General features: G+C 43.3%; 3 protein-coding genes across 4 annotated transcripts; 1 reads left to right on the top strand and 2 right to left on the bottom strand.

Moving 5' to 3' along the window:
* The first annotated feature begins 31,924 nt into the window (after window positions 1-31,924).
* Tmem131 (transmembrane protein 131) lies at window positions 31,925-188,280 on the top strand. Its single transcript, XM_038342315.1, is given in 46 exon segments — window positions 31,925-32,368; window positions 76,966-77,027; window positions 93,561-93,601; window positions 103,604-103,672; window positions 117,360-117,483; window positions 133,463-133,579; window positions 134,740-134,862; window positions 136,885-136,965; window positions 140,597-140,747; window positions 140,837-140,893; window positions 142,385-142,446; window positions 146,429-146,537; window positions 149,910-150,018; window positions 150,738-150,891; window positions 150,976-151,146; window positions 152,649-152,759; window positions 152,843-152,884; window positions 152,886-152,930; window positions 152,933-152,980; window positions 153,411-153,515; window positions 155,126-155,212; window positions 159,692-159,844; window positions 159,937-160,012; window positions 160,147-160,264; window positions 163,514-163,619; window positions 163,621-163,653; window positions 163,740-163,754; window positions 163,756-163,833; window positions 163,835-163,851; window positions 164,231-164,297; window positions 166,171-166,322; window positions 166,575-166,717; window positions 167,266-167,452; window positions 168,395-168,580; window positions 169,525-169,683; window positions 170,043-170,626; window positions 174,999-175,177; window positions 177,922-178,049; window positions 180,871-180,995; window positions 181,164-181,313; window positions 183,973-184,135; window positions 184,911-185,032; window positions 185,141-185,237; window positions 185,437-185,534; window positions 186,054-186,214; window positions 187,262-188,280. Coding segments are annotated over 46 exon segments (5,625 nt in total). The 5' UTR covers window positions 31,925-32,193; the 3' UTR covers window positions 187,547-188,280.
* A 14,835-nt stretch (window positions 188,281-203,115) lies between these two features.
* LOC119823041 (tyrosine-protein kinase ZAP-70) lies at window positions 203,116-222,588 on the bottom strand. 2 transcript variants are annotated; one of them, XM_038342790.1, is made up of 13 exons: window positions 222,471-222,588; window positions 212,629-213,040; window positions 211,705-211,865; window positions 206,990-207,128; window positions 206,815-206,899; window positions 206,694-206,737; window positions 206,468-206,519; window positions 205,974-206,166; window positions 205,359-205,565; window positions 204,877-205,069; window positions 204,647-204,787; window positions 204,437-204,549; window positions 203,116-203,420 (listed from the first exon to the last, which is right to left on the bottom strand). In XM_038342790.1, the coding sequence occupies exons 2-13, from the start codon at window positions 213,028-213,030 to the stop codon at window positions 203,297-203,299; spliced, it is 1,854 nt and encodes a 617-aa protein (XP_038198718.1). In that variant the 5' UTR covers window positions 213,031-213,040; window positions 222,471-222,588; the 3' UTR covers window positions 203,116-203,296. The 2 variants fall into 2 exon arrangements, with proteins under 2 accessions (XP_038198718.1, XP_038198719.1); XM_038342791.1 differs by having other exon boundaries at window positions 205,974-206,157.
* A 10,286-nt stretch (window positions 222,589-232,874) lies between these two features.
* C9H2orf92 (chromosome 9 C2orf92 homolog) lies at window positions 232,875-261,694 on the bottom strand. The gene is made up of 8 exons (XM_042055765.1): window positions 261,610-261,694; window positions 254,585-254,647; window positions 250,992-251,090; window positions 249,622-249,690; window positions 246,329-246,430; window positions 243,597-243,823; window positions 234,830-235,014; window positions 232,875-233,007 (listed from the first exon to the last, which is right to left on the bottom strand). The coding sequence occupies exons 1-8, from the start codon at window positions 261,692-261,694 to the stop codon at window positions 232,875-232,877; spliced, it is 963 nt and encodes a 320-aa protein (XP_041911699.1).
* Window positions 261,695-269,852: the final 8,158 nt, after the last annotated feature.

Below are 269,852 nucleotides of genomic sequence, written 5' to 3'. Positions count from 1 at the left end.
CTTTTCTTCCATTGTGTAAAACTGATACTAAAAGACAATGTACAGGGCTGGTGAGATGGTTCAGTAGATAAGGGAGCTTGCTGCCAAGTCTGAGGACTTGAGTTCAATCCCCGGAGCCCATCTGGTCAAAGTAAAGCAATGACTCCCACAAGCTGTCCTCTTACCTCCATGTGCACTTGTATACTATGAAAAAAATCAACCAATCAATGTAAAAAGTTAAGACAGTTGATGAAGGTGATGCTGACGTCCCTTACATGAGTAACAGAATCTTCTAGCGACACCACACTCACTTGGATATTATTGGAAATTACCCTAAAATCGCAGACTTAGTTTTCTTAACAACCATGGGGCTCTGCGGGTTATTTGGCTTTGTCTTCATGAAGTGTGGGGAGCTCATGCTTTTCAGGGGAACAGTACACTCCTTCCATGTTGTGGATCTGTGAGAATGGAGCTACCTGGAGCCGCCCCCGGCTGTGCTTGTGGGGACTTCTCCACCAATCCCTGTGCCACTGTATTGACCTGAACCATCCTGAGCTGCCTACATTTTTCTCCCTTTGTCAATTACTTCCTAGAAGTTTCCAGTATTATTACAGTTTTTGAAGGATCGGCTCTTTGTCTCACTATTGCCACTTTCGTTGAGGTTCCATTGCTGAGCTGTATCACTCACATGCCGTAAAACTCACCCCCATACAGTGCACAATTCATTAGTTTCTAGTACCTTCGCAGGGCAAGCACCTGCCACCAATGACCCCACAGCCTTCCCCTCTCCCCCACAAAGGGACTTAGCCATGAGTATTGCCAACAAGCCCACTCCCAGTCCCTGACCACAACTAACCTACTTTGTTTCTCTGCATTTGCTAATTCTGATTCTGGACAGCATGCAAACAGACAGGGCCAGGTGTGCCCATAAGCCCAAAGTTAAGAGATTGAAGCAGAAGGATTGCACGTTTGAAGCCAGCCTGGGCTACATAGAGATAGAGAGAAGGGGAAGAAGGAGTGAGGGAAGGAGGAAGAGGCAACTACTGCATTGGGTTTATTTCCATAGAGTATTTTCACTGCTGCATCATACTCCATTAATGAAGCTGTTGATGCAAAGCACAGGTCTGACCTCAAAGCGATTAAGAGTTTATTCTGGGCCAGATGTGACTAACCATAGTCCAGGAACAGAACAGACTCAGGCTGTCCCACAGTGACCTGTTCCATCACAGAAGCAGTTACATAGCCACAGAGCAAAAGTCATAAATCACGATATATCCAAAATACACCAATGGGACCATCATGCAGACAGGCAGGTTACAACAAGACAGGCATATCTCCACTGTGGGCTTCATTGGCTATCTGATAGCATTCTTAACTTTTGATTGGTGGAAGCCTGTGGGCTGTTAAGGACATTCCAAAGGTTTTATCTGGTAGTCAGAGGATGTTAGGTTGGAAGCAGAGGAGGGCAATGAAGGGTTATTAAAGATACTAAAGTTAGTCCAAGATTCTTTTGCTCTGGATCTGCAACATTCCAACTCTTGGCAACCACAGAGCTTTGATTGACCCATCAGACTTGTAAATTCTTGAACATTGTGAAGGCTTTCTTCAGCTTGCACAACATAAATCAATGCCTTGTTCCTTTTCAACCCCCCCCCCAACCACCTCGTGCCCGCACACTGCTGCTGGGAATTGGATCCAGAGTCGCCATCAAACAACATCTCTACCCCCTTCATTTCTTTTTATAGCTAAGTAATGTTTCATCATATATGATGTTCCCCAAAAATCGTGGTCCTTGGTTCATGATGCTATTGGTAGGTCAATGAGTTTTGAGGACTAGAATCTGGAAGCCTCTCTCTTTCTCTTTTTCTCTCCCTCCCTCCTCTCCCTCACTTTCTCTTCCTCACTCCTGTTCACCACCCCACCCCCCAGTCATGAGATAAATGACTGTCCCTATATTTCCTGCTGTAAAAGTAACTGCCCTGGGAATCGGTCTGCAGGCCATACCTTTCCAGATGTCCAGGAAGAAACATCAGCTTCCTTCACTCTGTTTCTCCTTCTAGTGGTTGCCAGGATGTTTGTTGGTCTTTACCTTGACTGTGGGCAGTTGGCAGAGTGTTAACCATTGACCAGTGGAACCGGTGATTAGTTTTCAGTACTCTACAAACACAGGGCAAACTGAAATGCCAGAAGACTCACTGTTCTAGCTCAAGCATCCTTGTTTATTAAACAAATATTCTGGGAAGGATGGCAGCCTTTGGCTCATTTCCAAAGTTCTAAAAAAAATGTTGATTCTGAAATGTCTGCCACTTTCTCAGAGCTTTTGGAAAGAGTTCTTCCTATCTGACTTGGCCATTTCCAATGACACGGCTTAGCTTTTATTGATTTGGAAGAGTATTGTTTCTTCTCTTGATGCCACTTTCAGATGCAGCCCAAAGAGACTGATATGTGTGTTAGTCAGGGTTCTCTAGAGTCACAGAATTTATGGAATGAATCTCTCTCTCTCTCTCTCTCTCTCTCTCTCTCTCTCTCTCTCTCTCTCTCTCTCTCTCTCTCTCTCTCCAGAGGTTAGGTGTCTCAGCTGATCTTCTGTATGTGCTGGGATCCCGAAGAAGCAGGCTCCAATGCCAGTGAAGGAATGAAGGAATGGATGTGCTGGCAAGGCAAGGGCAAGCAGGCAAAGAAGAATGAACCCTCCTTTCTTCTTATATAGGCTTCTAGCAGAAGGTGTGGCCCAGATTAAAGGTGTGCCTTCAAACTGCAAAATCTGGATTAAAGGCCTGTGTTGTTGAGCCTCAAGATCTGGATCACAAGTGTGCCCTCCGTTTCTGGATTACAGTTCATTCCAAATTATAGTCACGTTGATAGACAAGAATAGCCCTCACAATATGCTACAGTTTATTGTCATTCTATACTGCTGCCCCTGAGACTCTCTTGTTGGTCTGTAGATCACTTCAAAGTCTTTCTTTCTTTCTTTCTTTCTTTCTTTCTTTCTTTCTTTCTTTCTTTCTTCCTTCCTTCCTTCCTTCCTTCCTTCCTTCCTTCCTTCCTTCCATTCTTTCATTCATTCATTTATTTGGTTTTTCCAGACAGGGTTTCTCTGTGTAGCCCTGACTGTCCTGGAATTCGCTCTGTAGACTAGGTTGGCCTCAAACTCACAGAAGCCTGCCTGCCTCTGCTCCCCGAGTGCTGGAATTAAAAGTGTGCACCACCACTTCCTGGCTCAAAGTCTTTTTTTTTAAATCTCAGTGTTTAAAGTTTCTTATTGACTTTCTTTTCCATTCTAGCTCAATATTTCAGGAACTTATTCAGTTTGGTTTTAAGTTTTATTAGCATGATTTTAAGTCTTTAAAATGTCTTGAGGTTTATTTTGGAGGGTTGTGTCTTCCATTCTGTAATTTCATCCATCCTTTGTTATTTTTAAATATCATCTACTTCTCTGAGATTATCACTTTTGTCTATGTTCCCATCGCTTTTTATTCTTAAGACATTTTTAACTCTTTATTTTAATTCTGTGTGGAGATATGTGCATGTGAATACAAGTGCCCTTAGAGTTCAGAAGAGGGCATTGGATCTCCTAGAACTGGAGTTACATGCAGTTGAGAGCCACCCAATATGGGTGCTGGGAATGACACTCAGGTCCTCTGCAAGACCATGGAGCACTCTTAACCACTGAGCCATCTCTCCAGACCCTCTTAAGGCATTTATGCTGTGTTTGAGACCAGGTCTTAGTAAGTAACACTGTCTGTCTGACCCATAACTGTCTTTGTAGACCAGGCTAACCTCCAACTCATAGAAAACCTCCTGCTTCTGCCTTCTGAGGGTTGGGATTAAAGGTGTGTGTGGTGTCACCATGCCTAACCGCTTGTTTATTTTTGTTTCATTTTTATGTTTAATTATATGTATCTGTGCATGGGTTTGTACATATGAGTGCAACGTTCTCAGAGACCAGAAGGTATTGGATTGCTGGAGCTGCAGGTATAAGCAGTTGTTAACCACCTAACCTGGGGGCTGTAAACCAAACTTTGAGCTATATAACATGGGTGCTTGGGAATCAAGCGCCTAGCCTCAGTTCTTGTCAACTGAGCCATTTCTTCAGCCCTGCCCTGTCCTTTGAAGCATTTTTATGATGGCTGATTTAAAGTCCTTGCCAGGTAATTCCAACCACTGATTCATCTCAGAATTGGAATCTGTTCATTGTGATTTGAGGTGTAATGAGCGATTTCCGGTTGTATACTGAACAACTTGGATTATTACATTTTGACTGTAAATCCTATCCACCCCCTTTTTTTTTTCTTTTCTTGTGTTCATTCATTTTGGGTGCAGGTAGAAGTGTGGGTGCGTACCCACCTTCCCCACGCACGTCTTATTGACATCAGTTGAACAGTGACTCATACTTCCTATGAATGCCTGTTAGTAGGGTGGAACTTCTCCAACCCTAGTAGTTCCGACTTAGGCTTCCTTGTTGTCTGCAGACAGCACAAACTCTGATCCCTGATAGCCAAGAGGACACGAGTCACTGACCAGCCCTACCTACCTGCCATAGAGCAAGGAAAGATGGATGCTCAGTGACTCTGGACTCCGCTGATGGTACCAAAGCAAGGAAACTGGAGAAGAGATGAAAAGTCTGATCCTCATCCTGGGGTAGCAGAGCCAGGAGAACTGCTAAGTGTCACGCCAGCCTGGGCCAGAAAGCAAGACTCTATCCAAGGCAAAAGCTGCCAAGACTTAGAAGAATGGTCCTCCCTGGGTTTAGGGAGTATGGGTGGGGTTCACTGCAGGAGGATAGACACTTGGACTTAAGCCTCTCTTCTCCTGGTCCCATGTCCATGGGAATAACTTCCTCAAAGCCCTTGCTTTCCCCTGCACCATATTTCCTGCTCCCTGGTGTCTGCAGATGGCAGGTTGTAGGTTTCATTCAGGCCCCACTGAGAATACAACAGAGGCAAAAAAAAAAAAAAGAAGAAGAAGAAGAAGAAGAAGAAGAAGAAGAAGAAGAAGAAGAAGAAGAAGAAGAAGAAGAAGAAGCCCGAGGAACTCACTGCCAGTTCCCGAGGTCCTCAGTCTGCCTGCCTTTGTCCCACCCTTCAGCTCACCTAGTGCTTTCATGCCGTGCGTGTCCAGAACTTCATAGCTGGGGAGGGGAGACGTGGGAGGAAGGCAAGTGGTCCATCTAGACTAGAAAGAAGATCGCTGATTATTTTTATGTGAAGATCTAGAACAGCATGGGAAAGATATCATGAAAAAAAGAAACAAACAGAAGTTGAGGGTGGTGTAGCTCATGCCTATAATCCAAGCTCTTCGAAGGCTGGGGGGAACAGCATTGTCAGTTAGAGGTCAGTCTAAGAAGCCTGAAACCCCTATCTAAACAAGAAAGAAAGAGGGGGAGAGAGAGAGAGAGAGAGAGAGAGAGAGAGAGAGAGAGAGAGAGAGAGAGAGAGAGAGAGAGAGAGAGAGAATGTTTATTCAATGAGGTAAAATAAAACACTTGGAGTGAGGCGGTGTGTGATTATTTTTTTTCCTCCTGGTCCTCTCATTTTTTTTCTACTGATCCCAGTTCTGTAAATACAACCTAGCCCAGACTTGATAAAGCATTCACATAGATCTAAATTCATTTTGAGTGAGTATGCACGAGCCTCTCTCCCTCAGATCACCCCTTGCACCTTGGCCTTCATTTGCTTCTTGTTACGATTCTATTATCTCTATCTCCAGGGTATTTTTCTCCAAAGAATCAGCCTATCAAGAGTTGGACTAAGGCTCTGGCTCATCTCCCGACTTTGTTAGCTGCTTATCTCCCCTGCAACAGAGAAACCTGCTCCCTCTTTCGGTTCACTTACAACCTAGGTGCTGTTGTCTTGTTTCCACCCCAGCAGAATTCCTCAAGCTCCTGTTCTGCTCTCCACGGTACCTGCCGCAGAGCATGGACCCCAGAGAGCCAGACGAATGGACGAACAAAAGGAAGGGACACGTATTGGATGAATGGATGGGAGCATGAATCGATTTGCTAACGCATCCTCAAGCAACGCTCTATTTCCTGATTCCCATCTGCCCACTTCCTTACACCAAGCCTTGATATTTCCCACAATCATTCAGGGTTGTTTTCTCACTGAGATTTGTGCTATGGGTTTGTGAGCCCTCCAGTACACGCAGGGCTGGAAATACCTTCACAGATGCCCACCCAGGCCACCTCCCCTGTGAGGGCCCATGGTCCTGAAGTCATGCTCTGTGAACACAAACACAGCAGGTTTTCCTCTCCACACGTATTTTCCAGACCCTGAGCAAACCTGTGTACCACAAAACTTTCATGTCATGGAGGCTTTCTTTATTCAGCTCCGGATACCATTGTATTTGTATAAAAGGAGGAAATAAATTTTTTTTTCTGGAAGATTTGATACTGTATTATAGCATTGACCCATTTTTTCCCCTTTCTTCTATAGAATGACTTTATTTTGTTTTACTTAAATTAGGTGAGTGTGTGTGCATGTGAGTGCAGGCCCACAGAGGCCAAAAGAGGCCCAGATCCCTGGAAATAGCTACAGAAACTGTGAGCCTTCCAGTATGGATCCTGGTAACGAAGCTCAGGTCCTCTGGAGGAGCAACAAACACCCTTAAGTGCTGAGTCACCCCTCTGGCCCCATCTTTTCTTCTTTTAGACAGTCTTCTATTTCAATTTTATTTATTCTTTGTTTTTCTTTGGTTTAGTTTGGCTTTTTTCGAGACAGTGTAACAGCCCTGGCTGTCCTGGAACTCACTCTATAGAACAGGCTGGCTTTGAACTTAGAGATCAGCCTTCCTTTGCCTCACAAATGCTGGGATTAAAGATGTATGCCTCCAGAGACGACTGGATTTTATTTGAAACTGGCCTGTTGAGAGAAGATGATTGAGCTCCAAATTCTTCACCTAGAAAATTTGCCTGAAAGTGGACAGGATCATTGTTCCCCATCCTTCACAGAAAGAAACTCTTCAGGGTTTTTTTTTTTTTTTAATTTTTTTCTTTTATTTTTCGAGACAGGGTTTCTCTGTGGTTTTGGAGCCTGTCCTGGAACTAGCTCTTGTAGACCAGACTGGCCTCGAACTCACAGAGATCCACCTGCCTCTGCTTCCCAAGTGCTGGGATTAAAGGCGTGCGCCACCACCGCCCAGCTTAGGGTTTTTTTTTTTTTTTGATGATCTTTGTTTATCAGACTTAATAAAATGTTCAGATTTTTCCTCTAATATGTTGGCAATTTGGGATGTTCTTTTAAAAGATCTCTTACTCTGAACTACCTAAAAAAAAAAAATCTAAATTCAACTGCTTTTACTATGATTCGCATTGTTTGTTTGGTGCACTTTATTGAGAGCCTACTAAGCGGCAAGCACTGACCTAAGTGCCAGGGCTATAGCAGAGAAGAAAACAGACAGAATTCTGGGGGCCAGCAAGATGGCTCAACATGTGAAGGTGATTGCTACCAAGATTGACAACATGAGTTCAATCCCCAGGCCTCACATGGTGGAGGGAAAGACCCAACTCCTGCAAATTTTCCTGCCACCTTCAACACACACACAGTGGGACCCATGCTCCTGACCCCTCCCTGACCCCCCCCCCCCCACCACACACACACAAGTGAAATAATGAAAATGTTTTTAAGAGAATTTCCTATTCTTGGTTGCGGATCAAGCCCAGGGACAGCTGCTTTCTCAAAGCATTTCTCTAGCATTCTCAAAGCCCTGGGCTCGATCCCCAGCAATTGAAGAAATCCCCCACTCTAACAGAGCTTATTTTGAGTTGGCAGAAGACTGTAATGCACACCAGGCTGTGACTGACACTATTGAGAAAAGATCAGTCAGTGCAAGGAACGGGGTGACAGGGATGAACTCCTCTGCAAGAGTGAAGATCAAACCTAGAGAGCAGGTGGGTGAGCAAACCGCGACTGGACGGCTAGTGGAGACAGCAGGACAAAGAGCCAGCAGACACTATGGCCTTTCCTGGGAGTGTCACACCTCTGTGGAACGCCCTCAAGGAGGCCAGTGCTGCCAAAGGACCTTGACAGAGAGAAGAAGGAGAGAGACACAGGGATCAAGCACACTTCACAGATAAGGAAAAGCTAGCAGGGGGTTCCAGCAGAAGCATGGTATGAGCTAACTTACACTTTAAGGGGTCGCCTTAGTTTCCAGGTGAAAAGTAGACTGAAGGCATCATGAGGAAAGTTGAGAGGCCCGTTAGGGGTTGTGCAGGAGAGAAGATGCTCGCTGCCTCAGACAAGCCCCTAACATTAGTTTTAACATTGCCCTTATTTTGAGAAAGATGAGGTTTGTTGAGAAAGCTTTAAACAAATGAGTGACATGACTATCACATTGCAAATATAATATTGTGTTTTATACAGTGTAGACAGTTATATAAGATACACTAGTGCTTATTATCGCTCCTCATTATATACATTTTACAGTGCCTTATATAACATATGAAGCTTACATACACCATTATGCATATGGACACACATAGTTGTTAATTTTTTCTTGACTTTTTTTTTTGGTTTTTCAAGACAGAGTTGGAACTCACTCTGTAGACCAGGCTGGCCTCGAATTAGAGATCTGCCTGCGTCTGCCTCCCGAGTGCTGGGATTAAAGGTGTGCCACCACCACTGCCCGGCTTTAAAATTTCTTCACTCAGTGGTGGAACACCTATTTAGCATTTACAAAGCACTGAGTTCAGTCCCCAGTGTTGTCAAAAGTTTCAAATTTAGGCTGGGCACGATGATGTACACGTTTAATCCCGGCACTCGAGAGACAGAAGCAGGCAGATCTCTGAATTCAAGGCCAGCCTGGTCTACAGAGCAAGTTCCAGGACAGCCAGGACTACACATAGAAACCCTGTCTCAAAACACAAAACACAATTTTTTCAAATGTATGTAACATTGAATAAACAAGAAAATGAGCACATATATTCCTATATTCAAAAAGGAGAGTATGCCGTTGGGTCCATGGCATATGTAGAAATGAAGAGAAGGGAGCAGACTGCAAGTATTTGGTGACCGGATGTGACAATACAGTGTATGTGGAGCATGAGAACAACTCATCCAGCATACTGTCAACAGCAAGGCTCTGGGCCGGAGAAACTAGGATGTGACTTACATTGCCAGCTGCTAGAATGGGAAGGCTGGAAAGGACAGATTTGAAACAAGCCTTTGGAGTTGTTTGTGTATTTGTTTTTAGAACTGCTAAACTTAAGAAACCTATCAGAGTCACAAGTGGAGCTGCACAGGTCAGCAACCACAGTACTCAGGAGGCTGAGGCAGGAGAATCATGAGGTTTCCTGCTTGTTTTTATTGTTTTACTTGCTGGAAGTTGAAGCCTGCACTGTATGCATGTTAGGAAAGTACTTTACCACTGAGTTTATATCCCTAGCCAACGATCTTGAGTTTAAGACCAACCTGGGCTAAAAAACCAACAAACAGAAAATGAGATCCAAGTGGACTTTTGTAGCAAGATAATAAAAGATTTGGGTCCTTATTACTGAAAATTTAGCTAAAATTAAAAAAAATTGCAGGGATATGTCTCAAAGTATATTTTGCACATTGCTAGTACCTGTGCCTTTTGAAAGTATTCTATTGGGCTTCTATTTCTGAGGACGGATGTAAAGGCCAGAGCTCGAGCACAGATATCTCCCTCAATTGCTTTCTACTTCATTTTTTGGGGGGGAGAGGGGCAGGGTCTCTCACTAGACCTAGAGCTTACCAATTCAGCTAGACTGTTGCCCAACAAGTCCCGGGGAGTCTCCTATCCCCGCTTTCCTAGCACTGTGAGTATAGGTGCATGCCATCACAACTAGCTTTTCCCAGAGTGTTGGGGGTCAAACGCAGGCCCTTGTGTTTGTGTGTCAAGAACTTTCCCATCTTTGCTATCTCCTCGTCCTCTCCAAGTCCACCTTCATGAAACCCAAAGCCAAGTTCCATCAAAGCTTGCACGGGATAAAGCATCTTGGAGCTAAAATCTGCGGCTTTACACATATTGACACTAATGGATTTAAATCTACATAAAATTTTTAGACTTAAAAAGAAACTACATAAAGTCACAATGATTGGCCATTAATTAATCATCATGGTATCTCAATAACTCCTCCCAGGAAAATATAATAAACATTCTCTAAAATGCAGGATAACACTATCCAGTGAACAATAAAAAAGGCTAGACATGCTGAAAAATTTGATAGCATGTTCCATTAAAAAGCACTCAATGGAAACCATGCTGAAAATGGACCAGGTTTTAGAATTAGGAAGAATTTTGAAGGCAGGTGTCAGACTTAGACTCCAAGAGTTAAAGCAAAATGTGATCTTTGGGGAGTCAACAGATGGGGACCCACAACAGAGAAATCAAAACTATTAAAAATGTAAATTCCTGAAACAAAAAGCATGTTACTTCAGAGTCTTTTGCTTGTTTAAGGATTCTATAGACAGATAAATTGAGAACCGTGTTTTAAAAGATGTATACAGGTTGGTTTGTCGTGTTGTTCTTAAAACCCCTTAGCATGTTTAAGAGTGTTGTGAATCTCCAGAAGGGATCATGAGATGCGACATGGCCACCCATGGGCTGTAGAACTCAGCACACTCGAGATCCAGCGTCTGTAGGACACAGATGAGGATTAACGTAGATTCACTGCATCCACATCTGGGGACATTTTCCTCTGCTCTGTCAGGCTTTCTTTACATCTTCTTGTCTGTCTGGTTAGTGACTTACCTATCAAAACTTATCTTAATAGCCCCCTTTGGGGACTGGGGAGATGGCGCAGTTAGAAGAAGCCTGCCGTCAAGCATGGAGGGGAACCTGAGCTGGGCGGCTCACACCCACATAAAAGCCAGGGTGAGGTGGTGTGAGTGCCTCCAGTACTGGTAGGGTACAGGTGGTGAGGAGGGCAGACAGAGAGACCCCTCAAGCTCAGGAGACAGACTACTTGTCCAAATATACAACTGATGAGCTTCTGGTTCAGGGAGCAACCCCATCTCAAAAAGTAAAGACAGTAATCTGAAAAGACACTCAACCTTGACCTCTGACCTCCCCACATACACACAAACATATATATATATATATATATATATATATATATATATATATACACACACACACACACACACACACACACACACACACACACATATATAACATGCCACACACAAAATAATATTCTTTTTTCTTTTCTTTCGGAAAGCTTTCCCGACTCTCTCTCCTACAACTGGCCAGAACTCTTTGGAAGTGCCCACTGCCACACTGTTGACATGCTGTGCTATAAATGCATGTTTACATGGCACTCTATCTTGTGACCTCTTTACACGATTGTCACCTCCTTGAGGGCACTGAGTAAGTCTGAGTCATCTAGATTTCCTCAGCCACAACACAAGGCCAAGGATCGGAGGCATCGGAGGCATTTGTGGGGTGAGCAACATCGGACTCCAGAAGGCAACAACCAATGAAACGCAGCCAGCAAGATGACACATGTTCCAACTGCTAGTGGCACTAAGGTGAGTCACCACAGTCCTTAGAAGTCTGGTGTGTGGTAGTGATTAAGAACCCAAGTGCCGGGACCAGAGTGCCAGCGCTCATGCCTATCAATATTTTTATCTCCTGCTATCTTTATAACTTAAGGCAACTTACCTAATCTTCCTTAGCCTCAGAATCCTCACCTGGGAAGTGAGGGTGTCAGCCCGCTCTTCTTCCTAGGGTTTGTGAGGCCTAAATGAGGTGACTGGGGGGACACAGCTACACAGCCCTTGTATGCCAAGTGCTTGGTGAGCAGTAGCCATCCATATCGTCACCTCTTCCCGCTCGCAATCTGTCTGCCATCGCCTCCCCTCAGACGCACCGAAAAACATTTCCCCTTTACCTTCCTTCTCTACCTGGCCCCCTGTTGCAGCTCCTAATCCCTAACAACACCTTATCCACTCATGCATGTCAGCATGGTCCAGCCTATGATTAGCCCGCTTGGCTAGGTAAGTCTCTCTGTTTCCTTCTACAGTGTTTGCCTAGTCCACGTGATGTGGGATTTGGCTGCATTCCCCATTGCTGTATATACGCAACTTTAGAACGACAATGGCCTTACTCAGTAGAGCCCTGCACACATTCCATTTCCTTCTGTGACTACTTCCTAGACTCGAGGCCCAGGGGAGAGCCATTGCAGGATAGCTCTGGGTGCGCTCGAACATCAGCACAACCCTCTGAGGTTGTGATGATTGTACAGCCATAGTCACATGCTCAACTGGTAACCCTGGGTGGCATGGAAAGCATCCCACATCTTCTCCGACGGTGAGCCACACAGTGTCCCTTCCTAATGCTCACGCTCTGGGATATACAAGGGAAGAAACAGCATCATCTGAAAACAGCATCAGAGGATGATAAGATGAACTTGAAGATCATCAGCTGAGACACAAGGCACAGATAAACTGCTGGGGTTTTTCTAAACGTTGACATCTAACCTTGATCATGGCAAAGTTAGAAGATCTTAGACAAAAGCCTTTTTATCAAATCCCTTTCTACAAAACCTTGGTGATAAGTGTTTAGGGCAGGCGCTTTCGCCTTCCTTTCCCCCACTCTGATCTTTACTGTAGAAAAACTAGCCTAGAGCGGTCTCTTCAGATCAAGCTTTGAAACAATGCGAACTAGATCCTACAGAACATGGAGGCTGCTGTCAGTGAGGACAGTGCTTTCTAAACTCTACTTTCAGTGTGGTTTGTGGGTGTTACCTTGGGACCTTTGGCCTATATTACTACAGGAGCGTCCAGGTTCCCGTGCATGTTCACAGGAGGTGGCAAGGGAGGAGAGATTCAGGCAGGAGCTGCAGCAGATGCAGGGGTAGTCCAAGAACCGACGAAAGTAAAACAGCCCAAGACAGTTGAAATGATCTGAGAGAAAAAGCGTGATTAGAATTCAGGTAGGAAGAGAAACTGGAGAAAGAGAAAAAAACCCAGAAGTTTGAGAAATAAAAACGTAATCGCTACAATTTTTTTTTTTTTTTTTTTTTTCTGGTTTTTCGAGACAGGGTTTCTCTGTGGCTTTGGAGCCTGTCCTGGAACTAGCTCTTGTAGACCAGGCTGGTCTCGAGCTCACAGAGATCCGCCTGCCTCTGCCTCCCGAGTGCTGGGATTAAAGGCGTGCACCACCACCGCCCGGCTCCGGCTACAATTTTTAAAAATTCAAACTGGGCAGGTTCCTTTAATCCCACTGCTTGGGAGGCAGAGGCAGGTAGTATCTGTGAGTTCCAGGTCAGCCAGGACTAAACAGTGAGACTCTGCCTCAAAAGAACAACAAAAATTCAATACATAAGATAAGCTTAATGACTATCACGAGAATTTGTGGTTTGGAGGATGGATCTGAGGGAATCATACCAAATACACACACACACACACAGAGAGAGAGAGAGAGAGAGAGAGAGAGAGAGAGAGAGAGAGAGAGAGAACACAGAATTTGTGAAAATTAAATCGCTGTGATATAAATAAAAGAAAGGCAAGATGTGGTATAAGTCCAGTCAGATTCCAAAGGAGAGGATGGAGAGAATGGGGAAAGGCAATGTACTGGAATCAAAGGACGAGCACTCAGACTGAACAGACACACCAAATTATGACTAAGGTAAGTAAAAATAAACTCGCTAGGGCTGCATCATAGCAAAACTTAGGCACATCCAGTGCAAAGACAAAGAAGTAGTAAGTTAGTCTTAAGAAAAAGAATTAAAGTGGTGGCGCACGCCTTTAATCCCAGCACTCGGGAGGCAGAGGCAGGCGGATCTCTGTGAGTTCGAGACCAGCCTGGTCTACAAGAGCTAGTTCCAGGACAGGCTCTAAAGCTGCAGAGAAACCCTGCCTCGAAAAACCAAAAAAAAAAAAAAAAAAAAAAAAAAATAGAACTAAAGCAAGGTACTGAGAAGTTTCGTTTTATCATGTCTGGTGGCCTGGTCATCTTCTCCCAGTCAGAGAAGGGGACAGGAACTAATTAGAAGCTAGGTATTGTCCAAGTTAAAGTGAGGTATTTCCATCATGCAATTGCTTAAGCTGGAAACAGACTCCCCTTCACAGCTCCCAGACAGCCTATGTATCAGATTTGATCAATTTGCAAAATGCATTTTTAAAAAATTTTTGATTTTATTATTGCTAATGTACATGTAGTATACACACACAGCTATGTGCACCTGCACAAGCATGCACACACTCACACATGCATACACAAACATGCACCCGTTCACCTATACATGCACAAATATGAGCACACATGTTCACATGCACATATGCACACATATACACTCATGCACATACACACACACACACACACACACATACACACATATACACACACACAGTTTTTATGACATAGCCATTTCCCTCTGCCTTGGATCCCAGGAACTGAATCCAGATAATCAGGCTTGTGCAGCAAGTTCTTCTACCCACTAAGCCATCTCACCAGCCCTGCAAAATGTATTTTCCCCCTCTCCAAGGTCACCATCCTATTCATACTGCCGTCTCTCACCTAGAACACTGCAGTGGCATTTGGGCAACCCTCTTGTTTCTGTTCTAATGATCTCCAGCCAATACACAGCAATTCTCTTTTTTTAAAAAAATGTGGTCATATTTCTTCTCTGTTGAAATCCCTTCAGTGGCCTCTCTTTGGTTTTGGAATCAAGACCAAAGATCTCAGCCAGGCTTAGGAGGCCCTGCATGACCTCATTGCTTCCTGTCTCCTTGGAGCTATTTAGCACTTCTCACCCACAAGCTCAGCAATTCTAGCCATAATGTTCCACCTTCCTTTGGATTTAGAGATTGCCTACCAGAACCCTCCCTGCCCCGAGTCCGTTCCTCCAGCCATTCCTTCTGCCTGGAACACCTTTCCTTGCCGTTTGAAGGCCAATTCCTACTACCCGTTGAGATATCAGATTAGATTCCACTTGTTCCAAGAGGCCCTGCTGGATCACCACCTTCCCATACAGTCAAAACCCCATCACCACGCTTTCCTAATCACCCTCTTCTGAAACTACCAGGGTTTGTAGCTTTGTTCTCCCACCAGGAAGCCAGGTCTGCAAGATAATGGGTAGACTGTCTGCGCTCATCCTGAAGGCAGAGCAGTTCTTGGCATGACTTCAGCACCGTGTGAATATTAATCATACGAATAGATAGCCACGCCAGACTTCTCAGATGCAATGGGATGGGGCCAAAGTGAACAACTAACAGGTGTGAAGTAAGGTTAAGACGGCAAGTTCGCCCAGGTCTTTTGAGAAAGTTGGTGATATTGGGGATATACAAGTAACAGCTGGGAAGCCAGGTTGTTCTGTTCTTGTTTTTGAGATAGTGTCTGGTTATATTACCCAGAATGCTTTTGGATTTCTCAAAGGATCCTCCTGCTGAGACCCCTGAGCAGCAACAACTACGTATGTGCCACTGCTCAGGCTGGAGGATGTTTCCAGTTTAAATTATCTAGAAGATGACATCAATGCTGAAGATGGATGCTGTGTCACGGGGCCTCCTTCTCTGTGCAGCCACTGAGGAACTAAGCCCACACGCTCTGTGTACCAAGGGCCTCCCAGATCCGGTATTGTTGGTCTGTGTTATTTATGACAGGGTTGGGGTTTTCTGCTCTCTCACCTCCTTCTAACCACTGAGGTCTCCTTTGCATGCCTCCATCCACGTCACAGACTTAAGACTCCTTATGGAAACGGTGCGAAGACACCTTTTTGTAGGACACTTCTTCAGCTAAGAGATGAGCATGACCTTTGAGAACTACTGACCTGGATGCTGAAGAGGGTGATTCCAGCAGGAACTGAGAATCCCTGCACAGTTTCCAGTTGCAGAATGACACGGGGGAGGGCGGCAGCATGGATTTCAGTCATGCGTCTTAAGCCTCTTCGTCCGGAGAAACCCTTTCCCTGGTTTCAGATACAGAGTTTGATGCGATGTTTTAAGTGAGACCACTTCTCTTGTGTGATGCGACATGACAGCATGCTTTATTTTGCTGAGCTTCGGTTTCCTCATGAACAAAACAAATGACCAAGCTGAAGTTCAGCTGTGGGCAAGGGCACACACACGCTCACACCTCACAGGGGGACTCTCCAGACTGGGCTTTTGCGAGTGGGGACCGTGCTTATGAACTCTAAGAAGTCTCTGCAAATGGTGCCGACAGGTACTGATGGTTATTGCTTCAGTTTTTTCTTCTTAAATTTAATATTATATTAATAATATATTAATATCTCAATTAATATAATATTATATTAATAATATATTAATATCTCAATTAATATAATATTATATTAATAATATATTAATATCTCAATTAATATAATATTATATTACTATCTCAGTATTAATAAATTTAGTATTAAAGTAATTAGTGCTGTGAAATCTTCCTTCACAAGAGTTTGGTACTTTGTTTATAGAATATATCTATTCAAAAGAAACTTTGCGTGCATTATTTGTTTATAATAAAAAATTCTGGGTACAAATGTGGTGTTAACTCATATGACTCTCATATGTATTTGTTGCTTAAGTTGAATTATATTTAATGAATTATATTTAACTTAATGAATTATATTCATTATACCAACTAGAAAGTTGGTTAGGGGGAAACAGCTACTGTGTTTAGTGAGAAGCCTTACTGAGAAAATGTCCCCATGATGAGAAATGTCATGATGAGAGAGCAGAGTGTAGGAGTCTGTAAGTCAAACTACCCCAGCCCATCACTGAACTTTTTAGTTCTAAGAACTAGAGGAAAGGTCTTCCATCAGGCCTGAGAATCAAGAACTGAAACACACCACGAAACTGAGAACAGAAATTACAGGCACAGCTAAAAAGCAGAACCCAGTTCTGGAGGGACGTACCTCGTAACTGAACCCAATAGGTGAGTGGGAGGATACAAAGGTGATAGATGTAGGGTAGGCTTCGAACACTGACCCGTCTCCAGCCTGCACAGAGCAGAGAAGCATCGTCCCCAGCGTCTTTGGATAAACAGAACGCTTTACCCCATCATAGGAGGATGCACATAAACTTCCATCCCTTCACCTCTGGGCAAAGGTGGGGCAGATCTCTCCAAGTATAGACTGCCCTTCCTCTCTCCTCACCCATTCATACCTTCTCCTTTGTTTCATTCATCTGTCCCGTCAACCCCACACATCAGAGACCACCTCAGGGAACAGAAACCTAGCAGGGAACAGCCAGGTGCCTTCTCTCCTGAAGACTGTGTTCTGAAGGTGAAAAGGGGGCAGTAAGTCAATAAATATATAATGTGTCAAGAGATGACAAGCAGTTTGAAGATAAAAATAGTTGGGGAAGGTGAAGGAGACACAGGGGAGGAAGGTACTGTTTCAGAGGTGGTCAAGGAGGCTTTGATGCTGGCCTGACCTGGAGCAGACAGCTCTGGGAACTTTGAAAAATACTGCAAGGATCTGATAGTCTCAGATGATCTGCCAACTGGCACAGCAATAGATCCCAAGTAAGGGTAAACCAAATGACCTCAAAAAGGCAGGTAAATGCCAAGTCATTTGATGTGGAAGGAAAGGATGTACTTCTGTCCCACCTTTCCCTGGAGGTAAAGGGGTGGAAGTTTATGTGCATACCCCTAGCAGAAGGAAAAAAGGGAGAATCCCAAAAAGAGGCTTGAGAGATGGCTCTGTTGGTGAAGTGTGCAAGGGTGAGGACCTGAGTTCAATTCCCAATACCCATGTGAAGCCTGAGCTCTGTGGTGTATGTGGTGGATTCCAACACTGGAGAAATGGAGCCAGGAGGGCTTGCTAGTCAACTAGTCTAGTCAAAACAGTGAGTTCTGGGCTTAGTGGAGAGGCTCTGTCTCAAAACAGAGAGCAACTGAGACCTGAGATACCTGATAACAGCCTCTTGCTTTCACATTCCAGTATACACTCAGGCAATAATCTCTCTCTCTCTCTCTCTCTCTCTCTCTTTCTCTCTCTCTCTCTCTCTCTCTCTCACACACACACACACACACAGAGAGAGAGTAGATATGAACTGTTATTGATACTGATGGTTCTGTAACACATGCAATGTTATATTTAGCAAAGGAAAAATTTGTGACAAAGTCTAAATATCAAAACTGCCCTATTGATGCTTCAAAGAAAAAAAACAATTGTCCTTCTGTATCTAAGGATCCATATGTCAGGATTCAACATTCCATGAACTGAAAATATTAAGAAAAAAAGGGAAATGTACTGAATGTTATTCTTTTGGTTGGCCCTTTAAGGGGCAAGCCACACCCACTCCCAGCGACCCCCCCCCTCTCACCGCCATCTTGAATGTCTCTTTTCTGTCCCTTGGCGTGGGCACGAGTCTCTCTGTTCCTCTGTCCCTCTCTCTCTCTCTCCTTTCTCTTCTCCTCTCTCTTTCTCTCTCTCTCCTCTAAGTAATAAATGTCCAGTTCTATGCCTGCCTACTGTGTCTATGTGCCTTTTACCCACTGCATGCCCAAACCGACCCTCTCAGGACCCGCAAGTCTCTGCTTTGGGGACTGGCTGCTCCCAGAGTCCATTGCCTGCCTACAGCTGCCTCCTGGGACTTTATACCAGCATTTTTAAAAGAACAACACTGAACATGGACAGACTTTTCCCCTTGCTGTTATCCCCTGAAAAATAAACTATAGCAATTACTTACATATCACTTACGTTTGTTACCTGAAGATGATTCGGAGTTATTGGAGGGTATGCATAGGTGCAAACACCGTGTCATTTTTTTTTATAAGGGACTAGAACATCTGTGAATCTCATTATCTGGTGTCAAATCCTGGAACCAATCCCCTGTGGACACCAAGGGATGACTACAGCATGTCTTGTACTGTAATGACTGAAAAAGGTGAGATTCCGAGGTTCTGGGTCCCAGCCCAATTCTGAAGCTCTGGAAACAGGACAATAGACAGTAGCCTATGGGATGCCGCCCTTCACTACAGGTGGAAACCAGATGGTGCCTTGGAGACAGTGTGGCTTGGGAGGCAGGCAGACCCTGGCAGGAACAGAAACTGAGATGGAGAACTTAAATTACTTGCCCAGATCACTCAGCTCAGTCAGGCCAGGATGACAGCTCAAGCAGAACTCCAGAGGATTATGCCAAGAGAGAAAGCAGTCAATCACAAAAGGCTGTGTATCTTCTCATTCCGTGTATAAACCCCTCTTGTTAGTTTTGAGAAAAAAAAGAAAAATATTCATCCTTCTCCTACCAGTCCTCATTAAAATACAAACTCTTGTAGACAGAAAAATCTTGACAATGACTCCCCCCCCACACACACTTTTGTTGTTGTTGTTGTTTTGTTTTGGTTTGGTTTGGTTTTTTTTTGTTTTTCAAGATAGGGTTTTGCTGTAGTTTTAGAGCCTGTCCTGGAACTAGCTCTTGTAGACCAGGCTGGCCTCGAACTCACAGAGATCAGCCTGCCTCTGCCTCCCGAGTGCTGGGATTAAAGGCGTGCGCCACCACCGCCCAGCGACTCTTCCCCTTTTAATGTTTTATCAGGACTGAACTGTGAATGCCAGGGTTGCAGTTGGTGTTCTGAGACCTTTGTTCATATGTGCAGGAAAAGTGACTTCCCCCTTTTTCAATTTTTGTTGTTTTGTACGAAATACGATGCAATAGGCTCTGAATAATATAGTCTTGAATTGTTTTTCATATTGATTTGCTTTTGACAATCTGTGCAAACTATAATCCTAGTCTGACATCCTCATGGAATTTTGAGGGAGGTTCCCATCCAGCTCCTAAATGCACCCTGGCTGCTGGCTGGCAGCCTTTCATGGCCTCCCTGATCCTGGGCTGAAATGCATCTGGACTAGCAGGCCTATCTGTAAAACTTTAAGACAATTCTGAAGCCATTTCTGACAACTCTCAGTACTTCCCCTCCTCCCCTGGGAACCAAGGACATAACAGCTATGTATGCATGTACTGAGATGTTGGGAACTTTCCATCTCCCTGAATAGGGGCAAGATAACCCTTAGGTGTTGACTCAGTTACTGATGTTTTGACTTAGTCTCTGGGAAGGGGCAAAGTAACCCTCAGAAGTTTCCCTTTACCTCATCTGATCCGGCAACCATTCTCCAGCCAATTATTGGTAATAGCCTTTTTGAATAAGCCAATCATAATAGTTAAAGAATAACCCCCAGACACCCCTTCCTTCTGTGGTTTTTCCCTTTAAAAATAGCCTGTAGCAGACATTCAGGGTCTTCTAGCCTCCCAACTGCTGGAAGACCCTGTCATGATAGAATTAATAAAATCCTCATGCTTTTACGTCAGCTGTGATATGAGAGATGGTCTCTTGGGGCGACTCCTCCTCCTCGGTGATTGGACGCTAGGGTCCAACATATCCATAACAATATTTCTGACATGTGTTTCTTCTCCAGACAGAGAAGGAAGATTGAGGGATGGAGGAAAGAGGAACACAGAGATTTTGAAATCTAATAATGAAGTAAAATATCCTTTTTGGCATATTCTATTCTGTAAAAATGATTATCAGGTTCAGTTTCCACCTAGGGGCCAGGCATGAAGGCACACGTCTGTAAACCCAGCACTCCAGAGGCTAAGGCTGGAAGAGCAAGCAGACAGAGTGAATTAGTGTGGTGATTTCAATAAGAATGGCCCCCATAGGCTCATATAATTGAATGCTTAGTCACCAGGGAGTGGCACCATTTGAAAGAATTAAAAGGATTAGGAGGCGTAGCCTTGTTGGAGGAATTACGTCCACAGGGGTGGGCTTTGAAGTTTCAAAGACAAGGCCAAGCCCAGAGTCTCCCTCTCTCTAGCTACCCATGAGAATGAAGCTACTGTTCCAGTCCTCATCTGTGTGCCATCAAGCTCTCTGTCCTGACAATAGTGGACGAAATCTCTGAGACTGGTTTAGTCCCAATTAAATACTTGCTTTCCTTTGGTCACAGTGTCTTTTTACAACCACAGAACAGTGACTAATGTTATGCCCAGATCCGCGATGTCCTCAAAAACCCACAAGGAGACCAAGTCCCGTATGTGAAAGCAAAGAGCCTTTATTTTAAACAAGTTTCCAAACTCGGTCTCTTCGCATGTCCAATGTATTGGAATAAACGGAGAGCCCGGAGCTCAGAGTTGGGATTTTATAGTAGTAAAGGGGAGATTTCTAAGTAAAGATTTCTAAGGTTCAGGACCCCTGATTGGCTGATATTTGTCTAGGGTGTCCCGGTGAATGTATGCTGGCAGGTGATCCTATCTACAGTGGTTAGAAGGTTAGGCATTTCCTTTGGATGGTCTGTTCTTGGGTGGCGCCAGGGTAATCTCAGTTTGTGGTTCTTCCTGTAACCAGGTATTGCCTCAGGATAAACTACTGAGACTCAGGCCTCCATTAAGCTTTATTGTGCCTAGCTCCAACACTGGCAGGTGATAATGGCTGGGAGTTAAGAACTTCCTTTGGGTGGTCTGTTCCTATTAAACTTATCATGGTTGGCTGAGTCCTGACTAACATAATTAGGAACTAAAGGCTTCTTACCGTAAAGGGCTGAATGGTGCACGCCTTTATTCCCAGCATTTGGGAGGCAGAGGCAGGTGGATCTTGAGGCCAACCTGGTCCACAGAGCTAGTTCTAGGATAGCCAGGGCTACACAAAGAAGCCCTGTTTAAAAACCAAAACAATCAAACAAACCATACCTTTAAAGATCCACAGCGTGGGCTAGAGAGATGGTGCAGTGGCTAAGAGCACTTAATGCTCTTCCAGAGGAGCCAGGTTCGATTCCTAGCACCCACATGGCAGCTGGAAACCATCAGCAACTTTCTATCCAGTTCTAGAGGATCCAAAACTCCCTTCCGGCCTCAGACAAAACACCTATATACATAAAACAAATTTTTAAAAAATTAAAGGTACACAGACAGCAAAGGAAAGAACCTCAATATATATACTTGTTTGCACTGAGTGCTTTAATTCGGAGTGTCTCCTAAAAATCTTGGGTTACACACTTAACACCTAGGTGGGGGCCTTTGTGAGACTGAATTAGATGAGACCATGAGGTTAGGGCTCTCTCAGTGAGCTCAATGGCTTTCCTAAAAAACAAACAAACATACAAACAAACAAACAAAAAACCAAAATCAAACAAACAAAACAAAACAACAACAAAAAAAGAGTTTGTCTTCCTCTCACAGTGGAACTGCTGTGTTACCATATAGCAGAAAAGTTCCCCTAAGATAATGGCAGCCCTGTTGGCTTTCCCAGGCTGTAGAACATGAGAATATGTTTTTGTTCATAAATTACTTTGTCTCAAGCACTCTGTTATAGCAACAGAAGAAAAACTAAGACACCAAACCCCAATCCTCAGGAGGGTAGTACACGGGGCCCTGGGGATCTGCAGTAGGGATTTCAGACGTAAGTTCTGCCACTGGTCACATTCAGACTCGTTCTCAATATTCGTATCTCTTAACAGGAAACTTCAAATTTCTGATTAAACTAGCCTGGGATCGGAGTTCATAGTCAACCCACTAAGGCAGGGAAGAAAAAGTCCCCAAGAATAAGTGTTTGTATCTCTGTGCAGGATCGCGGGGCTCTCCGGAGAACTGTTTCCATGCCAGACATGTCCAGGTGCTGCCTGAGCAAACATTTCTGTTAGGAACAGACATGCAGTGGCTTGACTTAAAGGTGGCGGGCTTGGAGGAAATCTGTGTTGAAGACTTAAGATCTTTGAGGCAGGAAGAGCGTTCTTGCGAAGGCATTGTGTCAGGTCCTAGGTCACACTCCTACTTCTCAGTACCACGCAGACGTCTTCCTCCATACTGTGTTACAGCGCAAAGGAACTTGGGAATCCTGCCAGGGTCACAGGATAAGCAGAGGAGAGGCGCTGGGTGCAGAACTGGACGTAGGCCATATGAGTTACATGAGCAATCTTGCCCTGGGAAGGCTCCAGTCTCTTTGTTGGTGCTGCCAGGTTGGGCAAAAGCTGCTCGTTTCAAACACTGGGCAAGTGCAGAAATTCCTTGGGTGAGCATTTCCCAGGGCTTGATGAGGTTGGTCTCATGGGTACCAACAACGGCCTAAGGTCCCTTGTTATCCATTGGTAGAGAAAGTAAACCTGAGGAGGATAGGGCTAAGGCACCTAAGGGTATATTGTGGTATCTGTATGTATGTTTCACACCTTTTTTTATGGAAAATTCCATCATATCTAAAAATAGAGACACTAGCCTAAGGAATCAACCTCTGTGCACTGCTCACCCAGCTTTTATAATTGACTCACAGCCAATCTTTGCTCATCTGTACCCCTACTCACTACTTCTAATCTATGCATTATATTAAAATTTTTATTAATTAATTAAATTAATTCTATAAAAATTAATCTCATTATGTCATTTCATTCATAACTATTGCAGTTTGTCTTTCTGAAAGGTATAGTCTCTTTTTAAATACCCATAGTAGCTAGCCATGGCCGTGTATGCTTATAATCCCAGAACTTTAAAAACAGAGGTAGTAAGATTATGAGTTTGAGGCCAAGCTGGGCTAAAGAGTGAGTCCAGACTACCCACCCCTGCACAATTAGATCTTGTCTCAAAAACCAATGAACAAGTTCAGTCAGGTATGTTGGACAAGCCACGATTCAGAAGATAAGGAAGGAAGACTGTGAGTTCAAGTCTAGGCTGAGCTACATAACAAGAACCTATCTTTAAAAAAAATCATTCAATATTCAAATATTCTTTTATTGCTTTCATTAAACTGTAAACTCAAAAATTAAAACTTAACTTCCCTACAACTCTTTTAAAAGCATTTCTGGAGGCTGCAGAGACGGCTCAGTGGTTAGGCACGTGTACTCCTCTTGCACACGGCCCACGTTTGTTTTCTAGCATGCATATCAGACAGCTCACACCTACTTGTAACTCTAGCTCCAAAAGGGATCCAGTACTCTCTCCTGGTGCATAGGACAGAACCCTCAACACACTCATCACTGGGAATGAAAGAAACCTTTTCTAAAAAAGCACTCACAGGAAAGCATGACAAGGTGATGAATTGTAAGGCTGTTCCTTATAACTCAAGAGCTCCTGGAGAGCAGAAACAGTTTTCATCCCCCTACCCCACTTTAGGTTATCGTTTTATGTCTTATTCCATACAACTCTCTCTCCTCCCAAGGAAAGAAATCAACACCTGCAATAGTCACTAGGACTATGTCCAAATAGTTTCATCTTCTTTTCCAACTGTGTCAGAACAGTGAATTCCACCAGTGTCTTGAGCTAGCTCTGATCACATGACTTGTTCTGGGGCTGGAGTGAAAGCAGAAGTAATGAACTGTCAGCTTTAGCCAGAAACTCAGCTGATGGCAGGATACTCCAGAAGCCCCCTTCTCTCTGCTGTGGTGATCTAGGTTATTCCATCAGTCAGGGGCCTGGATGAACATATATTAGGAGAGAGAGACATTGATCCATTGATCACAGCATTACCCCACTCCTGGTACCAATGTCTATATTAGTTTGTTTTCTATTGCTGTGATGAAACACCAACTAAAAACAACTTGGGGAGGAAAAGGTTTTATCTGGCTTACAGGTTATAGACCATCCTTGAGGGAAGCCAAGCCAGGAACTTGGAGGCAAGAACTAAAGCAGAGACCATGGAGGAATGATGCTTATTGGTTTGCTCCCGGTGACTTGTTTCTTTTATATAACCTAGCACAACCTGCCCAGGGGAGGCACCTCTCATAGTAGGTTGAGCTCTAGCCTATCAATTATTAATCAAGAAAATGCCCTACAGACTTTCCTGCCGGCCAACCAATGGAGGGAATCCTTTAAGTGTTGCTCCTTCTTCTCAGGTAACTCTGGTTTATGCCAAGTTGACAAAGGCTAATGAGCAAAATCAGCCTACCCATTACTCAGATGAAATACCTTTAGCTGGTCATTTTGGAGACATCCAAGCTACAGCCAGATGCACTTTAGTGAAAGCCCTACTGAGAAGTCCCTTCATTTACCTCATTTTGGTGGTGTTGTTTTTTAATGGTTTATTTAGTTCATGTGCATTGGTGTTTTGCCTGCATGTATGTCTGTGTGAGGCTGTTGGATCCCATGGAACCGGAGTTACAGACAGTTGTGAGCTGTCATATGGGGACTGGGAATCAAACCCGGGTCCTCTGAAAGAGCAGCTAGTGCTCTTAACTGCTTACCTATCTCTCCAGTCCTTTATTTACCTCTTATGATAGTCCTTAATTGATCTTTGCTGTCATTTGTGTATAACAGGAGAACTGTAAGTCTTTCACCTTTAGTAATTATAAGACTGTTTTGCCAAATAAAACCCTGCAGACACATAAAGCCTTCAGTTAAATGGAGCTGAAGATAGAACAAAAGACAAGGCCCAGGAGTCATGTCTTTGCTCTGCCATTATCTTGGATGAATCCTGGAATTTCTGGGCCTGATTTCCCTTTTTGGCAATAATCACTGCAGTAACACTGATGCTAAGAAGCATCTGTTTGCACTAGGTATCTCTCTGGAGCTCAGTCCACTCAGTTCTTACAGCTAATCCCATCTATCCACTGGCTTGTTTGTTTGTCTTAATCACTGTTAAAAGTAGGAAAGAGTGGAGGCTAAATATTGGTCATTCCATGGCCACAGTGAAAAGGATGCTCCAAAGCCAGCCCCAACTAAATATGGAAAGCTAGTTCATGATAATTTCTTTTTTTCCAGTGCTGGAGAATGAATTCAATGTGTAAGATGTATTTCTTATACTAGAATCCCATGGGATTTTGGTTTCATCATGGTATTTATGATTATTTACAAGTAAAATCATATAGTCCAAACTGGTATTTTTTTCTCCTATATACAAAGCAGTTCCTTTATGTGCAATCATATTTTCCATAGAGTGTCAGAGACTGTTGTATTTCCCTACCTGTATTCTCTTAAAGGGATTCAAATCCTCAAGTCTTTACGACAGTAGATGGGAGGTAGAGTTAATAAGTTGCATGTTGAAACCTGCAAAGGGAGTAGTTTGAAGTGTTCCTACTCAAAACCACAAAAAACAAACAAACAAAAAAACTGATAAGCTTGTGAGATAATGCCGGTGTCCATTAGCTGTGTGAAGCCATTCCTCAACGTATTCGTAGTTACAATTTACCTTAAACGAAATATTTCCCTTAAGAACTTGCACAGAGCCGGGCGGTGGTGGCGCACGCCTTTAATCCCAGCACTCGGGAGGCAGAGGCAGGCGGATCTCTGTGAGTTCGAGACCAGCCTGGTCTACAAGAGCTAGTTCCAGGACATGCTCCAAAGCCACAGAGAAACCCTGTCTCGAAAAACCAAAAAAAAAAAAAAAAAAAAAAAAAAAAAAAAAAAAAAAAGAACTTGCACAGAGGGGTTGAGAGCTGGCTTAGAGGTTAAGAGCACTGGCTGCCCTTCCAGAGGACCTGGGTTCAACTCCTAGCACTCACATGGCAGCTCACAACTGTCCTTAACTCCAATTAGATGATCTGACTCCCTCACATGGACATACCTGCAGGCAAAACATTAATGCACATGAAACAATAATAAATAAACTAAGAAAAAAAGAATAGCACAGAGACGGTAGGTGTTGGTGTAGGCTTTTAATCTCAGCACTTGGGAGGCAGAGGCAGGCAGATCTGTGTGAGTTTGAGGCCAGCCTGGTCTACAGCTGCGGCTGTTTACACAGAGAAACCTAGTCTTGAAAAACCAAAAAAAACAAAAAGAGGATAGAGAAGAAAAAAGAAGTTGCATATATTATTTGCTGATATTTTTCCCGTTAAGATTATTTACTTGTTTGTTTTGAAAGAGGGTTTTGCTATGTAGCCCTAGCCTGGAACTCACTAAGTAGACTCCAATGGCCTTTAATTTATGGTACTCTTCCTGTCTCTGCTTCCCCAGTGCCCCACCTGGCTTCCAACTCTTATTAACTTGTGGTCATTGTTAGTTACTTTTCTCTGGTATTATTTCTGAATTACATGTTTATTTGTGGCCGTAGTTATGGTCACTGATGAGACCTTATTTCATATGGCTTTGTAAATTGGAAAGGAATTTAGCTTCATTGAGGAATATATAAACAAAGATCTTCATACATGAGCCTATCACAGTGGCTGCCTACAATCCCAGCGTTGGGAGGTGGAAACAAAAGGGTTGCGGTGAGTCTGAGGCCAGCCTGGGCTTCTAAGCAAGACTCCGTCTCAAATAACAACAATAAATAACCTTGCTCGGATAGGCAGGATCATCGTGAACGTGGAGTTCAGCCTACCACTTCAGAGGGTTCTTCCTATTTGCCCTAGCAGGGGCATTCCTAGGGTAATTACATAGCTGAACAGGCTCAACGCTTAGGCTCTATGAATCGGGTTTTTCTCTTGTTTAAAGAAGTGACAAGATGGAACCCTTCCTGGGGGAGGAATCTACTCTGCTTCCTTTGGGTCTTATCCTTTGGGAGGTGTCCTGTGTGCTGCTCAGATGGCACTGTGGATCAAAGACCAGAGAAAATAGGCTGCCTGTCTTCTGGTCCACTTAACAACCATGGGCTTTGCTCATACTGCACAATGTGTACGTGGATGAGACAACTGAGACCAAGTGGAGGAAATCAGTGAGGAAGTGGAGGTGCTTCGGGTGGAGGGAGAGCCGGGAAGTCGGCCCTGGAGCAACCAGCAAGGCAGCGGCCAGAGACACTGAGATACCCTAAGCTTGAAGGAGTGCTGTAGGGACAGCCATTCAAGACCAAGATGAGCCAGAAGGGGTACAACGGTAGAACGTAGGGAGCCAGCCTCTCCCCCCCCCCCCCCCCCCGCTTTGGCTTTGACCTTGACACGGGGAATCTCCGTAGGGCATCAAGAATTAAAAAAAAAAAAAAAAAGGCCAGCCCAGCCAGGTGGCTCACGCCTTTAATTCCAGAATGTTAATTCCTAGGCATCCTGGTCTACAGAGTGAGTTCCAGGATAGCCCGAGCTGTTACACAGAGAAAAAAAAAAAACTTTCTTGAAAATGCCCCCTTCCCACCCCCCCCCCCCGCCAAAAAAAAGAGAAAGAAAAAGAAAACTGCATGTATACATACATAAGTCTCTATCCTGAGTTTAAGACACTGCTGGGGAAAATAGTTTATGAATTGGGAAAAGTCCAGGTCTCCTTTAGTGCTAGAAAGAGGGAAGGTGCTGGGTAGGGGTGGAGTTGGTCTCTGGTGGTTATACTAATTGAGGATTGAAAAGCTGCCTTCTGGGTAGGGCTGAATTCACAGGCCAGTAACAGGCCTGCAGTTAGGTCAACTAAGGACTGATAGTGTGAGCACCCAAAGTTCTCCTTCCTTGATCAGCTCCGGTCGGTCAGAACCAGATATTACAGCACCCGAATTCCATCTTGACGACTCACTGGCCGAAGCTACAAGTGGAAACTTTTCCTTTTCCAGGGGAAGTGGAGATCCAGCGGGAAGCTCTTGCAGAAATGCGGGGAGACGGAGGAACCCATGTCAGAGCACAGCCGCTGAGACCAAGAGCAGTTTGGTTCTGGATGCATCTGGGAATGAACAGAGAACTAGCCTAGGTTTTTTGCACTGCACAGCTTGACAGCTGGAGTAATCCTGGAGAGAAGAACAGCTGTGGGTGGGGCAGGTTTGTGTGTGGGGGATTAGAGGTCACCCCAGTTTAAGATGACTGTGAGACTCGTGAGTGGAAACGGCAGAGACAGAAGCCGCACCTGGAGTAGACGTGGATAGTGTTGAGTAGCAGGGGACCATGTATACCACTTGGGGAGTCAGAGACATAGGACTCCAGGAACCTCAACAGTATCATCCTTCCTGCTCCCATTTTAATTCCTGTGTGTGTGTGTGTGTGTACAAAAGTGCTATCATTCATATGTATGTACATTTCCAGACATGCATTGGCTATGTTCGTCTACTCTTCGGTCCTCCTACCTCTTCTGAACCCTAGTAGTCCTTTCTACAACGTATCATGCAAAATAGTTTTAAACTTAGCAGGCAGTTTATCATACCCATTTTACAGATCGTGAACAGAAGCCAGAAAAATTGAGTAACCTGTCCAGCATCAGTACAACTAATAGTGAATGAAGGCAGGCTAGGGTGTAAACCAATGAACTGGACTCTCTTAGCACACTGGTAATTCTCTGATTCTGGGGAGAGAGCAAAAAATAAACAGCAGCCAAAAATCCGGAGTCTCCAAAGCCCATAGTGGCCAATGCCAGTAAATCGAGAGCAACGGTTTTCAGCTTGGAGCATGCGCCAGAAACCACCCAGAGAATTAAAGTACTGAGGACAGACCTCAGTCTCTGCTTAGAAAGCCACAGACCTGGGCTGCAGCCGGATAATTTGTATTGGCAACAAGTTTCCAGCTGTGGCTGACCTTGGGGATGAGACCCAGAGGTTCAAAGTGTTTTCCCTGGTTTTTACCAGCTAATAGCCTCTACCTGCCAAGTGTCCAGATCGTGCTAACGTCCAAAAGGTTACCAAGCTGTCCAGCAAGGCATCTGTGCTGACTACTGAAGTCCACTCCTAGTGACCGCGTCATGAGGTCACCAATGTTCACCAAGCACAGGGGAGGGTGTGAGTATGGCTGAGTCCTCATAGAACCATCTTGGTAGAGGCAAAGATGATCCAAGGAGACACACTGGTGCCCCTCCCTTTGGCAATCAAGTTATTCAAACAATGGACCCCAAGGAATTGGAATTTCCCCAGGAATCTCCCTCTGGGGGAAGTGAAAGGCTGAAGCCCTAGCACTAGCCTAAGGAGGAACCTGACTCCCAGGAAAAGATTTCTCACAATTCCAACAGCTTCTCAGACCACATTGCTAGAGACTGTGGACATGTAGGGCCACACTTTGATCAACACTGCTTAAGGATGCGTACCTTTTGCCCTCTATTTAAAGCTAAACTCTGTGTTACAACACTAAAATGGGCTTGGGGGAGACTGAATTTAATTTTCCTCTTCTCACTATGGCTACACTGGATAAACCTTCTTTCTCTGTTCCTCACTGACTTGTCTCTTTAATTGGTGTTATTGAGGCCAGGATGGCCTGAGACTGACTACCTTGCCTTGTTTGGGCTGGCTGGGCCCAAACATTGTCTCTAGAGTCAGGTAAAAGCCTATTCAAGTATTGTAAAGACCCATTTAAAAATAAGAACACAGCTCAAAAATACACAAATATGTATAGGGTCTTGGAAGGAACTTGTGTAAGGAAGCGGGCCCACTGCAGAGGCAGTAAGCTCATGAGAAACTGACTTCTGTTGAACGTGTCTGTATATGTTCAAGCTCCAAAGACAGACACATGCAAGTTGTTTCCCATGGGGCTTTTGAGCCTGAGGCTAACATGGGGATGTGGTTAAGCTGGCTTTAGAGAACCCATGCTTTTCATGGTTGGTGGGACTTGCTTGCCTCAAATCTGGCAGTGGAGGAAGTGGCCTGGAAGCTAAATTTTAACCCAGCAAAAAACTTACATATCCTTAGGCTTAATTTCTTCCGGTGTTAAAAACCTTCCACAAATCTCTTGCTTTAGGTACGTATCAGAAACCAGTTTAGAGATATTTATGACTATTTCATTACATCACGAACAAAATTAGGTCCTGGGTTAGGACACCCCTCTTCCCGCCCCCTTCCCCCCCCCCCCAGTGAAAGCAAGGAACTTAAATTTAGTGCTAATATTCAGAAAATTATTATTTTTTTTTAACAAACTATTAGCACATTCAGGGACGGTGGCTCACGCCTCTATCCCAACACTCTCTGGACTTTTAAGGAAGGCAGTGAGTTCCAGTTCAGCCTGGGCTAAGCAGCGAATTCTAGATCAACCTAGGCCAAAGAATGAGACTTTGTCTTGGGGGATGGGGGTGGGGCAAACAAAAAAACCATCTGGGGTGAGGTCACCTTCAAAATATATTGTTCTATATCTACATTTACATACTTGCTCAACAAACAGGACCACTGAAGAGGAGAGCACCTGAGTTCCTTTTTAAAAGATTTTTTTGAAATCTTATTTTCTTTTCTAGCTTGTTGTAAGACATTTACTAGGCAAATGTGGCCTTTTAAATAGACTGACTAACTCAACCAAAAGCTGAGGGAAGCAAAAAGACTTTAGGGCTAGGATCTGGAGGAAGTGACCAGACTAGCAAACTGTGACAATATCCTTCCCCTTCCCCAAAGGGTTTAAATGAAGTCTTGTAGAGAGAAGACATACACACCAAGAACTTTAGCCTGGGAGACAGGAGATGCCTTCTAAAAGGAGACTAAGGCACACAGCGTTTGATTTGGGCGTTTAAAATGAGTATATGCATAGAAACATCTTATTCATTCCAAGACCGGGAAAGCCCAGACTGACTTCTAAAGGGTCACCTGCGACCTTGGGCTTCTCCCAAACTGATGCTTTTTCCGCACATGGTTAAGTTTCCAAAAACAAACAAACAAACAACATACGAAGAGCTTTCTGTGGCCAAGAGGTACGACGAGGCACCCTCTTGGGTATGAAGCTTAGGAAGACACAAACATAAACACAGAGGGTCCCTATTCTCAAGGAAGCACTGCCAGGAACTGAATCAGACTCTGAATACTCTCCACGTCAAAGGCACCGAGGGGCAGAGGTGCGACCCGGAGGAGTCACTGGCACGGATTGTCAGCTTTGGACTCCGGATGCGCACTCAGACCTCTGGAAGGCTCAGACATTGCAGTACAGACCGGGACTAGTCCCGGCGTCGGAGGCGCGGCCGGGCCCCGCCCACGCACCAATGCGGCTGCGCAGCGTGGCCACCCCGTCTCCCATGTGACTGCCGTCACTGCCTCCCTGAAGCTTGGGCCGCCATGTTAACTCTTGGCCAGCCCGGGTCTGTCTCCCTCCTCGTCCCGGGCCGGGCAGCGGTGACAGGGTGCGGTTGGCCGCCCCGGCCCGTCCAGTCGGTGAAGCCCGTGGGAGTCTGAGGGCAGGACGAGGAGTCAGAGCTCACGGACTCCGCGGCGAACACACGAACCGGCGGGGCCGCCCAGGTGCTGGCACGGAGGGGGCGGAACCTTGCGCCGCGCCCCGCCCCTCAGAGGCCAGCACCGGGGCCCGCGGCCCTTGCCCGTTTCCAGTATGGCCGCCCGCCGTGCCTGACTCGCGGCCTCTCCGTTCCGGCTCTTCGTAGGCGATGCCGATGCCGAGGCTGTGACTGACACTCTCGCTCCCACGCACGCACCGACCCGGACCCACGCCGGGAGCCCGAGCCCTGGGCCCACAACCGCTCTCTCATCCGGCATCTCGGCCACAGCCCGGACCACGGCTCCCGCGCCGCTGCCGTCGCCTCGCGGAGAAGGGTCGCGCCGGACCTCGAGCTCGGCGGCCCCCGGCCGGCCAGGATGGGGAAGCGGGCGGGAGGAGGAGCAGCCGCCACCGCCTCCGCGTCCTCCGGGGCCGGGCTGGAGCCCGCGGCCGGCCGCGGCGGGGGTCCTCGGAGCGCGGCCACCGGCCTCCTGGGAGCGCTGCACCTGGTGATGACCCTCGTGGTGGCTGCGGCGCGGGCCGAGAAGGAAGGTGGGTGGCCGACGGCGGGCTGCGGGCGGGAGAGGGAGGCTCGCGGCGGGCGCCGGCGCGAAGTTGCTGGGTCGAGCCCCGTCCCGAGCTGGCGACTCGCTGTTCGGCAGCCAACTCGCCGCGTCGGCCGCGCGCGGTGGTTCTGCTGCTCTGTGATTCCTTTCCCTCCCGGTCCCCTTGTCTTCCCCTTGTCTGCTGTCAGTGCCATTTCAAAACTTCCTGAGTTCTCGTATGCTCTTGCCACTTGGCCCGCTATGTGAGAAGGCACCCCGCTTTTTAGGCTTCTTGGTGACTTCAGCAATTCAGAAATTGCGGGACACTTTCCTTGTTTCCCCTTTGTTGGGTTTTAACTTGGGCATGCAAGACGGAGCTCACTTTAAAATACTGTGGTTAAAAGAAAATAGCGAGACTGATGGAAAGGCTTCAATGCACAGCTTCTAAAATTTAAATTTGCTGGGACATTTCCTTTGAAGAGGCTCTGTTCTTTTAGTTTCCTTCTTCGCTATCCCTTTGCGATATTGAGGATTGTTTGCTTCATTATTAGCTCTAGCATTTGCCTCTAGTAAGCTACTGGAAGCGGTTTACATTTCTTGTTTAAGACCCTCGCGTAATTCCGTGTCTTTTTCTTTGATGTGTGAGCCCATAGAAACAAATGGCAAGTTCCCAGCTTGCAAACCTTTCACCTGTAATTCACAGTTAAAGGCTCACACCTGTTTATAAAACTTCCCTAATATTGTAAGCCTGTAAAACTGATACTTTGACAGGGTCAGAAAATTACTTTGTAATCTTGAAGACCAAAACTGTGATTTTTGTTTGGACTACCTGTTTCTGATGAGCCCGGGGGTATGTGAGCACTCACAAAGCCTTCATGAATTAATTCACTCAACAGTGAATACCGCCTCAAACTCCCTCAACCCCCCCCCCACACACACACACACAAGTAAGGAAACTAGATAGGGTACCTTTCATTACACACCAGAGATTCTCTACCCAGAAAATAATTTCTTGCCTTATAACTTTGAAGTTTTCTTCCTGTACGACTATGAAGTCGCTTGGTTTTTACTGTTATTGATTGGCAGCTGCAGAAGTAAACCAGATTAGCTTTACAGTGCAACAATGTGTCCGTTTACTCTTCATTTTCTTTAAAAACAGTGGCATTCCCTCATTTAACTCAAAACAGCCTCAGTCTGGTTAATATACGAACATTAATCAGAATAGCAAGGATTTGGCAGAGGCAATATTATTTTAAGTGTAAAAATGCTGTTTTAAGATCGTCAGGCCTGAGATTGTCATAATTCACATTATTTATGATCTCCTGTTAGTGTTGTTATGGGTGACCATGGTAGCCAACATTTGGACATGTGTGTTGAGCAAACCCTTTATAGTAATGGGCATGTCTTCTTGTGTTTCACGGAGACCTGGGAGGTTCTTGTTCTGCTTTTCTGTTGATTGCCCTGTATAGTGCAGGCACACAGTAGGCATCTAACCTTTGAGTAAAAGACTGTTTTTGTGAACTGGTACAGGGAGCTGAAGCAGTAATTGTGTCTAAATTTGTGTTATCCTTCTAAAGCTGCCTATTTTTCCAGTTGCCATTTTATATGCTAATTTTGGGGGTACAGTTAAGTGAATGACTACTTTATGAGGACATCAGCTTAAAATATATTTGCTCATTCTCCATGTGCAGTTTACAAGTATCCATGCACTTCTCTCACATTCATATAAATACGTGCAAAGCCTGAAGAATAGCTGCCAAGGTGTTAAGTATGAAAAGTGATCAAACCACTGGACCTCCCTGAATCAGACAGCCTTTGTGGCTGTGCTGTATCTAGGGGAATAATTTGTCTGGAGAAAATAGTTATTTAAGATATTAAGAGTAATTCGAGTGGTGACACACACCTGTAATCCCAGCACTGGGGAGGCAGAGGGAGGGATCCTTGAGTGTAAGTCCAACCTGGTCTACAAAGAGAGTTCTAGGACAGCCAGGGCTACACAGAGAAACCCTGTCTCGAAAAACAAATACATAAATAAAACAAAAAGATTATTAATTTTTATTTATTAATATAGATTATAGGCCTTGGTCTCTCATAAATGGGTCTGGTTTTAATCAAATGTTCCCAAAAGTTCTTCCAATAAATGTTCTACTCTCTAAACATACTTCTAGATCAAGTTCCAGGCTTTTTTTTTCTTTTTTTTTTTCTATTATTATATAAGTAGGGGGAATGGAATTGATTTTCCCCCAGGATTGTGACACAGTGTCTTTGGCCTCTGTTGTGGCCCCACAATAGCGTTGTTGAGTTGTCTCTTTTTCCCCCCAGCAAGTTTGGGCAAATTGTAAAGATAGCTTTCTGTTTATGTATTTATACTCCAAGTATCGTCTGTGTCGAGTAGTATAGTTTGAATTTTCCAAGAAGGGATATGCCAGTAATTTTAGTGGTGATGCTTTGGGTATTTTGTATGTTTGTATGTTTTTTTCCTGCATTGCAGTAGAATTTCACTAGAAAACCAAGACAAAGTAAAAGTCACTGTCTCCTAAAAAGCTGCAGGCAAAGCTGGATTGCCTAATGCAGTTCATCATGTCTGAACTAGATGATCATTTTCTTGACAGGACATGAGCCATTCCTTGTCTTAACATCCTTATGTCTTAGGACTCATATCTTCACACCTATCTTAACTGATCTGTGAAGTGTGTTCTTGCTGGTCCAGAGGAAAGGGACCTTTGACAGCATTTTCATTGCGCTTGAATGTTTGTAAAAACTTTGAGACAGTTGCCAGATATAGTTACTATAATTACCACAGATAACCAGCTTATTTTGATTAGGGTCAAGATTTTTCTTGAGACTAAGATTTAGATACTGAAAACAAAGTCTTTTTGTCTGTTTCTGTCTGACTCTGTAATAAAATAAATTACTGAAATATGAAGAGTGAAGATACATATATGTATGGTATACTTAGACTTTTGATGGAATCTTGAGTTATAGATTTACGTGGCAAGTGAAGAAGCCTTTTTAAAAAGATTTATGTGTATGAGTGTTTTGCCTGCATGTAAGTATGTTTACGCATGAATGGCAGGTACATGCCAGAAAAAGGGGTCAGATCCCTTGGAGCTGGAGTTACAGATTGTTGTGAGCTGAGTGCTTTGGGTGTTTAGACCTGAACTTGGCTCTTCCGCAAGATCAGGAAGTGCTCTTAACTGCTGAGCCACCTCTCCACCCCACTCCTGCCAATAATATTTTTTAAGAACATTTTATGTATTCATTTCATTGTGAAGTGGGTTTTGGAAGGTGTGGTGCCTTTTACTCTAAATTAGCGGGAACCATTATATATCTAGTAAATTCAACTTGGGCTATTTCATTTCAGTCTGAAGGCTGCCTGTGTTTTCAGTAACTGTCAGTTAAAGGCAAGATCAAGTTTATAGTGTTAATTAAGACTTTTAATTTTTTGGTTTCATACATAAATTTATTTTAAGCTATATTTGTGTCATAAGTACAGAAAAACGTTACCTGTACTTTCCTGTATTTTCTGTACAAAGCATAAAAACCAAGTGCGTAGGACTAAAGGCCGGAAGACAGGAGATTTAAAAAAAGCCTGTTAGTGATTTGTCTTAGGGTCATAGAATTCATTAGGAGAGATATGTATTTTCTAATGTAAAGTTATATTTCAAATGTTTTTTGAGAGTGAGATATTTTATCCTTTGGGTAGAATGGCTACATTTTGATTTAGAGTCTGTTAAATAGCTTAGTACAGAATGAACACTTCACTAATGAGCTTGTTTTGCTTTTTCTAAAAGCTCCTCGGTAGTCAGAAACATTGGGGTTCTATAGTGGGAAGAAGTACCCCTTTGTTTTGCTGGTAACCAGTCTCTTCCTCTTTCCAGTATTTTCCCCCTCTCTAAATTCTTACAGCAAGTCTTGATAGGCACTGCAGAGGAGATGAGCTTTGGAAGCAGATGGAAAATCATCTAATTTGTTATCTAGAGTCTTGATAAAACATGCTCCTCTCGGGGGCACAGTAATAAAAGTCTTTATTGGGTGCTCAATATCTTAGAAACGCTCTCTTCTTGTGGCTTGATTTCTTTTTGGTTTGCCAAACCAAGGCGCCTGAATTCTCCTTTTTGTCTGTTGAGAGCAGCTTGGGCTGTATATGACGAATGAACTTTGTACTTCTTGGTTGTCATTGTGTCCTAGCCAGCTGTCACTCCTCTGCATGTGCCAATTGGATGTCTGTTTTCATCTGTGTGTCTGGCCAGCAGCATACACTAAAGCCCTGGGCAGGATTAGCTTATGCCACCTCCAGTTTCCCAGTTGTTATTAGTGTCATGTTATTTCCCGGGCACATTGGACTTATTTTTGATCTTTTACCAGGTGGTGCCAATGCCTGTGACCCCCCTCCTTTGGCCAGCTCTTCCTCCAACTTTGTCCTGCTCAGAGCACTCCCAAGTTGCCATTTCTGTGCAGTCCTGCTCCCTTTGACCATGTGTTGTCTGTTCATTGCTCCTTTTATTTCATGCCATTATGTCAATTATTGAAGTGACTCTGTGGCTGCCCTCCTTCACCCAGACTGGATTTTGTGTGAGGCATCTGCAATACGAACATAGTTTTGAATGAAGATTTGCGTGAAATGATCTCACCTTCTACTTTTTTTAACCTGTGACCTGGGTGACCTGGAGTTTAAAGTCAAGAGTAGGTAAAAACCTCAATTTAGGTGTAGTTGTCCTTAGGAAATCTGTTACAGTAGGATATTGGGTGACACCATCTTTCTCTTCCCACATACTGCTTCAGTTTATAACTAAAATGATTTGTGTATCCTTACCTAAACCGTCACACTTCTGGGGCTGGAGAGACAGTTCAGTATTAAGAATGTGTACTGCTCGTTCAGACTCACATTAGGTTTCCAACACCCACTTGGGAGGCTGACAACTTTCTCTAACTCCCTATTCTGGGAGATCTGATGCCCTCTTCTGGGCTCTTGAAAGAACCTGCTCTCACATGCACACTATTCCACCCAGATGCACAGCAAACACATAATTAAAAGTAAATAAATCTTAAAAACAAATAATGAACCATTACTACCATAACTTGAGGACTTTTAAGATTTTTAGATCCTCAAAATGGTGAGACTGGCTTAGTACTCAGGGTAACAGCTGATAAATGGTGAGGCCAAGATTCCATGTAAGCCGTTGGTTCCCTGAGCCTAACCTCATAGTTTACAGTGAGCATTTGTGCATGAAGGTGTTGACTAGAGACAGTGCAGGACCAGTTGCTTGGTTATTTTATTTTATTTTCTAAGCCCGGATCTCCCCCTGACTATCCTGGAACTCTGTGGAGCAGACTGGTCTTGAACTAGAGGAGATTACTGCTTGGATTAAAGATGTATACTACCACACCCAGCTAATTCCTTGGTTTAAAATAGTCATACATATTTTTTTAAAGATTTATTTATTTACTGTGTATATAGAATTCTGCCTGCATACCAAAAGAGGGCACCAGATCTCATTATAGATGGTTGGAAGCCGCCTTATGGTTGCTGGGAATTGAACTCAGGACCTCTGGAAAAATCTCTGAGTTTTTAATCTCTGAGCCTTCTCTCTAGCCCTAAATAGTCATATTGTAAACTGGACGGTGGTGGCTCACACCTTTTAACACCAGCACTAGGGAGGCAGAGGCAGGCAAATGTATGTGAGTTCACGGCCAGCCTGGTCTACAGAGCGAGTTCCAGGACAGCCAGGGATATGCATAGAAACCCTGTTTCAGCCCCACCTCCTCCCTCCCCAAAAGTCATATTCTGTCAACTTGGTAAATATTAAAATGCTCATAGACAATTCTGGATCATCGAAATTCTTATAAGGAAACTTTCTTATTAGTGGATAGTTAGGGCATTGAATGTTTGCTTTTGGTAGCTACTGCCTGTTGTATATGATGTTAGGAGCCTAGTATTGTTGCTTGGGTTAAGCAATATTGCATTCTGTAAGTACTCCATAGCTCTTGATTGGTGTGACAGGTTGTTCTAGACCTGGGCAGTATTCCCAGAAGTTGGTACTGAAGAGAATCCAAAGGCTGAGTAGAATTTGCTTGTTGTTCATTGTTTTAGTTTGAGACAGAGTCTTAACTATGTTGCCCAGGGTAGCCTCCAACTCCTTATTCTCTTGCTTCAGCCTCCTAAGTGCTAGGATTGAAAACAGGTGCCACCATGCCCGGGAAGATTTTGCTTTTGATAGAGAAGGGAGTCTCTTTGAGACTTCATTCTGAATCCAAGGGTTTCAGAAGAAGCATACCTCTAGTGTTTTGGTTTTTCTTCCAAAGGCATTTGAGAAACTTTGATTTGCTTCATTCTGCTGCATACAACACATAAGGCAAAGCTCTGAAAAATGTCTAAGGTCGAAGAGGACACTTGATATGTCTGTCATGATAAGAGTGTAAAACCTGCATTATCTTTTTAAAACTGTGTTAAAACTCACAAGATTTACCATATTAATCACTGTAGAGGTGTTCAATTCAGTCATGTTAAGTATGTTCACATGCTGTGCAGTGGGTCTCCAGAATGCTTTCATTATGCAAAATTGGAACCCCTGTGCCTATAAACAATTCCCATTTCTCTTCACTACTGCCCCTCCCCAGCCACGGTGTCTGAATTTGATGATAGAGGCTGTGTGTGTGTGTGTGTGTGTGTGTGTGTGTGTGTGTGTGGACTCCCCCAGCATTGTCGTTTTTGACCTGTTTTATTTTACTTGACATAAGTCTGTAAAGCTTATGTTGCACCATGTGTTGGAATTTCCATTTTCTCCCTGTGTGGGCCAGCTGGCCTCAAACTCAAGTGCCTCCTTTCCAAGACTACAATGCTGGGTCCATAGCCAGGCACTATCACAGTTTCTCATTTCTTTAAATACTAGAGATTGAAACCAGGGCCATGTATATGATGGTTAAGTGCTCTGTCACTGTTGTCTGAGGTTTCTGTCCTGCTCGGTCCCGCAGTTGTTAAGTCCCAAAGAAATCACACAGAGGTCTACATTAACTATAAACTGATTGGCCCATTAGCTCAGGTTTCTTATTAACTCTTATAACTTATATTATTATCCTTGTCTATGATAGCCATGTGGCTCGTTACCTTATTCAGCGAGGCAGTCACATCTTGCTTCTGTGGCTGGGCCAAGACTGTAGAGAGAACTTTCCTCTTCCCAGAATTCTTCTGTTCTCCTTGACCCGTCTCTACTTCCTGTCTGGTTGTCCCGCCTATACTGCCTGCCTGACTACTGATCAATCAGCGTTTATTTAAAATATAATTGACAGAATACAGACAATTGTTCCACACCATGTCACTGAGCTATATCCCTGGTTCTTTTTAACTTTTATTTTGTCTATGGCAGGGTTTCCCTCAGTTGCCTATGTTGAGTTTGCTAGGTAGTTTAAGGAAGCCTTGAACTTGGCACCTTGCCATCTCAGCATCCCAAATAGAGTAGCTATGATTCTAGATGTGGGCCATCACATGTGGCTGTTTTTTACTTTTAGTAAACAGAATCTTTATAGCCCACACTGTATTTGAACTCAACAATCTTCTTGCCCTCCGGAGTACAGGGAGTATATTTGTATTAGGCCATGCTCAGCTGGTTTCTTACTTTAGTTAATGAGTTTTTAGTGTATAGAATAATGGGTTTCAGTATGACATTTTCACACACAGATGTCATGGTACTTTGTTAATATTTACTCCTCTACAACCCTCTCTGTTCCTCCTCTCCACACTAAGTTTGTTTCCCCCTTTTACTTTTGTGTCACATATACATATTTCAATTCAGATTCCATATATAAGAGAAAATACACACTATTTTACCTTTCCTACACTCATCATTTCCCTCACCAGCCTGTTTCTTAGACTGTGTATATCTATATACAGATATGTTGGGGGGGGCGCATATGTATGTGTGGATGTAGAAGTTAGGTGACTACTTCATTATGGGTCTCACTATGTAGCTCTGGCTGTCCTGAACTCAGTATGTACACCAGGGTGGCCTCAAACTCACAGAGATCTACCTGCTTCTGCCTCCTGAGTGCGGGAATCAAAAGTGTGCACCACTATGCCTGGCTCCCCACCTTGTTTTTTGAGACAGGATTTCTCATTGGGTCCTGAAACTTGTTTATTAGATGAGGCCTGTCTCTACCTCTTTGGAACTGGGACTGAAGCATGTTCTGCCCTGCCTGTGTGTTTGCTTGCGTGTTAACAGTCATATCAGGTCCTTATGTTTGCACTTTCCAGACACTAAGCTGTCTTACTAACCCATGATTTCTTAACTTGTAAGTAGAATAACATTCTTTTATAGATACATGGCCTCATTTTCATCTATCCACTCATCCATAGACACTTGGGCTGCTTCTGCTCTTGGGTTTTATGAATGATACCATGAGTATAGGTGTGTAAATACCTCTTCAAGAATTTTCTTTCAATTCTTTGAGTACCCAAAACTGCATTGTGTAGTAGTTTTATTTTTAATTTTTTTCCAGCAGAAGACATTTTTTTTAGTAGCCACACTATTTTACAACCACACCAGTAGCATACAGAGGCTCTAATTTCAACACAGCCTTGCTAACACATTCATTCATTCATTCACTTATTCATTCACTTTTGGATAGTAGCCATCTTAGAGAGTGTGAGATAATAGGCCATTGTGGTTTTGGTTTTTATTTCTCTGAAGATTAGAGATGTTGAGCATCTTTTAATGTACCTGTTGGCCATTTATACGTATTCTCTGAGAAATGTCTAGTTAAGTCATTTGCCTGAACTTTGACCAGGTTCTTTTGTTGTTGAGTTACAGTTTCTACATATTGTAAGTATTAACTTATTTCTGACTTACAAATATGGTCTCTCATCGCACATGTTTCCTAGTCAGTCTTTTATTATTTTCTTTGATGAGCAAAGTTTTTGAGTTGGACATGGTGGTGTACACCATGTAGGGATAAAGATTACCACAAGTCAAGCCCAGCCTCGTCTACATAGTGAGTTCTGGGCCAACCATGGCTACATAATAAGACATTATCTAACTCAAAAAACAAAACAAAACAAAAAATGGAAAGAGACCGAGAAAAAGAAGAGAGTAAGGTGGACTAGGGATGGGGGACCAGAGAGGCAGGAGTGCCTGCAGAGTTTTTGTGCACCATGTGCATACAGATTGCTGAGACCCGAGGGTATCATATCCCCTGGAGCTGGAATTACAGTTGTGACCCACCTGAGGTGGGAACTGGGACCTAAACCTGGTCCTTTACAGAGCAGTATGCTTTTTAACTGAGTTGTCTCTACAGCCTTGGCAGGTCTGCTCTTAAAAACTAATTTTCTATATGGTTATATTACTATGTCTGTGTCAAAGAATGCACTAGCTAAAAACTATCTCTGCAGTAAAGTTTGGGAAGTTGTGTAAGGTAACTACTGATTCGTCAGTGTGAGCAGTTTGTATGGAAGATATGGTAAGAGTCTGACCTGAGTTTTCCTTTTTGAGAAATGATAAATAGGGAGCAGAAGTTTTTAGGTGGCAGTAGTTATGGCACAGGAGTCTTGCAAATGTTACCTGCGTTTGTAGAGAGCTTAAGAGATGCAGTGAGTCATTCCAAAAGTGATTTGGTGCAGTGGGGGACTTTCAAGCAGTACTCAGGTAAGACTGGACCACTTTTAAGACGCTGCTATGAATTAGAGATCTGTGTTCCTCTGAAGTGCTACTTTCTGGTTAGTAAGTGGGGAGTGGGGTAGTGGTCAGCAGGCCAGGGTAGTAGTGGTTATGTCCTTGATGTAGAGTTACTTTGAGTGGAATTGTGGTTAGCACTCCCAGCAGGCAGCTGTGCTTTCTAGACGGAGGGAGTTACTTTGTACTTTGGTGCTACTCAGGGGCTTTGCCTGGGCTGTTGCCTGGGCCTATGAGTAGGTTATTGAGGAAGTCATGCCAGAGGAGATATAAGAAGGAAGATACAGTTTGGGAATTCAATCCAGTTTTAATGGAATTCTAAGAGAATCTTATAAATGGAACATTTCTGAATATTGTCACTTCCTTCCTGACTGCATCTGGGTGTATTTTTAGTTGCAGAGTATCATGGGCTTCTCAAGGTTAGGTCGTGTTATCACTGCTAGTCCTAGTGGTTTAAAAGGGTTCAGCACAGCCAGACACGGTGGGGCATGTTTATATCCAAGCACTAAGGAGGCTGAGGGTAGGAGGTTCACGAATTGGAAGCCTGCCTGAGCTGGCATAGCAAGACTTTTGCCCTCTGTGTGTGCATATGTTGTGTTCTTCCTTGGTAGATGTAAATTTGTGTTACTCAAACAAATACTCGAAATGACCAGATCATAGAGAGGAAAGGTTGATTTTGGCTCATATGTTGGAGGTTTTGGTCCATGGCCACTTAGACCCATTGCTTTTATGTTTGTGGCAAAGCCTGGTGGGAGGCTGTGGCAAAGTTGTTCAACACACGTGCAGGATATAACAAGAACATAGGTCCCTGCTCTCAGTTTTCTCCACCCCTCAGGAGCGCCCCTTTGGAGTAGCTGCCTGTGAGACCTGGGCACATCTGAATCTAAACTAGCTCTAAGAGAAATCGTAAAACAGTGACTTAAAGGTGAACCAGAATGAAGAGAAAGTACTTCTGAAATGATAACTTTTTTACACACCTGATTTTCACTATTTTAGGGCTGTGTTGTTTATCTTTGAAGGCTGCAGCACTTAGGCCAAGGCTAGACAGACACGGAACAAAGAGGGAAGCTGTCATCCATGCGAGGATTAAATGTGAGGAGGCCTGCAATGTAGACAGCACCCTGATTGACAGGAAGAAAGGACTCAGTAAACATGAGCAGTTACCAAGCAGGAGTATTGAGTAACAAGCAGCCTTCACTGACTGTATGAGTGCTTTCCATGTATACGACTTACAGATCGACTTTGAGGGTATTTTTTTAACTAAACAAAAATTCATATTGATTGTAAGAGTAAAAACAAATCATCAAATAAAGTTTAATAAGTGGTAAAAAATAGTTTCCTTTTCATAAGCATTTCCAACCCTACTGTCTGTCCCTCCCTTTCTCCTCCCCTCTCCTCTTCTCCCCTCCCCTTCCCACCTCTCCCTCCCTCCCTCTCTTTCTTTTTCTTTTCTTTTTATCGGGGGTGGGTGGTAGTGTTAGGTTTATTTGAGACAGGGTTTCTCTGTATAACTACCCTGGCTGTTTTGGAACCTGGTAGATGAAGCTGGCCTCAAACTCATAGAGATCCTCCTGTCTCTGCCTTCTGAATGCTGGGATTAAAGACATGTTCCTCTGCTAGCTGGCTTTTTATTTTTTTAAAAGATTTATTTTTATGCATATAAGTGTTTTACCTGAGTGTGTGTCTATGTACCACTTGTGTGCCAGGTGTCCACAGCAGCTAGACAAGAGCATCGGAACACTAGGAACTTAAGTTACAGATGATTGTGAGCCATGGGTTCTGGAAATCAATCCAGGTCCTCTGGAAGAGCAACCAGTACTCTTAATCTCTTATCCATCTCTCCAGCCCCTCTGCTTCCTACTTCAAAAGTAGATATTGCCAGATTGCCTATGAAGAAAACGATTGTTTCATCATACTGTGTGAGGGCAGCCACTTCCACATTTTTGCTATTGCCCCCCCCCCCCCATTGTCTCATTGTGAAACAGTTACTATAGTAAGGCTGGACCCTTGATACATTTGCTGGCTATTTCTTTTTTTGGTTTTTGAGATTGGGTTTCTCTGTATAGCCCTGACTGTTCTGCTGTCCTGGAACTCACTCTGTTGACCAGGCTGGCCTTGAACTCACAGAGATCTGTCTACCTCTGTCTCCCGAGTGCTGAGATTAAAGGTATACGCCACCACTGCCTGGCAAATATTTCTGTTTCTGTTTGATTGTGTCTTTTGTTATTTTCTCCAATGATGATTGACTTTCTCTTTTTAATTTAAATGAACGCTTAATTAAGGACAGTGTTTTTTCAAGCTTCTCTTTGTATTGGAATTTTTATTTTTCTATTATTTTTAATTTATCTGTCAAATCTGTAACTCTTGTTTTTCTAGCTTTGTTGTTTTTTCTCAAAAGCCCTATGTGTAACAATTGTGTGTTCATTAATATTTCATCTTTATGCTTCTGTTTTGGGAGGTAGATCATAAAACATATACATGCATACATATATTAAGTTGTGCTGTATGAAACTGACAATTTTTATAGGAACAACGTGATTAAATAGCATTGTAGTTTTTCAACTTAACATTGTTCTGTATTTTTGTCTGAATTACTGTATTGGCTAGAGTTTGAGAACAATATTAGATATACACAATAAAAAAAGGCATCTTGTCTTATCCTGATCCTGGTTACTAAGGTAGAGGTACCTTAGATGTTTCACTGTTAGGTATGATTGAAGTATTTGATTGGAGTTATATTTTTTTTGTTTTTTTGTTTTGTTTTGCTTTGCTTTATTTTGTTTTTTTGGTTTTTCAAGTCAGGGTTTCGCTGTCACTTTGTAGCCTGTCCTGGAACTAGCTCTTGTAGACCAGGCTGGCCTCGAACTCACAGAGATCCACCTGCCTCTGCTGGGATTAAAGGCGTGTGCACTACTCAGCAGAGTTAGATATTCTTAATGGTAGGAAGGGGAAGCATTATAAGGAGTAGAAGCTATATGTTATCTGTAAAATTGCTTGGGTATTTTGATAATAGTTTTGGCTGTCTGAAGGATGATAGCAGTCTCCCACTCAGTTCCACCTAAGACTGTTTCCTTTAGAAAACTCATGATTTTTTTTTCTTTTTGGTTTGGGTGTTTTGTTTTGAGACAGTCACCAAGTGTATGTGCTTCAGTCTGTGTCCCAGACAGCTAGAACATTTGTCAGTTCTGCTCTGCCAGGGGACTGTCCGACAGACAGCCACATCTCACACTTTTACAGTGTTTGCTGTGGGATAATGCTCTTGTACACTGTAAAGATTTGTCACTCGCATTTAGTTAATAAAACGCTGATTGACCAGTAGCTAGGCAAAAAGTATAAGCAGGGCAAAGACTAGGAGAATTTTAGGAAGAGGAAAGGCAGAGATGCCCTTGCAAGCCAGACACAGGAAGCAAGATGAGAATGCCTTACTGAGAAAAGGTACCAAGCCATGAGGCTAAACATAGATAAGAATCATGGGCCAATTTAAATTGTAAGTGCTAATTAGTAATAGGCCTGAGCAATAGTCGAAACAGTTTATAATTAATACAAACCTCTGTGTGTTTCCTTGGGACTGAATGGTTGGGGGGACCAAGCAGGACAGAAACTTCTGTCTACATTCTCCACTGGTTGATGTGCATTTTTGTATGCTGTGGCTTTTTGAAAACTGCAGCTTAAAAACTACAGCTTTTGAAATAGTCCATACACTACAAAGAGCAACAGCAGTGGCAAAATGTTTGAAGAACAAACTTTTAAGGACTATATAGACTCCCGGAAAAGCATTCTTGAAGAACATAGTAGACGTGCAGTGAAAAACACTTGTGCTTGGTGGGAAACACAGCTTAAAAATATCAGTTCTCTCCTACTTAACTTGATACAAACAAAAATGTGAGTAGAATTCTTCATGGCATTAGGATCCTCCCCCTTTAATATTATTCCTTCTTCATTCTGACTTCTTGCTCCTGTTCTTTTCCTTTTAGTTACCTGTGGGATCGTTAGCCCTTTTCAGATTGATGAAGCTCTTTTTTGTGTTTGGCTTGATGAGACTTTTTAAGTTTTGTGTAGTTTGAGTTTTTTTTTTTTTTTTTTTTTTGGTGAGGGCTGTTAATATGAATTAACAGTCTCACAATTCTTGCTTGGTCATCATATATTATCCTTTGTGTGTATTGTTGGAATTGTTTGACTAAAATTTTTTTAGGAGTTTAGTATCTTTGGTCAGGAGGGTTACTACTGTTCTATTTTTCTGTAATGATTTTGCTTTTGCCTCTGGAGTCAGATTAGTCTCAGTCCATGTTGACATTTTGGAATAGTTTATACAGAATTGGTACCATTGCAGTTATCTGGGTCTGAGGTTTTCTTTTGCAGACCTCTTAAAATACAATGTAAATTTCTAGGGTATATGGCTATTTAGGTGTACACCCCCCCCCCACGTTTGGATGAGCTTTGGTGACTACACCTTTAAAAGAATTTAGCTATTTCATTTAAGTTGTCAAATTTATTAACAAAATTATTTCTCAAATTTTCTTACTGTCTTTTGAGTATTTACAGTATTTGTGGTGACAAGGCCTCTCTCATTCTTGGTATTTATAAGTTTTTCTCTTGATGAGTTTTGTTTTCCAAGCTATCCTTGAAGACCCCTGCCTCAACCTCTCATGCGCTAGGCTTATTTCTGCTTGAATTTTTATTATTGGTTTTACTTCTTTAGGATATATTTTGCGTTTGTGTTTTAGGGGGTTTTGTTTTGTTTTTTTTTTTAAAGGTGAAAAATTATTTGAGGGGGCTGGAGAGATGGCTCAGCGGTTAAGAGCATTGCTTGCTCTTCCAAAGGTCCTGAGTTCAATTCCCAGCAACCACATGGTGGCTCACAACCATCTGTAATGAGGTCTGGTGCCCTCTTCTGGCCTGCAGACATACACACAGACAGAATATTGCATGCATACATAATAAATAAATAAATAAATAAATAAATAAATAAATAAATAAAATTATTTGAGGCCTTTAAGGTGTTTGTTGAAGATTTTCTTGGCTCTGTGGGGCTAATAGTTTTCATTAAGTTCAACATAAGTTTTATTTCTTTAGAAGTGCTTCCTGTCTTGCCCTTCTGCACCCCATTTTAGAAGCTCTGAATAGCCATGTAGTAGATAACATGAAGTTGGCCTCTAGCTAATCTTTAGGATTTTGGGGGTTTGTATGTTGCATTTTAGATAGGTTGTACTGGCACACCTTCTACGGTTAATCTTTTGTAGCATTAAATCTGTTACATCTGATACATTTTTCATCTCACACTGAGGTTTTCATCTCTAGAAATATAATTTTATTTTTCTATATTTATTTCTCTTTTCTCCACTTCTTTCTGTGGTACTGGTGTCAAACCCGGGAATTTGGGCTTGTTAGGCAAGAACTGCACTGTGGAGCTACAATCCTAACCTCAGTTTACTACTTAAATTAGGGTTTTGGTGCTAAAGACTGAGTCTAGGGTCTTTCATGTGTCTTCTTTTCTTTCTTTCTTTTTTTTCTTTTCTATCTCTCCCCTCCCCCCATTCCCTGAAACAGGGCTTCTCTGTAGTTTTGGAGCCTGTCCTGGAACTCTCTTTGTAGACCAGGCTGGCCTGAAACTCACAGAGATCACCTGTCTCTGCCTCCTGAGTGCTGGATTAAAGGTGTGCACCACCACCGCCTGGCCTCATGTGCCTTTTTAACTTTCCATTTTGAGGTGTTGTTTCAGAGAGTTCCCAGACTAATCTTGAACTCACTCTTGAGCTTAGGCAGGGCTTGAACTTGCCATCTTCTGCCTCAGCTTCTAGAAAAGCAGGTGCTACAGACCTGTGCTACCAGGCCAACGGTCTCACTTTTCTTCTTGTTGAGCACATAGAACACATGTCTATTGCTGTGTGTGTTGGACACCTGGGCCAGTTCTAGGTAAGCTTTGGCTGACTGCTCTTCTCATCTTTTCATGTGTGCTTAGTAGCCTTGGTGAATGCTGACAGGAGCAATTCTACATTGGTAGGTGCTGGTATCCATCAGTATTCCTGCAAATATTCTTTTTTTTTTTTTTTTTTTTTTTTTTTTGGTTTTTCGAGACAGGGTTTCCCTGTAGTTTCTAGAGCCTGTCCTGGAACTAGCTCTTGTAGACCAGGCTGGCCTCGAACTCAGAGATCCGTCTGCCTCTGCCTCCCGAGTGCTGGGATTAAAGGCGTGCGCCACCACCGCCCGGCTCTCCTGCAAATATTCTTGAGCTGTGTTGGAAGATGCAGTTTAGTGACATGGAAACCTTTACATTCCACTGAGGTTTTGCTCCTTCTTGTTCATCTGTGTGTGCTTGTGTTTGGTGATGCTGGGGATCAAAGCCAAAGCTTTGGATGGATAAGCAAGCTCTGTCCCTTTTAGCTGCTGCCCCAGTCCCTTGAGGTCCAAAGCAGGCCTCAGGCTTGGATTGTTCTCTTGAGTTCACCCTATAGTATTTTGTGAGCTGTGGGTTCTTTTGTCCAGTTTCACCATTCGAGTAGGTGGTGCTCCTGATGCATGGGAATTCACTAATCCTTTTAATTAATGCCTTCCTTAGCCCTAGTTTCCTCGGGTACAAGTGAGATCAGCAGTTTTTTGTTTGTTTTTCAAGACAATTTGTTAGTTTTTCACATTTATTTTTATTATTTTTAAGTGTGTGTGTACGTACATGAGTGCCCTCAGAAACCCCTCTGTAGCTGGAGTTACAGTGGTTGTGAGCTACCATGTAAATGCTGGTCTTCTGGAAGAGCACTGTGCTCTTAACCCCTGATCTTTCTCCTCTTCTGTAACAGTTCCCTTTTCTGGTATTCTTTCTCAGGGATCCTCACTGCCTGGGCTTCCTGAGCTTTGTCTTAGCAACCGGGCTCTACCAGTTCCCTCTTCCTACACTGTGGCCTGAGAGCTCTTGGAAGGCAGTTAGCTGGACTGTCATAGGACTTGCCTCCCTAGTTCCCATCATGAGGGTTTTAGCCTTTGTGGATTGGGGTTTAGGGCTTGAAAATCAAATCATTACTTAACATATTTTGTCTGTTTGGGATTTGTTGTTGTTGCATGAGATTGAGAAGACTTCCTGTTGTAGACTCCCAAGTGCTGGGACTTAGATGAAGATAACCTCGCACTTCTTTTTTCTTTTTCTAATAACCTTATAATAAAATAATAATAATAATTTTAATAATTTTTTGATAATTACAAGGCAGTGGTGGTGCACACCTTTAATCCCAGCACTTGGGAGGCAGAGGCAGATGGATCTCTGTGAGTTTGAGACCCGCCTGATCTACAGAGACAGCCAAGACTACACAGAGAAACTCAAAAAAAACTAAAACAAACAAAAAGTTTTAATAATTTACATTGGATAGGATGGTGTGTGGTTACTATACCAAATAGCCATAAACATAGTGGCTTTAAAGCAATATAGATTTACTATCTTGCAGTTCTAGAAAACCAGGATCAGAAATGCATGTCACTGGCCTATAATGAAATGTTGATAGGGTCCATTTCCTTCAGTATTTACTAGGGGAGGCAACTGTGTTTCCTGGCTTGGGACCTCCTTTTATGTCTTTAAAGCCAACAGTGCAACATTGTGCCAACTCCTCCTCATGCTTCTGTCTTTCTTGTTTTCCTGCTTCTTACTTCCAGTTTTCAGGACATTGGGCCCACCCAGACAGTTCAGAATAATCAATCTCCTTGTCTTAAAAGTATCTGAGTAGAATGTTGGTTTCTCCTGCACCCTTAGTTGCCTCTCATATTCACTGGGTACTAAGGTGATGACGTGGGCATGCTGGGGAAGACGTGTGGACATTATTCTGTTCCCCACAGATAAAAAAGAGTTTTTATCAAGCATCACTGTCCTCTGCTTTTTATAATAAAAAAGTAAAATTTTATTCTTAACTTGAATGCATGAAGCCATATTAGAAATAGCAAGATTGTAAGCCTGCTTTTCAGCATGTTGATTATGTATGGCTTGTTTTTCATTGATAGAAGTTAGATGTTGTTTATTTTAATTTTCTTTCTAGATAGAGTTTCTCTGTGTAATGCTGGCTGTCTTCCGCTCTCTATAGCAGGCTGGCCTCAAACTCAGAGATCTGCCTCTGTCTCCTGAGTGCTGGGATAAAGGCGTGCGCCCTACCCAGCACTATTTATTTAACTTTAGTTGTGACTCTCATTTTCATGTTGAGGTTTTCTCAGGTGTTTGTATTTGTTAGTTTCCACAAACTTTTCACTTCTTGTGAAGAGACTGCTAACTGTTATGGTAAAAATAAAACGTCACTGTTCCTCGCGTGGCTGCAGTGGGACACAAAGGCAGCCAGTCCCAGGCAGTGAGGCCCCTGAGTGGCCCGCGAGCCAGGAGGACCTGCAGGTCATAGGCAGAGAGCTGCATGGTGGGTGAGAGACCAAGATGGATAGGCACGCCACACAGAGTGAGCTTGGATATTTATTTAGTGGCTTATGGAAGGAAAAGGGGAGAAGGGAAAAGAACAGAGAGAGGGAGGGAGGAAAAGAAGGAGGGAAAGAGAGAAATAGGGAAGAAGTGGGGAGAATGGAGAGAGGCAGAAGCTGCTCTTCAAGAGAGAGATGCGGAAAAGGAGAGAGCTTAGAAAGAAGACCTGCCTGCCTCAGCGGTGGCCAGGGCAGGGAGTGGGGGAGGCTTGTCTCTTAAAAGGACAGGACAGACCATTACAACTGCCACGAATAGAATTTTAGGAAGTATGTCAGTGGGTTTTTTCCTCTTAAAATCATATAACGCTATTCCACTTACTTCGGTTTGTCACAGCTAGCTTCTGTATTGTTGCTGTTTATCTCACAGAAGAACTGCTTACTTGCCTGTGCTCGCTTCCTTTTTTCAGCAATGTGCCACATGCTAATAATTTCAGAGCGCTAGCAGATGTTGGTATAGTAGGCCAGGATTTCCATCCTGACCCACACAGGCTCCTTTGTGAAAGCGTCTGTACATTTGCTGTTGACACAATGATTTATGAGCACAGCTCTCAACAATGAGGTTATCACAGTTGCTTCCACTGTTGTCACTCCACAGTCATCGCTTCAGCTATCTTTATGTGCAGTATTTGACTATCTTCATATGTTTCCATAACTGTTGATGAAACTCCTAAGGCAGACGTCACTGTGCATAGTGAGCATGTAATATCAGTCATTCTTTATATTCTTCTCTGCCCATCAGTCAACTGCATTATAAACATGACAAGTCGAAGAGGGATTGTGGGTCAGCGGGTGGGGGCCGGTGTGAGAGCACACAGGCCAGCAGGTGATGATACCTGCTGTGACTTTCCTTTCTACGTTCCTTTGCCTTGCTACTGGCATAACCCTGGGTAAAAATGAGTTAGGTCCAGTAGGGCAGACTGTTTGAAGTCAGTTAAAATATTTGATGCTTTGTCTTTGTGGCAGGAGTCAGTTTATCACTGTTCTTCTGCTGGTTCTAGCCCTAGGACCCAGTCAGCTGGAACCTGTCCTCTTACCTGGCTGGTTTCTGCCTGGAACTCATTGCCTGATGAGTAGATGAGGTCAAGGCTTTGCGGATGAATGGCTCTTACATATTAGTTTGTCAATTACTGACCATGTTTTTCCTTAGATGAAAATCTATAATTGTGGGCTTTCCTTGACTCTAAAATGGACATGCTTGTGTTTAATGCATTCTCAGGCACTTTGTTGTATAGGTCCAGTAATGTTAGTTTTTGGTAGCTTTTTATATAGGAGACATTTCTGCTTTTTGTTCTGTCTTCTCTGTACTCTTTAAATTTGACCTATATCCCTGTTTACATATTTTTACCCTTTATACTCAGTAAAGCTGCATAAAGTTATTGTATCATTTATTAATACCTTCATTCTTCTTATTTAACAGTTCACAGGTTGAGTGACGCCTAAAGACAGACCCCAGCAAAGCAATAGACACTGCTTTAAGGTGTTGTTTATTTTAATAATGTATGCCAGCTTTTCTTTCCATTTCCTTATATAATGTTCCAGAAGAAAAGCCAAGTTTTCTAGCGTATAGCCTTGGAGAATGAGTTGCTTTGTAGTAAGTACTTTTAGCTCACAGCAGCCCTTCCATGGGAAGTTGAGTACTGGCCACAGCTGCAGCAGTGTAGTAATTCTCAGTCCACAGAAGGTAGAACCACGGCCAGGACACTGGATTGCAGAGGTAGGCTGACCTGGAGGCAGATGCCCAGGTGCTGACAGGTTGTTTTGAAAGGTGATAGACTTTAGAGCAGTGAGTAGTTTGCACTCTATGATACTATCAGGTCGCCCAGGGCTGGATGAAGGGAACACAGGATGGATGCCAGCTGCACTGGGGAGCTTTCCCTTTCTGGCTTTTGTTCCTGAAGTACCTTAAAGACTTTTTTCTGTGAGCAGATTGTCTGTAGAGGTGTACGGAACCATCTTCAGCAGATGGGTGTGGGCATAGATTCTGACTCTGCAGAAGGAGTGTTCTGAGACCTTGGAATAGCAGCCTAGCAAAGAGGCGTGTCAGCCCAGAGATACACAGCGGAAGGTAGCAAAGAAGGCTTGCTCGAAAGGGTCAGTTGTGAGGATCTGTAAAGGAGATGGCTTTGAAAACATAAGATAGGCATTTGAGTGCCTGCATCAAGCGAAGGGAGAGGTAACAGACTAGCAGAAGTCTACAGGAAGGAGCTATGTCGCAGGGCAGCCTGACCTAGAGCCTGGAAGTGACTGCTGATAAGCACAGAAGTGTTTATCTAAGCACACATACTCTGCCACTCCTGTCTTCAGGGGGCTGGCTCTAAGACACAATCCATGTTCTGGTGACTTCTTGCTTGTATAGTTGAATTGATAAAGGAGTTAACTTAGATATACCCAGTAGTTCCAAGTTTTTCTTCAGTGAGTGAATTTATCAGCTAATTAACATTTATGTTGCCATATTCTCTTTATTGTAATGAGAGGGATGTTCCTTAGAAAACTGGCTTGAGTGGAGAGCTGTAATCCCCTGATAACAGTAGCAAGGAAGCTTGCTGTGGTCAGTATCTGTCTGTACCATATGGGACAGGTGGAGACTCCTGAGAGTCATCCCTGCTTCCTGCATTAAATATAAGCCATCACTGCTTGGCAGTTTCTGAAGATTTCTGTTTTTATCTAAGCAGCTCTTCTCTTTTGGTGGAACTTACTCACAGAGTCCTTATTGCAGGGAGAGAGGGGACCTTCTATTTTATCTGTGGTTTTACATGGCCCCTGGCAAGGGCTCCATAATCCTGGGTTAACCAAAAGTGGGACTAAGGGACTGGCTCATGTCCCTTCCATGTTCATCTCAGAAATTCACCCTAGCTAGTGCCTTAAAGCCTTAATACTTAAAATGCCACCTGAATTTTAAAGTATTTTTTAACGTTTATTTGTGTGTGTATGAACACATATACACAAAATATGGCATGTGTGAAGTCAGAGGACAGCTTGTGGGAGGGAGGTGGTTCTGGGACTAGAACTAGGATAGTTAGGTTTGTCAGCAAGTTCCTTACCAGATATTTCATCCCATCCTACTGGAGCCTTAAATTTTAAAATAATTTTTTTAAACACAGACTCTGTGAGCTCCTATCTATTAGTAGTGACATCTTATTTTTTGTTTTGATTTTTGTTGTTGTTGTTTTTGTTTTGCAAGACAGGGTTTCCCTGTGTAGTTTTGGCTATCCTGGGACTCCTGTTTGTCAGGTTGGCCTTGAACTCAAAGTGGTCTGCTTGCCTCTGGAGTTTCGGGATTAAATCTGTGCCGTTACCACAGCCCAGCTTGTTTTGTAGCTCAGACTGGTCTCCCAAACCCCTTCATAGTCAGAGGTGACCTTAACTCTGGATCCTCTTTGCCTTGGCCTCCTAAGTGCTGGGCTTACAGGTATGTACCACCATACCAACTGAACTACATCTCTCCCCGTCCACACACACACCTCTTTTTTCATCCAGTCACCAGGTTAGACTGAACAATGGCAAGTTTATTCATTGATTTTAATTCAGTAGGCTGAACCTAGGAACAATCTTGTGGGTGATGGGGTGAACAGTCCGCTAGTCAGACACTTGATTTACTGGGAGTTGTTATGATGGCCAGGTATTGGAGGCAGAATTATCTAAGTGTATTGGGAATGGTGGGAAAGGCGCACCTCTAGAGGGAAACCTGGGCAGATAGACTCAGGTGATTCGCTTTGTGTACCGCCTGTCAGAGTTGTTTACTTAAAAGCCAGATGTTTAGCTTTTAGTAAAGCTTTTGGGATTCCCAAGTAAGTAAATGACTTTTAAACTGTCATTGCCCAGAATGAGTGACCTATTTGGGATCCTAGATACTGTATCCTTGTTATAATGCCTCTTTGTCTCAGCTGAGTCTTGAGTTTCTTTTTCTGCTTTCTGCCTTCTACCTAAAAAGAACAAAACAAAATAAACGAGAAAAGATAAGCAGCTGAAACAATGGTGTAAGGCATTGCTACAGGATGTGGGAGACAACATGTTAGAATTAAAGAGAACAGCACTGAGACCCCCATTACTAACTCTGACTTTGGAAAAGTCATGGATCCTCCGTCTGTTTTCCTGCAGATTAAATAAATGGGAATAACCTTTGTTAAAGATTCATTCTCTACCTGTCTTTTCCTTCTTTTCTCCCCACTGTCAACCCTCTTGAAAAGTTTCTTAATGCACTAATGCAAGTTTTAATGAATATACATTTTTACTGTAAGTCATTTAATTACTTATTTAAATATCTTCCATTTAATCTTACTACTTCCTTGTGTGTGTGTGTGCGTGCGTGTGTTTGTCTGTGTTTGTGTGTTTCTGTGGATCTCCACAGAGTCCAGAAGAGAGCTTTGGGTCCTTGGAAGAGGAGTTAGAAGCAGTTTTGAGCTATCGCACATGAGTGCTGGGAACCAATTTTGCCTCTTCTAGAAGAGCAGCAAGCACTTTGTTTGTTTGTTTGTTTGTTTGGTTGGTTGGTTGGTTGGTTTTTCAAGACAGGGTTTCTTTGAGGCTTTGGAGCCTGTCCTGGAACTAGCTCTTGTAGACCAGGCTGGCCTTTAACTCACAGAGATTCACCTGTCTCCACCTCCTGAGGGCTGGGATTAAAGGTGTGCGCCACCACCCCTCAGTAGTAGCAAGCACTCTTAACTGCTGAACCATCTTAATACTTTTATTTTTATATCCCTTTTTTCTTTTTTATCTGTCTGTCTGTTTGTCCTTCTTCCATACTTCTCTCCCTCCCTCCCTTCCTCTTTCTTTCCCTCCCTCCATCCTTTCCTTCCTTTCTCCTGATCTGGTATTGAAGTAAATGAAATCTTCTCAGATAATTGATTTCATGGTTCATATGAATAGGTTTATCTACTATTTTTTTAATGATCTTCATCAGTGAGCATCTTTTATACGTAAGTGGTTTTTAAATATGCTGTTGGTCTTAGGGAGAATGTGGATAAGACGTAGTCATTAGCTTCCAAGAATTTCTTGTTAGAATGACATTGACAAACATAATTACAGTGTAAGGTCAAAGGTACCTATCAAGGTGTGAGTGTCATAGGAGGAATCTGAATTGACCATGTACATAAACCTACATATTGATCAGCTTCTAATGGAAAGAGCTGTTCTGGCAAGGAACTTAGGGCTGAATCAAGGTAATTCAGTTTTACTAACGACAAAACACAGCTCCATAACTTGCATCTGACTTACTGTCCTTGCCATTATCTTGTAAGTATGATTTGTGTTCATTTCTTTTGGAGACTGTGTCTCACTGTATAGGCCAGAGTGATCTGGAACTTACCATCCTCCTGCCTCAGTTTCTTTAATGCTGGGATTTCAGGTGTATTCCACCATTTCCAGCTGTAAGTATGCCTTTTCGTTTAGTTTAGGCAGTGGGCTGAACTGTCGACAGTCTGAGAAAAGCTTCGTCAGAACAAGCACACGTCTTTCTGGTATGATCAATCACCTTACCCCTGTATAGGAGGAGGTAGGCTGCTTATCTCTTGTAGAGACTAAGCATACTTGGAAGATGGACTTGCCTATGATCTTGAGCAAGTGGTCTAGCTTTCACGCTTCAGCTTCCTGATCTGCTTGGAAGGCATTAGAGGAGTACAAACCACCTTCCGAGGTTTGTATGAGTACTGAATGAGAACTTGACTAGGGCTTGGCACAGTAGGAAGTACTGGACGAGCTCTTGTTACATATTCATAGCATGTTTCAGTATGGGGTACTTATGCAATACCAAGCAAGCTACATTGCAGTTATTTTCAGCTAGTTAAACTAGCTCCTTGGTCTGAAGATATTTCATGTATTCAGTTCAGCAAACATTCATTGAGGGCCAATATGCCAGACATGGGGTTGGTCATCAACGCTTCAGCAGTGAAGAAACCCTTGACTTTGAGGAGTTTGTGTATTTTATTTGTGCTGTCCTTTGTCTCTCCAAAGTACTTATCAAGATTAGGACAAAGACTTCTATCTGAAAAGCTCCAAAAAATTTGGGGGAGTTTTATATATTTATTTTATTTAAATTTCATGTGTATTAGTGTTTTGCCTGCTTGTATGTCTGTTTTAAGGTGTTGGATCCCCTGGAGCTAGAGTTACAGACAGTTGTAAACTTCCTTATGGGTTCTAGGAATAGAACCTGGGTCCTCTGGAAGAGGAGCCAGAGATCTTAACCATTGAGTCATCTCTTCAGCCCTACCCCCACCTTTAAAAGATGACATATAAACTAGATTAAGGTAAATTGTCCCTTCTCAGACCTTGTTATTATGACTCCAGGGAGATTCTGCTTCTGCCACCCATGTGCTGAGATTAAGGCATGCGCCACCACACCCGCCTTAAATTGTGCTAGTTTTGTCATGGTAATCAAAATTCATCATTCCTAGTGTCCACTAAGTGCTTAGCAAAGAGTTTCATGAATGTCTCTGACAGTAAGTACTCGTAGGTTGTGGCTCTCCTGTCCCAGATTCCTCATGTTGTAGTTCCCATAGTTTATATGAGGAACCAGTTCTGACCAAGAGTCAATGTTTTCCCCAGCTTTCTTTGATAGTAGCCATAGCGTAAATTCTAATTGGTCTTGATAATTAAACCCCGAGTCAGATATTAGAGGGTGAAAGCTGAAGGATCAGAGAACCAGTGCAGCCAGTCTCTAGAGAGACCCTTTAGTTTACCAATGCTCAGACCGAAGGGGTGATCCTGCCCTCAGACTCTCTCTTCAGACTGCATCCTCAGACTGCATTGAGCTCCTGTCTCCTTCCACCTTATTATATTCCTCTCTCTGCCCAGCCATATCACTCCTGTCTCTAGCTTCTTAAAGCTGGGATCACCTCTGTATGAGCTCTGTTTCTCTTTTAGGCAGATTTAATCTCGTGTACCCCAGGGTGGCCTTGAACTAACAGATATTCCTCAGTGTCCTGAGTCCCAGGATTAAAGATATGCGCCACCACCTCCTGGTCTTGTAGCTCTGCACTCTGGTCTTCAGGCAAGCTTTATTTGTTAAAACATAAACAAAATATCACTGCAGGTAGCTATTAGTAAAATTTACTATCAATTAAGCACCCCAACTCAAAATTCTGAAATTCATAATGCTTCAAAGTTTCAACCTCCTTGAGGGTTGATATGTTACCTACCACAAGTGGAAAATTCTATACTTGACTTCTGTGAGGTCACAGGCAAAATACATGACTGGAGTTGTGGCTAAGTTATTCATGAGAACTTGGGTTTGCTCCTCAGTACTATAACCATGCTCACCAAATGTAGGCACACTCAGAATATTGTGTAAAATTCCTTCAGGCCATGGGTATTGGTATATGTAAAGCACAGATGTTTTTTTGTTTAGACTTGAGTCTCATCCCTAAAAACATTCCAGAATCTGAAAAAAAAAAAATCTGAAATCTAAAACATTCCTGTTTCTAAATGTTTCCAGTGTGGGTCACTCAGTCTGTACTTGCTAATTTATTCCTATTTTAGGAATTTCTTTCTTTCTCTCCTGTAGGTGAAGTTAGTGCACACGGATTACCCAGAAGCACTCAGCGTAGAAAGAACATAGCAGGTGCTGCTAGACACTATAGTTTTCATTTTAATATCTCCAGTTTTGAAGTGAAGATGAATGTAAGGAAAAAAATTTTCAGGACATGGTTCTAATGTGTATTAAAAAGCTAATCATATAAAAATAAATCTATTCTTAGCTGCATGGAATTTTTGTTTTCCCTCGGTAACATTTATTTGACTATTTTAAGGAAATTACGGAAAATACTGACTTCCTTCCTAGTAGTATTCCCCTGAGGCGTGCTTACATTGCAGCTGAGTTTACTCCAGATGAGTGGTGTGTGACTTGGGGACTAGCTTCAGTAATAGGAAGTGACTTGAGCAAAACTGCAAGGAAGTAGAGGTCAGAGATCAGCCTCGAGTAAATTCAGCATGAGTAGACTGCCATAGTGATTTCTCACATTCCACAGATGTGTTTTGGGCATTGATGCTCTTCTGGTTGAGAAAGGAAAAGAGACCTTTGGCAGCTGGCATGCATGTTAGGGCTGTGTCGTGGAGGTGTGGGGATGCTGCCATCCTACAGTGAAATATCTAGGAGTGGACACTCTGTTCGCAAGTTTTCTTGGAAGTAGATTAGATTATCAGAACATTCCTATACCCAGGCTGTGTTCCCTGAGCCTGTAGAGAAATGGAATTGGGGAAACCTTCCAATTAAAAAAAAAGTTTTATTCTTTTAGGTGTTTATCACCCATATGGAAATATTTTGAACTTTTAAGGGAAATGTACCATATACACTTGCATAAAGCTAGAGTTTGTAAGAATGTATGACACAGCATTAACATTGCCTGTTATTTGTTTTTACTGTGTAGTCCCGACTGGTCTTGAACTGCCTCATTCTCATAGGTTCTGGGATTAGAGGCATTCTCCTAGTTCATTTTATGATTCTAAGCTAATGTTCTAGTAATTACAGTTTCATTGTGCCTCCCTCCCTCTTTTCTTTCTGTTGTGTGTGTTGGAAACTGAACCTTGGTTTTCATACATGATAGATCATGTTAATTTACCTGCTAATAAACTTTGGTTTGGTTGCTTTTCTCTCCCTCTACTGAACTGTTACAAGTTTTTTTATGAATGTTCAAAAACCTGTTTTTGTTTGTTTGTTTGTTTTTTAGTTTTTTGAGACAGGGTTTCTCTGTAGCTTTGGAGCCTATCCTGGAACTAGCTTGTAGACCAGGCTGGTCTCAAACTCACAGAGATCTGCCTGCCTCTGCGTCCGGAGTACCGAGATTAAAGGCGTGCGCCACCACTGCCAGGCCAGAAACCTGTTCTTTAAGAGGTATTTCTTGTAAGTACCTAAAAATAGATTGATGTGTTATCTGATAAGGTGATGTTTCATTTTAATCAAACAATCCTCAGCAGTGTGAGAGTTATAGCTACTTTTTGCATGCGTCTCTGTCCACGTTTGGCGCTGGTCATTTAAAAAGTGTGTCCTTGCATTTGTGAAATGGCTAATGGTAGGCATGGGATGTGCACTTTGGCCATTTATAGAACTCCTTTTGTTTTTGTCAAATCTTCACAATTTTTATTAAGTTGTCTTGTTATTTTGGAAAGTTTTTTATATCATGTATGCGCATCTTTTATTAGATACATAGTTTATACTTTTTAGTATATGGTTAGTGTTTTCATTTTTTTCTTTATTTAAAAACATTGGAGCTAGGTAGTGGTGAATGCCTTTAATTGAAACACTTGGGAGGCAGAAACGGGAGGATCTCTGAGTTTGAGGCCAGCCTGGTCTACAGAGTGAGTTCTAGGATAGTCAGGGCTACACAAAGAAACCTTACCTTCAAAACAAAAAAAAAATTGAGAGGTAGGGCTAGAGAGATGGCTCAGTGGTTAATAGCGCTGGCTGCTTTTCCATAGGACCTGGGTTCGAATTTCAGCACCTATGTGGCAGTTTACAACTGTCTATAACTCCAGTTCCTGAGGCTCTAATGCCCTCTTCTGGCCTCTGCAGGCAACAGACACTCACATGGTATACAGACATATACATAAGCAGAACACCTGCACACATAAAACCTTAGTAAAAAAATTAATATTTGGTTGGTTAGCTTTTGATATAGAGTGTCACTCTGGGCCTCACACTCTGAATCCTCTTGTCCCTGTGACTACAGTCATATGCCACATGCCTTGCCATAAATAATGCCTTTTGAGAATAAATGTTTTAAATTTTAATACAGTACTAATTTTCCTTTTTTTATTCTGTACTTTTTGTATCCTGTAAGCTTTTTCACCCCATCCACAAAGTTATAAGATTTACAAAGTTTTGTGTGTTTTCTAGAATATTATAGTTTAGACTAGGAGTAGATTGCTATTATTGAGGTCTGAAATGTCTTCTGACCTATCAGTTCCAGAGTTCAGTAGACATCAGTATTCATTATTTATTTGCATATGACTATTCAGCTATTCTAGCACAAATAGTGGAGACTTTCACCCATCAAATTGCTGTGGCACCCTTTCTGAAAATACATAAACTATACATGCACGTGTTTTAGATTCTCATCTCTATTCCTTGGAGGTCAAACATACATTGTATGTAAGTATTCTACTACTGAGCTACATCCTTAGCCCCTTCAGTTCAGTTTGTTATTAGTAGATTTGTCATTTGCTTATCGTAGCATTTTTCTCTTTTTGTTTTTTGTTTTGTTTATTGAGAAAGGATCTTGTGTCTCCAAAGGTGGTCTTGATCCTCCTGCCTCAGCTTCCTGAGAGCTGGCTAGAATTGCAGATGTGAACCGTTCTACCTTGCTGCAGCCTCTTTTCTGATTTCTCAGAATGTGCCTGAACTTTAAACCCGTAAAACTTAAGTTTGACTCACATAGCAATGAGATCATAAACTAGTCTTGTCCCTCCCTATCATTTGAGTTAGTTGGTGCTTTCTGTTTTTAGCTAGTGCTCAACACCAAAATTGGTATCCCCAAACTTTTAAAGCAAACCAGGGAAGACTAGAGGCCAGTTAGGATTTGTGCCGGGCTAGCAGGGGGAGATGCTTGCTTGTTTGTTTGTTTGTTTGTTTGTTTGTTTGTTTTTCAAGACAGGGTTTCTCTGTGTAGCTTTGGAGCCAGTTCTGGAACTTGCTCTGTACACCAGGCTGGCCTCAAACTTACAGAGATCCTCCCACCTTTGCCTCTTATGCTGGGATTAAAGGTATGTGCCACCACCTCCCAGCTCAATGATGTTTTTTATACTCAAGACATCAAAAGTAAAAGATGATGAAATTTATAGTAACACTAAAACTTATTTTTCAAAGAAACACTAAGTACTTGGGCATAAGAGAATTTTTGGTTTGGGGTTTTAGATTTTATTTGAAACTACTAGGTTTGAACCTACCAAACTTGGCTTTTTACTTCTTTTTCTTTGTAAAATCTCTCATATTTTGTCATCTAGTTTTATTTTAAGAGTCCATTGAATAATTCTTTTAACTTAAATTTATCAGAGATAAGCTGTTAAAAGACTTGACAGTGAATAAAATTATTGTGTTATATGCTTAATAAATATGTTTAATAGTATTAAAAGTTTATACTATGTATTAGAGAAATTAAATATTCTTTAAATCTCTAATTATAGCACATTTTCAATTTAATATTAAACCTACATGATAAACCCCAATGAGGCCTATTCTGTAACTGCTTGCTTGGCATCATTAATTTTATTTAAAGCAGCTTTTACTTTTTAAATGTCTGGTTGTGCTTAAATGCAAGTCTGTATTGTCAATAGAATTTTGTTTGTTTATTCTGCTTCTGTTCTTTGGGGCTTTCTTTTGAACCATAAAGAGTTCAAGTCTGATAACTTAAAAACATATGATTAGTGAGTTCTGAAGGAAATGAGTTGCTTATTGGGTATATAGTTTCTTTCTGCTGTACCCCATCTTGCTAATTTGTGCCATTAGTACATCTTTACATCAAAATTAAGCTTCACCTCCTTGACTCTACTAAAACTAAATTTTTAGTTTTTGTTTGTAGGTTAGTTGCTGAGCAGTTTTATTACATACTGGTAAGAAGCTTACTGGACTCGTCCATGTAGTGAATAGTGTAGCAGTCTGCAGGCCTATGCCCTATTCTGCCTCTAAATTCAACTTGCATTTAGTCTGTGAGGTGCCCTGGACCTTAAACAAAACGTCAAAACAATATTCCTCCTAACTGTGACAGTAACTGCTTTTGCAGTCTGCTTCTACCCGGGTAGAAGATCTGGAGTGCAGCAGTGCTGGGAAATGAAGGGCCGTGAAGATGGCAGCCACTGGGCAGATGGCTGGGGACGCAGGAACTCTAAAAGGGACAGGAAAGGGCCAGTTTGTGAAATACAGTTTTGCTACTCTCAAGTTTGACTAACATTTTATTTATTTACTTGTTTTTTTGAGACAGGGTTTCTCTGTATGTCCTCTGACTGTCCTGGAACTTGCTCTGTAGATACAGCCTGACCTTGAACTCAGAGATCTGCCTGCCTTTGCCTCCAAAGTGTTGGGAATAAAGGTGTGCACTGCCACATCTGGCTTTGACTAACATTTTTAATGGAAGCATGACTCACATTTAGTGAACATTTTAAATATATGGCTTTTGAATTTTATATGTGAAAATATTTATAAAATATCTTAAGTAAAATATTAATTTTTGAATATTTATTTTTATGTGAATGGATATTTATTTATGGATTTTTTTTTGCGTGTATGTGTTTGTTACACATTCATGCAGAGCCTGCAGATGCCAGAAGTTGTCTGATCCCCTGGAACTGGAGTTGTATGTCACCATGTGGGTGCTGGGATTTTGAACCTGAAAAACCCTTCTCTGAAAAAGATTTTTAAGGCTAGTGATCTTAACCACTGAGTCATCTCCAGCCTCCCAAGTAAAAATTCATATACTGTCCAGCTTTGCCATAAGTTTTCATTGGGAAACACTGTAGTTCATTTACCACTTTTATCAGTGGTTTAAGTATTGATTTGGGAAGTATGTGGATGTATATATGTTTTTCTTTTGTGTCCTTGTGCTGAAAGGAAGATACGGCTTTCCTTAGTGACTGAGGATAGATGCCATCATAATCAGGTAAAATAATTAAGGATTTCTGAAGTGGGGAGTACTTCCAAATAATAAATCAATTGGATATGTAGACATTTGTGTATTTGGAGAAAAGTTTTCTTGTAGTTGATATAAGGCAGTTATTTGCAATCTTCCAAAAACTATTGCAGAAAACCAACCATAAAAGAAATCCTGTGTAGAATGTAGGAAGGAATATTGACTTTGTGAAATAGATATATCAGAATACAATTAATGAGTGACAAATGAGTGATATTTGAAGTGTGTAGATTTTAGCTGGCACGTGTGAACAGCATGAAAACTATTGGCACAGTGAGGTTAAGGAAATAAGCATTTTCTTCAGTTTTTTTGTGATCTTTTGGCAAGAAGTCTTGGCCTTCCTTCATAGTCGGTTGCTTAGTATAGTCTAAAATTTTTTAATTAACATAATAATTATTTTGTGATTCATCTGTCAAGTTGTTTTGACCATTGGTTCTCTTACTGCTGCATAGTATTCTGATGCAGGATAGTTATCACACAGCCATTTGCCCATGGCCTGAAGCTGTCACCTGTTAAAGAAGCCACTCTATCTCTAGATCCTATATCCTAGACCTCAATATCTAGATCCCTAGAAATAATATGTCAGCAAATAGACTTACACATAAGCTTTTTAAAAGCTACAGTTTGTTTTCTAGCGTGACTGTACTGGTTTGCATTCATTTACATACATTTGCCCCTCAGACAGGTGTTAAAGAGCCAACACCTAGCCTGGCAGATTTGTAAGTTCAGTCATTGTATTGTGCATGCATTGCCTTGCTATGTTTTACTAATGTGTAGTAATTGGGATCTTTGATGTTTGTTTCTGGGACAAACTCATGTAGTCCAACTCTGGACAGCTCTGCTTGGTCCCGAAGTCCTGGGGTGACAGGTGTACCATCACTTCATTTCCAGCCTGGCTAGCAAAACTCTAGCATGTTTTCATGTGGTTATTCCTATGTGCTGTTCATAATGGCTTTGAATACTCTTCAATCTCTGCATTTTAAACTTGAGTTTTATTAGTTGAAAAACTTTATTTACGTATTGTAGATCTTAGTTCTTGGTCAAATGAATGTTTTCCAAATGCAATTTCTAGTCTGTGGTTTCCTTTTTTACTATAGTTTTTAGAAGAGTTAAGTTTTTTTACATTTAATTATATTTGACTTTTTAATTTCAGTTCATGGTTGTACGTGCATGCATGCATGCATTAAAACTTCAAAACTAAGGGTCACTGACATTTCTTCCTATGCCAGTTCCTAGTTTTGGAAATTTAGCTCTCATTAAGTTTTAGTGTTCAAGTTGATGTTTATAAATGTTGAATTCTGTGAATTTTCTTGTCTATATGCTATCCATTTTTATCATTATGGTTTATTGAAAAGATTATTTTCCCTTATTGAATTGCTATAACATCTTGGTCAAAAATCACATGTGAGATGGGGTTTCTGTTTTCTGAAGTCTGTTATTTTTGTCTTATGTTAGTATGACACTTGTCATAATGACTATGGCTTTAAGTAGCAAGATTAGACAATTAAAACACCCACCCTTTTTTGTCTTTTTTTTCCAATTTTTTTTTTTTTTTACTGCTTTTAGGTCCTTTACTTTCTCACATGATGGAATTATCTTTTAGATTTATATCCCAAAACTTTTAAGATTTTGAACATATTTTAAAATTTATTATATATGTGTATGTATGATGAAGGAATACATGTGGCTCGTATATGGAGGTCAGAGGAAACTAGACAGGTCATCAAGCCTGCACCAGGCTTCCTTAACTACTGAGCATTTATCTCATTGGCCCCCGAAACATCTTAAGTACTGCATTTCTAGATACAACACTTGGTCATGGCATGCTTACATATGGATGGATTGTATTTACTGACATTTTGATGAAAAGTTTTGCATATATGATTGCACAGATAAAGTAATGATCTCAGCTTTTTTTAATGTCTGGTTGTGTAGAGATCACTGATTCATAAGATGAGGATTTATTTTCTTCTATTTTTTAATACATGTACATGTTCTAGAACATGTAGTTTTGTTTCTTTGCCTTAAATATTAGAGAGGGATTGAAGAAAGTTTAATAGTTAAGAGTACTTGTTGATTTTCTTTGCTTTATGTTTAAAAACTACCTATGAGTGAGTACATGTGATAATTGTCTTTCTGGGTCTGGGTTACCTCACTATGATGTTTTCTAGCTCCATCCATTTGCCTGCAAATTTCAAGCTGTCGTTATTTTTTTCTGCTGTGTAGTACTCCATTGTGTAAATATACCACATTTCCTTATCCATTTTTGGGTCAAGGGACATTTAGGTTGTTTCCAGGTTCTGACTATGACAAACAATGCTGCTATGAACATAGTTGAGCACATGTCCTTGTGGTACGATTGAGCATCCTTTGAGTATACAATCCCAGAGAACCTAGACAACAATGAGGACCCTAAGAGAGACCATATATATATATATATATATATATATATATATATATATATATATATATATATATATGGGGCTAGTCAAATTAACCTCAGTGCCTTTGGCATTTTTAGTCTTTCGAGGAATTTGCCCATATTCCATTGTGAGTTGCTGACCGTATTAACAGAACTATTGACACTGCTGACTGAACAGTCTTGTCGTTTCTGTGGAAAGTATAGTTGACCCTGGCTTTCCCTTTCTTAGCTTTATCGCATACAGCAGCTCTTTTCACTATCCCGTTGACTAAAAGTTTCGTCAGTTTTATCACTCTTTTCAAACAAAAACATTTGTAATATTCGCTTTTGCAGGATCCTTATTGCCCTCTTTTCATGGTCTTGCTCTAAAAGGGAGAACAATATAGTTTTAAAGTATTTTTGTGTTTTGTTGTTTTTTTAAATAATATTTATTTATTATGTACACAGTGTTCTGTCTACATGTATGCCTGCTGGTCAGGAGAGGGTGCCATATCTTATTACAGATGGTTGTGAGTCACCATGTGGTTGCTGGGAATGGAGCTCAGGACCCACCACTGAGCCATCCCTCCAGCCCCTTGTGTTTTGTTTTTGAGGCATGCTCTGTAGGCATGGGTTACAGGTGTCTGTCACTATGTCCCATGACGGTATGATGGTTAAGGCTATAATTTGTGTCAGAGGGAGGATCCTTGACCAGGCCTAGGTCACATTGTTTACACTCTGGTTTCCCAACTTTTGCCTCCTTTAGTACTTGTGTTGCTCCTGGAGGCTCCAGCTTCTGGTCCTCTTGTTACTGTGGTGGTCTCCAGAGGTTCTCTTTGTATAGCTAAATGTGAGCAAATTGGAAAGCTAAACTTTATTTCCTTAGAAGACATTGTTTATTTTTGTTTGTTTAAACAGAAGATTTTGAAGTTCTGGAAGGCCTGTGATGTTCAGGGTAGAGCTACAGCAAGATGATGACGGACGTGAGCAAAGGCTCTGTGCTGTCTGAGGGACTCTGCACACCATCCCTGCTGCAGGCCTTCTTCACAGTGGGGCTGATTCAGAATCAGAATATGCTAGCAGCTATCATCGGCATTCCCGCAGAAAACTGATGGTCAGGGAGTTGTGTGCCTTGAGAATTATTCCCAGGGCTAGTTAGTTGCTCTTTGCAGGTAACAAGGATGCCTCCTTTTAAAGCTTATTTACTTAGGCTTGTTGCTACATTGAAGTGTTTTACAGTCGCAAAACAAGGGCCAGTGCTTTCGTAAACATGTCAGAAATAGTTTTCCTTAATAGCTAGATGCCCTTCAAGATGAAATATCTTTAGATTAAAAACAGAACTGAAACACTGAGTTTCTCTGACCAATGTTCCCAGGGTCCAAACTTTCTGTAGAGACAGCTCTGCATCAGATCAAAGACAGCTGTCCAGGTGGAGCCTCATCGGGACTCAGCGTACAGGTCACATAGACAATTCTCTGGACATGAGCCTTTGAAGACTTGCTAGCCCTACTGCCTCCCGGTAACTGCCACACTGATTCTTACTATGGAGGTGACTGCGGTTACAGTTGCCATAAAGCCAGAGAGAAGAGAAGGGAGCAGAGCCATGTAAACACCATAAATTTCACTGGGTGCTTTGGTCTCTTAAAACGTGAGCTAGCACTCTCTAAATTGTTTGTCCTTTTTGTGGAAGAAAGGATTTTCCAAGTCCCCTGGTTTTGCATAAAACCTTTTGAAAGTCATGATACTATCTCAGGTAGTCCTGTGTCAACAGAAAGCTGTCCTGAGATTTTCATAGAATTTGTTTTAAACTCATGGATTCTTTTGAAAAGATTTGACATATTTACATTTTTCAGCCCATGATCATGATGTTTGCCCATTTAGACTTTGAAGTATTTTCCATCTGAAAATATTTTTTAAAACTGTTTGATGATTTTGTACATGTAGATAATCCTTTTGGGTTTTTTTTTCAGCCTACATCGCTCTCTTTTATCCCCTCCAACTTCTGCCGAACCCTTCCTTCCCAATAAGTTCATCATCTCCCCTCATCCCAGCCCCTGCAGCACCGTCATGTCTTGTTGCTTTGTGACCCACTGAGTATCGTCGCTAAGGCTGCTTTGAGGTGGTGGCGGGCTGTCACCAGAGCAGGGCTGCTTGCCAGAGGCTGCGGCGCTAATTATCTAGGCTTGGTTTCTTTTGTCAACTTTTTGTAGATTTTAGTATATATGTACCATACAGTACCTAAGTATTTTACTTTATTTGGGGGTTTGAGTTTGTATTTGCAACTTTGCTAAATTTCTTATTCTAAGTAATTTTCTTCCTTTTTCTTTCCTTCCTTTTCCTTGGCATTTTATACGTAATTATCTAGTCTGCAAATGGAGGTAGTTTTATTACTTTGAAAACGTTTGTTTTAAACTTGTTGCCAGGGCTTCTGGTAGCATGTTGAATAAAAATGGGGCTAGAGCCTACACTGTCCCAAGCCCCAGGGAGTACATGTAGTCTGCAGGCTGAGGTTGGGGCATTCCCACTTCCCTGCCTTGTGCCTTGTAGAGCATAGAGCTGTGTGAACGGTTTCGGTTCTGACCATTGATAGTTACATATTACAATGGTTGAGTTTTAAGTTTTGAGTCGGCTTGTATACCTTGAACAAAAACCTTGGGTATAGCATGGAGTCTTTTGAATTGCTAGGTTCAGTTAATATTTGTTGAAAAATAATGTTGTATACATTAAAATTTGTTCTATAGATTTTAAGCAACATGTGACTGTATTTTTAGTCATATGATCTGGTAAGATTAGTTACATAGACAGTTGCTGGGTGTTTCATCATCCCGAGACTAAACCTCTGTTAAGCAGTTAACCTTTCACCACCACCCGGTGTCCAGCACTTTCTATATCCATTAGTTTGCCTACTTTACATACGTCATATAAATAGAATTAGGATATTTGAACTTTTGGTTCTAGGTTATGTCCCCTACATGATGTTTTCAGGGTCCATCCCTGTTTTATGACTAAATAATATGTCATGATTATGTTGTGTTTTTGTTGGTCCATCTGTTCGTGGTGGGTATTGGTTGTTTCTGCTTGTTTGGAGACTTTGGGTATTATATTAGTCTTTTCTTTAGCAGGATGTTAGCCTGTTTACCTCACAGGGCTGAAACTGCTGCTGTGGGCTGTGGGATCAATAACAGCATAGTTTTCAGAGCTACTCCAGTATCATTTGGTTTGCCTGGTTTATTAGATGCTGCTACTGACCCTACTGGTTCCAGCTCATAGCAGGGTCAGGGAGATGTAACAGTATAATAAGTTTCTGTGTACCGGTGATTTTCTCATTGTTAAGTTGTTAAGAGTAGTTGGTGTCTCTCAGAAATTCATTTTATATGTGATAAACTAAGTTGTTGATTTTTTAAATGTGAATAAAAACTTTAAGGTAAAATGAAAATTAAATTATGGCATTAACTTAGCCATAAAATTATTTGGTAAACTTTTTTTTGTTTGTTTTTGACATGGTCTTGCTGTGTAACCCAAGCAGGCCTCAAACTCACAATCTTTCTGTCTCATCCTCCTGAGTGGTGTGATTACAGGGGTTCACTAGGAACCTTTTGTTTCTTGGGTTTTTTTGTTTGTTTGTTGGAGACAGGGTTTCTCTGTGTAGTAGTCCTGGTTGTCCTGGAACTAGCTCTTGTAGACCAGGCTGGCCTCAAACACAACAGAGATTCGCCTGCCTCTGCCTCCCTAGTGCTGGGATTAAAGGCGTGCACCACCACCACCACCCGGCTGAACCTTTTGTATTTAAACTTTTATCATGTGTGTATGCATATATGTTCAGGACATGATGCATTATATAGGATTACATTTCACATTTTAGTAAACAATGTAGAGTATAGCCTTTCTTTAATAAGTTAGTAATACTGAATGGTTTTGGTGAGAGTTTCATAACCGTAGTTTTGTGTATATATAACAATTCAATCTCATTATATGTAGCAACAATTGATGGACCCATGAGGAAAAAAAGGAAATCTGCTATCATAGTCGGAAAATTTACCCCAACAGTTACTAATAAGTTTTAAGTATATCACAAGTTTAAAGAGCCCAATAACACACACCAAACAGAAGAATCAACCCCACGTTAGTCTATTTTCTCTTACTGTAATGTAATACTTAATACTTGAAGCCAGTGTAAAGCCAAGCATAGAACATGCCTATAATCCCAGCACTCAGGGGGGTAGAATCAGGAGGGTGGCGAATTTAAAGTCAGCATGGACCATACATAAAATATCAACCAAACATTGTCTCAAGCGAAGGGGATTGCGGAGTTGGGCGTTGGGAAGATAACTCAGTCAGTAAAGTGCTTCAGGACCTCAGTTCAATCTCCAGAACCTGTGTGAAGAAACTGGAGTGTGGTATCTCGTTCTTTGTCTAGTTAGGGTTGTTATTGCTGTGATGAAACCTCATGACCAAAAGCAAGCTGGGGGGGAAAGGCTTTATTTGGCTTACACTACCACATTATAGCCCATCATTGAAGGAAGTCAGGACAGGGATTCAAACAGAGAAGAACCTGGAGGCAGGAACTAATGTCTGCAGGGGTCATGGAGTAACTGCAAGCCCTTTACCCATTGAGCCATCTCACCAGCTCAACTTTGTACTTTAAATATGGAGAAAGATAAGTTTATATTTTAGCATTCACGTAATAAAACCTAGTGAGGGAAGAAACAACGTTTCAATCACAGTGTCTTTCTAAACTGAAGGGCTCCATACAGACCAGAATGAATAAACATTTGCAGTTAGCCAGCCTTTTGTTGAAATAAAATGTTGAACAAATAGAACTTTAAAGGAGATATGAAGGTTGTTAATAGTGACTCTAACATTGGTGCCACTGTTTCAACCAGTCTTACCTTCCATTTCTTCAGGCTGTATGCAAATCACGGTTTGACCAAGAAGAAAACTAGAAATTGGTAGATTGTGGTACATTAAAGTAGGGCAGTGGGGCTGCCAGGAACAGTCAGGAGGGCCTCACTGCATAAATGGAGAAGATGGCAGTCAGGCTTGGACATCCCAGGCAAGATGGGTCCCTCACACAGGATTTGGTGACCCTCTTTAGCCCTGCCTGTGTAGCCTTTTCTCTTCTTGGTTCTTGTAGAGGATTTAAGCACCCTCTTCCTCTTCAGCCAGAAGAGACCTTGGTGATCTGAAGGTAAAGACCTACACAGGTAACCTAAATTCCTAATCCCCCATACCAACACACACACATGGTTTGTGTTTCTAGTACTTACATTGCTGTTTTCATCAAAGTTTTAGAATGTATTATGAGGTAGCTAATCTAGTTTTCAGTTGCAGTATTTGTTTTTGTTTTTGTTTTGTTTCAAGACGGGTTCTCCGTAGCTTTGGAGCCTGTGCTGGAACTAGCTTTTGTAGAATAGGCTGGCCTTGAACTCACAGAGGTCCACCTCCCTCTGCCTCCAGAGTTCTGGGATTAAAGGTGTGCGCCACCACTGTTTGGCCAGTTGCAGTATTTGGGAGTTTATTTTCTTCTTAAAAGTAGAGGTAGCCATTGGTGACGCACACCTTTAGTCTCAGTATTTAGGAGCCAGAGGCAGGTGGATCTCTGAGTTCATGGCCAGCCTGGTCTACAGAATGAGTTCAAGGACAGCCAGAGCTACATAGGAACCCTGCCTCAAAAAATCAAATAAATAGATAGATTAAAAATTATAGTAGAAAATGTTTTAAAAATATGAATGTCGTTCCCCTCCTTATGGTTCTGGGAATTGAACCCAAAGCGTTGTACAGACTAGACAAAGTGTCCTACTACTCAGCAACAGCCTCAGGCCTGAATCTTCTTTTTTATTTACTAAATGAAATAGAAAAGAAGACAAGCTTGGCTTCTTAGTTTCATTTTGGAAAGTGGCACATGAAACTTTTGCTCTTAGAGTGACAGTGATGTGAGTGAATGTAAGGAGTTCAGAGTAGAGCTTGGGGGACCCATTCGCAAGAGTGCACATCCATTCCCTCACCTTTCAGAGATACAGGCCTAGTTTTAAAACTTAGATTGCTCAGAGGTGCTGTTTGCCATGAGGATTAATGTCACACTTACTTGAAGTAGTAATGGATTCAGAAGTAGAGATTATGTATTCTGGAGGCTGGGGCAGGATTGTGAGTTTGAGGGCTGCCTGGGCAACATAACATAGCAAGACGCTGTTTCAAAACAAAATAAAGCAAAACAAGAATAACAACAATCCAGCAAGTATAAATTCTAAGTCTCATCCATTTCGAGCTCACCTTCATTGTCAGCGTGGAATTTAAATCCCCCAGAGACATGGGGATGTGTCAGTATTAAGAGGCACTATGAATGTAGGTAGCACCCCACCCACACCCCCCAGGTCAGGATTCCAGACTAGAGAAGGAAGAAAAGCAGTGCTTATTTCTCTGCTTCCTGATCAGACAAAATGTGACCAGCCACTTCATGTTTCTGCTACCGTGCCGGCCCATATCCCTTCAAACTGTAAGCCAAGTAAGCCCTTCTTCCTTAAATAGTTTCTTCTCAGATATTTGGTCATAGCAACAAGGAAAGTAAACAGTATTGCATTTCTATTCTTTTGCTGAATATACCCTTATTGTGTCTTTTTTTTTTATGACTATATAGCCTTGGCTGGTCTGAAACTCACTGTAGACCTGGTCTCAAATTTATAGAAATTCACCTGTCTCTGCATCCTGAGGTCTGTGCCACCACACCTGACACTTTAGTGTTGTGTGATGTTTTATTCTTTTGGCCTTTTGGGGGGTGGTACTACCCAGCTCCCAAATAAATCACACACAGAGGCTTATTCCATTATGAATGACTGGCCTTAGCTTGGCTTGTTTTTGCCAGCTTTTCTTTCTTAAGTTATCTCGACTACCTTTTGCCTCGGGGCTCTTTTCTTATTTCTGTGTATCTCACTTCACTCTTATTCTGTGGCCAGCTGGTCCCTGATGGCCTCCTTCCCTTGTTCTCAAGTTGTTTGCCCCTCTCCTCATTTCTTATTTTATTTTTACTCTCTACCTGGCAGCCCCGCCCATCCTTGCTCCTGCCCTGCTATTGGCCGTTCAGCTCTTTATTAGGACCATCAGACAGGCAAAGAATCACAGCTTCACAGAATTAAACAAATGAAGCATGAACAAAAGTCACACACCTTAAAATAATATTACCCAACACTTTAGTGTGCTTTTTGTTTGCTTGATTGTCTGTCTTTCCCCTCCCTCCCTCCCTCCCTCCCTCCCTCCCTCCTTCCTTCCTTCCACAAGTTCTTGCCATGTAGCCCAAGCTGACTTTGAACTCAGAATACTCTTTCCTTTGCCGCCTATTTTTTTTTTGGCACGGTGGGGGGTGATTTTTCAAGACAGGGTTTCTCTGTGTTGCCTTGGCTGTCCTGGAATTCACTCTGTAGACCAGGCTAGCCATGAACTCAGAGATCCACCTGCTTCTCCCAAGTACTGGGATTAAAGATGTTTACCACCACTGCCTGGCTACATACCGAATCTTAAAAAAATAGAAAATCTGATAATGGCATCATAGTATCTGATTTATATCTTGAAGTTTAATAACAACGATCAGTATTTACTTCGATTATATCTGATTGCTGCTTAGACCAAAGAATATTGAGAAGTTTGGGATTCATTAAGATATAAAATTAGGGGAAATACCTTGAGGAGAAGAAAACACTTATTATAATATGAGCCCAGATTCGCAAGTTTGCCTTTCTGTCTTGGGCTTCCTTGCCCTTTGCCCTGCTCTTTTCTTCCCTTCTTGAGTCAGGGTCTCATGTTTAGACCAGGTTGCCCTCAAACTGTCTGTCCTTCTGCCTTTGCTGATGCTGGGACTACAAATACGTGTCACCATGCCTTGCTGCTTGAGTACTCTGTACAGTTTTCTCTGTTTTATAAGCTAGTGGTTGTTAATACTTGAAAGGATTAAGTGTGTGGCTAATGTCTTCCTGTCCTAGGCATATAATTTAAAGTTATTATTGGTCACCTAGAGCCAAGAATCCTAATTTGTTTCATTAAATAACAAATTCTGTTTATTTCTATATCTTTGAAGAAAGTTGGTGATGTTGATGATGTGTAATACAATGTATTACAACTATCCTAGCTACTGCTATTCATTTTCCCAGGTGATAAAATTCCTGGTATTCTTTTAAATCTAATTAAGAGCACAGTGCACTCAGATTGCTGTTGTTTTCATCACCTGGATGAAAGTGTGAACCTATTTAACAGCTGGCAACAGGTGCCAGCAGAGATCCACCTCTTACTGGTTTCCTCTGTTAACAGGTGCAGAGCTTTTGAGTAAGCTCTTTTTGTACTTCACATTGTGAGCCTCTCCCTGTTGAAGCCATTCTTACTAGTGCATTGTTCTTATGTCATTGTAAGCGTGGCTTCAGGGATGCAAGAGGATGTTTTGTGGATGGTCTGGAGTTCTAAGTTTGTGTTAGAAGATAAGAGGCATGAAGAGTGGAGTGGGTAAGCTAGGCAGAGCCTGTAGGGTTCATGGTACTTTCTTCTGAGGGCTTTGCCACTTTATGCAGAGAGGTTCTAAAGAATGCATATGTAGCAGTTTTGAGACACATAATAAGCTAGCACTAGAGGGAACATAACCAGGAAGGGTTACCTGCTCCGGGATAAACTCCTGTCACCCAAGCAAAAAGATAGGTTTCATCTACATGTGCAGTGTTTACTAGATGTCATATATGTGCTAAAGACTGGGAGAGGTGAGCAGAAATGGAGCACTTTGACTCTGTGGTGGAAAAAAATGCAGATAATTAATGGGGTTTCCCAAAATAACATCTCTGGGATTACTGCATGAAGGGGTCTGGAATGCTCAGTGAGCAGGAAAACAACATCTAGTTAGGCTATCTGACAATCTTATTTCTTACCACTCTTTAACTTCCTCTTTGTCCTATTGCAAAAGCCAGGTATGTGAAATTGCATAGTGAGCTTCACCCCTGAATTCTACCACCGTACCAGCAGATAGGAGCCAGTGAACTCCATATTCACTAGATGATACATTATTGATTCACTTTCCTTTAAAAAATAAACTTTTATATTTTAGGACAGTTTTAAATAAAAGAATTGCAAAGATAGCAGAGTATTCATCTACCCTACTCCCAGTTCTCCTATTACTAACTTTTTACATTAAAGTGTTTTTATTTTTTTAAACAACTAACAAACCAATATCATACCATTCTTACTAACGATATTCCATATTTTACTCAAATTTCTTTAGTTTTAGTTCACTGGTTCCTTTATGTTCTGGAATTCCATCTAAGACTCCTTAGGCTTTCCTTGTCTGTTTTTGATGACTTTGACAGTTTTGAGAATCACTAACTAATCAGGTATTTTGTAGTCTTATCCCTTGGGATTTGTCTAGGATTTTTCTCATGATTAGCCTGAAATTGTATGTTTAGGGGAGGATTTTTCTTAGATCAAGGGTGCATATACAACTTTTCAGTTGGTGTCCATCTTGATCTAGCTGAGGTCTTGCCACTGTAAAGTTAACTCTCCCTTCCCATACTGTATTCTTTAGAAGGACGCCATATTGTATTTAAAAAGTAAAGGGTAACACCCCTCCCTTTTGTCAGTCTTGTGAAGCCCAGGTTGGTCTTGAACTCACTGTGTAACTGAGACTGGCCTTCAATTACCGACATTCTGTCTCTACCTTCTCAATGCTGGGATTATATGTATGTGCCACCATGTCCACTAGGAGTTACTTCTTGATAGCAGTTTCTGTATAAGTTGTTTGTATTTCTGTATGGAGATTTGTCTCTTCTTCCCAATTTTTTATTCAATAATTTGCTTATTTTAGTATGGAGTCATGGGAATTTATTTTGTACTTGAGGTTATAATCTAGTGCCCCTTCGTTTGGTTGCTCAGATCATTTGGTCATTTGGGAATCCCTTATAGAGGAATCCTCATTGGTATGTTTTTAAAATAGTTGGGTTGTTTTCCTTTCAGTACTATCTGCTTTCTGATACTCTTAGGTGCTCTTGTCCCACTGTGTGTATGTCCTAGAAGCAGCCATTTCTCAAGAAGCTCTAATTCTTTTCAGGCTCTGGGTGGTAGATGTGGTCATTTCTGCTGGACTGTCATTGACTGAGGAAGGAATTGCATGCCTTGTGTCCTAATATATGTACACATCTGGCTTTCTCTCTTGGGATTGTTGTTGTTGTTGTTTGAGATTTATTCATTTTTATATTACGTATGGTTGCCTGCATATTGGTGTACTATGTCCCTTCAGAGGCCAGAAGAAGGTGTCAGACCCCTAGAACTGGTGTTACAGATGTTGTTGGCGTTCACGTGGTGCTGAAAAATCAAACCTGGGTTCTCTGGAAGAACAGCCAGTGCTCTCAATGCTGATCCCTCTCTTCAGTTTCCATGCCTGCCTTTCTGTATGTAACAATCCGTATCTCTCAAACATGAGTTCATGCTGGTATCATCAAATCTAATGCATTTGCCACATGAATAATTTTAGCCTCCCTCATTTCTATGTAAACTCTTAGTCTAGTTATGAGGAAACAACATACTTTGCACCATGTCTGTATTCAGTTATTTAATTCCAGTACAGTGGCATCAGAATTGCTAACTCTTATGGGAACAGCCTTTCTGGCTGCCATACAGTTCATGTTTTGATTTTTATCTTTTAGATTCTGTTTCATTTTCAGGTCCACTTGTGGACCCCCACCCCCACCTCCGGACCCTACCATCCTATTTGATGGGGATTGATTCATACATTTGTAAATATAGTATAGATGGTTATGAATAAAACTAAGGAATTTCACACAGATTTACATGTGGACAGCTTTCAGATAATTTTGGTACATACTAAGGTCTTCATTGCCATATTGTACAAAATAGCTATACTGGCTTTTGCATATTTTGTCTTTGCTTTGTTTATTGTGCCTTGTCTTGTGCAATGGATAAGATTTCTTTTCTTTGCTATTTTCCGTATCCACTTACTCACCAAGTCCCCTTCAGCTGCCCACCCCGAAGCATGCTGACATTGCAGTAGAGCAGATGGCACAGAATTCCAGCTGATCAGTTTAGGTGAAATAAATGCCAACATGCTTATGATCTTCTGCAGCCACAAGTGAATCTGACTACTCTCCTTTTTCTTACAACAGCAGGGGTAGATATTCTCAAGGCAGCTTGCACAGCTGAGTTATTGAAGCTGTCTTGTTACTAGTATTAATCAGTTACATAGCAAAACATTTTAAAGTTGGTAAAGTTCTGAGGAGTTAATTGTATTTTCCTCATAACCATTACTCTGAAAGAAACAATGTTTCATTGGTTTGTTTTGGATGCCAGCATTGACCCTAGGGCCCTCACACATGCTAAGCAAATGCCCTACCATTGGCCTACACCCCCCAGTAAGCAATATATTAAAATGTAGAATTATATTTACTTCATGGTAAAAGTTTATTGAGGTTGGATTTCTGTTCCTGCTGGTGATGTTGTTTTGTTTCCTTCGCAGCGTTCATGCAGTCGGAGAGCATCATAGAAGTGCTGCGCTTTGACGACGGAGGCCTGCTGCAGGTGATTGCTTGACTGATAGATGACTGTTAGTTTTCTTTGAAAAAAGTGTAACTGGTTTTTCTGAAGTACATTTTATGAACTATAGACAGTCAATGTGGAGGTATTACATAAAGCTATTGGAACTATCATTTAGAGTAAGCATTTCTCTAAAAAGTGTTCTCCTTGTAGTATGGAAGCTATAGGTAAATGTACGTGTGTCCTGAGGATATGAGGGTGTGGAGATCAGGTCAGATGAGTGGAGCCTGTGAGCCCCCCCCTCATCAGCTATTGAGTGGAACACTGCATCTATGTGGGACCTCAGCATTTACCTAGAAAAAGAACTTCTGTGCAGAGTGGAAGTTTTTGTCTTTTGTCTAAATATCCTCCACTTACTTGCCATGTGAATCTATGTCCTTAACTATATTATGCATGAAATTAGATTATAGCTCAGACACTGGTGAAAAGCCATTCAGTCCTCTCAGCTGGGGAGCAAGAGCTGCAGGGCTGAAGAGGCATCTTCACTAACAATCTGATTTGTTTTGTTCCGTTCTGTTGAGAAGGCCCTCAGATCCTTCTGCTTCAGCCTCCTCGGTAGTAGGATCACAGGCATATGCCACTAAGTCCATTTCAACTCTTTTGATTTTTTTAAAATTAAATTTTTTTTGATATGTTCATACATGTAAACAATACATTGTTACTATCACCCCTTTCCCTCTGTGTGCTTCCTTCCCATTCCAACCCTTCTTCTTATGGTTCAATTTTTAAAAATTCATGTGTTTTAGGACCTAGTATGTTTAACCAGGGCCATAGATGAGACTATGGATTTGGAAGCCTTCACTGGAGCCATGTGGGGTTAACACATCAGCACTCCGGTTTTTATGGCTCTTTCCCCCTTTTCTAGAGATTTGACATACAAGGTGGTTTTTTTTTTTTTCCTCACTTACCTACCACAGTGAAGATAGGCACCATGTTGTCAGCTTGTCTGGTAAATATTTCACTCATTTTATGTTCAAAGGAATCCAAGGTCTAAGTTAAGAGAAGAGCCCGGGATCCCATAACTTTGTGGACTGGGACTGCCCTAGCTGTCCTGTCTTCTCCCAGTGTGAGCATCTGTCTGTATTGCCTTATGGGTTTGTTTCAGAAGGGTCTTACTCAACTCGGCCTGCATGTGCACTGTTACAGTGGTACATGTTACATTTTTACTTGTATCTAACTTGTGACTTAAATCACACTGTAGCCCGTGGTTGGCCTGGAACTCTCTTAAAGACTAGGCATGATGATTTTTTGCCACACCTTCCCAAGTGCTGAGATTACAGATGTGAACTACCATACCTGACTAATAATTTTGAAAAGACATTCCTGTAACTTATAATAAAGACGAGAACGTAAACATTTAAATTAGGTCAAGACAATATAGGTAATAGTTCTACTAAGGTGGCATGTTTTGCTATTTCAGCCACAGTAAAACCTAATGTTGTACAGTGAGTTCTACACCCTCATGTTACCTTTGCATGCCTTGGCTCATAGTAATTGTTAATTTGATGGTAAAATTTACCAAACTCAAAAACCGATCAAAATTGTGTTTTCTTTACTTTATAAAGCTAAGGAAAATAAAGTGCATGAAAGGTAACTTGTTTAGTATTTCATTGCTAGAGCAGGACTCCAGCCAGCCCTCCTCCCCAGCAGACTTTTTCAGAATGTTTTCTGAAGCACAGGGTGCATGCAGTTTCCTAGATACACCCCTTGGATTACCACTTAGCATAGTAGAAATAGAAATCATAATTCCTTTAGCCTTTGATTTCTGTAGGTGGCACTTTAGCCCTGTCCCTCCTGTTTGGAAAGACTATATACATTTACTACATAGAGTACACGGAGACCAAACGATTTCTAAAATGGGCAGGGACCTAGAGAAATTTGTATCACAATCGGAGGTTTACATTAAGGCTCAGCATGACAGGATTCAGTGGCTGCCCATTTTATACAACATTCTTTTCTAACTGATTAGAATATATAAGATGAAGTAATAAACATTTTCCCATTTATGAGCCTTAATCATTCTTCTAACTTAACTCTCATATAAAGAAATGAAGGATAAGCAAGAGGAAAAAATATAGGAAGATGTGTCAGCTCTGTGTTTGTACTATTCTATCAAATAATAAACTTTTGTTTTTATTTGTTTGTTTGTTTGTTTGTTTGAGGCAGGGTTTCTCTGTGTAACAGTCCTAGCTGTCCTGCAACTAGCTCTTGTAGACCAGGCTGGCCTAGAACTCACAGAGATCTGCCTGCCTCTTCCTCAGCCAAGGGCTGGAATTAAAGGTGTGTGTCACCACCACCTGGCAATAAACAGAATTTTAAGATGTTGGAATGTGCCGGACAGTGGTGGCTCAAGCCTTTAAATCCCAGCACTCGAGAGGCAGAGGCAGGCAGAATTCTGAGTTCAAGAATAGACGGGGCTACAGAGAAAATTAAAAAAAAAAAGTTAGAGTGTAGTTCTAGCACCTTCATAGGTGGAACGTATACAGTTTAATCTTTTGTCTTTTTAATTAGCCACTTAAATTATTTTTGAAGGGTCAGTTGTGAGCTATAATTCATATCTAGGTGCATAAAATGTAGTGGGGGATTTGTACAGCAAGTCACCATATCCTTACCACGCAGCTTAAATGCTAAGAGCAGAAATGAGCCAGCACTGGCAGATCCACCTCAGGTTCTTTCCCAGCCAGTGATTTCATGGCAATTTTCTTTTCCTATAGTTTTAACCATCTGAGCCTTAAACTGTAAGTACTATAGTTTCACTTGTGGTATTTGTACTGTTTTTGGCTTCTTTTTTTCAGAATTTTGTTTCTAAGGTTTTCTGTGTGAATTAAAAACTTGTTTTAATTGCAGCTTTCACAGTGTATGGATGCGCTCAATTTGTGTATCCTTCTGTGGTTACAGATATTTAGATATTTGACTTTCTTCTAGTTTTCAGCTATTATTATTAATGAATAATGCTTTCTTTTAGTGAATATGCTTCTCATAGAGTAAAATCGTTACTGGGTCATAGGTTATGTGTCTTTAGCTGAAGTTTTTTTTCTTGATTTGTTTTGTGTATGTGTATGTGTGGGTGTTTGTGGAAGTCAGAGGACAAGTAGTGGAGTTTGTGCTCTTTCTGCCGTGTGGCTACAGGCGGTCAGTCTTGATAGGAGACACCTTCACCTGCCAAGCCATCTTGTGTCTTTGGATTTAGTAGACAGTGCCAGTAGTTTTCTAAAGTGGTGATCCACTTTATAATCCCATCATCAAGAATTCCTTGATTTACGTTTAAGTCAGTGCATTTGTTTATTTTCATTCCTGTGTCTCTTGTTACATCACTGTGTGTTTTTCTGTTGTTTAGTAGGAACTCCCTATGCAATTTTAGATACAAGCTCTTTATTGGGATCATCTTCCATCAATTACAAACTTAATTTCATTATCTAAACCTTGAGTGGTTATATGTATTGGAAATATCTTTTGAGTTAGGTAATTGTGTCTTCAAACAAACAGAAATTCTTTATTCTTGAAGTTTATTCTGTCAGTTTTTGTTTTATTTTGTATATTTTGTGTCTGGCTGAAGAACCACATGATGGGGTTGGGAAGAAAGCTTGATCAGTAAAGTATTTGCAGAGCAAACATCAGAGCCCAGTTAGATCCTCAGTACCCACATAAGAAAACTGGATTCCTGAGACTCACTGGCCAGCTAGCCTAGTCTAAACAGTGAGCTCCAAGTCTCAGTAAGAGACTGTCTCAGAAACAAGGTGAATGACTTTCTGGAGATAACATTCAAGGTTATGGGTACTCCGCAAGAGTGAGCCCGCACATGTGCCTTAGTTGTCCTAACGTCCTTTGCCTTCCACATGCACTTTAAAAATCTGTGTACACTCTTAGGATTTTATTGTGATTACATTGGATCTGGAGATCAGTTTAGAGAGAATTAAAAATCTTGGTGGGAAACTAATCAATATATGTTGTGCAGAATCGCAATAGTATCCTAACCAATGCAGTGTGGTAGAATGTTCTACCACTGCTAGTGCTGGATCACAGGAGGCTGGCATCTTCTTCCTTAGCTCTTGAGTCCTGGATGTGAATCATTTCCATAGGGCAGTCAGTTACCACGATATGATAAATCCTGCTCATAGAGAGGCCATCTGTACCCATCAGCAGTCCCAGCTGAGCTAACGGCTAACAGCCGGCATCACTTAGCCCTCGTGTGAGTGAACTTCTTGGACAGCTAACTAGCACATCTGAACCTTCCTAGGAATGCAACTTGAATTTGCACTTGACTGCAAGCCCAAAGAAGACATGAGCGAGAACTAGTGACTTAGGCTTCATCAACCCCAAATTGCCACTAAACTCTGGAGAGGCTTATTTTGCAGCAGTAGATAATCAGAACACAGGTGTGTTCTGAAACCTGGTTGCTTTGTTTCAGAAATCCCCTTTTGTATATCAGTATATGAGACTGTAACCAAAGTTCTGCATACCAGAGTTTCATTCGTGGCAAACATAGCCATGGGGCTGGAAATTCTGGTATCCAGATGACAGGAACACCATCCCTGTAGAATCGAATTGAAATTGTTAAATGGAATGTTATTTGAGTTCCATGAGCTGTTTCAGTGAATAATCAAGCCTGGAGATCATGGACAAACCTGTATTTGTATCTGGTTTGTCAGAAGTACAGGTGACCTGGAGTCCCCAAAGTGCACAACTGTGTATGGAGCAAGGACACAATTGTCATCTTGGATTCTTGACTGACTCTGGCTACTTAGAATCAGGATTGTATTTGAGTCCACCAGGAGTGGTATTTTCCATAATTTCTCATGGGAAGATACGGCACATCATGCTGTCTTATGAAGGATTTTCTTGTATAGGAATTTAATGGTTTTGGAAATGAGGTACTGTGATACTGCTTCTATTGACTTTCTAAGCAAGAAGTTGGCAATCTTTCTGTAAGGATCATACATTAATTGTCTGAGGGTTCAGGTGCTAGCTGTCTCCATTATAACTACCCAGCTTTTGTTACTGTGGTACAAAAGCAGCTGTCCCAGTACCAGGGAAGCAGGCTTAAACCAGAGACAGAGTCGCTTGGTCTGTGGCTTCTAGATGACTGTCTCCTCTAAATCATCTTAGGAGCAGGCTTCTGTTCCCTTAAGGAAAAGGAAGGGAGAAGGAGTGGGGTTGACTTGTATGCAGGCTTAGAATACCAATTGTTTATTTTAATAAGCACGGAGTCTTGAGTTACAGGAAACATTAGTGAAAGTTGACAGAAAACTTGGTAAAGAGAAAAGTAATACTTCTTGTATTGCCAAGTCCTAGGCATGCTCTGTGTTGTTGTTTAAGAGGTCAGTCTTAGGGGCTGTGTGTGCTAGAGCACTTTGTCACTGACCTAGAGCCCTGGTGTCTAAATTATTGTGGTATTTATTTGTTTGTTTAAGGTATGTGTGCTCCATCTGAACATATGCCTGCAGGCCAGAAGAGGGCATCAGATCTCATTACAGATGGCTGTGAGTCACCATTTGGTTGCTGGGAATTGAACACGGGACCTCTGGAAGAGCATCCAGTGCTCTTAACTGCTGAGCTATCTCTCCAGTCCTCTAAATTCTTAAGTACATGTTATAAGCATTAATTTTTTGATAATTTTTATGATATAGGTGAGCAGATTAATGCACAGAAAATAAGTAAATTAGTAAGTGACTAGGTAAGTGATAAAGCTAGGATTCAAAACCAAGCAATTTCCTCTGAAGAACAAGTTCTTAGCCACTGCACTATAGGGTTGAACCAGGGAGATTACTCTGTATCCCACTATCCAAATATAATATAGATTAATGGTTGGATTAATTTCCCACTGGTGTTTGTTTTCTGCAAGCATAGTTTTGTTTCCTTACACTACATATGCATTTTTATAACCTAGCAACTAATTTTGTACCACAAATAGCCATTTTTAATTAAGCTAAAGGCCATTGGAAATATCCACAGTTGGTATGACAGCCATACACTATAATGCAAGAAGATGTTACTACAAGTACAAAGGGAGCTGGTAGATGGCTTAAAGTGTTTTACTCTTTCTGAGGGCCTGAATTAGGATCCCCCCCCCCCCCCCCCCCCCCCAAAAAAAAAAAACCCAGGCATTGTGCATATTGGTAACCTGAGCCCTGGGAGAAAGTGATATTAGAATTCTTGGAGCTCATTAACCTGCTAGTCTAGGCAAATCCTTGACCTCCAGATTCAGTGAGAAGAGACCCTTGTCTGAAGAAATGAGGTGCAGAACAATAGAGGAAAATACCCAACATTGACCTGTGCCATGCACATCTATGCAGACGTAAATATAAAGGAAAACTATAATTAATAACATATTCTAAGGTTTAGGTTATAGCATGGTTTTCAGTCTTGATAACATTTACATTTTGAACTAAGTAGTTCATTGTTGGGGGGGCATTAAGGAAGACTGTCCTTTGCATCTTAGAGTGGTTATTAAACCTCTGGTCTTTACCCCCTTGATGAAATAGCACATGATTTGTGACAATAAAAAATGCTTTTTCTTGGGCTGGAGAGATGGCTCGGTGGTTAAGAGCACTGGCTGCACTGCCAGAGGACCTGGGTTCAATTCCCACCACCTACATGGCAGCTCACAATAGTCTGTAACTCCAGTTCCAGTGAACCCAGCACCCTCACAGACATACATTTAGGCAAAACACCAATGCATGTAAGATAAAAATAAAATTTAAAAAATGTTCTTCTTAAGAGCTGGGGAAGTAGTTTAGTGGTAGTAATTGCCCAGCATGTTCAGGGCCCGGACACATGGTCCATTCCTGCACTATCAGCATGAAAGCCCCTAGACCTTACTCTCAGCTCACAGGGATCCCTAAGGCCAGTGTGCTTGATTGAAATAGCCTGTTTTCCCCTTGTGACTCCTTTTTAGAGATGGGTAGCCATCTGAGAGGTTGTGTTCAGTGGTGAGCACTGCATGCATGAATTGCAGGTGGGAAGGAGTCTCTAATGTGCTCTTCTGGATAGGGAGGTAGAAGAATTTGTGTTAACTTGAGGATTACCATGTTGGGTTTCTCTGATTTGGGGAACTTTCTTTTGAAACACTAGTGTCAGTGATTTATGATAGGTGGCCCACTGTATATGATACAGATATTTTTCTAGAGCCCAGAATACTCCTGTTACACCCTATCTTGGGGTGTGATAGATCAAAGGTCCCTTCCCTCAGCTGATGAAATCCGATTGTGTTCTGTAGACTTTTATTCTTTAATGAAGCAATCATCTTTTTCAGATGGTTGTGGATCATTTTCTATAACTTTTCCCTCCACAAATGTACACATGCACCACTTTCATGTCTGATGTGCACCGAGAACAGAGAAGACATCAGAGACCCTATGTAATGGTCTTTCCTGTCCCTTTAAGAGACAAACCCCACCCCCATCTACCTAAGGTTTTCTCTCTCCTGAAGAAGTAGCTTCTCCTTTCGTTTCCCCCTCCTCCCTCTCTCCTCTCTGTCTCTCTTTCTCTCTCTCTTTCTGCTCTTCCCCCCTTTCCTTTCCCTTTCCCTTCATAACCCACTAAATAAATACTCACTTTCTCTGCATGGTGTGCCTTTCTGTCTCGTCTCTCACCCTCCATGACTCCTCGTAGGACCAGCTGCCCTGCTGCCAACCCGCTGAAGTCTTTCCCCCCCCCCCCCCCCCCCCCCCCCCCCCGCGACTCCCTGCCTGGGATCCGTCACCCCTTGAGGCCTTCTGCCTCCCCTTGGGGGAACTGCACTGGTCTACCATTACACCCTAGAACTGGAGTGGCAGGTGATTGTGAGCCATTATGTGGGTTCTGGGACTTGAACATAGGTCCTCAGCAAAAACAACTGGAGTGTAACCAGTCTTTCTCTGTACTGGCATTTTCCAAATAACGACACAGAGACTTATTAATTATGAAAGCTTGGCATTAGCTTAGGCTTGTCCCACTAGTTCTTATGACATAATGAATTTATTTTAATCTATGTTCTATCACATGACTCCTTCATCTCTCCATCTAGTTCTTGCTGCTTTCTCCATGTCCGGCTGGTGACTCCGCCTTCTTCTCAGAGTTTATTCTCTGCCTTGAAATCCCTCCTATATCTCCTGCCTAGCTATCATTCAACTTTTTATTACACCAAACACAGCAATACATTTTAACACAGTGTACAAATATCCCACAACACAGGGGCTCTTAACCTCTGAGCTACTTCTGCAGCCTCTGTTTTTCTGGAGTGAGTTACCTACTCTTGTTCTTTGTTTACATTTCAATACTCCCAACCCCCTTTGTGTTTAAGAAACTTCAACATTATCAAACCTTGGGGGGCTGGAGAGATGGCTCAGAGGTTAAGAGCATTCATTGCCTGCTCTTCCAAAGGTCCTGAGTTCAACTCCCAGCAACCACATGGTGGCTCACAACCATCTGTAATGGGGTCTGGTGCCGTCTTCTGGCCTGCAGAAATACACACAGACAGAATATTGTATACATAATAAATAAATAAATGTTTAAAAAAACATTATCAAACCTTTTCACAGTACAGTTACTCATGTCACAACCATTATTTGCTTTAATATTTGTTTTTGACATACGTCCTATTTTTGTTTATGTTTTACTTGAATTGTTTATAGTTAAGCTTTAATTTTTGAAACAATCATTTTTTAAAAAATAAGTTGTCCAATGCGGACACTAAGAGAGACTTACATAGATATAATCTTCATAGAAAGTAGAAAAAGACAAGATCTGAGTAAATTGGGAGCATAGGGACCCTGGGGGAGGGGAGAGGCAAGGAGGGGAGCAGAGAAAAATGTAGAGCTCGATAAATATTAAAAAAAAAAATAAGTTGTCATTTAGTCTTACTAATGGTGTGTTTAATCTTTTTAATCTTTATGCTTTCTGCACTATTTTTTATTTTTTTGTTGTGCTGCTCCCATTTTTAGGTTCAATTTTAAGATACCCTTTAAAGATGAGTTAAAGCTTTTATTTATCAAATTACCTCATTCAAATTACTATTTAATGCCATTTTCTCCTTTTAACACTTAAAGCATGGCATTTGCCTGATGTGAGATTTCAATTATAACTAAATGATTGGTATTTCTGTTGTGTCTTTGGTTTATACTTAAATAAGAAACATTTATTTTGTTTTTCTAATCTTGTTTCTTACTGAATACCAGCTAATGCAATGGTATATAATTCCTTAGCGTGAGTAATTTTGCTTTTTTGTCTCTGATCTTTTGCTTTGTTATCTTTATGTTTTATTCCTCAACATACAGGGTAATAGATTTCCTGAGTTTTGTTTCTGTTCACATGGGATCATAGCTCCTTATGCTTAAATTCTTTGATCATCCTTCATTAATATATGAACAGCATGCAGTGTACATGTTTAAATTACATAAATTAGAGAGATTGACATACTATTTTACACCTGGAAATCATAACTACAGTCAAATAATGGTCATATCCTCCTTCCCCAGCAGTTTACTGTATTCTCAATTCCCCATGTTTAGGTAGCCTCTGGTCAGCTCTCTGTCGCTGGATTCCAACACTCACTATAATAGTTGTGAAATTTACTTATGCTATTGTATAAATTAATAATTTGTCTTTTTGTTGCTGAGAAGTATTCAGTTCTATTGGTATGCCACAGTTTATGAACCTGTCTGCCTTTTAGCAGAACTTTGGATTGTTCTTGGACTTATCACAAAGCTTTTGGGAACATTCATGTTGCACGAGTTTTGATTGGTCTTAATAATAAAAATCTGGAGCCAGATATGAGGGTAAATGCTGAAAGATCAGAGAGACAAAGGAGCAAGCCACAGTTAACTCTTACCTTGCTAACTCCTCAGCTGAAAAAGGGCTGAGCTCCTGTCTCCTCCTGTCTTATATTCCTCTTTCCGCCCAGCTATATCACTTTCTGTCTGTACAGACCTCCAGACCTCTATAGTTAACTAATAGCTAACTCCACCCCCTGATCTTCAGAGAAGTTTTATTTGTTAGAGCACAAACAAAACATCATTACACATTTGTATCAAAGTCTTTATACAGATAAATGCTTGTTTTTCTTGGGCAGATACCTAGCAGTTGAAGTGATTGTGTCAGTTAGAAGGCACACATCTGTGTGTAAGAAATTGCCATGCTTTTTATAAAGCATTTACTCTCATTCCCATCAGCACTGCATGAGCATTCCAGTTACCCGGTAATCTTGCTGATCCTTTGTAGCACCTGCACTACAGGATGGTTCACGAGTTGGGCAAGGGACTGGAGATTAAAACACACCACACCACACACACACACACACACACACACACACACATCATCCTTGAAACAAGAATGCCCCCCTTGAATCAAGAACACCAACTTTATTGTGTTCCAGGGCAGCTTATATAGGGTCTCCTTGACCAATGGCCACGCCCCAACTCTCAGCTGCAAGCCCACCAGAAGCCACTTCTCTGCCATCAGGAACTCCTAAGGGTCTCATGCCCAGCAGCTGCAAGCACAGGAAAACAAGTTGTTTGCTCGAGCAACTACAAGCATTGTTTACTGAGGCAGACAGGGGTCACCGGAAATTCAGGATCTGGGGGTCCACAGACCCCAACAATCCTTGGCATAGTTCTTTTTAATTTGAACATTTTATTATAAGTGTGGTATCTTGTTGTGGCTTTAATTTATGTCATAATAGCATGCTGTAAAATACCGTATTTCTCATTATTCAATATTTGTTGATTAGTTAGGGTAAAAGTCCTCTTCATCAAATATTTGCACATACTTTCTCTTAATTTGTAGTTTGCCAATTTGTTTTCATTACAGAGTCTTTTAGGAAATGTATGTTTTGACAACTAGTCTTTTTGGTTGGGTTTGTTTTGTTTTTAATGGATAATAGTTTTTGTTGTTGTTGTTGTTGTTGTTGTTGAAGTTTTTGCTTATTCCAGAGTTGCAAAGATAGTTTTGTTGCTGAAGCTTTAGAATTCATTTTTTTCTATAGAGCTGTGATATTTTTTTAAAAATACTTTTTTGTGAGACTGCCAAAGAGGTTCAGGTCCCAAAGAGGATGAGTGGAGTCAGTGGGGGGTGGGGATGGGAAAGGGACAAAATCTGAAGGTGAATCAGGATGGGTGCCAGCAGTGTTTTAATTGTAAAAAGAATATTATATAGTTGCACATAGGATTAAATGGGAGAAAAGAGGGCCTGTGAGCTAGGCTGTGGCTTGAGATCAAAGATTGAGGAATTGACCTTGACAATAGGCAGCTGTCCTGTTAAATGAAAGGGCCACAAGTTCCTCTTTCCAGATATAAGGAGAGTGACTACTTTAGCAAGCTTCCACGGTACGGAGACCCTTATCCAAATGCCTGACCTTGAGAAAAGGACGTTTTCTGGAGACCATGCACTATACTACAGTTTCCTAGTCTTACTATATGGGCCTGTTCCCCTCATAACGCAAAAGGGAAGATCCCAATGTCTTACTATTTATTCATAATACCATACCATTCTGATTTTTTTTATAGTTATTAACTGAACTCTTGCCCTCCATGGCCTCAGACTCTGGATCTGAATTTTATGTCTTAAACCACACTTTGGGGTGTCTTCTGCATGGTCCAGCCATGATGGGATGGGTTCCAGGGAAGGTAGGGGCGTGTGGATTAGAAATTAGGTAGGAGGAACAGAGATATGAAAGAAATACAGAGACACAGGATAGTACCGGGAGGGCAACTCAGTGGATACTGAATATCAAATTCACCTGTGTTTATTTTTCATATGCTTTTGTACCCAGTACAAAAGAGGGGGAAGAAGGCAAAAGACTGCTTTAATATGATACAAAGGACAACCAGAACAGTTATTTGCTTCAGTGCTTGAGACATCAAGCCATCATTTCCTGAGTAAAGCATTTGATGTCTCTGGTAGGAAATGAAGTAAACACACCCTAGACCAAGTATCCTGTAGACAACCATTCCCTATGTCAAACCTCCTATTTTAAAGTGAAGGAGCAGGAGTATACTTGAATTCTCTGACCTTTGGTCAGGGTGGAGCGGATCCACCTCTATGGCCATCTTAATGTCCAAAACACCAAGTAACCACACCCTACATCAGAGGGTGTGTAGCCACACCTGTTGTTAGCAACTTTGAAAAAGCAAAAATAAACTCAAGGTGGAACAGACTCAAATTTGTGGGTCCCCACAATTTTATCCTGGAATCAGTTGTATACCAGGCTTTTTTCTTTTTCCTTTTTTTTGAGCCACCAACTAGCTCCCAAAACATGACAAGGAAACTTCTTACTTGTTTTGAATGCTTGGCTGGCTTAGGTTTGTTTCTGGCTAGCTCTTTTAAATGAACCTGTTTCTCTTTATCTACCTTTTGCCTCGGGGCTTTTTACTTTTCTTTCCTTCTGTGTATCTTACTTTTACTGTTTCTAGTGTCTGGCTGAGGGCTGCCTGTTTCTAACCCAGGCGCCTCTCTTCATTATCTCTACTCTTTTCTCCTCTTCTTGTGAGCCTACATTTCTCCTCCTATTATTCTCTCCTCCGACCAGCCCCACCTATCATTTCTTTTCCTAGCTTTTGACCATTCAGCTTTTTATAAGACCGTCAGGTGCCTTATACAGGCAAGGTAAAACATATGCAACACATCTTTGCATAATTAAACACACAACCTTACATTGTTAAATGCAGCATAAACAAATGTAACACACCATTACATAATTAAAGTATATTCCACAGCACAAACAAATATACCACATCTTTGCCTAGTTAAAATAATTCTACAACTCAGGTGTGCCTAGTTAATAGGTTTTCTGTATCCCTATAATAGATTTCTTCACTAATGCAGCAAGCCAGATCAGGCCATACTAAAAAAGTAAAAGAACAGGTTTATTTTGAACAAAGCAACTTCCTGGGGAGTCCTTCAGCCCCAGAGATGGAAGTGGGAGAAGGGGCAGGAGAAATAATAAGGCTGAAATAATATGACAGGGTGCCTTTGTACCCTCTAGGCAAAGGGGTGATGACATGTCTGCCACAGCTGGGTTGTGCCCATATATAACGCTTTGCGTGGGAACTTGGGCAGCTGACAACTTCAGGGGAGGAGCTGCCGCTGCCGCCAAGAATTCAGAACTGGACTTTTTGATGATTTTTCTTTGTTGGAGAGCCTCTGAGAGAGTGGAGTGTGGTGAAAGAGAAATGGGGCTTTCATAGGCGGCAGCTGGAAGCTCCAGCCAAACATCTTGACCTTTTTGGATATAGGTTCAAATTTGGCTTCCTGTTGGCATGGGGCAAAGTGGGGAGGGGGTGTCGGGAGTCAGTGGGTTCGTACTCATTGGGAGGTATGGATGAAGAAGCATTTGATTAACTGCCATCATGGAGACCTCACGTTTTGTTCCTGGAGGAAGCAGAGAAGACAAGCTGCTAGGAGAGGGGAAATAAAAATTACCTGAGAAGAATGAAGACCGCCAGAAAGAATGGAATGGAGATGTGCCCTGGTTGTATTGATGAAGTTGTTCAGACAGTTTGTGGAGTGACTCAATAGTAGTTTCCACCAAGCCAGATTCCTTGATGAAGGGGCAGCACTCTTTCCCCAGGAACATGCAGGTGTCTGTAAGACGGCTGGAACAGAGTTACACCTTGACATTAATATTGAGAATCAATACATTCTCAATATTAATTGAGGGAAAGACATTAATATTGAGAATCAATACAAATGAAAGTTAAAAAGGTGCTGGAGAAGTGTGGTCTACAGTGCCGAAATGCTGGAACTTTATCAAGCAGCAGTGGTCACCAACTGGTCCACACCATGAGATTAATTTGTATGCATAATATAAAATAGGGTAAAGGCTCATGTTTCCTACTACATCATCTAGTTGTTCTGGTACCATCTGTTGAAAAGACATTTGGTTCTTTACTAATATCATTAATGATTTTGTTGAAAATGAGGTGACTTATACATGACTTGCCAAGTTTCATTAGTCTATCTTTATGCCAGTACTACTGTTTTGATTATTAGAGGGTTTTTAAATGTATATAAAACTTATGTGACTTAGAAGTATAATTACCATTTTAAGTCTATAGTTAAGCAGTGTTAAGTATGTTCACTGTTGAACAGTGACCGCCATCGTCTAACTCCATTCTTCCTCCCAAGCTGAAATTCATTATCTATTAAGGAGTTAGTTCCATTCTTCCTGTTCCCGGTTCCTGGCATCTATGACTCTATTCTCTCCATGACTGTGAGTGTTCTGAGTGTGATATGCAGCTGTACTCACACAGAATGTGTCTTTTATGAGTGGTTTATGTCACTCAGAGTTAGTTCTCAGTGTCTGTACATTGAAGTATGTAGTAGTAGCATCCTTTTCTTTCCTCTTTCCCCTCCCGCCCTTTCCCTTCCCCGTCCCCTTCCCACTTCCCTTCCGGTGAGTAGTGTTAGTGTATGTGTAAACCACCTTTGTCTAATTCATTCAGAGCACTTTAGCTGTTCTGCTTACATGTCAGTCTGAGTCTCATTTTCAGGATTGGTGGTTTGTGAGACTTTTGTTTGTTTATTTTTTAGTATTGGTATGGGGTTTGGGGTATTTTTCCAGAGTGAGGTTATTGTGTTATGTGATAATTCTGTGTTTAGGTTTTTTTGAGAATCAATATGCTAATTTTTAAGTAGCTTTGCTATTTTATATATCCCCAATACCAATTTTTCCACATCCTTTCAGAGAGAGAGAGAGAGACAGAGACAGAGACAGACAGAGAGAGTCTGGTTTGTTTAGGTGTTTTTGTTTTTGATTTTTGAGTAAGAGTCTCACTCTGTAGCCCAGAATGGCTTGGAACTGACTCTGTAGCCCAGGATGGCCTTGAACCTGTGGTGATCTTCCTTCTTCAGTCTGGAACTACAGGGCAGCTACTACACCTGCCTGTTTATGTGCTCTACCTTCTTCCTTCTTTTTAGTTAATTATTTTTGAGTAGCCATCTAGCTTATAGAAAATAGTGCTATATATTTGCTTTGCTTTTCCATAATGAATTATTGTTGTTGAGTATTTTTCTCTGTGTCTGCTGCCAGTGTGTGTGTCTTTTGGGAAAATGTCTTACCAACTTTTTTGTCCCCTAACCTACATTTTTTTTTTTGTTTTGTTTTACTAGGCATTGCTCCCAGGGTCTTCTTGTGCATGCTAGGCATATGTTGTACCAACTGATCTATATCCAGAGCTCTTTATATGTTCTAGATATTGATCTCTTAACAGATACATGACTTGTAAATGTTTTCTTCTCTTCTTGGGAGGGAGTGTTTAGCTATAACTTAATAATTAAAATTAAAGAAATTTTTCTTTAAATATAGAAAATAGAAGAATTTTCATAAACTTGTTCATAAACCATTCAGATAGACCCAACAAATATTAACATTTTCAATGTTTCTTATCGATTCATACATATTCTCACAAACTGTATTATTAAAGCATATTAAAGAAATTTACAGACTCCTGTATGCTTAACACATACTTTCAAAATTAAAAACATTTAATCACATCTACCTTATCTTTCCCCATACACATTTACCAGAATACCTTTTGAAAACAGTACTACTAATGGAGAAAGTAATGGCATGTTTTGATTTCCTAATTATTATAGCATAGCAGCTAGTCTTGGGCTGCATATTCCTTGGAGTGTTATCATTCTTACTTCCTCATTGAGGTCTTTATGTCCTTCATCACTGAACTGCAGTAACTGCTCCCAACTTCTTTCTCCGCTGTCCTCTACACTACAGCCTGAATACTATCTTAACACTAAGTCAGACCATACTGATGGTCTCTTACTGCCTCATGGCCCTTGAATTTCATCTAGTGTACATGATCTAAACGTTGTCATGGCATCTTAACAGGGTGGACATCTTTTTTTTTCTCCCGCCTTGCCTTGAAGCCTTATTTTCTGATGCTTTACTCCTTCAAGTGCATAAACTTGCAGTCTGATTTTTGGATATACCATGTTCTTTCCTCTTTTACTACATGTGTGGCTTCCATGTTACTGTTCCTTTCAGTTTAGTGTAACATGCATGAACTCTTTAGATGCACTCTCCTCATGTCTATCACTTGTTTAGTATTCTTCACAGTCTTCCCAGTATTGCTTTAATCATTTCTCAGTGTAGAAATATCTGTCTATTACTTAGGGTTTCCCCTCAGATTCCCCTGTGTCTTCAACTCCATAATGGCAGCAGCCATTAGACTCCAGCACCTCACTGGGAAGGAAGTGAATACTCTGGGGCTTATGACTTATATGAAGTGATTGTGAAGGAGATTTTCCTATGGGGTTTGTATTCTTTGCCGAACATAAGTAACCAATAACATTAGTTTGTGGTATTCCATATATGATGTTTAAAATTGAACCAGATTAGTCTCTCATTTTAATTACAGAGTGTGACCTATTATTTTAATGTGATTTTTTTGGGGGGAGGTGGTTTAACCTGAAAATCAATTGTGGGAATGGGCTGAAAGTAAAAGATACCAAAAAAATTGGTTATTTCTTTTATCTATAATAACTCTGGGTTTTAGCATTTTCATCCTTATATTCTTCCTTTTACAGACCGAGACAACACTTGGCCTCAGTTCTTATCAACAGAAAAGGTAAGTAGGACTTACATATGGCAACATGAAAACATGCTTTCATTTTTCTGTGGTTCCTATATACTTCTGCTCACTTTACTGGGTCATTCTCTGATGAATAGGCAATACTATACTATAAAAACAGGACACGTTGTAAGAGCCAAAGTTGCATTTTAAGTTTTAATTATCTTTCCTAAGAGGTCTATGAAATAAAAATGTCTCTGATCTGTGTGGAGGCTGAAAAAATTCAGGCCCATTTCCACCTTGTCTGATGGTCAGAGAGCTTGGAGATTGACAAGCATAGTTGCACGTCCCAACTCAGATTGTGATTGCTTGGTTGTTTTGAAATTAACATAGCTCATTCTAGTAAATCCAGGGCCTCTTGACAGCCTCTTACTCAAGGACAGATTGTTGCTGAAATGCTGGAGGCAATAACAACGTTCTTCACTCCTCTAAACAAGTTTTTTTGACCCACAGGCACCAGGCGTGCTTAATCACTTGTGGGCGGGAGGTTTATAGGCAGGAAATATGTCCAGATATATGCTTGCTCCTAACTGGTTGTAGGTTGGAGGTATGTCAGGATGTATGCTTGCCCCTTATTGGACCTGATAAGAAATGCAATGAATTCTGGATTTTCCTTCTTAAGTTGCTGTAAACCATGACTCAGGATCAATTCGCAGGAACCTGTGATTGGACCTGGCCAGTATTAAAGTTTGCTTCAAATTTGGCTTTAAACTGTGGTAGTGGTCTTATTCTCGATCAGTGGAATTAAAAGAGTTTCTTTTGTTTTCTGTATTGTTTTGTTTTGTTTGGGACAGAATCTTACTATGTAAACCTAACTGGCCTGGAACTTTTTATGTTGACCAGGTTGGTTTCAGACTTAAAAGATCTATCTACCTTTGCCTCCCAAGTGCTGGCATAAGGTGTGTTCCATGGCTTTATGCCATGTATTTCTAAATATTACGTTTGGAAAACCCAGATTAAATCTGAATTCTCACATAGTACAGTTAGATAGCACACTATTCTGGAATGTTTCCTGTTACTATAACAAAGACCTGGAATGATCAACTGGCAAAGAGAAAAGGTTTGTTTTGACCCATAGTTTTAGAAATTTACATCCCAGCACAGCATAGTGAAACCAAGCTTCTGACCTCGTCATAAGAGTCAAGAGATGTACAAGGGTCTTACACGCTCCTTCAAAGACATGCTCCCAATGACTGATGATGACCTTTCACCCTGTCTAACCTATTAACAGTGTCTCTAGGGACCAAGTCTCCAATCATGGGCCTTTCAGGCACATGTAAGATGCAAAATGTAGTTCTGAACTTGTCATGTATAAGGGTCTTTACTCTGAGCAGAATTACCCTTATCTTGTAAGAGTATCAGGTTTGTAAGACCTTAGTAACTTCTCATGAGCTCTATGAACTCTGGAACTAACACATCTAGAATCAACATAATAGAAAGGAAGGCAAACCTTGATTCTAGGAGAGTGAAAATCAGCCATGGAATTGGTTTATGTTTACGGAAATGATATTTATTATCAAAGTCTGGGCTTTGAGATGGAGAGGTGACTCAGTGGTTAAGAGCACTTCTCTTGCAGAGGACCTGGGTTCAGTTCCCATCACCCACATGACACAGTCTTCTAACTTGACATCTAGTATTGTATTCTTTATTTGTCTCATTGAATATGGAATCTTCCATTATTCACTATGTTTTCTGTGGGCTTTCAGGAAGACAGTTGTAGCACAGGAAGGATTTAGACAGGAAAGAATGTGAAGGAAGAAAGTCGACATGATTGGGAATAACTGGTGAAGTGTTAGACGCAAGAGATAGCAGCCTGCTTGCAGCATCTTAGATTCCTCTATATATTGGAGTGGTGATGCACCCCGTGTTCAGGAACTTGGAGGACAGCAGAGATACAAGTTCTGGTGAAGTTCATTTGTGGAAGACCCTAGTACATTGGAAGAGAGTACTGAAATCAGATGCTGACTTTGTTGTTAAGGGGTATGGCACCTGAAACACAAGTGCCCTAAATGATGTCTCAATCATCTAAATAGTCTTTAAGCCAAGTGCAGGTTAACTTGTGACTTCAGGGTCTGTTACTGGTACTGACTGTTTTCTGACAGGAGGGCACCTGCTGTGCGTGATCTGTTTTAGGGTGAGGAGTTTTTGGTGGGGGCTTAGAAATCGGAGCACCTAACATCAGTTCACCAAAAAAAAAAAAAAAAAAAAAAAAAAAAAAAAAAAAAAAAAAAAAAAAAGACTGAACAAAATTGTTCTTTACAAACTGGGATAATGAGTTCACTGTGTGGCATATATTACATAGAGTGTAATGCAGTGTGATTGTATAAAGCTATTTTGAGATGAAATGAGAATATTTATTCAGGTACTAGTCAGCTTGCCTCCCAGATCCCTTCTCCATCTCAGAAGCATTGTTACAGATAGAGACAGGATCTCTGAGGCAAGTTGACTAGCCAGCCAGATCAGTCATATTGGCAAGTTCCAAGTTCCAGATTCCACTGAGAGACTAGCTCCATCTATAATGTGGAGAGTGATGAAGACACTCAACATCAACTTCTGGCCTATGCGCGCGCACACGTGCACACACACACACACACACACACACACACACACAGAGAGAGAGAGAGAGACAGAGACAGAGAGACAGACAGAGACAGATGCATACACAAAACAATGCATTCCCATACACATACATACCCAAAACACCACATAAGGTGACATCTTTAAAGAATCACATGGAAAACCTGCCATTGTAGAATGCCACACCTTATGGAAATATACTGTAAAAATTAAGACATTGCCCGACAGAGATAAGACAATCGTGGCTAAGGGAGAAGCCCTTGTCTAGCAAACTGGCTTTTTAGGAAACATTAGTGGCCATTCCAGGTGGAAACAGATTTAACCAAAGAAGAGCGCCAGAAAAGACAAAACAAGTTGATATATATTAAAAATGTTTCCTGATTAAAATTTTAATTAGCAGCTTTATAAAAACAAATAATTAGATTTTATGAGATTTACTGCATGGTGTGCATCACATGTCTTACAGTTGAACAAAGGACGGGAGTGGTGGATAGAAGAGGTGCACTCTAATCTGACCTTGTACATAAAGTGACATTATTCATAGACGTGATAAGATGAACCCTGGAACCGTCAAGGCCACTTTGAGGAAGAACAAAGGTGTGCCGCTAGTACAGTAGTCACAGAGATAAAAGGGTACTCAGTAGTTGTTTTTAAATGATAGAAAAGGAGGCCAAGGGACCAAAAAGCCGCCAATAAGCTAGAAAACACAAAGCCCATGGAAGACTGAAGCCCGGGGTGTGATGAGTGCACAGCCATGTGAGCATCAGGCGTGTCAGGCTCCTTAAAAAGCGTGTGGCTTCATCACACGCTCTATACAAAAATGGACTTTGTTTTAGACTCATGCTAAATACTTTACCTTTTAACAATATTTTCTTAATTCTTTGAGAATTTCATACAATCTGTTTTGAACATATTCACCTTCTCTCTACCCTCCTACCGAACTTTGAGATTATTATTTCTTTCCTCTCTCCACCAAATCCAGTTTGTGCTGCGCAGCTGGTTTTGGGAGTGACTCCTGCCCTGGTGCATGGTGGACCTAATCGGGATCACATCATAAAGAAAGCTGACTCTCCTTTCCCCACCAAATGTTAATATGTCAATAGCTCACCTAGTGGTGGAATTTTGTGCCCATCTCTATGCTGGGATTTGATCAGGCTGGAGCTTGTCCAGATCTCATGAAGTGCATCTGGAAAACACTGTTTCCTTTCTTATCTCCCACCTAAGGTCTTGCTTCCCCCCACCCCCATGATCTCTGAGCCTTAAGAGGAGGGATGTGATATGAATGTACCATTTAGGGCTGAGCACTCATAGTCTCTTACTGTCTATAGGTTGCCCAGGTGAAGGTCTCTGTGTTAATTGCCATCTGCTGCAAGGTCAAACTTCTTAGAAAGGCTTGAGAGGATGCTCTGATCTGTGAGCATTGTGATAAGATATTCGAGTTGTTTCAACATATGTCCAGTTAGCATAATAGTATTAGGTCTAGGGTTTATGACCTATTCAGCCACAGATTCTTAGTATGAATTCCATATCATGAAGTAGGCCTTAGAGCCAATCAAAAAGTATCTGGTTATACCCATAACATTTGTGCCACCTTTTAAAAATTATTTTTAAAATTAATTATTTTCTGTGGGATGTGGGTGTGTGGAGGTGTGAATGTAAGTGTGTGGAAGCCAGAGACAGCTTTTCTCAAGTTGGTTCTCACTTTCTACCTTGTGGAAGCAGAGTCTGCCTTGTTTCTGCTGTACAGTATACGCTAAGCTGTCTGTTTTATGAACTTGTAAACTATTTTGTCTCCAACTCCCATCTTAACACACTAGTGCTAAGGTTAAAGGTGCACACCACTGCTCTGACTTTTTTCTTTTACTTGGGCATGAAAATCAGGTCTTCAGACTTCTTTAGCAAGTGCTTTCACAGGCTGAGCCATCTCCCCAGCTCTGAAAGAGAGAGAGAGTGTCAGAAGTTGACCTTAGATGTCTCCCTCAATTGCACCTTTGTTGTTGAGATGGGTCTCTTACTGACCCTGCAGCTCAGATTTGGCTAGACAGGCTGGCCAGCAAGGCCCAGTAATCCTTTTTCCTCCTTCCCAGTGCTAGGATACAGGTGTGTGTCCCCACACAGCGGGTACGTGTTCTGCTCAATACCATCTAATTTTCTTAAGACAAGATCCTTCACTGAGTCTGGAGCTAGGACCATTGACCAGCAAATCCCAGTGATCCTCCTATCTAGACACACCTCCCCACTCCTGGGGTTACAGGTGCAAGCAACCATGCCCAGCTTTTTACATGGGTTCTGGGGATCTGAACTCAGGTTCTTTTATGTTTATGTAGCCAGTTGTCTTCCTAGCCCTGACCTATAATTCTTGTTTAAATTTTGTCAATTATTACACTTTCCCCTTATATTTAATTTTGTTTCTTAGATGGAATAAATTATTTGTCTTTCTTAGCTTTCTAAATGACTTTGAAATAAATAGAAGTAATGTCTACAAGTAAAAAGAAGTAATGTCTACCTATTTAGCCCAGACCAATCTCCAACCCATTTATAATGGACAGTAGTGGGTTTATATATAAAAGCTGAAAGCATAAAATTCTTGGAATAATGTGTCAGTGTTTCATTAGAATTATTTGCAGCCTCAGAAATTTTTTCTTAAGATACTAAGAACATATATCAAAGAAAAATGGTAAATTAGATTTCATTAAAATTAAAAATGTTTGCTATTTAAGACAACACTCTCAGAAAAGACAAGATAAATGTATTGTTTGTGCCCATGTCTGAGAATGTCTGTAATACATAGGCAGCCTCATAATTCAGATAGTATCTCAGTCTTAGAAAGGAAACAGAACAGATAAGTAGTTCGGTAAATACATGAAAAGGCATTTGGTATCATTATCATTAGTGAAATTCGTATTAAAACTAAAATTGATGTGTATCTATATTATACAGGGGAAATCCTGTTCATTTGTCTGAAGTCTCTGCTCATCTGTCTCTTGTAAAAATCATTGGGAACTACTAAACTGTTGATGGCTCTAAAATTTTACTTGCCCCTTCTCCATCTATTTTTGAAATAATCCATTATGAGTAGAATAGCAGTTGCCAGATGTTAGAGATTGTGTTTAAAAATTCAGGTTTCTGATCTTTGTGCTACATGTAATAATCAGATTCTGAAGATGGACCTTTGTAATTTGCATTTCCAATGAATGCTAGGTGTTTAGGTTCAAGTGGTCCACATTTTTTAAAAGAAATACTGTGTCCAGGTATGGTGGCCCTTCCCTCACCAACTGTAGTTGCAGCATTCAGGAGGCTGAGGCAGGAGAACAGTGAGTTCAGAGCTAGCCAGACTGCAGAATAAGACCGTATTGCAAACCCTTCTCCATATTGGGTCAGAATGTATCTTTTGTTTAGTTAGTAGTTGATCCTTGGCAGACTTACTTAACACTTCCTTCAACGCCAAGAAAGTCCTGTAGATTTCATTTGGAAGTCACTTAACTTTCACCCATCAGTTAACCAAATAGTAGAGTTTTTTCCCCCAGGATTTCATTGTTCTCCAGCTTTACATCAGAAAAGTCTTCATTTCTTGTCTCCTAATAATCTGGAGGGAGGGATGCCTACAAGTGCAAGGCTGTGTGTGTGTGTGTGTGTGTGTGTGTGTGTGTGTGTGTGTGTGTGTGTGTGGAGGTCAGATGTTGCTCCTCAGGCATCATTCACCTTTTATTTTTGAAACAGAGTCATTCACTGCCCTGAGATTACCCAAGTAACCTAGGCTGACCGAACATCAAGCCCCCAGGAGCTGTCTTTTCTCCATCTCCCCGGTGTTGGGATTACAAATATAATACAAGTCATCATGCCTTACTTTTCATGTGGGTTCTGGGGATTGAACTGAAGTTCTTGTGCTTGCAACGCAAGCATTTTGTCAAGATGGTTCTCCAGCCCTGCAAATAATTTTCATAAACTTCTAAAAAACAATTGTATTGATAATTCAGAACAAATAATTGTAAAGAAAGTATAAAAGCTGTGAGAACATGCCAGATTGGCTTGAAATGAAATTGACAAAAGAATATATATTATTTTTCATATTCCCTGTTTACTTTTCATCTTCACTTCCAAACATTTGTGCTGTTAATAGAGTTTTAGTGGTGCTCTGCCATAGTTAAATAAACATGTTAGAATCATTTCATCAGCTCATATATTTAGCAGCTGTGTTACTTCATTTTTAGTTCTTAAAAACAAAATGCCTGTTTGTGTTGACCCATTTAAAATTATTCTTTAGATGTGGCTCTGCTGTTGTCTTTAAATATACATTTATGAAGGGCTCGTCTTTCACATTGTTTCCTCTTTATTCATGTTGTGAACATTCTGTGAATTCCATTAAGAGTTGCTGGGTGCTGTTTCTGCTAAGTTTACAGTAGACTTTAGCACAGAATGTGAAAACATACTCCTGAGGATGTCACAGGAAAGGAAGTGGAAATGTTGCTTAAGGGACTGTAGACAAGCCTGTTGTGTGATATTTTTTATTATTCTTTTACTTATTTATTTTTTGAGGGACCCACCACCCAGCTCCCAAATAAATCACACACAGAGGCTTATTCTTAGTTATGAATACCCTGCCTTAGCTTGGCTTGTTTCTTGCCTGTTTTTCTTAAATTATCCTGACTGCTTTTTGCCTGTGGGCTTTTTCCTTTTCTTACTTCTGTATATCTTACTTTCACTCTTACTCTGTGGGTAACTGGCCCCTGACTTCCTCCTTTTCTTGCTTCTCATTCTCATTTCTCCTATTTATACTCTCTGCCTGCCAGCTCCACCAATCCTTGCTCCTCCCTTGCCATTGGCTGTTCATCCTCTTTATTAGGACCATCAGGTGTTTCAGACAGGCAAAGAATCACAGCTTCACAGAGTTAAACAAATGCAGCATAAACAAAAGCAACACACCTTGAAATAATATTCCCCAACATAAACTACTAGGATAAATTCACCCAAAGCTGCTGCAGTAGAACCAGGAAGTTTCTTTATATAAGCAGTCACCACATGCATTCACTTACTACCTCTTACTTAGCTCCATCTAGATAAGATACTTTATTGGTACTCTGGAACATCTTCCCACACAGTCCCTCACAGATCACCAGTATCAGTAAGTCATCCTCCATCCCTCTCTCTTCCTCTTACGGTCCCAGATCAATGTAACTGTTGTCTAAGTTCCAAATAGGCTCCAGCAACTAGAGCTGCACTGCGCTGGGGCTGCTGTTGCACTACCTGACTTCCACTCCTGAGTTTCTACAGTCTGTTCTTACACTGTAGCCCTGAATTACCCTGCAAAAACAGTGCCAAATCATATGACTTCTTTGTTTAAAACACTGTTGTATTAGTTAACTTTCACACCGTTGCCACAAAATATCTGAAAAGAAACAACTTAAGGTTTACAGTTGAGGGGTATGCTCCTGTCAGGGCAGAGAAGCCATGGCAAGACTAAGAGGTCACTGTGTCAGCAGTCAGAGTGGAGAGTAAACAGGAAGTGGGGCCAGGCTACAAAACCCCAGTGGCCCACTTCCTTATCATAGATCTACCTCCTGAGAGTTCTACAACAATGCCACTATCTGGGGATCAAGTGTTCAAACACAGGGGCCTGTGAGGGACATGCCACATCCAAACCACCATAGCTGTAGAGAGTGTAGAATAAAATCCACACTCCTAATTTGACCTCTCAGTTTCCCTTTCTCCTTCTCTTCACTGCGGTTTTTTCTGCCTCCTTGTTCTCCAGCTTGCCAGATACATCCCTACCCTCTACTCTAGGTCTCCACCATCCACGCTCTGGTGGTGTGCCCTCCTCAGTCTCTGTTTTTACCCACTGTGCTGGATTTGTGTTCCTATCACCTTTACGTTGAATGACTGCAGTTTGTCCTTTTTAGTCATGCCTACTACTTTAGAATTACTCATTTGCAACTTAGAGAAAATAGATTCTTGGCTCTGTGAGAGGGAAAACTATATCTTAATCTTCTTTGTACCTCTAGCATTGAGCACAAATATTTATGTATGTAAGTTGATGACTCAGATGATTATTTCAGGCATTACATTTTCCTTTCCTTATCTTGATAAGATTTTAGACTAGCTTGAGATTGACACTTAAAACACATGAGCTGGAACTGGCACGTTTTCTCAGTGTTTAATGTTTGGGTGAAGGCTTCACCCCAGCCCCTGGCATCCATATTTCCAAAGAGTCTGGAATGTTTGGGGGTTGGGGGAGTCTCCACTCCAAGCCCCCTCCTCTAGAGTTGCCTCAGTCCAGATTTGACCCCTGAGAAAGCCCACCAAACAATGACCCTTGCCCAGAGATGCTCAAGACCACTCCCACAGGGTCTTTAAACTGCAGCACACCCCTGTCCCCGCCCCAGAGAACAAACACGGGTGGTTTTCCAGTCTTTCTTTCCTGTCTCTCTGGGGGATTAGAAAGCCATCTGGGAGTGTTTGTATCCATTAAACCTGGACTTTTTCTAACTTGGTTTGATTTGGTCTGATTTGGATTATTGCATCAGCAGAAAGGCTTATTGGGGTGCAGAAACTTTTCATTTACAAGCACTTGTTCTTGCAGAGGAGCCAGGTTAAATTCTCAGCACCCACATGGAGGCTTACCACCTCCTTGGGCACCAGGCAAAATACTCATAAAATAATAAAATAAATCTAAAAAATTATTTTAAAAAACACAAGCTGACCATCTCTTATTTTAAAGATGCCAAAGAATGCTGTTAGTCTGTCATATCTAAGAAGGACAGAAAGTAAGGGGTACCCCTCTGGCTGCCACCTAACAAAGAACTGTGCCTTCTCATCCAGGTATCTGTAGTTTTGTATCTTAGCACAATATGATCTTGAGATTTGCTGTTTTATTTCTTTTCTGTTTTTGCCATTTATATTCATAATGCGTGTGCACAAAATGGGCTAATCAAACAGTACAAAAGGATACTTCAAATTTGCAGAGCTCAGACATTTGGGGAGTTGATTACTCTTAGCTCAGTAGCCCCCATTCCATTTATATGTACTACTACTGTATCTTCTGGATAGAAATACATCATTTGGAAACTTGTATATCTATCTTCTGGATAGAATTACATCATTTGGAAACTGTGTTCTTGTGAATTATGCAAGTGATGGGAATACAGTAGTCTCTCATGGATTGTGTCTTATTTCTTCAAACAAAAATGTCAAAATCCATTTTGAAAGTTACTTTAATAGCTGACTGCATTTCTAACTTCATGATACATAAACACTTTAGGTATGTAAGCACCACATGCTCCCCAAGATCCTTGATATCTTACATTAATGTTGAATCATAATATCTGAGGCTTGCCATGCAAAATCTTGTTTAACAGAAGTCAAGTATCTGACTATGATTTGCAGAATGAAAGAGCTGCTTTTCATACTTTTTCTTTTTCTTTCCAGCATTTCTCTGTACCGGGGTAATTGTAGGCCCATACGATTCGAGCCACCAATGCTGGATTTCCATGAACAGTAAGTAATATGGAATTGTAGGACTATTTTACTTGTGTTAGCTGTGTGAGAAAATGACATGTTCAAGTCTTAACAAAGCAAATGATGTTGAAGCCCTTTGTTAAGAGCATGACATAATGTAAACTTGAAAGTGAAAAATGCCCACACACTACAGTCTCTAGTTTAGAGGATCTGAGCATGAGAGGTAGCATAAGCCTTTAAGCCTCTTCTGATAAGTACTTCATTTCTGGTGTTTACATTTTTTCTTCCTGACTTTTTGCGTGATATGCATGCTTTTATAGTGCTTGTGTCAGTACATCAACAAATATTATGATCTCCAACCCCAAATGGAAGATCAAAAGCAAGTGCCCCAGGTGTGTCTGAGCCACCACGCACTGGGTCACCTCCCACCTTAAGGGCTCTTGTTTCACACATCTCAGAAAGGTGAGAAACAAGTGCGCACCGTATTGGGCTCCAGTACTGGAGCTGTAAGAAAGACATTCCTGATGGTTATAATCCACCAAGGGTATGACACTTTGTTACATTTTCTTCGATTAAGACATTGTTTTACCATTATTTTAAACATATCTGTGCATAGTCTAAGAACATTAAATGAAATGTGTTTTATTATACAAAGATAGAATTGGGGTTACAGAAGGTATTTTGTGGGCAGATGGAGAAACATACATAGTGGAGTTCATTTGAGAATCAGAACCTTCTGCGGATCTTAAATGTGTGTGTTTACGAATATGTTTAGCAATGCGCTTGGCATATGAGAGACTTGGCTTATATGGTTGTGGCATTCATTGAAGATGGTGAATAGCTGGAACTGTGAGGCCCACTGCTGATCTTTTCCATGGCAGGCAGGAGGAGATCCAGAGCTAGGGAGAGCAGTAGTTGGTAAAGAAGAAGGCCTAAGCTGTTCATGAAAGGTCTTCCAAGTTATTAGCACACCCACTTGGAATAAGCTCCCTTTTGACCTAAGCTGGTCTGCAGATGGCTTCCAGAAGCACCTACATTAATTAGTATTTCAATAGCTAGGGGAAGGTATGTATACTATAAAATAGTTACTGGCTCTCTTGCCATCTCCCACTTGCAGGAGAGACTCTAGGAGTGTCTGTAGTCTTCAGTGCTCACAAGTGAGAAATGCACTAGAAAGGAGTTCTGGGGACTGTAATTTAGTCCAGCCCAGGTGTCAGCACCTGGGTATAGACATCAAGAGTCCTAAATTTAGTTTTCTTGTCTCTAAAAATGGAAGGTCTCGCGGTTGAAATACTGTGTTTTGCAGTTTTAGAGTCCAGGCTCTTTTGAGACTCAAAGGTAGCTTCATGGCAAGAAACTGAGAGTATATTGCCACTACAGAAAGCTATTCCCAAGTGGCTTTAGGAAGTAACCAGTTGCTAAAGGAAATCAAATGTGTTAGTTCACATCCTCTTTCAGAGTTATATGTTTTTCCCCACTCTCAGAAACATAAACCTTGTCAGTCAATTGAAATTCTTCTTGCACTGATCTTTTTTTTTTTTTTTTTTTTTTTTTTGTCTCCAGACATTCTGCTTTTCTTAAATGGGTACTAAGCAGAAAGTTTGAGATCAGAACTCATTGTAGAATAGCTCCCAGAGCTTTGTCCTATTGCTACGGGCACCTACCCCCCACCCCACACACACTCTTCTGTGTTTGTTAATACATGTTCAGGTTTTTGTTTGTTTGTTTTTGTTTTTTAATTGTTCAACCCTTAGGGAAAGGGACCAAGTCCTTGGCTCAGGAGCAAATTCTATTTAAGTTGTTTATAACATTCCCATTTGTCTTAGTTTGGCTTTTATTGCTTTGAAGAGACACCATAACCACAGCAATTCTTAAAAAGAAAACATTTAATTGAGCGTGGTTAGCTTACAGTTTCAGTCCATTTGTGAACAATACTTGGGAGAGTGGTGGCATGAGTAGATAGATGCTGGAGCTGAGAGTGCTATATCTTGCAGGCAGCAGGAAGTCAGCTGACTGTCACAGTGAGGAAAATTTGAGCAAAGCTGGCCCCCATAGTAACTAAAGGTGTGCCCTCCATCCTCAAGGTCTGGATAAAAGGCGTGTGTCATCTAGCCTCCTCCAAGACCCACTTCCTCCAACAAGGCCACACCTCCTAATAGTGCCACTCCCTGTGAGTTTATGGTAGCCAAAAACATTCAAACTGCCACACCATTCTTGTTTGGGGTCAGTTCACAGGTAAATATGACCCAGTGTAGCTAGGAGTATGAGGACAGGTCAAAGAGAGTTTTAGGGAAGGAATTTTTCCCCCTCCATTATTGTTAAACACATGAAAGAAGCACCCCCCCCCTTTCATGTTCGATATTGTATTGGCATCAGGGGTGCCGTGGCAACCATCCCGTCATCAGTGAGCAGTGCTAGTCAGAGGATAAAGCCAGGGCACTCTGCCTAACAGCAGAAAAATGGAAAGGATCCATGCCCTTGGCAGCTCACTAATCCCAACACTGCTATATTGTAACCTGAGCTGCTATGTGTACTATGGTCCTGTAGTGCCTGTACTGTGTGTACAACGGTTCTATGCTTGTAAGGCACTCTAGCACTATGCCAGGCAAGGGGCGGGAGATTGAAACACAGACACGGGTCATCCTTGAATTCCCCAAGAGTGCCAACTTTATTGTGTTCTAGGACAGCTTATATAGTGCCTTCCCTGACCATTGGCCACACCCTAGCTCTCAGGATCCTTCAGCTAGCTGCAAGCCACCTGAAACCTCTCCCCTGTGTGGTGCTCAGAGCAGCTGCAAACACAGGAAAACAAGTTGTTTTGCTCAGAGCAGCTGTAAGCATTATAAGTTGTTTACTCTGGCAGGCAAGGAGGTCACAGGAAATTTAGGGTCTGGGGGTCCACAGTCCCCAACACTTTACTGGTCAGGGCCCTTGTTAACAGCACTAGTTTTGTTCTCTTGATACTTTGTGGAATGCATGGCACTCTTCCTCCTGCTCCTTCCTTTCTCTGCCTGCAGCCTTGTGAGCACACAAACTACACATTTATCATATCTGAAACCTTCCCTCATTCATGACTCGGGCATAAGCCTGTGATTCCCAGTCTGCTGTCCCCACCTCCTCACTCACTGAGACATCTGGGTTGCTTCCTTTTCCCTGGAGCGCTCATATCTCTTCCCCTTCCTATACACCAGTAGAAAGATTTCTACCAAATCCATGTATGCTCTCATATAATCCTCACTGCTTAGCTACCTCCTCTTGGCTCAGGCCCTTGTCATAGTTTGAAAACTAAGACTATTGCCACCTATGTAGTTTTCTGGTTTTTGATCCATGGTATCAGCAAATTATAATGTTAAAATTTGATCATGAGACAAAGGAGATGGCTCAGTGGGTAAAGGCCTTACTGCCAAGCCTGATAACCTAAGTTCAATCTATGTTGTCCACATGATGGAAGGAGTGAACAGACTCCCAAAAGTTGTCCTCTGACCTCTATACTCATCCCCCCCTCATAGATAAATAAATAAAGTGTACTTAAAATTTCTTTTAATTTGATCATATTATTACCCTCCTCAAAAAAGTTCTGGTGCCTTATGATGAATGGTAAATTTCTTACATTTCTTACACCACATAAGTAGAAAGCTACAGACAATATCTTAAAGTCAATGTGGCCTTTCTAACTCTGGGCATGTTATACATATATACCTTGAAAATCTCTTCCTTTTGTTTTTTTTTTAAAGACTTCATTTTAACTTTTAGCAGGCATATGTGTCTGTGTATATGCACTTGAGTGCAGGTGCCCATGGAATTCAGGCACTTCAGATCCCTGGACCTGGAGTTAACAGGTTGTTAGCTGCCTGTCATTGGGTGCTAGAAACCAAACTCTAGACCTCTGGAAGTAGAAAATGCTCTTAACCACTGAGCCATTTGCATCTCTGCAACTGCCCTAAAGGCTAAGTCTCTTACATCTAAACCTTTCTTACATGCAAAATGGTAGAACAAATGATCATTAAGTGATAAACAAGTTTAACAGCTTTTTTTTAAACATTTTGATTTTGTGTGTGTGTGTGTGTGTGTGTGTGTGTGTGTGTGTGTGTGTGTATTTAGGTCAAAGGACAACTTGTGGGAATTTGATTCTCTGTCCACCATGTGAATGTCAGTCCTTTCCCCTGTCTTTTTGAGACGAGGATTCTGTCACTGGACCTGGAGCTCACCCATCCAGCTAGACAGCTGGCTGGAAAGTGTCAGGTATCCTTCCTGCCCCTGCCTCCTTAGTGCTGGATTATGTATGACTCAGGTCCTCAGCCTTAAACAGCAGGTACTTTATCAACTGGGTCAGCCATCTACCCAGAGCCTTGTAGTTTATTATAAACTATCTGAAATCAACAGGCACTATAATGATTCAGTCCTATTTCTTTAGCTGTCATTTCCATACGTAAGGACACTCTACAAAAACTAGCTTACCATTGTTGATAGAATAAGAAAATTAGCATTAAGTACAGAGTACCTATAGTACCTCTGGTTCAATCAGTGCTGTAATTGTTCAATTGTAAATGAGAAAATGCTACCTGAAACTCCTTAAAGCAAAAACGAGACTGTGACTTAGCTGCCACCTCAGACATGCAGGTCCATATTATCCAATTCTCCCAGGACTCCTGTGTTTCTCAACTTGCTCACTCTCTTATTCTCTCATTACTGATACCTTTTCCCTAAAAGGATGAGAACAGCCCTGCTGACTGCTTCCATTCCTGTTTGTAGCCTTCTTCCCTGGGAGACACTAGCTTCTGTTTCTCTAGTCGAAAATATCTCAGGATAGAGCAGTAATCACCCCAACTAGATTCATTGTCCAATCTCTGAAGCAGCTGTACAAGAGGCATGTATTAGTGAACATAATACTAGGAGCCATTCTTAAGTTTGTCAGGATTTCATCAAGAGAGAGAAATCATACAGTGGGCAGCTGTTCCTATTGAAGACCACCATAGACACCTTCTCATATCCCTGATGACCAGTTTAGTAGAGTTCATTCCTGTTTAGCAAAACAAACCTTCACAGCTAGCACAACCAGTACTGTTCACACAGAAGTGAGATGAAACACCACCTAAAATTTGGTTTGAATGTCAAGACTGATGATGTCACACACGTACATAACCCAAGAGGATATGAAAAGTTCATCATACAGATATTTGTTCAATTTAGGATAGGGTTATTATATCACACACACACTTTTCTTTCTTTCCATGAAACTAACAGTCTTTGGCTGGTGGACTTGACCTTTGGCTAAATGAAAAAAAAATATTTTTTATATTTTAAAAAGCAAGATCATATACAACTTTTTAGCCTTTAAACGAGTTCTTTGTAATGGATATGGCAACTGAGAAAGTAGTATTTAAATCATAAGAACATACCCTATAACTAATTTTGTTTAAACAAACAAACATCAAGAAAAACCCTCAAGAATAACTGTTTAGTCTAAAAAAGGGAAATGATTGCATAAAAGTGATAGTAATCAATTTTATTTAATTATAATGTAGCCAAAGTACCATTGTTCACATTGAAATGAGGGTGTGAGCTAAATGTGCTGATGAACAATTGATACACAATTACATGATTTTTTTACCTACCCCAAAGATTATATATATAATTAGAGTCATTACCATGTGCTCAGACAGGAATATACACTGACCTGTTAAAGTGGTCACGGGAATTATATCGCAAGGAACTTTCTTTGCTGTAAGCTGAAACTTTTCGTGAGTGAACATTGCATTCTGATGGTTTTTTTCTTCCACATAGCAAATTGTGGTTTATGTTGTAATCTTTGTATGATTCTCTCTTAACCTAGCATAAGTTTAAGTGTCATTGATTTGAAATGTAATTAGTACTGTGATATATATATATATATGGCTGTAGGCAAGCCTATAGGGCATTTTCTTAATTAGTAACTGCTGATGGGGGGGCAGCTCATTATGGATAATGCTCATGGGCTGGTGGTCCTGGGTTCTATAAGAAAGTGTACTGAACAAGCCAGTAAGTAGCACCCCTCCATTGCTTCTGTATCAGTTTCTGCCTCAAGGTTCCTGCCCTGTTTGAGTTCCTGACTTCTTTGATGAAGAACTGTGATCTGGAAGCATGAGCTGAATAAAACCCTTCCTCCCCAGGTTGCTTTGGTCATGGTGTTTTATCACAGTGATAAAAAACCCCAAAGTAAGACATGTACTCTAAGTAACATAGCCAGCCTCCCTTTTTCTTTTTCCATATTTTGTGTATTGTTTTCAGTTCCTTTTGGAGTTGGGCTTGAAGCTGGAACTTTGCATACACTAAGCACACTCTCCACCACTAAATCACATCCTTGAACTAGCCTGGGCTCCCTTAAATGTGCTTAGAGCATTTACATTAATTTACACTTAAACAAAATTATGCAGCAAAAGTCTGTTTTATAGTGTGCTGAATATCTGATAGAATCTGTTACACTTCTCTATCCAGAAACACTGAAAACATAGCCCCCAGCACTTCTGTGTGTTCAACATTTTGACATTGTAATGCAGCATTACCATGTACAGAGTTCATGCTCAAGAACTGAATGAACAATTGGGTTATCAAAAAGTCAGGGAACTTCAGTGTTCTAAAGTAAGTTTATGTGCTAGGCACATTGATAGATATTCTCTCATGACTGAGGCTAACCAGGTGCTGTGCCCGCCTTCTGCTGCCCAGCATCCTGAGAGAGGCTAGGCCTGCATAGCTGTAGCCCAGAAAGAGATCTGGGATCAGAGTACAATTTCTAGTGAATGCACATGACCCAGAGTGTATTTTACAAACCATTGTAAAGTTTAAGAAGGAAAGGCATAATTCTGGCCATCGTAAATATTAGGGGCCATCTATCTGTACTAACAGAATGAAGCATTTTGAAGACACCACAGTGGGCCCTCAAGCAAGTCTCAGAGCCTTTGCTGAAGAGAGAAGAAAGGAGACCTGCTTGGCTTTTATTATATTTCAGGTTAAGGTGATGGTAGGAGTGTGGACTTTTGGTCCTCTCATTAGCCATGAAGGCATATAGAACCTTTTTTGCCCCTTGCTCAGTTGTGATGCAGGAGGCAATTGGGGGATCAGTGGGTCTTGAAAGCTGCCAGCAATCTAGTATCAAAAGTGGAGTTCCATTCATGACTACCCATGACATCTTCCAATTTCAGGCCCCTTAATGAGGCTGTAATGAGACATTACCTTGCTGCTTCCTAACCTGGTACTAATGTGATCACTACTCTGATCATCTCTACCATCCTCTGTAGTCCATTTCACAGACATCAAATTAATGCTTTGATGAAATGGGCCTTTTTTTTCTTTAAGATTTACGTGTGTAGTGTTTTGCCTGCATTTTATATATATGAACCACATGTGACCTGGTACTTGAAGAGGTCAGAAGAAGGCATTGGATCGCCTGGAACTGGAGTCACAGACAATCATGAGCCACTGTTTAGGTGTGTAGGTGCTGGGAACTGAACACAAGTCCTCTGCGAGAACTACTAGTGCTCCTAACCACGTCTCCAGCCCCCAATAGACTTTTCTTGGCTTTCTTTTTTTTTTCTCAATGAAATTTATATCTTTGATGTTTAATTTCTACTCTGTCCCCTCTCCCTCTCCCTCTCCTTTCCGGTTTCCAAATGATGTTGTGCAGCAGTCTGGGCACTGCTGAATTTCTTCTCTCCCCTTTATCCAAATTGTTTATGCCAATGTTCTTAAATGTTTTCTGTTTCCATAACAACACCTTTCTTTCAAACAGTAAAAGATGTTTGGCATAGAAACTTGGTTCACTGAATTCTTTGGTTTATATAATTATTAGGTGCAGAAAAAAAGGCTTCAAATATTCAGTTTAAAATCATTACTAATTGACTTTAATGTGTACATTGAATATGTTGTTGCTAAAAATAGGACTCTTGTCAAAATAAGTTCAATGTATAAAAGGTATTTCTCTCCAGTTACTTTTTGGTGTTTCAGGAAAATCAAGGAGCCTCCTTTTTCCAAGTTGTTTGGAAAAAGTTTGTAGTTTTTCCACTGCTAATTCTTAGTCTCACACAAGGGCTTATGATGTGTTTGTGAAAGCTGTACGGTTTTCTGTGATTGAGTGGTACAAAGTGCTGAGCTGATTTGGACCAGCTTCCTGCCTATGGCAGGAATTCCGTTCAACAGAATGCTGTGTTATTGACAGTCATGAGGTTTGTCTAAGGGCATTTGGGAAACCATTTGTGCAGCTGTTTTCTGCTAGTGCAGTGTCATCTTACTGTGACATAGGAAGTGTGCCACTGACCACAAAACGGCAGCTTACTTTCCAAGCTACTCCATTTCCTAGATGTTTCCTCCCAGTTCTTTGGAGCCTTAGACTCCTCTAGAATCTGGACAGTCATTTGTTCTGGTCTTGAAGCATAGAGAACAAATGCCTGATAGCTTCAGCTGTGTTCATCTAGAAATACCTCCCAATGTTCCCTTTGACTTCTCTGTCTGGAGCAGCCAATAATGGAAACAAACAGGCCAAGAGTCTGGGCATCTGTTTAGTTTTATTTTTAAATTCAACTCGGCTAGCCAAGATCACACAGTTGTGGTAGACAGATCTGTGAAATGATTGGCAGAATTTCAGGCTTCTAATATACCTATATAGACCTCTTAACTTTGCAGTCAGACACTCATCCAGGTATTGCTATAACTAAGGTTCTGTCTAAATCACATGGTCTTTAAAATGGAGGTTTGTCTGGGTAGTCCAGACCTTGACCCAGAGCCTTCAAAGTCTGGTTTGAGAATCAGGAGCTAAGTGTTGGACATTTGAAGGAGAGGAACGTGGTATAAGGTTTCTTTTTGCTGGTTTTAAGGTAGAGGTGCTGAATGGCAGGGGATTTAAAGCAGCATGAGCTGTGCCAACAAATTAAATGCATTAGCTGTGGACTTTGCATTTTGCCTGAGAATTCAGCCTGCTAGTAATTGCAGAAGCCTTGTGAAACCCTGAGTAGATAAACCAGCCAGTCTTAAAATAGTACAGTAATACGTGGTTCTTATCTTTAACCGCTGAGCTTATAGAAGTGATGTAGCATAATGAAGAATGTGCTGCCTATTGGCAAATAAGCATTCTCTTTTCGTGGTCCAGAGTTCTCTCGTGTCACCAAGAGGAGAGGACAGCCTAGACAGGGAAGGCTCTTCCTACAATGGTACCCTCCACTTCTTGTGGTGTGGACTGCCCAGAGCTTGAGAAAGTCTGTCTTATGTGAACATGTATGCGTACAGTAGCCAGCTGGTGCTCCTTCTGCCATCTTCTCTCTGTCCTCATTACTCCTATTCCCATAACCTTTCTCTCAGCAAGGGTTTATCTCTACTTTTCCTTCTTGATGTCTCAAGAAGAAGACAAAGCCAGGTACAGCAAAATTGTGAATCAAACCTTCTGATCAACAGGCTCCTGGAACTGCCACACTTGTCTCCTTATGCTCTGTCTTTTTGTCCTCGATGAGATTGGTTGTACTAAAGTTGGACTAGAACAAATATAGAAAAAAATGACTAACAGTCATTTAGCCTGCAGTCTGTTTAAATTGTAAACAACTTTTTTTTCCAGAAAAAAAGTACAAATGATGGTCTTTGAGGATGTAAGGAGAATGTGTTTATTCTTCCACACTGTTTTACTTAAATGCCTAGAATGCTGAGGAAAGACTTCTATACTGTACTGATTGATGTGGAATGTCCTTCTGTATATGTGTTGCTTTTGTTGGTTAATGAATAAAACTGCTTTGGCCTATGGCAGAGTAGAATTTAGCAAGACAATATACTTCCATAGTAATCAAGAACAGGAAGGAATGTTCCAACCTTTAAAAAATGATCTGTGAGACCCCAAGGTTGGCATCATGCGGAATGCTGAAAGGATGAAACTGTCCCCTGCATCAAGAACAAATTCTTGTCACCTTTCTTCAGCTTCATATTTACTCTAATTCAGGCAATAAAGAAGGGGAGGGAACTCAAATGGAACCCAGATGGGAAAAAAAAGCAAGCATCTCCACTTGCAAGTATTCCCTAATCTATAAACTAAACACCCACTCTAAATATAATATATAAAATAAAGACTACCAGAAGTAATAAAAAGGCAGAAACAAATTATATTTTTGTTCAGTAACAGTGAAAAGACTTTGAAAAGAAAGAGAAACAGTTTCAGCACATGCTTGTAACTTAGCACTCAGAGTAAGCTTGAGTTCAAAGGCAGGCTGGATTAATAGAGACCCTGCATCAAAAACTGGGATAGGGTGGGGAAGAAATTCCATTTATAATAACATTGAAGAGAATAAAATTCTTAAATACAAATTAATAGAAGCAATAAGACTTACACAAAACTAAGAATTATGATCAAGAGAAACTAAAGAACTAAATAAATAGGAAGCCATCTCAGATGTTCATGGATTAGAAGACACAAATTAAGACTACAGTCCTCTGTTAATGTATGGATTTAATACAATCTTCATCAGAATTTCAACTGCCTTTTTTATAGAAATTGATAATCTTATCTTAGAATTTACAAACATATAAGGATCCCGAACAATCTGATCCAAAACAATCCATAAAAGAAAACTAAAATTAAAGGAAGCACACTTTGGAATATCAAAAACTTTTTTTAAAATTTTATTTATTTGTGTGGGGGCATACATGTGAAGCTAACTTGAATGTCTTGGTTCTCCTATTGCACCATGTGGGTCCTGGGATTGAACTCAATTTGTCAGGCTTGGCCCCAGGTGCCTTCATCTGCTGAGCCATTTTGCTTGCCCTCCATTTTCAAAGGCTTTCTACAAAGCAAGGCTGATTCAAACACATTTTTAAGCATAGATTCATAGATAATTCCAAAAGAACTTACATTGCAGAAATAGACCCTTAAGTTTATTGACAGTTGGTTTTGACAGTATTTTAACCATCAAGAAAAGAACATGACTCACACAGTGAGGTAAAATATTTACAAATCATCTGTTTCATGGGCTCTACATGGCTAATCATGGCCAAATCTACATGTAAAATGTTAATGAAAGGGAAGTCTGGGGCTGGAGAGATGGCTTGGTCCTTTTAGAGGACCCAGGTTCAATTCCCCTCACCCACATGGCAGCATACAATTGTCTGTAACTCCAGTTCCAGGGGACCCAAAACCCTGGGCTTCTGCACCAATGCACACAAAATAAAACTGAAAGAAAGGGAAGACTGATACTCTTAGAGCTACAGCGTCACATTAGGAACAGAATTGCACTGTGTATGTTACTCCACTTTATGTGTTTACGGGCTGCGGTTTTACAATCTGTGTTAAGGACAGAATGTCAAGCCCTGCTCTGTGCTTCTTTTTGTTTAATAAAGGAAAGGATCCCAAGATGGAAGGAAGACCAGTTACACACACACACACACACACACACACACACACACACACACACAGACATATACACAAAATCTTTTGACTTACTTCCCCGTGTTTGTGAGCATTCCAAGACAGTGCTTAGACTAAACTGTAATGGGGCAAGAGTATCTTCCTAGATTGTAACATATAGACCAAATCTTTGGAAGACCTGAGAGAAAAGTTGGAAACATAAACCTTTCTGTATTTGTTTAAGGAGCTGCTCTCTTTGCTTCAGTCCAGACAGCCTTCCTATATCATAGTCTCTGGTTCCCTGTTCTCACTGCCCTTTGCCCCTTACTTTTCCTATCTGCCAGTTCAGGCAGCCTTCTGTTTCCCTCAAAGATTTCTTGGTGGGATTTATTCATTTGGTTTTCAGTATTTCTTAGAATATTTTTAATTTTTTTTTAAAATTTCATACATGTGTACTATATTTACATTATTTCCACCTTTCCTTCTCTCCTTCCCAACTCTTCCTGTGCCTCCTCCACTTCCTCCCAAATTCATGACCTCTTTAATGATTATTGAAATACATATATCACATGTATATATAAATACAAGCTGCAAAGTTCATCTACTGTTGCTCGTATTTATATGTGTTTAGGACTGATCATTTGGGATTGGATAGTGCTTCAGAGGGTTCATTCATGGAGAAAACTGATTCTCTCTTTTGGCACCCATTGATTGTTGTAGTTCTTCTTCCGGGGTGCCAACTGGTAGAGTTATTGTGCTGGTTTTGTTTAGGTTTTGTTGAGATTTCATTAGTGTAGTGTCTCTGTCATACATATATAGAAAACAGTATCTCACAGCAGGTATACTTGGCCTTTGGTTCTTACCATTTTCTACCCGCTCTTTGCTACATTCCTTGAGCCTTCATTGTAGGGATTGTGTTGTCTAGATGGGTCCATTAGGGTTGGGCACTCGATAGTCAGTTGTTCTCTACGTTTTGACCCATTCTAGTTTTACCTCTCTCTAGCTTAAGCATTGTGACCTTGTTTGGGGAGCAGTAGTTGAGGGGAAGAAGACTAGCCTGTGCGCACTAACATAATTTATCATCTTTAAAAGAACCTAAAGCCCCTAATTCATTTTCTTAAACTAGTGAAAATTATCAAACTATTTTTTGGTTTATAAATTTTCCCAAATAATAAATTAGAGTCAGAGAACTGAATTGAAGAAAAGATAGGGATAAAGCTTCATGATAAACACTATGATGCAAATGCAAAGCACAGTTCTGGCTGTGTTACAATTTGAGGTTTATGCACAGACATTAACTTTGAATTGTAAAACAAAATTTCAAGAAGTATGGCCTGGAAGGGTTACATGGGGAAAGTATCTTGTAAAAGAAAGATGGATCTGAATTAGAAAATGACTGTGGCCTAGAGGACAGGGAAGACTGCAAAAGAACTTGGGGTCCTTCACATCCTGACTCAGGTGGAAGTCTAGATTGTGAAAACTGTCAGTTTACTTATTTGGGTTGAGAATATCGGGTTCTGAAGGACATTTTCATACTGGAAGAAGCCAGCAAGCATGTGCATGTGTGCTCCCATGCGTAGCTGCTACTTACTGAAGGATATGGGCAATGCGGAGTGGGGACATGGCATGTCCTCTGTCTTCAGAGTGCTCATGGTCTTGTCAAGGAAATAGGACCAGAGCGCTGAAGAAAAGAATTCTGTGATGCTTTAGAAGCTAGGAAGGTACACAGATAGCTGCAGAAGTACCAGTTAAACTCATAGTAAAATTTTGCTTTTAAGGAACACCAAGGGGAATATTAAAATAGACCTGAGCCATTGAGTATGTATTTCATATTGTTCCCTTAAGAAGAGGCAGTTTGCTGTGACTGTTAGTTCATGGACTGGATGCAAATTCAGGTTCAAAAACATGAATTTGGGCAAGTTATTGAAGCTTTTTTTTTTCTATTCCAGTGTCCTCTATTAAACAAGAATAACAGAAGTCCCTAATTCATTAGATCTTTTCATACAACCTTGCCGCTAAGTTTGTTTGTCTCTGGAACTTGGGGAGTGGACCTGATTCACAGTTAACAGAGAGGCAGGATGGTGTTATAGAGAGGAGAGATCAGACCACATTCCCAGGCTGGCTTTCTCACCAATCTGTAGGCATTATTCAGCTGAAACTTATTTCATTGAATTGTAGCATCTGACTACAATTAGTGTGTCACACAGACTGACGCTCAGATATTTGTTGAGTTGACTAAATGTATTTTACTATTTACTGTGTTTGCTTATGAATTTACTAATAATTTTATGTTTGGCTTTTAAGCAGCTAATGATTATCCTAAAAGTTAGAAGTATCTTTGAATTATTTCTGACAGTTTTCTTTTTATTTTTGCAGGCCAGTTGGAATGCCAAAAATGGAAAAAGTCTACTTACATAATCCTAGTTCTGAAGAAACTATTACTTTAGTATCAATATCTGCTACAACATCACATTTCCATGCATCATTTTTTCAAAATAGGGTAAGCTTTTCCACTGTGGTTGGTATCTCTCTTGTTTGAAATGGAAGTTCTGCATTTTTACTAAGTTTACTTTGCTATAGTTAAAGTTAAATTTCCTTACTTTCTTAGATGTCAGTTTGTCTCCTTTCTGGAAAACCTAACTTTCTAGTAGCCAGTTCTACAAGCGGGTCCTCAGCACTGAGTGGAGGTTCTGTTGCTGTGTACTAAGTTAGCCGGAACTGGATGGCTTAGGCTAGTGTTCACTAGGAACAGTTTGTAAGGCCAGTGAAGTGGTGCTCACTATATCATAAGAATTACGATGGCACCAGGCAGTGGGGGTACACGCCTTTAATCCCAGCACTCAGGAGGCAGAGGCAGGCGGATCTCTATGAGTTGAGGCCAGCCTGGTCTACAGAGCGAGTTCCTGGACAGGTTCCAAAGCTACAGAGAAACCCTGTCTTTAGGAGGGAAAAATGAATTAAGATAGCCTGGGCTCAGTCCCTCTTTGCCTAGAGACTCTGAGAGGAAATGCACCTCTGTACTCATTCAAGTCTTTAGTGGAATTAAGTCATTTTTGATTGCAGAATGGAAGCCCCTATTTTCTTGCTGATCAGGCCCTCACTGAGCTTAATGCTCCCATGGGCTCTTCCATTTTTGTAAGCCAGCAGCAACATGGCATTCCCTCCTTGTGCTTCTTATCTCCCTGGCTACTGCATCTGCCACTAGTGAAGTAAACTTATGACATTGGGTCAGGACCACTGAGATAGTCAGCTGACCTGTGATACACCTGCAAAGTCCCTTTTACAATAGACAACCACAGTCATTGTGGTCACCATAGTCACGATCATGGTGGAGTTCTGTGTGCCATGTGCATCCTCCAAGTTCTTACCCATGATGCGGGTAGTAAGATGTGTGGCGGTTATTCATGAAAGAGCCTTTCTGCTCAAAACAACAGAAAAAGGAAGGAACTGAAGGACTTTTTTTTTTAAATTAGGAGATATATTATGTTTTAATGTGTAGGCTTCCAAAATAGTGAATAGGAATTTCATTAAAACGAGAAAGTAAATAAATGGATTCTAATTTCATCTTCCCAGGGTTTTGTTAACTATTGAAGGGCAGTGACTAAGAAAATGAACGTATTTTGTAACACATAAGACATTTATAAACTACTGGGTAATTTTCATATTAGTTGTTAAGTGTTTTACATTTCTCCTCTTTAAAATCCTGTTTTGTCATGTGTTTTTATTAGCAGCTCCTGTGGTTAAAAAATGGCTGTGGTTTAAGTTTTTTCTACCTCCATTTTTGAAGTATTTTCAGAATAAAGGGTTTGAAAGTCAGCATATTGCTTTTGATAATAAAAGCTTAATTTCTTTGTAATTTTCATGGAAAATACCCCTTTTCTTAAAGTATTTCTTAAATTTTCCTTGAGTTATTCTTGCTTTTTCCTAAAAGATATTTCACATTTTTTTTTATTAATGTATCAGTGGTCTCAAGACAAATAACAAAATTCTAATACCAAGGGAGACATGAGTATATAAAGTATGAGGTAGGGCTCAGAGGGTTTTGCTTTGGTTATGAGTAACATGAGTAACTTACAAGAGCCTTCTATGAGTCTAGTTTGCCCAGTGATTTGCCTCATACTTTGCTGTGGCATTATAACACCTGTGCTCATTCTCTCTCTCCCTCTTCCTCCCTCCCCTCTCCCTCTTCCCCTCCCCGTGTGTGTGTGTGTGTGTGTGTGTGTGTGTGTGTGTGTGTGTGCGCGCATGTGCATAGACCGAGATGTCATGTACCACCAGTATGCATACATGCTAGGTTGGAAGGCAAGGGAAAATGGAAACAACCTTAAACTAGTGGCTTGATTGTGCTATACTTAGATAAATGAATAGTTAATAATTTGCTGACTGGCTTCACTAATTCAAGTGATCCTTTGCTGTTTCTAAGTCTCCAGCTTACCTTGGCCGAGGGCACTGCTTTCATCCTTTCACTTCATCCAATGTCTAGACCAGGAGTTGGCAACTGTTACTGGACTAGGTAAACAACCCTGGGGCTGCGGGGTTTGGGAGCATACAATCCGTCCAGTTGAGCAGCTCCAACATGGCTTTACTTGACTGTCTTGTGGGAGTTGTGCAGTTCTGATTTTTCAAGGCAAGTCAGAAATAAGAATCTTTATGTATCTCCCAATTTTCCCACATTGGAAGTGAGTTGAATTTTAGAAAGACAGGGTAGACTACATAGCATAAGCTTTTTTTTTTCTGCCATTTTGGCACTTCTGATCTAGACTCTCTCCCAGAGAATATTTCTGCTGATGAATTTTATGTAGAGAACAGACTTTGTGGAAATTCCTTGAAAAGATAAATTGTGTGTGTAGTCAGAGTCAGTTCCAGGAAGTGGAACTGAGCAGTGACTGTCATGACAGCCGTCGCAGTCTCGCTGTAGATGCCTTTAGGTTCAGCTTTAAGAAGATCAACTCCCCCCCAAAAGATCGCCAAAATTGGTGGGTTTTTTTTTTTTTTTTTCACTTTCCTCTTGTCCCTTGTGCTTTCTTTTTTTCTCATGGTAAGACAGACTCCAGAATCTCAGGTGTGAAGGGGAGAGACAGGGTAGAATGACCTCATTTCCCTACCTCCTCAGTTTCGGACCTATAGTAAAAGCCATGTGGGGGAATGAAAAGTGTTCCTCATACCCAGGAAAACACACCCTTCCATTATGAACACCCTCAGAATCCCCCATCACATCTTATTTCTTGGGGGAAAAATCTTTTTTTTTCTACCCAATACCATCTCTGTATTAACCAACCCATAGAAAATAGGGAAAAAGAAGAATTATTTAAAAGACTAAGTTCTGTATAGCTATATTTCAGTTAAATTTTCAGGCAAATATAATTAATAAAAATGTTTCAGTTTATAGATAAAATGCAAAAAATTTAAGCTACCTTATTATACTTTAAATAATCTCATGGGTTGAAGGCTATTGTGAGCATTAATGATTATTTTTAATTAGGTGTAGAAGCCTAAATATTTATTCCATTTTAGGTTAAACTCCGATATCCATGCATATTGTTGGGAATTGAGCACATATGATGTTATAGCACATCTGCTAGTGTGTAGGGTATTGTACAGATAAGGAAACCAGTGTCTGTTGCTAGAAACCAATATACAGTGTGTTCTCTGTAAGAAAAGCATATTGTAGCACAGTATGCACCATTTTATGAACAACAAAGGTTTCTGTGGGTTTCGGTATGTCAGTAAGAGCCAGGGTAAATAGATAGCTATACTGGTGTAGAATGACCTGAGAACATTAACCTTGGCTGGGTGGTGGTGGCGCACGCCTTTAATCCCAGCATTTAGGAGGCAGAGGCAGGTGGATCTCTGTGAGTTCAAGGCTAGCCTGGTCTACAAAGGCTAGTTCCAGTACAGACTTTAAAGCTACACAGAGAAACCCTGTCTCAAAAAACCTATTAGAAAAGAGAGAGATCATTTATCTCTTCTTCACACATCGTTGCTGTAAGCCCTTACTACTTTTATAATTTACAACTTTTAAGGAAATATAAATTTAAAAATCAGCTTTACCACCTATATAGAAGCAACAAATTTATTAATTTAACAGATATTACCAGGATTTATCACTGAACAAACAAGAGATCACTGCTCATGGTACTTGCCCCTAAAGGGGGTTTGGTGACTTCAGCAGATATAATAAATATACTTTATGAGACTTTAGAAGACAGCATGATCTAAGAAAAAGAAAAGCAGTGGAATAAAGGGTTTATTGTTAAGGGGGATTGTGTTTTAAATAGTAGGCAGTTTGACCAGAGACTCGAATGAATGGAGACGAGAGAAGAGCAGTCCCAAAAGATTAGGTAGTGCAGAGACACTGATATGAAAGCTAACCCGGGAGGAAGAGGGTTCTCAGGTTGTGAGGTGCCCTGCACATTGTATGAGACCTTGGCTTCTGTCCTTTCTAAAATGCGAAAACAGCAGAAGAGCGTATGCAGAAGAATGGAATGTTAAAGCTTATTTTAAAAGAGTCACCATTGATCAAAAACAGAAGAGTAAGGGGAGAAAGCAGATGTAGAAATGTTCTGGTCACCTGTGGTATCTTATGTATGTTTTGCTGAATTTACCAGACTCTGAGTGAGTCTTTCCAGTTCTTCTAGTTATTAAATGTATGGGCATGGAGATGTATATAATGCCCTTTCTTGCAGGGAAGAAGTTGACATGATCAATTCTTTATGACAATTTTAAACATATATAATTAGACTTTATTCACATACCATGATGCTTTTCAGTTACATCCATTTTCTTGCAAATGTCATTAATTCATTTTCCTTTACAGCTGAATAAAACTTCATTATGTATATATACCACATTTTTTCATCCACTCCCTCCTTGGCAGACAGCCTGGCTGATTCCCTATCTTGGATGTTGTGAATAGCAAAGTAGTAAACACGGCCGTGCTAGTTTCTCTGGTGTGCTGAGACTCCCTTAGATAAAAAACCCAGCAGTGGTATCAAATGTTAGTTTAGTCTGATTTCCCTAATAGCTACAACCATTTTCATTCTCACAGACAGCGTATACATCTTAATCTCTTCTGCATCCATCCACACCAGAATTTCTTGTTGTTTTTCTGACTCGGGTGAGATGGAATCTCACAGCAGTTGTAATTTGTATTTTCCTAATGGCTAAAGGTATTGAACACTGCCAAACATTTATTGACTAAATTTCTTTTTAGAAAAGACTATTCAGTTCGGTAAGCATTTATTGGCTAGATGATTTGTCCTTTTGGGTTGTTTGTTTGTAGTTCCTTATAAATCCAGATATTCTCTGTTCAGTGTTTAAACTAGTAACGATTTTTATCCATTCTATAGGGTATGCCTTCACTCTGGTAATTGTTTTAAGTTCATGCAGTCATTTGATAATCATTGGAGTTACTTGCTGTGCTATTGGCAGCCTCTTACAAAGTCCTTGTCTATGCCTGTATGTCGCAGTGTTGGGGGTGTCTTTATTACTGCTTCAGTATTGTTGCTTGTTATAGATCTAAATTATTTATATTTTCTTGGTGTATGTATGAATTAATTTTTCTTCAGATTTATGATAAAGGTTTCAAAGTATTCCCCATTGGTTCTCTGGATTTCATCAGAATCTCTTGTGACATCCCCCCTTTCATCTCTAAATTTGTTAGTTTGGATCTTCTCTCTCTTTTGGTTAGACTGGCTAGGGATTTATCAATGTTGTTTACTTTTCAAGAAGTGACAACTCTAAACTGACTCTATATATAGTTATTTTAGTCTCCATTTTCCTTAATTTCCACCCTGATCTTTATTCTTTCTTGCTATCTACTGCCTTTAGCTTTGATTTGTTCGTGTTTTTTTTTAAAGACTTTTGAGGTACATCATTATACATATACATTATACATATATACATGTTTATTTGAGGTCTCTAATTTTTTAAAGATTTATTTATTTTTATATATTGTGTGTGAATGTTTCCATGCATGTCTGCATCATGAGCATGCCTGGTGCTCATGAGGGCAGAAGAGGATGTTATCCCCTGAGACTAGAGCTCTAGACAGTTGTGAGCCATCATGTAGGTACTAGAAACCCGAGTCCTCTACAAGGGCAGCAAGTGCCTTCAGCTGCTGGGGCCAGAGTTCCAGCCTCCTCTACAATTTTTTAAATATATGAGCTCATAGTTTTAAACTTTCCTCTTAAAACTGCCTTGATTATATCCCAAAGGTTTTTGGTTAGTTAGAATTATACTTTTGCTTCATTGATTCTAGGGAATTATCAGGTACAATTCCTCCCCAAAATGAATTCAGTGACCTACTGGTCATTTAAGAGTGTTTCTTAGTATCCAAGTACTGTTATGGGTTTCTGTAGTTTCCCTGATTTCTACTTTTATTCTACTGTATATAAGATGCAAGAAATTGTTTTAAAGTCCAACTCAGAATGATCTCCTGGGCACGCATGATGGAAGAAAAGACACCAGCTCTTGACTTCCACTTATGTGTCATGGTGTACACATATCCACATACTAAATAAATAGACATAATTTCAAGCTTTTAAAAGAAATTATTTTGATTATTTTGTCTTTAAGATTTACATTGAGACCTACTATATATCTGTTTTGGAGAAGGTACCATAGGCTGTTGAATAAATGTATTTCCTTTCTGTTGAATAGAATATCCTACAGACCGCTATTAAGTCCATTTGGTCTGTGGTGTAATTTAACTCCGTTTTCTTTGTTGGTTCTTGTTTGAATGACCTGTCTAAAGATGGTGGGCAGGGTAGTGTTAAAGAGATGGCTCAGTGGTTAAAGATGGTGGGCAGGGTAATGTTAAAGAGATAGCTCAGTGGTTAAGAGCACATGCTGCTTTCCCAGAGAACCTGGGTTCGATTCCTAGCATCCAAATGGCAGCTCACAACTCTCTGTAACTCCCATCCCAAAGGAGTCTTCAGGCCTCTATGGGCTCTGCATACAGGTGGTGTATGGGCATATATGCAGGCAAAACACCCATTCACATTAAATAAATATATAAATAAGAAAGTGAGATTTGAAAGTTATACCCTCTTTGTATCAGGATCTAATGCCCACTTGTGATTTTTTTTTTTATGAAACCTGGAGCCACAAAATGTGGTACATAGGTATTTACAATTATTATATCTTCTTGATGAATTATATGTTTGTTGTTTGTTTGGTTTTTCTTTTTCTTTTTCTTTCTCTTTTTTTAGACAGGATTTCTCTGTGCCCTGGCTGTCCTGGAACTCACTTTGTAGACCAGGCTGGCCTTGAGCTCACAGAGTTCCACCTGCCTCTGCCTCCCAAGTGCTGGGATTAAGAACTATGCCTTTTATTAGTATGTAATGTCCTTTTTTTTAATTACTTCAGATTTTACTTTGAACTCTATCACCTGTCAAAATAGTTACACTGGCTTCTGTTTGGCTGATAAATTTAAAAACTTCTGTGTCTTTTCCAGTAAAGTATGGTTCTTGTAGACAACATATAGTTGAATTTTTTCAGTCTAGTTAACCTGAGTCTTTTTATTGATGCATTGAGGCCATTAACATTTAAGGTTGTTATTAAGAGATAATTTGGGAAGTTATTATTTGACTTTTCTTTGTTTCTGTTAGTATCAATGGTTTCCTGGCTTACTTAGTCTGGACATGATGAAGTCCTTCCTAGCTCTCTGGTGTTCATCTGTTCCTCTTATGGAATTATAATGCTTTAGCTTTTCTTTCCTCTCTGGCCTAGTGGTCATAAACTACCTTAGTTTGTGCTTGAAATGTCCTAATTTCTTCATCAATTTTGAAAGAGAGCTCTGCTAAACGTAATCATAGGCTTGAAGTATTTGTCCTGCGCTTTTCTTACCATGGGGCTGCTCAAGTAAGATCTGATACTTATTCAGAGTTTCATGCTGTAAACTTGTCCGTCTACCCCCCCCCCCCCCCCCCAGCTCTACTGTATCTTCTCTGCTTTGTGTTTTTGGCATCTTAACAATATGTTATGAAGCATGCTTCTCTGGTTGTTTCCGCTTAGACTTGAAGAATCTCTTGCATTTAGTTGTCCACTTCTTTCTCTAGACTTAGGAAATTTTCTGCTATAATTTTATCAAGTAAGTTCTCTCTCCATCTCCAATTCTTTACCTCAAGGATTCTTAGGTTTAGTCTCTTAATCATATTCTGGAGTTCTTGGTCTTTGCGATCAAGCTTGTTTATTTCTTTCGGAATGTTTGAATATGGTGTTTCCTCAACCTTGTGTTCTACCCCGATATTCTAACTTCTACTTGGGCAAGTCTGTCAGGACACTTTGCACAGTGTTTGTTATTTGATTGATGGAGCTTTCCTTTTCCAATAACTCTTTGGTTTTCTAAATCTCAGTTTCCATGCTGGTTTTCACTTCCCTTTGCTCATTTTCTCTTTTCTGTGGCTGTTTTTTCTCTTTTGATCTAGGATTAATTTCCATACTTCACTCATTTGTATGATTGATCCTCTAGGGTGTTTTGCTTTTAAGATATCTGTCAGGTGTTTTAGCCACTTCAGTATCTGGTTCTGACTGTTGAGGAATTGTGATCGTTTGGAGGAGTTATCTTTCTTTACTTTTTTTTCATGGTTCTTGTGCCTTTGTGCTGCAATTTGTGCATCTGCTTGTTATGCTGTCTTTTCCTGTTTTATTTGCTTTTCATTTTAGTGAGCGCCCTGTGCCTGAGAGTTCTGTCTCTAGGTGAACCAATGTAGCAACTGTAACACTAAGTCATGCAAGTAGAAGAAATAGATCTAAAATAAAGTAAAACCCACCTGTATATCACTATGTACCACTAAATAAAGTAAACCCCACCTGTATATCACTATGTACCTCTAAATAAAGTAAACCCCACCTGTATATCACTATGTACCTCTAAATAAAGTAAACCCCACCTGTATATCACTATGTACCACTAAATAAAGTAAACCCCACCTGTATATCACTATGTACCACTAAATAAAGTAAACCCACCTGTATATCACTATGTACCACTAAATAAAGTAAACCCACCTGTATATCACTATGTGCCTCTAAATAAAGTAAACCCCACCTGTATATCACTATGTACCTCTAAATAAAGTAAACCCCACCTGTATATCACTATGTACCACTAAATAAAGTAAACCCCACCTGTATATCACTATGTACCTCTAAATAAAGTAAACCCCACCTGTATATCACTATGTACCACTAAATAAAGTAAACCCCACCTGTATATCACTATGTACCACTAAATAAACTAAACCCACCTGTATATCACTATGTACCACTAAATAAAGTAAACCCACCTGTATATCACTATGTGCCTCTAAATAAAGCTTGACAAAACTAATGGAGAGTTAGCTTTGAAGTTAAAAATTAGGGTGGGGCTGGACAGATGGCTCAGTGGTTTAAAGCACTTGTTGCTCTTGCAGAGAACCTGGGTTTAGTTCCCAGCACTGACACATGACTGCTTTACCATCGATAACTCCCACTCTAGAGACTCTGATGCCCTCTTCTGACCTCATTGGGCACTAGGCATACAGGTAGTTAATGACAGACATACAGGCAAAACACTCATATACATAATAAGTCTATAATTTTTTTAATTATTTAGAATAAATGAAAATAATAAATGGATAAGGTAAAGGGAGAGGCAGAGAAAGGAGGAAGTTGAAGCAAAGTTAGATAAACAAAAGGAAAAAGAAGAAGAGTAGAGAAACGTTATGAAGGGAAGAGGAAAGAATAAGAAATTAGAATAAATAAAGAAAAGTTAGACTGGGGAAATGACTCAGCGGGTAAAACACTTGCATATGAGGATCTGGGTTCAAATCCCCAGAACTCAAATAAAAACTGATCATATAGTATGAGTCTAATTCTAGCACCCCTGAAGGGAGATGGGAGCTAGAGATAGAGGAATCTCTGGAAGCTCACAGGCCAACTAGCCTGGTGTATACATTGAGAAATCAACAAAGAAACACTGTCTTAAGAGAGGAGGCAAGGCTGCAATGTTGGATAGTGTCCTGATTGGATTCTACAGCTTTGAACCTCGTGTCGGATAGGTGCCTCTAGAGTTCTGTCCACCCACTGCCCTGACGAGCATGCTGCCTGCACGTCTCAGTCCCCAGTGCCTGTCTCTCTCGTGATGAATTCTGGATGTTCAAGCTTCCAGGGACACTTTGTTATAAACAGTAGGTTGCTTCTACAGGTAGCTACTGGGCACAGCCCTCTGATCCTGGAGAACTCCTCTTTACTGCTGACCCATCCTGTTAGAGAAGTCACTGTCTCAGGAAGACCCATAATTAGGTTTGAGACTTGTGAAAGCTGTGGTCTTGTCCTGTGGATAGGACTGACACTTCTTTTCACCTAGGCCTCCTGCTTTACCTTACAGATGAGGTTTCTGTTCCACTCCGCACCGATAGCGATGCAGCTCTGTGAACTGTGACTTGCTTCTTTTCCATGGCAACCCTTCTGTTTCCCTGCACTTTCTCCTGTCTTGTCACTCCTATGGGCTTCAGGACTGTCCTTTCTCTCTTTGTCTTGTCACTCCTGTGGGCTTCAGGACTGTCCTTCCTTTCTCTCTTTGTCTTGTCACTCCTGTGGGCTTCAGGACTGTCCTTTCTTTCTCTCTTTGCAACAGTCTCCTTTTTAAAATAATACTTTTATCAATTCTTTTGGTTTTTTTGAGACAAGGGTTTATCTGTATAGCTTTGGTGCCTGTCCTAGAACTAGCTCTTGTAGACCAGGCTGGCCTCCAACTCACAGAGTTGCCTGCCTCTGCCTCCCAAGTGCTGGGATTTTGAGCAATGAATGTTTATTATACTTGCCCCAACCACCCCTCCCAGATCTACCCTCACCTCCCTGTCCACCCAACTTGGCATGTTGGTTTGTTTGTTTTTGAACTCTTCAAATTTAGTTTATATTGCCCAACTAGTCTTAGGAGTAAAAACTCCCTTAGAGAATGATTGACCTACCAGGGGTTACACCATAAAAGAAAACTGACTCTTCCTCCTGCAGCAGATATAAATTACCTATAGCTCAACAGCTCATGGTAGGATTTTGTGCCCATCTCCTCTCCATCTTGGGATTTTGTCTGACTCAAGCTTACATAGATCTTGTGTTTGCTGTTAAAATCTCTTTGAGTTCATATTTGCACTGCCCTGTTGTGTCCAGAAAACTGTTTCCTTGAATTATCTATCCCCTCTGTCTCTTAAACTCTTTCCATCCCCTCTCCTTAAAGATCCCTTCGCCTTGGGATTTGGAGAGCCCCTTTAGGACTGAGCACTCCCCAGTCTTACTGCCCGAAGGTTGACCAGGTGAGGGTCTCTGTGATAAATGCCATCAACTGCAATTAGACACTTACGTTACACTGTCATTTAGCAGAACAGTAGTAGGTTCTCTTCTAGGGCCTGTGTCCTATCTAACTACAGGTTCTTGGCCCCTTTAACATTGCCAGGTGTGGGTTCCATCTCACGGAGAAGGCCTGATTAGATTAAAGCATAAAGCAGTTGGTTATTTCCATAACATTCATGCCACTGGTGCACTGAGCGTAACTTGTCAGACCCGTCATTATTGTAGCTTGCAGGGTTCACAGCTGGATGACATTAATGGTTACTTTTCTTCTCTGATAGTGTGCATAGCACTTTCCAACACTGTGAAAGCTAGCCAGTAGGGATTCAGCTTCCAGGTGAGTACCAGCTAGATTTTTCCATATTCCATGACTCAAGAATGGGGTATCTTAGCAATAGGGTCTTGCCATCAAACTCTGGATAATGACCAAGAACATTGGTAATACCTTGTAACATTTGGGGGTTTATGGAACCCCGCTGGCCAATAAACTCAAAAAGAGGTATCCCATTACTGGTGCCAGAGTTTTTAACTTGCAGGCATGTGGTGTCTAGTTAGGGTGCTGTTCACACTATAGTGTAACTCCATTTAAACTATTTATATGCATATATGTATGTATTTTAAGACGCTTCTACAGTAGTGGGTTTCCATATGGCTTTTTCAAAGGGCTTTCAGTGTTAGTTATCCCTCCCCATTTCTCTTCCTGTACCCTGCCCTTCTACTTCCACTCCATTTAATCCTTGCTGTTCCATTATTCCCTTCCCCCATTTATTTCCCTGATGTGTTTGTTCTGTTGACAGACGTTTCTGTCCTGCCTGGTCCTGCAGCCATTCAGTCCCAAAGAAACACACAGAGGCCTACATTAATTATAAACTGGTTGGCCTATTAGATCAGGCTTTCTTATTAACTAACTCTTAAATCATACACTAACCCATAATTTTTGTCTGCTTTAGCCACATGGCTTGGTACCTTTAATCAGCAAGGGATTCTCATCTTGCTTCCACTGTGTCTGAATGATGACTACAGACTGAACCTTTCCTCTTCCCAGAATTCTCCTATTCTGGTTGTCCCGCCTATACATCCTGCCTGGCTACTGACCAATCAGCATTTTATTAAACCAATACACGTGACAAGTCTTTACAGGGTACAAGACCATTGTCTCACAGCATCCCCCCTACATTTTTTTCAAAACAAGAACTCTGATTCTGATCTCCTTTGTTGAGCATTATCCATAACAACTTGTAACCAACACTCTAAATAAAGACAAACATCCACAATCCATTTTTTCTGGGAATGTGGGTGTAGTTTTCTAGACTTCTTCCTACTGATTGGGGGTGCTGATAATCTTATGGAGACCTAAAGAAAATTTAGGATTATGCTCAAGACCTAGCTGAAGTATTATGTGAGGTTTGATCATCTCAGCCAGCAGTCTTGAGACTTTTCTGGATGTATAACTTAGAGGAAACTCCAACAGAGATCCTCTGAAATGTTTTATCATCTGGGCCATTTGCTCCTATTGGAGATTCTTCGCGCGTGGCGGGCGGGGGGGGGGGTCTTTCTTGATAACACCTGATATTTCTTAACCCAGAATGAATCTACAGCCTCTCATTTCCTGTTGAAACAAAAGCAAAACCACTTTTCCAAAGTAACATATTTTTTGACTTAAATTTTGAAGTCAAAGCATTTTCAAAATATATGTTATATTAATCCAGCAGCATTTATAATGTCTTTTACCATCTGTTGCTCCTTCCTCAGCCATCAAACAATTCAAAGACAACACAATTACATACAGTATCCAGATTCTCTGTATATTTTCCATCTTTACATGGCTTTATTTTAAACTCTATTTTTTATTTTTAATTTTTAGTTTTTTGAGATGAGGTTTCTCTGTGTTTCTTTGGTTGTCCTGGAACTGACTCTGTAGACCAGACTGTTTTTGAACTCAGAGATCTGCCTGACTCTGCCTCCCAAGTGTTGGGATTAAAGGTGTGTGCCACCATACCCAACTACTCTCTTTTTCTTTTTATTTTTTTAAGAATATTATCCTTTTTCTTTTCTCTCCCAAGCCTACATATATTTTTTTTTGCCTCAAAACAGAATTCTTTTATTTTGTCCAAAACAGCACAGCATAAACATCCCCAACAATACATAAACCTATATATAAAATATAGAATATCTTCAATATTTTTCTTTTTATATGGCAGCACAATAGTATATGCAAGTGAAAGTACTGTAGATGTATGACACTATAAACCATTTAGAAGTTTTTTTTTAAATCTGAATCCATCTTTACTGTATATCTTTTTCTAGCCACATGAGTCTTTAATTTGTTAAGCAATAAGGCTAGGATTAAAGCTGTGGCTTTGACAGTTGGATCCACCCCATTCCTTAGCTTTTTGAGAGTCTAGCTTCATGGCAGAAGTACTGGTGGGAGCCATGTTTATTGCCAGAAATCTGTGGAGTTTCAAGGTCCCTGCCACCACCAAGAAGCATGCTGTCAACTGCTAATAAACACCTTTTAAGTGTTTGGTAGTTGGGCCTCTTAAAAGAGCTGCAAGGTTTTTAATAGCTAAAGCTGAGTCAGGAAGCCTCTCTTAAATGACACATGCTTGCTTTAGCAAACAGAGCCCACCCAAGAAAATGCTGCCACTGAGAAGCCATACTTTGTTCTTTTGTGTCCAGAATGACTTCCCAAGCTCTCTCAGGTTTTATGTGGATATAGTTCCCCACGTTGGGCACCATTTGTTGTCAGAGGTTTCTGCCCAGCACAGTCTGCAGTCATTCAGTCCCAAAGAAACACACAGAGGCCTACACTAATTATAAACTGGTTGGCCTACTAGCTCAGGCTTTCTTATTAACTAAATCTTTTTGGTTTTTTTCAAGGCAGGGTTTCTCTGTAGCTTTTGAGCCTGTCCTGGAAGTAGCTCTTGTAGACCAGACTGGCCTCAAATTTACAGAGATCCGCCTGCCTCTGCCTCCCAAGTGCTGGGATTAAAGGCGTGTGCCACCACTGTCCGGCCTTATTAACTAACTCTTACATCATACATTAACCCATAATTCTTGTCTGTGTTAGCCACATGGCTTGGTACCTTTTATCAGCGAGGCAGTCTCATCTTGTTTCCTCTGTTTTTGAGTGACAGCTGCAGACTGAGCCTTTCCTCTTCCCAGAATTCTCCTGTTCTGGTCACCCCACCTCTATACTTCCTTCCTGGTTCCTGGCCAATCAACATTTTATTAAAGCAATACAAGTGACAAGTCTTTACAGGGTACGAGACCATTGTCCCACAGCAGTATTCTATTCTCCTCCTTTGAAAGCTCCTCTCCTCCCATGGCCCTTTACTGGTTTCATAACCTCTATTGGTATGGAATAGTCTTATGTTTTGTTAACCAGATATTTTTCCTTCTGACTGCACAGAAGTGGATACTACTTTCCCATCTTTCTTAGAGGAGCCCTATATTCCTTTATCCTTCTATAGTATACAGTGTATAGATGTGTATATAGTTTATCATCTAGAACTAAAGCTTGTATAATACCATTCATGTTTTAGATTCCCATGTATTCTTTTCTCTTTTTTTCACTCATTCTGTATAGAAGTTTTAATTCAGTTTTGAGCTCTGACGTACCAGCTTTCATTTATTTTAGTGACTAGTTCCTGCTTTGTAGTTCATCAGATGTTACCTAACTTTATTTTTGCTTACTTTGGATTTCATTTACTGTATTTCTCAAAGCAGAAATATAAATTGTTGAATTGAGATCTTTATGTTCAAAATAAATGTGTAATGTTATAAATTTCCTTCTAATGATTGTTTAGCTGCTGCTTATACATTGTAATATGTTGTATTTTCATTTCAAATCAATTCAAAATATTTATATTACTGTGCGTCTACTTAAATAGCCAGTGGCTTATTTAGAATTGTGTTGTAGGACATTCACAAGACCTAAGTTCGTTCCTTTTTGTTTTGTTTTGTTTTTTTGAGACAAGGTTTCACTGTAGCTATTGAACCTGTTCTGGAACTAGCTCTTGTAGACCAGGCTGGCCTCAAACTCAACAGACATTTGCCTGTCTCTGCCTCCCGAGTGCCGGGATTAAAAGCGTGTGCCATCACCTTTATTAATTAATGAATTCTTAATAAATTCAGGATCAGGTGTGAATCCCTCTTTTGTTACACTTTTAGGGGTGCTATACTCCACTTGAGCCCACATTCAGCTTTTAACAATGTGTGAAAGTTTGGATGAGTTCTTTTTGCCCTCTTGTATGATAGCCCTATTGTCTTCCCATCTCTGCTGTGGTGAGCCAGTGTTTACATTCCTTCTCTATTTGGACACGTTTGTCATCCATACATTGTGTGTGACAGTTTTTTTAAAAAGTTAAGTTTTCTTTTTTCCTGGCCTTTCCTACTGATAATGCAAAAGGAATCATTCTAGCCTTTGTCATCCTAGGATCAAGCCAGAGTCTCGGTGCCATATGCTGTGAGCTATAATTTGGATAACATTTTAGAGTTCTCACAATAGAAGCAGAATGAGAGAGATGATAGTTTTACATATTAAATGTTCCTTAAGGCTGCATTGCAGGCAAAACTATAGCCTTAGTCTTGAATTTCATGAAATATCCTCTATTACCTTGTTGTAATAAAATTTTTGTTACTGATTATGATGACATTCTTGGTATACAGGAAGTAATAGTGAGTTTTTTCTTTCCTACCTTAAGTTGCAGTGACATTTCTTACGTCATATGGACAAATGGCAGAGGTTGGGGATTGGGGCCCAAGTTTCTTGTTTGTAGTACAACAGTACATCTGTATAACAAGTTCAGCTTCAGCCTTGAGGCTGTTTGGTTATCTGATCGTGAAGAAGCTAACAGTGTATAATTAGGTTCCTTATTCCAGTCTAGTGACCTTTGAATGAACAGAGTCCAAGGGATCTATATGTTGAACAGGGCTTTAGGCTAGTAAAGGATGAAGGTAGGTAATAAAAACATGTTTTATTATTTTTCCATTTTACAAGAATATGACTAACTTAAAGCTAAATATTTAAAGGAAAAAAGCTAGTTTATGGAAGTGATTTGTTTGTTTTGTAGAACTTTAGCTGTTTAATGGTCAGTATGCCCTGACATTTTTGATAATCAATTTAATTTCCTTTTATTTTTCAGAAAATTCTTCCAGGAGGAAACACATCATTTGATGTAGTTTTTCTTGCAAGAGTAGTGGGAAATGTGGAAAATACTTTATTTATTAACACATCTAATCATGGGGTGTTCACTTACCAGGTAAGAACCAGAACTTGAACTTCCGTTTCAGTACACAGATGTAGCCAGCAAATCTAATAGCCTTTAAGAACTCACTTAGTAAACTCCAGGGAGAAGAGAAAAAAGAGGATGTTAGACTTAGGGTACTTACATTTACTGCGCCCTATGGGGTTTGCATTTTATTTTTTTTACTTGTTTGTTTGTTTGTTTGTTTCCATTTATTTATGCTTCTTGTTGTGGTTTGTTTGTTTTTAGTGCCAGGAAATGAATTGAGGCCCTTGCATATTCTAGATATACACTGTACCGCCTAGCTATACCCCTGGCCACACTTGTTGACTTAAAGAGAAGACTATTGCAAGAATGGAGGGCATGGCTCTCCCGAGGCATTATCAGCAGACCCAGGTGGTCAGAGTCAGTCTGTATTTTCTGTGGGTTATAATCAGGTTGTTGTTGTTGAGATGAACCTCAGTGGCCTGCTGTATTCTAGTCCACCAGCTATACTTTCTCATATCTGGTTTTCCTCAAGTCTGTCTGCTTCCCTCAGCATTGCCCCTTCTCTTTCTCAAGCTAGTGTCATCTCTCTGGCTCACAGGATGTCTGTCTAACTACCTCTCACTCTTCTCCAGCTCCTACAGTCTGGGACTTACTCTATAATTAGAGAAATTCTGAAAGAATCTCTCTTGATATCTGCTGAGTACTAGAGTAAGTGCCACGAGCACAGGCCTGTTTTAGTGTGTTCACTGTTAAGCCGTATGTGCCTAGCACATCATATACAATAAACACTTGTCTTTTGAATAGCTGCCTCTCCCTGTTAGTCAGTTTAGGTAAGGTGTTCCCGTGTGGAGTTAACCTGAGCCTGGGCCATTTCTGAGCATTGTCTGAGTCACAGCTCCATTTCTTAACAGTTACAGTGGGAAATCTTTCAGCTCCCTGTTGCTTCTCTGTGTATATCCCATGGTCTCGTGAAGGGCTGTTCACACTTGAGTTTCCAGTGTATTACAGAGGTCATTCTAGATGCACATACAGAGTAAAGCAGATCTGCACCATCATCTCTAGAAGCTGGTAATATTCTCATATCAAAGTTAGATTGACTGTTTTCCATAGATCAAGTAGAGCTGTAACTATTGAAAATTATAGTTTAAAAAAGCAACTCAAAAACTTCTTATTTCCCTTTGAAACAGGTATTTGGTGTTGGGGTTCCAAATCCGTATCGGTTAAGGCCATTTCTTGGGGCCAGAGTCCCTGTAAACAGCAGCTTTTCACCCATAATAAACATACACAACCCTCACAGTGAGCCTTTACAGGTGAGTTTCTGAAGATAATTTTAATTAATCCTCATTTTGGTGGGAATTAATGCTTAGCATAAACATCTCAGTCTGTCACAGTTACCAAGACTATGTAAAATCGTAAGAGATTTGGTAGGCTGAAGAGATGTTGCTTGGTCTGCAGTTGTTTAAATATTGCCCATTTTTCTCAGACTTTGTTATCCAGTTATCTTCTCTTTGAATTTAATTTCTCTTCTCCCAGTTATTCCTTGTCTGTTTGTTGAAGGTAGGGGTTGATGTAGGCCTTGTACTTGCTAGACAAGCATTCTGCTCCTCAGCTGTGTGCAGTTGTACCAAATGGTAGGTGACAGTACCGTGGGTGACCTTAGCTCATGAGCCTGCAGAGTGTGTTGCCTTCACAGCACACACAAAGAAAAGCAAGCAAGCAGAAAACCTTTCAGCTTACATTAGAATTTTGCATGCTCTGTTCTCTTTTATTCCTTTCTGGAATACTTTTGTGATAAAATAGGTAACAAAAGTTTTCTACCACTTTACCCCAAATTTATTTAAGTTAATGAAATTTATTTGTTCTAAGATTGAGAGTTCTCTGCTATTAAAGGAAAGTCTCCTGTCATCTTACCCATTCTGTTTCTTAATGTTTACCCCCAAAGAAAGAAGACAAGTGTTTATACCAGGTGTTCGCAGTCAGTATCTACAGCAAGTTTATTTCACTCAACATTGTAGTCAAACACTGGTGATAACCTAGACATCCATCAGTGTGTCAATGTATAAGAAACCGTAAGACCAGGCAAGTAGGCACACACTTCTAATCTCGATATTGAAAGGAGAGGATTGTGAGTTCACACCACCTAGAGCAAAGCTGTCTCAAAATTAAAGAACAAAACAGAAAGCAAGCTGATTCAACCGTAAAGATTGAAACAAATTATTGATATACCATGATAAATCTGAAAGTAATTGCATTGAAAAGGGGAGAAAAACTAGGCCAGACATAAAAGTACATACTGTTTATTCTGTTTGTAGAAAACTCTAGAAGAGGGACTTGGGAGGTGGCTCTGTAGGTAAGAGTGCTTGTGATTTTTGATTTATGGCTGTTTCAACCATAGTAACTACCCTGCATACTCTAGACCATGAGAAGTTCCTCCGTCCAACTGTGCAGTTCCTTATGCACATTAACCCGCCTCTCTCTTCAGCCCTCCCTCAGAAACCCTTTTTTGTCTGTGGTACTGGGTTTCAAACTGAGGGCTTTGCACATGCTAGGTGTATACATTCTCAGCTCAGAAACTAAGTGTTTTGATCTTTATTAGGATTGTTACATATGTCTTAGGATGTTTATCTTTTCATTATTTTACAGTTCTGATAGTTATTGGGTCTGCCACTAGATTTAGATATATATAGAATTTATATGTGCATATAATTTTTTTTTTTTTTTGCTTTTTTGAGATGGTCCCTTGTAGCCCAAACTGGCCTCAGATAACACAAGCTGAAGATGACCTTGAATTCAAGATTACCTCAACCTCCCAAGAGCTGAGATTATAGGCATGTGCCACCACATGTGGCCTTAAATTTATATTTCTAACACTTCATAATTTGCATGTATTTTTATTTAGTAAAAAAGAAAGTGTTCTGCTGAGCAGTGGTAGCACATTCCTTTAATCCCAGCATTCAGAAGGCAGAGGCAGGCAGATCTCTGTGAGTTTGAGGCCAGCCAGGTATACAAGAGCTAGTTCCAGTACAGGCTCCAAAGCTACAGAGAAACCCTGTCTCTAAAAACCAAAAGATAAAAATTAAAAATAAAGTGTTCTGTTGCTTCCTAAAATCTAATTTCTGAAACTACACTTCTTCCAGGTTTTCAAAGTTACCTTGATATGATTTAAAAATACTGTCGTGTATGCAAATGAGTGATGGCAACGTGGTACTAGCCTCCATTTACCTATATTTGTATCCCTCCAATAAGCAGTGAGGATGCCAACTTCGCCATTCCGGCAAACCACTTGTGATAAGGTGACTTTGATTGTAACCGTGGTGTATGCTTTGTTCCAGGTTGTAGAAATGTACTCAAGTGGAGGAGACCTTCACCTAGAACTACCAACAGGTCAGCAAGGAGGTACCAGAAAACTGTGGGTGAGTGGAAGCCCAGCTTTCTCTTATGTGTGCTCATGGGAAGTCAGTCATTTTACTTTTAAAATAGTTCATGGAAGATTTAGTCTACCACTCGTTACGTACTATATGACAAAAGTTCTGGTGGTCTATGGCAAGAGGGCATTCAAACCAACATGATGGTCTTTTGATATACAGCATGAGGAATGAATTATGAGCACGATGAATTGAAATAATATAAAAATGAAACAGTTTACAAAATTAAAAGAAACAAATTAGTTATAAGTATATGGTATAATAATTCAGCATAAAAGAAAAATGGCAAAATTATAAACTTGGCTAATTTATGATTACTTTTCAGATATTCTTTCAGTATGTAAAAAAGATGACATTTTTACAAAAAAAAAATTCGTCTTGTTAATCTGTATATTGTTTGAAATAGGACACTTTCAGGAAATGTGTCCAAACATTTTGTTAAGGAAAATATACATCAAAAAAATTTTTAGGCTGTAGGACAAGATGGAAGGATGACTAGAGGGATGGCTCAGTTGTTAAGAACCTGGCTCTCGCCGCGCGGTGGTGGCGCACACCTTTAATCCCAGCACTCAGGAGGCAGAGGCCCGCGGATCTCTTTGAGTTCGAGGCCAGCCTGGTCTACAAGAGCTAGTTCCAGGCCAGGCTCTAAAAAAGCTGCAGAGAAACCCTGTCTCGAAAAAAAAAAAAAAAGAACCTGGCTCTCTAGCTGGGGTTCAGCTCCCAGCACCCACATGGTGGCGCTCAACCATCCTTAACTCCAGTTCCAGGGGGATCCAGTACCCTCCTCTGCATTTTACATGCAGGCAAATTGCCCATACACATAGAATAAAAATAAATAAATCTTTTTTTAACGTTAAAAAAAAATCAACCTAAAAACAGTATTGGTTTTAAAGAACACACACAGAGAGAGAGAGAGAGAGAGAGAGAGAGAGAGAGAGCATGAAAATCTATCATATGATCTCAGCAATAAACAAGTCATTTTGAATGGCTTACTAACCACAATCACTTAAAGCTTACTAGTATATTAAAACTTTTTGGCTCACCCGGTTCAACAGGGCTTAAGATAAAAAGAGAAAAGATGTATTATATGATTTGACTTTAAAAGGAATAAAACTCAATTTGTATGCCATTGCTAAAACAATCCCTTGACAATCTTTCCATCTAGTATTTATTTTCAGGAATGGAAATAGAAATACATAGCCCAGAAATCTGCTCTAAGAATGAGCCAATGGGGCTGGAGAGATGGCTCATCAGTTAAGAGCATGTACTGCTCTTTCAGAGGACCCAAGTTCAGTTCTCAGCACCCACATCTGGTGGCTCATAACCACTTGCAACTTCAGCTCCAGGGGATCTGACTCTGCTGGCCTCGGTGGGAACCTGCACTCATGTGCACATACACATAAAACAGAACAAGGCACTGACAAGCACAATATACTTTAGACATGTACTCTGGGCTCCATAACTACTGTGGACTCTGAACAAGTCACTTTGCATCAGCTACTTGGTGTTTATAGACTCCACACCCAACTTCGAAACTTTGATACAACTACAGCTTTTTTGTTAAATTTTCTGTTTTACACTGGCTCACTCTCTGTTTACACCCACAGATGTGTGAATTTATATGTCTTGAATCAGGATTCCCCATCGTAGATTGTTTTCTCATGCTTGTGAAACTATGTGGTGACTAGAAAACTTGTAAATGAATAGAAAAGAGTTACTTCTAAATAGCTAAGAACTGTACTGAACCCTGGCAGAAATTAATTAGCATGACCTTTTAATACCCCCAAGTGACTGCAGAAGATAATAACCGGTAATGATTCCTTTAAGCATTGAATAAGAAAAACATAAACTGTGGTCCCTGTCCTGTAGTACAGGAAGGTATGTTGTTGTCTTCTCAAGGAATTCAATCTGAGACACTGGAAAGTTTAAGCATATGTTTTCTTAGCAAAGGCAGATTCAAATGGACTGTCCCCAAAGTGGAGGTAGCAGCCCAATAGATTCTGTGTTATGGGTTTTAAGTAAGTTTTATGAATATTTATGAAGTAGGTGGCATAACTAAGATCCTTTCCCTCCCAAATCATAGCAGATTAAATTTCCCTGCGCCATAGATCCATATTTCTTCCCATGATCCTTTAGAAAGGTCTTGAAAGGGAATGAGAATCAAAGCCACAATGAAAATGATATTTTAATGGAAGCAAGGTCTTTTGAGGATTCATATCCTTCATTAGTGCACATGTGTGGGAAAATGCTCAGACACCCTGGATTGTTTTGTTTTGTTTTGGTGTTTTTTTTTTTTTTTTTTTTTTTTTTTTTTTTTTGAGATAGGGTTTCTTTGTGTAACGGCCCTGGCTGTCCTGGAATTAGCTTTGTGGACCAGGCTGGCCTTGAATTCACAGAGATTCGCCTGCCTCTGCCTCCACCTCCCAACTACTGAGATTAAAAGATGTACGCCACCATGTCCAGCAAGATTTATTTATATAGTAGGAACAGTCTCTTCCCCTCAGAGAGGTCTAACCAACCATCAAGAGATGAAGCTCCCAAGACACAGCTACAACATGCTGCCCAGGGCCCCATGGTTGATGTAAGGTTTTATCATGAAGCAGGAACCAGGGCTTTATGATAGGTTGCAGGCTGAATAAATGGGAGCAGAACTTTGGCTCTCTATAGGTATCCTTTTGCCCTCCACCATTCCTGTCCGTCTTTTGCCTGATGTCACCCTTACCCACTTAACTATACATTAGAATGTCCCAGCGGCTGAATCAGCCTCCTTGAGTTGGAAGACACATCTGGGGTCCATCTTCATCCCCGCTCCCCAACCCCAAGGCTTCCAGTCATCTATTCTACTTTGAGACTACAGAGTTAGGGAAGTAGGAGTAGATGAGGGCCAGTAAGTTCCTGAACACGAGGTTTTCCTAAAATAAGCTAGAAGTGGTTTGCAGAAAAAAATTCTAGCAATTTCCAGACCAGCCAAATAGTTCTAAAACCTAGAAAAGAATTTGTGCACCCCACCCCCACTGTGTTCCAATGAGTCTTCCTTCTAGTATAGTACCTCTGTGGGGCTTATCATTTAGAAGACTGAAAGTTTATTCTGTGTGTGGTCTGTTTGTCTGTGCATGCGCAGCAAGAGCTTTATTTGAATGCACTTAGTGAATTGTTAAGTTTTAACTGAAAATCAATTAATTAAAATAAAGGCGAAGTCTAAGCCTTCCTGATGATTATTATTGGAAGAACGCTATGCACTTCTGGAAAATACTGCCCTCTAATGGGGCCATTTCCATTGGATAATTTCAAGACTGAATACAAACTAATATGTTAGAAAAAAATAACTGGTTTTCTAGATTAGTTATTCTTTAGGTTTTTTTAAGTTGTTTTCAGACCATTGGCTTGATTAGCTTGTCTTGACAGAACATATATCCCCAGTTCTAAAAACACTCATTTTTTTTTGTATTCTAACACTCTAAAATTGGAGGTTTTGTGTTACAATCAGTGAAGCATATGTTTAAATGGTAATGTAAGGATAATATGGTAATGCGCTTTCGGTCTGTATCATCCAATTGAATAAAGAAGGTAGTTGTACAGTGTTCCACACACTGTGCTACATTATCGTTTTTCCTCACAGGAAATCCCTCCTTATGAAACCAAGGGAGTGATGAGAGCCAGCTTTTCATCCAGAGAAGCAGATAATCATACAGCCTTCATAAGAATCAAGACAAATGCATCAGATAGCACGGAGTTCATCATTCTCCCCGTGGAGGTTGAAGTTACAACAGGTCAGTGGAGAGCTGCAAGAATGTGAGTTTGTTCTGTTCTCAGTGCACCCTATCTTGACGGATAATTGTTCACTGTTCTGTTTTCCCAGCTCCTGGAATTTATTCCTCAACTGAAATGTTAGATTTTGGAACACTTCGAACACAAGGTAAAATAACAGATGTCTTTATGGGTCTCACTTAGTTACTTTTCTGTTGCTCTGAGGAGACACCATGGCCAAGGCAACTTATAAAAGGAAGCATTTAATGGGGTGGGGGCTGTTGCTTAGGTTTCCAGAGGGTTAATCCATGAATATCACGGAGGGGAGCATGGAGCATAACAGCAGACAGGCATGGTGCTGAAGTTATAGCTGGGCACTTACATCTTATCTGCAAGTTGGAGGCAAAGAGAGACTGGGCCTGGTGTGAGCTTTTGAAACCCCAAAGCCTACTCCTTGTGACATACCTATTCCAACAAGGCCACACCTCCTAATCCTTCTTAGAATAGTTCTGCTTTAGAGACCAGTCCTTCAAATACATGAGCCTGTATTGCCATTCTCATTCAAACCACAAGGTCTAAAATTGGCCAGTTGAGACTCAGTCCTTCTCGTGGCTCTACTTACAATTCATCTTTGTAAGTTATTTCTCAGTGGGCCATGTAATCTTTTACAAATCTTCAAAGAAACCTGCTTCCCAGGTGATAGAATAAGATAGAAAATAGTTTCTTAGTCCAGTTCCACACACATTCAGTTGTGATGAGTATTTATTTGTTTGTTTGTTTACTAAGCATACAGAGTTTTGCCTGCATGTATGCCTGCACACCAGAAGAGGGCACCAGATCTCATTACAAATGATTGAGAGCCACCATGTGGTGACTGGGAATTGAACTCAGATCCTCTAGAAGAGCTACCAGTGCTCTTAACCTCTGAGCCATCTCTCCAGCCCTGTATTTGTTGACTGAGGTTTCTATCCTGCCCAGTTCCCACGGTTGTAAAGTCCCAAAGAAATCACACAGAGCTCTACATTTTTCAAAAAATTTATCTCTAAATTTTTTAAAGACATGAATTATTCAATTGCATTATAATGGATAATATTGTTTATCCTAAGTAGTAAAAGAAAGAATTCTAATTCTAAAATAATAAACAACCAAGCTAAGATTTTTATTAAAGAAAAAGTACAAATACTTGGTTGAATCATTTGTAGTTGATGCTTACTTGCCCAGGATTAAAGACCATATTTTTGAAATGATTTTATTTTATTTACTTAATTTTTTGGTGCACACGCGGGTGGGGGGATTTCCCAAGACAGGGTTTTTCTGTGCAACAGCCCTGGCTGTCCTGGAACTCTGTAGACCAGGCTGGCCTTGAGCTCATAGAGATCTGCCTGCCTCCGCCTCCCTAGTGCTGGGATTAAAGGTGTGTGCTGCCACCTCCCAGCTTGATTTTTCTTTTAATATGGTTATTTTTGCATTGTACTTGCCTTATTGGAATCTAAGTAATGTCTGAGTTCACTAAAGGCTACTCTCTACTTTTTGTCTTGTTTTCAAGCTTATTATTTAAGTTGGATGTGGTCGGGGCAGCTCTTGAAAAACAAATATTCTGCTGAGTAAAACGTGCTATGGAGCACGTCTTTTAAACACTTCTTCTCCTTCATTTTAACAGATCTACCGAAAGTTTTAAATCTTCATTTATTAAATTCAGGAACAAAGGATGTACCAATAACAGTAAGTTTTTCCCACCCCACCTCGAGTGTGTGGTTGGGGGCGGGGGGGAGGGGGGGGGAGGTGGTTAACACCAGAGTTAAGTCCTTGCTCTATATTGTGGTAGTTTGTCGGCTCTTGGTTTCATGTGAACTATGAGAACCCTGATCTTCATTCATCCCTTTACTCATTCATTTAATTAATTAAACATCAACTATGTCCTAAAAGTGGAGCTATGAGTCAGACCACCAAAGTCCCCTTTACAACTGAGCTCACTTTGAAATCAGGCTTCTTTGGGTTCATCAAAGTGCAGTAAGAAAAGGATGGGATCAAAAAAAAAAAAAGAAAAGGATGGGATCAAGAGAGCAACATTAGGAGACTTACATGTTGTAGGAAAAAACACTGTAGCTACTTTGACACACGTGTAGGTGAGAAGAGAGACCAGCCAAAGCTGTGATGGTGTTCTGTTGGTGAGGTCACAGTAGCTTAGACTTCTCTCCTACATACACTGCAAACTGAGTTTTTAGAAAACTTAAGTTTCTTTGTTTTGTTTTCTGTTTATTTCAGCATTTCTTGCATATTATAACAAAATTAGAGGCTGGTACTTTTTTTTTTTTTTTTTAGAAAAGTTGTTATCCTCTACCATTTCCTATACATGTGCAATTTTAAATATGGACTAGGCAGTGCTGATGATCCCATTTTAAACACTGTAGTTCTTCTCAGTGCATAGTAATGATACAAGTAACTCCAAATACAAGCTCCTCACCTGGTGATGGACAGAACACCTACATTTAGGCCCTCCTATATATCATGTAGCTTTGAGAAAATTGCCTTCCTGACATAAAGACTAATATGCTTTAGATGTCTTTAGGTCTACACGAGGTTTCTATGCTAGCTCATAAATAGGAGTCATTTAGTAACTTTACCAGTTGCTTGATGTTTGCTGTAGTGAATTTATGCACAAAATATTAAGGATCCAAATGCTGTGTACTAATGAGTTCTCCCCTTGCTTGCTGACATGTGTGTCTTAGACTCTTTGGAGATAGGGTCTCATTGTACAGCTCTGGCTGGCTTGAACCTCACTGGTTGGCTCTGAATTCAGAGATCCACTTGCTTTAGCCTCCCAACTGCTGGGATTAAATGTGTGCACCACACTTGACTTCTTGGACTCTTGTGTCTCACTTGAATTATTGAGTGGTAGTTTGATTTGAATATCATAAAAAAAGGCTAAAATTATATTAAGAATGTATACAAGCTGCCTTTCCTGGGAATCTTGTCATATTTTCCCACTTCTTAATTATCTTTGTTTTTGTTTTGTTTTGTTTTTTCGAGACAGGGTTTCTCTGCAGCTTTGGAGCCTGTCCTGGAACTAGCTCTTGTAGACCAGGCTGAACTCGGACTCACAGAGATCCACCTGCCTCTGCCTCCCAAGTGCTGGGATTAAAGGCGTGCGCCACCACCGCCCGGCTCTTAGTTATCTTTGAATAAGCATTAGTTAGTAACTAATACTAAAATGGTTAGTTTATTAGAAGGTAATGATTTTGTATTATGTTTTATATTGTCACCAGAATAAACTTTAAGTATTTTGCTCTGATTTCTTTTTGTTTTTTTGTTTGCTTTGTTTTTATTTCCTTAGACAAATGGATTTTACCTGACAATTTAGGTTTATTTTTAATGAGTGAACAGTTCAGATCATTTGTATAAAGTGAGTCACCAGTTGTATATTTGTTTAATATTAGTGCAGTTTGTTCTGAGGCAATAATTTTGAATGTAAATATTTCCTCTGATTTGGAAAATGCTTAAAAGCATTGCATTTGAAGTAAGAGAACATTTTTTGACATCTGTTTTAAGTTCTTCCCGCTTACAACAACAGTATCGTAGCAAAAACCATGACTTGTTCTTTCTGGCATGGCTTCGTAGAAGCTGCTGCCACCCAAAACATGCTGCAGTGGTTCCTGATGAGCATGCAGTATGTGAGCATGTTGGGACGCGGCTGTGGTTCCATTGTTGCTGTCTCACATACAGTAGCCAGTGAAGAAGGGAGATATGCTGCCAGAGCCGTGTGAGACCTCCACTTATAAGACCAGCTATCTAGCAAGCCATAAGCTCACGGTCAAAGTAGCAAGCAGATGGAATCACAAAACTTTGTAGACAGATTAATACCTTAGAAAATGTCTACTCCAGTTTCCCAGGATGTTTTTACATGTTGGAAAAGTGAACCTGAGTATGTGGCAGCTTGCTTAGTCTTCAACTGTATCACTACTAGATTGCCATATGTATTCTGCTGCTTTCCCTCTCTTGGGAAAGTTGTTAGCGTGATAATATAATGAAAGCAAATGAAACTATCTTCCATATGTAGCTTAGCTAACAGTTTAAACAGGTCTTTGTTTAATCTCAAAAATACATGCATACCCTTCAGGGAATGAAGGGATCTCTATTAAGGGTCTCTATTTAATTTATTAATAACAGTAATCTTTATTGATAAATAAGATTGCTGTGAACAAGTCATCCAGGTCCCAACCCCAGTCTTATATTCAAATGAGAAAGCATTCTTCAAGAAAAAGTTAGGCAAATGAAAAAGATAAAATGCTGAGAGAGTAGTCATCCAGGTCCCAACCCCAGTCTTATATTCAAATGAGAAAGCATTCTTCAAGAAAAAGTTAGGCAAATGAAAAAGATAAAATGCTGAGAGAGTAGAAGGCCAGAGCCAAGGCTATTAAGAATTCCAACACAAGCAACTTTAAGAATCATACTTAGGGCCATCATCCAGGACCTGTAAGGACTTGCTATCTGCCCAGGGCTAAGGCAGTGTATGGGAAAGTGAGCTGCCCTGGCAGGCCCTAGAGTTATTATAATTCTCTTAGTTCCCTGCCATAGCAAACACCAAGCCACAGGACCAGTGTCTTTCTTCACATTCTTCTCACACTCTTATTGGGCCTTCAGGGAATTCCCATTTGATGTTCAGTCTGGGTAGAATTCTCCTTTATCAGTAAACAGAAAGGGTGAGCTGAGAATGGGGAAGAACCTAGTGACTTGCCAGCCCTGAGGATGAACATGCATACCCATTGAGCTGCACAGGTGGAAGATTCTTTTCTGTGGGAAGTAATACATTTGGACATCAAGTTCACACAGTCCTGATCATTTGATAAATACTTTGAATCAGGGTTAGTGTGCAATACCATGATTCCATGAATTTTCTGAAGTGGGATGTCAGTGACCCTATACCAAGTCAGGAAACCTGGCTTTAGTCCTCCTCTTGGTACCTGACTGTTGAAACATCACTTTATAGTGTGAGGCTCTCTTTATCAAAACAATGGGAAAGGGGTTGGACTTTTGAAGTCTCTTTCAGTTTAAATGATTTGTAACTTTGAGGGTGATAAAGAACTAGACCTTAAAATGTGTTTATATATCGAATAATACACTAAACATATACCATTTACTAGATTTTGTTGTTTTTGTTTGCTTTGGGGATTTTTCTTAATTTTAGGTTTAGTTATGTGAATAGATCTAAGTTGAAAGCATTCCAGCCTCTCTTCCAAGTTAAGTAGTTCTGTAGTTGGTCTTACTACCCAGTGCACAGATAGTGGTATAGCTTGCTATTTGACAGCGGGCCTTGCTTACATGCCAGGCCATGGAGAAACAATTGCAGAGGCCACCTTTGGGTCACAGCATCTTATGTATTCATTCTTCCCATTAGAGGACAGCTCCATAGTACCTTTATAGGTTTCTTCAAGACAGATGGGTCTTAAGTTGTCTTCATGTCCCCTTTTCTTACAAAGTAGACTTTTAAGTTTTCTCATGTGTGAGTTTGTCCTAGATCCATACGCACTAATCTCACACCTGGTTCCTTTGTCATCACTTTGTTTCATAAGGTATTCTATTGAAAGTAAGGCATCTGCTTGTGCTGTTTTGTTTACAGCTACTACAGACATTAAGCCTTAATTTTGAGAGTGCTTTACTTTCTAGCTATACTTCTAGACTAAAATTCCTTTCTTTTTCTTTGCAGAGTGTTCGACCTACACCACAAAATGATGCTATAACGGTACATTTTAAACCAGTTACATTAAAAGCTTCTGAAAGTAAATATACCAAGGTTGCAAGCATTAGTTTTGATGGTAAATATTCATTTTTTCTACCATTGAATGATATTATTTTGATAAACTAGAAAGCATCTATGTGGGTTAATACAGAAATCCAGACTATTTTAGCCTAGATTTAACAGTACTGCAATTGATTTTGTTCCCTCTACAAAAATCATCACTAACCTTTTTGTTGTCATTCATTTTGTTTTGTTTTTAGAGACAGGATTTATGTGTAACAACCCTAACTGCCATGGAACTTGCTTTATAGACCAGGCTGGCCTCAAACTCACAGAGATCTGCCTGCCTCTGCCTTCCCAAGTCTGGGATTAAAGGTGTGCACCACCACGCCTAGTTTAACTTACTTTATTCATAAAGTATCATAACTTCATAAACTAAATCAGTATTAACAATCAAGAAACATTAGCAGATACATTAGAATTGGGATATTTTCTGTGATAACAAATCACAGCTGTCATAATTTACCTGAATTATGAAATCATTGCTTATTTTAATTGATAATGTATTTTACGTTCAGAAGCACCTTTAGGTTTGTGAGCAAAAGTATTCTTCATAACACTTTTATATGCTGACTTTTTAAGCAAAGCAGATAGTCCTGCCTAAGCTTAAATAACAGCCTTTGTTATAATTGTCCGATTAGCTGTTATTTCAGCTATGTGTAATATGTGTCATTTGAAATATTATCCCAGATCTACAGCCGAGTGCCCCGAATGTACCCAGTCTCAACTGAATGATAGCTTAGACTTAAGCATTTTTACAATCTGTCTTTACTCTCTTTTCGTTTGTTCTAAGAGAAATTTATTGAATTTGCTATTTCAAATTAACCTTGCTTAACTCTATGTTATTAAATAAGAACTGAAACTCGAAGGGCCTGTGTCTTCTGTAGCCTCCCCACCCCACCTCTTTCATCCAGTGCGCCTGTCTCACCTAAGCAAGGAGACATAAAGCTGAAACTGACCATCTGCCCGGCGTTCACATTTCATAGCTCAGCTCATCAGATGAGGTAGTCAGTGAGTATGGCAGTACCCTGCAAGCTCAGCATAGTGTCTGTGAGAGAGTCTGTATATTCCTTAGTTAGGGAGCATTCGGGAAGGATCTGCAGCCATGACACAGGCTGACTGGGGCTTCTGCAAAAGCTCCCAGGGAGAGGAGTTGAGTTTGTGACCTATTGATGATGATTTGTAGGAAGTTAGAATTACAGGAGGTTTGGGTGTCACAGCTACAGACATATCTGAAGTACACATCTTGTGTGCTGCTGAGAAACCACATTCATGACCAGCAGAGACACCTCTTCCCATCCAGAAAACAGAGTAGCTGAGAGTCATTCTGAGCCCTCAGAACACTTAGGCTACTTTAGTGATTAACTCAAGGAATGGGCAAGTTTGCCTCAGCCATAATCCTATGGCATACCCTCCCTTTATCTCTGAGGGTACAGGGCTCCTCCCTTCCAGCACCTTAAGCCCAGCTAATGTTTCCATGGAGGTCTATGGTGCCATTTGTGTGGTTCTTCTGAGATTATAGACTCTAAATTATCTATTTACTTATCCAGTGCCAACTCTGGAATCCCAAGACCTCAATGCACGCACAGCATTGCTAGACAAGCACTCTGTCACTGAGCTGTATCCCCACCCTAAAATGGTGTTTCTTACAAGTGTTTTTTTTTTCAAGCAGGTTGCTAATTTTCTTTAAAGTGTTTTTTAATGTCATGAGGAAATATTTTGATCTTTAACCTACTCACAGTACTACAGATCTCCCAGCAGAAAATACCTCGCAAAGGTTGCAGTGGCCTGGAAAGATGGCTCAGTGGTTAAAAGCACTTGCTTGCCATTCCAGAGGATCCTGAATCAGTTCCCAGCACCCATTTTCGGTGGCTCACAATAGCCTGTAACTCTAGCTCCAGGCAGGATCCGGTGCCCTCTTCTGACCTCCTTAGGCATATATGTGCATGCACGCACACATACACCATGCCCTCTTCTGACCTTCTTAGGCACACACACACACACACAAAATATTTTTTTAAATAATAAATTGTTTTTAAAGGATTACTGTGAAATCAGTCGGGAAGCTGTGTTTAACTTCGGTATTTTGAGACAGATATCCTTCTCCCCCAAAGTACTCTCATGATATTTAACTGAATATTCTTGAGATTTTTGTGTTGTTAATTCAATAATACTATTAAATACCTGGATTACAGACATGTAATCAGCCTGACATCAGAACGCTGAAAAAATTAAAGTGTTTATAAATAACTCAATTTGGAAAAAACGTTAAGAAGAAATTTAAATCTGAAGTGCCTAAGAGTACACCTTGAGATGCTAGGCATCATACCATTTCCTTGTCCTTTGCTTGTCCTGAAGTCAGGTGGCACACAATTCACAAGTAGAGGCATATCTGACGGACTGCAAAGGAGAGACACTCCTTGAGAATGAGCACCCAGACTGAATGCATCCCTTCTTTGACTCCATCATGAGACATTATAGGGGATGGCAGCAGGCAAGGGTGTCCTTCAGCTCATATGCACAACTCTGGGCTGGGCGAGTGCAGAAGTTCGGAGCTCCCTTAGCCTCGGCTTTTCTCCGCACCATACTGCCTTGTTGAAATTTGCGGGGAAAACTGCAGCCAAACCAGGAATGCTGTTTCTCAGAACACCCTTGAACTATCCATGCTCGGTAGATGGCTGCAGTTTTGCCTCCCAGGGACGCTAGACAGTTTTCTGGAGACATTTTTAGTCGTCACAGCTAGAGGGATGCTCCTGATATCTAGCAAGAGGAGCCCCTGGGTACTGCTGTTGGATATCCTACACAGTGCCTACCACAGGAAGCAAACCTGATCTCACACACTACCATGCTGAGATTAAGGTCAAGGAACCTGCTGTCCTAAATGACACCAATGCCTCAAACGAAGAAGTGACTTTTGTTTACTTGCTAATGACTAGTCTGTTTGTCTCACCACAGGAAAAGGTCCTGGTTTTTATATAGAATATCTACTTTGCATGAGCCTTCGTCTTTTTTTTTCTTAAAGATCCTCTCAGTTTACATAAAATCCACTCAGACTCATAAGTAGTAAACAGTAACAGACGGCTGACTAGTGGCTCAGCAGTGTGGGTCCTTGCTTGCCACCAAGCCTGCTGATCCATGTTTAGTCTCAGAAAACGCACATGGTGAAAAGAGACAAGACCCTGCCAGCTGTCCTCAGCCCTCCACACGTGAGCCATAACAGGCTCACTTTCATTCACATGTATCATACAGATACACAGAATATGTAAATGTAATGCTTTAAGTTTAAAAATACACCACACACAAATAGACATTTTTAATAAAATGACAATTTTTTTGTTGTTTTCTTGTTTTTTTTTTTTTTTTTTTTTTTTTTAATGCTTCCTTTCAGCTTCAAGAGCAAAAAAGCCATCTCAGTTTTCTGGGAAAATAACTGTTAAAGCAAAGGAAAAGAGTTACTCTAAACTCGAAATACCGTACCAAGCAGAAGTTCTAGATGGGTGAGTTTCTCCTTCAAAAGAGCTTTTAACTTTCTGTTTCTAATTTTTTGCTGATAAATAGTTCATCTAACATAATGGGATTATTATAAAAAGAACAACCACAACTGTAAAGGAAATCCTTCTGTATCTTGTTTATTTCTGATTTTCTAAGATGAAAAGAGAAAATAGAACGATATTATTTGTGTTAGAGGATGTAACAATTCATCAATGAATCTGTATTTTTTAAGTATTTAAATCATTTGAACCATTTTCCTTATGTTCTTTTTGTAACATGTCAGTCTGTTTCGTGTCACTCCTCTATGACTTGAGGCAAATGTTTGTTTTTATCTGTAAGCTCCTCGGTCCCTCGATTGACCCTTGCTTTATAAATGGCCTCTGAGATGTAACTTTCTCGTTGTAGTATAAGCAGAAAGTGTTATAGAACACACAACCTGATAGGTCCTCACCATAACCACCATAGCCGTTCTGTTGGTGCATTCTTGATTCCAGAAGTTTGATTTTGTATCATGCAAAGGGAACCATCTTTCCATTACATTTTAGTATTTCATAAGCTAAATTTTAAATCATGTGATCAATCATAGTTTCATAAAGATAAATACTAATTCTGTTCTGTGGTTCTTAATGCTAAATGTATACTACTACTTATAACGAAAGAGCTTGGACCTTAAATTAGCACATGAAAATAAGGAGGATTTATCTTGCTTTGTTTTTCCCAATAGTTATTTGGGTTTTGATCACGCCGCAACGCTGTTTCACATCCAGGACAGTCCTGCTGACCCAGTGGAAAGGCCAATTTACCTGACTAACACTTTCAGTTTTGCGATCCTCATTCATGATGTGTTGTTACCAGAAGAAGCCAGAACAATGTTTCGGGTATGTGTGAGCCCTCTTGCTTCCATTCTGCTGCTATCCACTAGATGGTACTGACTTTTGCTTTTTTTCTTCTCCTTTCCCCAGGTTTACAACTTCAGCAAACCAGTTTTAATTCTTCCTAATGAGTCAGGATACATTTTTACCCTGGTTTTTACGCCATCCACATCATCCTTGCACATAGACAACAACATTTTACTTGTTACCAATGCCTCTAAGTTTCATTTACCTGTGCGGGTATACACAGGCTTTTTAGATGTAAGTATGTTGTCAAGGTCCCTTCTCTGTGCTTCTGGATATTACCAGGATTTGGGGTGCACTCTTGTGTTTACATGTTGATCTGAATCCTTCCCAATCAGTGCTTGCAGGATACAATAGTGTACCACCCCCATCTACAAAGGACTCCTTCCAGGATCCCCAGAGAATTACAAAACTAGAGGTTGTTATTCTTCAGTGACCAATGGGAATTGGTCTTAGAATCCACTACAGATGCCCAAACCATGAGTATTCCAGTCCCTTATAGAAAATGGTGTAATATTTGTAGGCAAGCAGTGAAGTCCATGGATATGGAACCCACAGGTAGAAAGCTGACTGTCCACTCTGTGTTTTCCTCTAATGCATACAACTAAGTTTAATTTAGAAATGAGAGTAAGTAGTAGTAAAATGGAACACTTAGGATAATATGTGGTATGGTGCTGTAATTAAGCTATTTTACCTTTGCCTTAAGGAAAGCACTTTATGGCTTTTCTTTGGCACATGTGAATTTCTGGAATCACTGCCCTTGCTCCTTATAAAGCAAATTAAGGGTTACTTGAACACCGGGCCTGTGCTGCGACCACAGTAGTCCTTCTGAAACCCACACGATGAGTGAGTGGGTAGCATATACAGCACTGATACAGAGGAGAAAGGGATGGTTCACATCCCCGAAAAGACAACACACGGCTTTGTTTACTACTCAGAGCAACATGCAATTGCAAACTTAGGAATTACTGTTGGAATTTTTCCCATAATATAGTTGACGTCTTTAATTTCAGTCTCTACCTAGAACTTTTCTACATTGTTTTCTCTTGGTTTACTTTTAAATTGTAATGGCATAAACTCTAAAACAAAGATAAATGGAAGGATAATGTGGCAGGGGCAATATTAGGAAGTAAAGTGGTTATCCTTGATTGGTTAAAGTTGAACAAAGTTGTTATAACCAGGACAAAGCAAAGAACCAGAGAGGACAGAAGAAAACTGGGTGGTAAAAATGTACATTTGGGCAAATATGGTAAAAATAACCAGAAGTAAGATGTAGGAGGTCCTTCACAATGCAGAAGACAATAGACCAGCGGGAAAATTCCAGACAAGGCTGTGGTGAATATGGCCAATGAAAGAAATTTGGATAAGTATACGGACAGTCGAGAAAGAAAAGGGTGGGCATGCACAGTGCCTTCCAGAACTTAACATCAGCTAGACTTGTAGAGCTTGGGGCTCAGGATTACCCCATCCAGTCAGATGACTTATTTGTAAAATCATTCAGTGCCTTCTGAGACCACCTCAGTTTCTGCCTAACTGCCAAAGACTCTCTAGCCTCTCTTTGTTTTTCAGTTAAGTAGCTGCTCAGCAAATGGCTCTTTCCATCTCTGATTCCTCTGTTCAAAATTCTTACTCTATGATGTATCTGTATACATTGACATAAGATACAGAAACTGTAGTGTCTCCTAGTGATTACACACATGCGATTTGGTTTTTAATACAGTCCTTTTCTATCTCTCCAGTACTTTGTATTGCCCCCCAAAATAGAAGAACGCTTCATAGATTTTGGAGTACTGAGTGCCACAGAAGCAAGTAATATATTATTTGCAATTATAAACAGCAATCCAATTGAGGTAAAGAGATTATTTTTATTCTTGATCACACTGAGGATTTCGTATTTGTGTTGAAAGATCACTTTTGTGTTTTCTCTTTGAAGCTGGCTATAAAAAGTTGGCATATCATAGGAGATGGCTTATCAAATAGAACTTGTAGCTACAGAGAAAGGCAACAGAACTACTGTGATGCGCAAGCCTTTCCAGAGTTGGAGAGGTCCACTTTGCCTGACCAGTCTTCAGTGAGTGAACTTGTTTACTGTTTCTTTGGGTTAGAATGGGTGTTTAAGCCACAAGTAAGAGATTGCGTGTGCACCACACAATTAGTATTTTGATGTGCTGCCTAATGACATTGAGCTGGTAGGCATTGGAAGTGGCTTCATGGAGATCATTCTTACTCCCCTACTTCTCCTTTCACGATGAGGGCACTGGAAGCCAAAGACATTAAGCCTATCTTATCATGAGGTACAGAGCAAGTGAAATTGGAATGATTTATATCATACTATCATGAAAGGAGAAAGTGTCTTCAGTGAGTCAGTATTCTACGCTCCAGTGTGACCTGAGTCATACAGCTCTGTGTGGGAATAACTTACCACTAGAGTGCTCTTTCCCAGTTCAGTAGGAGACTTGCTCCTGCATCACTAGTGAATGATGCCATTTTTACTGCTTCAGGTAACGTTAGCTTCAGGACACTTTGCAGTGTTCAGAGTCAAGCTTACTGCTAAGAAACTAGAAGGGATTCATGATGGAGCCATACAGATCACAACAGACTATGAGGTAAGCACATTACTGGGGATTCATGCGAGTGGATTTTTCTGAAACTTATTGCTGTTATTGATTGTGCACATTTATAGAGCTTTTTGTTTTTTAGAAGCAAAGAACTACATCTGCTTAAAGTTAATGTACCAGTTTCATGCCTTTAAAACTGGCCTTTTAAGCATTCAGAAGACTGGTCGTTACCTCCCAGTTTTCTGCTAAAACTCATACTTTGTAACTAAAACACAGTTTCAGAAAAACACGTTTAGTACATTTAGAATTACCCTACTAAAAACTTGCCTACAGACGGTTGCCACATAACAACTGACTGGATTTCCTGATGGCATGTTTGACACTACAGTCATTAGTATATATTTTGCAATATGTTAATGTTTGGTGTCCTGATGGGACATTCTGTTAAATGACTATCACTGAGCTCTTCCAGAGACTGTAGACTTTATGTTGTATTCAGTAAAAGCCTGAATGTATTCTGACAGTTCTGATTTGTTTTTTTATTTTATACTTTCGAATTTCTGATAAAGGGATTGGAACTTACTGTGTAGCCTAAAGTGGCCTTATACTAGCAGACTTCCTACTTCAGCTTCTCAAGGGCGCGGTTGCAGGGGTAGGATTGCTTGCCTACCTCAGTTAAATATTTAAAAATATTTTAAACTTAACATTTAAAAGATCTTTAAATAGTTAAGTACTGGGATACCCAACAAGTTTGGGTATCTTTTTGTTCTCCTGTTGTTTTCAGCACACAGAAATCCAATGACAAAATAAACAGAATTGACTATCAGTATAAGATGACTAGTTATAGAGTATATCAGATTACCTCCAAAAATGAGGAATTCATATTTAGTGTTCATATAGAAGTGCCTTTCAGACTTGAGGCAAGTTTTTGTTAAGTGGATGAAAATAAAAATTAAACACAAGGAGCTGGAAAGATGTCTCAGCAATTAATAGCACTGGCTGCTCTTCTAGGACTCAGGTTCAGTTCCCAGCACCTACAAGGTGGCTCTTAACGATCTGTAGCTACAGTTCCAGGGGATCCTGCAGGCACCAGGCATGCGTGTGGTAGGTATGCAGGCAAAATATCTATATACATAAAAGTTAATTACAAAAAATAAAACTTTAAAAGTTAAACACAGATATTCTCTCATGCACTGCACTCAGATCATGTGTGGTACTAATTAGGAATAAACTGAAGTCTAACTCCAGAAAGTTCAACTTGTCTTTAAAACTTTGGTTGAAATCAATTTCTGTCTACCAAAAAAATACTGAGATATTTAGCCATAGAAATCCTGGATTTTTATATATGTTGTTTTAGGAGTACAGCTTTCCTTTTAATCTGTAAGAGGACTTGCATTTTGAAAAATTTGTCTTTATTCCTTTCCTATGACTTGGTCTTAACTGTTCTTAGCAGGTAAATGAGTAGCCACTGGAAATGCTATTGTTTTTATTTTATAGAGAACCTTGGGCACTCTATTAAAACATTTCCAGGGTGGTTAGTGCTGGTATATGACACAAAATAAACTTTGATTTTAGCCCTGAAACAATGAAGTAATCGCCAGTACCAAAATCCCAGACCTTCCCCTGACTTCATGGTAGTCTGCCTCTTCACTCCACAGATCCTGACCATTCCTGTGAAAGCTGTGATTGCAGTGGGCTCGCTGACCTGCTTCCCAAAACACATGGTCCTTCCCCCTTCTTTCCCAGTAAGACAATTATCCTTCTTCTTGCTGAGTGTTTTCCATTTCCTGTATCTCTATGTTTATAGCTCAGACAGGCACGCCATTTGCTGTTTTCATCATTTATTGTAAGGTAAAGCATTGCGCCAGGTTCTTCAGAGGATATAAAGTGGGATAAGAAATAGAACCTCCCTCAAAAACACTTTCTATGAAGAACAGGAACTGGAGCCTTGCTGTACGTAAAGCAGAGAGAAGAGGTTACTGTAGGAAGAATAAAATAAAGGGACTTAGAGAAAAAGCACCCTGCAGCCTAACTTAGAATTTTTTGTGGCAGGGATAGAAAAGCGTGGTCAAGGACATCCAGGGCTAGGGAAGAACATCACCAGAGGCAAGAAGGTAAAGTCAGAAGTGGTCCAGGTAGTGCTGAGTGATCTGCAGGGCCAGAAGGGAGGGAAGCTTTAAGAGCAGGTAGAACAGTATGTTGGAGTGGATACCTGGAAAAAAAAGTAAATTCATGGGAATCTAAAATTTTTGAGCAGAGAGTTAACATCGCCAGTACTGGGCTTTAAAGATTGGCTCTGTATCAGAAGGACATGCAGGCCACTTGTGGAAGGAAATAACAGCACAAGGTAGAGTAGGGCACACAGGAAAAGGGCCATGGGGAGAGTTGAGCACCCGGGTCTCTGATAAAGGCAGAAAAGCCTTTTCTGCTTCCAGACCTCCATTGAGAGAGAGAGAGAGAGAGAGAGAGAGAGAGAGAGAGAGAGAGAGAGAGAGAGAGAGAGAGAGAGAGAGAGAGAGAGAGAGAGAGAGAGAGAACTTTTGAAATTGGAAAGATAGCTCTTCTGTTAAGAACGCTTGCTGCAGAACCTGGTTCAGTTCTCAGCACCTACATGGTAGCTCACACCTGTCTTAAATTCCAGTTCCAGGGAATTCAGTGCCCCCTCCAGTCCTCTATAAGAACTAGGCACACATGTGGTGCATATCAGTACATGCAGGCAAACATTTATACATATAAAATAAAAATAGGCACTCTTTCTGTAGAAGTTAATGTCAAAATGTTTATCATCTGAAACACTGTTAGAATTAATAACTTTTTTAGCTTGATAAGAAATTGCTTAGGCAGGCATGAACAGACACTTTAAAAATCATCTCCAGAAAATTTTGTGGTATTGTGCTTCTTTATGCTAAAAAAAAAGTAGGTTTTATTCAATAGGAAGAATTTCTTCTTTGATTTCAAACAAAACGCAACAGTTGGATGTTTCTCTCCATAAAAATATAAATTAATAACTACATATTCACATAAATAAACATATATAATTAGATGTGTGGGATTTTACATATAAAACCTGGATATAGGCAGCATAACCATAAAAATCTCTTCATTGATGGAACTGGTAACTTTTTAGGGGGTTTTGGACCCCCGCGCGGCCCCCCCCCCCCCCCCCCCCCCCCCCCCCCCCCCCCGCAACAGGGTTTCTCTGTAGCTTTGAAGCCTGTCCTGGAACTTGCTCTGTAGACTAGTGTTAAAGTTAAAGCCTTCCTCTTTGTTTAAACAGAAAAAGGGGAAATGATGTAGGAGGGTCTTCTATCTGTCTGTTGTTTCATTGGTTAATTGTTAAACTCTGTTTTTTTCTGTGTTAAAATTAAGCTCTCCAGGTTTTACATGGAGTTCGTTACCACGTTGGGTGCCACTCTCTGTAGTGATGAAGGCAAGCCAGGCCTGCTTTGCGTCTCCTGCACGGCTAGCTTAGCCCTAGAATAATTACACAGAAACTGTATTCATTTAAACACTGCTTGACCCATTAACTCTAGCCTCTAACTGGCTAACTCTCCACATCTTGAGTTAAAACCCATTTCTATTAATTGTGTAGCACCACGAGGTGACGGGCTTACCAGGAAGATTCTAACCTGCGTCCATCTCGGAGAGGAGAGCTATGCCGTCTGCCTGACTCTGCTTTCTTTCTCTCTCAGCATTCTGTTCTGTCTTCCCGCCTACCTACGTTCTGACCTATTAGGCCAGGCAGTTTTCTTTTATTAATTAACCAATGAAACAACAGATAGAAGATCCTCCTACATCAGACTAGGCTGCCCTCAAACATACAGATCCACCTGCCTCTGCCTCCCATTGGGATTAAAGGTGTGCACTGTCATGCCTTTTTTTTTTTTTTTGAGTACTGTTAAGATATTTAAAATTGAACTAGTGAAATTGGCATCAGCAGATAAAGTGTTTGCTGCGAAGCCTCATGACCTGAGTTCTCCAGGACTCACATGGAGGAAGGAGAGAACCAACTCCTGGAAGTTGTTTTTGAGCTTCACATGGAGCTCAGTAGTAGATACGTGCTCTGTGGCACATAAGCCCACCACATATACATACAAGTAAATCATGTAATTTTTTAATTTTAAATAATTAAAAAAGAAAGTTTATATATGGGTCATTAAGTAATGGAAATACAAGAATTTGAATACTTCTTGACTACTGTAGGCTATAGTTTCATGTGTGGTTCTAGAATACTTGCAACAGTTCTTTAATCGTGGCAGTGACTCAGTACCTCACAGGCGGATCTCTCTCGATGTGGTTCTAAAAGATATGGGACGTCTTTTATACCTAGTGGCAGGACCTTAATAGATGATGTGTGCATAGGGAGCAAAGTGATAGAGAGAAGGCAAAGATATTACACATGGATCAACTCCTTGATTGCTCTGCTGAGGTCAGCAAATTGAGACAGCTGGGGGTAGGAGTAGATAGAGGACTTAACTGTGTTTGAGCGCTGAGGAAGAGTCAGGATGCTTTGGGCAAATGTAGAAATGTGTCTTCCGAGGCTAGAGGGTTAGGGGCAGGATATATGAGTACTGTACTTAACAAAGCCTAAATTCAAGATTGTACCCTTTCAATATAACATTTTAATTAATAAGTTCAACATACTTAAGTTTGGGCTATAATTAAACCCCCACCTTCCTGTCATTGCACTTTGTCTGACTATATATTAAATCCATGCCTTTATTATTAATCCATGAAACCCTTATTCTTCCTTCAGCCACCTTTTACCCTCTGCTAAGTCCTGGAGGGACCTAGAGCTATTGGAGGGAAACCATACATTAGAAAACATTTCAAATAACTCAAGGTTGGATATTTGAGTAGAGTTGCAAAATGAACTTTATTTCTCTTTTGATCTCCACGCAGCCTAAGAGCTGATGCTGGGGAAAAGTTCTGACAGGTATATGAATCTAGATGACTGCCAAGAAGGCACAGCTGCTGTCTGACTTTCTTCCCTCCCAGCCACATGTCCACCCTAAGGGTCTTACTAGGTATTTATTCACTAGGCTGCAAATAAGGACACTATCCTCTTCTGTGTTTTTTAGTACCAAATACTAAAAATGCGGGTTTCTTGTTTTAAAAAATTTTTTTAAGTGGGTAGAAATAATTCTGTATTCAACCAAAAGAAAGTATAAGCTCATAATATGCTTCTTGAGGGTGAGTTGAATCTCTTTTAAATTCATAATTTACTAATTTGATATCCTGTAGAAAAACAAAGCACCTGGTAAGAATGGTTACTGATTATACTTTGGTTTGTGAGGCTAGAAGGATGGCTCAGCAGTTAAGAGGACTTAACGGCTCTTGTCGAGGGGATGCTTCAGCTCCCAGCACCCACATGGAGCTCACTTCCACCTGTAACTCCAGGTCCTGTTCCACATAGTGCACTTTACACAAGTGCAGCCAAACAGTCATACACATAAAATAAAAGTAAATTGATTGGTTTTGGTTTTTCAAGACAGGGTTTCTCTATAGCTTTGGAGCCTGTCCTGGAACTAGCTCTTGTAGACCAGGCTAGCCTTGAATTTATAGAGATCCGCCTGCCTCTGCCTCCTGAGTGCTGGGATTAAAGGTGTGCGCCACCGCCGCCCAGCCTTGTTTTCGTAAGATTCTTAATGGTATATATTTTTACTAATTTTCTGAGACAAGGACTGTGTAACTCAGTCCTCTGATTTTAATCATCTAACTATTGAAATCACAGGCATGCCAGTTGGTAGCCTGTACTTTTAAAAAAGATCTAATTTTCTCTTTTGTAAAAGAAAGTACGTTGCTTTTTATAAAGAAAACTTTTTTTAAAAGAATGTTTTATTGTTTGATAAGGTCTTAGAATTCGTTTATTTCAGTGCAGCCTTTCTTTGATATAAACAGACTTTGCCTTACAAACCAAAAATGACCTCTTTGTTTGAAGTTCCCTTTTGTGTCTTCTTGGTGTACTTGGTTCATCAACACGAAACCAAATTTTCTCTTAATTTATATGGTACTTCTGTAATATGCCACAGCAGCAACAACAGAAAGGTTGTCCTATGATTTTTGTTCTTTTAATTTGGTGCTTTTCTTCTGAATGAGAGGGTAGATTTTTGGGTCTTTTACAGATTTAAATATTATCAGCTGATGAAAATTCTGAATGTGTCTTACTTAGCTGCAGATTTGGTCATTTACAACTGTATTTGTTTTTTTTTTTTTTCCTTCAGGGGAAAATAGTTCATCAGAGCTTAAATATTATGAATTCCTTCTCACAGAAGGTGAAGATACAGCACATACGGTCTTTGTCAGAAGATGTACGGTTCTACTACAAACGATTACGGGGCAATAGGGAAGACTTGGAGCCAGGGAAAAAGTCAAAGGTTGGTTAGGTTTGAGAAGTCCCAGCTGTCAGTCCTTTGTGACTGATTATCTGTGGATTCAGGATTCACGGTTATCCTGTGCTTCTTTGTAGATTGCAAACATTTATTTTGATCCTGGGCTACAGTGTGGGGATCACTGCTATATTGGCTTGCCCTTTCTATCCAAATGTAAGTCTTCTTGTTCCCTCCATCTCTTCTCTCTCTCCATCAAAAAGTGATGCTGAGTACTGTAGAACTCACTGGAAGGGGTATTGGCAAGTGGGTTAGGCTGAGTCCATGCTGACATGTGCTTCCTCTTTTAGCTGAACCCAAAGCACAGCCTGGGGTCGCCATGCAGGAAGACTCATGGGACACCGACTGGGATGTACATCAGAGCTTGTTCAAAGCTTGGATGGGAATAAAGGAGAATTCAGGTCATAGGTACGAGTTTCTGCTTCAGTGAAGTGTTTAGCAGTGAAGCACGTGCAACATCTCTGTTGTGACCACTTTTGAAATGTCACTGTATTTTCATATTTGGTTATTTTACTTTACAGTAAGATAATGGGCCTAGTTCAGCATGTTGTCACATTGATATTGCCAACATATGTTGCTAAGGAATACATATGCTCCTATTTCCTCTTTTCTCCAATGCATAAAGTCTGTCCTTAAAATCAAAGAAATGTGAAATTGCCCTTATATATCATGGCTGCCATGTTCATCTTAGACATAGTGTTATGCATGAGAAAAAGATTTGTCTGCCACTGGCCTGCCCAAAAGGCAAATTGAGTTCTCTCCCTACAAGAGACCAAATCTATTAGCTCTTTATGAAAAAAACTGCCTTCTTCTTCAAGTGCTACTCTGTTGCCAGAGGCATAAAGGGCCCCTTCAGGTGGCTCTTTATGGCATCTTTGGCAGGTAGAAAATATGCTACTGGAAACCAGTTTTGTACCTGGATTCAAACACTAAGCTGTAGCTGTGGTATTATAAAAGCCTGACCCTTTCATACTCTTTTGGAAAAAAATTTTCCAGAATCAGGAACATTGACAAGTAGACCTGATAGATTTGTCAAAATTAAAATTGTCTACCATAAGAATATTATGAAATTCTTAAGCCATTGACTACTTTTTGATTAACTTTTTAGTTAGCACACAAAGAATGGATATCACTGTGACATTTTTGTGCATATATTATTAGACTTTACTCTTACTACCTCTACCCCTTTGCTGGTTCCCTTCTTCCCCTTAGAGGGACCCCTGCTTCTGCTCTCATAACACATTTTCCGTTACCTCCTTTTGATACCACTTTTCCCTTCCTTGAGACCTTTCCTTCTCCTGGTTCCCTTTCTACTCTTAGCTATTTTAAATAATGCAGGAATAAATATGGGTTTCTGCAAGTATCTCTACAGTATGCTGACTTAGCAACCTTAGGGAATGGCCGGTGGTTAGTAGAGATATGAAAGCTCTGTTAGTTTTCAAGGACCCTCCATACTGTGTCCATAATGGCTAGGCAAGTTTACATCCCCACCTGCAGCCCATCCGCACCAGTGTTTGTTGTTGGCAGGTGGTTGGTTATAGTCTGGGGTGTGTGTGTGTATTTGTTTGTTTTTCAATGATAGCTACTCCTCTGAATCTCCAAGCAGTTAATTTGCATTTCTCTGAAGACTAAAGATATTGAACACTTTTTCAGATGTTTCTGGACATTTGTATTTTTTCCCTTGAGAACTGTCTGCTTAGCTCAGCTCATGAGTCCATCTGTCCAATGGTTCAAACCATTAGCTGTTGAAACCGAGAGTTTCTGTATTGTAAAAAGTTTCTTTAAAGAGCCGGGTGGCCTTTAATCTCAGCACTCGGGAGGCAGAGGCAGAGGCAGGTAGATCCTTGTGAGTTCAAGGCCGGCCTGGTCTACAAGAACTAGTTCCAGGACAGGCTCCAAAGCAACACGGAGAAACGCTGTCTCGAAAAACAAAACAAAACAAAAAAAAGTTTCCTTAAAGAAAGCTTTTTGTTTTATTAAACACCGTTCCACTGAGTACACAAAGACTTGTAATGAACTCGCGAAGAGCTCATAGATTTAGTCTCCTTTGTTGCCTGTGTCTCCACAGTGGGCCTTGTATAGACAGTCTCCAGGTGCTGATGTCCAGGTGTGAATGGGTGACTCAGTAGTGCTGCCCTCGGTTCAGCCCCCAGGGAGCCCTTCACCACCACATCTTCCTCCCAGTGTGCACCCGGCCAAGGCCGTGGGCTCCCATCTGCCCTCTGCCTCCCCAGCCTGCTTGCACTATGAATAAAGCATTTTTCATCCACCTACATTTGTGTTACCTTGTTGATATGCATGTTTCAAGATATTTCTATTTCTCATTTTATAATGCCTATATGTGTATGCTTACCATTACCCCAGGATCATAATTTAGTAGTACAGGGTTTGAGTATGTTTCAGTAGTTAGCCCCATGACAATGCATTCTGAGTCCTGACCTCTGACTCTGCAGTCATTAGTAGGGTTATCGAAATGAGGTCCTGAGTACGACTGAAACTCTCTGCACCTGGTTGACTACCTAGCGGATCCCCTCATCACGTGCTGCTCTTACCTTGGTTTTACATAGAGAGGGAAGTAGTATGTCAGGCAGCTCACTTGTCATTAGTTCTCTTGAAATCTCCTAGCACCTTGCTACATCCTTCCCCTATATGCCATGGAAGAATCTTCCAACCCTTGAATACTAGATGTATCTGTCCTAAATCATCTATAGTTCACCTTTCCTTATTAAATTTGTACTTTTTAATTTTTAAGGATTAGGCTGCTGATGTAGTAGTTCAGTGGTAGAGTGCTTGCCTAGCACACAGAAGGTGCTCAGGTACTATCCCCCCCCCCAGGTACCTATCACGTACCACCAAGAAAAAAAGTTTACTTTGAAGACATACATGCATTTCCCTAATGCCTACTGGAAACTAAGACTTGTCAACCTTAACAAACTCAGTATAGAACTGTAGCAGGAAATTGTTATGTGACAGCCCTTTGTGCAAAATAGAGGCATATTACATCATTGAAAGCATAATAAAGTTGCATGCCCAGTCATAGAGGGGCATCTATATCACCTTCCTCTAAGATTCTGGAAATATCACCAAGGAGGAGGAGAGCATCTGGGCCAGGAGAAATGGAGGCCACTGGTGGGAATCCTGACTTCTGGGCATGACACAGCTCTTGCACGCGGAACTCCTGTGCAGCTGTCGTCTCCTGTGCAGGATACTCCACCCGACCAGGCCACTCAGCACTCTACTGTGGATGGGTTGGGCTCCATGAGGATTGCAGGATAATGGTTAATGTGAGAGGGAAAGACACGTTTCCAGTGGTGCTAGCTGCTGGTAAGGTAACAAACTCCCACTCCACATTCCTGTAAACTACCCTAATGAAATTCATTGGTCACCCCCTCAAAAAAAAAGAAGCAAATGGGGGAAAGGCAGGGCAATGAACAACCAGTAAAAGAAATGCATCATGTATATGTACAAAAGTAAAACTAATCTCTGTGTAATACTAACATTTTAAAGTTAAAAATATCTTTTAAAAGTAGGATGAGTAAAAATTTTTTTAAGAACCAGGAAAAAAAAAATCTCAAGTACAATTTCTTATAAATTTCTTGCATTCAGAAAACTCAAGTGTTTTGCTTTTGTACACTGACTTAGAAATTGTTTTTCTAGGTTGAATGCTCTGTTTGAAATAAATACAGACCTCCAAAAAAATATAGTATCAAAAATCACTGCCGAGCTCTCGTGGCCGTCCGTCCTCAGCTCTCCCCGGCACGTGGGAGTTCCCACTCACTAACACTAACTGCTCCTCAGTAAGTACTCAGGATGGTGCGCGCGTGTTCAGACATAGCTGAGGTTTGTAGGAATCTCCACTAATGTATCTTGGCTTTGCTTTAAGGAAGAAGAAATTACCCCTAGAGAATCCTGCAGACGTCCCTGTCTACGTCCAGTTCATCCCTCTGGCTTTGTATTCCAACCCTTCCATTTTTGTAGGATAAATTAGTCTCAAGGTAAGCGAGCTTGCTGTAGACAGCCAAAGTGTCAACTCTAGCTGAAGTTCCCAGAAGTTTTCTGTTGTTGGGCTGATACTAAACCGAGCATAAGAAATGCTTCAGCAGAATGTAAAGGTGGAGCTACTATTTAAGATTTTAAAGAGACAGTAGACAAAGCAACTCCATTGTTTCCTTTTCTTCCCCAATATTTCCTTTTTAAAAAGTGAACAAGATATTAATAACTGATAGCCTTTAACAGTCTAAGTGCTATTAATATGATATAATACTGCTCCCAAGACCTGTCACAAGGTAAATTTGCAAATAAAGCTTAAGCCTGATAATCCTCTACATTCTAGTAGTGATGTTTATAAAGATGAACACGCATTTTTTATTTTAGGTTTAACTTGAGTAAGGTGGCCAAGCTAGATCTGAGGACACTTGAATTCCAAGTCTGCAGAAACAGTGTAAGTACAAGCTCCACACCATTACTCTCTGCTAGGACCAGGGCCAATGGGAAGGGTACCTACAGCTGCTGTTAAGCCTGGCTGAAATTCTGTGACCATACATGAGGTATGCTAATGTGGGACATTTTATTTTCATTAAACATTAAAAGATTTAGCTGAATCGTTTAAACTTTCTTCCTGTGTGCTTCCTACTAAAATTGTAAAAACCCGTGAAATTTAAGACCAGTAGGTGGCTGTGTTCATACCTGACACAGCTGTGTGTGTTTACATCAGTAGATAATACTGACTTTTAAAATGTGTAAGTAAGTTGATTTATTCTGGGAATGAAAGTGTCCCCTATTATTCAGGTAAGTGACCACTAGCCACTCATAATTACATCAGACCTTGATGTGGAGGAAACGTGTCAGCTAGGAGGGTGGCACTGGGAGTCAAATGCCTGCAGGCTGCCTGAGCTCCTGTGTCTTGCTGCACTCTCCTCGCCACAGGGCCAGATTCAAGTCTCCTTCAGATCCAGGGCATCTGTCCTTCCTGTTGGACCACATAGTGTGGTGTAGGAAGTGCTCCCCGGCCCTGTCCAACCAGCTGCCTTGTAGTTATTCCACTCTTTGCCATAGTTCCAGTCAGAGGCCTAGAACACAAGACGGCAGTGTAGATAGTCCTGGATTCCAGTGTCTTTCTCTTGAAATCTTACCTTGCTTCTCCCATGCATAAAATGCCATTGTAGCAAGCAGTGTGCTGAAAGTCAGTGAAAATACTCATTAACTAGAACTTGGGTCTCTTCCGCCTTTATAACTAAAGGACACAAAATAAGTGAATGAGCTGACACTTAGTTTTTAAATTTTGACCTCATACAACAGTATTTGCGAGATATGATACACTGAACTAGACCTCTGGAAATTTCTAAAACAGAAATTCTAAGGGTGAAGATGTAATTGCCGAGTGACTCCTTTAATCTGCTTCTCTTTCTGTCATGTACTAAAGAGACAGGAGCACATGTTGAAATTGAGTAAATTATGTTTGTTATCGTTCACAGACATTATTTTTTTCTTTACAAGGACAGACTGGAAACAGACAATCACTACAAGGGAGATTTAGCACCACTCTCTCTGTTCACACATAAGAGTTGGCGGTGTTAACTCCAGCTCCACTGCTCATCTGATCCTAAGAAAAACAGATAACATCCCAGGGAGAGTCCATCACTATACAATTAGGGAGTCCTTTCGTTTTGTTTCAGAACATCACACATTTAATCCTAGCACTCGGGATACATAGGGTTCTGTGAGTGTGAAGGCAGCTAAGGCTGCATAGTGATATCTTGGCTCAGAAAGGCAGCATCGGGGGTGGGGGAGGGGGTACCAAGAATGGCTTATTATTAAAGGAACTTATTCGCCATCCACTTTGGAACAGTCAGAGTATTCCATTATCCTAGTAGATGTTAATAGAGCTATAAAAGAAAATATTTTACCTCATAAGCAAGAGTTAAGTGGTGTACTTCCAGTCATGAGTGTTGAGTTTGTATTAATGTATCAAACTGTTTGTCTCAGGTTATGTCCTTTCCTGTATGTGAATTATATTTCAAATTTTAAAAAATACACACTTTTAAAAAAAAAATAGCTGTATACAAATATAAAGTGCATAATACAAACATGAGGGCTTTGGTAACCTGAGAAATAAATTCTGTTGTTTTAACTTAATGCAGAATATGAAGTCTCCTTACTGGCTACCCAGCTCTCAACACCAGTGTTTAAGTCATGAAGGATAAACTTATCTGTGTGATCAGTTTGAGAGGCTTGGGATCTAGAGGGGATAAGGGACAAATGGTTTGCCCAAAAACTATATTAATGACTCCTTTTTGTTTGTACAATGATTCAAGGCTCATCCACTGCAAAGTCCAACAGGGTTTACAGAGGGCCCCTCTCGGCATTTCGTTTTAAACCTCATTTTAAAACCTGGAGAAAAAAAATCTGTCAAAGTAAAGTTTACTCCACTTCACAACAGAACTGTTTCTTCGCTGATCATAGTCAGGTAGGTTCTGTGATGTGAGTGTAGCTCATTTTCAGTGCTTACCTTCAGTGCTTCCTGTCACTCAAACCGTCAGTAGTAGCATTGGTGTGACTTAAAATGAAAAACGTGTGTTCTTTGTGAATTTTTAAATTTTCACCCTTAAATTCAACATGTTAATAATTTTTTGTGGTTGTTTACAAAATGTTAGAACTTGTAAATCAAAAAGATATGCAAAATTAATTGGAGAAGAATGTAATTCTTGTTCTTTCGTAGAAACAACCTGACTGTGATGGATGCTGTGATGGTCCAAGGTCAAGGGACAACCGAGAACTTGAGGGTAGCAGGCAAGCTTCCAGGGCCAGGAAGTTCCTTACGCTTCAAAATTACAGAAGCATTGTTAAAAGACTGTATAGACAGTGAGTATCCCTAACTGTGAAAAGACCAATTTCCAGCCTTTGCTTTCAGCCATCAGTGACTTCAGAAGCAAAAATAGTATTTCCATATGTTCACACCTGCCTTCTAGTCATGAATGTTTATGATGCTAAGAGAATCCTGTCTTACATTCAGAGGATCTTTTGCAGGTTTATTCTAAGAATGAAAAGTAAAACATGTCATTTTTCCATGGCATATCAAAGCCTAGCAGGGTAATGCACTCCTGTAAGCCTAGCCCTTGGGAGGTTGGAGCAAAGGATCATGAGTTCTAAGCCAACCTAAACTACCTAGTGAGTTCAAGCAGGGTCAGAAGTATACAGAGACCTTACTACCAATAAAGAATGAATGAATGAAATCTATTAATTATGAATAGAATAGATCAAAGTGGAGTGTTTCCAGATAAAACCTGAGGAATGCTGATCTTTTTGGTATGTGGGGTTGACTCATAATGTTCAGCATACAGAAGCTCACAACATATACCTCATTCACACCAGAAGTGATTTATTCATCGTCTGATTTTCTTTCCTTTCAGATTTGAAACTAAGAGAACCAAATTTCACATTGAAAAGAACATTCAAAGTAGAGAATACAGGACAGCTTGAAGTCCGTGTAGAAACCATTGAAATCAGTGGGTATGCTTGTGAAGGATATGGCTTTAAAGTGGTTAACTGCCAAAAATTTACACTAAGTGCCAACACCTCTAGAGACATAATCATACTGTAAGTATGTGCTTGTTCATACTGGTTTAATTCAGTGACTAACTTTCCACTCCTAACACTGGGGTCATTTCACATGGGCTCCAGAGGTGGCTCAGTGGTTAAGAGGCCTGGCTGCTCTTCCAGAGGACCTAGGTTTGAATCTCATCACATACATAGTGGCCAACAACCTTCTGCAACGCCAGTCCCTGGTCTCTCAGGGTCTACATGCATATAATACACAGACATATATGCAGGCAAAATATCCATACACACATGAAAAGAAGTAAATAATTTTTTAAAAAAAAGCTTTATCACAAATGTATTTATTAGTCATTGTATGTTTTTGTTTCCAACATTGTAAAACTTCCTCTGCCCTTAGATTGGATCAGATAATCTTGGAAACCAGTTTCAATGTTTTTAAGGTTGTTATAAAGCAAAAATGTTAGAGTGACTGGAGGTGTCTCAGCCACAGAGCAGAGATCTGTGCCTCCCAGGTGCCAGTGATTCTGTGTGGTCTGAGAATGTAAACTTAACTCAGAAGACAGTCGTTAGGCCCTCAGTATTAGATGCAGTTATTTTTGTAATTGATTACTTATTACAAAGTAATAAATATGACCTGCCCTTGGTTAGATAAGGATTCTTTGATCTTCTGTGGCTGTTTAATCAGCACTTTCACGTATATTACTACATGCATGGCATAGCACTCACTACCTAAATGTCCAGGGAGGAAAGAGGCAGCAGCTCAGGGTGTGTACAGCTAATAAAGAAACACAAGTGGCTATAAGCAGCATGCAGGAAGTGACAGAACATCATTTGGAATGGGACTGGTTGTTTTTTGTTTTGTTAATAAAGTCATTAGGAGTAAAGCCTAGATTCAAAAACAAAACAAAAATAGATAGAAGGACTAGAAAAGAACCATGTGAGTCTGTTTGAAAATGAACCTCACTGCTGTCCTTGTCTTAGGTTTACTCCAGATTTTACAGCCTCCAGAGTTATCCGGGAACTGAAGTTTGTAACAACCAGCGGCTCTGAGTTTGTGTTTGTATTAAATGCCTCCCTTCCATACCACATGTTAGCAGCCTGTGCAGAAGCCCTCCCCAGACCCAACTGGGAACTAGCTCTATACATCATCATCTCAGGAGTAATGAGGTACAGTGTGTTCTTTCAAGGTTGGCTCTCACTCAGTGCCCACTCTGCCTCTACTTTTCTCAGGGAAAAGCAACACCCCTGACTTGGTCAAGCTTGTGTATTGGTGGGAATAGTTAAAACTGAACCATTCTTGGGTGGCATATACAATAATGAAGTCTTAGTGCCTTTAACACTCATTTAACAAATGAAGTCTATGCTGATTTCATAAGGAAGAAGGCACACAATACCAGGTAGAGTTGCTTTCCTTGGGCATACGTAATTAAATATTTTCGAAGACCTTGCATCCTTTTTTCAGTTTATTTCTTTATGTATTTTAGAGAATCACATATTCTCCTATCTAAATTAGTTTATAGCTACATGCTTAAGGGAAAGAGAGTTGACCCTCCATCTTCCAGGTCCCCTTGGTAAGGAAAACCCAGGCTGCACGTGTCTCTTCTGACACATTGACTTCCCATGAAGCTTCTGGGGAAGGTTAAGCACTTTCAAAGTTGCTGTGCAGAGGCTGGAGGGACGGCTCAGTGCTTCAGAAAGAGCTGCTGCTCTTCCACAGGACCTGGGTTCAGTTCCCAGTACATGGCCGCCCACAACCGGCTTCTAAGTCCAGTTCAGGAAATCTAATCCCCTCTTCTGGCCTCCATTGGCACTGCATGCACTTAGTACACCAACATACATGGAGCCAAAACACCCCAACACATAAAATATATGTAAGTAAATTTCAAAAAAGTAAAGTTGGTGTGCAAATTTTGTTTGATCTATAATGCTTTGTCTTTTAAAAACGTGTTGCAGGCATATCTAGCTCTTTTTTTGTTGTTTGCTATTTTACATCATACTATAATTACACATACATACACACACACGCGCACGTGCGCCAGAAATGTGTAATAGCCAAATATATTATTCTTGTCTTGGCAAAGAATGCTGAATTAGCCCTCTGTGCTCCACAGTGCCCTGTTTCTCTTGGTCATTGGAACAGCCTATTTGGAAGCTCAAGGAATTTGGGAGCCATTTCGGAGGCGACTATCCTTTGAAGCTTCCAACCCGCCCTTTGATGTGGGAAGGCCATTTGATCTCAGGAGAATCGCTGGTATTTCATCTGAAGGAAAGTATGTTCACACACTGAAAATCCACTTTCTAGTACACATAGCCTTGGCTGATGTAATTACAAGAAATAGAAATGTATCTTCACTCGGAGTTAAAATAATTTTTTAATTCTAACTTTATATGTGGTGCTCAGTTATTGAGAACATACAGGATTTCTTATCAGTGGCAAAATCTGCTTATTGATTAGTTAGACCACTAACCTAATTTATAATTTCCAGAGGGAATGAACTGTAGAAAGTTGTGGCTCTTTCCCCTGCTATTTGTTCCTAGTTTCTCTTTGTGAAGGATATGCTGATGAATATTTTATTGGTATTAGACTGGAAGTTGCAGCTTACTGATTTTCAATTGATCCATTTTTCAGCTTGAACACACTTGGCTGCGAACACAGTCACGGTAGGGGTTTCTATAGCAGCTCGTCGTCCAGGACTGGCACAGGGAGTCACAGGCAGTGTGGCACCTCAGTTCACCCACACAGCAGCCACAGCAGCAAACATTCAGCTGACGTGGACAGTGTCAGAACCAAAAACAGCTCCAGTATGTCGAGCAGGACTAATGCACAAGCAGCCACCTCACCGTCTACAAGCAAAACAAGCCCCTAGGCTTAGAGGCGAAGCAGTAACCCAAGGTCACACAGCAAACAGAAAGTCCCAAAGGGACGAAAGCAGAGCCAGCACAGCAGCCAGCACATGGCCACAGCCCGCTGGAGCGCACTCACAGCCTCCACCGCAGTGCCTCCGCACCAGGAGCCGCCACCTGGAAGGCTCTCTCCTGCCCCCCTCACACACTCTTCTCACCCAGAGCGAGCCAGCAGCACGCGGCACAGTTCAGAGGACTCCGACATCACAAGTCTCATAGAAGCCATGGACAAAGACTTCGACCACCATGACTCCCCACCCCTAGATGTGTTTACAGAGCAACCTCCATCACCATTGTCAAAAAGCAAAGGTAATCTTCTCCCCCTTCAGAAGAACAAGTATATGTGGGAGAAGGCCTGATCAAGAGCAGTCAGGACCGTGGTCAGTACAGGTAACTATTGTAGCAAGGCTTCCGTAGCTCATAGCCATAGGTGAAGTGCCACAGGGCAAACAGAAACAACCAATTGCCATGAAAGATAGAGCTGTACTCTCCACTTGCTTCTCCAAATCAGAAGAAACCTGTTGGGTGGCATATCCTGTTGCCCCTTCGACAGCCTATGATAGCTGTGTCACGGCCATTGTCAAATTTATTTTGTAAATGGGGCTAAAACCAAAACCATCTGCCTTTTAACTTTTTACACATCTGTAATCCCTCCAGTACTGGTGAGGCAGAGGTGGAAAGGTTGTCACAGGCTTGAGGCCAGCAGGGCTACACACTGACAACTCTTCTGTAAATAGGAAAGGGGGTGCAAGAGAAGCAAACGAGAGAATGTGTGAAACCAAGAAGCTGGACCTACAGGACAGGGACAGCAGTGAAAACATCATGGCTTGTTGGCAAGAGAGTAAGGGATGTGCCAGATAATGTGGGATTAGTGGGTTAGGGAAAGAGCTTTTGCCTGGAGGAACCTTACAAACAGGAAACGTGTGCACAAGGCCAGTTTTGGGGTAATGAGACAAATGCCCAAGCATGGTCTAACGGTGAGGCCTGAGTGTGAGGTTTCAGAGTAAACATTGTGGGCATGAACAGGTTCTTGGGTGCAAGATGCTAAAGTATAACAGAAATAAAGCGTATTGACAGTGGCAAGGCCTCATACTAGAGTAATCCAGACCCATGGAATTTGGGAATTCAGAACTGTGGAAAGAAATGTGACGTGTAGACCATGTGATTCCCATGGCTACAATCAGGCTTTCATCAGTTCAGCTGAAGTAGTGCCACCAAAACTCATCAGTCATGGTACATTTCATTTTAAGCAAGTAAGGGTACAACAGGTTTTTTGGGGGGGTGAGGGGAGTAGGAGGCCACTAGATTTCACAGTTACAGAGGTAGGAGACTGAAGGAGAGAAAGATTTCTTTGTGTGGCATGTGACCCCCTCGTGGTGACTGGGTAAGTGCACGGTTTCAGCAGGGCCAGGCAGATGTCCTAGTTGCTTATAATCAAACACCATGACCCGCACAGAGCTTATGAAAGAAAAGCGTTCGTTTTTGGGGCTTCATGATTATCAAGGCAAGTAGCGTGGCACTGGAGCAGGGGGCCTGAGTGCTCACATCTTGAAGCAACAGCTACAAAGCCAAGGACATTGGCTAAGTGAGATTAATGTGGATTTGTGAAAAGCCCACTCCTAATCCTTCCCAAACAGTTCTACTAGTTGGTGGGCCAAGCATTCAAATATATGAGCCTATGGGGACATTTTTATTTAAATCACCACATTCCACTCCCTGGTCCCCATAGGTTTGAAACCATATCACAGTGTAAAATACATTTAATCCAACTTCAAAAGTCCCTATTCTAGTTGGTTGTTTTTTACTCTTTTGGGAACCTGCCACCCAGCTCCCAAATAAATCACACGAAGTCTTATTCTTTCTTATGAATGCTGGGCCTTAGCTTGGCTTGTTTCTAGCCATCTTTTCTTTTTTTAATTGATATTTATTGATCTCTACATTTTTCTCTGCTCCCCTCCCCACTTCAATCCTCCCCCAAGGTCCCTATGTTCCCAATTTACTCGGAAGATCTTGTCTTTTTCTACTTTCTACTTCCCATGCAGATTATATCTATATAAGTCTCTCTTAGTGTCTGCATTGTTGTCTAAATTCTCTGGGATTGTGGTTTGTAGGCATGTTTTCTTTGCTTTATGTTTAAAAACCACCTATGAGTGAGTTCATGTGATAATTGTCTTTCTGTGTCTGGGTTACCTCACTCAAAATAATGTCTTCTAGTTCCATCCATTTTCCTGCAAAATTCAAAATGTTATTTTTTTTCTGTTGTGTAGTACTCCATTGTGTAAATGTACCATATTTTTCTTATCCATTCTTGGATCGAGGGCCATTTAGGTAGTTTCCAGTTTCTGGCTATGACAAAGCTGCTATGAACATAGTTGAGCACATGTCCTTGTGGCACGATTGAGCATCCTTTGGATATATACCCAAAAGTGGTCTTATTGGGTCTTGAGGAAGGTTGTTTCCTAATTTTCTGAGAAATCACCACATTGATATCCAAAGGGGCTGTACCAGCTTGCATTCCCACCAGCAATGCAGAAGTGTTCCCTTTTCCCCACAACCTCTCCAGCATAAGTTGTCATCAGTGTTTTTGATCTTGGCCATTCTTACATTTCTCTGATGACTAAGGATGTTGAACATTTCCTTAAGCGTCTTTCAGCCATTTTAGATTCCTCTGTTGAGAGTTCTCTGTTTAGGTCTGTACTCCATTTTCTTTTTTATTGGATTATGTGATCTTTTGGAGTCCAGTTTCTTGAGTTCTTTGTATATTTTGGAGATCAGACTTCTGTCTGATGTGGGGTTAGTGAAGAGCTTTTCCCACTCTGTAGGCTGTCATTTTGTCTTGTTGACCGTGTCCTTTACTTTACAGAAGCTTTTCGGTTTCAGGAGGTTCCATATATTAATTGTTTCTCTCAGTGTCTGTGCTGCTGGGGTTCTATTTAGGAAGTGGTTTCCTGTGCCAATGCGTTCAAGTGTACTTCCCACTTTCTCTTTTATAAGGTTCAGTGTGGCTGGCTTTATGTTGAGGTCTCTTTGATCCATTTTAGCCAGCTTTTTTTAACTTAATTATCCCATCTATCTTTTGCCTCTGGGCTTTTACCTTTCTCTATTTCTTTTCTTTCATTCATACTTCATGTCTGGCTGTGTGGCTGGATGGCATCCTCCTCATCTCCTTTTCTCACTCTTCAGTCTCTCTTCCCAGATTTCTCCTATTTATTCTCTCAGTCTAGCAACCCCACCTTTCTCCTGCCTTGCTGTTGGTTGTTTAGCTCTTTATTAGACCAATCAGGTATTTTAGACAGGCAAAGTAAAACAGCTTCACAGAGTTAAACAAATGCAACATTAAAAAAATGCACCACATCTTTGCATCATTAAACAAATATTCCACAGGATAAATACATGTAACACATCTTAAAATTATATTCTACAATACCCCCTACTCTTTCAGTTTCAACACAATTCAAAAATCCAAAGTCATCTTATAGGGCTTAAAACAGTCTCTTCACTGTGACCCCCATAAAATAAAAAAGCAAATCAAGCAAATCACATACTTCCAACATATAATGGCATATAATATATATTACCATTCCAAAAAGGAGGAAAGGGAGCATAGTGAGGAAATACTAGACCAAAGCAAGACTGAAAACCAGCTGAGCAAGCTTTGTAGCACCGCTCAATGTCAAAGCTTTGCTGAGGACAGCTCACTTCTCTCTTGTGGTTTGCTTCCACTCCCTGTGTGCAGCTCTCTCTGGCAGGTATCCTCCGCTGCCATCTCAGCATCTTGGGGTCCAGCACTGTCCAGGCCTCTTTACTCCTGTATCATCCGTGACGCTAAAGCCATGGTAGATGATGCCTGTTTGGGACCTGCCCCCTTCTTGAATTACATTTCCATGAACGTTGACCTGTTGATTTGGGGGACCAGAAAAGGTCTAAAGGACCTTTTCCTTTTCCTAAATCCCCAAAGACATCACTTCTTTTATTTCAAACTTATCTTTTTGAACATAGAACTTAGCTCCAACATTAAATTTACTGGTGCTCTTTTTTTTTTCCTCAAGTTAAACATTTTGGGGTTGGGGAGTGTGGGTATTTTGTTTTGTCTTGCCCTGTTTGCTCGTTTTCATTGTATATCTGCATAGAAGTAGTCACTAGTAACCATGAGAAAGAGTCAATATTAGGCTGTCTGGAAATCTCAACCAGCAAAATTAGTCCCAAATTCTTCAGTTCAGCCGCAAGGCAGATTCTTAAGGCAAGGGCAAAAGCAAACCACTTTCTGTGACAAAGGTTTAGCACCTCCAGATGATTGCACAGAGAGGTTCACCGTATAGTTTCACCCCTACATTCTGTCACCCCACACATTCCAGAAGTGCCCATTGATATTTTTCAAAGATCGGTCACTTTCTGGCAGATATTTTCAGGCCAATTGCTAGATCGGCCGAGTCTCTGCATATTCCCCAAAGTGTACCTGTAAAAGGAGTGTAGTCCAGTACATATCGGCTGTGACTCAAAGTCTACTTTTTAAAACAAACTCCTCACAAAACCAACCCCAATTTGGATAACTTTTCAGTCAAGAAAGGGAAAAGTAGAGAAAGAAGAATCTAGCTTCCCTCTCAAACAAAACTGTACAAGTCTGGCTTTGGGTCTGAAGTGTTTGGATCAAGCTTTGTTTTCACTGTCTTTCCATCCACAGGGAAAGGAAAATCCCTTCAACAGCGCAAGGCCAAGCCTCCAAAGAAGCAAGAAGAGAAGGAGAAGCGGACAAAGGGAAAGTCCCAGGAGGATGAGCTGAAGGACACCCTGGCTGATGATGACAGCTCCTCCACTACCACAGAGACCTCCAACCCCGACACAGAACCGCTCCTCAGGGAGGTACGTGGGTGCTCAGTGTGGAGACCTCAGGCCACCGAGCTCATACAAACCAATGTCTCATGTCCCCTGTTGCTCCTACTAAACTCGTGTCCTCAGTGTTCTCAGGCAATGCCTACACCCTTCCCCCCGCAGAAACCATCCTAGCTCTGGGGTCTGATGGAGAGCCTTCCAAAATATTACTAAGAAACTCAGACACTGCTGAAAAGTTGGAGAGCAGCCAGGATAGCAGTCACACTATTGCATGATCTGTCCCTGGCTTTACCATCAGAGGGGAAGAACTGAACCCATTCAGTTGTAGTCTTGCTGGAAACAGGGTTTCAGTAACAGCTCACCGCCCAGGTAGGGGCAGCAGTGACTCCCAGAGGGAGTAGGGCCCAGATACTATTAGTGGTCACCTGGAACCAGAGCCCAGTCCAGGGCACATCAGCACATGGGGAGCATGTCCCATCCTTTGAGTCCGCAGCTGATGGGTGAGTTAACGTTCAAAATTATACTGCTGGACAACTAGCATGTCACAGCTGTGCACAGTCGAGCAGTGTGAGTTGTAAAGGCTGTGCAGAAAGACAGGCTCTGACCGTACTTTGGCATTTTCCATTTTCAGTGAGTGTATTCAGATTTAAGATGGTCTGTGCAGTACTTAATGCCTAGGGACCAGAATCTGACTTCTGGTTTCCATCTGCTGGCCCATCTGTGTCCACTGGGTGGTTTTACACCAGGCACACAAGTAAACATGTCACATAGGTCCCTCCTGTCCCCTCTGCATTTCCTTGCAGTTGGCTTAGTGCTCTGTCTACTTTCATATAATTTATAATTTGTACTGGCCATTAAACTTGGTTCCTGTGTTAGCATATACTCAGAGAAACTGGGGTACCTTCCACTAGCCTTGAGTGGAGCCTCCCAGCAAGTTGTCCGTATTTGGAGAGCATTTTCATCCCAGGACTTTGCCTGCCTACCTTCCAGCCTCCTTCCCATCACCCTCAATGTCTCTCTCTGGCTAACTCGGCTTACCATCAATTCTCTCTGTATACCACTAGCATCATTCCCACCTCGCTTGTTCGTGCCTTCTGTTCCCATCCTCTATATCTTCTGCTTCCTCACTGACAAGACTCAGAGCTCACCCTTCCAAGTCCCAGCTGGCTAGTCTTCCCTTAGATGGACTTTATTCCTACTGCCCAGCACTCTTGTGCAGAAGCCACAGGACTGTATTTCTTAATGACTGGTCTCAAGTGTGCAGATTGTCCCATATCATGGCATCCCTGTTCTACCTATTCTTGACCAAATGTGTATTGAACACCTAAGTGCCAGGCACTTGGGTAGCAATGCTGGACAGAAGGCCTTGCCCTTTCTTAATGAGCTCTTGGGTGGAGAGCGGTGTCTCCGCTCTCAAAGGATGTGCACAACCTTCAAGAGAACTTTTGCTCTATGCCCTACAACCAACCACAGATTCAGAAAGTACTTGAATGATCCTAAATAATCCCTGAAGGCATAGGATAGGTAGAAGGGTGACCTGATTAATTTACTGTCAACAGCTAAGTAAACTGACCTGCTGAGTTTAGTCTGCATGTTAACCACACTGAGGCTGGATTGATGATGGTGGGTTACGCTTCTCCCATGCTTGGCCCCTACACCCATGGCTGACCACTTTGCCATCAGCCCGGGTGCCCTGGGTCAGCGATGAAGCAGGTTGTTTTGTACACTGCCCACAATGTGTATAGCGCCCCAGGCCGTATCAGCAGTCTTTGAGTGGATTCACAGCCTGGTCAGGAGACAGCTCCTCTGGGTTCATCTGTGAACATATCCACATTACTTCAGAAATGCTCATTGCATGTTTTCCACTCTGGCCAAGGGCCAGAAGCAGCAATGGTGGTCAGTTTTGTAGCATGGGCTTTACCATACAGCTTAGATTGCCTGCCCAGGCAAGGCTGCTCAGTCAAGCTGGGCATAACAAATCCTCCATGTTCTGCCATGACCTGGGGACATTTTCACAGCTCCGGCAACACTGTTGCCATGTGTGTCTCCCTCCCTCTAGATTTGATTACCCAGCTGCCTGCACCAAGGTGATATAAGGTGATAAACCAGTAAATGAGCTGAGTAAGTGAATGGATATCCATGCTCCACCTCCTGGTGGAGAGGGTGAGGAGCTATGCATACACCACAGCACTGTGGCTAGCTGCAGTGGAACGACTAGGTGTGAGCATGCAAGGTGCCTCCCTGACGTTCTCCTGGTCTGAGCTTTGTGCTAGGGATAACACATGCTGCTGCGAGTGTTTGGCTTTGTAACGTAGTCTTTGCTAGATTTTTCTTATAAGTAGAGACAAAGTTTTACTCCCTACTAATTGATGCTGCCACTGCCCACCTCTTGTTGGGACATGCATATAAAACTAAATGACCTTTATAATTCAGAGTCATCAGAATATAATTACATTAGGTTAAAACCAGCTGGCAAATTGACAGCTGTAACAGATTTCAAGAAAGGAGATTAGGGGGACAGGCATGGTGGTATACAGCTTTAACCCCAGCACTCAGGAAGCCCCGGGAACACTGAGCTCAAGGCCTGATCTACATAGGAAGTTCCAGGCCACCAAGGAGCTACAGTGAGGCCCTCTCTGAAAGAGAGGGGATTGTTATTTCTACATATTTGACATATATAGTTGTTTCCTTAGGTTTTATCTTCGTCTCAAATAAAAAACATTTTCAGTCATTTTATTAATCTTTCTGAGCAACTACATATGCATCTTTTACAGGATACAGAAAAGCAAAAGGGAAAACAAGCCATGGCAGAAAAACACGAAAGCGAAGTGTCTCAAGTGAAGCAAAAAAGCAAAAAGCTTTTAAATGTTAAGAAAGAAATCCCAACAGATGTGAAAGGCAGGTGAGTGCCATTTCCTAAGTGGTTTAGGCCGCAAAAGCCAAGGGCTGTGTCATGCTCCTCTTGGGTTCTGATGTGCTGGTTAGGGACCTCCACCTGCTCCTGGCGCCAGATATGTAGAGGGCAGGGTTAGCAATCTGTTGTGAGAGTTTGGGTTAATTTATTCCCAGGCTGAGAGCCTACTGGCTCTCAGTTGTGCAGAAGGGACGAACGGTGGTTCAGCCACAGCAAGAGTCTAACTTTTCTCAAGAGCAGCTTGGAGCCTGCTACATCAGTAACCTAGGGCCGCAGTTGGGATCTAGAATTCTGTGCTCTAGACCTTGGAAGGGCTTATTCTTACCTAAAACATGTTCAGGGAGGTGTCAGCTGTAGGGATGAGACACTCAAACGTGGAAGAATTCCAGTACCCACAGGGCAGGCCTTTTAGGGAGGCTTCCTCTAGACTGTTCGCCAAGAAAATGAATGTGTGAGCTGCTGGGTTTGTTGACTAAGATTTATTCCTATTTTCATTGAACAGGGATAGTCTTTCTGATAAACTAATTTCAGTGTTAGCACCATGGCAGCTGACGGAGAAGTGATGTGGGAAGGAGGAGGTTCAGGAGGGAAGGGCAAAGACTTGTCTTGCTACTGTTAGCCTGAGCCTTATTTATGAGGGAGGCTTCAGATATTACCCTAGAGCTGCTGTTGTCAAGATGGCTGCCACCATCCCGATGCATGAGCCACATGACTGCTGTTGTCTTTTTTTTTTTTTCCCACTAAATAAGTGGACTGTTATCAGGTCCAATCCTAAACTGTCTAGATCTGAACCACCTTTCTCTTTCACCCTTGTAGATGGAATCACTTCAAGTCAGTTGGCTGTTGTCCATTTTACTTAAAAGCCTTAATTTTTTTTTTTTCTGGAAACCATCTGGCTTAATTTAGGAATTTTGAATTAGCAAAAAATAAAATAGTTTGACACCCCTTTCTCTTAAAAGCCAATTAATTTTACAGTGGCAGAGTTAAGTTTGTAAAACAGACACCTCCACAGTTCTAGATGACTTACCCAAATATAACCTACCCAGCCTCCACCAGGGGCTGGGTGCCTGTGTCTTCAGAGTCTTCTGCCATTTTTAGAATGTGGAATTTTAAAATAAGTATGCCAGCCAGGAGTGGAAAAGGGCAGAAGGAAACTTGTGTAGCACTGTGGTATTTGTAGTCTTGCCCGTAAATGGTGGTTTTGGTGTTTTGTTTGTTTCAGTTTGTTATACTACTTAAAATTTTATTTATCTGGGCTAACAGAGACCATCTGGTTTGTTGGTTTGGTTATCTCTTTAATTTCAGAAACACTTATGGAGCCTGGCCTGGTGCCATGTGCCTTTAATCTCAGCACTTGGGCGGCAGAGGCAGGCAGTTTTTATGCATTGAAACAGCCAGGGCAACATAGTGAGACCTTGCCTCAAAAAAACAGAAAGAAAAAAAGAAAATTTTGTGAAGTATGCAAAAACAGACATCCTTTGAACTCAGTCCCTTATAAATATAGCAAAACACGTTCCTATAAAATGTGTGTGCTCTGTGTGAAGTCATGCTTTGCCAGGTTGTAGGAGAGTCAAGTATTTGGGGGCCAACCAGATTTGGGGAGTTGGAACTATATGAACCTTTCAACTATATATGAATCAGCACAGTGGTTAATTTTTTTCCTAGAAATTGGCAGCATCCTAGAAATGAGAAATGGGGTGAGAGTGGACTCAAGATGAGGGGATATAAAGAATGTGAAGGCCAGAGAGGGCGGAGGTCACACACACAAGGGTTGGGGACAGAAAGCAATACTCAAGTAAATGTGAGAGGCCCAGCCCCAGAAATACCCGTGCAAAAGCTGAGTGTGCCTTGTGCATCTGTTACTTCTAGCTAGTCCAAGGGTGAAGAGCCTCAAAACTCAGGGGCTAGCTTGAGCTGCACAGCAGCTTCACAGCCAGCTTGAGTGACTCAGTAGGTCTCTGTCTCAAAGAAAATGCTGAGGCTGTAGCTCAGTGGTAGCGAGAGTAACTAACATGCACACAAAGCCCTAGATTTAGTGCCCAGCACTGGAAGAGAAGAAAATAAAATGTGCACAGGCTTTGCATATTTTGCCAAAAGCCAAGCTGTCAGTTTTTCTGCTATTAACAGCCCACACTGGTGATTCCGCCCCAGGAGCCACTGCCTAGGTGTGGCCAGATTCCCAAGTCCAAAGCCTGACCTTGGTGGGTGTCACGGAAACAGTTTTGTAAAGAACACCTTTGTCACCCACAGCTGGTACTGCTCCCGCTACCTTATTTGAGTTGCTGCCTAGTTCTGCAGTAACTGGAAGTTGGCTCCTGCTCTTGTCAGATTTCTGTTAGAAAATACATTCAGGAGCCCTATTGTAGCACAAGTCCTGGGAAGGCTCACCCAAAGCACAGCTGCCCTTGCTGACTCCATGCAGCAAGTTCATGCACACATTTCCCAAAGCAGGCATTCAAACCCTTCGTCTGTCTCCAAATATGTACCTCAGCATACTGTCTACATTCAAGACTTCAGAGGTTAGACCCTCAAGTACACGTGCGTGCACACACACCTCAGCATACTGTCTACACTCTCAAGACTGCAGAGGTTAGACCCTCAAGTACTCGTGCATGCACACACACACACCAGCAGTTCCAGAACGTTTAGAGCTAAAGTCCCAGGTGCAGAACTGGGCAGACGATGCTTCCGGAAAGCCTTTTAATAAGGCCTGCAGTTGAGCTGTGGCGTAATTATGCTCTTAATGACGCACAGCCTTGCTACAAACAGCAGGATAAATTTATGTCTGCCATCCTCATTTGTCTTTCAGTTCCTTCGAGCTACCATATACTCCCTCACTGGACAATAAACAGCGTCGAAATCTCCCAACCAAGATTCCTCTTCCAACTACACTAACAAGTGGAACCAAATCACGAAATCCACAGAAAACTAAAGGTATTGTCATGTCGATCACAGAGATGTTTTCATAACTGCCTAGTGGCTAGTAGTCCGTCTGTAGCTGCTAGTCATATAAAAAGCCAAGGCCAGGTTGAGGATTTATTGAAGCAGACTCACGAAAGAAAAACCTTCCCCCATTAACTTTCCTTTCTGAATTCTGTGCAGGTACAAGTAAGTTAGTGGATAACAGGCCAGTTGCCCTCTCAAAATTCCTCCCCAGCAGTCAAGAACTAGGAAACACCAGTAGCTCAGAGGGTGAAAAAGACTCTCCTCCTCCAGAGTGGGATGCTGTGCCAGTTCACAAGCCCAGCAGTTGTAAGTATGGGTTTAGAAGTCGCTGTGTTCCGTGTGCTCCAGATGCTGCAGGCTGGGATGTTGTTTCCAGAAGAGACCATTGTAGGTGGCCCACTGTAGTCAACAAGAGCTCAGAGTGCATCTGTCTGGCCAGTCACTCCCAGCTTCCCAACACAGGCTGTCTAGAGGTCTCTCGCTCTCCCCCTGACCTTGACTCAGATTTGGTAAGCTTGCTATACTAAAGTAGGGTGGAAGTCTTTACCCTTCCGGCCTGACATGGAGACTAAAGAACCAAGAAAAGGAGGTCTAAGAGAGTAGTTCTCAACCTGTGTGTTGCAACCTCTTGAGGGTTGAACAACCCTTTCGCAGGGGTAGCATATCAGATATTTACATTATGATTCATAATATTAGCAAAATTAGTTATGAAGTAGCAGCTAACATGATTTTATGGTTGGGGTCACTACAACATGAGAAACTGTATTAAAGGGCCACAGCACTAGGGAGGTTGAAAACCACTGCTAAGAGCAGGGCTGGGTGGGGGAAGATACTCGCCAAGCAGGCCGCTTTTACCTTTGCTCCCATGGAGTCTGCTGCCACAAGGTAGTGAGATGTACTCACAAGTCTGGTCATTTAGGAGGCCTGGAACTGGTGGTGCATCCCTGTTGGGAGAATGATTGCATCCTTAGAGGGCCCTGGAGCCCTTAGCTGGGCCTTTGACTTACATCAAGGAAACAGGATTGTGGTCTCCAGTATTCAATTTCAGAGTGATGTTCTGAGGCTAGTAGATGAAAGCTCTTTGACTTAACTGAACAGATCCATGGAACTGAGCACCAGAGAAGCGGGATTCCCCTTCTAGACACCGACCCTAGCCGGCAGCATCCACAGTGGGAGGGCAGTAGGCTCCAGCTCCAGAGACTTCAGGTGTGTGCCTCAGGAGGGAAGCAACGGGAGAAGTAGGATGGGCTCCGCAGCTTCTGCCAAGTCTTTCTCAGCCAGAGCTCCTTGGCCGACTGGAGGGAAACCTGATACCAAGGCCCGTGTCTGTGCCACCCTTTGTGCTTTTCTAGTTAGAGAATACCTTGACCTGGTGCCGGGCCTATAGCCTGTTCTCCCCCCGCGGCCTCATAGGACCCAGCTCTACCAAGGAATGTTGCTTTGTAGAGGCTGTGCTGCCTCTGAAAGGCGTGTCCGTTCGTTGCTGTAGTGGCCCTTTCTGACACGTTCCACTGTCTTCGCTCCCATTCTTCCTGCTCCTCCCTTTGATCTTTCTTAGATCGCCCACTAAGTCTGAGTGAGGACCAAAGTTATAACTAGGAACTGTATGCCATGTATCCACTTGGCAAGCCCTTAGCTGGAACTTTTGGTCCAGGGTTTCTATTGCTGTGAAGAAGGCACCATGACCATACGCAACTTGGAGGAAAGGGTTCATTTTGTTACACATTGCGCATCCACAGCGCCGTGTTCTTCAAAGGCTCCAGGTCCCGGCCAGGAACTGGACATGGGCGGGCAGAGTGCTGTGGAGAGGAGCACTGCTTATTTCCTCGCTCTGTCTGATTCTTACAGCACCAGGACCCACCTCGGGTAGGGCGGTTCTGTAACTGCATGAAATGATGTGAGTTTGGACTCCTCTCTTCTTCAGCTCCAGGCCTTATTCCAGACGCCTTTTCTGGCCTCTTGTTTCTTTCCATCTGCATTTGTCAAGTCCACCTCCGGTGCCTCTCCCTCCCCCCTCCCCTGGTCCACACACACAGCTTCCCCTGGACAGCCATCAGAGGGCGCTAGGCAGCTTGTCTGCACTGTCACAAAATACCCAAGAAACCTGGGCTCACAGTGGCAGAGCCACTGCCAGCTGACTGTCGCTTTTAGGTCTATAGCAAAGCTGCTCAGCTCTTGGCGGCTTGGAAGCAGAGAGAAGAGGGTACAGGGGAAATGTGCCCTTCAAGGTCACACCCCAATTTCCACTGACAGCCCTCACACTGAGCACTGCTGTGGACCAAGCCTCCAACACAGGAACCTTTGGACAGATTTCCTACTCAAGCCAAACCAGAGCATGGCCCGCTCCCAGTACTGATTTTTCACAGGGGAAGGTCAGAGAAGTACCACAAGTGAACAGAGAAGGGTCCTGCATTTGTACAGAAGTCACCCTTCAACAGCACTGTGTGGGACAAGCATACTGGAACTCCAAACAACTCAGGCAAGAAGTTCACCACACACACACACACACACACCACACACACACACACACACACACACACACACACACGGCGATAGCAGCAGAGCAGCTGCAGAGAGGTCGGCCACCTCTGTGGTTAAGAGTGAGGGCGGCAGGCAAGGGCTTGCATTCCCTGAAAGCCCAAGGACACACAGATTTGAATTTCCTCTTTCTCTTTGGAACCTTTAGATGGAATGCAGAGTCTTAACTTGAGCTGGGCAGTAGTGGCATACATGTTTAATCCCAGCACTCAGAAGGCATAGACAGATGGATCCTCTGATGAGTTCAAGACCAGCCTGGTCTACAGCATTCAAGGACAGGCTCCAAAGTTAGAAAAAACAAAAAGTTTAATTTTTTGTTCTTTATAGAAAGCAGCTGAATTTCACATTTTTAGAATATCATAAACAACTGATTTTGAAGAGTCCAGATTAAAATGCCACTTTAATGGGACCTTTTGTTTATTTCCAGCTACTGACAGTCTTTATAAACTGTCTCTGCAAACCCTCAATGCAGACATTTTCTTAAAACAACGCCAGACCTCACCAACACCGGCCTCACCATCTCCGCCCACCGCCCCCTGCCCATTCACATCCCGTGGCAGCTACAGCAGCATTGTCAACAGCTCCAGCAGGTAGGCCCGCTGCTCACACCTAACATCACCTGGTTGTCATTGAGACACTTGGCAGACACACACTTGATCTGTTGCAGCTGACAGACCGCATTTTTCAATCCTAAGATTCCTTTTCCTGGGGTCAGCTTTTCCTGTTTCAGGCACCGACCCCAGCAGCGATCTTACCTGTCAATGTACAAGTCTGTTAAGTGTTCTAGAATCGTGTTCTCATCCAAGAGCCAGGCAAGCATCACAGCAACTGATGACCTGAAGGACAGCAGTGAATTGAAGACCTCAGAGTGCTTGGCTTGGTAGCCAGAAGGGTCTGTCACTGTTGTAGAAGGTGCAGTGTAAGCCACGTGTGCTCAGGGGCCAACACTGTGCTGTACCATACAGGCTCACTTCCTGCTGCTTCCTTGTCATGTAATCATGTCCAAGGGAAGGAGGCTGAGAATGGACCCGTCCTGTCTGTCAGCGCCACCAGTTAGCTGATGTTCTGACAGGTTTCTTTGCTAGGTGGCCTCCTTCAGATTTTTTAAAATGTGAGCTCCACCTTTTCCAGGTCCCTAAATTGTGATACCCGCCTTGGTCTCTTTCCTAGCTTTCTCAGAAACCCCTCATATCTGTGTGATTAAGCTGTCTTGCCCAGGGCTTAGCTGTGCTCTGAGCCATCCTTGGCTATCATCCTGGGTCTGAAGCAGCAGAGCCCCACCCCACCCCAGGTGTCTGCTGCTCCTGCTCTCCCTTGCTGGAGGCCCTCCCAGTGAGGGAGCACTCTCTTTCCTTCTTGCTCAAGTGACACAAAAGCAAAGCAGCCCAGTGGGAGCAAAAGCAAGTTGACAAAGGCGGCCTCTCTCCCTGGCAAGAATGGCAACCCCACCTTCGCCGCAGTCACCGCAGGCTATGACAAGAGCCCAGGTGAGTGACCTCTCCATGGCCTGCGACACCTGAGCAGTGGCTTCGACAGGTGTGACGGGCGGGCTTTGTCCAGCTTTGCCTTGCACTGATGCAGAGTCCTTGTTGCAGGAGGGAATGGCTTTGCTAAAATTTCTTCAAACAAATCAGATTTTTCCAGCAGCCTTGGCATTTCACACATCCCCGTCGACAGCGATGGCTCAGACAGGTATGTGGCCCACTCTTCCTCCGTAGAGAAGTTGAGATTCCCTGGGTTAAGTGGGCATTTTTCCTACGTATGCGGGACCCACTCTGTAGGGCTCCCTTTGTCTTTGCTTCCATGTCTGAGTCTCCCCGCGGGAAGCTGGGAGATGGGCCCGTTTCACTAACCGTCATCCATTTTGTGTGTTTTCCCTCATACCATCCAGCTCGGGTTTGTGGAGTCCTGTCAGCAGTCCAAGCAGCCCCGACCTCACTCCCCTCAATTCATTCTCTGCCTTCGGAAATTCTTTTAACCTAACAGGTGGTAAGTATTTAACCCTAGAAGCCTATAGACGGAAGTGTCTATCTGACATGGTAACACTTTGTAGAGAAGTGGCAGCCATCAAGGCAGGGGACATCTTTTCCACTTGCATCAGCTCTCGGGTGCAGGTTGGACTTTGCTGTGGTTGAGGGCTTCTGGGAACCCAGCATGCAACACAGCAGCCATGTGGAAGGGCCTCCCTGATACCCCTGCTCAGTGTGTAGCAGGACACGGTGCCAAAGTCAAGCTGTGCTCAGCACAGGCCTAAGAGCTCCTAAGAGGGACGCCTACATCTGCCAGGCCCAGTGTGAGTTTGCGTTAGCCACAAGAGCAGTGCTGGACAGTTGCATCTGGTGTCATCTAGTCATGAGCTAAATGTTCAGATCGTGTGCCCTGTGCCTGAGATGCTGAGAACACCCTAGAACACCACAGAATGTGGAGCTGACGAGGAGTGTAGGTGGCACTGAGCGACCTCTCACCCCAGTGGTTGCAGTGGACTTGACCCACTCTCTCGTGTCTCAGCAGTTTTCAGCAAACTCGGGCTGCCGAGATCTTGCAGTCAGTCATCCCAGAGAAGCTGGAATGAGTTCAACAGCGGCCCCTCCTACCTTTGGGACTCTCCAGCGACAGACCCCAGCCCTTCCTGGCCAGCCAGTTCCAGCTCACCAACCCACACAGCCACTGTGAGTACTCACGCTCCAGCCCTCCTCGTCTTTCCCAGCATTGCCATCATATGGACTGTGCTGTAGCCTCAAACAGCGAAGAGTGCTGTGAATAGGAAAGGCCGCATTTCAGGTTCCGCTGTGGTCTCGTGTTCTGTCCCACGGCCACTGTGCTCTTCACACGCATTAATCGGGACACCATGAGAAACTCAACAGCGTGATCAGGCCCTGGCTTCCCTCCTTCCAGATGTGTAGTGTTCAGCCTCTTTCCTCCTGGTGATCTAAGCCCAGGTGTGACTCCGCCACCTGAGGCTCAAGCAGCATGGCCCCACCCCTGCCATGGCAAGCTGGGGAGTCGAGTGTACTTTGTGAACCGCTTCTCTTTCAGCGTCTCTGTTTGTTTTTTTTTTTTTTTTTGCTTCTAAGCTAAATTTTCTGTAGAGATTATGCTCCCAAAAGGTTCTCTTGCCAAGAAAAATGAGTTCATCCTTCACAAAACCATGGCACAAAAAAAAAAAAAAAATATATATATATATATGATCTAGCTGCAGATTTGCCTCAGAAAACCCTAAACCACACATGAGTAGTAGGTGGGAAATGCATGAGCTTTATAGGTTTGCCTGCTAAAGAGCCCCAAACCTGCCTCCCCAGGTAATAATTCTGCATCATTTTCTACAGCACCTTAACCACTCTTAAAAGGCGGCCACCAGATTCTCTGCTCACAGCAGGTGCCATCAGGCTGCCCTGAAGCTTTGCAGCCTCTTCCCACACTACGTGTTTAGCCTTGCATCTTGATCAATGTCAGGACCCACATAGGTGTCTGTGCCCCAAGGACACCTATGAATGAAAAGCAGGCTGACCGTGCTGGGTCCACCTGCTGGGCTTCACCAGCCTTCATGAAATGTCATAACACCTGCTCACCTCCAGCTGTGGCTAAATATATGGAATATGCTTTAAAATAAATAAAAACAAGAGAAGTCTGGGCCACTCCATTCATGTATGATCCTAACCCTTCCCCTGCTGCTGGGCCAACCTCATGCTCACTGTTGCGTGTCTGTTTTGTTGCAGTCCATCCTTGGCAATGCCAGTGGCCTGTGGTCCACCACTCCGTTCAGCAGCTCAATCTGGTCCAGCAACCTCAGCAGTGCCCTTCCGTTCACCACTCCAGCAAACACGCTGTCCAGCATCGGCCTCATGGGCACGGAAAACTCCACCACTGCCCACGCTCCTTCCGCCTCTGCTCCAGCTGACGACTTGGGACAGACCTACAACCCCTGGCGGATATGGAGCCCCACAATCGGAAGAAGAAGCTCTGACCCTTGGTCTAATTCGCACTTCCCTCATGAAAATTAAATTAAGCAAAAAACAAAAGTGGGGGCCCCTCATCTAGATCATGATATGCCAGTTCCCAAGACATCGTCGAAGGCCCTCACTGCTGTCGCTTCCCTCCCCCCCTCCTCTTTGCAGGGCAGGCTCGTTCCACTCGCTCCTTTCAGATCTTTCTTGCAATTATGATACTCTGAGATTTGCTGTTGTGCTTGTAGACAGAAGTCTGGATTCAGCCACAAACTACAGCCTGTCCATCTGAAATCTTGACTCGCCCAGTTCCCCACCTGTCTCTTCCCTGCTTTCTTTATCTGTAAGAACACAAATTTGGCATTACAGTTAAGGGAGTAATTTGAGTTGATTGACAAGTCCTGGCATGTGACAATTTTACTAAATTACCAAGTTTGGTTTTTAATAATTTCACAATATTATGCGCCAAGATCTAATTTTAAAAATGTATGAGGACTTTGTGCTGAAAATACAGAGTATTTTTTTAAAGTAAGGCTATCTTGGTGTAAAAGCAGATTACGAAACGTAAGCCAGCGTAAGAGCAGTGGCTGAATGTAGATCATCCAGTGGAGACCGCACGTGTTTCTGTGCTGTGTGTACTTGAGGTGTGTACCATTTGTACACCTGAGCTTATTTTAAAGAGGAACTGAAATGCACATAGCCAAGTCTTGACATTACAAGATTGTGTATTTCTTAAATACAACTTTGTGTTGTACTTTGAAATAAATGATGCTTTTTTCAAAAGCCTCGAATTGTTTTGTTCAGTTTTCTTAATATGCAGTATGCATTTCACACCACGGAGGGTCATGGTGTCGTGGCATGGCACTCTGGAGTTGACAGGTTCAAGTGGTATCTGGTTTCTCACCGCTACAGGCCGCTGTGGTGCTAAAAATTTTCCTGGCGACCATGGAGGATCCCCGATAGAAAAATTACCCAGAAGCCTGTTTAGATCCATCCAGGGAGAGGCTTTGCCTCCCCACCTCTAGCCAAAACAGAACAGCTTATGAACAAAGTGGCCAAGACTCTTGACCATTCCTATGTGAGCCGCACCTGAAGCCTTGGGTTTCCCCTGTGCACTTGGCCTCTCCCAGCCGAGTGGTCAGCGGTCAGATCCGCTCCAGCTGCCCTTCTCCAAAGGGCCTCTAGCCAGCTGGGAGGCATTGTTGCCTGACCCAGGAGTTTGCTGCAGGCGGCTAAAGGGAACAAGGAAAGGAGCAGGGGCTGGGCACATAAAGTCCCCAGGACTTCCACAAGCCACGTAAGGCAGGTGTGGTGGCTGCCTGGAACCCCTGTGTGTGGGGGCAGAGACCCTGAACCCCCAGGACCAGCTGTACTAGCCAGTGGATGAGCTCCAGGTTCACTAAGAAACTTGCCTTAGCAAATCAAGTGGACTATGAAGATGCCTGACAAACCTCCTCATACACATGCACACACGTGTACTGTACATTCACACGCATACCACACATACACAGGTGCGTTCCACAAGAGAAGCAGGTAAAAGGGAGAAGTTGGTCACAGAAGGGGCCTGAGACCACCTGCAGGAATGCCCAGTGTTGGGCTTCTGTACTTGGGGGCAGTTGACTGGGGGTAAGGGAGAGAGGCAATTACAAGAAGTTATTTCCCCACCAAGATAGAAAACCTTCAGCACTCTAACCTGGCTGGGTGGAAGACAGCACCATGTCAGAATGCCAGCACATGCAGTCTGCAAACAGACCCCAGGACCAACTGAAGAAGACATTTGCAAGGTCAGGCAGTGGTGGCACACACCTTTAATCCCAGCACTGGGGAGGCAGAGACAGGAGGATCTCTGACTTCAAGGCCAGCCTGGTCTACAAGAGCTAGTTCCAGGACAGGCTCTAAAGCTACAAAGAAACCCTGTCTCGAAAAAACGAGAGCGAGAGAGAGAGAGAGAGAGAGAGAGAGAGATTTGCAGCATCTAGAAGGCACAAAAGGAAAGATTTGTACACACCTACCTAAGACATTTTTCTTTTTAACAAATCATTGAGCCTTTTCCAATGTTAAATCTCTCTCCAGAAAGAACCCTCTACCCAGGCAACAAATGGCAGTGCACCACAGCCTATCAATCTAATGTAGCTTCTTATATCCCTGGAGGTCCTTCCTGCTCCAGAGTGCTTTTCTTGTCTGTATTTCTGGGATTTCACAAACAGCTCTAGCTAGGTAACAGCTGCTGAGCAAATGTTCTGAGGCCATTTACACGGTGAAGAAATCAAGCAGCCTTCCATGGGCAATACTGTGCAGCTGAGCCATTCTATAGTGTGGTTTGAAATCTAGCCTTAGCTGGCTGGGCTCCTGTACGGCTAGAGCCGGCCAGCAGAGAGCTGGTGCCTGGCCTTGTAGTTAGCAGAGTGTTAGCAGGGTATCTTGTGTACTTGCAAAATGAGGGTGAATTTGAAGTGTACAATCTTTACACCAAGGAAAGGTCAAAGGTCTCCCTTCACACGAGCCGGAGGGCTGGAGGGATGGCTCAGCAAGAAGAATGCTCACTGATTTCAACCACATGTAACTTCGGCTCCAAGGATCCAACAACCTCTCGGCATCTGCAGCCATACACACATGTACATACAGGCATATAAACAGTAAATCTTAAAAAAAAATTTAACCACACAGCTCTACTTTGTTTGGGGTACAGTGGGGATCCTAACTTGCTGCTCTTAAGAATCCCTAAGGATTCTTAAGAATAAGGTTGCCAAAATATTCCTTTTTAAGGTCGCTTTTCACCCCATAAGATGATCTCTGGCCAACTTGAGGAATACCATACACTTGTAAGAAAGAAAAGCCAGGGAGCTCCAGTTGTTGCCCATGTTTCTCTTGGTATTTCCAGCAGTAGGTAACTGAACAAGGCAGGTAGGCAGATGTGCTCAGCATCCTCCTCTGAGCTGAAAGCTAACAGTCTAGTAAGAGGTGAAATACTAGTTCTGCCATTTGCCGTCCAGTTCCACAGCCAGGGGAGGAAGGTCTCCTGTGACAGGGACTCTCGGCATGGCTGCAGGCATTTCCACTCTTGGGCTTTGAGCCATTTCAAGATCTGTGCAGTGGCTGCTTTGGAAAAGGGTCTCTCCTCATGCGATGCTATACCCCAAAACCACCTGAGGAAGGGCACTACCCCAACTCTGGGCATTAGAAACCTGCATGATCACACAGGTTCCACCGGGACCCTGCAGTGGGTAGCTGCCACTGAAACCCACTGTGGATAAATAGCCTGGAGGAAAGGCTTTATGTGGCTCACACCTCCAGGTCACAGACTGCATTGTCAGGGTTCTCTAGAACAGAGTCAAGGAGACAAACAAGGAGATCATCCATACATACCGAGATCTATATGTGAAAATGTATCGATCTTCATCAAGTGAGCTTTAAAATGGTGAGAATGGCAAATCACACCTGAGCCGCTGAAGACCCAGTCCTTGGTCCTTGAAACTGGGAGCCTCATCAGTCCAAGTTAACCCAGAATCATTCTCTCTCACTGGGGGAGGGGGACACAACAACCCATAGTCACTCAATAGATGAGGTGATAGCACCAGGGTCCCAGGATGTTCCTGGAGGGGCTGGGTTTTAGCCCACGATGGTCACTTGGAAACACTGGTTTGCCATCACCACAACGACCAGCAGCAACAACAAATCCACTCAGTGACCAGAAGGGAGACCACGAGGGAGAAAGGCAAATTAGTTTCTTCTGAAATATCCTTTCCACATGAAGATGCCACCCACAATCGGGATGTGTCATATCTTGTCAATCAGGATAGTTAGATGAGGCTTTCCCTACTCAGGTGACATTAAAACCAACCATGACACAGTCTATCATTTAGGGACGTCAGGGCAGGAACTGGAGCAGCGACCAGGGAAGAGCACGGCTTGCTGGCTCGCTCCTTGTGGCTGGCTTGGTTTGCTTTCTTATACTGCCCAGGCCCACCTGCCCAGGACTGGCACTACCCACAGTGGGCTGGATCCTCCCACATCAATCATTAATCAAGTAAATACCACCCCCAGGCTTGCCTAGAGACCATCGGAAGCATTTTCTCAATGAAGGCTTTCTCTTGCCATGTGACTTTAGTTGGTATCAATTTGACAAAACGTAACCAGCACAGAGGTTAGCTGACCTTTGGCCAGGATGTATTCAAAGGCTTAAGAGGTTTCATCCAGGCAAATGTCCCAGTCTTTGTACCTCCATGGTCACCAACAAGCAAAGGGGAGCATGACAATACTAAAACAGCCATTTTACAAAGCCCTGAAGCCTAACCCTTTTGGAAATGTTTTCCCAAGGAATCCTGCTTGGGAAGGAGGTGTTGAAAGCCAGCAGCCCCATTCAAACTGATGAAGAACGTCAAGATGGTTGCATGGACTGGTCGGAAAGTCATGATGCTGGTGACATCCTAGATACAGCTCTAAGGTTGACAAAGTGGCCAGTGTGTCTCTTTGGCCCTGTACAAAGGCAAAGTCAAGAATATAAATTTTTAAAAGAGTGTGGTGCGGTGTGTGTGTGTGTGTGTGTGTGTGTGTGTATGTGTGTGTACAAAGGCAAAACCAAGAGCATAGTTTTTAAAAGCATGTACGTGTGTGTGTGTGTGTGTGTGTGTGTGTACACGCATGATCATGTGCCAGAAGTGTCCAATCACCTGGAGCTGGAAATTACAGACAGTTGTGTGTCACACAAGGTGAGTGCTGAACCTGGATCCTCTGGAGGAACAGTAAGTGCCACTGAGCCACCTGTCCAGCCCCCCAAAAGCATAAATTTTGATGATGAAAAGACAATAGCAATGAATTTTTATGTCCCGGAAAAACAAACCAAGCAGGAATCTCAGAAATGAAAAGCTCAGAAAATCAAATGAAAACAGGTGGGGCTGTCAGGTGTGGCAGCGCAGGCCTGATTAAGCCCAGCAATCAGAAGGCAGAGGCAAGAGGAGCTCTGTGGATCCCTAACCCACTAAAGATGCACAGTGAGACCCTGTCTCAAAAAAGGCAAGGACAGGAGCTGGAGAGATAGTTCAGTGGTTAAGAGCACTTTCTGCTCATGCCGAGGACCTGGGTTCAGTTCCCAGCACTCATTGTGAGTTCCAGGACAGCTTGGCTGTTACAGAGAGACCCTGTCTCGGAAACTACCTCCCCAAAAATCAATTCTGGTTTTGATTTGATAAGACCTATCTTCATGGTACTATAAAAGCAATTTTTTAATAATGAGGAAGAAAATATTCTAATACTTGAAACTTAAGAAATATGCATGTAAACTTCTGAGGGGACAAGGTAGCAAGAGAAATTTTTAAAGCAGTTTTTAAATTTCAGCTTTATTGTTGTGTGTGAGCACAGGAGTGCATGTATGTGGCCTTGTCTATTTTCAAAAGTCCTCTAGCAGCTCCAACAGAAATTCTGTGTACAGGACTTCCTGCTGCCTGCAAGATATAGCATTCTCGGAACGAGACTCCTAGGACAGAGAGCTGGAGGAAACAAGTTCCACTGGCAGCAGAAGCCAGGAGCAAACCCAGCCCTGGGACACTGGCAGACCACGATTGAGCCAACAACCTGACTCAGAGTCTGCGACCTCCACCAGAACCGGAGTGGGACAGAACCAGTTACCTAAGACACAGAGAGAGCAAGCTCCATCAGTCCCGGGACACGGGCGGATCACAATTAAACCAGCAACCAGATCCAGAGTCAGCGATCGCCACCAGAACAGGTCTAACTCCAAGCCAGGGACTTCTGCAGGAGGAGATCCAGACCAAGATTTATGGAAACAGATCAAAGCCAGCAGCCTAGGCCAAAGTAGGCTGACACAGTAAACTCCAAGGGAGCAGACCAAAGCATAGGAGCACTGAGCGACCTCCAGGAACAGGAATAACCAACGGGGTAACTAGAACTGTGACACTGACTGTACCATGAGGAACAACATCTGAGCTTTGGATTCCCTGGCACCTAGAAGATCATTCAACAGAATCTCAGACAGCACCAGCCACACCTATTAGAGGAAAAATGAGTAGAAAAGGTAAGATCACATGCTACACAGCAAAGAGCAACACAATACCAGTAAAACCTAAAGACCCTACAATAGCAAGACCTGAACAAACAAATATGGATGGACCAGAAGAAAATGATCTAAAAAATAACCTCAAGAAAATGCTTGAAATTCTTAAAGATGAAATGAAAAATTACCTTCAAGAAATAGAGGAAAAAGCAAACAAAAAATTGGAAGATATCAGGAAATCACTTAAAGAAAACCAAGAAAAAGAACTCAAACATATAAACGAAACTATTCAGGACTTGAAAACTGAGATAGAAAAAATAAAACACAAGCCGAAGGAATTATAGAAACAAAAATTATGAGAAAAAGAGCAGGAGCCACAAATGCAAGTATGAACAACAAGAAATGGAAGAGAGAATCTCAAGCACTGAAGATACAATAGAGGAAATTGACTCATCAGTTAAAGAAAACATTAAATCTAACAAAAGCTTAACCTAAAATATCCATGAAATATAGGACAACATAAAAAGGCCAAATCTTAGAATAATAGATATAGAAGAAGGAGAAGAAGTTCACCTCAAAGGCACAGAAAATTTATTTAACAAAATCATAGAAGAAAACTTTCCCTACCTAAAGAAAGATATGCCTATGAAGATTCAAGAAGTTTACAGAACACCAAATAGACTGGATGCAAAAAAAAAAAAAGTCCTCTCACCACATAATAATCAAAACACTAAACATACAGAGTAAAGAAAGAATATTAAGAGCTGCAAAAGAAAAAGGCCAAGTAACATTTAAAGGTAGACCTATCAGAATTACACCTGACTTCTCAGTGGAGACAATGAAAGCCAGAAGGTCATGGTCAAGCATTATGCAGATATTAAGAAACCACGGATGCCAGCTCAGACTACTATACCCAGCAAAACTGTTAATCACCATAGAAGGACAAAACAAGATATTCCATGACAAATCTAGATTTCACCAATACCTAGCCACAAATCCAGCCCTACACAAAATACTAGAAGGAAAACTCCAACCCAAGAAAGATGGCTACACCAACAAAAAGACAATTGATGATCTCATTACAGCAAAACCTGAAGAAGAAAAAAATGCAGAAATTAACATCACCAATGATGAAAACTAAATTAACAGGAGATAGCAACCACTGGTCATTAATATCCCTTAATGTAAATGAACTCAACTCACCTATAAAAAGGCACAGGCTAACAGATTGGATACAAAAACAGAATTCATCCCCCTTCTGCATACAAGAAACGCATATCAACCTCAAAGACAGACATCATCTCAGAGTAAAAGGTTGGGGAAGAATATACCAATCAATGGACCTAAGAAACAACCGGGTGTAGCTATCCTAATATCTAACAAAATAGACTTCAAGCTAAAATCAGTCAAAAGAGACAAAGAAGGCCATTTCATATTAATTATAGGAAAAATCCATCAAGAGGAAATTTCAATACTGAACATCTATGCCCCAAATACATGGGTACCCTCATATGTCAAAGAAACACTTCTAAAGCTTAAATCATACATTAAACCACACACACTAACAGCGGGAGACTTCAACACTCCCCTCTCACCACTGGACAGGTCAATCAGACAAAAAATGAACAGAGAATTAAGAGAACTAACAGATATTATGACTCAAATGGACTTAGCAGACATCTATAGAATATTCCATCCAAACAGAATATACCTTCTTCTCAGCACCTCATGGAACCTTCTCATAAATTGACCACATACTCGGTAACAAAACAAACCTCAACAAATAGAAAAAATTGGAATAATCCAATATACCTTATCAGATCACCATGCTTTAAAACTAGAAGTCAACAGCAATACCAATTCCACAAAACCCACAAACACATGGAAATTACACAATGCTCACCTGAATCATCAATGGGTCAAGTAAGAAATAAAGGGAGAAATTAAAGACTTTCTAAAATTCAATGAAAATGACCACACAACATACCCAAATTTATGGGACACAATGAAAGCAGTGTTAAGAGGCAAGTTCATAGCAATAAATGCCTACATAAAGAAGCTGGAAAAATTCCACACTAGTGAATTAACAGAACATTTGAAAACTTTAGAACAAAAAGAAGCACACTCACCCAAGAGAACTACACAGTAGGAAATAATCAAATTGAGAGCTGAAATCGACAAAATAGAAACAAAGAAAACAATACAAAGAATCAATGAGACAGAGTTGGTTCTTCGAGAAAAATCAACAAAAGAGACAAACCTTTATCCAAACTAACCAAAAGGCAGAGAGAGAATATCCAAATTAACAAAATCAGAAATGAAAAGGGGGGCATAACAACAGACACGGAGGAAATACAGAGAATCATCAGGTCATATTTCAAAAACCTGTACTGCACAAAATTGGGAAACTTAAAGGAAATGGACAACTTTCTGAATAAATATCACTTACCAAAATTAAATCAAGACCATATATAAGCAAATTAAACAGACCTATAACTGCTGAAGAAATAGAAACAGTCATCAAAAGTCTCCCAACCAAAAAAAGGCCAGGACTAAATGGTTTAAACTCAGAATTCTACAAGACTTTCAAAGAGGAACTAATACCAATACTCCTCAAATTATTTCACACAATAGAAACAGAGGGAACATTGCCAAACTCTTTTTATGAGGCTACAATTACCCTGATACCCAAACCACAGAAAGACAATACTAAGAGAATTACAGACCAATCTCACTCATGAACATTGATGCAAAAATACTAAATAAAACACTAGCAAATCGAATCCAAGAACATATCAGAACCATCATCCACCATGACCAAGTCGGCTTCATCCCACAGATGCAGGGATGGTTCAACATACAAAAATCTGTCAACGTAATCCACCATATAAACAAGCTGAAAAATAAAAACCACATGATCATCTCATTAGATGCCGAAAAAGCATTTGACAAAATACAACATCCCTTCATGATAAAGGTCTTGGAGAGAGCAGGGATACAGGGAACATACCTAAACATAATAAAGGCAATATACTGAAAGCCAACAGCCAACATCAACTTAAATGAAGGGAAACTCCCAGCAATTCCACTGAAATCAGGAACAAGACAAGGTTGCCCACTCTCTCCATATCTATTCAATATAGTTCTTGAGGTCCTAGCTAGAGCAATAAGACACCAAAGGGAGGTCAAGGGGATACAAATTGGAAAAGAAGAATTCAAACTCTCACTGTTTGCTGATGATATGATAGTTTACATAAGTGATCCCAAAAATTCTACCAAGGAACTTCTACAACTCATAAACACTTTCAGCAATATAGCAGGATACAAGATTAACTCAAAAAAATCAGTAGCCCTCCTGTACACAGACGATAAAAAGGCTGAGAAAGAAACCAGAGAATCAACACCCTTCACAATAGCCACAAATAGCATAAAATATCTCAGAGTAACTCTAACCAAACAAGCAGAAGACTTGTATGACAAGAACTTTAAATCTTTAAAGAAAGAAATTGAAGAAGACACCAGAAAGTGGAAAGACCTCCCATGCTCTTGGGTAGGCAGAATATAGTAAAAATGGCAATCTTACCAAAAGCAATCTACAGATTCAACACAATGCCCATCAAAATCCCACCTCAAAAGAACAGTACTCGACTTCATTTGGAAAAGCAAAAAACCCAGGATAGCCAAAACAATCCTGGACAATAAAAGAACTTCTGGAGGCAACACAATCCTTGAATTCAAACTCTACTACAGAACTACAGTACTGAAAACAGCCTGGTACTGGCATAAGAACAGACAGGAGGACCAAATGGAACCGAATAGAAGACCCAGATATCAATCCATACATATTCAAATACCTGATATTTGATTAAAAAACATCAAATGGAAAAAAGAAAGCATATTTGACAAGTAGTGCTGGCATAACTGGATATCAACATGTAGAAAAATGAAAATAGACCCATATCTATCACCATGCATAAAACTCAAGTCCAAATGATCTAAAGCCAGCCACAGTGAACCTTGTAGAAGAGAAAGTGGGAAGTACACTTGAACTCATTGGCACAGGGAACCACTTTCTAAATAGAACCCTAGCAGCACAGACACTGAGAGAAACAATTAATAAATGGGACCTCCTGAAACTGAAAAGCTTCTGTAAAGCAAAGGACACGGTCAACAAGACAAAATGACAGCCTACAGAATGGGAAAAGATCTTCACTAAACCCACATCAGACAGAGGTCTGATCTCCAAAATATACAAAGAACTCAAGAAATTGGACACCAAAAGATCACATAATCCAATAAAAAAGAAAATGGAGTACAGACCTAAACAGAGAACTCTCAACAGAGGAATCTAAAATGGCTGAAAGACACTTAAGGAAATGTTCGACATCCTTAGTCATCAAAGTAATGCAAATCAAAACAACTCTGAGATTCCATCTAACACCTGTAAGAATGGCCAAGATTAAAAACACTGATGACAACTTATGCTGGAGAGGTTGTAGGGAAAAGGGAACACTTCTGAATTGCTGGTGGAAATGCAAGCTGGTATAGCCCCTTTGGATATCAATGTGGTGATTTCTCAGAAAATTAGGAAACAACTTTCCTCAAGACCCAGTAATACCACTTTTGGGTATATATCCAAAGGATGCTCAATCGTGCCACAAGGACATGTGCTCAACTATGTTCATAGCAGCTTTGTCATAGCCAGAAACTGGAAACTACCTAAATGGCCCTCGATCGAGAATGGATTAAAAAAATGTGGTACGTTTACACAATGGAGTATTACACAGCAGAAAAAAATAACGACAGCTTAAATTTTGCAGGAAAATGGATGGAACTAGAAAACATTATTTTAAGTGAGGTAACCTAGACACAGAAAGACAATGTACTCACTCATAGGTGGTTTTTAAACATAAAGCAAAGAAAGCCAGCCTACAAAACCACAATCCCAGAGAACTTAGACAACAATGCAGACACTAAGAGAGACTTACATAGATCTAATCTGCATGGGAAGTAGAAAGTAGAAAAAGACAAGATCTCCTGAGTAAATTGGGAGCATGGGGAACTAGGGGGAGGATTGAAGGGGAAGGGAGAAGCAGGGAGGGGAGCAGAGAAAAATGTAGAGCTCAATAAATATCATGGTTTAAAAAAAAGAAATTCTGTGTACATTAGCAAACTCCTTCCAGCGCACTTTCTGACGATGAATAACCTCAGTCTAGACAGCCCATGTGAGTGAAATTCAGTATTTTCCCTTTAAGATCTGGATTAAATCACTTAGCATGATGCTTCAAAGTTCAACCGCATTATAACATGTGGTAAGATTTCATTCCTTTTACCCCACTAGATGTCCATAGTGAATCTGGGCTATTTGCCAATTGGTGACATAGACACATGCATTTTTCTCACACAGGCATTCATCGCTCTGCAATTACTAGCTCCCCTTTTTTAAGTTTGGGAGGGGCTGGAGCGCATGCTCGGCAGTTAAAGAAAGGTAGAAGGAAATGTCTCCTTCCGCCAGCCACACCCCAAGGTATCACACACAAAACAGTCAGACTGGCAAACTGCAGCTGCCTGCAGATGGGGACCTCCTGGGACCGGCTCTCACTCCACCTCCCCAGCAGCTGGCCATGGTCACAGGCGCCCACGGTGAGATGCCTCACCACCAAGCCCAGGGGTGGCCCACTGCCCGAGCCGAGAGACCACCCCCCGCAGATCAGCCACCTGAGCGCAGAGCAGTGGGGCCTGCAGCGCCTCCACCCAATCTGTACACCAGCAGAATCTGCACAGTTCAGACCCTCAGCGGAACAGGTTCTATAATAATGGACCCCAAGTCTCTCCCAGAGCCCAAGGTAAAGTAGCTCTCCCTACAGCCACGCCACCTGCAGATCCACTCGGTCTGAGGCTCCATCCCTGTCCCTATTGGTTCCATATACCAACAGTAAGCCTAATTGGCGGTGAAAGCCTAGAATCCACTCAGGAGCCCGAGGCAGATGGGTCGTGAGTTCAAGGCCAGCTTGAGCTACACAGTGAAGTCCTGTCTCAAGACGCGAGAAAGTGACAGGACCGAGCCGCAGAATTCTTATCTAACATGCACAAAGCTCTAGGTTCATTCCCTGGTACGCCATAAATCCGAGTTTGTGGGCACCTGTCTGTAATCCCAGAACTCAGGAAGTAAAAGCAGGGGGATCAGAAAGTCAAAGTCATCTTGGAAAGCTACATAGTGACTTTGAGTCATGAGACACTGTCTCATTAAATATATATTATATTATTATATATTAATTATATTATATTATTATTATTATAATATATAAATGGGGCTGGAGAGAAGTCTCCGTGGTTAAGATCATTTGATGCTCTTGCACCCAGGTTCAGTTCCCAACACTCTGCGTGGTGGCTCACAACCATCCATAACTCTAGTCCAAGGGACCTGACATGCTCTCTGACCTCTGTGGTCACAGCCATGCATATGTGATGCACAGATGTACATGCAGGAAAAATATTCACATACACACACAAAAACAATTTTAAATCTAAAAAGAAAAAAGAAAACAAGGAACTAGAGAGATGGCCCAGTGGTTCAGAGCACTAACTGCTCTTCCAGAGGACCCAAGATCAATTCCCAGCACCCACATGGTGGCTCACAACAGTCTGTAACTCCAGTTCCACGGCTCCAAAGCCCTCTTCTGAACTCCTTGGACACCAGGCAAGCACATGTATACAGACATATATACATGCAAGAAAAACACTCATACACATAAATTATTTTAAAAAAATAAACAAAACTGAACAGGGACTGAGTTATTCAGGGGTTTCTCCTCCTGTCACCTTGTCAAGATACCAACCAGCAGGCGGGAGGAGCCAGCAGTTACAGAATGTCAGCACCCCATTGGCTGGGCATGACATCCACAGATTCCAGGCCAAGCAGACCTGGGGTAAGAAAAGGCTATGGGGGACTGGGAAGAGCAGCCTGTAGGAGGAGATAATATTGGGAAGGAAGAGAGAGTGATGTCCAACCGTGTAGCTTCGTGGGACAGGGGTGGGGTCAGCCCCCACTCTGAGCCCATTCTTTGGCTCTTCCCCAGGGCAACCTCCTCCTCCTTGGGAAACCACGCTGGTGACAGAGGAAATGGAAGGCAGTTTTGTCTCTAAAGCCAGGACACTCTCCGGCTTGAGCATCCGTTAGTTCGCCCAGTACCTTTCAGACTTTTCCATTCCTTGTTCTTAATTTGCCTTCTCTTTTCAGCCAGCCCACCCAAAGAAACGGAGGCACAGAAGGGTTAAATGACTTGTCCCCAAGGCAACTGGAGCTACGTCTACAAGCACAGTATAGGTTTCCGAGAAAAGCAACCCAAGCAGAGGCCACACTAAATACAAAGATACAAGAGCCAGGCTGTGTTCTGGGAACTGGGAGAGGGTGGGAGACCCGACCCGAGAGGCTAACAAGAGCCATCCTGCACGTGGGTCCGGAGTAAACACACTCAAGAGGCCAGACTGAGGACCAGAAGATCGGGGAAGAGTCCAGGTTCTGTTCTGGCAAGGAGAAACTTCCAGAGTTTGAACGGGTGAGCACCCTCTGCAAGAGCCTGAGCCCGCCTTTGCTTTGATAGTGGCGCCACCTAGTGATCATGTTTTAGAACCGCATTCTCTTCAAAGGATTCCAGCAACATTTACTAGCCAGTTCGTGGCGTACTGGACACCCACACATAGATGACTTTTAAATACCAAACCAAATGAAAAATAATGCTGACCATAAGAATAACTGAAAATCAAAATATATTTAGTGTCTTATATGGCTGTACAATAGTATGTATTATTAGTCAATAATTAATGAATTTTAACATAACTGAAATATTGGCAAAAAGTGCCATTTCCAGGAGCCACAAAATACTACTATGAAATTTGTTTCTCGGTTTACTTAATAGTTTTAAATAAATTTAAAATAATGTCTAAATTTTAACATTGTTTATGAATTAGTAATACAGCTCACATAAGAACTAATAAGATCATTTTCCAATGAAAAACATTTATCTCACTACTTTCAAGGCACTGCTGTAGGATGTTTGCTTGGTTTTTGGTTTTTTTGTCCGTTTGGAATGTGCGCTGTTAGATAGGGTCTCATGATGTAACCCAGGCTCACCTGCAACTAGTGATCTTACCTCAGCCCCTACGAGCTAGGATAACAGGCACGTGACTCCACACCCAGTTTGTTTTCAATCTTAAACACAAAATGAGGCGGGGGGGGGGGGGGGAAGTGGCTTAGTGGTTAAGAGCGCTCACTGCTCTGCTAGAGGGGCAGAGTTCAATTCCCAGCATCAGTATTAGCAGCTCATAACCTCCTGAAAGCATGGGCAACCTCCTCCCCAAGACGCGCGCGCGCGCGCGCGCACACACACACACACACACACACACACACACACAACCACACACATGGTGAGGGGGAAGAGGAGACGGGATAGAGAGAGTGACAGAAACAGACCATGAGAGAGAGACGCGAGACAGAGAGAAGGTCACAGGGAGATAGACAAAGAGAAAGAAGACAGAGAGAGGACACAGGGAGAAAGAGAGAGACAGAGAGCGAGGCAGAGAGAGAGACACACAGAGACAGAATGAAAACAGTGAAATCACACTACGCTCTGCACCAGAACTAACGGCATTATCGCAGCGTCAATTCCAGAACCTCTGTCAACAGTTCGACCACTACTCACAGGTCATCAAGACTCTGGCGCTCCTTGCTGTTCTCAATCCCATACATTCTCCATTCTCCTCCCGTGACCCCATAAAACTTCCACAGGCTTTCCAGAGCCCTTGGCTTCCCACCACAAATAAAAACAAAGTTTACTTTCCCAGAATCCCCAGCAAAGCTCCCCTTATTGGCTCCAAGTGTGATACGCCCTCCCCCGCCAAATCCCCGTGGCCAAGGGAAGGGGGTATTGGTTAGCCACTGAGGGACGACCCGGTCCCACTGAGGGTACAGGTGAAACTAGGATTCTGGCTACAACCCACCTCACCTGTTGGGTTATGCCCTCCAACATCCTAATTTCTTGTGTGGGGAAACTGAGGCAGTAAGATTTAGGGAATTCTGAGTGGGGCTGAACTGGCACTTAGGATACCAAGTGATAAGTTGGCCCCCATCCCCGTGACTGCCTGTGCCCGGGACGGGGGTGATAACTGAGCAAGGGCTGCCCAAAGAGACTAGAAAACCTGTTTCAGCTGGCTGGGGTTGGGTCATCTGTAAAAACCTCTCCAGGTGATCCTGGTGTGAAGTTGTAACAAATATGCCCACGGTGTACAGTCCACTCGGGGATGCTGAGGCCTGGACGCTTGCACAGCCCTCAGACCCACCTTGGCCTCCATTTCCCAGTTTACCCCCGGGCACCTGGTTCTCCTGAAGATAAGGGAACACCAGCTTGTCTTCCGGGGTGGGGGTCTCTCTGGGGCTGGGCCTACACGAGAGACCACTAAATTCTTTCTTACCCGCTCCTTTCAGTACCCACCCCTTCCCAAGCCGCTGGCCTTGGCCCAGAAAAAATTAGAGGACTCTCAAGTGAAGAGACGTGGAGTTTATTCCAATGACTGACGGTGACCGCTGGAGGACTCCTAGCTCCCACTCGGAAGCAGAGGAATTAAGATGACCTTGGGAGCACGCTCCTCTCAGCCCACAGCCCACAGTTCAGTGATGCTTGCCCAGCTCCCGAGGAAGGGAGGATCAGGTGGAGCATTTGAGAGCGCTGTGGGCCTGGGGTCTCAGGTGCCCCAGAACACAGCCCATCCTGGACCGAGGGTGTAGGGAGACCTGGGGTTCAGCCACATGCAGCCTCAGCCGCCTGCCCACACTGTGGGGATCCCTCGGCCTTGCTGGCCAGGCTGTAGTAATAGTTGCGCATGCGTTGTTCCACGGCCAGGAAGTCAGGGCGGTCCTCCCAGCTGTAGGGGTGGGGAAACCAGAACACGTGAGCCGGAGGGCAGGAAGGTATTAAGGGGTAGGGAGTTGGGGGTAGACTTTCTGGGCTCAGAGGAGCAGGGAGACTGTTGGGTGAGGTCTTCTTTGGTGTGAGAGCAATGGCGTTCTGGGGTGTCCACCCCAAAACAAGTAGAGCTGTTGGCTAGTCATATCATATCGAGAGCTGTCCAGAAGGGTACAGAAACAGTCATTGACGGTCAGAGTGGAAATTACTGCCCACAGGGAACAGGAATACTGCATGCAGCCATGTTGGGTATGTGAGCCAGGCACGCACTTACATGGAGGTAGATTTGTGACTTGGGATGAAAGTAGTCGCTTAGTGAACAACCTTGACCAATGAGGAGCTGTTCGAGGAACTGGGGTGGGGTTTGATAGGCGCAAGCCTCTGCCTTGGGAGTACTGGGCGTTTGCGGAGGGAGCCTGCGTTACCATGAGTTGAAATAGGATGAATGGACCTATCCCCGTCAGCAGGACTGTTTCAAAGTCAGTGCCGTGTCTTTTGTGAAATATCGCATGCTGGGTTGTCAGGTTTCATAATCGCTATAAGGTGATGCCTGTGTGGGTGTCGCCCGTCATCTGCTCCGGGTGGGGCTGAGAGATGGGAGTTGAGTGTGCTAAGTATGTGGGTCCTGCACAGGTGGCTTCCCTGAGATGTGGGGCGCTGGGCGTTTCTTGTACAGGCTGAGGATTAAGTGCTGGAAATTCCTGCTGGGCGTGGGACACTGACAGCATGCTGGGTGACAGTGTGACTATGGTGATCTAGTGCCATCAGATCTGAGTGCTGGCGGTGGCAGGGCCCATGGCTGCGTTGCATGGCCAGTGTACCGGACGGCGATGGATTAAAGGTAGAACACAGAGAGGCTGACACACGGGAGCGGATCTTTGAGTGGATAGAGCTAAGGTGACCCTGATGGGGCATGAGGACTACTTCTCCAGCCCCAGGACTGAATGACCAGACCCCCTCCCACCCGGAACTCACTTGTAGGTCCAGCAGTCGCTCATAAGTGAATACATTTCGGATGGACACTCTGGCGGGCATTCCATCCTTTTGCCCTGCTTGATGAAGTCCAGGACCTCGGGACCCTTCATTTTCTGCTCAGGCCAGGGACAAAGGCATGTGTGAGGAACCAAGGTCCCACACATCGGTCCCCCTCCCCAGTCCACCACAGCCGAGTTCTGCCCAGCCTACTTTGTAGGGCTTCTGGCCGTAGGAGAAAGCCTCCCACATGGTGACCCCATAGCTCCAGACGTCGCTGCGGCTGGAGAACTTGCGGAAGTTGATGCATTCTGGTGCGTACCACTTCAGAGGCCACTTCCCAGCAGAACGGGCCTAAGAAGGGGAGGTGCTGCTAGGACAGGACCCTGGGACCCCCGGCCCACCAGCCACGTCCGCCTAGACACCACTGGGGTGGCACTCACTGTGTAATAGCTGTCATCAGCACCCAATGCCTTGGACAGGCCAAAGTCACTGATCTTGGCATAGTGCCGATTGACCAGTAGAACATTCCGGGCTGCCAGGTCACGGTGCACGAAGTTCTTCTCTTCCAGATACTTCATGCCCATGGCTACCTGGTGCAGCAGTTCAGCAACATTGCTGACGGGGATCTCCTCCCTGGGTTAGAGGGCAAGGTGGAGTCAGTCTTGTTTCCGATGAGCCATAGGTATAGCACAGAAAAACTGGGCAACAGCAAGGGGCCTGGCATCTAGAAAGTTCTTGTTGGCAGTGCCAGATGCTCCATAAGCATCTGATGTACATAGGAGCCCTGGGCACAGACCCTGCTATCACCGCCATGGGTGCACATGGGGAAATAGAGTCAGAAGCACACACGTGCACGCACGCACGCTCTGCCCTCCCAGCTCCACCCTTCCCACCCTGTGAGCAGCCGACCCCCCAGGCTCACTTCTTTCCAAGCAGGAACTTGTGAAGGGGCCCGCCGCCCGCCATCTCCATGACCAACATGAGGGCCTCCGCCTGGCACACGCCGATGAGCCGCACGATGTAGGGGTTGTCGAGCTGGTGCATGATCTCAGCCTCTCGCATCATCTCGTCCTTGTCGGCCTTCTCCGTACTGTGCTTCAACACCTTGATGGCCACATCGATCTGCTTCCTGCCCAGGGCCACGGCCGCACATGTAGCGCGGGTGTGAACTGGGCAGGCACCTGCCACACCACCTGCCTCTCTCATCCCCCGAGTTCTGTAGCGCACCCTCTGGCACACTCCCCGAGATGCCTGGGACAACCTCAGCCTAAAACACCTCCCCAGGGAATAACTACATGTATGGCATGGCCTGTCAACACAGGGAACAGGGATACCCCCTCTGCTAGAGCTTCAACTCAGCCAAGCCCTTTCCTAGCATAAGCCAGCCTCTCCCTCTCAGGGGTCCCCAGGCTTTCCACATAACCGTCCAGCATGTCACACCCAACCCCAGCATGAGTCTGCTTCTCAGACAAGATACCCTAGTTCCCACTGCTCCCGACTCTGATGCCCCCACCATGGAAGAGGCGGTTGGTCGTACTTGCGCATCCGGTAGACGCCCTGGCGCACTGAGCCAAAGTTGCCACAGCCAAGTTCGATATCAGCCACAAGGAGGTTCTCGCGCTTCAGGAAGAGCTTCTTGTTCTTGAGCTCCTCGGGGTCACTGTAGGGACTCTCGTACACGCTCGTGTCCATGGGCATTGGCCGCGGCTTGTCTGGGGACGCTGCAAGAGCTGGGCATACAGTGGTCAGAAAAGGAGGGGGGAGGGGGATGTAGAGGCCAAGGGAGGCTCCGTCACACCAGACACATGGCCATAGGCCATGATTTACCCACCCCACAAGTGTCTGCATGCACCAGGATATACAGACATACAGACAGCTGGTATGTTAGGTATGGGCATGACTGTGCACGGGACAGACCCTCGCCAATGGCTCTGGCCGTGTTGCCTCTTGCTAAGTCCCACACAGCCCAGCCAGGGTCCCTGCTTTCAGTTGGGCATGAGCCAACCCACACCTCCACCTTTGCCAGCTTACCTGGTTCAGGGGTATATCCATCCGAGTTCAGGGTGTCAACTCGTCTCTGAGGCTAAAAGTCACACGGTCAGCAGCAGTCAGCCAGACTGGTGATTCTCAGGGGCCCCACTCCTGCTGAGGACACCCCAGGGACCAGCCCCTCCATAGCCATCTTTCCTCCACCCCAGCATCCCTGAAGTCATCCACCCAATGCCCAAGTCTCAGCTCCGAGGGACCACAGGCTCACCTGAGTAAATGTGGACGGGTGGGCTGGGAGGGTGGGTGCAGCAGCTGTAGGGGGAGAGAAGAGACAGTGAGTATGGGAAGCCGTCTCCTGCATGCTAGTCCGCCTCCAGCCTCTGTCTCACCTCCAGCGCTGGCACTGCTGTTGGGGCAGACCTCCTTCAAGCGGTAAATAAGCCCGTCTGCCTTCAGCTTCAGGTACTCCACCAGCTGCGGAAATGGGTGTCAGGCGGGGCCTTCTCAACCCCCAGGAGCCGGGCACCCCATCACAGGGTGCTCCTTGGAGCATGGCCGGCCTACCTGCCAGAGAGTGTCAAACTTGGTGCCTTCGGGGATGCAGAACTTGCCCGCCTTGTCCTGGCTGATGAGATAGTGGTACACGGTTTTCCCATAGATCAGGGACAGTGCGTATGTACCCTGCTCCTTCCGGGGCCTCAGCCTGAAGGGGAAGGAAGGGTATCCATATCCTCCATAGCAATGGAGGGCCTCCTGTGCCTCAGTTCCCTCTACCTACACACATGCTATGGGCTCCACACCCAGAAGCTCACAAAGCAGCAGCAGATACTGAGAAAGTCACGGATGGGTGCCACTAATCTTCAGCATCTTTATGGTGACCGTGGGAGAGAGGGGCAGAGACCAATGGTAAGTATACAGGAAACATGAGGTAATGCAAAGGCAGACTTGAATCCCTTTGTAGGGGAACACTGATGGCCCACAGTGGATATGGAGCCAGGGGCATGGGTCACCCATACATAGGAGCCACAGTGTTGAGATACTTGCTACCCACTGGGAGACAGTCATCCTCAGAGGTACCTAATCATCAGGGGTATATTCAGCCATGTGCTTTGCTAACCATGGAAAGAACACAGGGACCCATAATCCTTGGGTCTATACACATACGTGCATACAATGCCCATCATACCTGCATACACACACACACACACACACACACACACACACACACACACAGAGCAAACCCCATGGCAAAGTCATTCAACACCTCAAACAACACAGCCTCATTGAAGGAATACTTGCCTACCCATGCATGGCACTCAGCCACTGTGGTGGTTTGAATGAGAATGGCCCCCATACGCTCATACATTTAAATGCCCGGTCCCTAGATGATGGAACTGCTTGGGAAGGATTAGGAGGTGTGGCCTTGTTGAAGGAGGTGTGTCACTGTAAAATGGAAGAACTATGCCAAGTCAGAAGTCCTTCATTTGGTCGCTGCATCCAACACACCTTTCCATACCCAGACTTCTCACATCTTCTTCCATGGTCTAGCCTGGTAAGTACCCCAGAGCACCTAATCCTCAGTTTCCCACAGCCTGCCAGTGGTGTGGGAGCTCCTTCTGTCTGTGTATTGCTTTTATTGGTTAATGAATAAAGAACTGCTTCGAGCCTTTTGGCAGGGAGGAACAGAACTTGGTGAGGAAAGCTAGGCTGTATGCTGGGAGAAAGAAGGGCAGAGTCAGAGAGATGCCATGGAGCCTCGGCGAGAGTTAGACATGCTGAAACTTTGCCCATAAGCCACTGCCACATGGCGACACGCAGATTAATGGAGATGGGTTAAATTAATATAAGAGTTAGCCAATAAGAAGCTAGAGCTAATGGGCCAAGCAGTGATTTAATTAATACGGTTTCTATGTGATTATTTTGGGTCTAAGCTAGCTGGGCAGCCAGGAACCAACAAGCAGGTTCCCTTCAACATGCCAGATCTAGTCTGGGTCCCACAATTTGTGCCCCACCCTAGTCTGGTCACCTTTGCCTACACTGCAGCCATGTCCTAGGCCTTCACAAGGACCTTCACTACCTGCAATCGCCCACCAGTTGCTTCTAAGCCACCTTCACCACCCACTAAGTATCCAGACTTCCTATGTCCTCCTCCAGGGTCCAGCCTCGTGAGTACCCTGACCTCCCCCCATCCATACCTTTTCCCTCCTCCACGGTCCAGCCTAGTGAGTGCCCTGACCTCCCCATCCATACCTTTGTCCTCCTCCAGGGTCCAGCCTCGTGAGTGCCCTGACATTCCCATCCATACCTTTGCTGTTATCCACTAGATTTAGCCTGGCTCCCCCAAGCCTTCACTGCAGAGGAGCTCCAAGCTTGGCCCAGGATTGTCCCTACCCATCCTCCAAACCACAGAACTCTCCAATCATAGCCAGCCTTTCCACTCAAACAGATCTTCTCCCACACTCCAGGCTTGGGACAGGAAGCACGTCCTGTACACGGCCCAGTCCTCTCTGTCCGTCTGACTTCATCCATCCAAACCGTTTCCAACCTCTAGACCCAACCCTCCCCACACCTTCTCTTCCCCCCACCTGCAACCTGCTCCATCCGTAACAAATTCCGAGCAAAGGAAGTCCGTGTGCCCAGATTTCATGACAAGAATACCAATATGAAAGGTCAAGGCAGCATCTCCCCTCCAGAACCCACCAGTCCTGAAGAAATGTTTGCCAATGACAATTACCCAGATCAGAGGTTCTCAGTCTGTGGGTCATAACTCCTTCAGGGGGTAGAACAACCCTTTCGCAGGGGTTGCCTAAGACCATTGGAAAACACAGATATTTCCATTAAGATTCATAACAATAGCAAAATTTACAGCTATGAAGTAGAAGTGAAAATACTTTTATGGTTGGGGGAGGGGTCACCACAATATGAGAAACTGTATGAAAGGGTCGCATTAGGAAGGTTGAGAACTATTGGCCCAGATGAACTCCAGGACACAGAATTCATTCAATCATAAACCTCCTCTGAGAACTCAGGGAGTTTAAAGAAGACATGAAGAACAAACAGCTCGAGGAAATGAAGGAGGAAGAACTCAAGGAGAATGATCACCTGAGTGATGCCCAAGAAAACACAAGCATAAGCCAATGGAAATGATGGTGATGATCCAGGACTTGAAAATGGAATCTAATCAGGAGAGAAAGACATGGACAAGAACTTAAGACAGCAAAAAACCTCAAAGGAAAGCCTCACAAGTTGAATGGATCACCCAGAAGACAACTATCAAGTCTCAAAGATAGAACAGAAGATTTACACTAAATCAGTGAGGAACATGAAAAAAAATAAAACAGGAAATTTGGGACACCATCAAGGGGAAAGGCCCTAGAATTATAGGCATAGATGAGGGAGAAAAATCCCAAGTCAATGGCATAGAGCAGATCGTCAACAAGATCACAGAAGAGAACTTCTCCAAACTAAGGAAAGACACACAGAGAGATAAAAGAAACACACAAAAACACTCAGAACACTACACAGACAAGACCAGAAAAGAAAGTCCCCATGGCATATCCTAGTTAAAACGCTAAGCATACAAAACAAAGAAGGTGTAGTGAAATCTGCAAGAGGAAAAACACAGGCCACATATAAAAGAAAATCCATCAGAATAAGAGCTGATTTCCCAATGAAACCTTTGAAAGCCCTGAGCACAGGGAAGAAAGAAAGAAATAGCCCTCCAACTTACAGTCTAACTCTGTCCGGTAGGACAAAATATCAAAATATTTAAAGTACAAGATTTTTTACTATTTTTTAAATTGTGCATATGGGAGGTGGGAGTGTGCTTGTGAGTGCAAAAGCCTGTGGGAGCCAGAGGTGTTGGGCCCCCCTGGAGCTGCAGTTGCAGGTGACCATAAACCACCCCTCAGTGGGGCCAGGAACCAAACTCAGGTCCCCTGAGAGAGCAGTACATGCTCTTAACCGCTGGGCCATCTCTCCAGCCCTGCATACACTCTTTTTCTCTTTTTTTAATCCATCAGCAGCAGAGTCCTGGAGAGAACAGCATCTCTGGGGAGACCTACAGATCTCAGTGTGTGGTGAAAATCAAAAAGCAGTTCCTTTAAGGGGGTCCTGGGAAAGGAGCATTCCCTGGGGGAGGAGGCAGAGCCATGGTCCAACCCGGCAGGACTCAAGCACCTGTGAGAAGGGAGGCCCTGGGAATGTCCCCCCAAAGGCTTCTTGAGGTGAAGACTGGGCTTTCCGGAGTCATTGAGAGAGACAACCACAAACTTTCTCCACATTTGGATGCCTGAGTGACTTTGGCTGGCATCTGGATAACATCTATGCACAAAAATCTTACACCCAGGCAAGAGCGCTGCACCTGGCAGGGTTTCCAGATACCCAGCAGAGTTCTTAAAAGATCTTCAGAGGGCCTTCAGCTTTAACAAACGCATGAACAGCCATAAGACCTAGCCAGTCGGATACACAGACACAAAGGCACACAGAGATCAAGAGCTGACATCTTGTTCACGCCACTGCTTTGCATGTATTAACTCATGTGATCCTTTACACAGGCCCCAGGCAGGTACCACTACAGGACAAGCTGAGGTGGTCGAGGTAGCTGCTTCAACACCCCCCCCCCTCCAGCCTCGACTTCTCTGGGTATGAAGCCTGGGCCACACCCCTCACTAATTCCTTCAGTGGTTCTCTCTCCAACATGCCAAGTCAGCAGGACCTTTGCACCTGCCGCTGGGTTTGTTAGGAGCACGCTGCACCCCAAAACATCTTTTCTATGTTGTTTGGTTTGGTTTTCTGGTGTGGGAGTTGAACCTAGTTCCTCTTGCATGCTAAGCCACGGCTCCACCAGGAGCTCCTCCAACCCTTCTTCTGAAGCTCTCCTTTCCCCTTCTCACATTCGGAAGCTGTCTTCTTAGTAAGCCCCCTTCAGCCGCCTCACCTAGCTCTGGAGCCCCTTCCCCCACAGCGTTCACCACCATCTGACAAGGGTTCTGTCAAGTTCCTGTCCTCTTGAGACAATCACCCCTGTCTAGTCATATCATTGCCTGCCCCACATCCAAACAGATGGCAATAGTTGGGCTCAACACAAACGCACCAACTTTGGAGTCTTTCCAGTTCACTGTGAGGACGTTAGTATATCAAAGGACCTCTGTGCATGTGCACACAGCCATATTCACCCACCAGGCCCATGTGCACACTCAGGTCTCCCCACCTGGCCCCCAGGATCTCAGTCAACAAGCTCCCAGCCCTCATCACCTGGACCCCCGTGCCCCACATACAGGAACTTGCCGTCTGTCTGCGGGCCAGAATAGAGTTTGCGTTCGGCCTCCTCGCGAGTCAGGCTGCTGTGGTACCAGGGCATCCGCTCATGGGCTGTGGTGGCAATGAGCTTCTCCACCTGTGGGGCCTGGCTGATGATGGCCTGTTCTAGCGCATCACCCTGAGAAGGAGCGGAGAGGAGCATTGTGAGCGTGACCAAGTGGACAGCCACTGGAACCTGCTTACATGGTCTTGACTCTCCAGAACCCACCCTACTCAGGCACAACTAGGGTGCATCTGCAAGCTGGAGAGGGTGGCCTCCACCAACACGAAGGTCTCCCTCCTAATCCAACCAGGGAGGCACCGTAAACCAGGCCTCACCTCCTAGCCCGGCGGAGTTCGTCAGCTTCAAGATCCTATACGATTTCTCGCTCAGGTATAGCATGTGCTATGTCCCTGTCCGCCATCTTTCTGTAGGGCACAGGCCCGCCCCTCATGATCCTCTCTGTCACCTTCAAGCCCAGGAGGCACCTCCACCTTTGGTCTTTCATAGATGGTCATAAACCACAGCATCACTCAGGCTGCTCAAGACAAGCTACCACCATCGCCACCAAGCACAAACCTACAAGTCCTCCCTCCAGGTCACAGGTTCAACCAAGTCCTCGGCACCCTTGTTTCCAAATCTTTTTTTTTTCTTTTTTTTTTTTTTTTTTTGGTTTTTTGAGACAGGGTTTCCCTGTAGTTTCTAGAGCCTGTCCTGGAGCTAGCTCTTGTAGACCAGGCTGGCCTCGAACTCAGAGATCCGCCTGCCTCTGCCTCCCGAGTGCTGGGATTAAAGGCGTGCGCCACCACCGCCCGGCCCCTTGTTTCCAAATCTTGAAGCATCTTGCAAGCCATAACGCCCCGCCCATGCTCCGGCCCCGCCCATCTGACCACGCCCTCACCTCTAGCTTCCAGGTCTGGCGCACGTAGTCGCGCACCATGGCGTCGCGCAGGCAATCGAAGACCCCAGGCTGCGGCTCCAGGCCTGGCGGCCGGTTGCATGGTTTACGAAGATTGCAGGGCAGCCCGTCGGGGTCTTGCGAGTAGAACTGGCAGAGCTCTGCTGGGCCGCAGTGCGCCTTCCCGCCCGCTATGGCGTAGGTGCCGTTGAGTTGGCGCTCGATGGGAAAGTGGTGGAAGCGCACATCGTGCACCAGCGACAGCACGTAGCCCCCCAGCGAGCGCAGGCACTGGCGCAACAGGAACAACCCGTCAGCCATGCCTGCCAGCTTCAGGTGCTCCTCAGCCTCGGCGCGCGAGATGCTGCCATAGAAGAAGGGCAGGTGCGCCGCCGGGTCGGGCATCGCAGGGGCCCTGTGGGTGCAGAAGGCGTGGCGTGACCGTCAGGGCCTGCAGACCGCCCCAAACCCTGGCATTCAGGGCCAGAGAGAGCCCACGAAGATAGATACCTATGGAGTGTAGCCAGAGGCGCTTCATCTTTGCGCCGGAGTCAGTTCCAGCGAGAAGTGGCTGTGTCCTGGGCACCCACCCGAGTTTGACTTTTCAGAAACTTGCACACAGAGCATTCAGACACCCTGAACCGTCCCTTCATTTCCCCGAACAAGTGGTGTTGTTCTTTGTGTTTCAAGCTTTATGCTAAGGATATTACATATAAAATGTTGTCATTCCCTGCCCTCTTGAAAGCCACACAAGTGGAGGAGGCAATGGTCAGTAATGTGATAGAAAGGAATGACCATTACCGTTGCAGATTGAGGTCAGGATTTTTAAGAGTGAGGTTAGTGAGTAAAGAGCTAGAATGGCCACCTCCTTCGAGCCCAGAGCAGAAGGGTGAGGGGCAGCTACCTCCTCAAAAAACATGAGCGGAGAGAGTCAGGCAGAGCAAAGCTAATAAGCAGTTCATCCGAGAACCTGGCCCCAGCCTTCCCCACTTCTCAGCGGTGCCCTCGGCCTCTATAATTCCCCTTGCCCCGCCCCTCGGCCATGCTGAACCAGTGTCAGAAAGCACGAATTAATCTGAATACCCATCTATAGAGAGGTGGTTAAGAGTCAGGATTTAACTCTAATGTTATTTCTGATGCAGCCATTTAAAAAAAATGGGGTGTGTGGTTGGGGAAGAAAAGAAAGAAGTGGGGGGAGATAAAAGGAGGGAGGGGGAGGCAGGCATGGTGGTTCCTTTCTGTAGTGCCAGCATTTGGGGGAATGGGGCAGGAGGATCACATGAATTCAAAGTCAGCCTGGGATGGGTGGATGGATGGTAGACAGACAGACAGACAGACAGACAGACAGACAGACAGACAGATAGATAGAATCTGATAGACAAATAATCTATAGGTGTCTACCCTGAGGTGCCTGGAGTGATGCCAGTATCCTATGTTTTGTTAGGGTTGGGGTACACCGGTGTTTGAATTCATCAAAACTCAGTGTGCACTTAAGATTCAGGCATTTGCTCCCCCAGGGAAAACCACGCAGTACTGAGCCCCAGTGCAGACCTGCATCAGAATGTTCAGGCTGTGATGGGCGCGGTGACTGTAGTGCTGAAAACCATCTACAGTACGGACAGGACAACGAACAGAGAGGGCTGGGTAAGAAGGTTGTCAACTCTTGTTATGCACAGTAGTCCTAGAAAAATCTCTGCAAACACTGAATTAGTGATAACTGAAGAGCAAATACAGGCTTAGAGTCCCTGGCCACGTGACCAATATGTAACTATTGGGGAGGGGAGATGAGGTGGGGTTTCGTATAGCCCCGGTTGACCTTGAGCTCACTATATTGCCGAGACTGATGAATTCCTGCCTCCACCTTCTATGAACTGGGATAATAAACCTGTGCCAACATATGAGGCTTAAAGGTATACCCTGGGCTGACTTTGAACTCATGATCCTCCTGCTTCATCTTCATAGCATTTGCCTACCAGTAGCAGGTTCCCATCACAGCTGTGTGTGCGCGCGCATGCTAGTGTGTGCATGCATGCGTGTGTGTGTGTGTGTGTGTGTGTGTGTGTGTTTCAAATCCCTTATTGAATACACATTGTTTGCCTAGAGCCGGACCTCTTTGGCAGAGCATCTGCCTGGCATGGGAAGGCCCAAGAAATGTGCCACCCGACAAAAATGAGAAGCAGAGCCCCATACTGCTCATGCTCGGTGGTGACGTGATTGGCAGTGACTCAATATTCTTTCCGTTCTGTGTATATCTGCAAATCACGGGAAAACACCATATTATTTTGAGGATTGCAAAGTTTAGCCAGCAGGTGAATTCTCAAATACGGAATCTGTGAATAATGAGGGCCAAGCTGTGTGATAAGTGAAGTCAGTGTGACCTGCAGAATCCAGGAGGTGACTAGGAGAGGAAGACTCAGTCTTTCCATTCTGTTTTGTTTTTATGCAATGCTGGGGGAAAATGTTAGTTCATCATAACATTTACTTGTTATCTACTAAGCTGACCCAGGAAAGCCTCCTGGGCATAAACTGATAAGGAAGGGGCCCTGTACTTCTTATACAAACAAAGGCAGGGGGTAGAAGGATAGGCTTGGTAGCTGAGGAAGGCTGCGTCTGCCCTGAGTATCCAGGGATGGACAAGGATGGAGGCGGAAGCTGAGAAAGAGACTTGGATGATACTGAGAAAATTCAGGTCAAAGCTTCAGTCTGGGCAGCTGGGGGCTGCTGATCACATGGCACGGGATGGGAAGCCAGGCTTGAAAGGCCTCTGGATGGCCACCACCAACAGTCAGTGGCAAGCAATGATCAGAAGCCCACATGACCAACAGTGCTGTCTGTTTCTACCTGGAGAAGGGTGATGACACACGCCTGTGATCTCTGCACTTGGGAGGCTGAGACAGGAGGACTGAGTTCCAGGGTGGCTTGGGTGGAATAGAGAGATAAGGCCAGCTGAGATTGTGAGAGACCGTCTCAGAAAACCAAAAATGAAAGGGAGGGAAGGGTGAGAGGGAGGATCTTTTGATTTTTAAAATCGTTTATGTATATGAGTGTTTTGTGTGCATGTATGTCTGTGCACCATGTATGTGCCTGGTGGCCATGGAGATCAGAAGACAGCTGGAGTTATAGACAGTTGTGAGCCCCAATGTGGATGCTGGGAATCGAATCTGGGTCCTTTAGAAGAGCTGCTAGTGCTTTCGACCACTGAGTCATCGCTCCGGCCCCAGGAGGACCTTTTAAAAAAGTCTTTCAAGAGAGCATTCCATGAGACTATTTGAAACAAGTCACAGGCTCCTTGGTGGAAAAAAAAAATGGAACCTGACAGAAAAACCTCCATGGGAGTGTTACAGCGATTGCATTCATAACTGTCCAGAGTTGGAAGTGATGTAAATATTTCCCAACAGGTAAAGAGAAGCAGGTGCCTACAGAGCAGACGGCACAGCAGCATGCAGAGGGAACGAAACAGGCACAGCGGCTGCAAACCGGGCTGCAGTCAGAACTGCAGTGTGGAGACCATGTCAGTGGCCCCGTTGGGAGGGGGCGACTACAGGAACCTGAAGGAATTGGGGAACAGTTCACAGTTTCACAGAAGCAGTCTCTGGATCGCACACATTCATCAGCGCAGAGCTCTTCCATAGGGTGGTCGGGAGACCACTGTATGTGTGTGGGCTGGAAAGGCAGCTGGGACATTTAGACATGCTGCACAGGCCAGCCATCACGGAAGGGCCAGGTTGGCACCACTGCCGTCTCCACCTCTCAGACTTCAACCCCCCTCATCCAGCCTGGTGTCCTGTTCTGCCCTGGCTACTCCAGCACTGACACCACTATCAACAGGGTGTGTGGTACTAGGCAATCACCTAAAGCCCCTGCTCCTCCATGCCAGGTCCTCTGAGTGATGGGTATCCTGTCCCATCCCTCCTGTTTGGTCTCACATCTCGCTGGTCCTTATAAACTCCCCGGCTTAGCCCCTTTGGCCCTGATACTTCCAGTTTGTATCCCCTCTCTCTCCCTCCCTTCCCTTTCCCCAATTCCCTCCTCTCTCTTTTCCCCAAGCCTTCTTCCTTTACTGTCAGTAGCTCACAGCTGGACACCCACCTCTCCCCAAGGCCAGATCTCTAGCCTGATGTTGGTTTGTGTTGCCATCACCTCCTTTGCTCTCTACCAACGGTTTCTATTAATACGAACTGAGATGCAGATCTCACTCGCAGAGTGCCTGTGGTTAACTGCGTCCCCACAGTCTGTTTCCACTTGAGCTGAGCTCTGGGGTCCGCAAGCTGCTCCTAGGTGATGCTTCACCGCAGCCTCTTTTGCTCGAGAACCGTCATTGGATCAAAACTCCTCCACCCTCTACTCCAGCCGGGTTGGGTTGCTTGCTTCCCTTGGACTCACTTCCGGATGTTCATCCATGTGAACATCTACTGAATGTGCCCTCCCTGGCCCTCTCCATCTCTCCAAACCCAGCCAGCTCCTCCTGGGCTACTCCTGATGCTTCTCCACTACAGAGTGCAGGGCTGCAGGATAAGGCAGTGGGGTGGGGGTGGGGCTTTTCTGCTGGGGAGGTGTCTGTGACAAGGCTGGTCTCTGAAGCAGGAAACTGTGGCAGGAAGCTGTCAGTCACGTGGTTTGAGCATCTCTGTCCCACATGGCCACAGATGCAGCTTGAGGTAGTCAGAGCTTGGTTGCAGAAGAGGATCTGGGAAAGTCTGGCTCTCAGTGTCTAGTCCAAGGCCACAAGTCAAGCAAGACTGGTATCTGAGACCAAAAGTCAAAGGGGCTCAGAGACAGGAGTTTGCCCTGCTTCTACTTCACCTGCCATCCCTCTACTAGTGACAGCCATTATAACAATCATGCCCTCCCTGCCAAAAGGCAGTTGTGGGGGGAGAGATGGGGAATCTCTGCATCCACCTCCCTGGCCTTTCTGGTCCATTCCTCATTCTATTCAAGCAACATGATGACCAAGTCTTTAGAGACACTGTAGCCAGAGATGTTGAGACCAGTGGAGGAAGACAGGCAGAAGATGAAGGGCTAGGAGCAAGACGCTGGCACAGGTCTTTATGTTGTCTCCCATCTGCAGGCCAGGCCAGTGTGGCACAGCCACACCCATGAGCCGGTTTACCTGCAGCCTCTTAATGTGAACCAAGACTCAGGGCCAGTTCATCATCCCCTATCTGTCCTGAGTTCAAACCCACCAGGACCCTGGTCCAGCCTGGGCTGACCAAGGGCATAGTCAGGGGAGAGCAGATAGGGCTTGAGTTAAGAAGCCCACTATGGTCTTTGTTCCTTCCCATTCCAGGATTCTAGCCACATATTCTCATGCAGTCCCCTGAGACACGACAGTGGGGGACAAGTGGACACGGCCAGACTGTGAGCCTGGCCACCGGGGCTGCCTTCCGCTCTGCAAAGTGGACACTGTTGCCATCAATGACCCCTTCATTAGCCTCACTACATGGTCTACATGTTCCAGTGTGACTCTACACATGGCAAGTTCCACAGCACAGTCAAGGCTGGGAGCCGGGAACTCATCACCAGGAAGGTCATCTTCATCTTCCAGTGGGAGAGCTCCCCAACATCAAACAGGATGATGCTGGCGCCGAGTATGTTGTGGGTTCTGCCGGTGTCTTCACCACTGTGGGTAATTATCTCTGCTCCTTAGGCTGATGGCCCTATATTCACAGTGAGTGCAAGCCACAAGAAGTGTGAAGACTCACTTGAGATCGTCAACTGCACCACCAACTGCTCAGGTCCCTGGTCAATGTCATCCATGACAACTTTGGTATTATTCAGGGACTCATGGCCACACTCCATGCCATCACCACCACCCAGAAGACTATGGCTGATCCCTCTGGTAAACTGTGGCGTGAGGCTCTGAGGCTGCCCAGAGATGCATCTTCCCTGCATCCACAGGCTTTATGAAGGATGTAACTTATCCCAGCACTGAGTGGGAAGCTTGCTGGTCTTCCACGTGCCTACCCCCAATGTGTCTGTTGTAAATCTGACTGGCCATCTGGAGAAAGTTGCCAAATCCAGTAGCATCAAGTAGCTGGTGAGGTAGTCATCAGAGGGTCTCCTGAAAGGCATCCTGGGCTACCCTGAAGACCAGATTGTCTGCGACTACTTTAACAGAGGCACACATTCCTCTGCCTTTGACAATGAGCTGGCATTGCCTGCAGTGACCACCTTGGCAAGCTCATCTCCTGGTATGACAAGCTTTAACCACCCAACTATATTCCCATCCCTCCTCCCCCCACATACATATTCTCTCTCTCTCTCCTCTCTCTCTCTTCTTTCTCTCTCTCTCTCTCTCTCTCTCTCTCTCTCTGTCTGTCTGTCTGTCTCTCTCTCTCTCTCTGTCTCTCTCTCTCTCTCTGTCTCTCTCTCTCTCTCTGTCTCTCTCTCTCTCTGTCTCTCTCTCTTTCTCTCTCTCTGTCTCTCTCTCTCTCTCTCTCTCTCTCTCTCTCTCTCTCTCTCTCTCTCTCTCTCTCTGGCAAGTTTCGAGACAGGGTTTCTTTGTGTAGCCTTGTTATCGTGGAACTCACCCTGTAGACCAGGCTGGCCTTGAACTCAGAGACCCACCTGCTTCTGCGTCCAGAGTGCTGGGATTAAAGGTGTGCACCACCACCTCCTGGCTCACACTTTATTTTCTTGAAACAAGGCCTTGGTGTATTTCAGGCTGACCTTGAACCTGCGATCTCCCTGCCTCTGCCCCACAAGTGCTCGGATTGCAGGCATGCATCATCATACTTGTCTCGCGCACTTCCTCTCCCCCCCACTCCTCCTCTGACCCCCCATCCTTACCCAGAGGTTCCCTGAATCCCTGTTTGCTTAATTCCTAGGCCACCTTGAGCTCCCCACAAGCACAGGTACTCGTCACTCGGTAGGGTGCCATCTTGTTTACATGGAAACCGCCAGTGACCTCAATTAGATGTACTGAATATGCCACAGGCCCCTCCCTGGGTCTCCTGACTAGGATAGATTTGAATCACAGGCTCTCGGATGGATTGAGGCTGAGAACTGAGCTCCCCACTGCTCTTAGACTAGACCAGGGAAGATGCTCAGAATTGTGGAGCATGGTCTACACTGACCCCAGGTGCCCAGCACAGAGCCTGGCTCCTTCCTGTGTTAGAACACCCACCCTGCCTTCTCTCCAGTCATGGGAGCCTCCTTAGTCTACTTGCTCAAGTCCCGCTGTGGGGCTGTAGCAATCACAGGCCGAGCTCAGGGCCTCTGCACTGCGTATGCCCTCCTCCTCCCCTTCATTCAGGTCTGTTCCTTGACTTCCCTCTAGCACAACCTCCTCTCTGCTCTCCATCCCAAGCCCAGCTCAGTGTCCATCACTGAATAGGGTACGTCACTAAGTATGTATCAGTATGTTGACATCTTTATCTCCTGCGTGCTACAAGTACAGAATGTTTGCATTTTCATTGGCCACGAATACCAAGGGCCAAGAAGGACAACAACTGGCTGTGATGGACGGGGAACCCCTTCAAGAACCTGGCAGACATGAGGGTCACAGGAAGGTCTGGGAGTAGACGTGGCAACTTCCCCCACTAGCACTAGCACACAGGGCAGAGTAGACCTATCAGGGGCCTTAGGCTACTCACACCCTTGCCCTGGCCACATGCTTCAGCTTTTCAGTTGCTCTTCCTTGCTAGAGTCTCCATGGTTCCCAGGTCCCCACCACCCTCCCCAGGCTGCATCAGGTACCTAGGAAGGGGAGCCCCCCCCCACCTCCCACATCCTAGCCCTGATGGCCACTGTGGTCACATTTGACTGTGCCTGGGTGCTCGAGGCCCACCCACTCACTGCCACACTGGAACAAGGCCAGCCTTACAGGACCATGTGACGTCCTTTAGGAGCTACTCCACTTACCCTGCTCCTTGGCACCATTTCTACATGGGAACCATTCCTCCCATCCCTCAGCTGGGGAAACTGAGGCTCAGAAAGGCTGATGTCATGCTCCCGTTCTGACCCACAGTCTCTCAGGACCAGCAGAAACGGACACAGATGTCTCCAATGAGCATTCGTTTGGAACAGAATCCAGAGTTGATCCAAGTCCCTGGGGTCTCCATATCCCCGAGGACCCTAACACTGAAGTTGAATTACTTGGACTGTTAAGGTCTAGAGAACTGGGCTACTGGGGGCCAGAAATGGGTCTCCAAAGCCGGCACTCTGAGCATCTGTTAATTGCTGAGACAATGAACCTCCACCCCCTGCAGCCAGGTGAGTCCCCCAACTGCAGTCCAGGTGCTGGGGACTGTAAGCAAGGCGGTTTCTGTTCTCTGGTCTCGAGCTATAGGACAGTATAGGACACTGGACACTGGACACTGGACACGGCTCTGAGGAGTTGAGGGACTGACGGGAGAAGGGCTGTGCTGTGTGTAGCAGGGTGTTGGACAGCATTCTTGGCATCTGTCCATTGCATGCCCGGATTGCCCAAGTCAGTATCAAAACCATCTCCAGACAGTAGCAGCTGGCCCTAGAGACCGGGAATGTCAATTGTATCTAAATCAGAAACTCCCCTTCCTATCACTCTCAGACCTGAGCAGGGTGGTCGGTATGGGGAGGTCCAGATGCTGCAGTCCCCCTGGAAGCTTCCAGAATCCGTGGAGATCAGAGCCTGAGACCATCAAGAGCTAATGATAACAGTTATCACCATCAAATAACAACCAATTATACGGCCCCCACTAGGTTCCTGACCGCTGATGTGTCCCCTTAATCCCCATGAGAACCCCGTAAAGGATCCATAGGATACAGAAGCTGTGGAACCACAGAGAGGTGGAGTGACTTGCCATAGGTCACACAGCAAGTAAGCAGCAGGCAGACCCAGACGGACCCAGGCCCCCTGGCCCTACAGAGTGAACTTCAACCCCATCCAGGCTGGGTACCTGCCAGAGTGGCAAAGACTGGTGAGAAACGAAAAGAATCTTCGGTTTGTCAGAGGAACCTCAGCAGGTGGCACCGAAGATCCTCCATCCCAGGAGTTACAGACCCCAACTTTTCAGAAAGGCCTCCGTAAGCACCTACTGTGTGCTTGACGGCCTAACTAAGAGCAATGAACATCCTGGTGACCTGGTCACCACACAGACCCCTGCTATTTCCAGCCAAGACATGCCTGCTGGGAGCAGCCTCTTACAAACAAGCCAAGCACTTAACAGGCAGCCACATTTGTATCTGCTTTTAACGCGCACACAAATCAAGGCTCAGAGTGGCCAAGAAACTTGACAAGGACACACAGCTATCACGCAGAACTCGAATGCTTTGCTTCTGACTCTGCCTATAATTAGAGCCTGACCCGAGTCCCTCACCAGAGCCGCTGGCATTTTGTTGCTCAGTCTCACAATCTTGTTGCACCAGCCTGCTTTTTGTCGCTTCCTGGAGCCAACGAGCTGTCCCAGCAGGAGCCCAGGGACCCAGAAAGCATCTTTGCCCAAACACATGATAGTGCTGGCACCCCATGGGTGACCTGCTTCCCCAGGGGTGCCCATTCGCTCCATCTCCACTACCCAGTTCAGTCCCTTAAATCCTGCTCATCCCTCCTAGTGGCTTCCTGGCTCACAGTCACCACCTTGTCCTTGGCCACTGACAGCTGGCCACCTTCAGGACTGGCTAACCACAGCTCAATCCCGGCTGCCTTACAATAATACGTGGTCAAAGCCAGAAGGCCACCTGTGGACCTGTCCCCACCGCTAGGGCCTACACAAGTCCAGCCTCAGCCCCTGTGGTCCCTACCCTCCTCACACAGAAGGTAAAGGATTGGCAGCCACCAGCTGGAGTCACTCACACTCCCTCCAGTCACCCTGGATGGTCAAGGTGCCAAGGCATGGGACAGAAGCCAGAAGATGGTCACTTACCTGGACACCCCCGACAACACCACAGCTCACAGGGCACGGCAGAGCCTAGCCGGAAGGCCTGGTGTCCCCGTAGATCTTTTTCTCACCAACAGGTTTCTCTGCAGCTCAACCTATTTCCTTGATGCAAAGACAGGAAAGAGAGCTGTGTTTGAAGTTGACGTCAAAGCAACAAAATGCTGTGTGCAAGGAAAATCACAGGCCACATGCCCCTGGCGGGGCAGAGCGCATTTCCGGGGCCCTGCAGTGTCAGCCGCAAGGGGTTGGGAACTGAAGAGGAAGGTGAGGATTGCAGCAGTCAAGACTCCTAGGCTCCCCGGTGCAGGCTGCTGTGCACAGTGAGCCCCGACCTGAGGGAGAGAGGAAGGGACCTAGAGTGCTCGGGGAGAGAGAAATTCTGGAAAGGAATCTGAGTGCATCTGTCCCAGTCAGGGTTACCCCTACTGAGGTGAAATACCATGACCAAAGCAACTCGGGGAGGGAAAGGTTTGTTCAGCTGACACTTCCGCAGTTCATCATTGAAGAAAGTTAGGACAGGAACTCAAGCAGGGCGGGAACCTGGAGACAGGAGCTGACACAGAGGCCGTGAAGGGTGTTTCTCACTGGCCTGCTCCATGTGGCTTGCTCAGCCTGCTTTCTTACAGAACCCAAGACCACCAGCCCAGGGGCAGCCCCACCCACAATGGGCTGGATGCTCCCCCCATCAATCACTAATTAAGAAAACGCCCTAGAGACCTGCTACAGCCCAAACTATGGAGGCATTCTCTCAGTGAGGTTTCCTCCTCTCGGACGACTACAGTTTGTGTTAAATTGACAGAAATCTTGCCAGCCTAGCACCCAGCTTTCCTCATCCAAGGGGACACATACTGAAGCTGGCCTCTGGTAGCTCCCTAGAGGAGCGACATCCTTACTCCACAGGCAGGCTAAAGCTGATGGGGGACCCCACTTAGGCACTAAAGCTGGGGTTGGTGAGTCCACTGGAACTCCAAAGCTAAGCTGATGTTCATCTAGAAAAACCCAAGATGGCAGGAATGTTCCAGAGGTGCTTTGGGAAGACTTGGCCATGGGGTTGAGACATGCAGACAGGGGTTCCCCCACAGCACCCACACACTTCAGTCCAGCCCCACACAGGTCTCCCATCTTAGCCACAGCTTCCTCCCTGTCCTGTTCTCTGATGCTTGCCCGGCCCCATCATGGCATCCACCCACCCCCAGGCCAGGAGCCACTACCCATATCTAGCCCATAGCAGTAGCCTGCAGTGCCCACTCCAGTGCCCCGAGGCCTCTGGGGGACTCTCTCCCCCTGCCACTTTCTTGCCACTCAGACAGACACTCGGGAAGGTGTTTGAAAGTCCATCCAGCTGGTTGACCTTAGGGATGACCTCTCCTCTCCAGCAAGAAACTCTCTGACATGGGCAGTGGGCGGTGCTCCTGGGTGCCCCAACCCAGACCTCCCTTCTCCCATTGCTCCTCACAGGGCTCTGCTGTGATCAGTTTCCTAAGACCCCCTCCCAGTTCAGGAGGAGCCTCCCCTGGCCAGGGTTCTTCTAGTTGACTTTAAACCCTCTGGGCTCTCCCTTTCCCCACAGACTCGTGAAGTCCAAGGGTGCAGAAGGTCTTTGTTCCACTGCTCTGTTCCTGCAGCCAGAGAAAAGCCCGGAGACTGGAAAGAGAAATCATCATCAAACTCACACAGAGCAGGAAAGAAGCAGCCCATGTTGCAAGTATTTTACAGTTCTATGTGCCTTCGAATCCATTTTCTGACAATGGCGGTAAAATAAAATGAGTCAAATAATAGATGTAGTCAGCAGCTCACGCCACTAATCTCAGCACTCAGAAGGCAGAGGGAGAAGGAAGACCTTTCCCTAAGTTCGAGACCAGCCTGAATTAATGGACAATCCTGTCTTTAAAAACAAGAGAGGGCCAGGTGTGGTGACACACTTTAATCCCAGCATTTAGGAGACAGAGGCAGGTAGATCCCTGTGTGTTTGAGGCCAGCCTGATCTACGCAGAGAGTTCCAGGACAGCCAAGACTACACAGACGAGACACTTTCTGGAAAATAACAAAAACCAGAAGGGGCATCAAGGTGGCACGGGGGTAAAGGAGCCTGCTGCCAAGCCTGGCCTCCTGAGTTGGACCCCCATGAGCCATATGGTAGAAGGAGAGGAGTCATCTCCTGTGAGTTGCTGTCTGACCCCCACACACGTACCATAGCATGCACTCACATGTACATATGTGTACATACATGCATAATTTTAAAAAGCCGTTAAAGCAAAGCAGAGGGCTGGCAAAATGACTCAGAGGGTAAAGATGCTGGCAGGCTGAACCTAGTGACTTGAACTCCATCCCGGAACCCACATAAGGGTGGGAGGAAGAGAACCAACAGTCAGGCCATGGCACAATGCCCCCCAACACATCTTGCATGTATACACACAGACACACACACACACACACACACCACTAAATACACTAAGCAAATAACAGAGTGAGAGAATATGAATGATAGAAAAAATAAAAGTAGCATAGCCAGGTAGGATTGTCCCCGTGGCTCACACACTGATGGTCACAGGACACAGGAGGATAAAACTTTGCAAATTATCTGGAGGAATAGGGCAGCCTCCTGGGCAGCTGGGAACTGCACAGGCTGCATGCACGTGGGCTCACTGACTGGGTGGGCAGACTCCCTTGGCTGGATGGGAACTCCAGGCCTCTCCAAGCCACAAGCCTCGCATCTGTCTCCATACCCCTTCCTGTCCCAGAGACCTGTGACTGGAAACTGTGTGATGGCAGCTGCTGCTTTGTGTCCACCTCTCTGAGAAGAGACTGCAGATCGCAGCAGATAAGGGCACGTGTGTTCAGGGAGGGTGGCAGGAGGGAGGTGCAGCCTTTGAACTTCAGGGGGAAGAACCGATAAGTGCTTGGGAACCTGGCCTGGAAAGTTGTGTGCTGAACATCTAGAGGGTTCCAGTAACTGCTCACCATGTACCCAGAGACTGGGAAGAAACTGATCACATGTCCTCACACCTCCAGGTTAGTGAGGCTACGTGGCTTCCTCCAGAAGGGCCCTGTGTGCAGGTAGCTGAAGCCAGGTTTGGCTCTACAGCTAAAGGAACACCTGGGCTCAGGAGGGAAACATCTGGCAGATGCCCTGGGAGGGGATGTGGGAGTCCCCTCTGTATGCCAAAAGAAACTCTTGGCTTGTGATAGGGCAAAAGAATAGAGCTAGGTAGGGAAAACTAAACTGAATGCTGGGAGACGGAAGATGGAGTTTAGAGAAAAGCCATGTGGCCCTGATGGAGCCAGACAGAACTTTATCCTGTGAACCACAGCCATATGGCGATACACAAATTACTAGAAACAGCTTAAATTAAGATGGAAGAGTTAGCCAATAAGAAGCTAGAGCCAATGGGCCAAGCAGTGATTTAATTAATACAGTTTCTGTGTGGTTATTTCGGGGCTGAGCAGCTGGGAACCAACAAGTGGCCTCCTACTACAGGGAGAGAGTGGAGTGAGTCTCAGCCTTCCAGACAGGCCACATTGAACTCTGCCCCCATCCCCCAGGCACAAGGACAGCCCCCTCCATCAGGACCCCTCCTGGATTGCCTCCCCACACTGTGACTCAAGTGCTTTCCCTCTGGGCCTGGCTAGGGTGCCTTCTATCCCCTTTCTTTTCTATCTCTTGGGGCTATTATGAATATTAAAAGAAGCCTGGAGCCGGGCGGTGGTGGCGCACGCCTTTAATTCCAGCACTCGTGAGGCAGAGGCAGGCAGATCTCTCGAGTTCAAGACCCACCTGGTCTACAAGAGCTAGCTCCAGGACAGGTTCTAAAGCTGCAGAGAAACCCTGTCTCGAAAAAACCAAAAAAAAAAAAAAAAAAAAAAGAAGAAGAAGCCTGGAAACAAATGCCACCGGTGATGGTTACTCCTCATTGACAACATCTGGAGTGAGCTACAATCCAGAAATGGAGGGCACAGCTGTGAGAGATTTTTTTTTCCTTGGTTTGAAGTGGGTGGATCCACTTCTAGTCCAGACCTTTTCAGTAGGAAGACACAGGCATTTCCAGATCTTGAGGTGGAAAGAAACACCTTTAATCTGGGCCACAGCTTCAGCTGGCAGCCTATATAAGGCCATGGAAGAAGGAAACATTTGCTCTTTGCCTGCTTGCCCTCGCCTTGCTGGCCCATGCATTCCTTCACTGGCATTGGAGCCTGCTTCTTCAGGATCCCAGCATCTACAGAAGACCAGCTGAGACACCCAGCCTTGTGCAACTGAGCAACTTCTGCATTCTTGGACTTTCCGTTGGATTAGCTGGACTGCAGCCTGTAAGTCAGTCCAATAAATCCCCTTTATATACATGGAGAGAGAAATTCGTTCTATAAATTCTATTACTCTTAGGCTGGAGAGATGGCTCAGCGGTTAAGAGCATTGCCTGCTATTCCAAAGGTCCTGAGTTCAATTCCCAGCAACCACATGGTGGCTCACAGCCATCTGTAATGAGGTCAGGTACCCTCTTCTGGCCTGAAGGCATATATTGTATACTAAATAAATAAATAAATATTTTTTTAAAAAAGTTCTGTTACTCTAGAGAACCCTGACTAACGCACTGCCCATTGTTGCCATCCTCATCAACATCACCGTCCAGTTCCCACAATTTATGCTGTGCAGCCCCAATGGTCCCTTGCACCCTCTAGGGGCAACTCTGAGGTACTGAAAGCTGCCAAGCACCATGTGGGAGGTGATTTTAAAGATAGGAAGTGACCATCATCCCCAGGCAAATAAACCCAAGCTAATAAATCTAAAGAGAACTGATTGGTCCCAGCAACCACTTGCTGTGCCCTCCTTGAGGGCTCATCAGATGACTGGCTCCTTCTGCAACCTCCAAACCATCATGACAGTTGCCAGTGTCTCTGAGTCCAATACCTATTTCACCCACAGGTCAGCTTATCCCTGTCCAAGGTACCAAGGGCCTGCTGTAGCCATGGCAGATGCTGATCTCTTCCCTTGGAGGTAACACCCTGATGGAGAGATAGACTTAGCAAAAGGATGAAGTGTTCCATGGAGTGCCTCAGTGCCGAGGAGGAAAACACTAGGAAGTGGAAGATCTAGCTATAGGCAGGTCATTTGGAACATGGGTCAGGGCAGGACTCACGAGGAGACACCTAGAGCCAAGAGGCTACAGGAGACAATGAAAGAGGTGTGGGGAAGAGGGAACAGCAAATGGGACAGGAATGTGCTGTGAGGTGGGGTCTCTAGCCCTGTTGTAATGGCCTGTCCTGTCTCTTTAAGCCCCACCCACTCCCCCCCCCCTTCATCGAGGCAAGCAGATCTTCCTTCTGCTTCCAGCCTGAGCTCCTTCCTTTCTCTTTCTCTTCCAAAGAGGCAGCTTCTGCCTCTCTCTCTTCTCCCCCTTTTCCCCTTCCCCCTCCTCTCTCTCTCTCTCTCTCTCTCTCTCTCTCTCTCTCTCTCTCTCACTCTCTCTTTCTCTCTCTGCTCTTCCCCCATCTTCCCTTTCCCCTTCATAACACACTAAATAAATACCCACTCTCTCTCTGCATGGCGTGCCTATCCGGCTCCATTTCTCATCCACTGCGGCTCCTCATGGGACTGGCTGACCCGCCAAAGTCTCTCACCCGCCATGCAGTTCCCTGCCTAGGATCCGCTGCCCCTTGTGGCTTGCTACCCACTGCTGCCGCTTGGGAACTGTGCCATTTTATTTTTACCATTACACCGGTAACTGGAGTGTTTGAGAGGCAGGGAATATAATTCGATTGGTAGTATTTGCTTAACACGCACAAGGTTCTATCCCAACGCCACAGCGCCACATAGTGGTACATACCTGTAGTCCCAGTACTTAGGAGGCACAGACCAGAAGTCCTAAGTCTGGACTGTAGAGACAGACAGCTTGGTGCCTAAGAGTGCATGCTACTCTTGCAGAGACTCCGTGTTGGGCTCCCAGCACCCACTCAAGACAGCTCCACAGGATCTAACACCCTCTTCCAGCCTCTGTGGGCACACATGCCCACATACAACCATGCACACCTAAGAAAATATAATCTCAGATGTTCAAGGTAATCCTTGGCTACATAGGGAGTCTGGGGTCAGCTTGGGATACACAAGTCTCTCAAAAAACAAACAAACAAGACAAAAAAATGTGTTTGGTAATTATTGCCTAAGTAGTTGAAAATTCCAGGGTTGGGCTTCAGGGCAACCTGCTCTGGGCTCCACTGATGGCAGCAGGGTTGTTCACCTCCCACCTGTTGGCTTCTCTCTCTGTTGCATTTTCTTCCTGGGCTTCAAGATAGGGAGTTACTTCAAGTCCTGTGCAAAGAGAAGGGATTTTTCTCAGTATTCCCCGAAAATGCCCCCCCAGTACAGCGCACAGGCTGAGTGGGCCCCATCTCTGTTCCTGAATAGTGATTCCCAACCAGTCTCCGAAGCCAGTGGATGAGTGTGGGAGTGGCCAGGTCAGGCACGGGTGGTTGGAAGGAATGCAGAGGATTCTGGGAAGGCAGAGAGCAGAATGATCATAAACAACTGTTTAAATAAAACAGTCTTCTTTTCTATTGAGCAGTCCTAGGTGAGGGTTCATGTGATACAACAGCCTCACAAAGGATGTAGCCCGTGTTATAGAAACAGGCTAGGAGTAGACAGACGGGAGACTTTCCTAGGACATGGGGGAAAGCAGAGAGAACACTGCCATCGCCGGGCTGGACTCTAAAACCCCATGCCATCTGTTGACTCAGCCACACAGGGACAAAGGGCCTGGATTCCCACCAAGTGAGGGGAAAATCAGGTGGAGGGGATCCCTTTGGGAAAGGTGAAAAAATGAAGTAGACAGGGTGAGCTGGCTCCCACAGGCCCACAGGCAAAGGGTGCTCTCCTACAGAAGGCAAAACCCAGAAACGGGACAGGAGATCTGGGTGCGGGTGGGCTGCTGCTCAGAATTGGGAGCCTAGAGGCTGGAATGAAGCAGAGTGAGGGGCACATGACCAGACTGGGACATCTCATCCAAGCTCAAAAGGGTCCCAGTCCCTACTTTTTTTTTTTTTTTTTTTTTTTTGGTTTTTTTCGAGACAGGGTTTCTCTGCAGCTTTAGAGCCTGTCCTGGAGCTAGCTCTTGTAGACCAGGCTGGTCTCGAACTCACAGAGATCCGCCTACCTCTGCCTCCCGAGTGCTGGGATTAAAGGCGTGCGCCACCACCGCCCGGCCAGTCCCTACTTTTTATAGCGTCTCCAGCCCAGCATAGTGCCTGCATACAGCAGGTGCTCAATTATTTCCTCTATTTTCAGAATGAGGAAGTAGAAGCTCAGAGTAGGCCCAGGGAAGACCAGTACCAGAATCCAGCTGGATCCAGCTCTCTGCCCAAGGACCGCCTAGAACTGTGAGGCTCAGACAGGCAGTCCCTCTGAGAATGGCCAGATTACAGTTGTCACCTGTTGCCTCTGGTCCTGCGATGGCCAACCTTACAGTCACAGTCTGGCCGCAGAGACTCAGGTCTGCTCTCGTAGACTCCCCCATCCCTCTCTGGCTCGACTGTGGAATGGGAGAGGATCATGTTCACCTCACAGGAGACGAAGGCCAGGCCCGTGCAGGTCAGTCATTAGGGTAGATTGCCACAGGGAGGGACACTGGCCACTGTGTCTGGACAGAGGGGTGTCCATTAAATGCTTGCCTGAGTGGGGACCAGTCTTATAAATACCAGCTGTTGATGCTGGTGGGGAGAGAACCCCACCTCCTCTCCAAGTTCACCCACTTGTCAATCAGATTTCCTTTCCCCACATGCCAGGCTCTAAATCTCCTATCTTCCCTGCTCCCCTTCATGGCTCCCTCCCTTCCAATTCTCCCCCTCCTGCCCTGCACCTCATTTGCTTGAGCCCAGGGACATAAGCAAGGAGGCAGCATGCAGGGAGCCCTCTGGACTGGGACTCGGCTGCTGGCAGCATGCAGGGCGCCCTATGGACTGGGACTCGGCTGCTGGTCTCCTGGGTTGGGATCTTGGCAGGGACACCTTCTGTCTAATACATCAGGCTATGTGTGACTTCAGCATGGCCACCATTGGGGCAGTTTTGAACTTACTGGCCGGGTTAATCAAAAGCACACTTTTGAGGTGGGCCGACTCTTCTACTTGGCAAAGAGCTGTATAGAGTTCTTTGTCTTCAGTCCCCACATAGACAAATCCACAAGCCCCACCCTTGGGCCCTGACTGGACTATTTCTGGGCCTCTCCACCACTCTTCCCCACCTCTTTCGAGATTTTAACTAAGGACCCCCATCCTTGCATGAAGAATCAGCCAGGACCTCACAGTCTCGTTGGCTGCCCCCCAGGAGCTACAAGCATGCCAATGACAACACCAAGGACCACCACTCAGCCAGGATCCGCCCTGCCCCCACCTACTCCACCAATCCCCTGAACAACACCCCACTCCCTACAGTAACCCAACCTAACCTTACCTGCACTGGGACTGAAGCAGCAGAGAAGGCCTCCTGCCTGTGGGCTACACCCATCCTGGCAGGCATGCAGTTTTCCCATCTCCTCTAGCCTGCGTAGCCCTGGCCTACCTAACCCTTGCTAACACATTCTATTCCAGAGCTGCGTCTAGCCATGCCACTGGGTTTAGAGCCTCATGAGATGTCTCTCCCATGGATTTTAAGCAGGGGTTGCCCTATCTTGATTATGACCTTGTACTCTGGTCACATCTCATCCCTCTGACTCAAATCTTGTCCCTGTCCTCATCCTTCCACTTCATCTTAGTGGGACTGATATGTCTAGAACTGGAGCCAAGCATGAAGTCCCCCAGCATGGGGAGTTACTCCATTATTTCCCTACTGGAACATCCCTTAGTGACCATGGCCAGACGTGGATACGGTATTGAGCTGTAGACTTCGGGAGACATTGCACCAACTACACATGTGCAACTGTTACTGGGACGACCCAGGACAGCTCTCAGGACTCTTGCCTTCCTCTCTCTCCTGCCTCACCCACCCGTTCAAGGCAGGCCACTGTTACCCTCCACTGCTAGGGTGCTCCCTCTAGGATGACCTAAGAAAGGAAGCTGTTTTCCCTCTGTCCACCCCCCCATCAACCTCAGTCAGTGCTTCCTGCTGGTAGAAGCGAAGCAGAGGCCAGATGGTGAGGAAGGGTCTGCATTCTTATGGTTTGAATGAAAATGCCCCCCATAGGTTCACCAGAGAGTGGCACTAGTTGACAGGATTATGAGGTGTGGTATTGTTGGAGGAAGTGTGCCACTGCAGGTAGGCTTCGAGATCTCTGAGTTCGAGGCCAGCTTGGTCTACAAGAGCTAGTTCCAGGACAGGCTCTAGAAACTAAGGGGAAACCGTCTCGAAAAAACCAAAAAAAAAAAAAAAAATGGATTGTGCCACTTTCTGCAGTGAAACCAGTTCCACTTTGGCCAATCAGGGGGCCCTTCCCCTGATGGAGGGACGACTATGGCCTCTGGCAAGCCTGTGATTGGCCCAGAACACAAGACTGGGATTGGTCCAAACGAATGACTGTGACTGGTCTTAACAGCCCCGCTGGGTTATTTAAGCAGGCTGCTTTGCTCACTCGGAGCTGGTTTCCAAACTGCGCGTGTGCAGTATGCATATCCAAGATGGGGGCCCCAGCTTCAGTGCTCAAAGTACCTATATAACTACTGGTCAACAGTTGAAGAGATCCAGAGTTCTCAGTGCAGTCCCAGTCAGTGTCTGGCGCCAAACCCACCCCCTCTCAATAATAACCTTGCTTGTGACTGGTACCCACTACTGGTCCACAAAGGAGTGACATTGTGGAAACCTTGGTGTGCCATTCAACAGCTAAAGTAGCTGCTCATCCACTGAAGCCTCGGGCCCACTCGGCAGCAGGCTGTGGGTACAGGCGTGAGCCAACCTAACTCTATGGCACTGTTGTCCAGGACTGGCTAAGGATCCAGGCTAGGAATCCCACCAGTCAAACAAGATCCTGCCCCCAATGGGAAAGGATACCCGTGCTGAATGATGCCAGCGGTTCCCAGCATCTAGTTTCTGAATAGCCCTCTTGTTGCCCTAGCTCCCAACAGAGGCAGGTACCCTCCCAAAGCCATCCTGGTGGCAGCACCAACAACTGAAGAGGCAGCTGAAGGGTTCCCCAGTGGCACAGCAGAAGGAAGACAGGATGTGGAAGTAGACGTGACATTGTAAAGTCTTCAGGGTCCAGGATCTCAACCCCCAGTCTGGCAGTGGCCGAGAGCTTACACCTGAGGCTTGCAAGAGACGCTACCGCTAGAGGGCGCCACCTGCCACTGCTTCCCCCACCTACTCTTGAGACCAGCTTTTGAAGAGCTTTTTGCCTACCCTTCATTTCTGTCCAGGCAGCGCAAAAGAACCCTCCGGCATTGGCTTGCTGACAGTTTGCTGACTCCTCCACCGGCTTAGACGGAGGAATTACACTTCAGGTGTTTCTGCTTTCCTGTGAATTTTCTGATGTACCTTTCCTCGGGCTTTTGCCACCAAGTCTTCCCATTCATTATAAAAATATTGTATGTCATGTTTGCTGGTGGATACCTAAAATGAAGAAGAAAAACAGCACCGCTCACTAAACACACAGGAAGCCCCAATGTCCACCCCGTTCGATGGGGTGGGAGGCTGCTTCCTCGGGGAAGGTCTGTCCTGGATGACATTCCCTGTCCTGGATGACATTCCCTGTGACCCAGGGCCGCAAGGTGCCTCTGGGAAACTCCTCCTCCACAGCTTCTCATCCTCAGCCCCAGCCTGTCTGTTTGGGATGGAGCCAACCATCCTAACCAGTTCTTTTCGAGAGAAAATGGCTGGTCCAAGGATGGACCCTGGTGAGGGTTATAAAGTGAGCCAAGATTATTTTCAGAAGCCCTTAAATCTGAGCTCCCTCCCAGTTTGCCTAAAGAACCCCATACCTGTGTCAGGAGAGTTAGCTGGATGTGAAGCGGTTGTTAGCTAGCCTGGTTAGGCCTTCCATCCAGAAGGCCTTGGCATTTAGAGAAGGCAGTGACACTCTCTCATAGGGACATTTAACTACTATAGCCTCGGAGCCAAAAGAAAGGGACGAGATGAGTGCCAGAGCTGGGGGTGGCCTGAGGGAGCTACTTGTCCTCAACCGTCAGTAAGGGATGTGTGGCTCCAAGGATGTAGTGGGGGCTCGCAATTCTGAAGGTGACCATGCACATGACACTCTCTCGAGTTATTTGCTCTGGGTGTCTGCTCAAGGTTCCGTCTGTGCCTGAACCCTTTCTCTCCTTGTCCCAGAAGGCTCCTGCCAGGCATTAACTCATCACTTACAGGGCCATGCCGGTTCTAGAAAGGGGCTATTTAGCGGCTAGCAGAACCACACGTCCGTAGTCTAAGCAGGCAGCTGACCCAGTGTGAACAGACTTCACGGTGTGAATTCAGCCTTGGTCTCTTCTCCACCATCTCGCCCGTTCACACCTTCCGAGAACCATGCTTTGGCTTTTCCGCACCTAGAGCCCTAGTTCCCATAGCCTGGGATGGTGGCGCACGCCTTCAATCCCAGCACTCAGGAGGCAGAAGCAGCTGGGTCTCAGAGTTCAAAGCCAGCCTGGTCTACAAAGTAAATTCCAGGACAGTCGGAACTTACAAAGTGAGTGCCAGGACAGCCAAGGCTACACAGAGGAATCCTGTTTGGGTGGTGGGAGGGAGCAGAATACAATCCTAGTTTCCCTTCTAACCAGTGGCTCTGCCATTTCCCCTTCAGTTTTCCCTCGGACTTGCATGGCCTTGAGAGGCACACGTAGCCCAAGTCAGAGACCCCAAGGCCCCAGTGTGCCTCAGAATTGCTAGATGGGGCCTGAAACCCACCACCTGGGAACTGTTTGTTTGTTTGTTTGTTTGTTTTCAAGGCAGAGTTTCTCTGTAGCTTTGGATCCTGTCCTGGAGCTAGCTCTTGTAGACCAGGCTGGCCTCGAACTCACGAAGATCTGCCTGCCTCTGCCTCCCGAATGCTAGGATTAAAGGCGCGCACCACCACTGCCCAGCTCACCTGGGAACTTTTATCAAGCATGCTGGGAGATGCCAAGGCCCAACAGGAAGATGTTCCTGCCTTCCTCTTACATCTGGGATCTTCAAGAAGCAACTGTGTTTCAAACTCCCTAAGTTGATTGTTCGGTTTCTTTTCTTTTCTTTTTTCGTTATCTTACAGGTATGGGTGTTTTGCCAGCAAGTACCACGTGCATGCAGTGCTCTGGAGGCCAGAAGACTGGATTAGATCCCTTGAAACCGGAGCTGCAGATGGCTATGAGCCACCCTGTGCTGGGAATAGAATAGGAGCCATCTCTCCACCACCACCACTGTTCCCGACTTCTTAAAAGGAAGATGGATGCCAAGAGCCACTAACCTGGCCTTCTTCCGCCTTATGTACGTGACCAACGCAAGCACCACCAATGTTGTGACCAGGAGGATTGCAGCCACAGCAACGGCCGCAGTGATGATGTTCTTTTGCAGGAAGCTCAGCAGCTCTCTGCAAGGTAGACGCTCAGTGTAAACATCTAAACGGGAAGACACAAGGATCAGTGTGAGCATCTAAGCATGAGACACAAGGATCAGTGTGAGCATCTAAATGGGAAAACACCAGGATCAGTGTGAGCATCTAAACGGAAAAACACAAGGATCAGTGTGAGCATCTAAATGGAAAAACACAAGGATCAGTGTGAGCATATAAACGGGAGATACAAGGAGAGCAGCAAGAGGCAGCCTCAACCATCCCTCCAGGTGACCTACAACCAAGCCCCAAAACTCAGAGCAGAAGTCAATACACTAGCATGTCAGGCAGCTTCAGAAGTCCAGTTGGGGAAGTGGCTGGCCTGGTCACCAGTAACAAGTTGGGATGCTGAGGGTGTGGGCTGGCAAGCAGCAACACATCCATGGAGAAGGTTCGATAAATCAGAGTGTGTGGGATTCAGGAAGACCAGAAGTGAGGTCCATAGGAAGGCAGGGACGTCCTACTTCAAAGGCTTTGAGAATAATGGAGGTGGGGTGGGGCACAATTGGATGCAGGAAGCACTGGGTTAAATCTCCAGCATGAGGAACAGGACAACAATGTCAGATATTGAGTGAAGGCTTCTCACAGGCAGTAACACTTCTCTGCTGCCCTCCCCTCCCTGCCCCACCAGCTTCTAGAAACTACTATGTATGCAGTTTGCCTTGTGGGGGTTAGGATCGTAGGTCGTGACTGTGATCTTGATTTGACTAAGAAACACATAAGAAATTAGAATAGGCGTCCTCTCCCCGCTGTGTGTGTGTGTGTGTGTGTGTGTGTGTGTGTGTGTGTGTGTCTGGGAGGGTGTTTCCAGAAATGGTTGACTTGAGAGAGAGTAACAGACGTGGGGAGATCCTTCCTGAATTTGCGTGGTACCATCCAAGAGGTGAGGGCCTAGATGGAATGAAGATGGGAAAAGAGGAAGCCAGTCAACGTGGGGGAAAATTTTCTCTGCTTCCTGGCCAGCATGTAGTCATGGATTTTCTCCACCAGGCTTTTCTGCCACGGTGTTCTGTCTCATCAGAGCCTCAGAACAAGGGGGAAGCTGACCGTAGACCTGCACCTCCAAAATCCAGAGCTGAAATAAACCCTTTCCCCTTGAATTTGTTCCTCTCGGGTATTTGCCACAGTGATGAAAAAAACTGATCAAGCTTGTAGCTTCAGAGACTCGTGACTGTCCCACCCTGCAGTCGATATCGCCAGAGATGACCCCGACTTCTGACAGCCCTCTAGGGACTTTGAGAAACCGTGAGGGTGGCTTTGGAATGCCACCGAGCATGGGTTTGAAGTACAAAAACTCATGGTTAGATCTCAAAGGAAGGAGCTCCCAGCTACATTAGGGGACTCAGGAGCATCTGGATTTCATTTGTAATCTAGGCAAGGGAAGAGGGGGCGTCGGGGAGTGGGGAGAAGGAGACAAGTAACAGGAATGAGCAGGTTCGGTGATGAGAGACACTGAAGAGAGTGGGGTGATGCAGGCAGGAGGATGCCGCCCAAAGGCTTTCTTAGGTTATGGGGGGGGAAGCTGGAGCCCGACCCTTCATCCCAACTGCACCAAGAGTATCAGTAAGTCTCTCTGGGGGCTCTGCTGGGAGAATTCAGCACTCAAAAGTTTAAAGTTACATTTTATTTTGTGTGTGTATGTGTGCCTATATGTTTACACACACATGCCATCCATGCATGTGGCCAGTTTATGGGAGTCAGTTCTCTCTTTTTACCATGCGGGTCTGGAGGATTGAACCCCAACTGTCAGCCTTGGTGTTTAATTGCTGAAAATGATACAACAAGGTATGGAGTGGCTGTATGGAGAGAGTGTTGGGAGCTGCAGACCCCTGGCCCCTGGACTTTTCCAAGAATGTCCTGGGCTTGGTACCAGCATGGGGTTAGTCTCTACCCACTACCAACAAGCCTGAGCTCAGTTAACCCAACCAGAAGGAAGAAACCAGAACCTAGGAGACTAGCCTAACCTTTGTCATTGAATCTCTCTTGTATGCTAGATGGCCTCAGTACCCAGCGGTGGTGGGGGCTCAGAAGAGGACACCATGTTCTAATTGACCCCAGCTCTTTAGAGAACCCATGAAAATCGTTTTGAAAAGGTGGTCAAAGTTTTCAAAGTCATTTTACTCATAATGTGAAGACTATATGCACTGCATGTTTTTGTGTTTTGTTTTGTTTTGTTAGACAGTGTCAGCATGTAGCCCAGGCTGGCCTCAAACTCATGAACCTCCTGCCTCAGCCTGAGTGTCAGGATTACAGGTATGTGACCCTACACTAGCTTACCACAAACTTTTGCAGGTGAATTAAGATACACGGATTCTATGCAACTAAAATACCACGAAAACAAAAGATGTGTTTTAGAACCTTCCATACTTGAGACTCTTACTTAGGTCATGCTTTAAGAACAATTACCTTGAGTAACTAATCCTTGGGGTATTTCTCTGTCCACAGTCGACAATTGATGGCTAACATCTCTGTTGAATAGAGACGATTCCTTATCCACCTCCTCGGCAATAAGATCTACAAAAGACAAAAGAGAAGTCTAGATCCTGAATGCCCCCTAAAGTCTACGTATTAAAGGCTCGGTCTGCAGGGGCCACTCATAGAAGGCACTGGAACCTTTAGGGGGTGGGGCCTGTGGGAGGTTTTTAGCTCATTGGTACTGTGCCCTCAGAGAGGATTCTGGGACCCTAGCTACCCTCTCTTTTCTCCTTTCTCTTCTCCCCTCTCCCCTCTCTCCTCTCCTATCTTCTCCTCTTCTCTCTCTTCTATCTTCTCCTCTCCCCTCTCCTCTCCTGTCCCCTCCCCTTCCCTCCTCTCCTCTTTCTCCTCTCCTCCCCTTTCTTCTCTCCTTTCCTCTCCCCTCCCCTCTTCTCCTCTTCTCTCCTCTCTTCTCTCCCCTCCCCTCCTCTCTTCTCCTCTTCTCTCCCCTCCCCTCCCCCCCCCCCCCCCCCCCATCCTCTCCTCTCCTCTTCTCTCTTCTCTCTCTTGCTTCTCAGACATGGAATGAGCAGATTTGCTCTCACATACTCCTACCATGTTGCCTTACCTCTCCAAGGGCCCCCAAACAACATGGACAGCCGTGGACTAGAATTTCTAAACCTGTGAGCCAACAGCTTATAAGTTGTTTATCTAGGGTATTTCATTATAGAGATAGGAAGCTAACGTTAACAGTTTAACCTACAGTCATTGACCTGAGCTTAATTCTGTTTCTATGATAAAGAAGCGTGCGTGCATGCGTGCGTGCGTGCGTTTGTGTGTGTGTGTGTTTGTGAGACCTGCACACTTGGGTGTGTGCACATCACACACAGCACATGTGTGGAAGTCAGAGGACAAGCCTTCACCTTTCACCATTTGAGACGGGGTCTCTTGGTTGTCAGTCATGGCGTCCACCAGGCTGGCTGGCCCTGAATCTTCCGGCTTTTCCTGCCCTCACCTTCCATCCCATCACCAGAGCCCCGGGATTACACGTGCATGCTACCACATACAGCTTTACGTGAGTTCCTGGGATTCTAGCCCGGGTCTTACCATTGTTGTGGCAAGTGCTTCACCCACTAAAGCATCTCCCCAAACCTGTGGTAGCTTCTTCCAGAATGAAAGCAAAGAGGAAAGGGGGATTTGGGGGAAGAATTCACCTGAAAACACATTTTCAGTTCTCTATACCACAGAGGGGTCACCACCAACAGAAAAAGCGTAGCTGTCCACATTTATCACCAATATGGCCAAGAGTTTTTATTTAACTGTCTGGAGAATATGAAGGGTTGTGGGGTTTTCTGGGGTTATTTATTTTTTTTACTTTTTTACTTATTTATTTTTAATTTTCAAGACGGGGTTTCTCTGTGTAACAGCCGTAGCTGCCCTAGAACTAGCTCTTGTAGGCCAGGCTGCCTTTAACTCACAGAGATTCGCCTATCTCTGCCTCTGGAAGAAGAGCAGCCAGTGTTCTTACCACTGCACCATCTCTCCAGCCCCTCCAATAATTATTTGTTAACTAGATTGACTCCTTTGTTAGTAATTTATTTATGTATATGGATGCTTTGCCTACATGTATGGCTATGCACCATGTGCGTGCCTGGTGTTGGCAGAGGCCAGAAGAGAGCATTGGATCCCCTGGAACTGGTGCTTCAGATGGTTGTGAGTGACCATGTGGGTGCTAGGAATAGAACTTGGGTCAACCGGTACTCTTAACGACTGAGCCATTTCTCTAGCCCCTACCACCAGAGTCATGCTCTTTTGGACTGTTTGAGCATCCTTACAATATGGCAGCCACCTTTGAGCAGAATGAGTGGTCCACTGACTATCTTATTGGTTGTGAGCAAGACCTTGGAGAACAAGAATGTTTCATCTAGCTCTTTAGCCTCTAGCACAGAGCCTATGACCAGGAGGGAAAAAAAATCCAGTGGCTAGGTTTTAAATAAGAGAATGAATCTTGAAGGATTTTGTCTACAACTTATGAGGAACTGTGATACAAAACCACCCAAGTAAACCATCGCGAACATCCTTATTGGCTATAAGCAAAAGCCATTCTCCTGGGGTCTATTTGAGCATCCTCACTACTGGCAGGCAACTTTCAGCAGAGTGAAGGAACCAAGAGACAGCCAGGTAGAAACACAATGTGTTTGGTGACCTGATCTACAGAGAGGCTCGCCATCACTTCCGCCATTCTTTAGAAGTCACGAAATCCAGCCCACACTCCGAGAGAGAGCTCCACCTTTTGGAGGGAGAGGTGGCAAAACATCTGTGGACATTTTAAATCCACGCAGGAATAGAATTCCAAGGAACACAGCTGAGTGAAGGAAACGTTTGCATCTGTTCATAGAAACCAAGTATTTTTAACCGGGTACTTCAGGCTCTCTGCGAGAATTATGAGAAGAGGCATCCAGGGGAATCCACTCTGAAAGACGCTTGAGCATGGATATGTGGCCTGCGAATCGGAGATCTCAGAATAGTTTCCATGATACTGAGTTGACCTGTATGGAATTGCTGATATTTCTGACTTATAAAAGTTATAAGTTCAAATGATATAACTTTATATTAGTCCCAAGGAAGGTTTTCTGGGTGACATAGTTCTAACTTGGGGGTTCCTAGAAATCCAGCATCACCAGTTTAAAAACAAAAAACAATGATTTGTGTGTTCTCATTCACGTATGTGTATGGTTGTGTGTCCATACATGTAAACAGGTACACTGGCACGTGTGTATATGTGTACAGAGTCCAGGGCCAATAACAGGTGTCTTCCTTAACCTTGCCCCACCTTATTTTTTTAAGATTTTACTTTTAAGGTGGGCAGTGGTGTTGCACACCTTTAATCCCAAGCACTTGGAAGGCAGAAGCAGGCAGATCTCTAAGTTCTAGGGCAGCCGGGTCTACAGAGTGAGTTCCAGGACAACCAGGGCTACACAGAGAAACCATGCCTCAAAAAACTAATACATATACACAAACAGACACACACACGGGGGGGGGGGGTAGTTATGTGTATACGCATATGAGTTCAGGTGCCCCTGGAAGCTAGAGGCCTCCAATGACCCTGGAGCTGGAGTTACTGGTAGTTATGAGCTTCCCAGTGTGTGTGTGTGTGTGTGTGTGTGTGTGTGTGTGTGTGTGTGTGCGTGTATGTGTGTGCTGGGAGTCAAATTCAGGTTCTCTGCAAGAGCAGTATGCACTCTTACTTGCTAAGCCATCTCTCCAGATCTCCACATTATTTTTGAGGCAGGGTCTCTCACTGAAGCTCACTAAGACTGGCTAGCCAGTAGACCTCAAGAATTCCCATCCATGCCTCACTAGTACTGGATTGCAGGTGTGTGTCACAGTGCCACAGGTGTGCGTCACAGTGCCCGGGTTCTTACATGGCTACTGGGGATTCGAACTCCGTTCCTTCTCTTACGCAGCAAGCACTTGCCCAACTCACCCATCTCACCAGCCCCACAAATAATCAGTTTATAATGTGATAACCAGTGTGGTGACAATCAATTTATAGTGGGAAACAAATAACACGGAACTGACTTCAGAGATAGTGTAGGTAGCCGACTGCATACCTTGAGTTCTGGGGAAATGAGCGGGTAAAACTCATTTGTACTTAGAAAGCTGTCATGTATTGACTTAGGAGTCTATAAGGGAGAAAAACGTCAATAAGGTTTCTTACAGCTTTTATAAGGGTGCTGTTTTCTTTGCTACTGTGCAAACACTCTAGAAAATAAATCTACCAAGCTAGCAGGTTAGGACCTACATTAAGGTTTGAGATGTGGTATCAAGTTTGTTTCAGGGGGACTCAGCCCAGCAGGGCACCTAGTCCCCTCTAGTGTAACAATAAGGGGCATGAAGGAAGCTCCCATATTTAAAAATTATCTCATACCATGAATGCTTTAGAGAAACACGGTCTTTGTTGCTGTTCAGCAACAACAACAACAATCGTTGGCCCATTCGGCAAAAGGCAGGAGAACTGAAGACAGAGCCTCCCACCCTAGGGGCACTGGGGTTCCTGTCTAAAGACAGCATGTCGGGAATGATGCTCTGGATGGCGAACAAAGCACAAACTAAGCACAAAGTAGACATAGCCGGTAGCTCTGCTGTCCTCGGTTTGTGAACCAACACTGCCCCCTGCTGGATGCTGGAGCAGCAGGTTACTTAACCTCAGTATCCCGCAGATGGAAAACCCATGCCCAGTAACAATGTTGCCACGTGGGACTGCTGTGGGGAGGAAATGAGTAAAAGCAGAAAAACTCCAACAGCTGCCAGACAGGGCTCACTGTGTTGGCCCTGTCGCCATAGTAGTGATTATTACTGTACTAGTCACCCACACATCCATTCATAAAACAGTATTCTGATCCAGCACTTTTCTATGCCACTAATGCTTCTGTGGGGCAGAGAGTCTGGTCTGTACTGAATAGTGCTATGATCCACCTGTCATTTCAGTGTGGACTACAGGAATGACAACCAATAGGATCGGGTAAGATGGAACATAGCAAGTTCTTAACATACACATAAAAACATATAAATCCCAAAAGCAAACCTACCGCAGCAAATAGAAACTGAAGAATTCATTCTTGGTATGTAAATATACGTGTATGTGTGTGTGTGTTCAAATAAAGAGGAAGATAGATCGATGACAGATGATAGGTAGGTAGGTAGATACTGTCTTTCTTATATTAGTCCCAAATGTTGTGTTATATATACACACACACCTATTTCTATTCCATGGACTAGAATCCAGTAAGGTCCTGTCTCAGTTTGCCTCTCTGTTGCTGTTATAAACATCGTGATCAAGAGCAGCTTGGAGAACAACAGGGTTTCTGTGACTTACAGTTCATCAAGGGAAGCCAAGACAGGAACCCAGAGGCAACAACTGAAGCAGAGACCACAGAGCAAAGCTGCTTCCTGGCTTGCCTTTTTATACAACCCAGGGCCACCTGCCCAGGTCTGGCTCAGCCCTCTAGGCCCTGCTGTATCAGTTACAATCAAGAAAACGTCACTCCACCAGACATGACCATGAGCCCATCTGATGGAGTTTGAAGTTCCCTCTTCCCAGGTGACTCAAGTTTGCGGCAAGCTGACAAGGTCCAGTCGGCGCAGGTACTAAAGCTATGAAATGATGGTGCACAGGTCAGTTTACCTTCCTACCAAAACCTTAACTCGGTAGTGTGCAGAATAATAGGGAAATCTCCACTTACAGTAATAACACAGAAAAAGTAATAATTTGGCAAGATATATATATATATGTGTGTGTATATGCACATATATATGTATATATGCATACACACATACACACATGTAGATAGATATGAATATGGAATACACTGAAACAAGCCAAAGACAAGCTTAAAATTTTGTCAAGATATCCCCTTCTCTAGCGTAGAGTGACTCAATATCGATTTTTCCAAAATGACTAGGAAAGTACAAAAGGCTTTCCATAGAGTTAGACAGGCTGACAGTAAAGCTCATGTAGAAAAACTATCATACAAAACAGCCAGAAAACCACTGGTTGGGGGCGGGAGGGGACAGAAACTGCAGGACATTCAAACATAAACTGTTTCGACCTCTCATTAAAACTGTGTGCTGTGGGGCTGGAGAGATGGTTAAGAGCACTGGCTGCTCTCCCAGAGGACCCGGGTTCAGTTCCTAGAATCCACATGGCAGCTCACACCTGTCTGTCACTCCAGTTCTAGGGGATCTGATACCTTCATACCAGTGCACATAAAATAAAAGTTAAATACATTATTTTTAAAAACTGTGTGCTGATGTTGCACAAGGAGATGAATTCCCAGATTACCGGGAGTTACTCCATGATAAAGGCGACATCTCAGACTACAGTCGAGATGGACTTCCTAATCTGGTAGCCAGATTGTGGGAACTGGACTGGTATGTCTAAAGTTTTAATGAAAAGCTTCATGTGCCAGATTTGATCATCTTTTCTTGAATGTGGCAATGCAGACACAGGCAACAAGAGCTGCCATTCTAGCCCACACCCAGTCCCTAGTAAGCAATTGTCTCCTTGCGGCTCTCAAGGTACGTTCAGTTAGCAAAGAGGTGTACAATTATATTTAACATATCACTAATAGGCTATTTACAGGAAATAAAATCAAGGGTATTAGAAATAGCTATTTTAAAGGGTATTTGTTGGTGAATAAATTACCCCCAGAGCATCTAACTCAAGGGTTCTAATCGCCAGGAAGTGGTCCCTGGCTGTGACACTCTGCAAATGCATAGAAACATGTAGAATCCTGGGCTCCACTTTTAGAGGTTCTTGGTGGATGGTAAGAATGAGAGCTTTTAATAAGGGTCTCCCACCCTCCAACCTGTTCCCCATGGCTGACACACTGTTGGGTATGGGAACCACTGTGCCCATGCCTACACCCTGACCTAAGAAAAAACACATATTCATCAGTCCAGATAAGGCTGTTTCTCTCAATATTTTTAAGAAAGCAAGCTCCCTCGGCTTCCTGCCATAGTTGTTCGACCTGTCTTCAAGGCAGCTCCCCCCTACCCTAACCACAGAGGTAGGCTGGGCCTTTGCTCACTGGCTGGCTGGAGCACTAACCCATAGCCCTTGGGAGGACAGAGGAGCCTCAGGAATGTGTGCAGCCCCCAAATGTCCCCACTACCCTGTGGGGAGGAAGGGACCTTGCTGGTTTATAATGAGGAGGAAGAGTCAGCTGCCAATGCCAGCTCTTTCCTTCGCCTTCCTGGCATCCCAGTATCTACATCCCTGGTATCCAGCCAGGAATTGAACGCTTGCCCTGCTCCAGCCTCCAGCCATGCTTCACTGCAGGACAGGGACCTGGCAAAGCCCTGTCCCACCCTCACCAGGTTCTAAACACGAGCAAGAGCGAAATGCACTGTTATACAATTATTTCAATTTCGATCGTATTCGTCTTATGACTGTCAGGAGTTACCCAGAGTGCCAATAAAATGTTCTGATTCAGAATTCCAAGAAAGATGACTTCTTTGAATGAAACACCATGAAAAAAAGAGAGGAAATTTTTTTCAGTGCTCTTATAAGCATCTGGGTCCGTGTTTTGTTTTATTTACTATTTTTAGTAATTTTATTCTATGTGGGGGTGGTTGAGGTGGGGTGTGCACATGCCCCAGCATGCATGCAGGGTCAGGGGTCAGAGGGCAACCAGTAGATGTCAGATCTTTCCTATCCCCATATGGGTCCTGGGCCGCAAACTCAAGATTTCAAGTGGGGCAAAAAACAAACAAACACCTGGCCAGGCGATGGTGGCGCACGCCTTTAATCCCAGCACTCGGGAGGCAGAGGCAGGCGGATCTCTGTGAGTTCGAGACCAGCCTGGTCTACAAGAGCTAGTTCCAGGACAGGCTCTAAAGCCACAGAGAAACCCTGTCTCGAAAAACCAAAAAAAAAAAAAAAAACAAAAACACCTTTACCCACTAAGATACCTTGTTTCACATATTTTTAAAAAAAAGTCCAGACACTAGCGTAGAGTTTAATGCGTAGGAAGATGTGCAGCTGAAAGGTCTTATGTGGACATGGAGATATTGCCTGACCACTGACAGCAGGAGAGCCCAGGTAGACCCAGGAAATGACCCTGATGAACTGGAATTCACAACTATGTGTGACATCTCAGCATGCTCATTCCCCTGCCACCAAGGTCACAAGGTCACTGCTGGCAGATTTCTCACTGATGATTCTCTCCTTACTAACTGGGTTGATTCCCAGTGTGGTACTGTTTCCCCAAGAACCTTGGGGAAAGGGCATGTTCCTCTTAACATTTTGGAAGGTATACCTTGAGCAAGATCTTTTTCACTACTGGTTTTGCAGTAGTTGGTTGGTTGGTTGGTTTTGGTGTTTTGAATAAGAATGGTGCTCATAGGCTCATCTATTTGAATCCTTGGTCATCAGGGAGTTGCACTACTTGAGAAGGATTGGGAGGTGTGGCCTTGTTAGAGGGGGTGTGTCACTGGGAGTGGGCTCTGAGGTTTCAAAAGCCCAAGCCAGGCCCAGTGTCTCTCTGTTCTTCCTGCCACTTACAGATCTATATGAAGAACTCTCAGCTACTTCTTCTGTACCACGTCTGCCTGCATGCCACCATGCTTCCTAGCATGATAATAATGGACTAAACCTCTGAAACTATAAGCCAGCCTTAATTAAATGCTTTTTTATAAGAACTGCCATGATCATGGTGTCTCTTCACAGCAATAGAATACAGATTGAGACAGGGGTTTTTTGTTTGTTATTATGGTTGGTGGTTTGGGCTTTTTAATAAATTATTTGTATGTGTATGTGCATGTGCATGTGTGTAAGTGCATGCTATGTGTGCAGTGCCCATGGAGGCCAGAAGAGAGAGTCAGATCTCCAGGAGCTAGAGTTACAGGTGGTTGTGAACCACCTGGTGTAATAGCTGGGAACTGAACTCAGGTCTTCTAGAAGAGTAGCAAGCACTCTTACCCACAAACCATCTCTCCAGCACTTTCTCTTATTTTTTGAGACAAGAGCTCATGCAGCCTAGGCTGGCCTCAAACTCACTATGCAGTCAAGGATGGAAGAGATGCTGTACTCCCCCCAAATTATCCATGTACATGAAATTATGGCACATTGAATGGATGTTATTAATGCTAGTCAGGGTTTGCACTACTGGGAACAGTGAACTCTATTTGCAAATTAGTCAATGTCCCCTAAATAGCATCCAGAATGGCAGCCCATGCCTGATCCTGCAGACCACAGACCCCATGGCCGATAGAAATTACAGCAAGGGTTTCAGACACTCTCTTCTTTCAGTTCTCAGTCTGGCAGTGCCCCATCAGTAGCTGTTTTCCAGAATGTTCCAATCGCAACAAGCACATCCAATACAACACAGCCTATGAAAACACACACACACTTCTAATCCATCGGTATATACTTGCTTTCACTGGTGTCTCTCCATGTAACTAGCTCATCAGCTGCTCTTGTGTCTTCTTTTGATAAATATTTGGGGTCGTTAGAAAAGACCTGCAGCAGGATCTCATCTGAAAAGAAGCAAGCACAAACATGTTAACACCAGTGACACGCATGGATATATCTTGTTCTGTTACATACACAGCGTGTCCATGGATGCGTGAATGGATACTCAAACTCAGTGGATGCAGGATGCTCAGCTCTAAGATGACCGAACCAGATACCCCGGGGCAGAGATAGACGTCTAGAAACTCTGCCCCGTGCCTCATATGTGGAGATACAGCTTCCCTTCTTGTTCCTGGTGTCATTCATACCACCCTTAAAGTGCCCCCCCGCCTCAGGGTGACACATAAGAACTGGGTGAAGGCTGTAAGTCAGAAATGAGGCAGAGCATGCTAAATGGTCAGTAAGAGCTTTTTTATATATAAAACTCTTCCTAATTAGGATGGCAAGATGGCTCAGTGGTCATGCTCACTGGCCACTCTTCTGGATGACCTAGGTTAGATTCCCAGCACACGCATGTTGGCTCACAACCTGTTGTAACACCCTGTTGATTTAGACAACACATACTTAAGTCACTAAACACAGAAAAATCCAGCTATTACTCAACTAGAAGCTTCACCCCTACTGGCTGGCATTCATAAGTGTTAGAAGGTGCTATCCACCCTAGCAGAGCAGAAATGTAGTCACCAATCTCACCTCTCTATGAAGCCTGGAGGCTACAATAATGACCTGCCGGCAAGATATATACCTCTGATGCAATATTGGCACAAATGTTATAGGAGTAGCCAAGCCCTTTGGGGGTGGGGGGGGGGGTTTAAGACCCGCTTCATAAGATGGAACTCATATTTGACACTGATAATGGTGGCAAGAACCTGATATTAAAGGTCATGCCCTAGAGTAGTGGTTCTCAACCTGTGGGTCGCAACCCCTGAGGTTAGAACAGCTCTTTCACTGGGGTCCCAAAGACCATCAGAAAATACAGATATTTACATTACAATTCATAACAGTAGCAAAATTACAGTTATGAAGTAGCAATGAAAGTAATTTTATGTTTGAGGGTCACAACATAAGGAACTATACTAAAGGGTTAGAAAGGTTGAGCATTGGGAAGGTTGAAAACCACCCCCCTAAAGGAAAACCTAGTACTATTATTCTGCTAAGTGAACATAGCAATAAAAATTGTTTCTATGCTATACACATAGATTAGCACATCACCTCAACCCTCACCAGAGAAGCTGCTTATTTTTCTTTTTAATTTTAAGGATTTATGTATTTTTAGTTTATGCGTATGTGCGTTTTGCCTACTTGAATGCCTGTGCCCCTTGTGCAGTTCTGGTACCCTCAGAGGCCAGAAAAGAGTGCTGGGTATTCTGAAGCTAGAATTAGATATGTTGTGAGCCACCACGTGGTGCTGAAATCAAACCCAGGTCCTCTGGAAGAGCATCCACTGCTCTCAATTGTTGAGCCATCTCTCCAGCCCAATAAGCTGCTTCTTACAATAGATGGTAATAAACGCAGAGACCTACAACCGGACAGTGAAAGACTTTGGAGCACTCAGGTCTGAATGGGGTGTCTTTATCAAACCTTAGGGATCTATGCAGAAGAGAAGAAAAGATTAAAAGAGCCAGAGGTGGTATATGACTCCAAAGAGAAATTATTTTTCATACACAGCAGGTCTGATACACATGTGAACGCAGAGAGACTATAATCACACGTACAAGCCAAACCAGACAAAATCCCAGCACAGAGAAGTGGAAATCCAGGCAAAACCCACCCCTGACCAAGAAGCTATTTGCAGCTGCTAGCTGCTCAGGGAGGGACAATCAGTTCTCTTCAAGAGAGTGACACTGGGTATATCAACCACACTACGGAGCAGGCCCCAAGCTCAGGTGTAGCTGGCTAACACTAAATGGGTTCCACGTTTATTGTCTGTGTGTGTGCGTGCGTGCGTGCGTGTGTGTGTGTGTGTGTGTGTGTGTGTGTGTGTTTGGGATTTTTATTTAAGAGAGAAAAGAACATGAGTTTGGGTGAATAGAAAGGGGTGTCTAGGAGGAGTTAGAAAAGGATAAAGAATATGATCAAAATATATTGTAAGAAAAAAATTCAAAATAAAAAAATCTACATTATAACATTCTTTTGGTATACTAGTTAATATAAATGCTAAAGATTAAGTAGGTTTGTATAATTGAAGAGAAAATACTTATAAAGAGCTTCTAGCCGTGCAGTGGTGGCGCACGCCTTTAATCCCAGCACTTGGGAGGCAGAGGCAGGCAGACCTCTGTGAGTTCAAGACCAGCCTGGTTTAGAAAGCAAGTTCTAGAACAGCCAAGGCTACACAGAGAAACCCTGTCACCAAAAAAAGAGAGAGCTTCCAAAAAAAGAAAAGAAAAAAGGCAGTTTTTGCCGGCTCTGCTTCTGTTCAGACAAAAGGACAGATTCCTGGAGCTCTCGCACCCTGTCAAGTTCCATCTGGATCTTCGCTTTTCTCAAAAACACAGCAAAGGTTTCCAAGAAGAGCAATGAGATGGCACTTTGAAAACTCTAACGTGAAGGTCTTCCCACACAGGTAAACACTCAGGTGGGTGGCCTGGTTCAATCTCCCAGGTTATCTTCTGATGGAGGACTCTCATTGGTTAATAAAGAAACTGCCTTGGCTTTTTGATAAGGCAGGATTTAGATAGGTGGAGTAGACAGAACAGAATGCTGGGAAGAAGGGAAGTTAGACAGACGCCATGCCTCTCCTTTCTGAGACAGATGCCATGGAGCCAGCCACCAGGTCAGACATGCTCAATCTTTCCTGGTAAGCCACCACCTTGTGGTGCTACACAGATTACTAAATATGGGTTAAAGCAAGATATGAGAGTTAGCCAGTAAGAGGCTAGAGCCAATGGGCCTGGGAGTGTTTAAATGAATACTATTTGTGTGTTGTTATTTCAGGTGTAAAGCTAGCCGTGTGGGATCCGGGCTGGATGAAAAGCAGGCCTGCTCGCCTCATCACTACAGTCCTCCCTCTCTTGTACCCTGCTACCGCCATCTGTCACCCTCTGAGAAGCAGGGTCCCTTCCCGGTGTTTGCATTCTGCTTTCTGTTGGTTTTCTTGGGACTCTGGCAGAGGAACCGACTCTAGCCACAAGGTAAGCAACAACCATGCTTACCTTCCCTTTGCAGCAGCAGGAATGAGTTACCTAAAAGACAGCCAAGGGCAAGCAGGCGAGTTCTTCAAATACATCTAGAGTTTTCACAGGAGGGGGTAACTTACCGAACAACTTAGCCAGATGTGAACTTGATGCAAATTCAGAATTGTTGAAGCTGTTCGGGAGGACATGAGCTGTGGGGAAACAAAATTTAGCTGTGCTGAATCTGTCCTCAAGTCTACACCTAGTCTCTCTCAAGCCCCACTCCTCTGCAAGGTACTTCGAGAGGAACAGTTGTGTAACTTTCTCGATGCTGTGGAAAAATTACTTTGGCAAAAACAACTTAAGGGAGAAAGGATTTATGTTGGCTTGAGCTTCTAAAAGGATACCGTCTATTATGGTGCCGAAGACACTGAGGCAGGAGGAGGATGCCCAGTCACTAAGTGCACACATTTGTGTGCACACAGCAGCTTTAACTGTAGAAAAAATCTGGTAGAAGGACCAGGGTAGTGGGTGCCAGATGACGCCAAGCGGAGCTGCTTTGAGCCAATAAAGGACAAAGGCACAATTCTCTACTAACGAGACCTGGAAGAGTCGTTAGGACCAATACATTTAATCCTTAAGCACTTTGCTGAAGACATGACATATTGTATCAACTAAGGGAACATAATAAAACCCCCCTGCAGAGCAAGCTAACAGGATTATGCAGCCAAAGTATTCACATTTGTGCCTTTATTGAGTGGCCATCGAGAAATGCATTGGCAGGATCATTAGTTACAAAACTGCTTTGCTTAGAGTGTAATTTCAACACAGCATATGTTTCTGGCTTTATTTTGATAAGCAATGACCCATTCTCAATCTCCCTCTTAACGGAGAGGGCCTTCTCTGTTATCCTCATGATTTAGGGCTAATGTGCGCAAGGGGTTTTATACAGCTTTGTCTCGTGTGTGTGTCCAGCTGTTTTCTCTTAGCTTTAGCATTCGAGCATGGGTGTTAACAGAGAAATCAGCTGTGCTGCTCTGGGCAAACAGTTTACAAAGGCCGAGGCAGGGCTGGGGTGATGAGGGAGTGTGTGAGAAGGCTTTGCACCTGAGACGGTCACTTGGGCACTCCTGCACAGTGAGCTGTAAAGTGTGGACGAGAAGAAAGTTGTAACACTATGCCTAGCTTGTGTGACTGGAACAGTGAGCCCCACTGAAAATTAGATTCCGTCCTTTGCACAACATCCACGGTGATAGGACCTGCTGACTGCGTACAACAGGGATCATACTAATAACGATAATGATGAGGATAATGATAATGATAAATAAGAGGCACACTTTAAAGCACAGACCCCCACAGACACTGAAAGCTACAGGGAGGGCTTCTGATTTCTCTTTCTTCCGCATCTCAGCCCCACCCATAGCTGGATTCTGGGATGCTCCAGGCACGGCACAGCCAAGTGAACACCGCCCATAAAAACACAGGCACTTTGAACCCATCGACAGATACTTGCTTTCATTTGCCTCTCTCCAGGTGATCAGTCTGCCAGCTGTTCTTGCATCGTTTGACATGTCATCTAGATTGCTGGGAAACACCTGCAGCAGGATCTCATCTGAAGAGGAGCAAGCAAAATCGTCAACACCAGCAGCACAAGAGGTGTATCCCGCTCTGCACCTGCCTAGCATGTTCATGGATGCGTGAAGGGGCAACTCAGACTCAGTGGACGCAGGATGTTCAGCTCTAAGATGCTATCAAAACTGCAAACTCATCACAGCAGATATCCCAGGCAGAAAGCACCACCCACCAAGCCCAGGTGGCTAGAAACTCTGCCCCACGTCTGGTTTTCTTCCAGGTCCTGGTGTCATTGTGTCATTGTGACCTACCTCTGGGACTGTGCCCAAGCTGCCCCAGCTACAAGCAAAAACCCTTTCTTATCTCTACAAGACACGCATCATTTCTTCATTTGAGGCCTTGCTGCCTTTCCTGGTGTTAGGTCAAGGGCCTGCTCATCTAAGATGCTAACTACTGTAAGAGGCCAGATCCCACAACCTGATGAGAGAGGCCACCCTGTGCCAATCCCCTCAAACCCCACCTTCCCCAGATCTACCCTGGGATGAAAAGTTAAGGCACTATCTTATCCCTTGCTGTGCTATGATTTTTGAATGGCTCAACCCAGTGCCTGGCTCCTCCATGCTCCCTGTTATGTAGGTTATACCAAGACTAAATCACGTGGGTAGAACTTCCTACCACGCAAGCATACACGCTGACCTGATATAAAAGCAAGGTTTCTTTATTGACGGGATTTCTCTAAAGACTTTCTCTTCTGGGCTTCCCCTCATCCTGTTAACATGACTTTCTTTCTCTTGTTTTAAACTCTCCCTCTGCTGTGGTTAAATTAGCAATGCCTCTCATAGGCTTGTGTGTTTGATGGTCTCAGTGGTGCTGTTTGGGGGAGATTATAGCAACAGTGGTTCTCAACCTTCCTAAGGCTGCCACCCTTTAATACAGTTCCCCATGGTGTGGTGACCCCAACCCATAAAATTATTTTTATTACTATTTCATAGCTGTACTTTTGCTACATTATGAGTCATAATGTAAATATTTTTGGAGAGAGAGAGTAGCCAGAATCACTGTTTTTAGGGGGTAGAGACTTGCTAAAGGAACTGAATGACTGGGGACAGGTTTGGAGGGTTTATAGCCTCACCCCACTTTCTGGTCAATCGTGTGTATGTGAGTGTGTGTGCACTGACGCTCATGTGCCTGTGCATGCCCTCCTTCCTGTTTGTGGACACACGTGTCGTCAGCCAGCTTCCTGCCCCTACTGCCAGGCCCTCTCTGCCATTATCATCTCTATTCCACATGAACCATAAGCCAAATTAAACCCTTTTCTTCCCTAAGTAGCTTTGGGTCACCATTTTTATCACAGCACTAAATAATAATTAACAAGCCTTCTTACTCAAGCCCCTTGAGGTTTTAAAGATGAGGTCTCCCCTCGGGCCCACTGTGCTGGTTTTAAGCAGCTATACGATTTTGAGCTATATGGTTCCTTTCTAATGCTCTCTAGCAGCGAGTCTCTCTTGTGGTCAGAGGTCCTTCCTCCTAACAAACCTCATTCCTGAAGGCAATTACCTGCCAGCTCTTTTCATGAACCAACACCTATGCCATTCCCCTTCTCCTTTATTTAATGCTATGAAGCACACTATAATTTCGGGGCCAATAGGCACAGACCCAAATCCCAGTTTGATGCCTGCCAGAACATGACCTGGGGTGAATAAATTTCACCTCTTAGATCTTTTGGTGCCATCAGCAGCGGGGGATGGGGGAAGGATTTAACTCAGAGAACTTTTGTGGAAATTGATGTTTTTTAAGGCCCTGAACACAGGGTCAGTGTGAAGATTGTGCCCAGGGCCAAATACCTCACCACCGATTCATATAGCATCAACCCTGGAGCAGCTAGGGAACATGGTCCATGAACCGCTCTGTAGAATATGGGGACAAGAATGGAAAAAAAAAAAAAAAAAAAGGTGAGACACACAGGAAGCCAAGGTGTCATTCACATAGGACAGAAGAATGCATTCTCAGTCACGGCTTCTATGCTTTTCCATCTCAAGCTGCGCCCACCTCCTTCTGCATCTACTCTGTGGTTGAAGCCTCAAAGGCCACATCCCCAAAGAAACTTCCTTCCCCACCCTCCCTGGCAGATGGCACAAGGCCACACAGCACAGAGAGATCCTCAAAAGACAACTGAAACCCAGGAAAAGGATTGCTTCTCTAGACAAAAATGTATTCCTTTTTTTCATTTTGGAAGGTGGTTGAGACAGGGTCTCACTGTATACCCTTGGATGTCCTAGAACTCACTATGGAGACCGGGCTAGCCTCAAATGTACAGAGACCGGTCTTCCTCTTCTTCCCAAGTACTGAGTTCAAAGGTGTGCGCCACCATGCCCAGCTTGGATAGAAAATTTTAAAGTGCTGAGCTTGTACTTCCCTGTCTTCTTCCTCGAGTCTGGAAAGGAGGATGTCTGGGTGTGATGCCTGGAATTTCAGAAACCATCCTGCGGCCCAGAGACACAATCACCAGGGACAGTCCTGATGATCTCAAAGCAAATGGCTCTAGCCCAAGCTACTTTGACAAGGGAAAAGAAAGAACCCTTGGTTTGTGTCGCTGAGCCATCTAGACATGTACGAGGGTATACCAGACATGGCCAGGCATACTAACACGTCTACAAAGAACAGCAAAACCAGAGTTGGGCTGAGGAGAGAAGAAAAAAGGCTGGGCCCAAGCAGGCAGACCTCAGGAGGAAGCAGTGAGCCCTGCCAGGACATGCTAAGAACCACTCTGCAGAAGTGGAGTGTTTCTGCACCCCTCTGCTTCCTCAGCAGACTGCCGTGGTTTAGAACTGTTCCCTGAGCCTCTGGTCCCTGGACTTGTATGGCATCAGCAATCCTCAGCCTGGAGTCTCCCAGACAGCTTTACAACTTGACCACTGTGTCTGCGGGTCCATACCTTTAGTCCCAGCAACTGGGAGACAGAGGCAGATAGATCTCTGATTAGGAGGTCAGCCAGGAACATACAGTGAGACCCTGTCTCAAAATGAAAACAACAAACACCTAGGCTTTACAGGTCTGGGGCTCTAGCTCAGAGTAGGGTACTTGCCTAGCAAGCGTGAGGCTCTGGTTTGACTCCTAGCGCCATAAAAATGTCCCTCCCTTAAGTCTAATGCTGAGATCTCGGAGAAGGGTCCTTTACTATCCCTCTGGCAGTTCCCAGCTCAGCCTGGGGCCTCACACTCTCTGGGCTAAGCAGAAACTGTCCAGACAGGCACAACGTGGAGGGCTGAGGTGGGTCACTGCCTCAGGGAGCTTCCAGATGGCACTGCTGACTCTACCTCCTACCCCCTTTGGAAAAGCAACAACTTTACCAAGCTTTGGTTTATCGACCTGTTAGCTTAATTTTTTTGGCACCTGGACACTTAGAGGAACCGATTCTTAGCCACAAGGCAGAACACTCGCCTTCCCGCCTACCCAAACTGCCCAGTAACAAGTGACTGGGACAAGCGCATAATTTCTTTAAATCCCAGACTCGGGTTCCACAGGATGACTTACCAAATAGTTTAGCCAAATCTTCCTCGAGATGCCTTGAACTGGAGGAAAAGCTGTTCTCCACACCTGTAGGAGAAACAAGACACACTACGATTAAACCTTTCCCCAGTCAGGCAGGCACGATGGTGCACACCTTCGAGCCTAATATATAGGGGTTGAATCGGGAAGGATAGTTCTTGGCCAACGTTGCCTACAGAGCAAGTTCAAGGCCAGCTTGAAGGACGTGACCACTGACTCAAAGATAAATAACTTCCATCTCTATGTATCATCCCCACCACACAGAATACATCCCAAGTCTCCAGTGGCTCCCTGAACCTGTGGACAGTCCCAAAGCTCATGGATTTTTTTCATATGTATATATACTGTCTTTTCCATTTTGTAACTGTTACTTATCATGCACGGTGGCCATAACTCTTGCCGTCTGTGGTATAATACCAAACGGGCACAAATTTTGTTTGCTTTCTTCATTATCGCATGGATAGAAGACCCACCCTGATGACTTTGCTGTACCTAGCTGTTGGAGACCAAGTCTGGAGCATCATCCACTAAAGTTCTAGGATCTAAGTCCTCACAGACCCAGGAACTTTACCCAGAGAGGAGTCTGAGGACTGCGGTCAGCCAATCGGTCTAGCAAACTGTTGGGGAATATTGTTTTCAGGTGCGTGACTTTTGTTTATGCTGCATTTGATTAGCTGTGAAGCTGTGTTACTGTGTCTGTCTAAAACACCTGATGGTCCTAATAAAGAGCTGAATGGCCAATAGTGAGGCAGGAGAAAGGACGGACAGGGCTAGCCGGCAGAGAGTGTAAAAGGAGAAACAAGGAGCAAGGAGCAGTGAATATCTGGGGTCAGCCACCCAGCCACCCAGCCACCCAGCCACCCAGCCACCCAGCCAGAAAGAAGGAAAGAAAGGTATATAGAAATAGAGAAAATTAAAAGCCCAAAGGCAAAAGGGCTAATATAAGTTAAGAAAAGCTGGCAAGAAGCAAGCCAAGCTACTTCTGGGCATTCATAATTAAGAATAAGCCTCCATGTGTGATTTATTTGAGAGCTGGGTAGTGGGACCCCCCAAAAAAAAGCCAAAAGAGTAAAACATCCCACAATAGCAAACAGCAAGGTTGATTCCAAATGACACAAGACCATAAAAACCAAGGAAGGAAACCTGACATTTGCTTTGAAAAAAAATCTATGTCCGTAACAACTTAATAAATGAAAACCAAAAGATGGGAACAGCCCCAATGTCCATCAGCTGATTGAACAAGCAGGTAAACAAGGCAGCCGCAGGTCGTTCAGTCCTGAGAAGGAGCAGAGCCGCACCTGCTACATGAATGGACCTGGGAGTGTGCTAAGGGAAAGAGGCAGGCACAAAGCCCACACGTCCTGTGATTCTGTTTACAGGGAGTATCAGGAATAGAAAGCCCACAGAACAGATGGCAGACAGGGCCTTCCCTAAGATTAGGGGTAAAGAAGAAAGGAGGCAATTATTAAGGACCACAAAGTCCTTAATAGTGATTTACTACTGTTTATACACTAAACACCACACACACACACACACACACACGACTATATCGCTTTTCAGGCATAACTTTCTTTTCTTTTTTTTTTTTCTTATCTTTTTTGCAGTTAGGCGTTAGTTACTATGTTGCCCAGCCTGGTCTCGAACTCATAGCCATAACAACAATAATGATGAAATGAAAAAGAAAATCATGAGCTCAAGTCAACAGGTGACTTCTATTGTTGATGATATTTCCCTAAGGTTGTCATTTACAAACTTCTGTGCCAGAGACTTGGAAGCAGCCTCCCCACACCCACAACTATCTCTGACCATCGGAGCCTTGGCCCTGACTGCACCTGGAGAGGAGCCCCCAGAGCCGTATCAGTGACTATCAGAGCCACAGCCCAGACTGGACCAGGAGGAAGAGTGACCACCTAAGTCACAGGCCCCACCTACACCAATTGGAGGAAGAGAGACCCCCTGAAACACAGGCCCCCACCTGCACCCCTTGGAGGAAGAGATGGGTAGGTGCCAATGCAAGAATACATTCAACAACCTAAAAAACAATATGGCCACACCTTAACCTAGTGGTCCTACAAAAGGAAGACCTGAACATCCTAACACAGAAGAAGCAGAAGAAAATGTCCTTAAATATAACTTTATGAAGATGATAGAAACTTTTAAAGAGGAAATGAAAAAATTCCCTTAAAGAAATGGAGGAAAAGACAAAAAATTGAAAGAAATCAATAATTCTCTTAAAGATAAACAAGAAAAAATCAAGACAAAACAATCAAAAGGTGAAGGAAACAGTGCAAACAGTTCAAGAGTTGAAAATTGAAATAGAGACAATAAAGAAAACACAAACCAAGGGAATTCTAAAAATAGAAATCTGGATAAACAAACAGGAAGTACAGATGCAAGCATAACCAACAGATTCCAAGAGACGGGAGAGGAAATAGATTCATCAGTCCAAGGAAATGTTAAATCCCACAAGTTCTTAACATGAAACATCCAGGAAATCTGGGCACCATGAAGAGAATTTAAATTTAAGAATAATAGGGATAAGCCGGGCGGTGGTGGCGCACGCCTTTAATCCCAGCACTCGGGAGGCAGAGGCAGGCGGATCTCTGTGAGTTCAAGACCAGCCTGGTCTACAAGAGCTAGTTCCAGGACAGGCTCCAAAGCTACAGAGAAACCCTGTCTCGAAAAACCAAAAAAAAAAAAAAAAAAAAAAGAAAAAGAAAAAGAATAATAGGGATAGAAGGAGAACAACTCTGGCTCAAAGGCATAGAAAATATATTCCACAAAATCTTAGAAGAAAACTTTCTAAACCTAAAGAATGATATGCCTATGAAGGTACAAGCTTACAAAAAAAAAAAGTCCCCTTGCCATATAATAATCAAAACACTAAAGAATATTAAGAGCTGCAAAGGAAAAAGACCAAGTAACATATAAAGGTAGACCTCTGAGTATTACACCCGACTTCTCAATGGAAACCGTAAAAGTCAGAAGGCCTGGACAGATGTGCTGCAGACACTAAGAGACCACAGACCCAAGCACACACTACATCTAGCAAAGCTTTCAATCACCATAGACAGAGAAAACAAGATATTCCATGACAAAACAAGATTTAAACAATACCTATCCACAAATCCAGCCTTACAGAAAGTACTAGAAGGAAAACTCAGACCCAAGGAAATTAGCCAAGCCCACGAAAACACAGACAGCAGATAACCTCACACCAGAAAACCCCAAAGAAAGAAAACACAAAAACACCACCACCAAAAAATAACAGGAATTAACAATCACTGGTCATTAATATCCCTTAACATCAATGGACTCAATTCACTTATAAAAAACACACAGGTTAGCAGAATGGATACGAAAACAGGATCCAATCCTTCTGCTGCATACAAATAACACACCTCTACCTCAAAGACAGACATTACCTCAGAGCAAAGGGCTGGGAAAAGACATTCCAATCAAATGGACCTAAGGAAAAGCAAGTGTAGCTATCTTAATATCTAACAAAAGTAGACTTCAAACTACAATCAATCAAAAGAGATGGAGAAGGACACTTCATACTCAACACAGGAAAAAAATCCATCAAGATAAAGTCTCAAGCCGGGCGGTGGTGGCGCACGCCTTTAATCCCAGCACTCGGGAGGCAGAGGCAGACGGATCTCTGTGAGTTCGAGGCCAGCCTGGTCTACAAGAGCTAGTTCCAGGACAGGCTCCAAAGCCACAGAGAAACTCTGTCTCGAAAAACCAAAAAAAAAAAAAAAAGATGAAGTCTCAATTGTGAACATATATGCCCCAAATCGAAGAGCACCCACATATACAAAAGAAACATTACTAAAGCTTAAATCTCACATCAAACCCCATGTACTAACAGTACGAGACTTCAACAGCCCATTCTCTTTCTCACCAGTAGACAGGTCTACCAGGCAGAAACTCAACAGAGAAATAAGACACTAACAGATGTTATGACTCAAATGAACTTAATAAGCATCTATAGAACATTTCCCCCAAACACAGAAGGATAAACCTTCTTCTCAGCATCTCTTGGAACCTTCTCTAAAATTGACCACATACTTGGTAACAAAGCAAACCTCAACAGATACTAAAAAATTAGAGTAACCACTTGTATCTTATCAGATCACCATGACTTAAAGTTAGAATTCAACGAAATTAATTTCAGAAAGCCTGCAAACTCATGGAAATTTAACAATACTCAACTGAATCACCCCTGGGTCAAGGAAGAAATTAAGACTTCCTAAAATTCAATGAAAATGACCACATAACATACCCAAACTTATGGGACACAATGAAAGGAAAGTTTATAGCACTAGATAACTACATAAAGAAAACAGAGAAATCTCACAGTAGCTACTTAAAAGCACACCTGGAAGCTCTAGATCAAAATGAAGCAGACTCACCCAGGAGGAGCAGACAACAGGAAATAATTGAGGGCTGAAGTCAATACAATAGAAACAAAGAAAGCAATACAAAGAATCATTGAAGCAAAGAACTGGCTCTTCAAGAAAATCAATAATATAGACAAAACCCTTGTCTAAACTAACCAAAAGGCAGAGAGAGAATATTCAAACTAACAAAATCAGAAATGAAAAGAGGACATAATGACAGACACTGAGAAAATCTAAAGAATCATTAGATCATACTTCAAAAACCTGCACTCCACAAAATTGGAAAATCTAAAAGAAACGGACAAAAACCACAGACCAAAATTAAATCAAGACCAGATAAACAATTTAAATAGACCTATAACCCCTAAGGAAAGAGAACAGTCATCAAAAGTCTCCCAACCAAAAAAAGCCCAGGAATGGAGAGTTTCAGCACAGAATTCTACCAGAGCTGCAAAGAGCTAATACCTATACTCCTCAAATTGTTTCACACAATAGAAACAGAAGGAATGTTGCCAACTCTCTTTCTGAAGCTACAGTTACCATGATACACAAACCACAGAAAGACTCATCAAAGAAAAAGAATTACAAACCAGTCTCCCTCATGAACATTAATGCAAAAATACTCAATAAAATACTGGCAAACCAAATCCAAGAATGTTGGGGACTATGGACCCCCAGACCCTGGATTTCCTGTAAACAACTTGCTTGCAGCTGCTCTAAGAAAAACTACTTGTTTTCCTTTGCTTGCAGCTGCTCTGAGCACGAGACTGGGGAGTGGGTTCTAGTGGCTGCAGCTGAAAGATCCCGAGAGCTGGGGCATGGCCAGAGCACTATATAAGCTGCCCCTGAACACAATAAAGTTGGCATTCTTGGTATTCTTGTTTCAATGATGACCCGTGTCTCTGTCTGTCTGTGTGTGCTTGTGTTTAAATCTCCAGGTGAACGAAACCACCTTGTAGTGCAGGCTCCGCACTACAGGCATAGTAATATAGTACATGTAATAGCATGGACATTACAAAACCGTAGCACGGCGTAACAGAGAGCACTCAGAATAGGCATAGAGCTGAGGCTGTGCTTTACACAAGAGCATGAACATGGTGGATCAAAAATCATCCACCATGAGCAAGTTGGCTTCATCCCAGGGATGTCATCAAGTCTAACTCATGTGGATCCTGCAAGCTACCAATTACCCATCCAAAAATGATTCACTGGTGCAACAGTGGCAAACCTGTTATGGGGACCACCAACCCAATTCTCATTGGATTTGAGGCCTGCTCTAGGGGAGAGAATTCATGTCTGATACCATAAGCCTTGTCAAAAGCCCAGTGGCTGGGGATGTCATGGGCTGTGTTGCTCTGCTCAACAGTCAGGATGTGCCTGTCGAGTAACTGTTTACGTCTGTAGAATAGCACTGCTGTCAGTTTAATCAGAGAAGTTTGTTTTGCAGTGAGCAGGGGTAACTACAGAGACTCATGGTTGGGTCAGAGGGATTTGCATAGTGAGTTTCGAATTTTCTTCCATACATGGGACATCTCCATCACCCCTTCTGAGCTGCAGAGAACTTTGCAGAAGTGGAGAAAAGAATGGAAAAGCTGGAGGAAGGTGGAGGATGTGTGGAGCACTGACTCCCAGGTGTGACGTGACATCACACTCCTGGGTTCACAGCAGCTGTGATTATCAGTACAGAATCTCTACATTAGGCTAGACAACATCCTGTCATGGTTAGGGAATGAGCTCTCACCCATCCCTGAGGATTTATAAGCAGTTAATGATAGTGGGGTGGGGGGTGGACATTTTCTTCAGTGGTGTAGACACTAGTAAGGTGCTTCTGTAAACAACTCCTCACCCATCCTCCTGTAAGCAGCCCAGGAAAGCTCACTGGCGATTTCTTTAAAAGAGATGAAATTACAAGGGGGACTAACAGAATGAGGAAGCGAATTAGTCAGAGCAGTATGGGAACAAGAGAAGGTAAGAGGTGAATATAAGCAAATAAAAGTATAAACATGTGATGAACCTGTTTGCATAATTAATATATGCTAAAGTTTTTAATTGGTTGGCTTTTTTGAAACAGGGTGTATGTAGTTCTGGCTGTCCTGGAGCCAGAACTATGGATAACAGGGTGGTCTCAAACTCACAGAGATCTGCCCCCTTTTGCCTCCCGAGTACTGGAATCAAAGACATGTGCCACCACACCCAGACTAGGATATACTAATTTTTAAAATATGTGTAGAGAAGATTGGGATGATTTGTGTATAACTGTTCTTTCTATTGATCGTTCTACTTCTGAAATGTTTGAAAATATTTTATAATGAAGAGCTGACATTTCTGAGTATGGGATAGTCTTATGAAGCTCTAGGATTTGAGGATACATCACAGGTAGATAAACTCGGTGGATCAGAAAACAAAACAAAAAGGAAAACTTCCCTTGAGATATTCCCTTCCCTCAAGGAATCCAGCCTCATGGTGAACTAAGGAAAGTAGAGAAAGGACAGGAGGAGGGCTCACCATCCCAGCCTCGGCAGGAGGGGCCCACTAGCTGGCGGGGCTGAGGCTCCCCACGAGTCTTCCATCCCTCCAGTGGCCATGACAATATACTTGTGATGGTACCTTCAGTCACAGGGATAGAGTGGGGCTCTGCGCCCCACTGGCTGCCCAGGAAGAGTACAAAGGAGAAGAACACAGTGTCGCTCATCTTTGCCACAGCCAGCACACCATCAAGGGGGAGCCATTCTCCTGAGTTTCTCTCAGACACAGCATAGAAACAGTATTGAGTTCCAGGATGTTGTGGAATCTGGGCTCTGTGAGGTCATACTGGGAAAGGAGTGTGGCTGTAGTCAGGGACCAAGTGGGATGCTAGTGGCCCTCAAAGGGTCTCTCTGTTCATTCTCTTGGCTCTCTGAAGCCTTCCTTCCTGCATGCCCTATAACTTAAAGGTGGGACTGTATCAACAGGACTCTTAGAATACACAGGACAGAAACTCAACTTTGGCCTCTTAAGCCAGGTAGAAGAGCTAGGGCCTCCAGGAATACAGTATTGATAACACATCCCATTAACAAGGATGTACCTTGGTTGGTAAAGGACTTGCTTGGCATTTATGAGGCCCTGAGTTGGATCCTCAGCACCAAGAAAACAGAAAGGCAGCACATTAATGAAATGTAGTCACTAGGAGCTGGGTCCTAACGGGTCCGTCGGGGGACGGGGTGAGAAGGGGCAGTGTCAATGACATAGACACTTGGAGTCAGGCCTACAGCAGACTTGTTTATTCAGCAATGGGGAGAGACTTTTATACCCTCCTCCTAGCACCCAGGCTGCGTACAATCCATTGACATTGCGTGGTCACACCTCGTTGGCTAGGCATTATCAGGACCTCTGACAGCATCTGTTGCTAGACCCTCAAGCAGACTCCAGGTTGTCTCATCTCTCAACCCTGTAGGCCTCATCTTCCTGGAAGGGCCACATGATAAAAACAGGGTCACCAGCACATGGTACCATTGAAGATAGTTGAGCCTTTAGAAGGCAGGACTTAGCTGGAAGATCACGAGAGGTGGCTCTTACAGGGATGGGGTGCACATACTTTTAAACACGCTTCATGGTCAGGAAGTACACTACTTGAGAAGGATTAGAAGGTGTGGCCTTGTTGGAGTGGGTGTGGCCTTGTTGAGGGAAGTGTGTCACTGCAGCCTTGAGGTTTCAAAAGTCTGTGCCAGACCCAGCGTGTCTCTCCTCCTGCTGCCTGTGGATCCAGATGTAGAACTCTCAGCTACTTCTCCAGCACATCTGCCTGTGTGCCACCATGCTCCACACCATGATAATGGACTGAACCTCTGAAACTGTAAGCCAGCCCTAATTAAATGTTTTCCTTTAAAATATAGTCATGGTGTCTCTTCACAACAATAGAATGGTGACTAAGACAAAGGAGAGACTAAGACATTCTGCATCTTGGCCATCATAAGGGGAGCAGCTTGCTCTATCAAGTACTCCTACTTCCCCCCACCCCACCATGATGTTCTGTCTCACCACAGGCCAGAAGCACTGGGTCCATGAACTGGAGCCTGCAAAACCAGGAGTCAAAGTAACTGTTTCCTCTTGTTGGTTGTCCACAGTATTTTGTCACAGTGATAACTGGCTTACCATCTACAATAAAATTATAGCACCAAAGAGAGCATACATGTACCAGGTGTGGTGGTGCATGCCTTTAATCCTTGTACTCAGGAGGCAGAGACGGGCGGATCTCTGTGAGTTCGAGGCCAGCCTGGTCAACAGAGTGAGTTCCAGGACAGCCAGAGCTACATAGAGAAACCTTATCTTGAAACAACCCCCCCAAAAAAGAGCATAAATGTTTTTGATATAGTCATGCCATTTCTCATAGGCCACTGTGTCCTCTATTAGGTTTTAAAGCATTGGACTGTTTGTGAGACCCCAGCCCCCTGACACCCCTATTTCCAAGGAGTCTGGGATGATTGGAAGCGTCATCCCAGTCACTGGCAGCCATCCTAGGGGCGCCAATGGAGTGCCAACAGAGCAGAACACTCCATCTCAAGCCCCTCCCACTGGTAGTTGCCTTGGGCCGGACTCCACCTCCAGGAAGCCAGCCAAGCCCTGACCCCTCCCCAGGGAGGGTCAGGACCAATCCCACAGCCACCAGAAAAAGGAACAGGTTTTGCGTGTGCTCTCCCTGTCCTGTCCTCACCTCCCCACCCCCCGCTATTCTCCCAGCCACCCAAGAGCACAGCATTCATTAAACAAGGGTATTTTTGATTTGGTCTAATCTGGTCTAATTGGAGTTATTTTGTGCCAGCAGAGAGGCTCTTCTTAAGATTTTCCCTAACATGGATTATTTTAAGAGACTGCTTAAATATACTTAACTATACATTTTCTAGTATTTTTCCTTTACTGCTAGGCTCATAAATTATGTAGGCAGCCCTGTATGTACAGTGACTATGGCCAGGGGATAAACAATGTGGAGTGGAGTGGCTATGATGGAAGAGATCTGAAGACAAACCGCACACACGCATGCACAGAGTTAGTTATATGGGGGGACTGGAGACATGGCTTAGCAGTTAAGCGCACTTGTGCAAGCTTATGCATCCACCACCCACATAAAAGCTAAACACGGTCCAAGGCACACCTGTAACTATAGCACTAGGATGGGCAGAGACGGGATTGCTGGGGCTTGGGGCCAAAACCTAACTGAAAAATGAGAGCTCCAGGTTCTGTGAGAGACCCTGCCTCAAAGGAACAAGGAGGAGAGTCATAAACACACATGCATATACACCACATGCGTACATGATACATAGCAGACACAAAACTCCCGCTAACCCTGGTGTATTAGCTTGCTAGGGCCACTACAGCAAAGTATGAGAGTAATGTAAACAACAGATTTATTCCCTCACTGTTCTTGAAGTCAGAAGACGGAATCACAGTGCTGACAGTGCTGGGTCTTTCTGCAGGACAAGAGGAAAGGATCCCTTCTAGAACTTGGCCTGAAGGCAGCCATCTGCTCTGTGGGCCTGCAACATCACTCTCCCTCCATACACATCTGGATCCAAGGGCCTCTTACTAGAACATCTTCAGCCACACTGGATTAGAGCCCACCCTTGCGGCCTTGTTTTGACTTCCTCTGTAAAGACTCTAAATCCAAATACACTCATATTCTAAGGCCCCAAGGTTAGGATTTCAGCATCTAAATATGGACACAATTCAACTCATCACATCATCTTATTTCTCTAAAATAGCTTCAAGAAAACAAAAGCTAGAACACGCACACAAATGCACACACAAATACATACATACACGCATACACAAACATATACACATACATGCACACAAACACACATGCACACACAAACACAGTGTGCATCCATACACACATACAAACACCAATATCCACATATACGCACAAATGCACATATACACACATACACACACAAACGCACATATACACACATACACACAAACACACACTGACACCCTTAGCAAAGACAGAAGACAGAAGATATCCAGCTTCAAATCAGTAAAAGAAAAAAATAACTGCTAACTTGGATGCCATCTCTTTTACTTCTGATGCTGGTCTCTACAAAGAAAAACACAGCAGTAGCAGTCCAAGATGGTCTAAATCTCTACCCCATTGGTTTGTGTTTTGTGTTACACTTAACACCTCATTAATATGTAAACTCTCATGGTAAAAACACAGGGCATTTTGTATGTATTCTATAGCTAGAATATCATTATTTGTATGAAATCTCACCTTTAAAAGCAGTTTAGAGTACTTGCAAGGTAGAGGCAGGTAGATCTCTGTGAGTTCAAGGCCAGCCTGGTCTATAGCAAGTTCTAGGACTACAAAGACCCTGTCTCAAAAAAAAAAAAAAATTAGGGGACATCAAGAGGCCCCTGAGGTGAGAGCACTTGCCACCAAGCCTGATGACCTAAATTAATCCACAGGACCTACATGGTGGATAAGAGAACCGACTCCCTCAGGCTGTCCTCTGACCTCTACGGCATGCATGCACACGCATACAAAGATACACACACACAGACGCACACAGACACACACAAAGATACACACAAGGTCGCACACAGACACACACAAAGATACACACACAAGAATGCATACAGACACACACAAAGATACATACAAGGACGCACACAGACACACACAAAGATACACATAAGGATGCACACAGACATACACAAAGATATGTAGTGATGAGCTGTGGGCTGGCTTCCCGCCGCCCGGCTCCCGGAGGGCTAGCTTTTGCCCCAAAATAACAACACACAAACTGTATTCTTTTAAATACTGCCTGGCCCATTATTTTCAGCCTCTTGCTCACATCTTGACTAACCCATATCTGATAATCTGTGTAGCACCACAAAGTGGTGCCTTACCAGGTAGATTCTAGCGTACGTCCATCTTGGGCTGGAGCTTCATCGCGTCTGGCATCTCTCTCTCTCTGAGGAGAGGCACGGCAGTCTGCCTAACTTAGGAGAGGCGTGGCATCTTACTGATCCTTCTACTTCACTTCCTCTTCCTGTTCTGTCTACTCCACCCACCTAAGGGGCGGTCTATCAAATGGGCCAGGCAGTTTCTTTATTAGCCAATGAAATCAACTCAAACAGAAGACTCTCCCACATCATTTCCCCTTTTTCTGTTTAAACAATAAAAAGAAGGCTTTAACTTTAACATAGCAAAATTACATATAACAAAACAGTTATCAAGCAAGAATTATAGTTACAATATTTATATCTACTTTATCTTTTATCATAACTAAGGAAAACTATAACTATCTATCCATTCTTCAACTCCATCAAAGACTCCAGAAGGATATAATATTACCTAGGTAAACAAGAAGTAAGCTACTTCCAAAACTCTAGAAATGACAGAGACATCTCGCTGCCTGGACAGTCACCCAAAGTTCTTTTGTACTGTTGGGGCATCCATCTTCAGCCTACAGGCCCATAGTTTCCAGCAGACGTTTCCATGAAGCAGGAAATTTCAAAGGCAGTTCAGTCAGTATCTGCTGTGTCCTACAGAATGTCTTGCAGACTCTTTCATGAATCAGGAATCCCAAGAATCATCTCACCTTTAGGCAAGTTCAGCAGTCCTCTCTCTGCTGGTTCTTTGTGTTCAGTTTATGCAACAGTCCAGGCAAGAGCAGTTTCTTGCCCAAATGGCTGTCAAACTCCATAAGGATTCTCTTCGATGCCCATCTTCCTCTTGAATTAGATTGGTGCTGCCAGGAGCTGACATGTCTCATTGTCATGAAAAGCCTTAAGTTATTAAAACGTTTAAGTGGAGTATTCTGTAGTCTTTGAAAGATATTAGGAATACCTATCTAACTGAAATATATCTCTATATATCTAGAAAATCTAACTAATATGACTATAAGCTTTACTATTATCGATGATTATCCATTAACAACCTATATACATTACATTTTTAAATGACTTACACAATCACAATACCTTAATCAAGAGCAGAAATACATATACATATAACAAAATTGACCTTAAAATCCATACCAATGCAAATTATTCATATATATATCATATCCCCCTTTAAATGTAAAAGAACATTTATAAACAATATTTGGGAACATGGGCGCAGTTATTTCTCTCCAAACTGCTTCCTGCTGAATGGGGACGCTGTTAATCAGATTTTTCATGGTGTAACCTGTGTACCAGGTTCATCTCAGTCATCAGTTGGGTGAAGTAATTTTCTGAAGATGTTCACAGCAACCTTTCAGGAGGGCGTGGTCTGTCATACCATATTGGGATAGAAGCAATCCAACGGGTCTCATTTTCTGTAAAAATAAAAGAAGAATCTCTTTTCCAAAGTATCATATCCTTAGATCCAAATTCTAAAGTCAAGGTATTTTCAAGATATCTTTCTTGGATTAGTTCAGCAGCATTTGTAAACAAATATCTTTTAGCAGCTGTTGCTCCTTCCTCAGCATTCAAACAATTCAAAAAGAGCATAATAGCATACAGTATCAAGATTCTCTGTGTATTTTCCATCTTTGTGCGGCTTTATTTTAACCTCTATTTCGTTTATTTTTACTTTTATTTTTTGAGACAGGTTCTCTGTACATCTTTGTCCTGGAATAACTCTGTTGACCAGGCTGTCCTTGAACTCACAGAGATCTACTTGCCTCTGCCTCCCCAGTGTTGGGATTAAAGGTGTGCTCTACAACACCTTGAACTCACAGAGATCTGTCTGTCTCTGCCTCCCAGGCACTGGGATTAAAGGTGTGTGCTACCACACCTCGAAGTCACAGAGGTCAATTTACCTTTGCCTCTCAAGTGTTGGGATTAAAGGTGTGTACTACCACACCTAACTATTTTCTTTCTTCCTTTTTTACCCTAAGAACTTTAACCTTTAGCATGCATATATTTTTAACACACTATAAATCATTTAGAGGTTTTCTTTGTTTTTGAATCTCTCTTTACTTTATCTTTCTCTCTCTCTTTCTGACCACACAAGTCTTTAAATTACTGAGCAATATGGGTAGGATTCAAGCTGTGGCTTTGCCAGCTAGATCCATCCCATTCCTTAGCTTTCCAGCCTCATGGCAGAGGTACTTGCTAGAGCCATTTTTATTACCACAACTCTGTAGCATTTCAAGGTACTTGCCAGCAAGCAAGCTGCAACAGCGTTAAACAACAATCAAAAGCTCCATAGCCAGGACCGCCTGCTTGAAAGAGTCAGAGTTTGCCCTGGCAGGACGGCCCAGAAAGCCGGCATTTTAAAACAGCACAACTTTTTTCCTGCTACAGCTGAAAACTGAAAAACATGCATTCAGCTTTTCATCAACACCTTTTAAGTGTTTCGTGGCAGGACCTCTTAAAAGAGCTGCAAGATTTTGCAGCTAAAGCTGAGTCAGGAAGCCTCTCTTAGATGAGAGTGCTTTCTTACCTCTAGCAAGCAAAGCCAAACCTGAGAAATAGCTGCTACCAAGAAAACATGCTTTACTCTATTCTTTCCCAAGCTTTCTCAGGCTTTCTGTGGATTCAGTGCCCCACGTTGGGCGCCATTTCTGTAGTGATGAGCTGTGGGCTGGCTTCCCGCCGCCCGGCTCCCGGAGGGCTAGCTTTTGCCCCAAAATAACAACACACAAACTGTATTCTTTTAAATACTGCCTGGCCCATTATTTTCAGCCTCTTGCTCACATCTTGACTAACCCATATCTGATAATCTGTGTAGCACCACAAAGTGGTGCCTTACCAGGTAGATTCTAGCGTACGTCCATCTTGGGCTGGAGCTTCATCGCGTCTGGCATCTCTCTCTCTCTGAGGAGAGGCACGGCAGTCTGCCTAACTTAGGAGAGGCGTGGCATCTTACTGATCCTTCTACTTCACTTCCTCTTCCTGTTCTGTCTACTCCACCCACCTAAGGGGCGGTCTATCAAATGGGCCAGGCAGTTTCTTTATTAGCCAATGAAATCAACTCAAACAGAAGACTCTCCCACATCAAAGATACACACACGGACGCACACAGACACACACAAAGATACACACAAGAATGCACATAGACACACAAAGATACACACAAGGATGCACACAGACACACACAATGATACACAAGGATACACATACACAAAGATACACAGAATAATTTTTAATACATGCAATGTTTACAATAATAGAGGAATCTTTGTCTGTGTGAGGCATAATTACAGAATAATAGCTTGAGTTTAAGTTAGAAATTAGTGTTTTAACAAGACCTACTCTAGAAAAGCCATAAGCAACTGATGGTTATGGAAGGGAGAGATCAGTCTTCTCCAGGTCAAGCCTCTGATAGGTTACTCAATCCCAAGAGGTCATTCCTAAACATATATGAGCAACACTAAATTATCCCAGCAGGTTGTACTTACAAACTTACACACACATGCCAATTATAATTAAATAAGAGGCCATGCATTTCAGGGGTGGGAGGAAAATGACAGCGTTTGAGGGAAAAGAGGAAAGGGGAATGACATGAATGCTGTTCTCACATAGGAAATTCTCAAAAACTGAAAAGTTTAAAAGAAATTACTGTTTACAAATCTACTTCCTAGCCAGGCATGGGGAAGCACGCCTTTGATCCTAGCACTCAAGAGGCAGAAGCATGTGGATCTCTGTGAGTTCAAAGCTGGCTTGGTCTACAAAGTGAGTTCCAGGACAGCCTTTCCATGTCACAAAAAAAAGAAAAAAATCTATTTCTAATATATATGTGTATGCAGTTTTTAAATAGTCAATATTTAAATGTAAATAAAAAATTTAATGCAAAATGCTTACTTTGAATAATATGTACATTAAATAATTTTAATATATATTAAAGAAACAATTCCACAAGCATTTACTAGTTTTTCTCT

The sequence above is a fragment of the Arvicola amphibius genome, chromosome 9, assembly GCF_903992535.2.
Source record: "Arvicola amphibius chromosome 9, mArvAmp1.2, whole genome shotgun sequence".
NCBI classification, from domain to species: domain Eukaryota; kingdom Metazoa; phylum Chordata; class Mammalia; order Rodentia; family Cricetidae; genus Arvicola; species Arvicola amphibius.
The sequence above is the reverse complement of the archived record's forward strand: the minus strand, read 5'-3'. Positions and strand labels throughout refer to the sequence as shown.

Coding starts and splice junctions, on each gene's coding strand:
- LOC119823041 (XM_038342790.1), bottom strand. CDS start 213,030: ATGCCCGACCCGGCGGCGCACCTGCCCTTCTTCTATGGCAGCATCTCG. Junction 206,167..206,467: donor TGGATATACCCCTGAACCAG/GTAAGCTGGCAA, acceptor CTGTATGCCCAG/CTCTTGCAGCGTCCCCAGAC. Junction 203,421..204,436: donor AGCGACTGCTGGACCTACAA/GTGAGTTCCGGG, acceptor CCACCCCTACAG/CTGGGAGGACCGCCCTGACT.
- C9H2orf92 (XM_042055765.1), bottom strand. CDS start 261,694: ATGAGCGACACTGTGTTCTTCTCCTTTGTACTCTTCCTGGGCAGCCAG. Junction 254,648..261,609: donor CTCTATCCCTGTGACTGAAG/GTACCATCACAA, acceptor TTTCTCCTACAG/GTGTGGAGAACAGCTTTTCC. Junction 246,431..249,621: donor ACATCTGGCTAAGTTGTTCG/GTAAGTTACCCC, acceptor GCTTCTTTTCAG/ATGAGATCCTGCTGCAGGTC.